The sequence below is a fragment of the Tauraco erythrolophus genome, chromosome 5 (assembly GCF_009769465.1).
Source record: "Tauraco erythrolophus isolate bTauEry1 chromosome 5, bTauEry1.pri, whole genome shotgun sequence".
Lineage (NCBI taxonomy): Eukaryota > Metazoa > Chordata > Aves > Musophagiformes > Musophagidae > Tauraco > Tauraco erythrolophus.
Window position 1 is genome coordinate 30,139,383 of NC_141469.1, and position 267,420 is coordinate 30,406,802.

The 267,420-nt window shown below is 42.1% G+C and overlaps 3 protein-coding genes across 5 annotated transcripts; all 3 read right to left on the bottom strand.

Annotated features, from left to right (window-relative positions):
* Positions 1-26,076: 26,076 nt before the first annotated feature.
* Positions 26,077-129,607, bottom strand: POLN (DNA polymerase nu). Its single transcript, XM_086611734.1, has 24 exons — positions 129,418-129,607; positions 124,611-124,672; positions 121,844-122,332; positions 121,188-121,378; positions 119,180-119,292; positions 115,833-115,990; positions 108,815-108,883; positions 107,300-107,360; positions 107,031-107,095; positions 106,142-106,225; positions 105,631-105,720; positions 104,654-104,710; positions 103,834-103,887; positions 103,517-103,582; positions 91,468-91,525; positions 90,018-90,095; positions 89,450-89,564; positions 63,647-63,729; positions 59,995-60,126; positions 56,982-57,092; positions 49,617-49,695; positions 37,698-37,765; positions 29,044-29,105; positions 26,077-26,145 (listed from the first exon to the last, which is right to left on the bottom strand). The coding sequence occupies exons 1-24, from the start codon at positions 129,590-129,592 to the stop codon at positions 26,077-26,079; spliced, it is 2,589 nt and encodes an 862-aa protein (XP_086467860.1). The 5' UTR covers positions 129,593-129,607.
* Positions 129,608-129,870: 263 nt separating this feature from the next.
* HAUS3 (HAUS augmin like complex subunit 3) lies at positions 129,871-139,439 on the bottom strand. Its single transcript, XM_086611689.1, has 5 exons — positions 139,289-139,439; positions 136,800-138,343; positions 135,248-135,684; positions 133,375-133,603; positions 129,871-132,504 (listed from the first exon to the last, which is right to left on the bottom strand). Exons 2-5 carry the CDS (start codon positions 137,724-137,726, stop codon positions 132,271-132,273), a joined length of 1,827 nt encoding a protein of 608 aa, XP_086467815.1. The 5' UTR covers positions 137,727-138,343; positions 139,289-139,439; the 3' UTR covers positions 129,871-132,270.
* Positions 139,440-147,999: 8,560 nt separating this feature from the next.
* On the bottom strand, positions 148,000-189,642 carry MXD4 (MAX dimerization protein 4). 3 transcript variants are annotated; one of them, XM_086611986.1, is made up of 6 exons: positions 189,530-189,642; positions 188,819-188,915; positions 179,336-179,365; positions 154,958-155,072; positions 151,777-151,936; positions 148,000-150,789 (listed from the first exon to the last, which is right to left on the bottom strand). In XM_086611986.1, exons 1-6 carry the CDS (start codon positions 189,591-189,593, stop codon positions 150,641-150,643), a joined length of 615 nt encoding a protein of 204 aa, XP_086468112.1. In that variant the 5' UTR covers positions 189,594-189,642; the 3' UTR covers positions 148,000-150,640. The 3 variants fall into 3 exon arrangements, with proteins under 3 accessions (XP_086468112.1, XP_086468111.1, XP_086468110.1); XM_086611985.1 differs by having other exon boundaries at positions 188,819-188,918; XM_086611984.1 differs by having other exon boundaries at positions 188,819-188,987.
* Positions 189,643-267,420: the final 77,778 nt, after the last annotated feature.

Consider the following 267,420-nt stretch of genomic DNA (forward strand, 5'->3'; position numbering starts at 1 on the left):
ACAGGCTGGGTTTTGCTTTTCTCGGAAGATGGAGAGGGCTGGCAGGTGATGCACCACTGATCCCAGCTCTGTTTTTTATGGAGAAGCCCACGTGGCTGCCGGAGCTGCCTCCCTGGTAGGAGCAGCAGCAGGATGGGGGTATGGGACCTCAGGCACTGCTGCTGCTTTCCCACCCAGAGCTGCTCCGAATAGGATTAGACAAGGTTGGGCTTAAAAGCATCAAGTGATGCTGTTGTTTCATCTGCATTCATGGGAAGTTTCCCTAAATGTGATAGCTCTGGTGAGGGTCTGGAGCCAGAAAGCCTCTTCCCACTGCTCTGCATGGGCTCTGGGCTCACCTGCTGCCCTCCCCAGGGTCCAGCCTGCCTTGCCCTCACTGGCTGGGCCAGCGTGCTGATAGACCATGGGGCAGTTCATGGGGTGATGTGTTGAGGCTGAACTGCCTTTGGTGAATCCATCTATCTATCCATCCATCTGCTGGGCCTCATTCAGGGTGCACTGGTTTAAACAGCATTGCATGGGAAAGTGAGTTCCCAGAGCCCCTCTTGAGGAGCTTCTTGCTTCTCCTGCACCGGATAGCTGTGGTTAGGACAGCCCTGCATTGGGACCATCACCATCCCCCTTTCTCTGGGCTGGAGCATCACCTCCTGACTGCTCTCATCCCAATTCAGCATCTGAGTGGTGCAGAGTAGCACAGGACGGTTGTGGGTGTGGTCCTGAGCAGAAGATCGTGTGGTCTGGACCTGCTGCTAGAAACCCGTTGAGAGCCTAGTGCCAGTTGTCAAGGCCAATTCCAACAGAGGCTCCATCAGTATGAGATGGCAGAGGGTGCTCCTGATTTATTTTGGTGGTTTCTCCTTCCAAGGACCTTTCTAGCTGGAGTATGAGGAAGAGCAGAGCATCTCTTGGGTCTTAGCCTCAGTCGGTAAAAGTGACGGCTAGGAAGACTGCTTCAGATTTGGGTGGAAGATATGCTGGAGATGTAAAGGAACTTCCCGTGGCTGTGCCAGGTGCCTGCTTTTACTTAGCTGTGCCCGTGGGTTTTCGCACCGTGCCAGCCTTGCGCTGTGTGCCCGGTGGTGGCACCAAGGATGCCATTTCCTTGCCTGGCAGCTCTCCTTAGCGTCGTGGCTTTTTCTGCTAATCCGTCCCTGCGCGGTGGGAACTGCTCGAGTGTCATCTGCTCGGAGGGGACTGGGGCAGAGCCCTGCCTCACTGGGGAAGGCACCTTGCAGCCTCAGGGTGTGATGTGTCTGTAGAGGTCTATTTAAAAAATTAAAGAAAAAATAAAAAAAGAAAACAAACAAAAAAAAAAAAGGGTGAAACTTTACATTGCCATGGCTGAGGTCCACAGCCTCGGGGCTGCCCTGACCCTCTGATACAGCCTGGGCCATTCCCTGTGGAGCCAGTGGGACTGTCCTGCGCATCCTGAGCAAACTGGCATCTCAAGCACATGTCATACTGGGCAGTAAGCTCTGTAGGAAGCTTGGCGCCTGAGCGGTCCCAGGCCAATAACGCTGAGCAGTCAAAAGAAGAAGGAGAGTTGTTTCTGATCTGACTTGAAACCCTGGAACTGGTATTTGTCATAAAATCATGCCACGTTTTCCCTGCATGAAGCAGAGAGCACCTGCGAGGTGCTTCAGAATGGCAGCCATAACTTGTCCCTGCTGGGAGATGCCCTTCACAGCGCTTCGTGCCGCAGAAGAGTTCGATGCTCTGCCATCAGCTGAAGCCCTTTTCCCTACCTCGCTGTTTCTGTGCAGTATGTGGGACAGTATTTCTGAGCACCTTTGCCCCTGCCCAGTGTGCTGTGGGCTGTACCCCTGCCCAGGACTGGGCATCAGGAGATGGGCTCTTGTCTGCGACATCCGCTCCGGTCTCTTCAGGAGATGGGAGCTCGGGGAGCAGTGGGGAGTGTCAGGGCTGCTGTGGGGCACTGCCTGCTCGGGGACGAGATGCACAGCTGTGGGGTACCTTGGCTGGGGGGCTTCTTAGGCGGGCCATTGTGGAAGGAGATGGCTGGCAGGGTAGTCAACCCTGTCAGGGAGAAGCAGGCTTGTTTAAAAAGGCGTTTGTTGGAAGCAAGATGAGTTTAGCGATATTAGAAGGAGACCATAAGGGTGCTCTGTGCCCGTTGGGTCCCAGGTGTGGTTCCGCTGCGGTGATGAGCTGGTTGGTCGTTGCAGACGGTGTGCGATGGGGGTGACGTGGGGTGCAGAAGCAGGACCAGTGTTTGCAGAGGTCCTTGCATGCCCAAAGCCGGTGTCACAGCGCTGGGCACGAGTCCTTCCTCTTCTGCTACGTGCAGGATGTATTCACCTAAATCCTTAAAATCCCAAGGGCCAGCTCTGCATCTGGACTCATTTCAGTTTCAGCATCGCCCTTCAGCGAACGCAGCGGGTAAATGACCCTGGGGATGTCCATCCCTGGGGCTGGGACCTGGACAGTTGTTTTCCCTCTGCATTCGTCACCGTGTGAAATGGGAGTGATGCTTCATGTCACGACATCTGAATTTAGTAGTCCCTTTGTAGGAGACACAGGACTAAGGGTCAGCAGGCAACTGTTGGGGTTCACCTGTGCCTGTTGGGGCCCCAGTGCCACGTACCCACAGCGGGAGCAGAAAGTGCTCAGTGCCTGGGGGGGCTCAGGCCCCTTCCTTGCTGTGGCATACTGCACCTCGGCACTGGGGAGAGTGGGGTGATGCCCCGGAGGGTGAGGACAGAAAGTCCCGCGGTCAGAATTCCCAAGGGAACTGTGGTTTTACAAAACCTCGTGGCGGTCCTTGCTGCTGCCTGTTGCTCGCTGAACTGTGTCTGTCCGTGGTGCAGGTCTGCTGCTGCCTTGTAACTTGCCAGGTTTGCTGGCCGAGGGGCAAGTGGAGAGAGACTGACTGCAGGGATTTCCGAATTGCCAAACACGCGATGCCAGGAACCAGCTCCGGTTACCTCTGAGTTAACAATCTCATTTCGGTGTGCTGGGAGCCTGCGTTTCGTTAGCGCTCGTGTGATGCTGTTGGTACGCGCTCTATTTAAAGCTTAATAAAAGCATGTTAATTCCACGCTAACTGGAGCCTTGCGGTGGAATATACTGAACCCATAAAGAAAACAAAGGGATGCAAACCGTTAAGTGAGCTTTAACATGCAAAAGTATAATTTTCTCTTTTTGTTCTTTCTCAAAATAAATCCACACAGAATATTGAGGAAAAAAACAATGTGCTCTTGCATCCCTCAGTAACAGAGACTATGCACAGAGATTATGCTTGTCTCCCACTGAAAAACTGCTACCCGAGTGGCCATTTGGAGTACCTTTCCTTTAAAATAAAATAAGAAAATAATTTGAACAACAGAGAATTTAGTTAAAACACAGTATCACTTAAAACAACAAGCTCGTAAGTCAGCATTTGGAGTTTGATCACTGTTTAAAATCGCTGTTCAGTGCTGTCTTTGTATTACACGATGGTCAGCTACGGGAGAGAACAGAATATGCTTTTAACATCTGAATAGTGGAAGATGGACTTATTGCGACCAAGAGCATAACAAATACATAATGTAACTGTATACAATTTACTTACGAGTAACACGTTTGAATGCAGAAGCAGCTACTGCTGTGTAAGCGTAATGAACAGATAGCTAACATCGTTTTCAATTTCTTTCCCTCCAAAGCTTAGCCCTTTTTGACTTGTAATATGTATATTTGCTTTTAAAAAAAATATATTTAGGTTTAACAAAGCGTTTGTTGCTTTGTGAGTTGTACTTATGATTGTGCTGGGCTGTTAGCTTTAAGCAGTTTGTGTGCTTGTGTTATTTTATTAAAGCAAAAGTCTTCTCGAGACAAATGCGTTAAAGAAAAAAAAATAATATTTTTTTGTAGTGTTAAGCAGATGTGTGGTATGCATTTGGAAAATGTCCAATGTCAGTTAAAAAAAAAAAACAAAACAAAACTGGGACTAAATTGCTTACCCAGAACTGCTCGTGTCTAAGGCAGCGGCTTTTAGTTCATGGGTTACAGGCTAAACTCATGCCTAAATAGAAACTCGGATTCCCCCGAACAGCCTCTTACTCTGCATCTCTTCACCGTTGTACAAGACCGGTGTGAAATGAGTCTTGTGTTTTCTATGTTCAGCATAGTATGTACTGTACTTTGTAACGGGAAGCGGCTACTAGTCCTTACAGAAAAACGAACATATTTTAAAACAGCAATAATTTCCACTGTAAAGCAAATGAGCATGTGGGGGAGAGCACAGGGAGATGGTTAACGAAGGCGATCCCGTTAGGAACACACTGGTGTCAGTGCTGCTGTGGCACCTGGGGAGCAGGGTTAAGTACTAGGAGAGGCCATTGGTCTCTGGGACTGGGCTTCACCTTGGCAGAGAACTTGTCCATGTAGGATCCCTCCACCTGAATCGTTTTTCAGCGTTGGAAGTCCTTCACGCAGCGCAGATTTTTCACCATAGTTTTAGGGGTGAGTTGTTGCAAATACTGTTCCAGGTGGGAGAGAGAGACGCAAGGAAGAGCTGTCAGAGTCACCCAGAGGAAGGTAGATGCTCGTTGCCGCAATCTCGTACCCCAGTGTACTCTGCTACTGCGCTACTGGGGCTCAGCAATAGCAGAAAATAAACTAATGTAGTTTTCTGATGGAGGGAAGCAGCAGTCAGCTCTGTTGGAAAGCTGTTTGCATTCCGTCAAGGCGTATGGATACAAACCAGTTCCTCTAGCGTGGCAGGACGCGTGAAGGCGTGTGCGAGTGAGCCCTTGCTGTGCTTTAGGCGTTTGAGCTCCAGCCTACGAAGCGTTGTCCCGATGCAATGTGGTCTCTCCGTCTTCCGTCGGCAGAGCCCCGGGAGCCAGGCAGCTCTGGAGGGACAGCGCGGTGTCCCCAGGCAGGGGCAGGTGAGGTGCTCTGGACGAATGGCTTGTAGGTACTTAAGTTCTGTTCCTGATGGCCGCTGTAACTGTGAAAATTAACCAGACCTGCTGTGATAAATTTGGTTATATAAGGTTTATTTGGTTAATTTTTTATAAGTGAAAACTGAAAAGATGAAAGAGAATTGTAATATGAAAGCAAATGCTGTAAATAATGTACGAATGAATAAAATCTAAAACTTATGACAGTTTTTTCCTAAACTGTATTGCTGTCGAGTTACTGACACTGCAGCGCAGATGCCAGCGTCTTTTCCAGCTCCTGCTCCAGCGCGGGCAAACACCACTCGCTCCTGGTTTCATTGACAAATAGGAATGTCTTTATGCATGTGTCATGCATGTCCTTGGATTATATTTCCAGGCTGTTCCAGCTCACACGTTCAGAAGCGAAAATGTTCTTGGCGCTGCATATAGTAACTGGGGAGGCACTCCTGGTCCTTGTGTCGCTGGCGCTGCCCTGTGATGGGACCCTGCCCAGCCCTGGGCACCAGGCATAGATCTGCCCGAGGCCACGTGCCTCTCTTTGCCGGTTGAGCACTTGCACCCAGAGTCCCACCTGAGATTGAAGATAGCCTTGAGAAACGTCCCATTGGAGCAGAGGACAAACCAGAACCATGCAGTGCCTTTTTTTCTACCACCAAGGACATGGAGCAACAGAGTGAGTGGTGTCAGTGAGGACGTTTTTGTGGTGGAGATACATCTGTGGGGGTTCCCCGAGCTACACAAGCCCCTTTCTCTTCCCTATGCTTCTGCATTTCCTTACGTAAAGACCAGCACAAAGGGGCCGTTCCCCAGTGTTTGTGTGTTGGACCTGCACGAGGCTGTTTCTGACCAAGTCTTGGGCATCTCTGTGGGGCAGGGAGCCGCTGGCCACCCATGTGGGGAGGGGAGGGGAGGTGGGGCTCCAGCCTTTGGTCCGATTAGATACAGTTGGAATAAACTGATGGCTGCTGAAGTGGCCTTTGGGGCTATTTATTCCCAAAAAGCAAGTTTTGGTGGCAGTTATAAATGCTGCCAGGAGAGCCCTGCCAGTCAGCAGCCCCAGGACACCCAGGCAAGACCCTTCCCTGGCAAAGTGGCTCTGGAGATCACCCAGGCAGCAGCACCCCCCAGCAAAGGCACCAGGTGCTGTCGCCTTCCCAGTGGTGCGGGTTGAGGCTCTGGGACACGCAGGGTTATCTGGCTGAGCGTAAGGGTAATGCCTTTGACATACGGCTGCAGCCCCTGTCACTTGTCTGCTTTATCCAGATGTGCAGACACCCGATAGCAGTATCTCACTCGGAGAAGGAGTATATAATATCACCTCTGGGACTGGTAGGGATGTCTTGTGGGATTTGGAGGGGTTCTGGGGCAAAACAGCTTTCAGTTCATGCGTGTTGCACAAGCTTTGTTTTATACCAAAGCTATCAAAAAATAACCCCGCCCCAAAACTGCGTTAGTGAAATAACAGGAAAGGGGCAACCAGAGCTGTGTTGGGTTTAGAAGCTGCATTGTGGGTGTGTGGTGTGCCTTGAAGCACCTCAATTAACTGCTAATTGGGCTCTGACACTCCGCTTTCAGGCTTCAAGTTCCTGTCCTGGCCTCCTTTCCTTCCCTTTCATGGTGGTGTGCTTCACATAAAAAATTAAAACTCATGGAGACAAGGATTTTGCCCCCATGCCCTGCGTTCCCAGGCGTGTGCCTCGTGCTCTGGATGCAGGCTCCCCAGCACACCCGCTATCTGTGTACACATTCATGCTTCCTAAAAAGCCAAAACACCCACCCTGAGCCATCTCCTCCCCGTAACCGTGGCCTCCCCTCAGTGACTTGGTGCTCTCCCAAGAAAAGGAAGGAGGCTGAGGCTGGAGCTGGGCAGAGAGGCCTCCAGCTCTGACACAGTTGAGTATGTAAAGCCCACAAACCTGGTTTTAACTTGGCCAAACAGCCACCAAGTTGGTCGGTCGGTCTATCTGTCTACCTATATATCTACCTTCCATCCATCCAAGCTAGTCCACCTTTTGCCAAGAGAGCATGAAGGGAGATCAGCATCGGTAGATGCTGAAGCGTCTACTAGAAGCATCTACAAAGAAGCATCAAAGAAGCATCAGTAGATCCCAGCTACAAGCCCCCTTGGGCAGCTCCTTACCGCTGGCTACGTCTAGATGGTTTTGGTGCTGTGGCAGCTCTGGGGGCCTCTAACTTTCCTGTGTCCCCACAGAAACATGCCGTATCTGGGCTTCACCAGGAGCCATAAACTGGACCTCCTTATGCTTACTTCAGCAGCAAGAGCTGATCAGCAGCAAGGAGGACTGTGTGACCCCCCATGCCTGATGGTTGTGTTTCTTTTAGTACAGGCTGAGGTGTGTTCTGAGCATGTCAAGAGGGGTATATTAGAGATATAATACATGTGTAGTGGTGAACATGGTGGGATGCGTGGTCTGGTCACATGGCAGGACAACCAGCCTCACTGCTCCAGGCTGCATTTTGTACTCCATCAGTAGGTCCCTATCCCACTACCACCTGCCAGTCTCACAGAAAGGTCTCACGTGTCTACTTGGCTTCAGCCAAAGGAGCCACTGCCAAATCTAGCAGTAGCCCGAGTCTGCTTGGAGCGCTTCTGAGGGCGTGTGGGATTCAACCTGCGGTTTCCTTCACCCGTTTGGAGCCTTTCACCGAGCTTCCTCCTCTGTTTCTCTCTCTACTCCCTTAAGCATCACCCTGGTTCACAGCACAGCCCTCACCTCTGTTACACAAATGAAAGTACCACAGTTACCAGCTGTTCCGTTTTAACAAATAGGAAAAAATCCTGTATTCCAGTGAGGGTGAAGGTTTACCATCCCAAAGATTATTTTTTTATTGTGGTTATTTACACCACTACTGGCCAATGAAGCAGCACAAAACCTTTCTACTTCCCCGTCATCTCAAGATATGGTCACACCACTCTGGGAAGCAAGGACCTTGGAGAAGGCTTCCTTTTGAGACGGACTCCTCATCAAGTAGGCTAAGGCACTGTCAGATATTTTCTTGGCTTCCTGAAGTCCTCAGCCCACAGTTTGGCACAGCACTTACGTGTTATTGCCAGGATACATTCAGGCCCTGGCAGTTCTTGCCACCAAAGTTTCCCGGTTATCATCCTACAAGGTGAGATCTGCAGAGCTCTGTCAACAGCAATCATGTATAAAATGTCGGAATATCAACTACTGGTATGGGAGGAAGATGGACCATGTTTATTGTCATGTGTGCTAATACAATTTCTTATAAAATTTGTCGAATTTGTCAAGAACCTAACCTATTAATTTATTTGAGGTACGTTTTTGTTCTTTTCTGTGCTTGACTGCATTTGTGAAGTCGATAAAGTAAGTTCAACACCTGAGGTCGGTTATAACAGAAGAGGAATGAACATTGTAGAGAGATGAATCTTTTCATACAGATGTCAAAGTCAGGGTCAGATGAATCATGCTGTAGAAGTGCTCATTTCTCTCCGTTAATTAGCAGTCCAAGCTGAGTCTAGACCAGCCCAGCAATGGATGTCTCTCCTAGAAACACCTTAGGTGAGATAAATCCTAACACATTGTCTCTCTAAAAAAGCTTAATTATACCTGAGAACTCAGGGAAGCTGAAGGACAAACTATCATTTTTTTTCACCAAATATTCATTGGGGCTTTAAAGGTAACTGATTGTATTCAGTCACCAAAACTTCAAGCCTTAATAGTGAACTATGCTCCTAGAAATAATCCTAAATGGTTGTTAAAGAATCAAAGGTTTGGTGCTGTAGTTAAGACAAATTACTTGCAAAAACTCAATCGGTCTATCGTCTGGTCCAAAGCCTACTGCATTGGTTACCTCCGTTGCAGGTTCATCTACTAGAGAGAAGTATGAAAATCAGTTTCTCACCAGTAATATTTATATTACAATCTAATTACTTGGACTTTTTTTTTTTCCTAAATAAGAAAGAACTGGTAGAATAGGAAAAGAAGAATAAACAGCTGCTTTGTGTTTCCCTGCAGCGAGTTAGGTGGGATGGAATCATAGAATCAGAATAGTTTGGGTTGAAAAGGACCTTTAAACGTCATCTAGTCCAACGACCCCCTGCAGTAAGCAGGGATATCCTCAGCTAGATCAGGTTGCTCAGAGCCCTGTCCAACCTGGCCTTGAATATTTCCAGGGATGGGGCACCTATCACCTCTCTGGGCAACCTGTTCCAGTGCTTCACCACCCTCATCATAAGGAATTTCTTCCTTATGTCCAGTCTAAATCTATCTTGTTTCAGTTTAAAGGCATTGCCCCTTGTCCTATCACTACATGCCCTTGTAAAATGTCCCTCTCCAGCTTTCCTGTAGGCCCCCTTTAAGAACTGGAAGGCTGCAATAATATCACCCCAGAGCCTTCTCTTCTCCAGGCTGAACAACCCCAACTCTGTCAGCCTGTCTTCATAGCAGAGGTGCTCCAGCCCTTGGATCATCTTTGTGGCCCTCCTCTGGACTCGTTCCAGTAGCTCTATGTCCTTCTTGTGCTGGGGACCCCAGCACTGAACACATTACTGCAGGTGGGGTCTCACAAGAGCAGAGCCGAGGATCTCCCTCGACCTGCTGGCCATGCTTCTTTGGATGCAGCCCAGGATATGGTTGGCTTTCTGGGCTACATATTGGTGGCTCATGTTGAGCTTTTAATCCATGGAAGGATTGTGGATCCTCCATCATTCATCATGGATACAGCAAACCAAATTACCTTTGACTCCTCTTTATTTTTTATATGTTTTCACGTGTATTTTATTTTGCAGCAACCCTGAATAATAAACGTTTAAAAATCAGGATCATTCTTTCAATTCAGTTGTTTAGGGACAACTTCGGTTTACATCTGGTGGCCTTATTTGTAAGAACAGAAGCTCTTAGAGTCTTCTAAGCTGAAGAGACCTTTTTTCTCAAGTACAGGAGAGAATGGTCTGTATGACGAGATGGGCTTCTAAGGTTAATCTTTTGTGCTTTCTTCTTTACGTAAAGGTAAAGAAAACCAAGAAAAAGGTAGATACTTAGTTTTACAGGTGTGACTTCTTTAGGAACATTTTAAGGGACAGAAGAAAAAACTAGAAGCCAGTGGACCATTAAAAAACCTTGAAGTAATTGTACACTAGGAAGAATTTTTGGCAGAGCATCGAGGGGAAGAGGAGGAGGATTCAGTACTGAACCAGGACCCAGCAAGTGGGTCCCTGGGGAAGGCTGTTCTCACTAGCAGCACCAAAGAGTGTTTAGGGGAGGGATGAAGAAATGGTTACAAATGTTTGTTCATGGTCTTCGCCTAGTGTGTAAGGTGCAGAACCATCTGTTCTGGAGTCCCATCAGTGACAAGCTTCTCCTTCTGCTCTTAAAGGAGAAGGTCCAACCTTCAAACCCAAGAGGATCACACCAGAAAATGAACATAGGATTGAATGTTCTGCTCAGATATGGATTTTCTTTTTTTCTTATGGATATAGAGGAGCTGAGCAGTCCAAGAGGTGCTTGCAGGGTAGTTAGTCCTGTTTGGACTGTTTTGGTCTGACGAAAGCTCCCTAGCTTGAAAAATGACCTCATGCTGCATCTAAAAACTGCACCAATAGCTAAATTTTTGCTCCAGCTCAGAAGGTGGTTGAGAGGAACCAAAACCAGGAGGCTTTGTGCCAAGCCTCTTAAAGCTGAATGCATGACACATGCTGGGGGAGCAGGGTTATGTCTACCACTGTGGATGCCCTAAGGCAAAAGTTCTCCAGCTAACACTGTAGGCAAATCCCATCATGAATATACATAGAGGCAAATGCAGGATAGAGAAGCAGTTCTTTCTTTCATTTTAGTGCAATATATCCAGCAAAACATCACCTAAAATAACTTTGAGGCTAACCAAAGGGAAAAAATTAAAAGCATTACATTTTATGCAATTCTGCGATTCTGCTTCACATTGCAAAGATGAGATGTCTGTTTAAGATATTCTCTAATGTAAGAATGAGGCCTAAAACAGGCTTTTCATGAGTATTAGACTGTGTATGTATGTCAATTCATCTAACAACCCATAAAAATATGTGTATTTCTGTAACAAAGCTACCATTTTTCCCTATACAAATGTATAGATGTCTGTTATACATCCACCTCTCCCACAGAGACCACTGTAAGAAAGAACCCAGCTGGAGATACTCCTTCTGACTTACTAAGTCTGGTGTATGGGGTTCAAGTGACGGTGACCACTACCTCCATTCCTGTTAAGTTTTGTAGGTGTTTTACATAGAAGAAAGAAGTTAACTTTGTTCATCAGAATCTATTTCATATAATGTTAAGTGGGACGTCAATGTCCTGGGAAGGATGGGGAGCTGAAAAAAAGAATGAGCAAATGAAAAGAATGGCCTTGAAAGAAAAAACAAAAACAAAGGAAAAAAAAAACCACACTGAAAACTAATTTGTACAAATGCAGTAGTGCGAAAACTTTCCAGTAGCTGCTGTGCTACTTTGGTTCCCAGGCAGCAAAAACTTGCATGGCTGGCACTTGGGCACATTAAACTGCAGCAAAAATGTCCTTGATATGCTATTAAATTTTCACAGGGCTGAGGTGTTTCTCACTGATCTGAACTTTTTAATCATTAAAATATTAGACTCCTAAAGGTCAGATCCTACCTATGGTTATCACACGCACTCCTTCAGGCTGGCCACTGGGAAGACGACTCTTTGTCCTTCAGGTCTATGCAGAGTTCAAAACAAGTATTTGAGATTTTGGGCATCCTGGCAAGGTTCCCTCACTGTGACTTGCAGAAATATGCATTTAGTGAAGGCAGATGCTGGTTTTTCACCCTCATTCTAAGGCAGACACAATAGATTTTGATAGGAGTAGTAATGCTCTAGAAATACAAAGGATGATTCAGTTGGCTAAACATAAGAATCTCGCATCATTTGAGACACCCCGTGTTTAGACGACTTGAAGCGAGCCAGACTGTGTGCATGTCTCTGGGAGAGCTAATAAGCTGGAGAGGCAAACAGTATTGTTGTCTTCTCCCTTACTCTCATGCTGAGTCATTTAGGTTTGTTATATGTTATGTTTGCATAGCAAATGTGAACAAGTCACACAGATAGCTTGAGCACTTGCAAGTTATGTAGTCTAAAAAACAAATAGCCTTTCCCCCAAGGGATTGTCTGTCTTCCTAGACTCTTAACGTCTGAGAAGCACAACTCAGTCCCGTGATTATCTACTATTTCTACAGCAGCCTTTTATTTAATATCAGTGTCATGACACCTCTGGTCCTAGGAGTGTGCACTACAAATATATTTCAATAGGGCAAATAATAGTGAATGAGCAGGGTGCATGATAAAACAGTTGTTTTGTCAATCACTTGATTATAATTAATCAAAACAGTTCAATATGCTAATAAACTGCAGAATTATTCATTGAGATGGTTTGTTGCTTTATCATGTCATAGTGTCAAAGGATTTGTCAACAGCTCTTCCACACAGATTTTCAGTATTTATTTCTGTTTATGTCCACTTTACCGCTAATGAGTTTAATAAACGTTGTGTGATTCACATGTTGTAGGGCTGAAGAAGACAAGCTCAAGCCACTTTCACTCTAGTGCATCTGGCTCTGAACAAGATGCTCAAGACCAGAGTGGTTGTAGCTGCAGTGCAGTCTTCAGAGTGCAGTTCTCCAAGGCATGCTGAGGTTCATGCTGCCAATTGCATGCATTTTAGGAGGTAGGCCAGAGTATCTTTGCCCCTCTGCCCTCCTTTCCTTCAGGAACACCCACAGAGTGAGGCTTTGAAGGGATTCCTCTGGGTCTGTGAATGCGATGGAGGTGTTACAGCAGGGAGTAACATGGCCCAGAGCTTCCTGCAGGACGTTCACTGGAGTACTTACCTTCACAAATGGCTTTTGCAGACCACGCTGTGCTCCCTGTTGTTGCCACATCACAGAGCAACTGGAACTGTACTAAGAATGAATCCTTGCTATGAGCAAGGAGGCAACAGCTGAAATTCAGTATAGTAACTTTTTGGTTAGTTTACTGGGACATGAAGTTCGTGGGAGTGGAACATATCTTAGTGTTATTTTTCTGGTAAAATGTTTTAATTGAAGCAAGCCATTTAGTTCCTACTTGATTATTATTTCTGGGAGTGCTACCAGGGTTAGACATTTAACTTGTAAATGCCAAGCATTCTGTCAATCCTGCTCAGTCTAATGAAACCTCTTTATTACTTCTACCCACAAAGCGTCCCGATTATTACTAGTTCAAGGCTTCCAATGGGCCAGTTCAATTTCCAGTCCTCACTTAGTTCTCAAACAGGTGAAGAATCCGTTTGGCTCTGGCACTGGAGTCCTTTCGGGTGGGCCATTAAAGGTCATATGCAGTGTAGGTGACTCCAAAACAGTCTAGAGATGAGGCATGTCAGAGTCTACGGACAACAAGAAATGTGAAACAAATTTCCCATAAAATCTATTTGATACAACCTGCCTTTGTAATAGCGTCATGCCTGTGTCCTGACTGCCATCATTGCCAGAGGCTGCACTGTCACGGTCCGGGGCCATACCCTCATGGAATGAGAGGACCACTTGCTTGTTCCACAAGGAACTGATCTGAAAATCTCAGTTCTTTGTAAGCAAAAAATCAAGAGCTATCCTAATGTACACTGTGAGGAGGAATGCCTCGGCCTTTAAGAATAAGGTCTCTGGAAGAGTAGTGCTACACAGACCTGATGGCTCCGATGAAATTTCAAACCACCTCAGGTAAGAAATAATGATGCACTCTGAGATATGCGCTGGAGGAGCTGCTGTAGGTTGTACATCGTGGTTCTTCTCTAAGCCTCTTCCTGATGTTAAAGCTACAAGGGAGGCCTAAGACTTTAGATCCCTGCATTGATGTCCAAGTTCAAAATTATCAGTACCAAAGGGTTTAAAACCTTCCTGTTGCATAATTGTGCGGAGCACAAAGACACAGGCTTCTGTATAGCATCTTCATGCTTTTTGAGTCGAGTCTTTTTCTTGCAGGTTTTCTCTAGCCTCTGTTTTACCTGCTAGATTCTCACATATCACTAGTCTTTGGGGAAGGGAACCCACATTTTTCAATTGTATATCAAGAAGCATTTTCAAAACTGACTTTTAGTCCAATAGCTTTATGAACCAGGCAACAGGATGGTTTGCTTCCTCACTTCTTTGCGGCAGCAAAAGCAAATATCTGGAGATTAAACACTTAGTCTACAATGTGAGGTTCATGTAGGCAGTAAAAAGATTTCAATTCCACAGTTTCCCCACTGTTACTAATGTGGTTAGCTGCATCACAAACAGGGCAATACTTTAAGCTGGCAGATTTAGAAAAAAAAAAACAAGTATAAAAAGAGACTTTGCTGTTGCTGGGGAAAGAATGTCCTTGGGCTAAGAAATTAAAAAAAAAAGTCATTGGTAGCTGTTAGGTACAGAAGCATCCATGAGCTAAAAAGAGCAGAAGGTGGAGCAGGGAATGGAGTGAATAACACCTACTGCCAAGATAATTCATTGAAACAACTGAAATATAAGGAAACTAGAATGAGTTTTAAGGCCAAGATATCACACAAAAATAGCTGAAATGCTCACTTTTGAGTCAGAGGGTGATGGAGGGGAAGCAGGGACAAGAAAGTGCCCCCTTGTCTCTGAACATCAGTGAGGAGCATGAAGAAAAGGACATGGAGGAGTGGTGTTAAAGGAAGAAAGTCTTTCAGCTCAAGGCCGAAAATATGCATTTCACTGGGTTTATACCCATAGACAATTGCACAACAGAGTTAGTTCTGCTTTGTTCTGATTTAAAATGTGTTTCAAGTGGTGAAGCATTCTCTGGATTGGAGACTAGAACTGGAGTCTAGGCTCTTCAGTGAGACATGGTAACTCTGAGGCTGGACGGTTGTGCTCTCTTCTTTTTTTTTTTTTCTTCTTTTTTTTTTTTCCTTTCCCCCCCCCCCAGGTCCTCTCTCTTTGGCAGAGGAAATATGGATTAGATCATATACAGTGGCCAGCCCCAAGAGGGAGCACAGAAAGCTCCTCGGCAGAACATCCTGTAATCTGGTGGTTCATGCATTCCCATGGATGATGGATGCTGAAAGCCTTTCAGGGAGAAAGGTTTCCTACATTTTGTAGGTAAAAGGACAGGAGCAGCAGCAGCATCCATTGCTCTGGCTGCCTTTTGCATGAAGGAACTGCCTCCTCAGTGGTAGAACGAAAATCCATGAATATCAATCGTAAGGAGGTAAATCCCAGAAGCCGGCACAGGTTTTTTCGCACAGGCTACTTCGGTATTCAGAGGGCTGACAAACACAGGATATGTCTTAAGCATTTTATGGAGTGCTAAGTGTATATCTGATCCTACAACTGCTATGTGACACTGACAGTCTGCCAGCTCCTGCTACTCCTGCCAGGCTGAGTAACGCTGAGTAATCCTGATATTAACAGCTGACAAAAAGAGAGGTCAGTAGTTCATTTGACCCAAGCTGGTCTTCTAGATAAGGAAAGATAAATTGCCCAGCTCAGAAGGTCATTTACAAACTGGAATAGCTGCCTGCGTGGCAAGAAGGGACGCTCCAAATGCATGAGCAGGAGATGGAGCGCTGGGTTTGGGGCGCGATATACAAATGCAGTTTAGCTAATCCATTTCAGATTGTGCCTGTCAGGTCCTGATGGCGTTCAAAGGATCCATCCTCATGCTCACCTTTGAAAAAGTCACAGGTGTGTAGTTTTGCTATTCCCATGCTTCTGAATGAAGTAACAGTAATAGTTCTGAATAGACTCTTCAGACAGAAAAAGTTCAGTGTTTCCGGCTGAAAAGAGAAAAAATCAAAATGTAGATGGCTCGCAGTGATGTTATGAGTTCTACCAGATGCACCATGCATAGTATTTGGTACTGTGAGCCTTCATGACCATTTTGTGATTTAAACTTGCAGGTTGCAGAGGCATGTTTTTCTCAAGCTTCACAAAATCAAAGCAGGGGAAAAATAATAATTATGCACCTCAAACACATTAGGATACATGGAAATAACAAAAATTAGGTATTGCTCAACATTGAAAGAAATCCAGCAATTTCTAATGGAAGACTGATGGCCACAAACTTTACTCCCTGCCTAGTCCGAAGAAGCTGTCTGCAAATCAACCTTGGAATAGTATTTTCTGTCATTATGACTTATTGGCCTTGTAACTTGTTTCTAGGGAAAAGATCCTAATTTATGCTTCGCTGTGTTTAAACAGTCATATAGTTTATGATGTGACATATAAAAGGTGTGACACAGTGAGGGAATGTGTCAAAACCTTGACCAGCTGAACAGCAAGTCACGTACAAAGCTACAGAGAACAGTTTGCAGTGCAGGTGTCTCTGGGAGTTTCACCTTATGCAGCTGAAGATGCCTCCTGGAGACTTGTGGAGGGGACTTCTGTCACCAGCCCTCAGCCATTGATCACCCATCCTGTCCAAGAGTTTTTTGATCAAGATCTGCTCCATTTCCAAGGTCTCAATAAAGCTTGCTCAGCAACATATTGCTGCAGTCACCACTGTAACACATTATCCGTAAGGAACTGGCAATGAACAGTCACTGGCAAGGAGGGAGAAAGAGAAACAACAAAGAAAGGGCCTGGAGAGCTTGAACACTAATATTTTTGGTTTGGTCAAAACCCAAGATCCTTTAAAGATCAATGGTGGGTCAGAAGAAAACTCTTAAACGCTTTTTTTGTCAGTATGAAGAAAAATCCATCTGCATTAGCTGAAACAGACTCCATCAGAAAACTCCAGGATCTCCATCCCAGTAAAACTTCAGTGACTAAAATATATCATTATGGACTCTTTCCCTGATGTAAATTAGAACCTGACACTGTCATCCAGTTAGACTGCAGAGCTGGATCAGGTGGGTTTCTAGCTGGGAACAACTCAGCAGGAAAGCAGGGTGCTTCAGGTCTGCTACTGGTGGCTACTCAGACTCACAGAATAATTGAGGTTAGTAAGGATTTCTGATGGTCATCTACTCCAACCTCCAGCTCAAAGCAAAGCCAGCTTTAAAGACATGTATGGCAGGGAGCTTTGTTTCTTTTTACTCAGTACAGAGCCTGTCCAGAACTGCTCCATTGTTGTCCTGGTTTTAGCTGGGACAGAGTTAGCTCTTCTTTTTAGCAGCTAGAAGAGCTCTGTGTTTTGGTTTTGCTCAGAGCTCGCTCTGAGAAGAATGCTGATAGCAAGCTGATGTTTGTGGTTGGACGTGAGACTCCAAGGACTTTTCAGTGTGCCGGAGTGCAGAAGCACGGCGGGACAAGGGGGCCATGATTCCCCTTGTGATTTGTGGTGGAACTTAAGATTGAGGGCCAAACTGGGCAATTAGTATTCCATATCATGCAGCGTCATGCCCAGTATAAAAGTGAGGGTCAGCCGGACAGAAGGGCTTTTGCGCTTTGGCTCTTTCGCCGCTTTTGCTCTTTTGCGCTTGCTGCGCTTTTGCTCTATTGCCTTTTTTTCCCCTCTCTCTCCCAGTACTCCCACCCTCGGAGTACTATCTCTCTCTCTCTCTCTCTCTGCCCCTCTCTATTTCGGGGCCTCGCGTTCGTCCGGGATTGCAGCTTCGAGACAAGACGGGCTTCGCATACGAGGGGGTGGTGAGCAGCTACCCTGTGTATTAAATCATCTGTATTAAATTGTTCTTATCTCAACCCACGAGTTTCGCGTTTCTCCTTTAATTCTCTCCCTCATCCCTGGGGCTGGGGGAGGGTGAGTCAACGACTGGGGGGTAGGGAGGCGGTTTGGTTGCCGGAGCGGCCTAACCCAGGACAATTGTACAGGAAGCACCATCATTTTGTGTTAGAGATGTACTGAGGGTCTGATTTTCTGGTGTCATTGAAGATCCAATGGCACCTTTTCTGATGATATGTGTACTCTTCTCAAGGCCTTAACCCCAGAAGCCAGAACTAGAGTTGGAAAGGATCCCAATGGGCTCAGCCACTGTTTCTGTCCTGAAGCAGGATCAACTAAGCATAAGTATATTGCGGCACATATTTGTCTATCCTGTTCTAGAAATGTAAAGTGATAAAGATCCAAAAGCTCTATTCAGGTCCATTCAAATGCTTAATTATCAGTAGCATTCTTTAGAAAGGCTTGCTTAGCATCTTCCCTAGTTACACCTTGCTGAAATTTAAGCCCCGTCTTCTCATTCTATCTCCAGGGGACCTATAGAGCAGTTTATTACCACCTTTACGACAGCCCATTTCATACTGGATGACTGGTTTTAAATGTCTCCTCAGTCTTCTCAAGGTTAAATGACTTAAATTCTTTCAGTCTTTCCTCACAGGTGATATTGTCTATAGCTCTGATTATTCTTGTTGCTCTCCTATGGACTCCTGTTGCTCCACATCTTTTCTGAAATGCAGTTCTGAAAATTGGGCAGAGCATTCAACTGAGCCCTTGTTGGGGCTGAAGCAAGCGGAGGGATTGATTATACCACTCTTGATCCCTATGCAAACACCTACAAATTCCCAAGTCTTTTCCTGAAATTGATACCTAACTAGCTGTTGCCTATGTTTTGGGAAATATGTTCCCTACATTTGAGTAGCTAACTGGTTTTGCTTATGCGTGAAACTTTGCACTCATCCTCACTGAATCCTTTTTTTTTTTTAATTCATTTTATACTATTATTCCACTGTGTTAAAATCTTTTTGAATTATAAACCTGTTGGCCAGAAGGATTTAAAGCAAGACTTGAATTCTATAAAAGCAATATAAACAAGACTCAGAAGTTTCCCAGAAAAGAAAGAGATGACTCATTATCAGAAAAATATTTGGTTTATTGTGCAGTTATAAATGTCTGAACAATGAATGGCCCAGACTGGAGGCATAAGTTGAATTAGAGGTGACTACCAACCTGATCACCAGGGAATGGAAGGTGTTAAGAGATATGGAGAATGCCAGAAGAAGGTTAAGATTTAGATCACTTATGAGAAGAATTGAAAAGACTAAAAAAATTCAGCTCCAAAAGAAAAATCAAATGCATCACAAGCCATAGTATCAGAAGCAGCACAACATGGCCAGAGCGTGTGACTAAAGCCCAACATTTACAACACTTTTTTAACCTCATCTGTGACCCACAGAGGCCCCAAGGGAAAATGTTGACTTCTCCCAGCTCAAGTGTTACAAAAGCTCATTATATTTAAAGGAAAACCTCCCTGGGAAGCTTATTTAATTTAACATCACAGTTCAAGTGAATGGATGGGAAGATAAACAGAGATGGGGATTGCTGCCAGGCGAGTAGGGTGGCCCAGCTTTCAAACTGCTGCAGAATTTATTCATTGTGAAGAAACAATGTTCTTATAGATGTCCTTCACATGCAGTTTGGAGTCAATCGTCAGCCTGAGCTGGCTTTGGGACACAGCTTAGATTTTAAAAGAGAAGGAAAAAAATTTCTGGCATAGGTCCTGAGGAAACTTGTCTTCCTCACCTAACCAGATACCAACAAGATATTTAGGATAAATCAGCAATTAACTAATTTCTGGACTCAGATGGATGTGGACTAATGGATCAGTACAAAGAGGCCAAGGTAATCCAGGGAGAGATTTAATTTTGCCTGAGCTAATTCTGTACAGAAATGCAGTGTAACAGGCAGCAAACACTTGTGGGGAGGATAGAAGTCAATTTTCAGCAGCCTGTAAGTATGGTTCTCTGCTTAACACACATATTGGAAAACGGGATTGTAATCTGATGCATAACACTTTTGAATAATTAGAAAAGTGAGGAATTCAGTGTGCATAGCAGATGAATCTGCCAAAAAAAATGAAGGGGGGGGGGGGGGAAGAGAGAATTTCTACAGTCAGTTTTTGATACCATGGAAAAATGGATCACGAAACAACCAACTACAGTAAAAATATAGTTAGCCAGAAAGTAGTCTCCAAAATGCCATAAATGCATAAATGCCATGCCAAGTGATAGAGGGAAGCAAGCTAAAGGCACTAAGGTTTGAGGTCAAAAGATAAGCAACTTCTTCTTTTAACTTGAGAACAATTAATAGAGTTTTACTACCAATACTAAGAGTATCTATAAAGTGTGGGGGAAAGGTTGGGTTAAATGGATTAAATTATCAGCAGAGATAGAAAAAGCTGAGGAAGACAGAATCTAAAAATTATCCAACCAATTAGCCTTGAATGGAGAAGGTGACATGGAAAAATGCACCAAAAATGTGTAAACGTTAGCTGGAAGTTGGACGTCTGGAGTTCAAAACAGAAGCAGAGCGGATAACAAATTCCCTGGACTTACAGTGGATGACAAAGACACACTTGATAACATGAGAGGTCTTACAAAAATGGGTTGTAGAAGAGTACTTCAAAGATATCTCAAGAGAACCAGCTGATTATAGGCTGCTGTTTTCAATAGAGATGAGCCGATCAGGCTGGGGAAGCTTCCCAAGAAGGCAAAGATAGGACATGATTGAAACCTATTTTAAATCCCAGAGACACCCTGCCTACTAGAACTATTGCAGAATGGCAGAAATAACGACCGATTCCTTTCCACTCTCTGAATGTTTCTGACAACCTGCTAATACCAAAAGGAAGCATGCCAGCCAAAAGGGAGCCCGTGAGCCAGGGAATATAGTAAATGCTGGCATAGAATGAGGCAACACAGGTGGGAAGAAGGCATGAAATCCCAAAACATTTCTGGGGCCTCTTCTGGTACGGCACTATATACTTTAATGCAGTACAGCAGAATTTTTGAATGGAATTTCTGATTTGTTTTTCAAGCAGATGATTGCTGCTGTCCAGCTGAAGAATGACATAAGATCACAGGAAAATTCAGGTTGGATGGAACCTCAGGAGATCTCTAGTCCAACCTCCTGCTCAAAGTAGGGTGAGCTATGTGGTCAAGACCATGTTACTCAGGGATTTGTCCAGTGTAGTCTTCTAATGGTAAAGACAGAAGAGCATTTGACACTGTCATAGAATCATAAAATGGTTAGGGTTGGAAGGGACCTCAAAGATCATCTAGTTCCAACTCCCTTGCCATGGGCAAGGACACCCTCCACTACACCAGGTTGCCCAAAGCCTCATCCAACCTGGCTTTGAACACTTCCAGGGATGGGGCATCCACAACTTCTCTGGCAACCTGTTCCAGTGCCTCACCAGAGTGAAGAATTTCTTCCTTACATCTAATCTAAATCTACCCTCTTTCAATTTAAATCCATTGCCCCTTGTCCTATCACTACACTCCCTTGTAAAAAGTCCCTCTCCAGCTTTCCTGTAGGCCCCCTTTAAGTACTGGAAGGCTGCTATAAGATCACCCCGGAGCCTTCTCTTCTCCAGGCTGAACAGCCCCAACTCTGTCAGCCTGTCTTCATAGGAGAGGTGCTCCAGCCCCTCCAATCCATTAAAAGATTCAAGTCCTAAGCAGATACATATTGGTCATGCTATGCCCATGCAAACGCCAGCAAACAGCTGTGCTGCTCCATTTCTCACAGACACTGAGTTAGCATTTTCCAATAGCATTCCTTTCCTGCTATTCCACTTGGCAAACAAAAAGATCTACAGATGATCTAAGGAAAGATTCAGGCCACCAAAGACACAGCTGAAATTAAACCCAAAGACACAGATCAGTTCAAAAGGGATTATGACAGTTCAAAATGGGTATATTGTGTCCAGTTCTGGGCCCCTCAGTTCAAGAAGGACAAGGAACTGCTTGAGAGAGTCCAGCGCAGGGCCACAAAGATGATTAAGGGAGTGGAGCATCCCCCTTATGAGGAAAGGCTGAGGGAGCTGGGTCTCTTTAGCTTGGAGAAGAGGAGACTGAGGGGGGAACTCATTAATGTTTATAAATATGTAAAGGGTGACTGCCATGAGGATGGAGCCAGGCTCTTCTCACTGGCATCCAATGATAGGACAAGGGGAAATGGATATAAGCTGGAACATAGGAGGTTCCACTTAAACATGAGGAAGAACTTCTTCCCAGTAAGGGTAACAGAACACTGGAACAGGCTGCCCAGAGAGGTTGTGGAGTCTCCTTCTCTGAAGATGTTCAAAACCCGCCTGGACGCGTTCTTGTGTGATCTGATCTAGGTGGTCCTGCTCCAGCAGGGATATTGGACTAGATGATCCTTTGAGGTCCCTTCCAATCCCTAACATTCTGTGATTCTGTGACTGTGTTCAGACAAGCAATTAATGACATTCCTGCTCACAAGAGGCAACTGAAGCTAAGCAGAGCCAGCTATTCCTCTCTCCCCACCTATTCTGTGGTCTCATAGAATAATAGAATCATCTGGTTGGAAGAGACCTTCAAGATCATTGAAGTCCAACCAGTCTCCCACGCTTATTGATCAGTACTTTATAGAGTTTTACACTTCAGACAGAAGCTTTGTTTCTTGCTCTCCCAGTACCTCTTCGTATGTTGTTGGAAAAAGGTAATCATTTTAGAGATCAAATTGAAGGTTTTAAGGATTGAAAAGGGCTCTTATGATTGCTCCTGTTCCACCTACCCATGTTTTACAGTCTCTTTCATGCAGAACCGAAATAACTTGAAAAGATGGTCATTTATTATAATAAGGGTCTTGAGTTCTCTGGTGTGAAATTATTGTGCGACCCAAAAGGAATGCCTGGCAGTCATCAAATACAGAATATTTTCACCTGTATTTATTTGGGAGGAAATTTGTGGTCAGGACTGACCTTGCTTCCCTATAATGGCTCTTTAGATTCAGGCATGCTGCAGGGTAGCTTGCCTAGGGTTTGGAAAAACTGCACTGCCCTGATTTTACAGTTATACATAGATCAGCACATAAGTGTGGTAAAACTGATGCCTCGTCCAGAGGACCTTGTTGGAAAACGAATTGCAAACACTACCCTATCTCAAGCAGCTTGTTCAAGGAAATCTCTGCCATGCTAGAGATATATACTTCTGCAGTTCTACAATTTGAAAAATACAACTGTTTCCAAAATCTATATTGCCATACAGGATGGAAGGCAGTGGGAATGGATTGCAAAGTAATAGTCCCAAAGACTCAGCATTCTTCTCAGTATCTAGAATCTTATGAGTTAAAAACTGAGGAATTTTGAAGCCAAAGCACTTCAGTGAGGTCTGGGAAATCTAATGATGCACAAAAACTCTACCTTAACACAGTAGCACAGGGAAGATAGTAAAGACTAGATACTCACCTGGCTATCCAAGGAGAACAGAACCAAAAGATTGGAGAACACATCCTGGTATTTGCAATTCATAGAACAGCAGACACTGGTTGCATGTACATCAAAGAGCTGTGACATCCATCTAGTCATGCCGTAAATCTATACATAGTAATTATAGAATCACAGAATCATAAAATGGTTTGGGTTGGAAGGGACCTCAAAAATCATCTAGTTCTAACCCCCCTGCCATGGGCAGGGACACCTTCCACGGGCAGGGACACCTTCCACTACACCAGGTTGCCCAAAGCCTCATCCAACCAGGCCTTGAACACTTCCAGGGATGGGGCATCCACAACTTCTCTGGGCAACCCGTTCCAGTGCCTCACCACCCTCAGAGTGAAGAATTTCTTCCTTACATCTAATCTAAATCTACCCTCTTTCAGTTTAAAGCCATTTCCCCTTGTCCTATCACTACACGCCTTTGCAAAAAGTCCCTCTCCAGCTTTCCTGTAGGCCCCCTTTAAGTACTGGAAGGCTGCAATGAGATCACCCTGGAGCCTTCTCTTCTCCAGGCTGAACAGCCCCAACTCTCTCAGCTTGTCTTCTTAGGAGAGGGACTCCAGCCCTCAGATCAGTTTCGTTGCCCTACTCTGGACTTGATCCAGCAGCTCCATGTCCCTCTTGTGTTGGGTACTCCAGAGCTGAATGCATATTCCAGGTGGGGTCTCATGAGAGCAGAGCAGAGGGGCAGAATCACCTCCCTCGACCTGCTGGCCACACTTCTTTGGATGCAGCCCAGGATGTGGTTGGCTTTCTGGACTGCCAGTGCACATTGCCGGGCTTGGAACTAGATGATTTTTGAGGTCCCTTCCAAGCCAAACCATTCTATGATTCTATGATATCCTGAGTTAATTGTATGTGTCCTGCAAGCTGTGGGGACACAAACTGCACCACGTCTTGAGATCTTGGTCATCAACAATCCTCCAAAATTATGCCAGTTTGCCTCTTGCCCTCACACCAGTGTGTGCAGAATGAGCCCTTGGGCATGCGTGATAAAGTGGTGCCCTTATTGCTTGGTTCTCTTCCTTTTGTTAGCTGACTCTTTGGAAATTTAAAACCAGGAAGAAAAGTTGTAAAAGCAGAAGGGGCAAACCTGGTGCCCAGAGGAGCTCAAGAATAACAAAATTCCTCTCTAGGACACAAGAATAACAAAATATTAACTTTTCCCACTGTATGATAGCCCATACAAAGTGCATGCGTCTGGGGAACTGTGACTGACAGTCTTTTGTAAAGAGCTGTGTTTGAAAATTTGTCCGTATCGTGACCTCTGCATTTCTGTAGCTTCCTATTTGAACAGATGTCAATTCACAGGACAGGATCAAGGTTCTTTATGTTCTTAAGTGTGCATTTGTTTTTTGTTAGGGAGGTATGCCTAGTATTGTTCAGGACTTGAAAAAATACACTATCTGTCTAGTTTAAAAGTATGCACCCTAAGAAACATATACAAGGTGGAAATCAGCTCGGAAACATGCAAAAAAACATTGACTTCTTTCATATAGTAGTAAGGTTAGCAATGTAGCCTTAGAGAAGGAAGGCTTAATTAGTACAGGCCTCCTGAAAACAGTGGGTCTTAAAAAGGAGCCAAGCAGATGAGAGAGTAGAACATTTCACACTTATTCAGTGCCATTACAAACACAGAAAGCTTGAAAATGGCAAAAAGCAGAAGAAAATTCATGCAACCTCTTCTCTGTTGGAAAAGTAGAATCAGACCCTCTGCCCACATGAGCTGGTGCAGTGTCACAGCCATGAAGGCTGGACTCTCCCCCAGCCAGAGAGCTGACCTGCAATTAATGTGTAGAAGGTTCCGACTTTGCTTACATGACCACTGCCAATTTTGTAACTGCAAGAATCAATTTTTAGAAACGACTGACTCACTTCAGCTGTCAGGTTAAGTATGATTAATATGCAACATAAGAAAATAATGTTTAATAGTTTAATGCCTTTAAGTGCAATGCAGAATTGTTTAATGATACAAATTAAAGCCTCTGTAACTACACACTTTTAAAACTTAAATTATATAACTTGGATCATTTGAGGTCTAATGCTGAAAGACACTGAACACCTCTTAAAAGTTTTGTGCTTGACTTCAACTGCTAAACAATTAGTAGACTTTGAGGACAGTTCCACAAAGCATGGAGGCAGAATTTAGCAACCAGTAATGTTATGAAACAAACTCATTTAAAGAATACACTCTACAGAAAATCAAAATATCATTGACAAATCAAAACATTAAAGTAGAAGCCTGAAACCTAAAAAGTATAAGGCCGAATCCTAAAATTTCTCTAAATAATATTTAGCATTATATAAGTAATAAAAGTAATAGATCAGGTAAAACTATAATACTTCCTCTGAAGTACGCTAAGGCTATAGTGCACAAATTGAGATTGAAATTAACTGAATTGACAACAATCTGTTTTTTTTATGCATGTAGACATCCAGTTTTGTTTACCTGTTTTGCTCCAAAATCCTAAATATAAATACAGGTGGAGACTCTTCATTTTCAAAGAACTCTTTTTCTAAGTCTGTGGAACATGGCATTTAATATGTGATGCAAACCAGGCAGCTGCCTCACAAATCATAAAGCAAGCTGAACACAACAGTTAAGCACTTGCTGATACAGTTCAAACAGTGTCTTTCTAAAGCCAGATTGGAAGTATTTTTAAACAAGCACTTCACAAAATATTTAACATTAAAGTCTAAACATCCATCAAATTCAAATATATTTGCCACGTTCCCAAAGGGTTAATATTGTCTTGCTTCATTTCTTACATGTAGTAATTTAGCTCTGAACAAAAGCAGCTCCCTGCTGGTTACCTTGGCTAAAGGAAACACAATGAACTGGTAAAAACCAGTTTTATCTCACTGCTGTTGCCTAGGGCTACAGACAAAATGAAGTAAAAAAATTCACATGCAGAGTATTAGGTGCTTATGAAAGATCCAGCAGCGCTGTTGCCTAGTGATTCAGCAAGGAATCGGCACAGGCCAATGAGGTGTACGGGTACTGAATAACATCCCCGATGACTGCTTTACATCTCCTGCAATTCTGTCATACACCCCCATGATTTCCCAGTGGTAAGAACCACTTTCAAGGGAACCTGTCAGGAGAAAAAAAAAAAAAATTAAACGAACACACACACATCACATATAGCAAGATTACTATTTTTGCTTTTCCCTTTGGATGTTGATACTGCTCTAGATTACATGCCTATCCAATATGAAATGTTCTTCATATCTATTAATAATTAATTATCATCATTTTCATTAAAATACCTTACCAATTAAGACTAACCTTCAGTTTTGAAATTACAAATACATGTTTTTGAATTGCAAGGAATATGCTAAAGCAAAATTCATCTTATTATGCTTTTCAAAAGAGCTACAAAATCAGAGTGTTTATAATCAGCAACTTTGTCAGTAATGCATAAAGAGACTAGGTTTTTTTTACCATCCACTTTTCCAATTCTGGGGTATTTTTGTTGTTGCTTTGGTTTGATTTCAGTTTGTGTTGCAGTTACACAGTAGATTTTCTGACATGAAAGCTGCCTCATTAGCAAGGACTGTATTTTGGAAAAGAAGCTACTTCAAAGATAAAGCATCCTTGTCCTCAAAGAAGAAAAAGAAATCTCTCCCCATTAAGACTGTATGTGTGCTCTACTTTAGTGACATTTTTCCTCTGTGTTAAAAAATAGTATTCAGATTAACAGAGCACATAATGCATATTTAGTTGAAGCAAGTGTGCTGAAGGAGAGCAGGAGTATTTCACAAAAATCTTTTAATCTTCAACATCTCTAATCCCAAATGACACATTTTTACTGTATAGAAGGGTAAACAACATGAACAAAAATATAGATTTTTTTTTTTTTTAAAAGATCAGTCTCAATATCTTCTCTGAGATCAAGCTGTTTATGTTTTCTACCTGGCCTCTGCCATCGATCCATTCGTGATGCTTCAGAGGAAGATGAAGTATCTTCATGATGTATGTAGTCTAATATGCATTAGAAGTAAAAGTATGTCATGACTTCTACAGCAATTTGCTCAGGAAAAGGAGACCAAGACAAGGGTAATAAAGTATGAATCTCCAAATACTTCTACTGCCTGTTAAAAAGTCCTAATCTTTCACAATCCCAGACAACTACTTCTTGTCCAAGACTGTGTTTCTTTTCACCTATTAAAATGTAGTTGTTGTTTAACAGAGAATTGCTATTCTCACAGGAACAACACAGTGAGTCCGCGTGCTAATGCGTTGAGATGAATTTGTCTGTGTGTGATAGTAAACACCTTAGAGGTGAAAGAAACTGTGTTCTAAGCTGGTGTGTCCTGTTTTGTCCATAGAACATTAAAACCTTCTGCCAGTTAGTAGATAGTCTGAAATATATAACCCTAAAATGATATTCTGCCCATATAACCATGAACACTCTTATTAACCATGTAAACATTTGTCTTTCTTAGAAACCTATTATTGTTCATATTTTATTTCACGGCAATGACTTCCTCAGGCAAAGTATGAATGATGTTGTCTCTGACAAAGCTACCAGAAAGAGTCTCCTGAAACTATCAAGGAAGGACTATAGTGTTGCTACTCACTTTATATACTGTAAATAATACCATATTTGATTATTTTAAAGAACCTTACAGCAACATGAGTGCCAGTTGTCTAATAGTGTCATTAAAAATATTTAGATGTAGTATACCTTGAAAAACAGTCTTGCTTCTTTTTTCAAGGCATTTGTAATCTAAGAAACTAGGCGAGCACAGGTATATAATGTAAGCTACCTACAGAAATGCAGTTTATAAAGCTTGGGAGTATCAGTGCAAGAAATGTATAATCCCAGCACAGCCAAAAGGTCTCACTTCACCAAATCTAGTAGATAGGAGTGCAAGTTCTTACAAGGATTAAGTGAACAGTGAGGGGGGGATTCCAGCATGGGAAGGAGAAAGAGTAATTTAAATGTCAGATACCCCTCATTCTCCTCTCTCAACTTTTGTGGGAAAGATGGGCTCCCTAAGGACCCAGAAATTTGTGACTGCAAGACCTCCAGAGAAAGCCTCACAAAATGGCTGAGATGCTGAAACAGATGTGCAGGAAGAAACATAAGCTAAAAATTATCTAGTAATTTACTTTTTTCAACCATTTCCATTAGTGCAAGTCTGTACGTTGTTACCATTTCTGAAATAAATAGAATAAACTTTTTTCTGTCTCCGAATCTGGTTCAGTAACACTGCTGAATGAGGGATCTGGCAACACCAAGTACTCCATTTCTCACAAAACTGTAAACCCTCCACCCGTTTCTCACTTAATCAGTTTAGGGACTCCCCAGGAGCTGCAGTCCTTTATTAAGCAATAAAAGCTGGACAGTAGGCTTGCAGTAAAAGGTACTATTCTAGTAGAGAGAAAAATATAATTATTTTATAAAATAATTACAATGAGATACAAGATATCTATTAGATAGATAGATCTAATAGCTGTGTAGCTAGCTACTCACTTTTTACAGATGTTGTGCAGGACAATAATGTCTAATACTTCAAACAGTAACCAATTCTTTTGTCACTTTATATGTTAGGCATACACACAGAAATGTTAAAAAGACCAATTTTCTAAGTGAAAATTACTGAAGAAAGATCTTTTGCAATGATTTTTCAGCAGTAATGAATGCCTGGCACATTTAGAAAGTCTATTAAAGGCACATATTTCTCACTCTACCATGCCCAACAGAAATTTCATGGCAATAAACGAAATGGATTTTGAAATTACGATACAGCATTGCTAAGACAAAGAGTAGTCGACAATCAGACTTTCCAAAATGAAGGTTGAGTTTCTTTCAGTTCCTTTAGAATTTTTATAATAATTTAAAACAGCAATTACCCACAAATATGAAAATGAAACTATTCAAGTGACAGGCAAAATAGTTGTCTCTATGAAGTGTATATGATAACGATAACATAGAAAACTAAGTATGCCTGAGATGGCAATGGAAATTCAGAATTGTCCCTACCTTTAGTGGCACTTCCAAGGCTGTGGTGTGCTGCAGGGACTCCATTGTTCTTTTTACCAGTGCTGTAAGTTAAATTTGAAAACCTATAGCTTTATTTTCCATGTTAGAATTGTTATTTAGAAAAAAAAGAAATCGCATGCTTTATTCTCTGCTATGTAATACCTGCATTTCTACATTTAAAAAAATTAATAATTTTTTTTTCAGATTTTTTTTTTTTAAGTTAAATTTTATCTCTTGTGGGGGATTCAATTCCTTATTTTAAATCGACTTTTAGGGTGAAATTTGGGAATTATTTAACTTATATATCCCATAAACACAGAAGTACAGCACTAATATATTTTTTACAGACATACAGCATGTTTGAGTGCTGCATTTCTCAGCTTTCAAGTTCAGTACTCTTAACTATATGTTTGGAGACATTTTTTATATTTTAATTTTCTTGTGCAGCCATAAAACTCAATTAAAAAAAAATACTAGAAGTCTGAACTGCCTAAAATATATTATTTTTCAAAATAAAAAGTTCAGGGCCAAAATTAAAAGAAAAAGTCTTCCCTGCAGAATAGTGGAGCTATCAAGAATCTAAACAATTAAACTTCAGTATGATTTATGTAACTTAACAACTCATCATGTCCTAATACTATGCGCACTATTACTGTGAAAATGCATTTATAGTTATTCCAAATCAATCATTTGGGACCAGATTTGTCATCCCTGGTCATGCCAGTTAGTGTTTTGCCTGACAAAGATTGCTGCTGCAACACAATATGGTTCTAATGAAAACCAAAGAGAGATTCAATGGATAAACGGCTTTTAAAAAATAAGTAATTTTTGACTAGTGAAAGTGAAATAGGGATACCACGCAGCCCTAGAACAAGTTATTGAGTCACCTCCATTGCTTGGACAGGATGGCTGACTAAATAATATATGTCATCATGCTCACAGAAGTGAGAAATATCAGGGAATGCAATACGTGGTGGTAACTGCCAGACAGAAAACCACATGATTACTTAGGAGCTTTCTTTGAAGTTATCCCTCGATGCACATCATGGTTCTTTCGCAGCTGAGGTTAGATGCAAGGGAGCGACAAGAACTCTAAGAAACTGCGTATGATTGTTGCTCTGGCTGGTGCCGAAACCTTTTCTAATGATGCCAGCGATGAAGAGTAGTGTGTAATGTTTTGTGTCACATGTGTGACACTGAGGCTGGCTTGATAATAATGCTGAGGATAACCAGCTTCTGGCTGAAGAGCAGTGGAGTGCTCAGACCGTGCTGGCTCACTCTGACTTGCATGCTAATGAGCTGTCGTAAAATTTTTCATGAAGTCCGAATTATGCAATAACTCAAAAAATCAGCGGCTGAAGTGCCATGGCTGAGGAAAGTGAGACATTTCTTGACCTATCTATATACAGCTACACCCATGTATTTGCTTCATATTAGATTTGAGGTAGTTTACAGTCCAGTGTACGACATACCATTGTTTTTGGAGAGCAGAAACAAGGATTGCGACCACAGACTGTGAAAGGAGAAGTGCTGGCCTAAATAGTTATCCATGTAAAATCCAGCCCAAGTCAACATGGTCATTAATAAATAGAGGAGTGTTGGACTGCCTCCGTCTTGAGAAACCCACTCTGAATTTAAGTAAACTGCCAGTACCAGGAGGTCAGCAATGGAGCAGATGTCGGGACACTCCAACCAGGTGGCATGTCTTCAGAAGGCTAAGCAGATTGCCAGTCAGTTCCTGGGTAAACATTTTTTCCATCAGTAAGCTCTCTACCAGGCTACAACTGCACAAAGCTTTTGTAAGAGCATGCACCTCTCATGCAGAATCACTCAGCTCCGTATGCTCCACCAAACACTTATGAAGAACCTAAGGGCACACTTGTCTCTGTGCAACTTAATATTTTTTGAACTGTTAGACAAATAAAGAGCAATAGAGCATCGGGGCAAGAGAAGGAATAGGTCTTTTTGACAAAAAGAGCTCCAATGGACAACAAAAGATGGAGCGCAAGTCAGGGGCATCAATTCATGGGTTGAAAGATGTGAGCAGTATGATAAAGGGTGCTGTCTGCATGTGCATTTAGACCAGTTTTCTCCTAGTTCTCTAGACCTCTGAATTTGACTAGTTCTCTCTCATATAACTGTTATCCCCAAAAGAAGATTCATGATGGCAACGATGATTGCAACATCTCTCTCTTTTGGTTCATACAGTTTCCACTTTAAGGCATCTGGCATGATCAGAATTCTGCTGCATCTTTACCTGGTCTTAATTTTAACGAGCACAGATTAAAGTGGCCACATCAGCGAACAAACCTAATGGTTCCTCATTCACCTTGACAACCCATTAAAAACCTCTCCATAGGTTTGCTCCATTTTCCTCACTGTTTTTTTCTGTGTCAGTTTGGCTCCCTATTCTCTTTCTCATGTCACACTGACTTCTCCCTCTTGTCCCAGAGTTTAGAGGGTGGCATAGTAAAATCATTCATTTCAAGCAATCTGAAGTTGTTTTGCCTGCATTTCTGCCTTTTGAAATCATACCTTTGCAAGTATCCAAAAGACTTGCCTACATTCACTTTATAACAGATTTTGAATGAAATAATAAATATATAATGATAACAGAAATATCAAGAAAAAGCAGCTAGATTACTATTCCTGTTCAGAAGTTTGCTAAGACAGCAAACAGTGAAGAAGGGTACATTTAAACTAAACTACAGTCCTTGCACAAAAACAAATAGGTAAGCTGCCTGAATACATTGAGGCTGGAAATTTAAAGTTCTAGATTTGGAGAGATGAAATTCCAGAACCGTCTCTCAGTGGGAGTAATTTTTCTTATGGAGATCACCATTTACAAAAGAGACCGTATGGCACGGTGGTATGCAATCGCAGGAGAAGTCCCCTTTAGCCCTATGTATATAACATCTGATTCTCCCACTACACTCTCAAATCTCCTTGAAAACTCTGCTCTTTCTCAAGGCTCAAAATAAACAATCCAGACATACACAATTGTATTTTCTTTATCTCATATATATTACAGAGTGCGGTCACTAACAAAAGTGACCACAATGTTTAAATAGATCTGTCTTTACCACTCAAGTTTTTATTTCTTTTCTAAGATTTAGATTGGAGGCTTTTGGGATAATTATTCAGTCAAGAATCCAGTATATCTAGGGCACATAAATTATTAATTTTGAAATGTGTCTTTGCAGCCAGCCATATATTGCAATGGCATCTGTAAAGTGCTGTTCTCCCAATCTTTGCAACTCGTCTCTCAAAACCCATAGTCAGCAATCATGAGATTTGTTGATTATACTCATCCTGGAATGCTTTGTAAGTGCTAAGTATGTCATGTTAAAATACTATGCATAAAAAATATTGGTGACAGCAAAGTGAAGAGATCATAGAGGAACTGAAATTTTAACATATATTAGATTTTCTTGATATGGGCCAGAATAGATAGCTAATCAAGTGTTGTGAATAGGAGCAAAGAGAAGACACGCATGCCTGCTGTGGAACAAAAGCTTATTTGTCCCTATTGAACTGAAGACATTTTTCAAGCTCACTCACCTATGAAATTATGACTCCAGAAACATGTCAAAGCTGGCCAGACATACAATCTATGGAACTGGGATTTTTGCAAATTGAAACCTATCTGAAGGCATCTTTAGTTTATGCACCAGTGTTTTTCAAGTTAGAAAAAGACAGCTCAAAGGACAGAAAATGTCACTAACTGGTGATGACCAGTTCATTCTTTTGTTCTTCTGTTACTTAAGGCCTCTTTTGAACATCTGCACTTTTTTATGCAGTTGCCTCAGTACTCATTAAGTGGGAAATTGTAGCATGTAGTGGAATTTGTCCGTGAGCCAAAAATTTGTATTGGCAGATTTAAAAAAAATCTAAGATACACTTCTTTAGATAGTAATACTGATCTTAATATCAAAATAAATAGGCTTAGTTTATTCAGATTTTTTTTTTTTTTCTCAGCCTGGTCCTTTTGGTGTTCTTACATTTAATGTAAGTATTTCAGCTGAAACACTTTATATCTGGTAAAATATCAGAAAAAGTGTTTAAAGTTGTATGTTTTACACGTATTGAATATAAGAACGGGTGCAGAATTAACTTCTTCAATTAAGCAAGCATAGCGACAAGGAACAGTCCGCAAAGTTCACCTTTCAAATCCACCAGGTATATATGGAATACATGTCAGAAGTCAGATCTTACAGTTGCAATTATGAGTATCCCTGTACCGTAAAAAAAAAATTATTCTGCATTTCTTCACCCCAAAGTGTATTCCCCCTTTTAGCAGTAATGTATTCAGAACAATCCAAGGGCAAAGAGACATTTCAAACAGAGCACGGAGAGGCAGTCTCAGAAATAGACTCCACAAAATGAAAAATTGGGTTCTTCAATTCCTGAATACTCTTCCAGAGTCCCTAGACATACTCACAGTTTGATTTGGGGACAGTCTGTCCACCTGATTACACAGACTTCAGAACTTGGAGATGCTGAGCCCTCTCAGATCCAAAAGCCCAGTTTTTGGCATTCCCAAAATATCATCTTGCCTTTCTGCTTCCTGGGCTGCTGGAGAGTTCAGGATGTGGGGAAGCCAGACAAGCAAGCTGGCTAGAAATCAGGCAGATTATTGATGGTAAAGCTGACAGTCTTCCACCAAAATCAAGCGAATTTCTGCCAAATGTTTTGATTTGATCTTTCCAGTCACCCTCTAATAGAAAATGAGGATTTTTAAACAGCTGTTTTGCTGTCTTGTTCTTGCCCTAAACAGAGAATTGAGGCAAATAATATGCCATATCTTTGTTGAAAATTACAGAATTCAGAGTAGTACATGCTTTATTGTATTTCCAAGTATGTCAAAGCTTGGACACTCAAAGCATTGTTATAAATAAATTTGCCTTATCCATTCAGTGTGAACTGTACACATGCTACAAAACTGACTGATGGATTCTGTTTGAAGAGGGTATTCTTCCAAAAGACAGATAACATCTAACTTAAGTTACACACAGTGTTTTGTGCAAAAGTAGATATTAGAAAAAAAGAACATCTATTGCTTTCCCCTTGTGTACCAAATTCAAAAGATTCAAAATCATCTGTTCGGCATAGATTATTAGGTGCACTACAAATTGGATTTCTGTGTATTGAAAAGTACTGAAAATTCTTATTGTGGCCTGTGAAGTCCTAAGCAGGAATAGAGAAAGCATCAGCATTATGACTGCCTTGTGGCAATTCTCAACATCCACTCAGCAGAGTCTTAGAAGTAAATATAAACTTTAATGTTGTAAAACAATACAGAAAAAGACATTTCCATAAAGGAAATGCTGCTGAGAAGGCTTATGTTCTGCACTAGGATCTAATTGAAATAACACTATTTACATTTATGTTCCTAATTCATATATCTTAAAAGTATTTTAAGATCTCATATCCATTCTGCAAATAAGAAAACTGAGACATGTATATTTGTTGTTGCTCTCCTGAAAAAAGTAGATCAGAAGCATGACTTGAATGAGAATGCCAACACACTGAATAGTAGGCCAGAGCTTCTTGGATCACACTAAATGCAGGAGACTAACACAGCACTGAACTGCAGCCCATTAAACCCATCAAACACTACTCTTCAGCTTTAAGTCCACGTCTTTCCCTTTACTGAGCTTTGTGACTGTACAACTGAGATTTCTCTCTGGATCATTAAGCTGCAGGCTGAAAACTGCAAGTCAGCAGATTCTGTAATTTAAAGTTTCTGAATGGACAAAAGCTCATTAGATATGTAAAGACAAAGCTGACAGCTAAAGAATATCAGCAAATAAAAGTAAGAAGAGTAAGGATTTTAAAAAAAGGGAGAAAGAACTTTGGGTAAAGAGACGAAAACCATATTTGGACTTTCAAAGCACTAAAGTGAATTAGGAGCACACATCCTATTGAGACTCCTCCTTTGGTTTAAAACTCACACACCTAATTTGTTACCTCAGTTAGCAGCTCCCGAAATAATTGAAAAAGGGTAAGTGAAAGAGTCTTCCTATTTAGTTTCATCTGAAAGGAATCTAGGTCAACAGCTCTCAGACTCTCTGTGATGTGAACCAAAACTGTTCACACCATGGACTGGGGACAATAGGGAGATTTGCTTCATCATCATATTTCTGACTGAAAGTTACATGCTGGTGCAGATGTACCCTTTCTCTGCCTATTCAGATCAAGCAAAATCCTCGTTAATGACACTGAAGGAAGAGCCAGCTTCAGCCACTTTTAAGATAACTTGGATTAGTTCTTTTACCAGTAGCAGAACTATTCGCAACACACAGAATCACAGAATGCTTGAGGTTGGAAGGGACCTCTGGAGGTCACCTGGTCCAACCCCGCTGCTTAACAAAGCCATCTAGAACCAGTTGCTCAGGACCATGTCCAGAGAGCTTCTGAATATCTCCAAGGATGGGGACTCCACAACATCTCTGGGCAACCTGTGAAGTGCAGGATCACACTCACAGTAAAAAAGTGTTTCGATGTTCAGAGGCAACTTCCTGTGTTTCAGTTTGTGCCCATTGTCTCTGGTCCTCTCACTGGGCACCACAGGAGAGAGCCTGTCCTCTATGCCACCTCCTTCCTTCAGGTAGGTATATACATTACTAAGATCTCCCCTGAGCCTTCTCTTCTCCAGGCTGAACAGTCCCAGCTCTCTCAGCCTTTCTTCATAGGAGAAATGTTCCAGTCCCTTCATCATCTTTAAGGCCTGGCCCTTTGTTGGACTTTCTCCATTCTATCCATGTCTCTCTGTACTGGAGAGCCCAGAACTGGATGCAGTGCTCCAGGTGCGGCCTCACCAATGAAGAATAAAGGAGAAGGAAATGACTGAATGAAGAGATGAAGAAGGAAATTAATGTCTTACGTTGGTCTTTAGTGTTAAGGAAAAGACATTTTATCACACTTCTGTTTTGAGATGAGCATTTCTGAAAGTTACTATAATGCAGAATTTTCTTTTTTTCTTTTCCTCTCAGGGCAAAGTAGAGACAAACCTAAAAATTAATCTTCAATCAGCAGGATGAAACAAACTTCCATCTTGAACACTCAAGCTTGGCAGTCTATGTGAATTGCAATGATGATTTCCAGGGTATCTCAGACCTCTAGACTGCCCAGTTCCTAAGGTCACCTTAGAAACTTCGATTACATGGTGATAGCTTGGAAGCAGAACAAGGAACGTTTGTTCTGCACACTGCAGCTAGACGTGGAGATAGGTGAACTAGTTACACTGTGGTGTGTAGAGCAGACACATCTAGAGTATCTGAACTGGACTCTTTTTGTGTTTTCAGAAAAAAGCCTCTAGTCATCACATTTCTGTAGTGGGAGAATTTATTACTATTATTCATACAATGGCTATTTTTTTTTTCCATTATACTGGAAAAGTTACTGATTTTGCTGAATTCACTACAAATTCGTACTCGTAACAGAGATCAGAATTTGACCCGATGAGGGCAAAATCTGTGATTGTCTACATGTATAAGCAACCATGAATAATTTTTATCTTTTGGGTATAATATTAGCTCTATACTTATTGCAAATTGATGTAAAATAAGATACTAAAATTCGTTCTATGCTGTCTTACAGATCTCATTCAACATACTACACTTTCTAACTCTGAAACTACGGCGCTTTTAGACATTGGCCTGTTCTGGGTAGATACTGCAACCTCTGATGAATCGTACAGTGTTTTTTTAACTTAAACCAGATTTGAACTCCTGTATTTAGAGGTCAAATGTTAACATATTAACCTAATTCATTACAATGCCTCTAATATATTGAACTTAAATATTTCCCAGGTTCTTTGCTTTGACTAGATGGAGGTTTAATGTTCTCATTATGAATTAATACTCACAGGAGGGATCAGTGATGAAATGAGACTAGTATGGCAAATTGTACTGTTTCAATGAATGCACACAGGAAGGTGAAATGAATTTTTTCTTAGATGCTTAGGTTTTAATGGATGATATTTCTTGTACTGGTTCATTTAAAATATTTGTGACATTCTGGTAATTTTTTTAGCCGAAGGTATCGTTGAGCTTCAAACTAGACCAAAGTTTGTGAATAAACATTTGGTGTCTACAGGAATAAATCCAACACTTACCAGAGAAGAGACCCAACAATCTCCTATGTGCCCTTGTGTGCTAGCTAAATTTGTGCCCGATGCTGAGACAAACTCTGGCTTAGGAAATAACGTCTGTAAGTAAGCCAGATGACAGGATAAAAATGCAGTCAGGAACTTTTACTAACCCTTAACCTTGAAAGTTCTATCATAAAGTCCTATTAATATAAAAAAAAGCAGTAAACTAACTAACTTTATTTTCTTCTAAAACCCTTTGAAACCTTGAAAAAAGTATTATTATTTAACTTTACAGGATTCACGCATTGGATAAGGGAATCTTGATAAGAAAACTAAATACCAATAAGCATGTTGATGAACTCCAGATGAGGAGTATATCATGTTTTATCTATATAAGAGCCAGTGGTGAAAAACATTCAGAAAAATCTGCTTAGTATACGTTTTCTTAATCATGAGAATCACTGTGCTGCTTCTTGTTACATTAATTCTTTATTCTCTGAGAAATTATAGGTTATAGGGAGAAAAAAGGTGATGGAGGAGAAAGAGAGATTGTATTTACCTGAAAATTCCTGGATTTGAGAATCTTCTACTTCAAACAACAACTCGTCATGTATCTGGGCAATTAACCTGAAAAATTTCAGAGACTTCAGATAACATATGCAAGAAATTTCTAACAGTGCTTTCCATTCATATCATCAACTCATTGTCACATGGATAGTGGGTATGCTAAAGTGAAAATAAACATCCTAAGAAAATGAAAAAAATCATTAATGCAGTTAAAAGGATTGCCACCCCACATATTCTGAAAACATAAAGGCCATGGTCGTAAACCCAAATTGTGCTTGCTAGCTTATAAATGTCATTCAGGAATTTGATGATGTGACAAGGTATTACTTAAAACCAATTTAATTTGCAGAAAATTGCAATAACTTATAGACACAGGCTATGTTTTGTTAATATAGGGTGGGTTTCTTTTCAAGTTGAGCTGGAATAAATGTGGTTAGAAACGGATGGTTTTATTAATGCAAATTAGGTCAATAGTAAGAGTACTTGGCTCATAGATATAGCAATATTAACTCCTAGTTGGCCAGTGACTTGAGCCCTTTCCAGGAAATAATTTTTTCCCTTAAGTCAAAGTAGATGTCTTCAGGCTGACAAATAAGTGGGCTGAAGAATGAAAATGTAGGCATAGATACCCAGCCTCATCTGTTGCCTCTGCTATCAGGAGTTGCCTCCATGACAGAGTGTACAGCTGAAAGTAGTAACATCTTGAAAGCCATGCAACCACATGTACCTGAAGCTCTTCAGTTACAGATGTTTTGTAATTAATTTATATTGCTGCTTTGTTTTTCTCTTTGTCTGTATTAGTTCTATATCTATTGGTCTCTTGCATATGGACTGTGACTTAACTGTTCAGTGCTTACAGGAATAGCACCCTAAATTGTTGGTATGGGTGCAAAAGTACTTTCCAATGGAAATAATAAATATATTTGATTGAATCAAATCCATGACAGAATAGATATAATCTAGCACATATAACCTCTGAGTGTAGTTCTGACTCAGCAAGGCAAAATACTGCATATCTGATTAGATTGTATTCCTACTAGGTTTATTTTATTACTTCTTTAATCATTGTAGCTGGGAGTCTAAGTCATGAAACTGTACCACCTATTTCCAAATTGCTTTGCAATTTGTGTATATCATTTAAATTAAATGCCCATTGTAGACTTTTCTTAATACCTAGCAGTTATTTGAATAAATAATTCTTTACAAATGGCTGAAACATCAATATGGTTACTACTTATAACTTTTCACAGCTTTCAGGAAAATATCCTAAGATAGTTTCACACTGCCTTAAATTACAATGTGACATTGACTAACAGTATGGTGAGCTCTAATAATAGATCTTAAATTATTAGTCACTTACAACACAGTCAGAAACAGAGTGAAACAGATTAACATATTTCTAATAGGAAATTGGGACACAGAACACAAAAAGAAACAGATGAAAAGACCAGGATCATTTGTAGCAAGAGAATAGTTACATGAAAAGTTATAATTTCGAATGCAAATAAATTAATTAAAGCAAGAGATTCCTCATAATCATTGAAACGATATGTAAAAAGATGTGAATCAGTAAGAACTATGAACATTAGATATTGTGAATCAATGGAATAAGTGAAAATAATTGCATTGATTAAACCAGTCCAATTAAAAATGTGATAGATCGGTTATTATTTGTACCAGAGTAGTGTCTCATGCCTTCAGTCAGGATTAGAGCATCATATATTCTGAATTATTTGGTAAGAAGTTACAATACACATAAAAATTTTTATCATAAAATTATCAGGATTGAGGAATGGAGGAAAAAGAATTGGATTTTCAAAGCCACTCAGCATTGGATCAACTGATCACCTCATCTCCACGCTAAAAGTAAAACTGCATTCAGGAGGAGCAGGGTTGGACCAGAGATCAGTGTTACCTTATGAGTCAGAAAACCTGTGGAAGCAATGTGAACTGAACTCAAAATTTCTGTCTGGACAGCACAGTAGACTTGACACAACTCTCCATGCTCCAGTTCATCTACTGGAAGCAGCACAGCTATTTTATCTTGGTTCTCCATCTGGGCTGAAGGTCTCCGTTTCTCAATGCTTCTCACCCCGAATAGCACAGTTATATGGCTCAGTTATATATCAGCTCGGTTATATGGCCAGTTAACTGAGGAACTGCACAGAGTTGCAGAATTACATCTACCTCATCTTAAACATCTAGTGATTAATTTGAAGTTCAGGACAATATTCTGTCTGCTAAACAGAATTAGAAGACAGCATTGCTGGTTCTCTGTCTAGCTGTGCTACTCTCCTGCTAAGCAATGCACATTCAGTTAGAAAATAGGGATAATATTTACCCCAGAGATGTGAGATCTAAGAAATAAGTATTTCTAATACACTTCTATTTTCGAATGAAAGATATTATGTAAGTTTTAATTAACGCTAAACATGATTTCCTAGCTGGATGCCAAGTGGAATAGTATACGCTATTTCCTCCTCAATGTTCATCAAACAAGCTAGATTTTTCTTTATGATCTCTTATCTCTTTTTCTTATCCATCTCACATCAACTTAACAGGTTTTGCTCTTGCAGGTTTACAGTACAAGGCCACCTGTATTTTTTCAGCGTTGTTAAAGTAATAACACTTGCATGCAATACGCTGTTCCACAGAAGGAAGCATTCAATTTGACATCAATATAGATGAAAGAAAAAATCAAAGCAATTTATACATTCAAAATTCATAGCTTTCACCATTCCAGTGCATGCACCCACCCACCCATTGCACACCTTGAGTGAAAGCTTGAAGAAAACCCTATAGTTCTGCTTAATAGCTTAATTGAATCATCTTCACTTTGAAGGAATACTAAAATAGCAACCTCCTCTCATTATCTTTTGCTAAAAGGTAAGGTAAACTAGATTAGAAACTGCAAACCAGGCAGAGACTAGTATTTTTGTTGTTCTACAGATAATAAGAATGCCTTTGATTTACAAGCTAATATTTTATTAACTATTTTCTTGATTGCCTGCAGATTAGGCATCATTTTTGATGAGTACACACATGATTTATTTTACTGAGAAACAGGACCTGCATCTGAGTATAACTGTGGTATGGAATGGAGATACTGCTACAGCCTGCACCTTCACATGCAGATGCAGAAGTGTTTCTGTGATTGCCAGTCTGAACATGGCTTTTCACATCAGTTTAGTAGGCTTAGCACACAATTCCCTTCTTAAACTATTATGCTGCGCTATAGAATTTTAAAAAGAAAATCTTTTTATTCTCTTTGACACTACATTCATCATTCTTCCAGTTTTCTATGAAATAACACAGAAACTAAACTTCTCAGGCCTTCAATGGATCCATCCAGTTATCATTACTATGTTGTAATCATATTATTGACTTATATACACCAAACAAATGAAATTATCAAGAGATTTTTTTTTCATAGTATTCTATTTATGAGACCATATTGCCTCCTTACAGTGCATTTTTCCCAGTACCAGGCCAGTTTGTCTAATACAAGAAAAAATGAGGATTTTGTTTGTTACTGTAAAGCAATATATTCCAGATTTGGACCCCTCTGTTCTAAAGCCCAGAATTGCAAGTTTTTCCATGACTGCTTCAAATGCGTTGCCTAGAAATAAGAACACTACTGAAGAACTATTCAACAAAACAGCTAATATCTTATTGGCAAGAAACCGTATTCTTTTACCAGTGAAAGAAACAACATTTTGTCTAAACTGCAAACAAGAGCGCTGTGGCATGACACACTGCAGACTCTATTGTAGAAACATCTCATAGAAGGGGCCAGTGTAGGACAGGGAAAAAAAAAGACAAGATTGTCGTAGTAGTTCTTTCTCAGAAGCTGTTTTTTAACAGCCCTGTGCAGTGTTTCAGGCCATTACAATGTGCCAAGAGATGCTCAAACTGATTAAATTCATGCTTCTTCTATAGTCAAGGGACTACAGTAGGGTCTAATTAGATGTTCTGAATTGACATCTGGAAAACCCTAACTCTACGCACTGACTTTGCAGGGGTACCACCTCCTACAACAGTTACCTACATCAGATACCTGAAGTTAGACAGAGAATAGCCCTCTGTACGTTTTTGTGATACATTTTTGTATCACCAGGGAAATTTTTACCGCTGTTACCAACACATCCAAAGCCTAACATGGTCTAGTTTTCCAGATTGGTTTACATGAAGATAATACAAAATATAAACCACCAATGAATTCCTATAGACTAACTGTGGGTTAATTTACTCCTTTTGGTAGCAGGCAATCTGAACCCACCACATGCCTGTTCCAGATCCCCCGAAACTCACCTCACCATAGGCCCTGATGCTCCCGTGGGAGGTCTAACTAAGCACAGGTGGCACGAAGGAAGGGAATGAGAGAGGCTAAGCCATACGTGTACGGTGCTAAGTATATTGCTTAAAGAATACCTGAGAGGAGCTCACATAGTACAATGAGCTGGCTGGTTTCACAGAATCACAGAATGTTAGGGATTGGAAGGGACCTCAAAGGATCATCTAGTCCAATCCCCCTGCTAGAGCAGGACCACCTAGATCAGATCACACAAGAATGCGTCCAGGCGGGTTTTGAACATCTCCAGAGAAGGAGACTCCACAGCCTCTCTGGGCAGCCTGTTCCAGTGTTCTGTTACCCTTACTGGGAAAAAGTTCTTCCTCATGTTTAAGCAGAACCTCCTATGGTCCAGCTTATATCCATTTCCCCTTGTCCTATCATTGGATGCCAGTGAGAAGAGCCTGGCTCCATCCTCAGGACAGTCACCCTTTACATATTTATAAACATTAATGAGGTCCCCCCTCAGTCTCCTCCACGCTAAAGAGACCCAGCTCCCTCAGCCTTTCCTCATAAGGGGGATGGTTTAAGAGTTTGAACAGAAAATAAACTAAAATAAGGTTTAAAATTGGGTAACTGGGACAGCTTTAAATAAGAGGGTCCAATTGTCATGCATAATACAGTTGGACTCAAGGATCTTAAGGGTCTTTTCCAACCTGATCGGTTCTATGATTCCATAAGGAATTAAGGGCACCTTATTCTGAATAAGAACAAGGCTGAGAGCCCAGACTAAATTAAGATGCTTCTTGTTGGTTAGCTCTACATCTTCAGAAAAAAAACTGGTGTGGCAGCATCAGGTTGTCTCATTCTGAGCTAGAGTACTCAAGTGCAAAATTTCCATGAAAAATTACATATTTTATTTCTAATTTGAAGACATTCTGAGAATTAAATCATGACTGAACAAGAGATTTCTAAAAGCCATAGGATTCTCTTTGGAGAAGGAGCAAAAAAGATTACTTATTTGAAATCCATCATAGCTTATTTGTTTGAGTAAAAATTCTAGTTAAACTTAAAAAAAAATCCCATAATGCCTTACTTAAGAACATAAGACAATGTTAAGTTTTTATGTAGGTAGAATAAAAAATGTATAAACGTTAAAAAGTTACTAAAAGCATGCTACTTTAAAGGGGTGTTAATGATCACTTGGTGACACAATAAACATTTAGAAATAATTTTAAAAATCAGTAATTTTCCATTCACACATGGTTTTCTTCTTATTTAAAAAAGCACTATGTCCCTGATGATTAAAATGAATACTATTTTCTGATACAACAGTATCAGATTTTATATCTCAAATATAATATCCTTGTCTCTCATCCTATGTTATCTCCTTCTTTGATGAATAAAATAATCACCCAACTAGTAACATCACATTTTTTCATTTTGAATTTGAAACCTCTAAATGTATAATGAGAGACTTCAAAATTGCAGAAAGGAGAGTACATGGTTAAAAGTTTTGTATATAATGACAAATTTAAAAAAATCCCAAAATACCATAAAAGCTGTTAAGTGGTATGAAAAAAAATGATAAAAAGAATAAGATATCAGATACACGGCGGAATATGAAAAAAAAAACACAAAACAAACAAATTGAAAGATGTTTTATATTCTGTAATTGAAAAACAAGAACTTAATGACTTGAAAATTTAAGAAATTCATTTTTAATAAAAAAAGTTTGGTTTAAAACGTATGTAATGAAAGACATTGCCAGAAATAGCCAGAATGGTTGCCCAAGTAACAAACACTTGTATGGATTTCAAGAACATTTAGAAATGATGATACACAATGATTTTGGGAGAAAACTTGTAAATCTTCTGTTTCAGAGCTTAGACTCATCCCCACAATCAGAGCAAGATGAAAATCTGCAGACAGATAGGATATCCTACAACAAATCTTACACCTTCCTCCTGAAGCATCTGCTACTGGCCACACTCAGCGATAACAGACCAAATGGATGGTGGATCCAGTTCTTCCTAGAAATCGCCATGTTCCCTACACTAAAAGGGTATTAATTTTTTTCTGATACTACTAATACTACCTGTTATTTGTGTCACAGTTTCCCCACAAAAGTACACAGATTCCAGTGGAAAAAATGCCTATTAATTTGTCATGTAACAAAGGAACAAGGTTACGATAATTTCGTTAACATTTTGTAGATTTTTCAAGTTTCTTTTGAAGCTGCATCTATAAGGATTTTAATGTGGCAGTATAAAAGCTACTGATTAAGATATATTATGCCTGCATAGATGTTACTGCATTTACTTCAAGCTACCTCTTTCAGTCTTTCGATAATAAAGACCAAAATATTTTGACATTTTAACGTTTATCTATAAAAATTCAGCTTGTGAAATTTGTTTTCCCAGCAGCTACATCATGAAGAGCAGGAAGTTGAACAGATGGTTAATTAAAGAATACAGAATTTTTGCATGTACTCCAAGTGTTTTAAAACATACCAATCTAAAAGGTGACCTACAAATGGTTTTTGTAAATGAAAATTATTTACTTGTGTTGAACGACCCACATAAAGGAACACTGAAAAACTCGCTACATTATGATGTCCTTTTTGGCTGTGATATTTAAGCATATTAAATATATTTACCTCTTTCCATAAAGAATAAATCATTCTGACTTGTTCTGGCTCACTATGCATGAAGCGTTCAGGTAACAGTTCACCATCTTGTGGATACATGCAAAATATTGCTTTGAATGTTTGAGGAAAACAATGTTTTTGCTAAGTCACAGCATGCCTAGAAATACATTATTTGGCCTCTTTGGGACACAAAGAGATACATATTGGACTGGGACAGCAGCTACAGAGAGTTCACAGTCATTTCTGACTTAGCAATATGATCTAAGATGTTTCCTTCTGCTGCTGAAACAAATGCGTATGTCTCTGAAACAAAAATCTTATTCTCCTCTCAAGCAGAATCCAAAGCTTTTACCTTTTCCTTGTTCTATTTCTCCAGAATTAGGCTAAGGATAAAAGTTGACAACATTGCTAGAGTTAATGCTTTAGAGCAGATCTGCAACCATATACTGGGAATTGTGGGCTGAGTACCAGAGCAATAAGCATTTACTTGAAAATCCTGGATAACTGCTACAGAAGAAACATGAGTAAAACCAATTCTTTAATTTCTGAAGAAACAGACAAAGGAACATAAGATTTATGCCCAGAATTAAAGAAAATCACCACACATAGCAGCACTAAGTAGTTTCTGAATGTATTTGGTTGAAGTTATGATGTAATCAAGAAGTTGGTTTTATTAGTATGTCCTTTTGCATGGATCTGAGAAACGATAAGCAGTCAATGAAGTACTAACGCTTGAATCTCTCCACACCTTATAAAAATACCTCTAGGTTCTTGTGTCTAACTAAAACTAAAGCCACTTCCAACAAATGCATCATTTGTGATTTATCACATGATTTGTGTCTGAAAAAAATCCAGGTTGCAGAACACAATGCTTGTTCCTGGGGTGATTAGGGCTGTTTCTAACTAATTTAGCTATCTCTGTAGAAACAAGTTGCATTTACAGTTCACCAACTCAGAAAATCAATAGGTTGGTTAAAGTTTTTGTTCCTTGAGGCAGACATACAAAACCTCCAACATCCACTGCTACTGAAAAGCAGCTGGGACCAAGAAAATAAGATCGTTCATTTGCTGGTGGCTCCTCCTGTTTGGATCATAAGTTTGTATCTGGCCTGTTGCTGAACCTGTCCCTTTAACTAGGCTTCGGACATGCTGAGAAGTAAAGCTGTGTGTTTGTGGCACAGGTCCAGTGCTGAAGGAACAATAAATGGGTGAGAAAGCAGGATTGCTGGATTCACACCAAATTACTCAATAGTTCTGTAGACTTGTTAAATTTAATTTGCATGTTGTTGAGATATTATCATCTTTAATGACTTTCTGAGAAGTCATGTATTCCAGGCAGACTTTGGGTAATAACAGTGCATTTTCAGCTTACAAAGTGATAATTTTTACAAGAATTGCTATAGGCAGCAATTCTTCCACAATTTGCCAGCATCCTTCTTTCTTACCAAGTTTCCATGCATCTGCCACTGCAATGGTGTTTTAAATACATAATGGTGTTTATGTGAAAATAACTACAACTGTCCATCTGAGTTCACCGAGTACCTTTCCACTCTCATCAATTGCATAAATCCTTCTTTCAGCTGCTACTGTATGCCTTGATCTCACTTCAGAAGATTATTTGCTACTGTCTTCCTGCAGGAAACACTGTGTGGAGGTTCTGTGAATTGTATCAGACAGGCAAAAGCTGGCACTTGAATAATTTATGTCAGCAGCACATTTTCAGTAAGCAACTTGGCCATCAGTGGCAGAACAGCATCTTAACAAAGATCTAGGTAATAGAGAAGAAGTCTGAAGAAATAATTTTAATTACTCGTCAGTGCCACACAAAATGCAGAGATGTTAACACTGATGCCAGGAGCTAACCCATACTAATATCAGTTCCTTATCACAGGTACTGCATTTAATGCTACTTTTTCCCATTTCTGTAAAATTATTTCCAAGCAACGGATTGACTTCTTATTGTCAACAGCATAAGTTGCTAGGCTGGCATTTGAATTAAAAGATGGAGAAACACAAAGAGAAAAACGAGACTGCTAGTTGACAGAACAGCCATTGTTCAGTCACAGTGGAATATACTGTTCCATCAAAAGGGCCTCTCTGATGAAGCATCATGAAAATATAACTTGATTATCTTTCCCTGACTTTCAAATGCAATATCATATGTGTAAACAGTAACTGAAAAATCTACTGACTACTAGTCCTACAAAAGTGAAGCTTCATACTGTTGGGTCAGAGCTTGCTCACAGCCAAACAGTTTACAGTGTACAAAAAATGAATGCAGTACTGGCAGTGGAGAAGACTGCAAACATACCTGAAAACTAACACTAAAAACTGTAAAACTTCATCTAGAACTTAATTTTTTTTTTTTTATTTCCAAGGTAAGGAAGACAAAATGTTGAGTGTTAGCCACTCCTTGGCTATGCCTAATAGGATACTGTCTTCCAGTGTAAATGTGAGGTTCATAATAACTTCTAAAGCATAGATAAAGTATATTTCTCTTTGATATGCTCTTCAAAGTGAAAACCCTGTTTCCAAAATTAGAAGTTCTAATAGAAAAAAAAAAATCCTTACAAGGGGGTGAAGATAGAAGAAAAGATAGTAATGTGCTATCTTTGGAATTAATATGATCTGATGTGATCTTAATCAGAGATTTCACCTTTTGGAAGAGCTACTGTGCAATACTGCGCATACTGTTACAACAGCAGCACAAATTATGTATACACTTCCTTTTAACAATATTTTTCGAAGTGTTTTACAAAGGATGTTAGGATCATTATCCTGACTAGACTGATAAGAAATCAAGAAGTACACCACTGAAAAAATAACTAACTGAATGTCACCTGACAAGCAAGTGGAAACACAAACTTTCAATTTTCAGTCCTGTACTCTTTTGGCAAGACCACAATGATGCTTTCAAATGCCACTGGCCGACCAAGTGAGTGTTCACAGAATTTATAAAGGCATTGGTTGTGCTTTTTTGACAAGCCTAGCTTGTAGGATCTACTAAATATAACAGCAAGGAGTCATTAGTGACTACTAAAAGGCTCTCCTTTAGCAAAGTCATTCAGTTGTTCATGGCTGGTAGGAGTTCAAAATTCCAGTTTAAAACAGTCTGTCTCTTTTAGACGCCCTTACAGTCTTAGTCTTTCCCAGCTATGACATTTATGATAAGAATAAGAAGGATAGGCAGTGATAGTTTTCTGATGTCTGGTATAGCCGTTCCCCTACGCTTTCACAACACAAGGAAATTCAACATGTAAAATGTAAATATTTCTTCATGACTGTTACCTCCTTAGCCATTTGGTGACACTACTTCTTTAAAAGAAATAGTTTTGAGAAAAGACAACCCAAGTAAATTTTCTGTTGAGAGAAGAAAACGTCCACAAGCTTTACCAGACATGGCATTCGTTGCAAAAACTTCAGCTTTCTCAGAATTACAACAAACAGCTAGTTACTGAACCTAAAGATCTGTGTGCTAGGTAGGGAGTATGTTCTTTGCCTTTACCACCACTTGCCTCCTCCATTAAATAATGTTGTCTGCTTGTCCCAGAAGGCAGCTGCTCTATTGCTATCTAAGTCAAAAGCTGCTCCTGCTACAGAAATTTTCAAGCAGGCCCACAGCTGTCAGATTCTGGTCTCTTTGTAAAACTCAGGCAGCAGAAAGAATTATAATCAGCACAGAAAATCCACCCAAAATGTAATATGTAATATGTTATAGTACATCATCCAACATTAACATATAAATGTGTAATTGTCTGAAATGCAAGCAGTATTTCCACCAAAGAACCATCTCCCATGTACTAGATACATATTAGTGGGCCACTTACTACTTTTTTTCTTTTTCGTAACAGTTCAACAGTATTTTGCTCAAAAAGTTGCAGGGACACTTAAGAGTGTTACTCAGAAACAAGTTTTATTTTTGACATAGGAATGACTCTACCTTTGAACTCAACACATGCAATTTATATTTGTAATTAGAAACTACATTTCGAAACACTGATCAAATAAGACAACTCTGCTGTGTGTGAATGATACACACGCAAACACACACAGAGCATTTATAGGGTTAGATATTACACATAATCACAAAGTATGTTGGAAGGCCAGACTCTGTTACTTTGTCCCGACCTAAACTTCCACTGAAGTCCTTAATACATGATTGCTACAGCAAAGTTTTTATGATTTCCCCTTTTGGATGACAACAGAAACACTAATGTTCTGCACTACCCGCTATCTCTGCTTGTATCTGAACTTCTACTGCAAAAATTCATGTTTTACTGGATTGTTACTACAGTGTTACAAAAGATGAGAATCCATTTGTGTGGGGTTTTTTCTGTACGTTTGCCTTCAAAACATCTTTCTATTGCAGCAAATAATAATGTTCACTGACTCTCTGCACCATCCCCTCCATCCTTTATTACCGAAAAAACAGACTTAATTATTTCTGCCAGTGGTGTAAAAATCTTGAGGACATTGTGTAATCTCCTACCCAACTATGAGCCGTCACACAGAAGAGAATCGTGATGACCTAGCTTTTCTTTAGCAAAGGAAAGCCATCTATACGAGAATAAAAAAATGTTCATTTCTTTTGCTTGAGCACTGGTTTCCTGATTCCTGTTTTTTTTTTTCTCAGCCCATTGAATGTTCAATTCTCATTGTACAATACACTCAAAATACAGGAAGGATACGATCAGTGGCTTGATTTCAAAGATGCGGAACTACACTGAAGTAGATCTGACTGAGTTTAAATGGCCCCAGGGCACCTGATCGCCTTGGGATGGATTTACAGATCCGGCTATTTAAGCAAACGATATAACTTTGAATGTATAAAACCATCCCACAAGTCCTTGCTTGTTAAAAGATTCAGAGGCATACATGATATTTCTACAGCTGCTTAAAATGTCAGAAGTACATTCATTTCAACTAATTTTGCTTAAAATCAAACAGTTTTGCAGTCATTCATTACTAACCTGGCTGATAAAGTCGGAGAAATGACAATAGAGGTAAAAATCTCCACCATAGCCATTTTACAAAGATCAGCTGCAGATCCTAGGAAAGAAAGTGATCTGCTTTTAATTTAAAGCACGCAAAGGGAAAATGTTCTTCTTGGAACTATGGCATAGGAATGAAAAACATCTGAAGATTCTGAATTATAAGAATTTGCAAAACTAGTAGATTCAATTCATGTAATATGTGAAACAGATCATAAGATTAATAAATAACAAATTAAATAATTATATGTTAATTAAACCCAGAAAACAATAATATGAAATTATGTGTTAATTAAAGGTGAATTCGTTAGTCATGGCCATGAGCTGAAAAACTGCTTTTTATAAAAAACATCTGGAATTATCTAACTCTAAATTGGAATTAAAATTTACCTCTAAATCAATTAAAACTTAATGTCACAAAAGGTTAGAATATTGTTTCAGCACTACATTTCCATTTGGAAACTTAATTTTATGCTTTTTCATATTTCCATGTGTATGTAATGTATATTCATTACACGAGTGTTAAGAGCAGTGGTGCATAAAACAGTGTCATGTTACATAATAGATTATGCATTTCTGGTGGTCAAGAGGCAAAATGATGGTCCAGGCCTTCAGTTTGGTGAAGGGGTCTGTTCTGAACAATGCGACAGGGGTTTAATACATTTTACATAAAGATGTATCAGATAAAATATAGAACCAATCTTTTAAGTAAGGATTGGAAACCATAATTCTCCTTGTCCCATCAGATATCCAAAATGTACTAGATTGTAGACATCTTCCTTTTCGCATCCCCTAACTCAATGAATTTTGAATTCTTTCTTCCAAATGGTTCAACTTTCAGAGTAGGGATAAAGAACAGCGAGGTAGGCAAATGGTAAGGGTACTCTGCTGGGAGGTAATCATAGATTCATAGAATCACAGAACATCTCAAGTTGAAAGGGAGCCGTAAGAATCATCGAGTCCAACGCCCTATTCCTTGCAGCACTACCTAAAACTAAATCATATGACTGGGAGCGTCATCCAAACGCTTCTTGAACTCTGACAGGCTTGGTGCCGTGATCACCTCCCTGGGGAGCCTGTTCCAGTGACCAACAATCCTCTCAGTGAAAAACCTCTTCCTAATGCCCAGTCTGAACTTCCCCAGACAAAGCTTCATTCCATCTCCTTGTGTCCTATCATTGGTCACCAGAGAGAGGAGATCAGCGACTTCCCTTCTGCTGTCCCCCTAGAGGAAGTTGTAGACTGCAATGAGGTCACCTGTCAGCCTTCACTTCTCCAAGCTGAACAAACTAAACAATCTCAGCTGCTCCTCTTAAGTCTTGCCCTTGAGACCTTTCACCATCTTGGTTGCCCTCCTCTGGACACACTCTAATAGTTTGATGTACTTCTTATATTGAGGTGCCCAAAACTGTACGCAGTGCTCGAGGTGGGGCTGCACCAATGTAGTGTTGAGTCGGACAACCATCTCTCTGGACCAGCTAGCTAATCTGTACTTGATGCACCCCAGGGCACAGTTGACCTTTCTGGCTAAAAGAAAACATCCAAGAGATTGAGGAGATAGATTTAACACCTCTACTTTCTTCATGGTTTCCTATGACAAACTGCCTCCTCTGAAACTCATACCAAGACTGTTTTACTCATTAATCATATCAAGTGCAGATCCACAGCTGATTATTGAGATGGCTGTCTAATTGCAAATTTAGCCTCAAATACCTATCCTGTTTTCCTGTTCAAATGGTGTGTCAAACTGATTCAATACAATCCAAAAAGGGACACATTGATACAAAAAGTAAGAAAGATTGTTTCAGCAAAGGTCAGATAAATATCTTTTTAGTGATTTTGAGAATAAAATTATATAATTGAGCATTAAGTCCATCACAATACATATGTTCTGCATGAATTCTTCATGAAACAATGAGAAGTAGTAAAATACAAAAGAACTATCAAAATATTTTTTTTTCCTAAGAGATGATTTTTAGAGATATGCTATTTTAAATATTTTAAAAGAAAATAATTATATCCTTCTGGTTGATTTTGCCATCATTATAAAAAGATAATAAAAAATAAAATAAATGGTTTGCTCTATGCAGTTAAGTAGAGTAGAATTATAACTGTAGCATATTATGCTGTACATTGATAAAGGCTACTGTGACTGGGAAATATTTTAAGAGAAAAAACACTATGAAAGAACTGTGGGAAATCCAGTAGTAGTAAATCAAAGTTGGAACTCTACATTCCTCTCAATGTTGTCATGCATCAGAAGTCTTCCGCTATCAGTTGCTGCTACCATAACCAAAACATAAACTGCTTAAATTAGACTATTAGATGTAATTACAAACCACATGCATTAAATACAGTTTAGTACACTAACTGTGATAAAATATTTTAGCATAATTTAGAAAGTTCTTGTAGTCTTAAAATATTATCTCATAGCTGAAATCTTGAAATAAAAAAAATCGTTGTAGTCTAGAATGAAAATTTTTATAAAATTTGGCAATACTGACTATTTTAGAGTTTTTAATCCTTGCTTCATCACACCTTCTAATATTACATGTTTTGAATAACAGTTACACTACTTTTCCTCGGATTTGTCCTCCAGTATTATTTGAACCAACAACGAAATACGATAATCTTCTTATTGTAGGTACATATAAGCGAGTGTTTTGTGGACAGTCCTGTGACAGCTTTACCTCAGCTCCAAGCTCCTTGGACAGATGGACATAAGCAAGTGCTGCTCAGAAGGCCGTGTAGCTTTATTAATGCTACACTGTACACTCAGCAGGACTCGCTGTATGAGCTCTAGCATCGTGCCTTCAACTGGAGAGGGCCGCTGGCCAGCTGGATGGAAACCCAGGTAAACTGAACACAAGTCTCTGGAGAAGGTTGTACAGGCAAGCCCAGTGCTACAAATGTACAAGCTTTGCTGCAGATTTTATAAGGAGACTTTAAAATTCTACATTTGAGAGCTTAATACAGTAAGGCAGCACCACTTCAGCACAACTACTATTCAGGCAACAAGATATGTATTAGAATTCTAGATCTGTACATATCCTGGCAGAGAAAGTACTTAAATTCAGTTACTAATTATAAGGAGTGTCAAACATGACATAAATACTTGAGTCTTTTTTAAAAAGGAACCTTAAAATGAATAGTATTTGGAGAGGAAAAAAACAATGATCTTTCAACAGGATAATTCAAGTCATTTTAAAAAGCACCCCATCACCATGTCTAGAAAGCACTTTTTACTTTCTTGTAGATTGCATGCTTCCAATATAACTTAATGAAAACCCTGTCAGCATCATCCAGTTAAAGAAATAACTCTTCCAAGGGGCAGCTTGGTAGGAGGGATCTCAGCTTTGGACTGCCAGCTCAGTTTTGATTTTTTTCTATAGTTAGCTAAATTCTGTACAGACTGAGCCCCAAGCGATTAAAACAGAGTAGCTAATGCGTCGGATTAACTAACGTTTGAGCACTTAATGCTGATCTTTACATTTCCAGCCTATATGGCAAATTTGCAATGTATTCCTGTGAAAAAACACCTTTATTCCTGACCTTCAAAGAATTAAGTTTGAATGTTCCTTACAAAGAATGAGTTGGGTTACAAAACTAATAATAATAATAACGCACAGTTCTTGTAATATTGTATATTTCTTAAACTAAAGCTATCTGACAAAATAAAAGTCAGAATTGGTACACAGCAAAAATAACAGAAAACTCTTTTGGGGTAACAAAAAGAAAACAGAAAGGAAAATGTTTTAAGACAATGATACACCTGAAGAACACAATTCTAGATATTTTCTCTATACATACTTTGTATCTATACCTATATTTAACTACAGCTGAGCACTATAGTGTATTAGAACATTGTGTTTTATGATGGTTTACCGGCAATTTCCAAGGTAGATAGAATCATAGAATCATAGAATGGTTAGGGCTGGAAGGGACCTTCAAAGGTCATCTAGTCCAACCCCCCTGCAAGCAACAGGGATATCTCCTACTAGATCAGGTTGCTCAGTGCCTTGTCCAACCTGGCCTTGAACGTCTCCAGGGATGGAGCATCCACCACCTCTCTGGGCAACCTGTTCCAGTGTTCTACCACTCTCATAGTAAAAATTTTTTCCTAATATCCAACCTGAACCTACCTCCCTCTATTTTAAAACCATTACCCTTGTCCTATCATAACTGGCCATCCTGAACAGCCTCTCCCCATCTTTCCTGTAGGCCCCCTTGAGGTACTGGAAGACCGCTATAAGGTCACCCCGGAGCCTCCTCTTCTCCAGGCTGAACAGCCCCAACTCTTTCAGCCTGTCCTCATAGGAAAGGTGCTCCAGCCCTCTTATCATCTTCGTGGCCCTCCTCTGGACCCTCTCCAACTGGTCCATGTCCTTCTTATGTTGGGGACTCCAGAACTGGACGCAGTACTCCAAGGAGGTCTCACGAGGGCAGAGTAGAGGGGGAGAATCACCTCCCTCGACCTGCTGGCCACGCTCCTCTTGATGCAGCCAGGACGCGGTTGGCCTTCTGGGCCGCAAGAGCACATTGCCGGCTCATATTGAGCTTCTCGTCCACCAGTACTCCCAAGTCCTTCTCCTCAGGGCTGCTCTCGATCCAATCACCACCCAGTCTGTATTTATGCCTGGGATTGCCACGACCCAGATGTAGGACCTTGCATTTGGCCTGGTTAAACTTCATGAGGTTGGTACGGGCCCACCTCTCCAGCCTGTCAAGGTCCCTCTGGATGGCATCCCTCCCTTCCAGCGTGTCGACGGCACCACACAGCTTGGTGTCATCGGCGAACTTGCTGAGGGTGCACTCCATGCCACTGTCCACGTCACCGACAAAGATGTTGAAGAGGGCCGGGCCCAACACGGACCCCTGAGGGACGCCACTCGTGACCGGTCTCCACTTGGACATTGAGCCGTTGACCACTACTCTCTGAGTGCGGCCATTGAGCCAATTCCTTATCCACCGAGTGGTCCATCCATCAAACCCATGACTCTCTAATTTAGAGAGAAGAATGTCGTGCGGGACAGTGTCAAAAGCTTTGCACAAGTCCAGGTAGATGACATCCATTGGTCGACCCTTGTCCACCGATGCTGTCACCCCATCGTAAAAGGCCACCAAGTTGGTCAGGCACGATCTGCCTTTGGTGAAGCCATGTTGGCTGTCACCCACCACCTCCTTGCTCTCCAGGTGCCTTAGCATGGTTCCCAGGAGAATCTGCTCCATGACCTTGCCAGGCACAGAGGTGAGGCTGACCGGTCTGTAGTTGCCCGGGTCCTCCTTGTTCCCCTTTTTAAAAATGGGGGTTATGTTCCCTCTCTTCCAGTCATCGGGGACCTCGCCAGACCGCCACGACTTCTCGAATACAATAGCCAGTGCTTGGCAACTTCATCCGCCAGTTCCTTCAGGACCCGCGGATGGATCTCATCAGGTCCCATGGACTTGTGCACCTTCAAGTTCCTCAGATGTTCTCGAACCTGCTCTTCAAGTACAGTGGGCGGTGGTTCATCCTCACAGTCCCTGCTAGTTCTTTCCACAGCTTGGGTGGTAAGACAAGAGGCTTTACCATTGAAGACTGAGGCAAAAATTCATTGAGTACCTCAGCCTTCTCTATGTCCCGGGTAACCAGAGCACCAGTATCCTTCCGGAGGGGGCCTACATTCTCTTTGGACTTCCTTTTGTCCCTACATACCTATAGAAGCATTTCTTGTTGCTTTTTATATCCCTTGCCAAATTCAATTCCTTCAGGGCTTTAGCCTTCCTCACCTGATCCCTGGTCACTCGTACAGCTTCTCTATATTCCTCCCAGGCTATCTGTCTCCGCTTCCACCCTCTGTAGGCTAACCTCTTTATTTTCAGTTGGTCCAGGAGCTCCTTGCTCATCCACGCCGGCCTCCTGGTCTTTTTGCCCGACTTGTTCTTCGTCGGGATGCACCTCTGCTGAGCTTGGAGAAGGTGCTCCTTGAATGTGGACCAACTTTCCTGGGCCCCTTGTCCCTCCAGGGCCACCTCCCACGGCACTTTGCCCATCAGGTGCTTCAAGAGGCCGAAGTCCGCCTTCTTGAAGTCTAGGGTACAGAGCTTGCTGAATGGTTTCCTTGCTGCCCCATGGATCTTGAACTCCACTGTGTCGTGGTCACTGCAGCCAAGGCTGTCCTTAAGTTTCACATCGCCCACCAGTCCCTCCCTGTTGGTGAGCACAAGGTCAAGCATGGCACCCCTCCTTGTCGGCTCCTCTATCACCTGCAGGAGGAAGTTGTCATCCACGCATTCCAGGAACCTCCTGGACTGCCTGTGCCCTGCCGTATTGTCTCTCCGACAGATGTCAGGGTGGTTGAAGTCCCCCATGAGGACCAGGGCTTGTGACCGCGAGGCTGCTCCTATCTGGCTATAAAGCACCTCATCTGCTCTGTCCTCCTGGCCAGGTGGCCTGTAACAGACTCCTACCGTAACATCCCCTATCCGTCCCCGTCCTCTAATCTTAACCCATAAGCTCTCTGTCAGCTCCTCCTCCGACTCCAGGTGAAGCTCCACGCACTCCAGCCGGTTGCTAACGTAGAGAGCAACACCCCCTCCTCGTCTCCCCTTCCTGTCCTTTCTAAAAAGCTTATACCCCTCCATGTTGACACTCCAGTCATAGGAGTCGTCCCACCACGTCTCCGTGATGCCAATAAGGTCGTAGCCCTGCTCATGTACACGCATCTCTAGTTCATCCTGTTTATTTCCCATGCTGCGTGCGTTGGTGTACATACACTTTAGCTGGGCTCCCGACAAAGCCGACTCGCTGGCTGGAGTGACAGGGGTTCTCTTGGGTGGCAGCATAAGTTCATTTGAACATACCTGTGATCCTTCCTCAGCCTCTGGACCCTCGGTGCTGGCACTGGCGCCATGCTGACAGCAGTAGGCTGAACTGTGCTCCCCCTCCCCCAGCAATACTAGTTTAAAGCTCTATGCACAAGTCTGGCAAGCCTTTGTCCAAGCACCTTCTTCCCTTTCTCGGTTAGGTGCACGCCATCTGCCCCTAGGAACCCAGGCTTCTCAAAATTTACCCCATGGTCAAAATACCCAAAGCCCTGGCTGTAGCACCAGTCCCTGAGCCATGAGTTAACCTGCCAGATACGTTTGGCCCTTGCAGGTCCCTGCCCCTCGACTGGAAGCACTGATGAGAACACTATCTGAATACATCATTTAAACTTCTCTTTTATAGTAGGACTCATGCCTCAGTAGTCTACTCTAGTAGACTCCTAGAATATTCATTCTTTTGAGATTATAAGAGTTGTTGTCACTAAAGCCAAGCACAGACAAAGAGATAAGTAGGAAGGTAGGCAGGTGGTTTTTTACCTTGAACAACAAAATTGACAGCCTGCCTCTCTGCTTGAGTGCGTAGTTTGTAATCCTGTGCATTGATATTAGCCAGTGGTCTCTTACGTCCCATCATGGAAACTACATAACCTTGTAGGATTTAAACAGAAATTAGTATTCTTAGAGTGATTAAAATTAAATTTCAAAAATTCTTCTTGAAGATAATATAGATTTTATAATTGTGGGCTGCCTGAGTCATTCTGATATTTTGCCCTCTGAAAACAGTCAGAGCTTCTCTTATTTAAATCTTAAATGCTTATTGTATTTTTGGTCTAAGAATTATTTCATTCAGAGAATTGGTACATGTTATACAAGGAAAACTTGTGTTTACTAAAGCTGTATTTTCCTTAGGAACGTCTACTGCTATACCAGCGAGCTCTCTCTGTGAGTAATGAAACCATAAAACCCTAGCAGAATTAGCTATTTATTAGCAGCCCCTATTAGGGCTTTCCATGCAATGAAGAGTTTACTTGGGAATAGCAAGGAAAAATGAATTTGCAGAGCGATTAAATCATCTATTACTATTTCCCAAAAATATCAAATAGTTTTTTGGGGAAAAACAAAGTTTGAACTTTTTCCATTTTTTTACGTGACATTTTCATGTTCCTTCATGGCCAAACTTCCTCAGCTCTGGTGTGGTGGGGATTTTTAGTTTAAAAGAAACATGAAAGTACAAATAAAGCTTTATGTTAGGCCTAATGATGTATTTTGCCAAAATAACTGTTTTGGAGAGCAAGTGAGAGGAGTTGACAGCGGAAAAGAGATGTGAGGATCCTCTTATCAAAATAACACACACAAAACGTTATATCAGCTTATCTTCAAAATTGAACTTCTTAAGGAAAATGAAAAATCATCCATGTTAAAAACATATCTTCATAAAATCTTTTGTTATACTTCTGATCACCTTGACTATCCATGAACTGTCACTAGATTCCATGGAAGTTCAGACAACCACAGAGTTTCATATCCTCTTTGGCAACCAAGATATGCAAGCACACGTGGCAAGGAAACTTCTCCAAACACAAAGTTATGACCCTACTATGGACAACACATACCCAGATCTATGTGCAGAGGGTGAAGATGCTTGTGCTGAATTAGTATGTCTTTCTGCAAATTAGTGTATTTCCAAGAGTGCTGATACCAAAAGTATCAGTTTTGGAAAAGTTGCTGAATTATCTGGAGGTTAGGCTATTCTTTGGCAAACCAGTCTTTCCAATTTAACTGAGATTTTCCATGAAGATCAGTATCTATAGATGGAACTCTTGAACATTGAATTCTCAGGGAAAAACAGTTTTACTGTAATATCCTTATTCCTTTGTGGTGTGTTTCCACAACGGAATCACCCTTGCAATACCCACAGCTGATTAGCATCCCCAAACAAATACCATCTTTCATATGATAGTGGCAGAGTATGCGACTGTGGTCAAAGATTAATCTGCAAATACATATTTGAATGAGGTCTTAATGTAGTCTTTTTAATATGTTGATAATTTCATCAAATAACAGCAACAAGTTAATAACACATACACTCATATAAATGAAGGTTATTCATCTACTTATTATGTCTACATGGAGTATCAGACATTCGTAACACCTAAATAATAGTGGGCAGGTGCTCTTCACCTTTGAACTGCAGATAAATAAAAAGAAGTTACCTTATAATGAGCTCATTAAGTTGGAATGATTTTGTTGGAAAGTTGGAACTTGAGGTGAATCAACAAGAAAAATGTTAAATAATGTTGACCTGCTACATGTTTTGAGCTTGTGCAACCAAACCAGATTGTTCTTCTACCATTAACAGCTTAAAAAATGGTTGATAGATGGGAGTGAGAGGAGGAGTAAGTCCTAATTAGACAAGTGTGTTTCGATGACAATCAAGGACATTAGTTACGACACTCTTGTCTACCAAACTCATAAACCAGATTTGTTACCACAGAAGTCTGGTTGAAAGTCTGAATATTGAAACTCATTCACCTTTAAGAAAAGAATATTGTGTTATTTTAAATAGGTCAAGAATATATAATAAATGTAAAATGTTTTACTAGATATGTTACATCAGGCTTAATTATAGTTAAAAATGTATTTTCAGTAACTTCACTTTTCTTCGGTAATATTATTGAATGAAGGAATGCAATGGTGTGACACAATAGATACGGTGCTTCCAGTAGATTTTTAAGCCCTACAAAGTACAAAAAAGGAATACTATCCATTTTGGTGACTGGAAGTCAGTTACATGTTTCTATCATGACACTCACCCATACAATGATGGGTAATACTATATTGAAAATTTACAATTTATTTCTACAAAATGTCTCAGTACTGTATACTCTATTAAGAAACAAAAGAAATAAATTTTGACAGTTCTGCTAATTAGCTTTTAAAAGACAATATTTCAAGCAGCTGTATTTCCTCTCCTCAACTTACTGCACTCCTAGGATTCACTAAATATAAATGAATATGTAGACTAACAACAAATTTGATGCAAAGAGAGTTTGCAGCTGCTGGCTCCAAGAAGCACTTTGCACACATCTGTCATCACAGATACCACCTGAACTTCAAGAACATAAATTCTGACTGATGCAAAGGAAAAAGACGTTTAAAGAAATTGGCTCTTTAAATTGGCTCTTTGACTAAATGGCTGAAATTCCACGGTCCAGCAGCCATGTAGCTTATTTATTAAGTAAAGGATTCCTCAGGCTTCTTTGTGTTGGAGTACATTATATGTCAAAATGATGCAGTGTAACTTGACATTAAGTAGGGTTCACTCTGAGAACAGACGTCTCACTATGTTAGCATCTTTCTGAGAAAAGGCAGACAGGTTTAACCAGCTCCTCTTAGGGTTAAAAAAGAAAAAAAAAAAGATTCAACAAGAAATTATATTTCACTTTTTTTCTTGTCCTATCTGAATTTTGGTCAAGTTGAATCTTTGTCTTCACCACTGTCACACAGTACTGATCAGTAAACAAAAATATGCTTATAGATTTTGGGTTACCTTTATTTCGGCATTGTTCAATGGTTTTCTTTGTAAATTCATGTAGTTTATTGTATTTTTTCATAAAACTCTCTATAAATTGACTGGCTTGAAGAGGAGTAATTCCTAGGCAGTCAGCAAGATGTTCTTTACCTGGTGGTAAAGAAATTATCTTTATTATGCAATAAAGCAGAACAGAAATCCACTACATACAATAGCACTTTTACATTCATAGTTAGTGGAATTAATTAACTTTCCTTATCTCTATGACAGAGGATGGATCTGATATTCTATAATCATTTCAACAAAGCAAATGTTTAACTTTGAGCTTGAATGTTTTACTGAAGTTACTGGATTAAGAATATACTTAATAAGGTAATGAAGAAATTCCTAGTTATAATTTATACCTATAATGTGGTTGAAATCTGCTGTTCACAGAATAAGTTTGTTGCTTTATGAATCATTTTACTAGTTCAGTGTTGAAATCTGCAAACTTTAAGGAGCAGATAAAAAACTTCAATTTTAAACAAACACAAAAATGAATTAAGATCTAAAAAAAGATGGAAATGTGAATGGTTGAGTTAGCTAGAAGCTTTAGATTTGGTGTAGAAGACATAGAAAACATAACTGCTGAAGCCATCAAACCAAATATCCCGATTTTAGAAAGGCTGTTAGGAGTCTGAGACTCAATGAATTTCAAACAGTCTTAGGCTCCTCAATGTCTGTAAAAATCTGGGTCCAAGTTGTGAGATAAAAAGATTGGAAAAGGAAAAACAGAAAAAGGATACAGGTGCACAATATATATTATGTTGGATCTAAGGGCATTTATAAGATAAGGTGCAAAAAAGCTGAAGACGGTTTTCCAAAGTGTGAAAATATAAACTAAGAGAGAGAATTTAAAAACATTTATAAACCAACAGTTCCATTAAAATAAAACATACATCCACATTAGTCATGAGGTTTGAAAGACAGATATACTTGTCAGCTGCACAGCAACACAAAACCAGCACTGTGTCTGCAAATAACATAAGCTGAGAGGCGATGTCTCAAGGCACTATAGACAGAGAATAGTTATTGTCAGAGTAATACTGTCAAGAAAAATTATCTAGCATTTTTGAAAGAGAGAAGATTTCCGCCACCTAAATGTCATCACTGTCAGTATGATGTGCATTTCAGAACAATCCTGTAGCATTTTGTTCTCAGTCATGCCAGGATCTGCACTGAGCTGCAGGAACACCAGTCTGGACAAGGTGCTAGAAGAAGAAATTCACAAGACATCTAGGATGACTCTTGCTGAGCTATTATAGGTCCGTACTTCTCTTTGACATCTAATTAATTTGAGTTTTCTTCCTGGGTCAGCAAATGACAAATCTATTTGCTAAAGCACATACTGTTAACAGTCAGGAGATCACTGTGGCTTCCTTAGAGAATTGTAACATCTAAGTTTGTCCATGTTATCTAACTACTGATATAGAGAATTAAATGTTACATAAAATAGTAGGAAAATTAATTCACAGTATCAGTAAGGAAGTCTGAAAGATTCCAGGGAAATGCAGCTCTTGAGAAGCAAAAGAGGGGGACAGTGCAGCCATGTAATTGTGCTGGATCATGTTCCACAAAGCAGGAAAATCAGCCATGCGAAGCAATGCTCAGGAGTGGACTAAAGCTTTCCGGAGCACTCTCCCTGAGTTACCTGTGCCAAGGGAGTTGTTAGCAGCAGCCTGTGAGTTTTAGCATTCTCTGTTCTGTAATATCTTTCAAAACTGAAAACATCATTAGTTTCTCTGCTTTTCATTTGAACTCCTCAACATACCTCTGTGTCAATTCAGGGCTTGAACATACTGCCATTGAATGGAATTAATTCCTTGTTTTACAGATGTTTAAGTTGTCTGTGCTTTAGTTTTACAAAATGACTGAGGCAGAAGCAGGTGAATTGAATTGCTCCAAACCAAGTGAAAGACAGTAATACTGTCATCCCTCTCAATATTTGGTGTATTTATTAAAGTACTAACTCCTATACATAATGAGACTCCTCTTTATTATACTATTTTCTATCCTCCAGGATTATGGAAAAGACCTTGAAAATATGAACCAAGTGTAACCTAAAAGCTAAGCAAACAAAACATAAAAAAGTATAACTATTTACTACATGAAAGGTTTTCATTAACTCCTGTAAGCATAATATAGGCAAGCTCCTCAGGGAATGATTCTGTAGTTTTCAATGCCAAAAGAAGTGAAATAAGCAATTATTATTCACACTCTTCGGTCGTATCAAAACATCTCCTTAACGCAAAGTTAGCCATCTTTTGAAGGGAGACAAACGGTGAGTGGAATTCAGTCCATCAATTTCAGGTATCCAACAATTTTTTTTTTGTCAGTCCAATTTCCATCTAAATAGCTTAATATCGTTCCATGTTATGTCTTAATTAGGATCTGATCACACTGCTAACGAACTAAAGCATCTCATTATCTTTCAGGTGCTTCAGTTGCCCTCATTTGAGAGAGAGGGAGACGAAGCACAAACAAGTAGATGGAGATATTTAAATCAAGCACTGCTGCACAGAAACGTTTAGTGCCTGGTACAGAGCAGGCGAGGGAGTGCCGACACTCTGCTTAATCTAATCATCTGGGTTCTTTATAGCACGAGCAGACAGACACAGGCTCTATAAAGGGAGGCTCTAGCCCCTGTAACTGAGGCATTTCCTTTTCTCCACTGACTATATACAGAACTACAGAGCATTCAACCTGTGGTGATTCAGTCATGAAGGGAACATAAGAAACATGTAGCATCTGCATGGATCGAGGGGTAAGAGGGCTAACGCTTGCATTTTGTCAAGTAATCTAATGATGAAAACATTCAGGCTGGAAATAGAAGCTTTGATTCCAGTCTCAGCATGGGAAGGTCTGAGTTTACATTGCAAGGACCTAGTGCTGGGCTTTTTTAACGCAGATTTTAAACATAGATGTTTAAAACGCAATACAGCTCAAAGGAAGAATGCATGTGTGTACACATATATTCTTACACGTGTGTATATAATCTACACACACCTCTAACATAAAACTGATATTCTGTAGAGCTGAAATTAAAGTTTTTCTCCCCTTCCCACCTGAATGCCCTAAACAACAAATTGAATGCCCTTGGCCAGTTCTGCCTTTGGTTCAAGGACTACTGATGACTCACTGTAAAAGCTAGTTTAGAAAGCATTCTCACCCAGGGACCCAAGATGTAGTTTAAAGTTATTTCAAGTTAAATAAAGCCTGCAACCTAGGGTAATATTGATTCTATAGATATGTTTTGAGGTAATATTGGGGTTCTTTTAATTAATTAAAATTAAGAATTAATTACTTAATTCTTGCAATTACTCTCATCTCTGTCTATATACTGACAGAATGCAAAGCCCACTCAAAATTAAACTCATTTTAGATAAAGACAAATGTTTCAGTTACATCAGCAGCAAATAAATACAAAATCGGAGTAATCTTTGTATATGTCAGTGTGGCTGTATTAATTCAATAATTTTGATACTGGGTAGATCATTTAATAATTGATTAAAAAAATTAAATACTCTGACAAACTTTTATTCACCTTTAGAAATTCAGTCCACTTATATAAATTATGTACATAAATTATGAATCTACTGTAGCTGTAGGTTTTTTTTCTAAAAATGCTTACCTGCTCCATAAACCACTGAGTAAACTACACGCTTTGCTTGTTCTCTATCAGCGTGTTTCACTTGTTCACTTGGAATCCCCTTCCTAAACAAACAAACAAAAATCATACCTTTTCAGTTAAAATTAAAGTTATCCCCACAGAAAATGTATTTAAAGTCAATAACCATTTAATAACTACGGACTTGTAAGAAGCACTTAAGGGCTTTTGTCTTCAGCCAGGAATGAACAACAACTTTACAAATCTTGGTGATGGTAGTCCATAGTAAATGAAACTCTTTATTTTAATCTTCATCTTTTCCTTTCCTTTTCAGTCCAATTCTTGGCTAGGAAAAGTCCTACTACTATATTACTAGTTCTTCGGCTGAGAAGAATTCAATATTGACCCACGAGAAAAACGTAGTCTTTCAAGGAACAGCATTTCTTCAAGACATGACACGTACAGAGACTCAAAGCGTGAGTCTGACCTAAAGCTTATTTTAAAAAGGTTACATCAGTGCTTCACTTATAGGAATATCCAACCTTTTATCAAGAATGATTGACAAAAGCATGCACTGAAACTCTCCATATGTCTTACAGAGCTCCACAATAGGGATGCTTCATAAAACAGCAGCATGGGCTATTTCTTAACTAGAGAGTGTAGCTAGTTTACTCTCAGCAAAGTATTATACTTCCCAGTTCCCATTCACTCACCAACTGGTGTAAACAGTCCTATGCAAGGGCTAATAGATTTAGCAACTTACAAATAAAAAGCTAGGACTCTGCAATCGTCAAGCACGTGCCACCTATGCTTTTCCTTATCCAAATGTAGCTTCAGAAAGAATGCTGGTACTATTGACAATTGAAAATACTGAATATCGATCACTTGGTTTAAATGGAAGTGCATTGAGGGAAATCTTGATCATCTACTCACATTCTGAAAGCAAATACCTACCTAAATTGTATTTGGAATACAGAGATGAGTCGCTATCAGAGATGTTTGACGACATATGCACAATTTGTGAATATGTATTTATGAGTCTGTTCATGATGATGTGGTTGCATTTTTAAAAGCAAAGTTTGCTATGCTTTGTTATGGATTTTTTTTGCCATGAAAGGTGGTTTGTCGTGAAAGTTTTGGCTGAAGAGCTTTGAGAAAATGACACGTTCCTGTGTGTCTCCTTGAAGAAGAGTCTTTCACCATTATTATCATATTCAAATACCTGGAAAAAATCAGTAGAGCCACACATTTTTGCTTGCTTGGCCCATACACTGATTTTAGTCAAGCCTATGCTCAGTGCTGCTATAATTAGATACTCTGAATGATAAACTGATAGACCTTAAGTGCAATCGGATTTAAGCAAGTCTTTAAAGCAGTACAGATTTTTTGAAGAGGAAAAAGAAAATTGAGTATGATTTCAAATCTTCATTGGGCAAATAGCCCTTGGTTTTGTAGAAGCTTACATCGATCCTTTGGATGCTACTAACTGCTCAAAGATAAAATAGAGCTTTCACTGCTTGTTTTAGGCTGAGAAACATGAAGAATTGGATAATCTAATACATAGTGTTTTCTATCTGTAATGAAGACTATTCCCACTTAAGTCAATCATTCTGGTAGTTGGAGACTCTTATAATTTGACTCCTTAGCTATGCCAGGTCAAAAGTTCATGGCTTTCTTGAATAAAGTAGGTTGAGACTCACAAATGTACCTGAATAAGAGGACAAAGTGGCAATTGGAGCTAATACCTGCAGAATTAGGACACTAGACATCATTAAGGACTTCCTGAAGCAATCTCTGGCACAAAGTCCACAGGAATTTCCTGAAGAACATGGCAGAAGGCTACATATACACTTGAGAAAGCATCTATCTAGAATCAGGAGGGAAAAATAGAATCTGAGAAGAGAGTAGATCTTACCTGGGGACCTTTTTGAGATGAAGAACCAAGACTGAAGAATGATGAAACTAGGGAAATAATACAAAATGTAATAATGCTTTCCTAATACTGCCTAATTCAAACTAGAGGCCTAGAGAAGGCAAGAGATAGGAGTACAGCAATAGAGTTCACTTGCAGATTTAGTTAAGTCTGAGGCTAGAGGCACTTGAGAACCAAGGGTCAGCAGGAGGTGAGTATGTTAGCTGCTCACTTCTCTGAAAAAGAAGGGCTATAATAGAAAGAACAAAGTGGGTAAGAAGTCATGGAGATCTGTAGAAGAACATACATACTTGATTATGTGCACAGAGAGACCCACTGCTAGGATTTTGAGGATGATTTTGCGTTATCCCAGCTTCAACTTGAAAGGGCTGACTGGGAAAACAGAAATACTTATTGCTGTAGTCATGATAAGCAGTGTCAGGAGGAGGATCCTGTGTTTCCATTGTAAGCAATCACAATAAAACCTTGCCTAAGACAGTTACCAGTGCAGATGTACACGCATCATGTGATCATAGCACTCACAACAGTCACTTAGCATCTCCTGATCTTTGGTTAGTCATGAAACTCATGAGAAGTAATTAAAATTTCAGAGCTTTATATCAAATATTTATTTTAATATCATGCTAAAATCAAAATGGTCAGTCAACACCTCCTAGTGTGTCAGAGTGGGAAATGTGACCACTTGGCAGAGAGCCATTACATCTAGTGCTCTGCATATTTGTAAATTTATGTACCACATTCAAGAGTCTGGAATAATAAAGTATGAAATTGCCAAATAAATTACAATGCCTGAGCAAACAGAAGTCATGAATCAAAACTATTCCTTTTTTTTTTTTTTCTTGTAATGAAATTTTTGTTTTCTGTTTATATTGACAATGATCAGTTTCTATCTAGGATGCTTGACTCTTTCTGTAATACAGTGGCATTCCTGCAGTCTGAGGTGAAGACTACTTATTCCTTTGAATAACAAAGTACAGTGGGAGGCGTGTATGATTTCTCAGAAACGCAGCAGCCATGTTAGAAATCGCCACTGGGCTTTCTTCTTCAGTCTGCTTCCTCTACAAACAAACTTATATTTGTGACAATTAATTTGTTTTAATGGGTACTGTGAGAACCTATTTAAAGTTAAAACTCTTATTTTGGCTTTGGAATCATCATGGAACACCATGATATTGAAAAGGAGATATTGTTATCTGCTTACTTGTGTAAGAGATTTTTAAGCTACAATCACTAAGCAAACTATCTAATGAATGAAAATACTCAGTGCTGAATTGTGGTATGATGTAAAACAGATCCATAGTGGAGATGCGTTATTTTCAAATAAACTTAAATCTGAAAAAGGAAGGGGGACTTCAGCTCATCCAGTACTGTATGTGCATCTGGAGGAACAGGAAGAACGTTAATGCAATGTGATAGAAATTGATGCAGGAAAAAAAAAAAGCTCAAGAGAAGAAAGAATTTGTTGCAGGCTTTGTTGTGGAAATTGCACAATTTTTGAAGTCCTGCAGGAAATATATATGCAGTTATTAGTTCTGGCATGAAACATTTTTCTGTTTTATGACATCCTTCTCATTACTTTCTCACTCAAATACGCTATCTGTTCAAGATCATAATCAATATCATCATCTTCAAATTCTTCCTGACTTGTCATCTCCAAATGTGCAATATTTCACCTCCTATTTCCTGTCCTTGCCTGCATACTTGTCTCAGTCTATTTGCACATCTCCGATTTGTTTGTCCTTTACCTTTCTTCATTTGGTACTGCTTTGCAAGTACTTTGCTTTATAGTACTTTACTTGATACAGATCTATTATGTAGAAAGAAAAAATGGAATTCCATGCTGGAAGACATGTTCAGGTTAACAGATCTCATTATTCTTAGGAGGAGTTAGCAGAGCTAAACAATCTGGAAAGGTCTGTGAGGACAGCAAAACAACTTACAGCTGAAAACTGCAGAAAATCTGACAAATACAGTGAAAGTAGAGATACACAAACTCTTTAGAAAGGTGGTTATACTAAGAACTAGGCTATATGCCTAAAAGGGAATAGCTGTCTAATTCTTAGAGTGAAAAAAATTGAGAAAAATTTCCTAGCGAAACAGTGAAGAAGGATAGTATCAAATTATTAGTAAGAAACATACAGTGCAGACAAAACTTAAAAACAGGCATACGTAATTTATTACTTTTTCAGATATAAGATCTTGAATATTTTCTATAATTTCTCCAAAAATCACTATATGTTTTCATATATTAATGAAATCTCATGGACATATCAAAGAGTTTCTGCTGAATTAAGTCTTAAAACCAGATAAATACCAATACCAAGAAAAATACGGCAATCATATCTGTAATTAGAAAAGCTTAACTATAAACTAGAATATCACATTTAATAGAGAGTAGAGATCTGGATGGATTTCTTTTTAACCTGTACAGAATAATAAAAAGAAAGAATTAGCGCAAATTTAAATATACAGATATAAAGCATAAAGTATATGAACACCCAAAAAAAAATAATCAAAGAGGCCACAGGGCATAAAGTTTGAGCAATGCCAAAATAAAACTTTGAGAACAGGTAGAAATGGAAGGAAATCAGTCCTAAAAGAATGCGATAAGACATTTCATCATTTCTGGGAAATGTTGTATGGTGACGGAAGTCATCTGTTTATGTACAGGAAAAGGCAGAACAAACTTCTCAAGGACAATATCTGGCAGACATGCATTGCCTTGATCTGCATTACATTCCAGCCAAGCTAAGCTCAGTCATAACAGCCACAAAGCTCTTGGCTGCTCTCCTGCATCTGTCAATTAATCCAAGTCCTAGCTCTGAGCTGTTGATGTGGGAAACGAGATGAAGTGCCATTAAATTAATTTTATACATGGTCATTAATGTCCAATAAATGAGTGAATATATGAATGGCTACACATTCGTTCATCTGACTTCTTTTACAGCTTTTTTAAATTTCATCAGTGAACTATATAAATCTCTCATTTTTGATCACCTGTTGCTATTTAATAGCAGATGAGGGTTGTATATTTTGTAACTTTGTGCCTGGAACTTTGTGTTGGCATATGAAACTGGTACAGACAATTTCTGTAACTACTGACAACTTCAAGCTTTAGAAAAGCTCAGTTTTACAGTAGTGTCACCACTAGATAGATCATGTAGGACGTAAATTCTGAAAGCTTACTTGTTCAATTACATTGGCCTTATTATACCTAAGCCAAGCAGAAGATATACCACAATGTACATGAGCATCCTAGACATATGGAAAAGATTGGCTGCACAGAACCTAGTCTGCTCATGGTTAATGCAATGTGCAGGAATAAGTAATTTTTTTGAAAGCTGCTATTCCATGACTAATGGAAAATGCTGACAAGGCTCAGGCATAAGTTGTCTAAGACATTTTTAAGGTAACATGTGGAAGTGATCTTGGAACAACATTTGCCTGGCTAATCTCTGTTACAAAATACAGAAAAGGAAAGGAATAGGTTGGGAAACAGTTTCCTTGAAGCCACTGTCATATCAAAATAGATCACTACTTTTCTCTCACGTGTCAATCAAGCACCAGGCACAAAGTACGTGCAACTAGCTTATCCAGATATTTTTATCATACACAGTTTTAACGTGTGGTTTAATACAGAATGTCCAGTGAAAACCATGTATATAAATACATATATATATACACACCTTCTATAACTATGAGGCATATACACAACTATGTTCTAAACAAAAAGTAGCTAGACCGTCTCCCTCATAAGAAGAGCGTAGAGACATCAGGATGAAAAATGAAATTTGTCTAGACTGTCCAGATGAATGGAAATAAAGTTAAGACACTTCCCCTAAAAAAGAAAAGAAGTATTTACAAAGACTGAAATGTAGACTAAAATCTTGTCAGAAGGGAATCAGCAGGTGAAATAGCTAACAAAGACAGACCTTTCTGATGTAACCTAAGTATATATGAAGCCATTTTTTCTTTTATTTCTTTGTCTGTGTCACTTCTAAACAGCTCTCGTGTTTAGGGATGAAGGGATGCCATCCAGAGGGACCTTGACAGGCTGGAGAGATGGGCCTGTGAGAACCTCATGAAGTTCAACAAGGCCAAGTGCAAGGTCCTGCACGTGGGTCGGGGCAATCCCATGCACAAGTACAGGCTGGGCGGAGAATGGATTGAGAGCAGCCCTGAGGAAAAGGACTTAGGAGTGCTGGTGGATGAGAAGCTCAATATGAGCCGGCAATGTGCGCTGGCAGCCCAAAAAGACAACAGTATCCTGGGCTGTATCAAAAGGACCGTGGCCAGCAGGTCGAGGGAAGTGATTCTGCCCCTCTACTCTGCTCTCGTGAGACCCCACCTGGAATACTGTGTTCAGCTCTGGAGTCCCCAACACGAGAAGGACATAGAGCTACTGGAACGAGTCCAGAGGAGGGCCACGAAGATGATCAGAGGGCTGGAGCACCTCTGCTATGAAGACAGGCCGAGAGAGTTGGGGCTGTTCAGCCTGGAGAAGAGAAGGCTCCGCGGTGATATTATAGCAGCTTTCCAGTACCTAAAGGGGGCCTACAGGAAAGCTGGAGAGGGACTTTTTGCAAAGGCGTGTAGTGATAGGACAAGGGGCAATGGATTCAAACTGAAAGAGGGTGGATTTAGGTTAGATATAAGAAAGAAATTCTTCACTCTGAGGGTGGTGAGGCACTGGAACAGGTTGCCCAGAGAAGTTGTGGATGCCCCATCCCTGGAAGTGTTCAAGGCCAGGTTGGATGAGGCTTTGGGCAACCTGGTGTAGTGGAGGGTTTCCCTGCCCGTGGCAGGGGGGTTGGAACTAGATGATCTTTAAGGTCCCTTCCAACCCTAACCATTCTATGATTCTATGTCCGATTCAGATGTTATGTCAAATGCTTGTATTCATATTTTTGTCAAAAGTTGGTTTGCATAAGTGATATACAAGGTTACAGAATAACACAAAGAAACTCCTCACCCAAAGACATGCACCAATAAATGAATCAACAAACCAGGGCATTGGGATATCTAGTACACCAGATTCCTCACATCTCCTCCTCCTCATCTAAAGGGTAATACACAGGGTTTCCATTTCATGTGTATTTATTCTCACCCTGCCATCAAGAGAGGCAGAGCTGTCTTCCAGTGGCCACTGCACGTGTTGAAGATCCTCTGGCATGGATCTCCCATGCAAGTACAGGGGTCAGCACTTAAACACAGAGGAGAGACCGTCACAACCTCCCACTCAGGGAGTTTAAATTTGTGTTTTACTTAGTTTAGAGGTTTTTATAAAAGCTTTTAGTTGTGTTCAACTTCTTTGAATGAAAGACTACAGCACTGTCAGCTTGACATCATCTTTCCTATACTACAGCCAGCCCTGCAACATTTTCATCATTGTATCTTTTTACCCTCTTTGGATGCCACTCTACCAAACTGCATTTTAATTTGTTTTTTATCTATTTAGCACCAGGAAAAGCTTTAAAACCCCTATAAAACCTTCTTGCAAGACTCCAGAAGCATTTTAGGATTTTAAAAGTCCTTCCTTCCAGTGTTAATCATAAAATAGTTTATTTTGTCTGAGTAGCCTCTATAGTCCATTACATGAAGATTTATTTCATTAGTCCTCAACCTTCTTTTGAAGAGCATGCTATCTAGCTTTCATGTATTTTACAGAAGATAAAGACATGCCTTTGCAGTTTGCTCTGCAGGCCAGAAGTCTTCTGTTGCTACATTTTTAAAGTAGCAGGGAATCAGGTAAAGAAATTGCAACAAGGTCATGTCATGAATCATACCTATCATCAGTAACAATTTGTTGAAGGATTCATTTGGGAGTAAAGTGATCCATTACCTTTATTAAGATATTTACCTGCATGTTGATGTCCCAGATATTTGATACTGAAGACAGAAATTACATAGCACTTATTTTCAGTGCTCTGGACAAAAAAAAAAGGTCACAAGAGATTTCTCTTTAAAAAGGAACAATTCTGAACATCTGTCAGAACAGAAAGTCTCTGACATCGATGGAGGTGCTTGAAAGAGCACATCCTACCCTGCAACCATCACCTTTTCTCTCCTTCACTCCTGCAGGAACTAAAAAAAGGACTTTCTTCTCACATCTGTAGTCTCTCTTATATAGTGAATTACACAGATAAGTGATATTCCTGAGTCATGTGATCGCTGAAGGTAGGAAGTCAAGAAAGGGCATCAAGAGATCTGCATGGTTAAATGGGGAACTCTTGGGCAAGCTCAAGTGGAAAAAGAAAGTGTACAGATCATGGAAGGAGGGGCAGGCCACTTGGGAGGAATATAGGTCTGTTGTCAGAGGATGTAGGGAGGCAACTAGGAAAGCTAAGACCTCCTTGGAATTAAACCTTGCAAGAAAGGTCAAGGACAACAGAAAGGGCTTCTTCAAATACATTGCAGATAAAACTAACACTAGAGGCAATGTAGGCCCACTGGTGAATAAGGAGGGTGCCCTGGTGACAGAGGATAAGAAGAAGGCAGAGTTACTGTATTCCTTCTCTGCCTCAGTCTACACTGCTATACTGCTGGAGGCTATCCTGATGAGCCCTGAGGCTCCTGAGGAAGTCAGGATAGAGGAGGAGTCTACCCTGGTTGATGAGGACTTGGTTAGGGACCAGTTAAGCAACCTGGACATCCATAAATCCATGGGATGGATGTAAGAGAGACTTTACTCGCAAATGAATCCTGATGGGATGCACCCACGGGTGCTGAGGGAGCTGGTGGATGTCATTGCCAGGCCACTCTCCATCATCTTTGTTAAATCGTGGGGAACAGGAGAAGTGCCTGAGGACTGAAGGAAAGCAAATGTCACTCCGGTCTTCAAAAAGGGCAAGAAGGAAGACCCAGGTAACTATAGACCGGTCAGCCTCACCTCCATTCCGCAAAAGATAATGGAACAACTTATCCTTGGTGCTGTCTCTAGGCATATCAAGGATAAGAGGGTCATTAGGGGCAGTCAACATGGCTTCACTAAGGGGAAGTTGTGCTTGACAAACCTGATAGCCTTTTATGAGGACATCACCCAGTGAGTGCATGATGGTAGAGCAGTGGATGTGGTCTATCTTGACTTCAGTAAAGCATTTGACAGTCTCCCACAGCATCCTCACAGCTAAACTGAGGAAGTGGGGTCTGGATGATTGGGTAGTGAGGCGGATTGTGAACTGGCTGAAAGATAGAAGCCAGAGAGTAGTGGTCAATGGGACAGAGTCCAGTTGGAGGCTTGTATCCAGTGGAGTCCCTCAAGGGTCGGTACTGGGACCAGTACTGTTCAACATATTCATCAATGACTTGGATGAGGGAATAGAGCGCACAGTCAGCAAGTTTGCTGAAGACACTAAACTGGGAGGAGTGGCTGACACACTTGAAGGCTGTGCTGCCATTCAGAGAGACCTGGACAGGGAGAAATTTAATTATATACAACAAGGACAAGTGTAGAGTCTTGCATCTGGGTAAGAACAACCCCATGTACGAGTACAAGTTGGGGACTGAAGTGTTGGGGAGCAGCACAGGTGAAAGGGACCTGGGGGTCCCGCTGGACAGCAGGATGACCATAAGCCAGCAATGTGCCCTTGTGGCCAAGAAGGCCAATGGCATCCTGGGGTGTATTAGAAGGGGTGTGGTTAGTAGGTTGAGAGAGTTTCTCCTCCCCCTCTACTCTGCCCTGGTGAGGCCGCATCTGCAGTATTGTGTCCAGTTCTGGGCCCCTCAGTTCAAGAAGGACAAGGAACTGCTTGAGAGAGTCCAGCGCAGGGCCACAAAGATGATTAAGGGAGTGGAGCATCCCCCTTATGAGGAAAGGCTGAAGGAGCTGGGTCTCTTTAGCTTGGAGAAGAGGAGACTGAGGGGGGACCTCATTAATGTTTATAAACATGTAAAGAGTGACTGTCATGAGGATGGAGCCAGGCTCTTCTCACTGGCATCCAATGATAGGACAAGGGGAAATGGATATAAGCTGGAACATAGGAGGTTCCACTTAAACATGAGGAAGAACTTCTTCCCAGTAAGGGTAACAGAACACTGGAACAGGCTGCCCAGAGAGGTTGTGGAGTCTCCTTCTCTGGAGATGTTCAAAACCCGCCTGGACGTGTTCTTGTGTGATCTGATCTAGGTGGTCCTGCTCCGGCAGGGGGATTGGACTAGATGATCCTTTGAGGTCCCTTCCAATCCCTAACATTCTGTGATTCTGTGAATTGACTAACTAGAGAGCATTCTTACTTTAGGGCGTTTGGATCTATGAGCACAGAATAAAAGGAAGCCGGGGTAACTAACTCACAGCTTTAGATGCCAGTGTGAACATCAACGGTGACAGGCACCATCACTGAAAGAACAAATGCAAATAGATAAAGGGGTCTATACATCGTGAGTTGACATAAAATTTGTCAGAGGCCATTTGTACAAAACAATAATGTCAGAGATCAAATGCAAATTAATGGTCTTAGAGTTCCTTCTTCACTTATCACATCTACCTCTTAAGCTTTTCTGTAAGAGGCTTCAAATACTTCAGAAGGAACAGAAGCCATTTTGGGAGATGATACAGGTAGCTGTAGCAGAGTGACAAATAAATACCCATCTCGGACTTGTTAGAAGTCTTATAACTTTAGATGAAGAAAGGAAAAAGATGGACCTTCAGAGCAGGCTTTAGACAGATACTAGAAAAGTGAAACAGAAGGAAACAGAGTTCTTACTCAAAAGATGACGTAATTGTCATCTCAGATATTATACAGAACAAAACATGGAACTATAATATTGTTTCAATAATGTACAGCTTGCTCAGGAAAAACAAACAGGGAAAGAAAGAAGGAGATGTCACGCTACATCAAACTGCACCTACATAGTTCAGAAATAAATTAGAAGCAGACTTTTAAACATCTTGGTAGGGCAATCAAAAGAGGAAGAAATCAGTCATGCTATATATGAGGGTCGAACAAATGGGTTTTGCAGAGAGGGATGAGATACTTCACATCTCATCTCTTTCAATCTTCACTAAAAAAGCTTCTTGCAGCTTAAATTTCTGTTATGCCTATGATCACACTGAATTAAAGGAAAAAGTAAAAGTGAAGAATGAATTGCCTTTGCATTCTTGATTTCATCAAGATTTAGCTTGACACTAAAGTTAATTGAGTTAAATGAAATAAACGGAAATATTTTATTAAGCTCTGGAGTGTGCTCATAAAATGCAGCATTTTATCAAAGTCAATCCAGAAGGAGACGACTATTTGGAGAGCTTTTCATACACATAAAATTAGGAAAGCCAAATGTTATCAGACACCACGAAACAACTGAGCACTGTCCAGTCTCCTCAGAGCTTGCTTTTTCACTAGTTCGTGTTTTAGTTGTGGTGGTGACAATTCTAAAACTTTATTTTTCATTTATTCTAGAATACTAAGAAAGCATTTAATGTGCAATAAGCTTCCAATGTGACATCAAATTAAGCTGTCTGGTTAAACTTATAGTTAACAACCTAGTTTATTTAAAGCTATTGTTTAGCTCTTCTAAAAACAAAAGCCATTATGCTTCCTGAAGACTTTATTCCCTCTGCCTTATTATCTGCTCGTCTAAACAAATGTCACAGCTGCACTTCTCCAAGGGACTGTAAACTACAAGGCGAAATTTCCATAAGCTGCCATACAGACAGTCTTTCAGAATGCAATGCAAGACAAGTGTTAAATTTCATTAATATCAACTAGTGCAAGTGAGCTTTCAAAATAGATAGAAATTCCTTTGCTGCAAAACTGTTAAAATATTCCACACCAACGCCCATGAGCTGTTGATCTCAGAGCTTAAAATGTTTTAAAAAAATCTGATTCTGAGAAGGCAAATTGAACATCCTCCCATCATTTACAGCAGTTATTATTTTGGGGGAGAGATGAGACAAGGGAGTAGAAGGGAGTAGCTGGAGAAAGCAATATCTAATTAAACCACTGCATGAATGCTCTTTGAAAAAACATACTGCAATAATTAAACATCACAAGCCAAAACCTAGATCTGTCTCCTATATCTCAACAGAAAAGTTCAAACATGTAAACATATACATATTTATACCCTCATTGGTGGAGGCAGAGCTACCTAACAAAGGTATTCCGAAGTCAAAAGAAAAATTATTACAGCTATCATGCACAGCATATTTGTAGATGCCACGATTTTCAAGCGTTTCCTGTCAGAATCTTTTGAGGAGTACCCTTTAGTACAATTTTTTTAATATGCAAAAACGTAATAGTTACTACAATCATTCATTAAGAAACAGACATATTTCACAAGTGATGTTTAGTGAGAGAAGGATGGAAATCTCAACCTAGAATTAGTGGTTTTTGTCTAATGCAAGCAAGCCTGATTTAAATACTGATGCTGCTTCAGAACAATGATTTAATCTGTTAGCTTTACAGAATTTAGGTTAAAGTGATGAACTTTACCATTAATAACATATCAGGATAAATACCTCTAGGCCAAAATCAGAGACAGAACCTGAGGATACAATTACAGCTGATTCCATAATGTTTTCAAGTAGATCATAGAATCATAGAATAGTTAGGGCTGGAAGGGACCTTCAAAGGTCATCTAGTCCCACCCCCCTGCAAGGAACAGGGATATCTCCAACTAGATCAGGTTGCTCAGGGCCTCATCCAACCTGGCCTTGAACGTCTCCAGGGATGGAGCATCCACCACCTCTCTGGGCAACCTGTTCCAGTGTTCTACAACCCTCATGGTAAAAAATTATTTCCTAATATCCAACCTGAATCTACCTCCCTCTATTTTAAAACCATTACCCCTTGTCCTATCACAACAGGCCCTCCTGAACAGCCTCTCCCCATCTTTCTTGTAGGCCCCCTTGAGGTACTGGAAGACCGCTATAAGGTCACCCCGGAGCTTCCTCTTCTCCAGGCTGAACAGCCCCAACTCTTTCAGCCTGTCCTCATAGGAAAGGTGCTCCAGCCCTCTTATCATCTTCGTGGCCCTCCTCTGGACTCTCTCCAACTGGTCCATGTCCTTCTTATGTTGGGGACTCCAGAACTGGACGCAATGCTCCAAGTGAGGTCTCACAAGGGCAGAGTAGAGGGGGAGAATCACCTCCCTCGACCTGCTGGCCACGCTCCTCTTGATGCAGCCCAGGACACGGTTGGCCTTCTGGGCCGCAAGAGCACATTGCCGGCTCATATTGAGCTTCTCGTCCACCAGTACTCCCAAGTCCTTCTCCTCAGGGCTGCTCTCGATCCATTCTCCGCCCAGTCTATATTTGTGCCTGGGATTGCCACGACCCAGATGTAGGACCTTGCACTTGGCCTGGTTAAACTTCATGAGGTTGGCATGGGCCCACCTCTTCAGCCTGTCGATATAAGAGACTGCCCAATCCCAAAGTAAGAATAGTAGATATAAGAGATATAAGAGATATAAGAGACTGCTAAGTAGATATAAGAGACTGCCCAATCCCAAAGTAAGAATAGTAATAGGACAGAAAAGAGAAATAGAAATGCAATATACAGAGATCTTAGAGCTTTTCTTCCAAACTACTTCACAACAAAAAATCTTCTCCACTGCAGCAGAGAAACAAAATTAGATAGCACTCTGACATCATTTCCCCCTCCAGACTGTAGTAATTGTGAACCTATCCCTACACGCTACATGGCTTGAGAAACAAACCCTTTCACAGAGTCTAAAGAATAATAAAGACTATTGCTTATATGCAAAGCTATTTTATTTGCAAGTAAGAAATATTGAAGTACGTATTTTTTAACAAAATAGGGGATAAGGAATCAGAAACGGGAAAAAAATAATATTTGATCATGGAACAACAAGGAAATAGTACGATTTGTCTGTGGAAAGAAAAACGCAGTTTTGGTATGCATCAAGTGATCTATTTCCAATGACAGGACAATATTAGTACTGCTGTACATTATACTGGTGAGATTTTATCTGGGGCACTTAACATAATTTGGTTACTATGTTCAAGAAACATTAATTTGGTGGTAGTAGGCTACCAGAATATTGAATAGAGAAAAAAAAAACGAAAACAACCATGTGAAAGGAGACACTGACCATTTCAACATTAAGAAGTTAAGCCTGCCAATAAGTAATCTGCAGCACTGGGGCTAACTGGAAAACACTACCTATGGTTTAAAACACCCTCCAAACACGGTGTTGCACCCAGCAGTCTGGTAGAAATAATCTCTGTCCCCTGCTAACTCCAGAATGGCATCCAGGAACCGTTTGGTCCAGAGCCACGACCATGATAAGGACCAATTTGCCAAGCCAAATATTGAGTGCCAGCAACCAGGACTGTTCCCTGGCACTAAATTTATTAGAATAAAGGTAGCCTCTCAAGTCATGATTCCTTTGTTCCATTCATCATTCTTCCAGCCCAGTTTGATGGCTGTTCCAAAATTGCATCATGTTTCTAGACCATGATACACGTATACCTGTGTATATAGCTAAAAAAATAGCTTTGGTAACTAAAGCAGCTTAGTGAAACAGTCAGTCAGTGCCGCCCACAGAGGCTCATTTTCCTTGCCAAGAAGAAAGACAGATTAATGTACATGAAAATCCATATAGTCATAACTAGCTGCTCCTAATACTGTTCATTAAGATCTTTTGATGACAAACATCCTAAGAAAGCTTGCCTGTTTCCTTAGAGAATAAGGGTTGAGAACACAGTTGATTGCCTTCCTGAAGTATTTACACAAAGCAAACGCTGGGGGATGAGGTGAGCTAATAAAGCTAATGGGCAACATCGGCAAGAATAATTTGGGTATATAAACTGCAGGAATAAATATAAGGTAGAGAGTAAAAGGAGATTTAGAGCCAGAAGATGAATGGGGAATTTAACAGGTTTCCAATAGCATTATCTAAGCTAAAACAAGTTCTATGTTGAGACTTCACCAATCCATGAAAAGGATTTTATGTCATTGTAACCTTCAACAATTTTATGACCAAAAGGGTCCTTCTAGCCTTACACCTCTGTGTAAGAGCAGGCATACTCTAAACAAGCATAAGGCACTAATCAGCAGAGTGTTAGATTCTGCCTTACTTTTTCCTAGAGCTTCTCTTCTAACACTTCTCTATTTCTTAAGAACAGCTGTCACCTTGTGCGCATCTTTTCATACCACAAGAGACTACATTTATTCTCACAGGAATCCAAGTCTATGCTGTAGTACATCACAGGTTTTAATAGTTTCTCAAGAACAATCCTAAAAACAGTCTGCAAGCTGCAAGTGGTACAGCCTCACTTGTAACTGTTTTACCAAATAAGTTGTTATTAAACACCAGATTCATAATGAGTAGTATCTCCACAATTAAGCCTTCTGCCCCAGCATACCTGCCCCTGAATGCAATTTGATACGGAATAGCACACCTTCCCATTCAAACCAAAATCGTGTCGCGCTCTCAACTGCATATATAAAACAAATTCTTGATTCCTCTCTTTTTATCAGTAATACTCTGAATAAAAATGATACAAAATGAGAGATATTTTGGATATTAATCAGAATTAGAAATGATACATAAACAATGAGACAATAGATAAGTAGTAATAATTGTCAGTTAAAAATACTGCAACAATTGTCTCCTCAGAATCTATTTCAACAAAAGGAAAATAAGCAGAAGTCTTGAAACTAACTAAAAATTACAACAGTATTACAAAACTAGGTAATATAATGCTAATGAAAGAAATGTTATTAATGAAAGAAATGTTATGTTAACCCTTAGTGAGGCTCCTAACAGGTAGCACCAATTTTAGGACCTCCAGATCTACAGCGAATCACCACTAGCTGAGCTACGTAGCGAAACTTCACTGAAAGATCACAGAGTCATGTATTTCTAAACAGATACTCCAGTAGCGATATTCAGTTACATTTATTTAAGGGGACAGCCATATAATACACAAGAGAACTTTATCCTCTGCAAAGGCAGGACTCTAGAAGTTACCTTAAGTACTCTACGGTAAAGAGTAGCTATGATTGTAATTTGTCTTAATACTGCAAAGCAGTTTCATGACCTTATATGTGCTCAATAGCATGCAATGTGTCTTCATTGCAACTTCAAAACCCAAAGACTTCATTATTATGCAGTGTATTAATTGAAATGAATTCTCCCAAGTTTATTTTAGACTGGACACTAAGCTCACAAAAAGTGGAAAAAGGAATCCAAAAGACTACGTGTTCTAATTTCTGATTAGAAATGTATGAAATAGTTTCGATTACCTAAAAAATCTTCAGACAGAGATGGAGTCCTAAGCTGATACATCTCACTATTTAGACAATGAACAAAACAGAGATCTCTAACCAGGGCAAAGGGAGCTGTGGAACCCTGTAACCATATGTCTAATGGAGACAGGAGGAGAGCTAAAGCTCTTCCTGTCTCCTTGGTAGAAGTCCACTTGGATAAGTGTGACTCTTTCATTAGCCCTTAATCACCTAACACCCAGGTGACACCTTGTATCAATAATGAGCTCTTTCAAGAGCTTGCTGATATTTCCATAAGATTAATATAGAAGCGCAAATAATCATATCTGTCCAAAAAGCATTTGTCTATAGATGTGGTTTTCACTTCTCAAAAATCTATTCATCTCATTCCTGATTTGCCAGCCTTTGCTATTGCTATGTAACATTAACCCTGAATTTAAGTCTTAGAGTTAGTACTAATTTTTTCAGTTTCATTTCAACCCAATGTTTGTAAGTAACAGCAATTTAAGGGAGTAGGCAGCTTAACTGAATTCAATGTCTGCTAGACCATACATTTATATGAAGTAGCCTAAAAAAAAGACAATGTTTTGCTGAGGATAAATCTTTAATATATTTATACAAATAATGTATTTGAAATCAGGTTGTGTAAAATGGGTGTGGGCAAGTGTATACGTATTTAGTCAGCCTACCACCAAGCATTCATGCATACTTGACCTTATCTTTTTCAAACAGACACAGTACGCTATCTTTTTGTGTAATTCAGCCTGTGAGGACTTATTTTGATTTATTTCAGGAACATCCAAAATACCTTTGCTTATTTCCTGTGTTCTTCAGAACTCAGCAGGATATCAACAGATAGTGCTATTGTCAGTAAGTATCCTGCATTGCCAAATGGCTGGAAAAACAAGAGTCCCTATTTTGCCATAGTTCCTGCTGGACCAACTGTCAATGTGCAACAGTTTGGCTCACCTTGCCATTATTAGATATAATCAGTTCCTTGAGTCTCCTGCTTGGCAGGTGGTAAAGAAGTAAAATTTCCCCACTTCCTGGAGGAAGACAGTCTGCGAAGAACAAAACAAAAACCTTTCTGCACTGTGGTCTTACTCAAACCTGGTTGAACGTGTTTTGGTTTGGTTTGGTTTTGGTTTGGTTTTTTGGTTGTTTTTTTTTTTTTTTTTTTTTACAAAAAAACCCAACATACAAACTTTTGTCCTTTCAATACAATAATCCCTAGTAGTTCTCTGCTTTGTTTCTCTCTAGGCTTTTTCTCAGGTGATTTCCAAAATGGAGCATGTCTGTCTTTTACTGAAACAGTTCACAATAGACGTTACCATGATCCCATACACACATCAGCTGAGGAAAGATGGACTTTTATGTTCAATACATTTTATAAACAGCCTGCACTTTCCTAGATTACTGGAAATGAGCTGTTCAAGTTCCTCTAACTCTGGCAAGGATAGTGTCAGCTAAAGATTCTTCTGTGTCTTAAAGTGTCAGCCAACCAAGCCCACGTTATAAAAATGCAAAGGAATGTTTCTCAAAATGATTATAAATCCCTTGGGATTCCATGATAGCTACAACACTTCCTTATTTTAAATATTAGCTGCCTTTGTTACAATGAAATAATGAGATAAGTCTTCTTTTTCTACAGCCATGTTTTTGAACTCTCTGAAAACCACATACAACTCAGGTGAACAATTCTTATGTCCAATACTTACTGGAAGGTACATTCAATACCTGGAAGAATGACATGTATTCATGCTGTTCATCATCACACAAAAGAAGGCACTAACAGCATGGATACAAGGAAGCAGATGACAGATGAGAGAGAGAACGGAATATTTTGTGGTTTAGATTTTACAAAACTCAGAACTCAAAGTGAAACATGAGCAACTAGACCACTATCAAATTCTCCAGCCTTCTTTCAAGCGTAGCCCTGAGTGTAAGCTTTGTGCACAACTGTCACAAATCATCCTTTCATTGGTGTAATCAGAGCAAATATCACCGTCAAAGAGTATCCATTAATTACCTTTTTATTTTAATTCCCCATCAGCATTTCACACATACAGGTTAAATTATAGTTTAGAGGTAGAAATTAATAGTTTAAAGAGAATGCCTGTTTTCATACAGGAATGGCAGCAGTTATCAGATTATTCAGGTAATTATTTTTTAATATGCAGTACATCTGCATATTGAGCAGTATTAGAGATATTCCCCCACTACATAGTACTACATAAGTATTCTTAATAGAGATTACTAAAACTTCTCTACTTTCTTGTTCTTTAGCTGCAGAATATAAGGAAAATTGATTGCATATAGGCAAACTTTTTCTGTGTTCTGCAATTCAGATACTATAATTTCCAAACTGAAGAGAGTTACAGAGTATAAAAGGTAAAATACTACGTCACAACTGTCCAACAGTCTTATATAGCAAGGGATTTTTCTGAGGCACAGACCAATATGGATTTCATTACACTGGATCTACACTGAATCAACAGGCAACTTATGACACAAAACATATGACATAAAATGCCTAGGTAAATTAACATTGCACGGAAAATTTTGTGCACAGGGTCAATTATATTTCTGCTCTCACAGAAATGAAAAAAACCACAGTTTATAGTAGTAATAGGTTCATGCTCACAATTAAATCATACTGTAAACAATTTATTAAAGACCCTTCTGAATTTCTCCCCTCCTCAAACAGTAAATGTAGTCTACAGAAAAGTTATATCTACCTTGAAAAGACAACATTTAATATTTCTAGATTAAGTTTGCATTGATTTAATCTTAGAGAAATAAAGTGGTCAAGAGAATGTTCTTTGTTTCATATGCTAGTATTGTTCCTAGAGACTATAAATCACTTTCATATTCCCATATCTAAATTTCTGGATATAGAAGTACTGGACTTTCACTTCAAACCATTTGTAGCTCACCTACTTACAGGATCTTTTCCACTGAACCTCTTGGCTTATGAGGATATATATTCTACATGTTTTAACATCTTAGTTGATAGTCACAATTTAGAAAGGGCAAAATGTTTTCATAAATCTGCTAGGACATTTACGATACAATTATATAAACACATCTAAATAGAAACTAAGAAGATTAGAGGCTGCAAACATATCTGTAACACCTTGTTGGAGCTTGCCAATGTGTGCCTTAGACATTCACTAGACAAAAGTATAACCCAGTAATAATTTTCTACAGACTAAAACATAAATCAGACACCTGAAGCTCAATCCGCCCACTTAGTTTAAGTGACTTCATCACTAGGATGATGCTCACCTCAGTGTAGTAACTCTACATTTATTTTTCGACCAGTTCTCTATTACACAGTCTCAGTGGAAGTCCATCTCTCACAAATCTATACTGACAATTCCATAAGGAACTGTGATATCTAGACAAAATTCTAGAAATGGATGTGGATGCCTATATCTAAAACTGTGAACCAACCCCTTTCACTCTGCTAAGTGATCCCTTAATCCTGGATGCTCTTTTGGATACACCTCAGAGTTCTGTTCCCTTCTGACAGTTCAATAGGCTCCCAAAATTCTACACTGTGCACATGTTCATCATAGACCCCTCTGAGCCCACTGTGATTCCTGTAGGACCTGATCTAGGAAATGTAATCTGATTACATCATTATTCACACTGATAGTTTCTGGCTAGCAGGTTTGGATTTGTTGGCTTTTTCTGACTATAAGGTGGAAGAGGTACCACCCTGCAACAGTTGCCTGGCTACTGAAGGGACAGCAACTTCGTTGTCTCTTCACCTGAAAGGATTCACATCCACAACTCTACCTCCTAGTGACGTGCAATTAAAGCATGCTCTAATTGCAAGGCCACTGGCTAGGTGTGGCATCCTCCACCATCACATAGAAATGGGACCACTGTGCACAAAAAAAACCACCCAAGCCCCCACAAAATAAACCAGAAAAAAGCATAATTCATGAGTTCAGAAGAAAAGTAAACATGAAAATACTCACTATTCTATTTAGAGTACTCAAGTCAGAGTCATAAATCCTTGACTTTTGTCCCTGTAGCTACTACTAACAAATAGAATCAAACAATCATTAAGTGAAAAACAAATAATTCCTCAAATGGGACTGAAATAAAGAAATCCCTTTTCCATCTGAATGGTCTAAGCAATCTGCAATAAAATCACAGTGTCATAAAAATATGTTTGTGAGAGAGACTGAGAAGTCACCTTAGCTATCCTTGGAAATATTTGTCTAATTGTCTCATTCCTTCCATTGATGGAAATTCCACAGCCTTCATAGGTAACCCATCTCCATATTTATCTACCTTTAGTAGTCTAGAGATTTGTTTACGTGAAACATCTCTTACAACAGTGTAAACTCATTCATTATGCTTAGTTCACTCTCTACCCAACTCTCTGTTATAATCTTTTGTATATTTCAAGACTTTTATCATGTTTCTTCCTAAATCATATCTTCACTCAACTAACAAATCCAATTGTCTCAGCTTTACAATATTTGCTTAACAGAATCTCAGCTGCAATATACAAAGTCAAACCTTGCTTTGTATTTTCCTGGGAGGAGAGAGATGTAGAGTTGAATAAGATTTAAAAAGTTGAACTGAGGTCTCCAAGCACCTAGCTCTTATATAAAAGCTAGGCACCACAGCCACTTGAAGAGTGAATCCTGCTCACTTTTTTCAAAGAATACTATATATCTAGCAGGTAACTTCAGGTATAGAATTTGGACCACTGGTTGTCCTTGTCATTCTGTTCCAGCTTTCTAAAAGGAGTTCAAATGCAAATATCTGTGATGAGAATTTCTCATTAACTTCTCTTAGATGGCTCTGTGGTCAGCATATAGCCTTTTCACCCTTTGAGATGCATACTTTGGCATTGTACACAGAGCTTGGCAACCCAGTGTTGGGTTTCGCATTGTATTTCAGGTTCAGGAACCGAAAATATAGGAAATAAATAGAAGTTGCAGATATAGGAGATGTCTGTGTTAAACATTGGAACACAGCGGCAGCATCTTCAAGATTAAAATGACTAAGCTAGTTCCAGAGTCATAAATAAATTAGTTGCATTTGTATGGCTAGGCTGCCCTCAGGACCCTTGATGGAGGGCAGCATCATGCACTGCTGGATGGAGCTGAACTCATCACTACTGGGGATCTCCAGCTCTCTAAGGCAGATTCTAAAGAAGCAGGGCAAAGGACTTATCCAAATACTTTAAGAATAGCTTAAGGCTTAAGTCATAGGAACTCTGAAGCAGAACTATTGTAATTCAAAAAAGCACTCAGGTAGGAAAGTAGGCATCAGTCAGGTAAGATGAAAGCACATATTTATGGTGTGTTTAAATGCTTAGCTAAATTAAGACACTTCCCGGATTTTGACCCAATGTGGTCAATACGAGTATATACTGACAGAAGAACAGCTTACTGAGAAGGGTGGCAACTGAACAATTGGAAAGAGATTGGTCATCACTGCACCTCTAATTAAGAAAGAAATTGCAGACTATCTAAAAGACTGTAAACTTATTTTTCAGCCTCTGTCTTTAAAAGTGATTCTAAGATCTCCCTATGAACAGCATTTTAAATACAACTACTTATTTTTTCATTTATTGTGTAAAAGCTAGATTTAAGAAGTGAGGGCAATTTTCTTCTGAGATTTGTTGTCATTTGGATGTCTCATGACAGTTAGGTCTCTTGGCTGGTCAGACAGCTGCCGAGACAGCTCTGATCATCTTCAGCACTGGGACAAAGATTTGGCTTTCAAAGGACAATAACTGTCATAGGACATCAAGACAATATAACACAAGGTCATCTTGCAGGTAGCTGGAATCTGTTACATCATGAATTTTCAAAAGTTTAGGCAAGCCTTGAAACTTTACTATGTGTTCAGTAGCAAGTAGGTCACTAAAGTAATGCGCTTTAGGTATTCTTGTAATAGCAGGTGTTGACCTGTCATTTAAAGCTTCCTATTCGTAGGCCATAACACAATACTCACTGTAAGACAATGTTGGCATAGCATATGATCATCATTGCAGACAGGATAAAGTAACAGCAGGAATAGTACTACGCATATATAAGTGAACGTTACAATCTATTCATATCATCTTAGTTTTAGCTGGGGTAATTATGTTAGATGACCGGAAAATACATTGGATGTACAAGGCAGAGATAGGCCTGGACTTTTCACTGACAAAAAAAGTCAGTAGAAGCAAATCTAGTACAAAGTGGCTAGACATCATTTTTATTTTATTCCATGAACTCCAATGGAATAAAATTCCATGAACCTTATTCCAGTTTGAAAAAAGCACTATAAAAATAAAACACGAGACCAAGCATGACATGACATCACCCAGAAATTCACATTAAGTGACTAGTTAACATCAGCTTCTGAGAGTTTTATCTGAATAGCAATTTCAAGACAGTTCTGTCAAACAGAACACACAATACTTAAAAAAACCCACCAAAACTATCTACAGCAAGCAGTGTCTACAGTATCTACAGGAAACAGTCGAGCATAGCGCAGGAAAGCCCACACTGGTGGAGGCCGTGCTGCTTCTGAAATGAGCTATCTCTAAGTTAGCCATAGAAGTACAAGATCACAGCCTAGTCTTGCGGAGAGGATTGCCTCTCAGCTAGGTTTACTGGGTTGGGTACGGTGTTGCGCATGACAATTTTAGCATGGAAGTTATTACCTTCATTCAGCCTTGTGCTGTAATATATAGACATAGTTTGGCTTGAGACATACTCATGCATCTCTACGCTGCACTGTTGACCAGTGTAAAGATTCTGTATGAATGATATTTAATAGAAACATGATCCAACCAATTTCCAACAGAGACACATCTCTAAGCTCCAAGATATAGACTGAGTCATGGTAGAGCATGCCTAAACAAATTATGAAAGGAAAGCTTTTATACATAAGAGATCTTAATTCAATCAGAAAGTCATACAGCTAACCTCTTTGCAGAAACTGCCCATAATGTGTACTTGTTGCCAAATGCTATAAAAAGCCTGTAAAGGTTTTTCAAAAGGTTTTATTTCATATAGAAGGCTTTAGCTTGAAGGATAGCTAAGGAATAGCGGTACATTTCAGTGGAGAAGTCATGAAGCTGCAGGGGGGGGGTGAGGGGGGGTGCGTGCCACGGGAGGAGAATAAACTAGTGTAAACCTTGGCTGGATGCTGAGGTGTGGCTCAGATTTTTGTCCAATAATATATTCTTTACTATTTATGATTTAATATTCATTAGTGCAAGGATTTTTAGATGAAGAAAATCTGCTAAAAGATAAAAACTGACACGCATTCAGAAGCTAGAATGCTCTCAGACACTGACTTTAACATAATTTTTTTCTTCTGAGAGAGCGCTTCAGAAACTAATTGATTCTTTATAGATATCTCGGAGAAAAAACTTTTTTTTGTCAAGGTTTTCCATTGTCAAAAATGTATCAGAAAAGATTTACAAATAGCAACAACGTGCAATTCCTTCGAACAGAATAAAACATTTTGTATGCCACTTCCTGTATCACTTGCACAGATTTTTAAAGGATTAAGACCCAGAGAAAATCAGGAGACCAGAAGGAGATAAAAAGTTTGATATTTATTTTGCTCTTCCTTTTCATAACTCATTTTAATACCAACAGGGTGGAATCAACTACAACAAAGTCAATGAACTAATTGTTTGCCCTAAAGATTTTATTTATCAATAGTGGACTATGAGAGATGACTAAATACCTGGAATGGCAAAGTATCTGTGAAGCCTGTGATTTTGTGTCTTTTCTTTGGTGCTAAACAAATTAAGGACAAAATTCCAAAACTCAAGGTGAGGTCATCAGAAACTGATTCAATAGGAGGAACTGAATTTATCAGAAGAAATAGACATCTACATGTGAGCTGGCCACGCCAGACCTACTGTGTTCTCAATAGTGGGAAGTCAATGCTTTTAATGTGTGATTGATCTTATTACACAGGGGACATCAATAATAGGTCAAACGAATGTCTCCTGGTATATAACTGACGTCGAAGGTTAGATGAGACTAAATATACCTTTTGTGTTTCTGTAATTAATAAGTCATAAAACAGGTTCAATAGAAAGTTACTTCCAAGCATTAGCTTTCCTAAAGCTTAAAACAAGACTCAGCAGAATCATTATGTAATAATTTGTAGGCACACCATGACACTTCTGTCTGATAAAAATATTTGCCTGTAATATTTCATTAAATTTAAAGTTACTGTGTAGCAACTATAAGAGGTTGACGGCTGCCAAGAGCTGTGAGGTTGCTGAATAGAATAGTATTTCTGGAGCCTTGCCCAGACTTGAGACAAAATTTGACTCATCTTCATGCATACATTTGCAATATAGCTCCAAACTAAAATAAGGTTTTAAATCCATCACGAGGTTCTAGTGATATCATATTAGAATAAGAATTGATTATAATATCAACAGAAGCTTCTAAGTGACTCTAGAGAGAAAGGTGGTATTTCCATGGCTCTATTCATTGTGATGTTTGTGACCTTGAGTTGTGTTCTCCCAGAATGCACATGCCTCAAGCACTGATTCCATTGTTGTTAGCAGGATAATTATAATTTATTTCTTTTTACTACTTCAGATTATATTAGCAAATATCACAGTACATAGGAAATACTGTGGTTGGGAAGGCTATACATGCAATTATTTAGAAACTGTAGGATAGGAATTGAGCTAGATCAGGACTGATGAATTTATCATATCTATTCTTGCTTTAATTTTCAGTTAACAAACTTCCAACAAAAAACGGAGATAAAAATTAAAAAAGAGAGATGAACAAAGAGTAAATATTAAAATTGCATGACACTTACATGACAACATTCTGTTCAATCTGCTTATATGTTGTAGCATTTTATTCAACCCTTTTCTGACTTATCTGTTCAAACTGCAAGCTTCTTGACATCTTTCTTGTCACTTATTGAATGCTTGTGCACTTTTGAGTACAAGGAGAGTCCCAGTCTCAAATAAGATTTTTAAGCATCACCATGATACAAACAGTAATAAGGAATGCCTCTGAAGAGCTAAGTAGCTAATATTTCATCTTTTTTTAATAGGTAATCTTCTGATCTGCACTCTGAAGAGATCAGCAAATAATAAACTGGGAATGGAGATAAATATTTTTTTTTCTAATTACTGAAGTATCTCTTTTTCCAAGTATCACATCACCCATCAAAAGATGGAAGCACCAAACCCTATGAGTTCAAGGAATCCCATGAACTCTAGTCTCTGTTTCTTGTATATACGTAATTTGATTACAATACTTCAACTGGATAGACAAGCAGGTTCCAAAACCACTTGTACTTTTACTGAGAAAAGTTGTTCTGCAGTTTTTCGGATGGGTAAACTACTTAACTGCTGCTCTGGATTTTTAAAAAGAATTGGTGAACAATAATACAGTAAAAAGTTATCAACATGCACTTTTCACAATATATTAATGCACCAGTTTTAGTCACAAGGCTCATACTGGTCAGTTGAACTGCACCATTTTGACATATGGTAATTATAACAGTGGAGAAGAAAAGGCTCAGAAAGACAGAAAGGAATTACAACTCATGATGTTAAAACAGTATTAACAATAGATACTGTAGCAAAATACTGTCTTTTGTTACCACTATGCAGTAATACAACAGTTCAAGTTATTCTCACTATTTTGTTTAATTACTATTAAAAAATGCAGCATTTACTCTTACCACTGAGAAGCCAGTGTGGAAAAGATATCAGTGGTTTCAGGTTCTTGGAACAGTTTCAAAAGTTCTGGTTCAGATGATAAATCAGCAAGGATCCTTAACTCAATATGGGAAAAATCTAGAAAACAGAGTGCTAAAATAGATCTACTGCTCTAAAATAAAAAAACATATCTGCATTTTAACCAAACTACCACAAATTAAAACGCAAGCCTGGACTGTTCAGTCATTTCCTCGTGCTCAAAAAAAAACAGATGCCTGTAAAAAGCTCATCCTGAAGAAGTTATATTCCAGCTACAGATCACAAGGCGTCCGATTCCTTCATTTTCTTCAGGTGCTCTTTGTTTCTACTGACAAGGCTTACATATCATCCACTTCCAAAACACACTAAGGAGTATACATCATATAATAACATTAACTGATACTAAGAGGTTTGGTAGCCTTGTAAAATATAATGTCATCCAAAGGAGAGGGGAAAAAGAAGACAGAACTGCAAACATTAATACATATGAGAATAATAATACATACTGAGAATAATAATACATACTGAGAATAATAATACATACTATCTTACCTGCTGCTAAAAATGTATATCCTTTTTCTGAAACAAATAATGTTCTTGGGGAAATAGTTGCTATTTCCTCTTCTTTTCCTAGAAAGGAGACAGACATTTAAGTCCCAAACCTCAGTCCAAAAATATGGTGTTGTAAACCATAGGAGACAGTCAACGACATACCAAACACACAACTGAAGCGACACAAATGGCAATGTAAGGAATGTAGCAGAGCACCAACTGCCAGATCATAATTATTTTACACTATCAGTCACGTACAACACCTTTATCTGTCATCCTTGCAATACCACTCACTCCTCTTTCAAAACCAAACCCTTCCTAAAACGCCAGATAACAAATATCTGCAATGACTCACATTATTCACAGATCACTTAATAAAGGAAGCATTCAGATTAGGAAGTGTCTATAGAGAGGAACTAAAAAAAATATATATATATTTTCTTATCTTTGAATATGCTGTAGAAATGTGTTAATAATCAAATTCTGAGTTACAGGTGGTAGAGGAATACAATATTGAGAACATACAGCTGATACAGGCATCCAAATTCTAATGACAGAAACGCCCTATAATATCACAAAGCAATAACGTCTGCTGACAAGGTATTAAAAACTCAGTGCATCCTGGGAATACCATTTGTATTGGTATTTTGTACTGGTATTGTAAAGGGATGGTTGGTTGAAACACAACAGAATTAATCTGGTCAGCATAAAAGTGGAAAAAATAAGTGTGTCTTGATACAGGAATGAAAAACTTAGATGTGTATTTTTGAGAAGCATACATTATACCGTTAACGAAACTGATTGGACTTCTTCCAGAAAGGCCTACATGCCACAGTTATGCACAGTGCCACCGGTTTACACAGTCACAGCTCACGCATTATTTTTAACAACTTTTAGAAAATACTTACAAAAATAAATCAGGTAGATAAAATAAAGCTGCTGTCAAACTTTTATATTGTCTTCAACAGACTCCGGTTTTATTATTTCAGATGCAGGGAGCAAACAGCTGTTAAAAGGTAAGTCTGCCCTTACCTGGGAACCAAGTGCAACAAATGAGCAGAATTTCTCTGCTATGGCTGTAGGTGTTCAAGAAGGAGAGTTCTTGTTGGCCAATCTCTCTTATATCTGAATCTGCTATTGTAGGTTTCTCTCTATCACTTGTGTCATGCTTTTCTAGACTTTACTTGGATTCTCTCTGAATCATCTGCCTTAAATCCATTTCCTTTATCAAAAACAACACTTCTGACTAATTATTGGGGTTTAGTTGTGAGTTTGATTAAAATGACCCAGCTTTAATGTCTCCTCAGGAAAAACCTTATAAGCTGAATAAACACAAATCCATCCCTAGAATATGTAATAGAATTAAGATGCCTAATTTCATCTGGAAACGGGATCAGTGAGATAGTCCAAGGAAATAAAAAACTCTGAAAGCTAATAAAACATAGTTTACCTTTTATATACTGTTTCTTTGTAATTCTAACTGGATGTTTAGAGATACCTTGAATATTCTACAAATAAGAAGAATGAAAATGCTTACTAAGTTAAAGTTTATGAAAACATCTTTATGAACAGTTTATAAGCAGCATAAGAACATTAGTGATACTAATGCCAACAAGTTTTTCCCCATATAATAAGATTAACCACTTTGCCTTTCAAAGGTATCTTCACACGTCATAAACTTTTGAATATTTACTCTTCTTTGACAATTGGGAGCTTGTAAGTACAATTTCTCACTGGCAGTCTTTCCAAATCCTAATCTCTGAATGCACCACAGAACATAATCAGTAACCCAATAAAAATAATTTTCTTCTTATTCTAACCCGTATTTTTTAGTTATGGCAGATGAGTTTCAAGGAAGGAGTACATGTGAACCCTGCCTTAAGCTAAGGGAACAGATTCTTCTTCCACACCTAGAATTTTTTCTAATATCTATTTCCACTTTTTTGAAATGCATGTTCAAATAAAAAAGGAGCTCTTTATTAACCACAACACATCAGTCAAGGTTAAAAGTGAGCACTAAGTTTATCAACAAACACTCAGGACTAGGAATAACAGATTTTTTTCTTTCAAGGTCTGGGTTCATACATCTCCAGTAAAGCATGAAAGATAACACACGACAGCTTCCTTCTTTTATGTCATTATGCCTCTTTATCTAGAAAGGTAACATTCAAGAGATATGTGTATCAAGGCCAATTTTTGTAGTTCCACGCAATTAATTTGGAAGTGGTTCAGGAATTAGATGAACATATTAATATTATGTAATACTTTACATTCAGGAAATGGGAATAGTGCTATATAATTTCCAAATCAGAACAATCATTTTTGATGTAATTTTTAACTCAAAGTTGTTATCTTAAACTTAAGAAGGATGTAATCAAACCGCAAAAGCTATTGAAATTTAAAGCAGAAGTAAAAGAACAAAACACTTAGAACAGGATCATTTCCAGTCTTAGTATCACGCTTAAAGTTCTACAATTAAAACTATTAAAGCTGAACATCTGCCAAAGCACCATACATGGATAGACAGATAGGAAACCACTGCATAATATTTTCACAAAAACTAGGAACATTGTTCTCAATCTATCAATACGAAGTTTGACCCAGAAGAAATGCCATCTTTAATGTTTTATGCTTCAATCTCTAGAAACATTTAAAAATACAGTTGTGACAATGCTTACTGTAATGCTATTAACCATACTTTGAAATATGTGGTTATTTAATCTGTGCACAAAATTAACATTTCTATTTATAATTATTGATTTCTATTGAGTTGAGGAGCTAATGGATCCTTAGAAGTTTAGAAAATTAAGTCCTTTATTATGTACCTGGATATGAAAGTGGGAGCCTAATTTTACACATTTAAAAAACAAAATCACATAATTTTAATTCTGACTTAAATAATTTTAATGGTAGAGATCTTTGTATGGACTTTTCATTGGGATCCATACTAGTATTGACACATATTTAATAAGATAACCTCCAGCATGGGTTAAAGAGCTGTTTATACTCTCAACCATCATTGTTCCTTAACATGTTAGCTTCAAAACTCTGAACAAAGTGAAATAAATAAAAATTTATTAAATCTATCTACAAGGCTAGAAATAAATCACTATATTGTCATCTTGTTTTCACTGACAGCATATGCAGAAAGTCTGCTTTTAATGCAATTTCAGAAGTGTTACTAATAACACTAGTAAGTAATTGCAAGTGCAAAATGTACTTTCACTTGTAAATTAGTTAACTCATAATTTTAATAAATCTTCAGAAAATAAGTAACTCAAGGAGGAAAGTGGTAAAGCTTATCTTTAAGCTATTGGAACAGCTGAATGGATTTCTCTCACCTGATTTTAGGCATCTTTAGGCTAGTTATTGTTCTAAAGTATCTCTCTAGAAACCCTCTGTAGTCAGTAGACAAAGACAGGAATCTCCAGTGAGTAGTTCAATCTATCTGTATATGACACATTTACAGCTGGACCCAAGATTCCCCTGAAGATAATGTTTTCTAAGATTTAGATTATCAAATGTGATGAGATAAACTTACTTCAGATATTTAAAAGGACAGAGAAATAAGGAGACAATCTCAGAAGAGTCTTCCAAATGGAAAGCTTTCCTGTGCTTGAGTTGAAAATTAGGTGACAGATTCATCATATCAAAAGTTGATATTGATTGATGCAGCTTTCCTAAATTACCATTATGACCTTGGACTACATAATACATCCTGTATTTTTGCTTTTTCTGTATTTATTTCAAGTATATTTCTGCAAATCCTTCACAGATCCAATCTGAGATGTGATTTATCTCTTATTGTTAGAAAATGGCATTCACATCTTGTTAGAAGTTACAGAGAAACAAAATTGCTCTCCCTGAACAATTATGCTCCAACAGCCAAGAAGGAATATACTTGAAACAGTGATAGAAAATCTGGTTGTGGAAGTTAACTATTAATACTTCTTCTCATTGTTTCTGAGTGAAGGGTGAAAAAAATATAATCAACCTAGTCTAGTGGATGATTAACAAGAAAACCTCAGCATTATTTAAAAAAATAAAAAGCAGTACCTGCAAGTGGATCTACTAAAGAAACATTAATAATTAAAAAAATATATAGAAAGAGAAAAATCAGATGAGGAGTTTGATTTTACTGCCTTAATTTGGTTTAAGAAAATATTTTTGATATAAGAAAAACACCACCACAATCCAAAATTCGATTCCACAGGTTCCAATGAATAGAAGGATGGATGAAGCCAAGGCCCTAGTTTCAATTATATTTGAAAGGCAGCAATGATCAGAGGAGGTTCCTGAGTGCTAGAAGAAAGCAAGTGTCAGTTCTATCTTCCAGGAATGCAAGAAGGAGGATGCAGAAAACTACAGGCCAATCAGCCTCTCCTCAATTCCTGGGAAGGTGATGGAGCAAAGAATCCTGGAAAACTTCTGCAAACATTAAAGTCAAGATGACGATCTGGTTTAATCAGCATGGACTTACAAAGGGGAAATCACGCCTAACCAACAATAGCCTTCTGCGATGACATGACTAGCTCGGTGGATGAAGGCAGAGCAGATGATGTTGTTTACCTTGACTTTAGCAAGGGCTTCAAAACAATCTCTCATAAAAGCCTCATAGACAAGCCGATGAAGTACAAGCTAAATAAGCGGACAGTGAGGTGGACTGAAAACTGGTTGAACTGATAGGTTCAGAGGGTTTTGATGAGCGACATAAAGACCAGCTGGAGGCCAGGTGCTAGTGGAGTACCCCAGTGGCCAATACTGTTCAACACCTTCATTAACGACCTGGATAATAGGACTGTGTGCAACCTCAGCAAGATGGCAGACAATCCAAAACTGAGAGGAGCGGCTGACACATCGGATGGCTGCTCTGCGATTCAGAGGGACCTCAAGAATCTGGAGAAATGGGCCATCAGGAATCTCATAGAACTCATAGCTGTAATTACTTTTACTTTTTTTTTGTAGTGTCTTTTTCCCTCATTTATTTGTTTCTTCAAAATTTTCTCACTGCTTTTCCTTCTTTTGCAGTTGTCATTTCTTGCTGCACATGGGACCATACCTATTGATAAATTGCACTCACATAGCTCAGTTAATCAATTTGAGAAGAATTCTAAGCACAGGTTCAGTGAGCTACTTCCTTAACTGTCAACACTCTGCTTGCTCCTCTGTTAAAGACCAAACCTGCTGGAGAAACAGCGAGGAAGACTCCACACTGCCCAAAGTAGTATTCTCGTAATGGAGAACAAGACTTTAAGATCTGAGGGCACTCACAACCTCAATTCACTCAATTTTTCTGGCAGCTCCAAAGCTGGTGGCAACTCACTCATGAGAAATTACAGAGCAGAAATAATAAAAAACCCCAAAATTTTCATTATTTATCTTTTGGAAAATTGCCATATTTAATTATTGTCCACAGCAACATTTTTTATTATTGTGAAGGAATAAAATTATTTTTATGACTGCTATTATAAGACACAATTTCCATACAGTCTGAAGATCTAATTTTTAAAATACAGAAACTTCTCTACTTTAAAATAGAGAAACTATGAAAAAGAACAAGGTCACCATAGCAATACCATCCTCGTGTATAAGTGTTCGTACATTCCTAAGCAAATCTTGACTTGTCTGCAATTGCCACCTAGTGGCTAGTTAAAAATTAAAGAAATCTATTTTCCTTGTCAAAAAAAATAGAATCATACAGACTTCTGGTAAAGGATTTCTTAATTTTTGGTACTACTTACTGTTTTTCAGCAGTAATTACTTCAAAAGCAATACACTCCCCTCTTGCCTTAACCAGCACACAGAATTATCTAGGTTTTAGATGTCAGTCAAGTGGGAAACTTAAGTAATTCATCATCTTCTCACAAGCTTAAGCAGCTTTCAAAGTGAATACAAGGGAAGAAGAAAAGGGCAACCAAAAATACTGACTTCTGACTTTAGAGAGTTGGCCATAAGAATAGTGTATTTGATTTCCTATGACTAATCCTCTTTCTTCCATATTCTTTGAAAGTTAGACCTGGCAACGACCTCAGGTAATAATGTTTGAGCAGCACATGAGAAAGGACTCCATGAGTGATTTTTTAAATAATAAACAATATTTTATTTTACTAACTTATTGGATTTGACATGTTCTGTGAGAAATTTTTGTGTTAAATCATGGGTTCAGCCCAGATGCTTGGTTATATATTGACAGATTACTAACCTTTGCACAGCAAGAAAGGGAGTTCGTATATACGCAGCTCTATGAACCTTTCCAAGAGGCAAGACTGCTTTTGTTTCCCCATACATAAACAGAATAAATTTAATTACTTATTTAATTTCATTTTCCTGAAAGAAAATTATCCTCAGAACAAAGTTGTGTTAAACTAATGTCCCTTAATACAGACAGCTATTCAGCTCCGGGATGAACTCCAAGAAGATATGATTTGGTTTTGGTGAAAAAACAGTGCTAAGGCATAGAGATAACTACTCTGAGTGACAGCTGGAGCTAGTAAATATTGTACTGGTTGTATACTAGCTGTATATTAGAGCATTAAAATAAACAGCGTCAAAGCAATACTGACCAAAGGTACAAATACTGGACCTTTAAACACATGAAAAACTACAAGGTTTCCAGACTAGAGGAATTTATTTTCTGAAGAAAAAGTGTAACAGTTGTTTTAAATGAGGGCAAAATTTAGCATCTCAAACAAGACTGTTCCACATGCTGAGGAATTTACTGAGCATATGTTAGCAGGGAATTCCTCTTAAAAGGCTAAAGACTGAACAGGAAGCTGATTAAAAGAGTTAAAGGAAACCTAAATAATTGATGTCTCTCTGCTCACAGTGAGGAAAGGACAATTCTTGATTTGATAGAAGCGGTCCTTAACTATGAGTTCCTAGGAGTCACAGTCAGCAGACGATCAAGTTAGTACAGGAGAACTAAGGACAACAAGACCACACGGCAGTCAGCCAGATGACCTCTGCCTATTTTCAGTGACCTTTTCACAAACCACAGCTTTTTATTATTTTCATTCCAAACCTGAGAGAGTACAGCTATCTTCAAAACTCTGGGTGAAATTTCCTGAGGTTTTATATGAAAGGATGCTGAGAAAGTAAAGAATTGTCAAATTTTCCACTTACAGAAAAAAAGAACTGTCAGCAAAGAAAGCTGAATGTAATAGGAATGTAGAGCTACAGAGATAATTTTCCTGAAATTTTTCAGGAATGACAATGACAAAACTTTCGAAAATCAGTACTGTCTGAAAACTGGACCATCCAAACAAAAAGAATTCTCTTTTGTTATACCTAAATTTTTATTTTCCCCATATAATCCATTCTCTTTTTATTATTCTTCATTTGTCTCCTCCATTTTTTGGTCTTGTCAGTACTCTTTAGACTTTTTTGAAGTAATTTTTGCTGACAGAGATACAGAATGGTAGAATAATATAAAGTAGAACACCACTATTTTGTTATTGGTTTATACTTTTGTTATGTTAAAACATAATGAAACATATGTCGAGATCAGAATTAGACTATATTTTGTCCTTGCAAAAAGGAATTCAGCCATTAAAGGAATATACTAATGCCTCTCACTTTTGAGAGTTTGTAAGACAAGACATAATTTGTGTGCCTGAGATTTGGTTTTGTTTTTTTTTTTTTTTTTAAATTGTCCTCTCAGAACATAAGTCTCCAAGCTTGGAGTATTTCCTAAAAGCATGTATCTAAAAATCCCACTAATGGAATACTTCATATTAAAAATAAAACTATCTTCAAGCAGAATTTCTAAAATCATAATCAACTCACAAGAGTTCTTCTTCCTATAGAATTACAGACAAGATGATGCTCCAAGCTTTACTGAGCCAAACAGAAAACATTATGCTATAAAATGTAGTCCAGGCATTGGATACACCACACTCACCATTAAGTTAATAAATTTATACTAATCAGGACCATTACTACAGAGAATGTTAAAGACATGTATCATACGTGTACTCCAGATGCTAAGAGAACAAAGGTCTATGATGAAGAAACCTTATTTCTGCATTTGGACATTAAATCAACATGATGATATTCTGGAGCATCAGATATCAGTGTGATGATACCATTAACTGACTTTCCATACTGCAGTTGTCACACCAATAACTAAGAACATCCTATTGTAATGTTAATGTAATGTAAGCTTTCATCATGAATGCAATTGAATTGAAGTCTTATCAACATGCTCATTCATTTTTAAGTAAAATTTCCCTATCATAAAACAAAAAAAAAAACCATGAGTGAGGAAGAGAGGAAATAGACAATCTCTGTCTCCAACACTGTAGATATAGTTTCTTTAAACGCTCAAGTCTTCACTAAAATAAAATAAAGCAACAGCAAATTATTGTAAAACTATCAAAACTCTAAAAACTCACAAAAAAGAGATACTATTTCAGTGCTATTAGTGCAGTCATAACTAGCATATGACTCGAGTATTGGAATAAACATACGGAGAAGAAACATGGCACAAAAATATGTTCTGAATGCAAGAGATACTCAGAACACAGACCAACAATAACAAACAGCATGTGCAGTCTGACTTTCTCTAATCAGCTCAACTGAGTGATAGTGGTTTCTACTTACTAGAAAATACGACACTAAATTGCTTTGATGCAAAGGCCCAGAAAAAAGCAGAGACATTCTCCTAAGATAACCTATCATTGTTTTAGTGAAGCCCAGGTCAGAGCATACTTACCTAAAGATGATTTTATTAGCCTAGATAACATTATACAAGACTTTTGGCAAGATGTTTTATATGAATCTATAATATATGTCACTTGTCTCTACCCCCAGTACTTTCCAACAAATATATTTTTTTTAAAAAACAAAAAACATTCAAGTAAGATCAATGCAAACATAAGATGCATACTGTCTGTCCATTTCAAGTCAAAATTCATTTCAGTAGGACAGTGTACAAAAACAAGTTTACTAAAATTATATTCCTAATAGTGCAGTTTCAAAAGCAGCCAAAGCATTGGTTCATTTCTGAAAAAAAGGAAGATGTGATCACATCCCTGCTCCCAGACTTGGTGTCTGGCTCCTTACATTGCATCAGCTTTGCCAAACCCTTCTAAGATCTATGAAGGAAAGGGACAAGGGAAAAAAAGGACACTTCAAATTTGTATAGCAGCTCACCACCATTGAAACACCTTGTAGAACATCCTGTTTGTGCTGGAATCCAATTGTGACCATAGTCTACAAACTTTCAGAAAGAGTACTGGTAGCATCACAGATCAGCCTGTAGCCTTAACACGGCCTGGGACAGAATGCCTGAAATTTGAGAGCTGTCACACTAGTTTTGATAGCATGATTCTGACAGTCCACCTTGCTTGGCGTGCGAGTGTGGGTATGCTAAGGATGCAAAGCCTCCTGGGATAGTGTTATGAAAGGCAGACAGACAGCAGCATCTCATCCACACTGCCCATAAACAATCCCAAAAGTATTCTAAGACAGATTCGGTCCATTCACTCCAGAAGACATCCCAGAAGGGAAGTAATACAGATACAGTGAGAATAATCAGAAAAACTGGTTTGCTAAGTTAATTGACAGAACAGGCTCATTTTTTTATGGTAATTACTCAGAGGGGTCTCTGCTTGAAGAGATTGTCTCTTTAAGTAGAGAATTGCCATTAGAATGACAACCAGATGGGTAATTTGTTATTCATATTCTAAACACTGTTAGCAACATACATTTTCTAATAAACAAGCACGCAATTCTCTATCACACATTCACTATACGCATTACTTATATCTGTAGGAGAGACTGAAGTATATTCAATATTTCAGGTTTTTTATAGTCCTTCCTTGAGCACATGAACATTCAACATACCCTAATTAGTTTCTCTTTCAAATTACAATCCTGCTTTCCAAATCAAAGGCTAATATGCTCTGAATGACAGGTTAAATTACTGTATTTCTTTGCCTTTTTGGACAAGCTGGTAAAAGCATTTTTCCTGGGGAGAAATAGAAATGCTTTTATTATTTTTTTCCCACTCGGTCTGAGAAGGCAAAAAAAAAAAATATTTATCTTCAGCATAGCTTTTTGTTACTGAAAGGAAGGAAATGCTCCCTGAAGCCCACACCACTTTACGCTTTTTAGTTTAATGATACAAACATCTTCTGAAGTATAGAAGTGTAAACTCATTAGTAACATTTCAGTTCTACCTGCTGCAGAAGCCTGAAGGAAAGAAATCTTAATACAGAATATCTGATTCTCGCACCGAAGTTTACATCTTAAACCAATTCATAACATCCAATTATATGCAATCTTTAAATCTTTGAGTCAGTATTTCTCTTTTCATTCTGAAACAGGCTTTATATGCCTTTCCATCTCTGTCATGACTTATTTTTGCTTTAAAAGGTAAGAGACTGGAAAGGGGTATTCTAAGGTAGGTTTGGAGAACATAATTCTTTATGAATGCAACAAATAAATTTAATAGGAAAGCTATGAGCAATATAATAAAGGAGTATAAAATCATAGAATCATAGAATGGTTTGGGTTGGAAGGGACCTCAAAGATCATCTAGTTCCAACCTCCTTGCCATGGGCAGGGAAACCCTCCACTACATCAGTATCCTGAAGTAGACAAAACTAATATACAAAAATTAATTTAAAATAACATATTTGAATAATAAACCTAATAAACTTTCCCTAATAGTAATAAGCAATCCATTATAGAGTGGAAAAAAAATAACTAGCCTATGGATACATTACAAAATTATTTGACTGAAGAATTTTAGGATTTATATTTATTTTTAGTTTTCAGATATTCAGGTACTTATAGAGTAGCAAATAGAAAGTTACAACGCTACAGCAGATTACAGTATCAAACGTGTCCCTGTATATAATTATATAACACTTATTAACACGATGTACTATATAATTATATAACACTTATTTATGAAAAATTCATTAATTATGCAGCACACACATTGATAGAAGAAGAAACTAAATGAGAAGATGTGGACTGCACAGTTAAACTAAAATAGATGTATAAATGGAGAGCCGCTGAATTGAAGTTCTACCAAGAAACCCCCTCTAAGTTGCTGCAACACACAAGTCACAAAAATTCATGTGAATAAGCTTATCTATTGAGATAAACCCACATAATGTCAAAAATATACATCATCTGTACATCAGATGTGGATTTGACTGAAAGATCACACAAGAGTTTATCTGGAAAAAAAAAAATCCTGCTCTGTGCCTAACATCTGGTGATTTCCCCTGAAACCTATGAGCAAATCTCTCCTGGGCTCCATTTAATGCCTTAAAGGAAAGGGGACAGATAGATCTATTAACCTTTACAAAACAAATGAAAGAAAGAAACCTTTGTTTGCAACCCTATCTCCCACAACCATTGCAGCAAATGGGATGTTTTTCTACGTGAATTCTCACTTTATCTCATTTACACTTATCTTTTGCTTTAATCATTCCTTAAAGCATTTTAAAACATAGTTAAAAATAAACTATCTCAGCAAACATTCAGCTAAAATTTGACATAACATCATAGTAACTGCAAAAATATCTACAACATTTCTGATTTCTGGCAAGAATCTTCCCAATCCCTTACCACTTCGTTAAGTGACTGGGCATTGCAGTATATGTTCTATATCAATAAACGATTCAGAAACAGATGGTATAAGTTCCATAAACGTTTCACACAAAAAAAAGCCATGCCAATGTTTTCCTTATTAGGAAACACCAGCCTTAGGCAACCCTGGATGCTACCTTAGCATCGGTATTTTGGAGAAAAACAACCTTTAAGAAAAGTAGATTTTGTGTTATTTTTAAAGTGATGGGCCAAAGGTCATCTTGTGTTGTACGTGGTTGTTCAAGACAGCTGTCTCTTCAGCTCTGACTTGTAAATATCTGTGCATCACATCAGAATATTTAGGAAACTGTGACCTTCATGATCTTTTCCGTTCTCTCCCATCACTTTCCCCCGTCTGGGTGCATGCGAAGCAGAATGAGCAGTAACACTCCTCCATCCCACTGTTAATTCAGAATCCTAGACAGTTTTTTACTCCACAAAAAGCACAAGCGCTTCCTATAAATTGTTTGATGATAAATTGTACGGAAATAGGTACTATGAGGGTAGCAACATTAAAATGAAACCTGAACCGTGAAGTCAGATAGAAGAAGAGTTAAGAAAGTCACCAGTACTGTGAAGATGACCTCCCAGGACAGGGTTCCGCCAAAACAACAAAAGTCACCATACCGGTCAGGACTTGCAAGGAGCCACATGGGCCTACCCATGCAAAGTGAACACAACATAGATGTTACGCCTAACATCTCTACTCTTACGTAGAGCTGTAGAAGACCATGGCCTTTCTCCCAAGACTGCAGAAAGTTTCTAATGATATTTGTACCCATGAAGCTTCAGGCTCCTGCATAAACAGGTAAGAAGTACTCAGACCTGCATGGATAAGAACTGACAATACCTCTGGGCACAAGTTAAAAGGACAACAGCCTCGTGGGTTCCCTCTAGCCTTCATCAGGCAAGTCCCACTTCTGCATCTATTCCCCCTCTCTCACAGGGCTAGAGGTCAGGTCTTTGCTGAGAAAGGCCATGATTTAATCAAATAGAGCATTTCTGCAGGTAGGTAGTGACTACTTTTCTACTGCTATTCTCCTGCCTATGACTTGACTGGAGCCCCTGAAGCAGCCTGCAACCCTGTCTCCTCCCACATCAGGTCCATCCATGTAGCTATGGGCTGTGACAGAAGTGGAACACAAAAAGCCTGACCAATTCCTACAGTCAAAGGGCACTACACTTCCTAAACTCCAAGTAAAATGTTACAATAAAATATATTCAAATATCCCCCTAAAAAGGCCACTTTGGCAAAATAAAAAAATCCAAAGCTTCTAGCCGTCCTAAAAGTCATATAAAAGACATTCCAGCCACAAGCATACATAGAGATCATTATAGCCGAAGATGAGAGGAAGCACAAAGACCCAAGTGTCACAGCCATATAAGCAGCTGGCAAGTCCAAACCAACAGCATAGCCAGCTTAGCCCTTCTCTGCTATAAGGTCTGAAGCCAAATTCCAGAAGAAAGGAACTTCTTTTTTTGCCATAATCCCCAGGGTAGCTTCCAGGGCTCCCCGATCCTTCACAGGAAGTGGTTCACGAACACCAGGAATTCATTCCAAAGAAGTATTCAGTAGAAGCCTAGCAGGTGCATGCATGGCTCACAATTCTGCCTCTCTACTTCAGGTAAACTTCAGGTAACAATAATAAATTCTGATCATAACAGAAAATATTGGAACCTTATATTCTGATCATAACAGAAAATATTCACAAGTGTTCTAGAGTAAAACATCCATTTAATAAGCTTTTTCTGTCCATCATTTACACACAATATGGCAACTGCTAGACTTACATGAAAATAAACATTTCATGTTAAAATATTACACATTTTATATAAATAATAATATTTTTCAATTCTAATTAAAATTTAAGTCTTCTGTTAGTCTCACTTACTGGATGTTTGGCTGAAAGTCTGCCAGTCACAGTTCCTGTCTGATTCCATGTAGAGGAAATAAATCCCTGTAGTCAAGCAAAGTAAACATTCACACAAAGAAAAGAATGAAGACATGTTCATTGTCATATTGAAGACAATGAAACTTTATTTAATGTAAGCATCAGTAATAAAAACTCACTACGACCTACACTACAAAATCATAAAGAAATACTTCTATACATAAAAGTTCTTAAACTGTAAATAATGCAATCATTTCACATACTTTTATTATTTATTTGAAATATCATATATTACAGGCTACTTTTTGTATTTTTACCTTTCTCATGCACGTTTGTAGTCCATCCACGTAAGTTGATTTCATCTTATGAACCTAAATTACATAAAAGTTTAGATAAAAGCTTACACATTAAATAAGATTTTCCAATTAAAGATCTTAATTTCCAAGAACATACTAACTTTTTTGTACACTTATTTACTAAGATAAAACTGTCTTTTAAAAAATGAATGTATACTCACTAATAGCTTGACCTATTAGCATAAATTAGGTAAGTGCTGGGTTATACCCTCAAGCCAGGTCTTTGCAGATACTAGTAAATGAACTGTTGGAATTTTTTCTTTTACATCTTATTTCCCCAGGTCAATAAACTACATTGAAAAGCCACACATAAGAAAAACCCACCCCTCACTTTTTTTTCTTTTTGTTTAAATCTTGGACACTCATCCACTGAGAATCCAAACATTAAGTGTGAGACCACATTAACAAAGTAATTTTGGATTTTCAGGAAGCTCGTTACCTAAAAAAACCCCATCACTAGTTAATTCCTTCACTTTCTGTGGAGTATTTCTTCAGAACTCAGATAATAAATCTTCTGCTCTAAGAGTGTATTTTATAGCACTAAATAAATTTAACAGTGAAGTTTTCCAATTGTTTTTGCAACAGAGTTGTTTGATGGCTACAGTCCAACACAGGGCAAAACAGAAGCATAAACATGAAATTTAAAAACTCTTAAGAATACCTACAACTTCAAAATTTAAATGAATATTTGAAAGAATTACATTAGAGCCAAGTTTTTTATTTATTTAGCTGTGAATATATTATCAGTGCAACTACTGATATACGAAAAATATCAGCTCACCCGTCGGTATTCTAAAATTATCTTAGGCAAAGGATGAAGATCTTGCAACTTCTTTAGCTGTAAAATAAAGAATGTGAATTACTGGTATAGTTTTCTGTTAAGTTATATTATGTAACAATCTTAAACAGATTAAGTTTTGGAGGAAAAAATTCTCTGCCAAGCTGAATGGACAAAATACTGGCTAAAGAATAACGTCCTTTGAGCGATTTCACTCCCGTCCCAAGGAAGCCTTCATTTCCTTACTCCTCCTTTCATTTCCCTTCCTGTCCCAGACAGGGACAAAAAGACATGCAGACATAAAAACTTTTCCACAACAACATTAAAAATAGTGGGGCACAGTGAGGGTTGCTTATGGCCCTTTGTTTATTTTTGTGCTAGACAGCATCTAAGCAAGAGAGAACACAATAAAAGTATATTTACACACATACATATTTATACACACACAAAACACAAAAGGAGGATTTCTCCTGTTCATTCCCATAACGCAAGTTCCAGGAGGCTTTCAAGAAGAACTGAAATGGTCAAATCCAAAACCAATAATATGAAGTATATTTCTGTTTACTTTGATTGTAAATTGCCATAAAAATTTTGTTAAGAGTAAAAATTAAGTTATTCTAATAGAGGTTGGATACTTATAAGTACAACAAAAATATCTGCGACTACAACAGTTCAGAGTGAAAAATAGATGCAGCTGTACCAGAATGGAGATTTAAAAGCCTAAGTTTTTTTCTTACTACCAGGGGGAGACAATATATCAAGATTAATTATCTAGTATTTATCTACTGGAAGGTTTCAGCCTCCCTTTCTTTAAATAATAAAGTCTCAGAAATAGTTGGAAAGAGAGCACTGGACAAATACAATACAAAAATAAATCAAGATTGTTAGGCAAACTTCAGACAAATGACAATTTCATTAGAATATAACTTAGAAGCTTTGCTAAACCATGAAGGTGGTTTTAAAACCCCTCCCCATCTCACCACAACTTCTGAGGTGGACACAAGTTGTTGTACTTCAGTTCTGTGAACCTTCTCACATAGCATATGCAGTTTTAACTTTTCAAATAGTACCTACAGTAAGAAAAACACCTAAGAGAAAATGTTCCAATATTTTGAATGCTGAGACATAAGGGAAAATTATTTGGTGCCTGAACTTAAGTCTCGAAAACAGATTTCAAGGAAAACAGAACATACTGTAGCAAAAAGAACTAACAGAATTGAAAAGATCAGATCTTTATTTTTGAGGGTTGACAAAGTAGTGTATTCATAAAATCAAATGCATAACTTAAGTAAATACATTCAAATACAGATTAGCCAACACTGCCAGATTTATGAAAACCTGATATGTCCTCCATTAAAATAAGAAAATATTTATTATCAAAGAACAAGAATTCTGAAGTTGTAAGGACAGTTTTATATGCTTTACAATTCTTCTGTATCAATAAATTTACAGAGCTGACAACTTACATAACAACAGTAGTATAAATATTACCTCTCTGAGTTGACTACTGCTGGTCAAAAGGAATCGTTCCCCAGCAACTTGATGAGCTTCCTGTTCAAGCTCTTTGAGTCGCAACTATAAAATAGTACATCAGAATTATTCTGTTTATGTTACATTATTATTTTCTTCAATAATCTGCTACTTCCCAGACTAACGAGTATATTCAACTTCTACTTAAAAATAGGGTACTTGATAGTGTGTAATCATTGCTGGCTATCAACACTTGGTTTAGTAGATTGTTTACATACTCTTTATATTTCTTCATTATCTGGGAAGGGGATTTACTGTAGTAAAAAGTATCCAAATTTGGGGAAAAATAATTTACGTTACTGAAGACTATAGAGGTCTGAGAGAAACAGAGCTATGCAAAAAAATAACCTCTCAGATCACTATGACTGTCTAGTCAGATTTTATGCTACAAAACAGAAATCTCGTGTAGCTATTTTTATCAATGTGGAAATGGCAGACCCAGCACTCTCAGAACACATAAGGTGTAAAGAGAGTTTTATTTACGGAGAGAGACAGAGGTACCTATCACTTCTCAGGAAGATGGTTACTGATAACTGCAGGTTCAGGAAGAGTCATTACAGTTTTTATTCTACAACACATAACCCAAAAGGACCTATGCAATCTCAGTTCTGGAATAAAGCTAATGAAGCAAATGTCTCTTTCTTGCTTGCCTAAAGAAACATGGAAGTTTCCTAAAATGTAAACATCATTAGTTATATTTATAATAATAAAAATGTTAGAAACCCCAAACTGTCAGGTAAAACTTGACAAAACAAAAAGATTCCCTCCTCTTTTCAATCAGTCGTCCTCAGTAAAAGCAGAAAGATGATGCTATACAATTCCCAAAAGAAAAAATAAAGACAAAATTTACCCCCAGAATCTCTGATGTTTTTTTCAGTTCTTGTTTGTTCACATGTATTTGGTGTGTTTCCATCACTGTAAATACAATTATATATTAAGCACAGTTACAATTAACAATTTCAATCTTACGTTTTTCTTAGACTGTAAAATCGAAACTCAAACTCACACAGCTGTTATGAGGCTAAGAAAATGTGTAGTATTCTTGGGTATAACATTCTACTTGAGCAAAGTCAGCAGCTGTGTGAAAATGGTTCATTATTTTGAACTGAACTTTTATACCTGCCAGAACTTTGATAAGTGGAAGCTCTAATGTGCAAAATAATTTCCACAAACCTTGAACCTGTAAAGTAAGATACAAATAACTTCTTCAGTATCAGCCAGTTTTAATCTTAAAACATACAGTTGTGTCATTACGTGGATCTATTTTCCAGTAAGCAGTATTTCACTTTCTGTATAATCCTTTTTTATGACAACATTGTTTGTGGAATGAAATATCACTTAGCGTGAATTATAGTATCTAAATGCTGTCGTCCATTATCACTTCACTTTGCAGGGAACAGTAATACATTTTGTAATAGTAACCATTTCGTACAGGAATAGTAATAAAGAAACATATTTACCTAATTTTTCTAAACCGTTTATTTTTAGAGCAAGCTCCATTTTAATAGGACATATCATTATTCCTCTTTATTCACTTGAAAAATTCAGCAATCACTCAGAATTCACAATTTTGTTTTCATTAGGAAGAAAATAAAAGATGATGGGTTTATGTACCCAATTTAGTTACAAAGAACAGGAAGTCTGTTTTCCTCTAACCACTGAAGCAATCAGACAGCAACAGTTGTCTAAAAACTCCTGCAGTCTGGCTCTCAGTGTTTCTGTGCCTTTGATATTTCCCCGTTGCCTTCCTTCACAAATTGTTTCATCATACTGCTGTGCCACTTAGATATCCAGACTAATATGTCTCCATCAACTAAGTCCTACACTTGCTACCATCAATTTCAAGAAAAACTCCTAGGATCTTATGACATACCTTCCATCAGAACCTGAGCATGTCCCTAAATTCTGACACTTTTCTAGGTATATGATTACAGGGAGAAAACAAACACACAGGAAAAACCACTAAAAAGACTTCAAGACGCACTCTGAACTGTAGTAAGGGCTAAAATAGCATAAAGTAGTTCACTTGGAAGAGACCAACAAGGATCATCTGGCACAACTGCCTGACCACTTCAGGGCTGACCAGAAGTTAAAGCATATTAACAGCAGCATTGTCCAAATGCCTCTTAAACACCAACAGGCATGGGGCATTGATCACCTCTCTAGGAAGCCTGTTCCAGAGTTTGACCAGCATTTGGCTAATACAACAGAACAACAGATACACTGAGAGTCCCAAGGAATATATAAAAAAACAGATACTCTCTGTTTTAACTCTGTTAACATTGTTTAGACTGTTTTCACACAGCTTTAAAATACAAAAGAAAAGTCACAATATTCTGAACATTTCCCTTTCTTAGAATCTTCATTTAAGTATTTATTTAACTGTTGCAGAGGAAAAGATTCTTCTAAAGATTAACCTTCAGACTAACCACTTCCTCCTTCTGGAAAAAATGGCAAATTTCATGGACAACTTCATTTTAAATGTTGACCAGCACTGTAAACCAATAAGGATTGAAGCTTTCTATTTAACTCAAGTAGAGATTATGATTTGAATGAGAAGCACATCACTAACTCCCTTTAATTCATGATAATACCTCAAAAGTTATATCTGAGTAATTACTCTTTATATCTTACCTTTAAGTTATGAGCAAGGTCCATCATTACATTATAAAGCTTCTTCAAGTTTACACCTAAGTTTTGATACTGATATAAATAAATTGAAGAGGTTTAATGTTAACAAAAATATTTACAATACTATCTATTTTATAAGGGATTAAACTACATAAATATAACAGGAGACATACAGAAGAAATATTTAACATTTCAGTAATGTTTTTAGACCTCTGACAAACACAATTAATGAACAGTATTAGAGATCCTGAACATTAAGGATTTTACCTGTTCCTTTATTTACATTTTACACAGACTGAGCGTGAAGAAATAGTATCATTATACAGCATTTGATGTTAAAGTTGGAATTCTATTACTACTTAGAAAATTGCAAGGAATTTTTCTTCATTTTACTTCTCCCATCAGCACTGCCCCTTCTCTGTGTCTGAACTATTCATCTCCTTCCCTTCTGTTCCAGAGGTGTTCTGCACAGAGCCATGCTACCTCATTCAGTTGGCTAGAAGACCATTTTGAAATGCATACAGACAGTGCAAATATAATCTTTACTCCAAAAACACGATCATTAAACATAAACCTAGTGTCAACCAATTAAATTTGTTATCAGGGTGATACAACAAAAGGTAAACAATGAAGTGCTGCTTTTTATTATTAAATTCCTGTGAGGAAAGATGGGAATGTAAAAAATGCTGCAGACAGATTTTTCTTTCCTGCAGTCTGTATCTTCAACGATGGCTGAACAATCAAAATTATGGAACAAATTTGCATCTAAGTGCAAAAACCCTAGCACTTGTAAAATTCCTGGGACACAAACCATAGAACTTAAGAGAGCATTCCAGAGGACTAGAGTTATATGCTTGCCTGTCCATGTACTCTTCCCCAAAAAATCACATACTAGTCTGTGTTGGAGGCAGGAAAATAAGTTACATGGAATTATGTATGATATGTTATGATAGTTCTTAGCTTATGTAAAACGGTGACATTAAACTAAGGGTCATTTGTGTAAAAAGAGCCATTTACTCTGTTTTGATAAATACTGCTGAGAATATAGCTGCAGTATTGGAGCAACTTGGCCACAATACTTTAAGACAGACATTAAAAAGTATCAGATAGGCTAAAGAAGAGAACCAAAAATAATATTAAGTTTAGAATACCTGACCTACAAAGAAAGAGGTCAGGTTTATTTAGTTGAGAAGAATAAACTGAAGTTTTTATAAAGAGACCCAGAGAAGCTGTAGATGCCCCATCCCTGGAAGTGTTCAAGGCCAGGTTGGATGAGGCTTTGGGCCACCTGGTGTAGTGGAGGGTTCCCCTGCCCATGGCAGAGGGGTTGGAACTAGATGATCTTTGAGGTCCCTTCCAACCCTAACCATTCTATGATTCTATATATGAATTATTTTCATGTACACTAAGTACAGAACTATTGGCTTAATAGAACCTGCTTAACCTGCAGGTTACTTTTTTTTTGTAAAGTTAGATGAGCATCTTTAAAGGACAATCCAGATTTTAACTGCTTCAAAAATCTGTTTAACGTTTTCTTGTTTATCTCTAGAATGCAGACTTCATCATTAACCACATAAAAAAAAATTAAATTTATCAATTTTTAACTTCATCTCCTCCTAGTTTCATCAACTGACTCTCAGCTATAGTACTACAGGATTTGCTGAATAGTACCACAGCATTCACTTTATCCACTGCCTTCATAATAATTTAGAAAACTGCTAGTACAGTGCCCTTCAGTCTTTCTGTCTCCAACATAAATAACCCAATTTTTTCCATATTGTCCTTGTAAAGCAGCTGTTCCATGCTTTGAAAGGAAATTTCAGTTGCCTTTCTATGTACCTTTTAGAAGCCCACTGTACCTTTCTTGAAATCCAGAGAATAAAACTGCACAGTCTTCAAGACAGGGGTGCACCAAGGTTTTCTGTGGCAAAAACATCACGTCTGTTTTCTTGTTCTCAATACCTTTCCTTATGGTGCCTATATTTTGTTGGCTTTTTGGCTGCCACTACACATAGAACCAACATAAAACCAGCAACAATAATTTCAAGATCTCTTTGTAAATTGAAACTACTCTGGATGCATTACTTTCACCCTACCTACGTGGAAGCTCATCTGCTGCTTTTACGCCCACTCATTTTCATGAAGTCCTCTGAAGTTCCATAACCTGAGCTCAGCATTTGACCATCCAAAAAGGTAGATGCGAGATTCATTTGACATAAGGCATTATTTTAATAAGGGTAATTAAGATTTCTAAGAAAGATTCCGGTATAGTTCTTGGTTTATATAATAAATGGGAAGGAAAAAAGGAAAAAGAAAATCCCTGAAAGGAAAGACCGACGTGAGAGAAGCCAGACAGGGAAAATCTGCATTAAACTCCATGTGACTATGGAATTTTGAGCAAGTACAGAAACTCAGAATGAAAGATAGTTATCCCAGACATGATGTAGTACTGATTGCAGGTTTCTGACCATGATAGTTGGGGGGAGCGGTAATCTATAGCAAGTAGAACTGCAGAATGTCTAATTTTATTTATTTTATTACAATTTTATGTTTGACAGGAGTCAAACGTACATCACATGGAGGACTCAGAAGAAGTCAATTTTGAGGCCAATGGAATCCTAACCACTTTAGAAGATAATCTGGTAACACTCACTGTTTCCTCTTCAATAGCCACACTGCTGGAGACTGACCTAGATTTGCCTAGACTCCTGGTAAACAGGGTATTCCAAGATCATTTCTACTAAATAAATATACATAGGCAGGGTTCAAAATAAATTTAAATTTGCTTCCTAGGTGAATTACATCTTTCTGTCAAGAATAGTAAAAATGTTTTTTAAAAAAAGATAATATATTGACAAGTAAAGCAAACAGCCATGAAGTCCCATTGAAGGCTTCTCAGTTAGAAAAGAATGGAGAGGGTCCCCTGGGCACCTTGTACACGGTCTGTTTTCAGGTTTATCATTCACCCTATGTGTATTTTAAATGAATCCTAATTATTTTATGCTCACTTTATTATTTGCATTCCTATCTTGGAGCTGATGGAACACTAAGAGGGGCTCTCATGCTATGAGTTGCAGAAGTTTCTTTCCTCTACACACCTGCAGTTATTCTACAGCCTTTTTACCTTATTGCTCTCATGAAATACCTACAGTTGGGAGAAATATTCTGCTCCAAAAGAAAAATATTCTGTTTTCTCCACTCAAACTGAACTAGAAAGTGTTCTTCTTACCAGAGTATGCTCTCAGAAATTATGCTACCAAATCTGACTTTGCTGCCCATTTCACAGTTTCATGGGTTTTATTCGATATACTCAGAATCTTTCCTTTGGTCCTTCTGTGATGAGAAGGAAAGAAAAGGATATTTCTACTTATTATCAGATTTACACACTCCTCTAAGATTGCTTAGAAAATGAAGACAATGCTTCAGTTTCAATAAAGCATCCAATATTGTGTGAAGAATAAGATTCTACAATCTGGAAGAGTATATGCAATGTAACTAGATGCGATATCACTCTACTAAACTGGTTATCATTAACCTATGAGTTATGGACTAAACCAGAAAGATTGCCATTGAAATCGTTGTCAAGAGTATTTTCTTAAGAACAGATCCTATGTCAGAACGCTATGGTCCTCCAGGGCTTTTAACCCACCCAGCCAGAACAGTAGTTATTTTGAAGCAAAAGCAGTGAAGAATAATCAAAGCAATTGGGAAATCTTCAAAAATCCATCCTAAAGGAGGGTGTATACAGTCTAAACAGATCTCCAAATTAAGGATTTTTCTAAAAAAAATTAATAAAATAAATTCATATCAAAATTAATGGACAGGACCTCTTCAGGGAGGTAAGGACCCTTCTGAGTTTGTAAGAAGGTATCTCTGGACATCTTTTTCCATCTGAACAGGGTCTTTTGCAGGAATTGCTCCCTGAGCTGGACACCATTATCTCCTTCTTATGTTCAGGTTGACTCTCAGAACCTCTTTGTTGTATATCTAGGGAGTGAGGGCAGACACAGACTGAGACACCAGTACATCAAAACATTTGATCCTGTGCCCTCGCAGCACAAGTCAGCTGTAAATCAACAGGTAAGCATAATCCATCCTCTAAATAGTGTATAAAAATGCGCCTTGTGTACAAAACTCACAATTTTGGCCTACTGTTTGCAAAACAGCCCCCATTATCTGAAGGAAAACAGAAGTCTGGAACCAAAGCATTCCAGCAGATGCAGACTGACAAGAGCAATGTTTCATCTGTTATTGGATCCAAACAGAATACAGAAGAAATCCAAATTACTTGTTGCTGCACAAACACAACAGAACCAGAAATGACTGAAAAACAGTTTCTCTTAGGACAAATTATAACACATTATTGCTACAAAGGCAAGCATTCTGGTACACAGCTGGGGAAGAACCATCACAGGAACTTCATCATATCAGTCTAACTAACCTTTAAGAGAAGAGGAAAAGTGCTGAGCTAGTAGAAGCATAGGAGACACCTATTAGTTATAGGAAGTTATGTTTCATGCTAAAAACAAAACCGCTCCAGTTTTCAGGTAATCTTTGCTGCAGACACATTTCCCTACCACATACTATAAAACAACGGGGGCACTAGTTTTGCAGTCATTCAAAACACACTTAAGCCTGGACCATAGTTGTTTTTATCTTAAAAGACCATATGACTGAAGATACAGCAGATAAAACAAAATTGATTCTGCATAAGATGATGTCTGTTAGCAGGAAGCATGTTCTAGCAAAGCTCCAGCAGCAGAAGAGAGTTACAACAGGGTAGTGGATTCCATGCAGGCTCCCCATCTGCTCAAGGGCTATCAGTCTATACAACTCCAGCACTGTTTGCGTTGGTCATTTGTGAGTAGACAACAGGGACACCTACTGTACAGGCATCCCCTCTGCCTACAGCAGACTTGAACACCGCATGACTGAGAATTGGTAGGCCCTTGAAAGCAGGATGCAGAGGGCTCTCTCCAAAGCTGAAATATCTAGATTCACTGGCAGTCATCCTTGTTTTATAACAGTCTAGTCCTATCAGTGAGGACTTCTTGCTACCCTAGACAGATTAATTTAAGCAGGCCCATACTCCAGTGAAAAGCCATCAACCTGTCTCCAGGACATCTCATCCACACCCACTGGTTCTGGAACAAACAAGTTGTCTGTGAAATACTACAGCTTACTTCCATCCCATTCTGGAGCTGGAAGTAAGTCCAACGACAGGCTTCAGTTGACACCGAGATTCCTCATAAGCAAATGCAGCAATGACAAGAGCAGCATGAAGTTTGGCACCTGCTTCAGCAAAGATTTCAAGGTATATGGAGGATGACCTCTTTTACTGAGCCTTTTGGCACAGCACCAAATATGCTGACAAGCAGCAAGTAGCACATATTCTGTGCTAGAGAGGTGTGTGGGCGAGTAGCAGGCTACAGAATAATATTGCGGTCATCCCAAGTACTCCGCTGGATGGACAAGACTAGCACAATACAGAGGGAGCTTAACTGAAGTAGTGAGGCACAAGACATGATGTATCACCTGGCCTGGATCCTTCTGGGAGTACAGACAACTGTTAGGAACCTACTAGTAAAGTCAGAGCAAGAAGGCTGAAGAGATAAATCTGGCAAAGAGATAGGATTCACAGGAAGAACTGAGAGTCACTGAACAGAGAAGCCAAAAAGAAAGTGGGAGAGTCCAGGGAACAAGCTAATTGCATAAGGAATAGGGGGGATAACCAGAGGATGTTAGGAAGAGGCATTAACTGGGACTTGGGCAAACAAGTGAGCATAAAGCCACTGGAGATGGTTGGGACAAGGAAGCAAACTAGACCTGAAATACGGTAGGAAGGAAATAAGACTTCAATATTTAACTCAGTGCTGGGAATAAAGATGACAAAGTTGAGAAACAATAACTAAGAATAGATGCTGTATACAAAGAACAAAAGACTGAGTCAAGTTAAAGAGACAAGATTGAGGATGCTGACTCACAGGAGGAGACATCACATATAGAAATAACCAACAAGTATATAGCTTCCACCTGTTTGCCTGTCCATTCCCTACACTAGTAGCTTAATTCATGAAGTAGCTTCTGAACAACTGCAGTTTGCAGCTAGTGGTTTAAAGGAAACAGGCTCTCTTTTTCTCAGAAATGTCTATTCCGATGAGTATGTGCTGATACAACTGACCTCTGTTCCATGCTTTAAGCCCACTTGACTTCAGTGGATTTGTATCCTAGAAGCCCTATAATTATGTTACAATACTTGTGTCTGAACAAGCAAAGCCTCTGAAAAGTGAAAGGTCTAAAAAAAACAAAAACACACCACCAGTTAGGTTGGTTGCGGCACATCTATTTTTATCATTTAAACAACCTCTGAAGGCTAATGTGGCCAGAGTAGATCACCATAGCCCAAAATATAAATTCTGAAATTTTATAACATTGAAGTTTCAACAGACATTAAGACGTTTCTATAGTGTTGGGAATAGCTTCTCAAAAAGTTCATTAAGCACTCTCTCTTATTGAGGAAAAAAAAAGTCAGATTTTTCATTCATATGCTTGAAGGTTCACATTTGACCCCCTACTGTCCCTCAGCCTATGATGTGGTATCTTTACCAGCTGTGAAATTCAGCAAAATTGTTAATTATCTAAACACCGGATACAAGTTCACAAGAATTAGGGAACAAGGCATTAGATGTTTTGGAAAGGAAAGCTAGAAGTCAGTTTGGAAGAAGGTAGAAAAAAGGATCAGATTATATATTAATTTTGTTACTGAAGCTTATGGTTTTGAAGCAGTTTTACAGCTGTTCCTGGAGAATATGATCCCATCATGGCAGAAAGCAGTGAACCCTTCCCTTCTTCCCTTTCTTTAAAACTAGACTTCTAACAAGTAGTATTAAATAATAGTTTTCTTCCATCAGAAAAGCATCATCTGGGGTTTTTTTGCAATATTTTGTAAGCAAAAGCAATTCTTTCATCATTTCCCTCCCCTTTTAACCCAACCACAAACAATTTAAAACAAACTACTTACTGATGCATTTCGCACAGCGCCTGTATTTGTATTTGCTGTTCCCATAGAAAAAGGCTTTTCAAAATACTTCTGTATTAAACATTCGAAAGAGGGAACTGTGTCGATGGGGTTTATCAGCCATGCCGCAATCCTTGGATCTAACACAACACTATCAGCAACTACAAAAATAAGTTACTTTTGACAATCAAAATATTTAAATTACCTCCCATACTGAGAAATCCCTCTAAAGTTTTGCCTGTCATTCCTGTAGACACACATACATCATAAATAGACAAGCATTTACACCAGAAAAATGTTAAACATGGAATTTGCAGCTGTAACAAACAGTTAATATCATGAATACATAGGATTAAGCTCAATATTAAATATTTTTGAAGAGGGTTTTTTTTGCGGATTTGTTTTTGTTTAGGGTTTTTTTTTTTTCAAGTTTTAAAATGTAAATAAACCTTTAGTTCTTCAAATTGACAGTTAAAGCCTCTCTTTCACTGAAAAATTTCCAATTGCAGTTTTTCTTGTGAGTGTCGCCCTCTGATACAGTTTTGTTGTTGCTGTTAATTTGATTGATATCCACAAAATTGCTACTGGAGGTCAGGGGAGAGAAGATTTACTTCCTAGCAATCAGACTTCTAAGATCTTTAATGGATGTACAAATTCACATATGGGTGTACAATATGGTGTTCTCAAAAATTTGAACCTTTTGTCCTTTAGCATCATAGGTGCTTTCACTGCACTTTCTCTCCTGTTCATATACATACATAGGATGGAGCAAGCCTAGTTCTGCGTCACTTCCCTTTTAACCACAATCTCAACATATGTACTGCAGTACTACAAAGGAGAGAGAAACTAGTGTCTAGAATGCTTTGAGATATATTCAAAGACAGATCTGAGTATCCTCTTCAGTAACACCCAAGTTCAAACGACAACTCACAGGTACATTTATAGAGAGCTCCATGCTACACCACCTTACAGACTCAGTTACCTGGAAGCAAACTGTGACGTCCATAACACAAGTTACAGCTGCAGGACTATTATAAAGAGAACCAGGCTTGTTTACCTCCACTGATAGAACTGCTGCTGAAAAGAACTTCAGGTGGCTGCTCAGCACATGTTAGGGAAGGAGACATCTTGCCCCTGAATCAGCCCGAGCTCTGCTGGGTGGCCAGATAACTGAATGACAGTTCATTTGCATGGTCTTATACCAGGATTTTATGTATCTCACTATCCTTTTCTCTGAATGCAGCCAGCTATCCACATTGGAAGCTAAAAGATGCGAAGGAACAGCCTTGGAAACTGTCTCAAGGGTACCCTCCTGACAGTACTACTAAGAGAGTCTGTCTGCAATTGGAAGAACAGTCTTAGCCTTGGAATTGTGCAGCTCAAAGTATGTCAAACTGCATCCACTCCAAAATCAAACTCTGGATGTGCCCACAGGATTTTCGCTGCTCTTTCAGCAGGAAGTAATCCCCACAGGTATTAAATGAAGCTTTGACAGCTGCAACAGTCAGGTTTGCCATGAACTCAAATGATGCATTGTGAAGGGTCAGACTAAGCAACACAGCCTCTCTGAGGGGCTGTAACACTCAGCAGCTGATACCTGTTAGAAATACCCAGAGGCTGCAGGAAGGCTCTGTCCAGTGAGATGCTGGACATTCACAAGCTCACGTGAAGACTGCATGAAACGAGCACTGATTTTTCTAATAATAACAACTGTGTCTTACCAAGGATTCATAGAAGAGAATTCTGTCACCAAAGAGTCTCTGAGACACCTCAAAGATCCTTTTCTCATATCTCTATTTACAATGAGCGCAAGACAGTCTCTAGCTAAAAAGGATAAAGAATCAAACCTCCCAACCACCCATCCCTAAATCCCTAAAATATTCACCAAAGGTGAGGGCAGCAGTAACAAGTTATAGCTATCAATTCAGTCCTGGAAAGAATATGACACCTTCAAGGTAATGAGGAGGCACATATTGAACTGAGACAGAACAAAGCTTAAAGGGGTGAAGCAACACCAGGCTCAAGCTGGGATGAGAGTACAGAAGACTCTGCGCTGACAAAAGCATACTTTCCCAAAGATTGTGAAATAGCACCCAATCCTGTCCTCCTCCTACTCCAAAACATTAATGAATCCCACCAGCAAAGCACACCATATTTTACTAGTCAGGGCTAATGTATCTGTATGTATTCTACTGGTTAGTACACTAGTTTGAGAACGAGTGCAACCATTCAAGTGATTGCAGTCAATACGACATACAGAGAAATTTCAGTGTTTGCTTGATTTACAATGATTTTTTACCTTAAAAAAAGGCAGGGGTTTTGTGGTGTTTGTTTTTTACCATGGTAGAAATAATGGGTGAGGGAGCTCAGCTTTCAGTTTAAAAATAAAAAGAGACAAGAATTCTTTCTGATACTAGAAACTTTAGATTCAAATCCTAAGTATCAGATAGGATCTAATCCAGACCTAGTACTTCCTGTGTGTACAGGTTATAAAACTGTCACTAGTGCCAGTACCATCATGATGTTTCTTCCCCCCTTCCCATTCCCAGGGCTAAGTGTATTTTGCGTCGATCTTCACACCAGATCCTAAATCATTATCAGTTTACTGTGATTTACTGATGAAACTTCTCAGATGCTGAACACAAGCTGAAGACTCTCCTTAGAGGAAGTCCTTCCTGAAAGGCCACACTCATTTTTCTAATTCACTCAGTAGTAATCCGATATATACAAACAAGCAAAAAAAAAACCATATGATACAATGTCTTCTGTTTGTAGTTGTTTTTAAATACATACAGAAGAGTCTTACTTATTCCTATGAAAAACCAAGGACCCATTCAAGTGATTCCTAATTCCAACAATTATGAGCACCTCTAGAATTCATTTTAGCCTTTCGTCTTGAGCAGAGGAATTTTTTCTAGGGAACACGAAACATGAAGCAGCTTGACCTTTTCAGCTATAGTCAGGACTGTATTGAGAGCTTTTGTTTCCACTGGAAGCTATCCTTAAATTATTCAACAACTTGATTCCTACTCTGAGAAGAAATACATCATCTTGGCATGCCAGGCCTCTGGTCACAACCTCCCCCAAGAAGGATTTCTTTTCCGTGGTACTAAAACTCTGATTTCCAATATATTACCTAACCATCAATCTAGTTACTTCTACACCTAGTGATTTTAACAGAAACATCAAAAGCATAGAGATGAGGCTTTGGGCAATCTGGTGTAGTGGAGGGTTTCCCTGCCCATGGCAGGGGGGTTGGAACTAGAAGATCTTTGAGATCCCTTCCAACTCTAACCATTCTATGATTCTATGATTATAGGATTAGATCATAGATTAGATTAGATAGTTACCTTGTTTCCAGCTAATTTCATCACCATAAACTTGAAGTAGAGTCCTCAGGAAGTCTTTTGCATTGAAGCAAATAATTGGAACTTTGCAGTCTAGCATTTGAAGCAACACTTGCCTGCATAGAAGTAGTTCATTAGCACACACTGTATTGCTACGAGGTTTAACGAATCTATTCACTTTATATATTTAAGTAGCATCTAACACTAAACAGTTAAAACAAGACATTTCTTTATTCCTGTAAGAACAGAATACTGTATTCGAATATTAAATTCTCAATTCTATAATACCTTAATACCTGAAACTTCATTCTGTAATAAATTAAACATCCTAGCAGATATGCCTTACTGTGCATTCATAAAGAAAACAAATCCTTGACACAAAATTAAAAGCAATCTTAATCCAAAACAGCAACTGGCATCCCTGTAATACTTTAATATATCCAAATAAGATCACAGAGGCTTCTGAGTTAGGGCAGTATTGTAAAACCATGATTGTATGGTAACCTTTAAATCTAAATTGCCATAATTCCCCAGTGTTAATATGCTATTTAAATCTAATATGCTTCATCTTTGTCACATTTTTACATTTCTTTTGAAAACGTCTATAGTTTCCACACCCATGCTATTTTAAAGAGATTTCACCAATTATATATTTTTGTATATAGATTTTACTAATTTTTTGTGTCTTTTTTGTAAGCTCTATTTTGGGCAATATAGAAATGCCGTAATTTTTTTACAGAGCTTTCAAGTTTATTTATCTTTGGTAGTATGAAACCCACAGTACCAAATTTTTGGACATATTAGAAATTGCACAGATCACAAGGTATTACTGTTTACAGTGCAGATCCATTATTAAACAACTGCACCAGATCCATTATTAAACAACTGCACCAGATCCATTATTAAACAACTGCACCAGATCCATTATTAAAACAACCGCACCATTCTTACAAGAAATAATTATCTGTAGGTTTCATCTAAATGCTAATACACGTATTCAACTTGTTTATTATTGAATTTTCACTGTTCATATGTACATGCTTTATTGATATGTTAGTCTCAATTCAATTCAAAACAACCTATATTCAAACTGACAGCAAGTGATTAAATTAGTTATCATACAACTCCAGTATTACAGCTGGAGAAGTACAGGTAAGTGAAGTGATTTATTTCAAGTCACAGTGGAGCAGTGGCAGAGATGACTAACAACCAAGTCCAACATCTTGAAAATGAATGTTTTGTAATTTAATAACCCAAATTCATCAGTTTACGATAAAGCAGTTATTACTGAAAGCCATAAAATATTCTAATGAAGTTTTAACATGTGACTACTACATCTAAGAATCAGATTCAGTTCTCATTTCTCCCTTTAGGGGATACTATTTCAAAGTTAATAGTATGAAATAAAAATGGAAGTTTAAAACATAATCCATTTTTTAAAAAATTTAATCCAACTATTGAACATATACATAAAGCATTTACTTAAAAATTTCTTGTAATTTTGATATAACATTATTACTGAATATTAGGAAAATTTCTTTCACGATCTCAAAAGCCATTAAAAAAGCTCGTTGTGCTCACAAAATTAAAAATATTAGCAGAGCTCAAAAAGGATGTTTACCATAATAATGTCCATCAAAAACATACTAGCTAAGAAATGTAGTTCAGGAAATGGAAGATAAGATACGAGACAGATAAACCTGGAAGAATCGTATTTTTTGCCATATAGCTGTCAACTGTTCATAAAGGATTTCTAGGTGAATGTAAATAGCTCCTTCCGGAATCCCAGTCTAGTTCTGTAGGGCTGCAGTTAGTTATATGCTGAGCCCAAAGGAACAGTCTGTTCTTATTTGGTTTGTATTAGCTCAGGCTTGACATAGAACTTACACAGCTAATACGAATTTCGATGCACTTGACGCGTAAGGAGATTAAGCCTGTGCCATGCCATCAACATCACTGCTGCTAAAAGCATATGCGAAGCAGAACAGTATTTTTTCCTACATACTCTCACCAAGCAAATTTCTTGTGAGCCTGTTGTTCTTGTTCCCAAAGAGATGACCATTCAGTTTTTAAATAAATTAATTTATCGTTTTCATTAGCAGCATTCCAAGTATAGTCAGTTGAAGAGTAACTGGGAGGGCAAGGGTGATCAGTCTTATTCTTCACTAACACAACAACTCCTTTTACTGATGAGGTTAAGACCTGTTAAGCAGAATTACAATAGTGTTTCCTCTGACAGCTTTTATGCAATCCTATAATGAAAGTTTCCCCAAATATTTTACAATATCAAACCTATTATGTACATTAGAGCTACTGCATACACCACTGACAGCAGAGGAGCATGCAAGCGTTTCAGCCTTGAAACAAAAATCCACAGTAACAGACATGGTAAAAGCAGGAAAAAAAAATTCTAATTCAGTCTCACTTTAAGTATAACAAACATCTGTTTAGCCCAAGCGGTTTCATTTTGAAGTTCCACTTGGTAACTAAAACTGAAATGTAGTCAGGAGTATTAAGGTTTACCTCTTTTTACATTTATATTTTGGTAAGCAGTAACACACAAAAGTGGTCCAGGTTCTGGGCTCCCCATGAACACGCTTTTGCATTTATCAGTCACATGTACAATTCTACAAAACTGACTCTCAACAAAACACATCATTCACTAACCTGCTCCGAGTTGAGCTGTGAAGAACCATCCTGAAATACCATAGCAGTTACAAAAGCCACTGCCTGTTCTATAGTTGCAAGCAATTCTCTTTTTTCTTCACAGCCCAAACGCCTGATATCACAAGGATAATTTTCAGGAGACTCTCTTTGTCCAGAAGTACAGTTGTATCTTCTTTCAAGTGAAGAAGTGCAGGTCTTTACAGGTAATCTTCTCATTTTCTCTGAACAACATGTGGGCACATCTTGCTTTCTTTTAAGAGGAGTAGTCATATTCTTTTCACCATCCTTTGGGTTTTTCGCTCCTACTGAAAGCTTCCTTTCACTATATTCCCATGTTGATAAGTCTAAATCCTGGTAATAGCTCACTATTTTACTATCTTGACAGCAAAGCATTTCATCAGTATGTACTGTCCTGACTATCTCACCAGCAGAAATACATTCAGGGCTGGCAGATGTTTTTAATAAGGTAATTGTGGAATCACGAATCTCCTGGAAAAATTGGAAATTTTTTAGTGAGCCAATTATTCAACTTATTAGGAGAAATAAGAATAAACGTATATGAATTAATTTAAATAAACTTTTCAGGAAGTGATATTTTATGAAAAACACGTTGATGCTAACAAATCAAAAAGTCAGTTTAGGGGAATCATATTGCATAAGATTCAAGTATTTATCAGTGAAGATTATTTTGCTGATTTATATTGCTTACATTCAAAACTACCACTGCTTATTTAATCTAATATTAGTCCAACACTAGAAACAGCAAATTAACAACTGTAAGATGCATCTAGTCCAGTAGCCTGTCTTCCACAGTGACTAGGTTATGAGCGACCTTTGTCTGAAGAGAGAAGAGATCATTAATTTCCTTCTTTAGCTTTAATATTCAGAGCTTTTTTCATGACAGCTTAGTATATTAAAGAACTTTCAGCAGAGGACCGTAACGACTGCTTTGGAAATTCAAGTACATGAGTCAACTGGATCTCCACCAATTTCTTCAAACAACTTACAAGATTGTAAGACTTAAAAATATCTATGAAAGTAGCACTGAACAAGTACTATCAGGTGTATGAATAAGTATTATACCCTATTCTGTTTAATCCACTATGCCCAGAACAGCTTTCCTACTCCAGATAGTTCCTGGATCCCTTTACAGCAGCATGCTATTAAATAGCGTTAAGCAAGAAGTTGCATGGTAATGTTGTGATTCTACTCCTTCATCCTTGATTTCCTTCAGAAACTTCCCTGGTATACAACCAGCCCTAATATTTTCTTCCTGTTTATTCTGCTAGTTGCTTCTACAACCTTTCCAACCGTTCTACAAAGCAGTCGTCTGCTTACTTTCAGTCCCAGCATCACACACAATATTCATCCACTCCATTGAAAAGTAACTGAAGCCTCTCATATTTTCTATATTTTCTGCTCTTGTAGCACAGTCTCCTTCAGAACCTCTGATGTCATTAACCATTCCAAAAACTCAAGTCTTCTCACTTCTAAAGAACCACAAGTTACTGCTGTGCAGAGCTCCCATCCATTTCCCAAGACAAAAATTTTCACTGATTAAAGGATATCGCCCATCTCTATTCAATCTGTACTGGCTGAGCAAGCCAGAACAACAAAGCCAGTATTTCTTTTTCTAGTTTTCCAGTATTCCTCTACTCTGTTCCCAAATTCCCAAACCTCAGAACTATGGAGTTAAAAGATGAAAAAGGCCTAGACTGCTGGAGATCCTGCTTCACAGGATCAACTCTACAGCAAAAATAGAATTAACAGGTTCTCACTAAACAGAAAAAGGGAGCTAGTCAAGCTTTTGCTACTACCAAAATGAATAGCAGTTGTTCCAAACAAAGACAAATTAATTGGACTTAGGCAATGCTAATAAAAAGTAGACACTATAAAAAGTTAAGTATCATAGAAGGATCAAACGTTTAAGAGCTGTAGAAAGGCAACTAATTAACTCAAGTGTATTCTCCAGTCAAACTGCAATTGGTTTTGTTGTTTAACACAGAATCTGAATTAGGACACTCAAGTAGTAGTTTCATAATTTATTTGGATGTAGGAAAACTTCATTAGATGCAGTGAGACAAAATTAGCACCTCATCACAAAAAGGGGTTCCACTACCATCCATGTGCACCTACAGCTGCATGTCTATGAGCCAATTTAATTTGCAAGGGACTATCCCAGCCCACAAAAGAAACCAGTTATCTGCATCTTGAGCAATCTGAATGGACTTGCTAAACTGTGCAACACGCACCAGAGTAAGGAAGGCTGTGAAATTAGCAGCTGGGACAGGAGTACACTTGCAATATCTGCAACTCATTGATCAATTCAACAGGTCTTATAATCACAGCCTGAGCTGGGGCTGCTGCAGTTATTCATTCCCACTCTTTTACTGGCACTCACTCACACGCGCATTAAACCAATTTCAGAAAGATGTTTAAACCAAAAATTTAACTTCCTAATACAAAGTTGTTTTTCATACGAATCAGTTCACTTTATGATTATGCCACTGATTGTTCAGTGACAGAGGTTTGAGAACATTTTTGAACCCGGGTAACTACCTAGGAGGTAGGATAGCAGAAGTGGGGCCAAGACTCTCACGGGTAAATAGACGCCAAGCGCAAAATAAAACAGAGGAAAGTTATTTGAACTATGATTGTATGTAATATATTGTGAGAAAGCTTGTTATGAAAGAGCCAGTCTATAACAACTTCAAACCTGCTACAAAAAGACTGCTTTTAGTGGTCTTCAATCTTACAGAATGCTTGCCTTGTCATTTTTCAGATGTGCATCCTTATCACCTAGTTTATTTTCCTTTGTCTTCTCTATACCTTTTAAAAAAATAGAACGGGAAACATTTTACAATACAAATGATCCTGAGAGCAGTGCGTATTACTTAGTTTACATACTGACACTCATCAAACCTAAAATAATTGCAATAAAATTTTCCATGACAACCATTTTCCTCAAATTAGTATCATTTATGCTTAAAAGGGCCCTGGAGGTTCCTAAATATGCATGTGCAGAAGCATGCTCTGTTCACATTAAGTTAATTCAAGTTTGCTACAAAGCAGACAAACATTTTCCATGTTATTCAGAAGAGGCATTACTGTAATACCACAAATATGCATATTTCCTTCTTTCAAGAGAACACATCTCATCTTGGTCAAAATAAAAAGTTAGGAGCATGAGTAAGAAAACAAACAAAAAACTCTGCACACACTTCACACAGTTTAACTGTTTTATTGGAATTAGGCAGTATTATTCCACAGTAATTTTCTTCAATAAAACACTATTTGCATATACATCTCTAGCATATCATGCCCTACAGAGAACTGACCACGCTTTGTCTGCAGAGGATAATGTTTTTCACATTGTTCATCCTCATGATAGAACAGGTATTGTAAGATCAGACAAGAACAGAGGGCAAGGAGAGTTCAGACCTATCAAACTGACAGAAAGGTGATGACGAGCACCACAAGAAGCAGGAGGCCTATCAGTGCTGGGTCTAAGGCAGAGCCCTGTGCCACAGCACAGCTGTAAGCCTGGGCCCGTGTCATGGTTTGATGTGGAGGGGGGGGTGGTTCTGGTGGCAGGAGAGGGATTTTGCTCCCTGCGACCTCCCCGGTTTTGGATCCGGGTTAGGCTTAGTTCTGGCCACCGGATCAGACTGCCATCCCCCTCGGGGTTGAGCCAATAGGGCGCCTCTGCGAATTGCCCTATTTAAGTCAGGACAAGGGAACCGGAAAAGGTGCTTCGCCCAGGATCGACCAGAGAAGGGAGGAGGGCACTGCCCCCACTCCCTGGCTCCCGGCCGGGCGGCTGCCTGCATCGGGCCGGCGCCGCCCACGGAGAATGGCGGTGGCGGAGCCAGCTGGGGAACTCGGGGGCACCCCACTCCCAGGGTGCCCACTGGGCTGAGTTCACCTGGAGAGGACTGAGATCTGAGAGAAACAGCTGCATCGACAGCAGGTCAGTGAGGATGGAGCGGGAGGAGGTGTGCCGGAGCCGAGTTTCCCCTGCGGCTGATGGTGAGATAGCAGGCTGCCCCCCTGCAACCAGGACGGCCTCGGTGGAGCAGCGACCCACTCGCAGCCCGTGGGGAGAAGATGCCTGAGCCCGAGGATGGTCGTGTTGGGGGCACGGCAAGGCAGAAAGGCATCTGGAGTCTTCGTGACGACCCACGCCGGAGCGAGTGGCTACAGCTCCCTAAGTACCCGAGACTGTGGTATAGCCCACACCGGAGCAATCTGTGGGGAAGGATTGTTTCCAGTGGGCTGGACTCACGTTGGAGAAATTTGTGGATTTTTTTTTCCTCGTGGGTAGGGGATCCATTGGAGCAGGGGAAAAGGGTGTAAGGTCTCCTTCTCCTTTAAGAAAGAAGCAGCAGTAACAGCACGGAATGAACTGACCTGCACTCCCCCAGTCCCTGCCCCCTGTGCTGCTGGGGGGAGGAGGTAGAGCCGGGAGGAAAAGGAAGGTGGGGGGGGGAAGGTGTCGGTTTTAAGATCTGGTTTTGTTTCTTTCTGTCCTCTCAAGTAATCGGTTTTTATTTCCCTTTGTCCTTCTAAGTAATCATTAATAAACTGTTTTGCTTTGAGAAAAGCGCTGCCTGTTTTGCCCAGGACCATGGTTGGTGGGTGCTCCCTCTGTTCTTGCCTCAACCCTCAGTCCTTTTGTTTGTTTTTTTTTTTTTCTCTCCTCTCTACTTTATTGGAGAAGGAGAGACTGTGTGAGTTTTAGTTGCTGGATCAGCCTAAAACCACGACAGCCCGCCACTGAACTACCAGTGACATTCAGCCTACAGCTCTGAAAGCAAACAGATACTGTAGTTCAAAGAAGGCTTTGCAGATGCATCTCAGGACTCTGCACCACACTAAATGAAACAGGACACACCTCTCTTTTCTGTCCCCAACACTGCCCAGTAGACCCAAAAGTAGGAGAAGCAAGCAAAGGTTGGAGTATAGAAGAACAAGGGGCAACAGGATAGCAGTAACTACAAACTCAATAGGTAGAGGAAGAGAAACAGGGAAAAAGAGAACTCTACTGAAGTGCATGTCTCTCCACAGTTTGTAATTAGTTAAGATTCCTTTATCTCTAGATTAGGATCACAGAATCATTCAGATTGAAAAAGACCTTTAAGATCATCACGTCCAACCATCCAATTCTTTTACTGCTCAGCCAGAAGACACCTTATGAACAAAATACGTATTTTGTTCCCTTCTAACTCCTGATCCATACTGAGTAGAAGTCCACTGCTGTTTTCAGCTCTGAAATTAGCATTACCAGCAGCAAGACACCTTCTGTATCTACTGTGTGGATGATGCATGTCAAACAAAGCATAAAAAGAATAAGGGGATCTATTTCTATTTACTGAAACTGTTTTTAAAAAATTTTGTCTATGCAAACCAGGACTCCATACTTAAAGTACTAAACAAACAAAAAAATATTTTCAAAGACTAGCTAGCTTAGTCTCCAGAAGAAACTAAGCTTATTGCTTTACAGTATTACATGCAGGTTCAAGTCGGTTTATGTGTATAATCAGTTATTTATCTCCAGCTCAGCCTTCTAGCCTGAGCTGTTAAAATAGCAAATATGGCATAACTGTATTTGTAGCTTCAAACATTTTAGGTTTGGTTTTCTTGACACTTCCTACAATGATAAAATTATAATTTAACAATGACAATAACCAAATTTACATTTGGTGCTTTTAATTGTTTCATGGCTAGATACTTCTTGAAAAATTCACCCTCCAGAGGAGATGATTACATTTCTCTCCTTCAGCACACAGTATTCAGTACGACAGATTAAGTCTAAAGATCTATCCAACCTCGAATTTCTGGTTTATGAAAAAGTACCACCAGATGGCAGTAGAAACCCATTCTTGCCTTCAAATTCCTTCTTAAGGCTAGACGGAATCACAAGCTTTACTGCCAAGATAACCACAGAATCTCACCCACTAGTCCAACATCGTAGATATTTGTCCTGTTTGAATCAAGATTTACCTTCTAAAGATAAACAGTTTTCCCAGTGAGTAGAGTTTAATCTTTGAAGATCTATCAATAAAATATAGTTTGAAACAGATCATGACAGGTTTTGTTGGTTGGTTGTTTTTTTGAGGGAGGCACTTTTCTCCAGATTCACACTGATCAGCTAAAGCTATATATACAGTCAACTTCCTAAAAAGCAATTCAAATAATTTTGTTCTTAAGCCTAGAAACAATTGTGAGTAACTACTACATGGAAAACAAGAGCAGGAAAAGCTAGCCATGTGACCTGCCACCACTAAATGCTTATACTGTTCTTTCACTCCCTAGTGAATGAGGATTTAGCAGCACTACAAAGAAGATTGCAAGCTCCTTTGGCTAAAGATACCAGACACTTTCATGATGCTTTTTAAAAACGAGAATCTGTAATTTTACAGCTTGGCAGAGAGTGAATGGATCAAGAGTAGACAAAATAACATGATATAGGTATCGCACAGTACAAACTTCCCAGTGTCAGACAAAAAACATTACATAGGAAAATTAAAGAAGGGAAAATGACACGGTAGCAAGAGAAGCAGAACAGCAATTAAACTCAGTCTGAAGACAGATCTGATTTTATTTAAAATAAACTGGATTTTGGTCCAAATGTCCTATTTTAAAATGAACCCAGCCCATATTTCTTCAAATACGTATCACCGATTTACACAGTAATGAACTACTACCCTTGTCACTGCTACACCAACAGGCTCCACTGATCCAGTACTTTACTACTGAAAGAGCCTGAACTGTTATTTACATAAAACCAAGGCTGCAACAAACACCACGTATACAGGAAGAAATGCTAGATTTAAATCCCATCGACGAGACTATGCTGCAGGATCTAGTTCTCAGGAGAAAACAGAGAACTGAAATAGAGCGAAACTCTAACTTTCTACCTACTTCTTTCCAGAGCTACAAGACTGGCAAACTATGAAACATACATAATTGAGAATAAAAATTCCATCTTGCAAAACCTCCCTAGTATCCACAACATTCTGAGTAAGATTTGGTCAACAGAGTCAAAGATCTGCTGAGGCACTTTTAACGTTACCTAACTTGCTCTACCACTGGGACTTTTGTTCACTCTTCCCCCTGGCATTTCACAAGGAGTGAGCAGCTAATGAACATGTGTTAAAAGGACAGACACGAGTCTGGAGAGTTCACAGGCCTTCTGGCAAGTTCCCAGTACCTCTAGCGATCTTTAAATATCTAGTCCACAGTCAAGTTAACATATACATTTAATTTACAGTATTAGTTAATTAACAGTTTGAAATTCTCATCTACTTCTATACCACATAGCAGAAACAGGAAGAAAAAAAATGATGAAATTGAGGGTACTGGTAGTATCCTAGTTCCTTGCACTCACTTAGCACTATTTAAACAGAAAAGTCCCAGGAAGTGTCAGTTACAACTTAATTTCTTTCCTAAACCTGGAAACCTAAACTCTCACTTTTTTTCTTTTTAAATAGGGACTAGAGCTTTGATACTGTTTTGTTTGGTTAGGTTTCAGTTTTTCAACTGAAAATACAAAGAGTCCAAGATTTACTCACTCTGGTTATTTTTTCTGCTCATCTGAACTTCTTCTACAGGAATAGACCGCAAAGCTGTCATAATCCTCTGAGCAATATCAGATAAAGGCACTTTATAAGGGTCACATCCTATGTATGATGTGTACCGTTCCATTTTTAAGATTAAACCTAAACACAGAACACACAAATTACACATGATATCAGGGCCACAGAACAATCTGCACTTACATTCTGTTAAGATTAAAAAACAAAATATAGTGAACATGTTCAGGAGAAAACAGAGAACTGAAATAGAGCGAAACTCTAACTTTCTACCTACTTCTTTCCAGAGCTACAAGACTGGCAAACTATGAAAATGACATTTTCTCCCTGACGTGCGTATCAGTTCTAAATACTGTAAATTAAAATTAGCAAATTGTAGTAATTTACAAAAACCATTAAGTGAAATTTCCTTGAAATAGTGTTCTAATACACTAAAAAAAATTAAGTCCTATTAAGATAACTTCTAATAAAGAAATACCGACACATAAACCAAGAATTATGATTTATGTCTGAAATACTTCCCCCTTCAACTCCTTTAAACTAGCCTATATCTAGCATATGCATGCATTTACTGTTATTGGTGCTCAGATTTTATTGAGGAAAAAAACCCTTCAAGTAACCACCAAAATAGAACCAACACACAATGAAAGAAACAAGTACTACTATCACAATATACAAACATTAGTGATGTGTTACTTCAGAAAATATTTATCATAAAAGAATTCTATTCCTTAAGCTTCATATAATTGTTGTATTCAAGTGCTATTAAATACTAATCGCATTAAAATAGTTACAACAGTTCATTTGTCAATTTAAGAAACAGGTCAGCAACAGCTAAAGTCTCGCCAAGCTTTGGCTGCAGCTATTCCTGTTCTGAATTCTAACCTTTTTTGAAAAGCAGTTGCTTCTCCAGTTGACCTGTAGCCATATTCTATAGTACATACAAAATACTTTGTGAGCCCCTAGATAAAACATATTTGGGAGAATAAGAAACAACGGTGTCTATACTGATGACTTTGTTGACTTTAAATAGTTAGACCAGAACAACGCATAAAACTTGCCACAAACACAAGTTAAATACCCAACATTATCAAAAAAATTTAAAGGATTCAAGCTGTACAGGTCAATTGCTCTATCAAAAATTGCTGTTAAGTAAATTATTCCTATATAAGTTAATAACTGCAGTCCTGTTACTGTGGTCTTCTCCCACTAAATCCAGTGCATGAGTAGACTTTCAAGTCAAGTTTAACCATCAAGTAAACATTATTTCCTCTGCTTACATGGAAATATATTTCTTGGCTCAAGACCATAGGCAGATTGCAAGTTTGAATACTTAAAGAGTACAAACATTTGTATCCAGACCCAAAGACCTATCAGGCTGCATGAGTATTGGCAATATCTATCTCAAATTTTATAGCATGCATACAAAAGGGAGAGACAGACAGAATTACTTTCTTTTCCACGACATTCCAAGAGTCAGAAGTATAGTCTTTCCCCATTCACAACTCCTTCAAACTTTTATAATTAAAAGCAACATTTCCTTCCTACACAGGGCAAAATGCTCCCTGACTTCTCAGGGTAAGAAGCAGCAGTCTTACAGCCTCAGGGGCATATCAAAACGAGAATCTACCAGACTAAAGGAAAACAAGACACTAAGCATGAGAACACACCTAAAACCAACACACAGATTCACCATCAATATTGACAACTCTGAATTGAATTTATAGTGTTTGGCATTTAATAATAAACACAATGTATAGAGTTAAGCAGCATGAAATCCAGATACAAAAGATATCCAATCAGTAAGTTAAAAAAAACTTAAACATTTAAAGTTATACTCACATAAAAGTTAAAAGTCTGTCATCAAAACAAGTTTAAGACTACTATTACTAAAATTAAAGCTAATTTACTAACCTTCATCAATACATACAGTGCTTGAAAGCAAGCACAGCTGATCCCATCAAAATATAAGACTGGAAGTTAGCATACTATAAAAGCCTATTTAGTTCCATTCGTGTATTAGGAAACTACATAGAATTTGGTAAACAGTCTAACAACACACATGAAAGCCCAAGTATGAGCATCAGGACTCTAAATTGAAATCACTATTGTTACAGAGCAAACTCAAAAGTTCAAAAGGTAAATTTAAAATCCTTTTTCTTTGAAGAATCCAGTATGAGTATGGACTGGTTTCAATGGAGAAGATAGGCCATTAAGTTAAATTAAGAAATACAGGAATGGTCTTAAAACAGATGGTCTTGGTACTTGAAGCAGATTCTAGTGTATATCCCAACACATTTCTAACAAAACCAAATCTTAGGAGAACTGTAAGGGAAACAATCACAGAATATCCGCCTTGGAGAACTCTCCTCTTCAGAAGGAGCACATTACATTCATGTTTCAAAATCTGGAATGTCTTCTCCACATTTATTTTTCAGTTCACATATCAAAGGTTCTTAGCATGCAAGAAAATTTATCTCAAGGCTACGAAATGTTCCTTTTTGTGGTATTCTGTGTGCAGTGGAAATCAATGTACAGGCTAGCAGAAGAGTAGCTTGAAAGTAATTTGTCCAAATAACCAATGTATCACTTCCTATCAAAGAACTTTGACAAAACTGTGATTTGAACTCAGTGGGCAGAGGCCAAAAGCCATAAAGCAGCATATAAACCAAACTCCGTAACTGTGGCAGTTAAATACACATTGCAGTGACAGATAAATGTGACTCTTGGTAAGTTAATACTTATCATTCCAGACAGTTTACATTAACATGTTTTCCTTTCTTAAGAGTACACTGAAGTTTAAATATTAAGAACGTAATTGGTGGTGAAATTCTAAGCTTCCAGACCACTGGCTTCAGCCTCAGACTGCTGCTCAAGCTTCTCCACCATCTCTTTCAAGTGGTCTTCATCTTTGAAAAAATACACATACAAGTTTCTTTCCATCTGATGCAGCTTATTGGACTCTAAAAAGTTTCTCTTTGACTTCACATCAGCAATCAGATCCATAAGGAGTTGATTTAGTTTATTTAAATCAAATTCCAGTTGATGAAACTGCTCAGTAAGTTCCTAACAAAAATACAAGACAAAAAACTATTACTTTTATATTTCTAATTCAACTAGTGTATTAACAATATAAAAGTTTTTTGCTTCTGGAAGCCACTTGCATTTGTAAGTGAAAAGTCATCACAAAAAAATAGAAACACAGGTGATAAAAGATTCAATTTATGTAACTTTTGAGCTCCATGTAATAAAAACTGTAAGTTGCAAATTCACTTGACAGATGGAAATGTTAAATATATTTTTATGTATTTAACCAAGGAAGTATTATGTAACAGAAGACTTCCCTCAATCCACTTTTGAGATATCTACAATTATTTTAAAAAACCATAACAAGTTGCACTTGATAACCCCTGTTCCCTTTTAAAAGGGGTTCTAAATCCAGCACCTGGGAGCTCTAAGGCAGGATTGCCCTACTACAACTATCCTTCAAAATTCTGATATTCTTATTTTGTCCAAATGAGCCACCCATGACCAGACTTTAAGGGGTCAGACCGTACTATTCAGGTGTTACAGGTAACAGAGAAAAAAAGTCCATCTGGAATAAAGAGAAATTTAAATTCATTAACACCATATCCAGACAGCGTAATTCCCACACCATAAGCTTCCTAGTCATATAAGACTGTATGTCTCTGAAAGGGATTAAAAGTTAGATGCAACGATTTGCTCAGAAACGAAAAATTACTACCTGTCAACATTCACAAAATCCAACATTTGCTAAGAACAATGTAAATATTAGGCCCATCATCATTATGCAAATACGTTTGTGGCTGAATGTGGGAGCCAATTTGCGTGTCTACAGTCTTCACATTGCATTTTTCTTGGGAAAAGATAATGACACATTAATGAAATAATTTTAATAACTAGGTAAAGGCTTACCGGACTACTGAGTTGTATCTCTTTTCCCCCACAATACAGAGCATCATGAAGGGTATTTACATCACTTTCTAGCTTGGACAAAAGGAGAGCTTGTTCTTGAGAAGATGCTGCTAGCTGATCTTGTGCTGTCGCACAGTCCTGCTTTAACTTCTGAGCCATCTGCTCCAGGCTTGTGTACGTTTTAAACAATTGTTCTTTTTTATTTTCTCCTTCCAGAAGCTGAAATAGCCTGTAACAAACAAAGTTAGACACAGAAGCATTTTTAAGTTCCCTAAGCACTCCTGTTATTATTAGTCAAGAGAAAATGTTCATGTTGAGAAGTTAGAGGACTCTTAAAGGACAGCACTGCTCAGGGTACTCTTACTACACGGCTGCATCTCCCACAGATTTCATGATTCTATCTATATATAGCTAGTACATGATTAGTAAGACTCCAAAATATTTCAATATTAAATTAACAGCAATGAAATACCAAAGTAACAGTTAGTAAGTACACAATAAATACAAATAGAAGTTGACAATGTGCTTTTGCCAACTATTTCCTGACACTTCAAGGACTGCAAAGACAGACACGATTTTTTAAGTGTTGAAAACCAGCAGACTTCAATGGTCAATGAGAAATAAGAGAAATCGTTATAACGCTTTCAAGCTTGCTGGAGTATTTCTCATTATCTATTTATGAAGAGACTGCTAAGAAATTCTCCACTTAGTTATGAGTCTTGCAAAAGACAGCAATACTTGCTATACCAAACTGTACCCTTACACTGCATCAGGAATAGTCTAATACGATTACAGATAACTCTGCTCAGTTGCTACCATTATCTCTGTGTATGAAAATCTTCAGGAGTTGAACCCCAGTATATAATCAGACTGGCTTTAGTAGAAACAGAATCTATATTTCAAAAGCAACCAGTTTCTTTCAAGTGTCTTCTGCTTACAAGCCCTTTAAGGTTTGTAACACTTTCAACTTCACTTCCTGTTTTTAGAAAAAAAAAAAAAAAAAGTAGCCAGACAACATTCAGTGATTTGGAGACTTAATAATAAACCTGAACAAAAATATTACAAATTGTCAATGCAAACACACAATGGGAGCAAAATTAATGCTGCCTAATTCTTGCAGTTATTCACTGTGCAAGACCATACTCTGCTATCACTTAATTATTAAAAAACCACTTAAAGCATCATCTTAAAGGAGGAAAAGTCTGACATTAACACACCTACAATTACACAACACACCTCATCGAAACATTTAGAGTATTGAAGTGACAGCAACACAGCACACATTCCTACAGTATCAGCTGAGCTACAAGGAGACTTAATTACTTAAACAGTGAAAACAGAGATCCCTACATGGGTGACAGCACGCTGCAGCCAGATGGCAAATTGAGCAGTAAAAACGAGCTGAACATTTCATGTACCGAAAGACTCGTTCCTCTCCTCTACCAGGAGGGGGTTTTTGCAGGCTGAGCTGATAAGGCCACGCATACAATGTAGGAAATCACTGTTATTAGCAGCTCTCTACATCTGTGCTTCTAGAATAACTTTCAAGAGGTCCTAGATCAGGGCACTGTATAAGACAGGTTTGACTTTCAACATTGATTATATTCTGCATATTGCTTGGGAATGCTTCGGCAATATTAAAAAGACTGATAATTGAACAGCTTTTCCTCAGGCAAACCTGAGAACTGCAAAGGACAAGCAAGAGGCAAGTCTCTTATCTCGAAGGCTTCAGTTCTAGAGAATTCAAAATACTAATCGGCTATAGCAAGTAAATAAGAACTTAGCAACAGAAAAGGCTTAGCTTGCCGAAGCCTTTATCTCCCCAATATTATTTCAAAGTCAGTGAAAGTTCAACAGCGACTGTAACACTTACCGACAAGAGAAATCATCCTTTGAACTAATAGTGTTTCTCGGCTTTGCGTGTTGAGTTCGCTCAGTTATCACTTGTAGCCTCTGTTGCAACTCGTTACTGCTCTGTTTCAGAGACTCTACCAAATTCTCAAGTTGACAGCAGGTCTCCTTATGTTTCTTCAACTCCATTTCAAAGGCTAGCTCGATAAGTTCAAACGATGCCTTCTGTCTTATCAAATGCCTGAATACTTCATCTTGTCTTGAAGCATAATAGTCCTGCTGAGCAATCTGACCATCCAAGTATCCTTTCACTGCTGGCGCACTGAAAAGTCGTGCCTTCTCTTTCAGAAGGGGAAGCAGCTCTTCATTGTTTATCTGAATTATTTCTTGTTTAAGTGTTGAAATTTCATCATTTAAACTAGATATTTTGGCATCGAGGTTTTCTTGTTTTCCAATGTCCTGCGTAAAGCAAAATATTTGTCAATTTCTTCCTAGTTCCCTCCAAGCCACTTCCCTTACACATTTCTTCAGTTCACACAAGATTCACTATGTTAATATCACTAAAATCTCTGCATCTTTTCTATCAACAAAATTAAATGAAAACTCTACAAGCAGTTTTATAGAGCTTTACAATATAAAGCAAATACGGATTTAAAAAGTAGATCTCAAATAAATGTATTTCAATAAATAGTAATTTCATTCCACTGAAGGGCCAGGAAACAGTTTACTATAAAAAAATAGAAGAGCTGTAATTCTAATTAGCGCCAAGATTTCAAGCATGTCTAATTAAAATTCTACACACAAACATAATTTTTTATATTCAGTCAGATGACTATCAACACTGCCATCAGAATCAATCTGTTTCAAATTACTCTAATCAATCAGGTCCTGTATGCTAGTCATCCATAAATGAAAATATACAAACTGACATGAAGCCTCAAGTTAGTCCATGACTGGCATAAGCTAATATTTTTACTTCTGTTACGGTTTGTTCACATTCTTAAATTCCAGTAGTCATATCTGCCAGTCACTGACTTCTTGAGAGATTTCTGATGCTCCAGCTATTCAATCCATTTATTTGGTATTTAAAACATATCACCATAATGTCTCCATATTACAAATACTTGAGTTTCAGAAGAGCCAGTGACCTAAAAATGTTCAAATTTATGCTATGGAATATAAACAGAAATACATTTAGCACATTAACTCCTCAGTATCACAAAGTTTCAACCAAAGTTAAGCTCTTTGTTTTACAAACAACTGAAAGCCAGTTATAATTTGAGATCTCAGAGTCAAACTAAACTGAAAAGGTACTACTAAATTATAGGGTTTTTAAGGTAGTAATTCTGGAAAGTAGAAATAAGGTACTCTGCCATACCAAATTTCTAACTATAGAAACTAGAGCTATTTCACAAGAGGATTTTTGTGAGCAAGACTAAAACTTCATAAAAGTGCTATTTACTATATAAAAATACTTGAAATAACAATAACTCAGCGATTCCTTTTACTAGATCCAGTTGAACATGCCTGCCTGTTGAAGACCCTACTTACCTCTATCACCTTTTGCAGCTTACCTTGTTGTTTAAGGACTGCAGCATTCTCTCTGCACATTTTATAGCTGAATTCATGCTCTCCTCCTTAGCTTGCATCTGAATTAGCTGATATTGAGCACTAATATATGCTGTCTGGATCCTGGCCAGCTCTTGACTTTCTTCACAAACTTCATTAGTCTCATCATAAGTGACCGGTTTGCTTACATCTGCAAGCTGAAAGCTGTCTTCATGTGAATTTTCAACCCATTCAGACATATCTTGATAAAAATGGGTTTTTAAGTATGAGGTAAGTGCTGCAGTGCTTTGCTCTTCCTGAGACAAATACTTGTCCAAAGAAAGTTGGGAAAAAAACACTGGATGCGGACCTGAACCTTGTTCTGAAACTGAAGCAGTGAAGAAAGAGGCCAGTTTCTTAGCTGCATCCGTAAGAGACAGCAGTTCATTATTAAGCTGATTATTTGCTGCAGTAAACACTGCCAGTCCTTCTTTCAAATCTTTATGTGCTTCCTCCTCCTTGCTTTTTAATGTTTGTAACATATGGCTGTTGGCAGAAACCATCATTTGAAGTTTATTACGCCGATGAATCTGGAGTTTTTTTAACTTCTGAAGAGTCTGAATCTCATCCTCTAATTTCTTCAGTTCCTCCTCTTCTTCCTCCTCCTCCTCTTGGCTACTAGTCTTTGAATAAACGGGCTTCAAGGTTTTAAGGGCTTCATCCAGTGCATTCCCTTCCAAAATGGGCTTACCAGATTCAAGAAGCCTATCAAAATCTTGCAATTCTTTTTCAGATACCACATACTGCTCATTTACGTTTCCACAAAACCACTCCAGAAATGATTTGTCTTCTGAAGACTCAAACAGCCAGTCAAAATCTTCTCCATTAAGCTCATCAGCTTTTGGATATCCAATTTTCTTAAGAGTTTTCACAAAATCATTTCCACAGCTCATGATTAAAATATTTTTTGTAAGCAGAAAAGATCCGAATACACGAAAAAAAATCTGGTGTGTTATTCCAGCTGTATTTTTTTTGTCATTTTAAATGAACATTCAGTATTTTGACACAAAGAGTCTGCACAGGAGAAAGGAAGTGTCAGATCGCACCAGAAAACTGAATGTTATTCTGGATTAGAATGGCTATTCGAAGACTAGAAACCAATTTTTATTTCAGGGACGTCTTAATATATTTTGTTCATCAAATCAGGACGCATATTTTTACATCAATTAAATCCCTGATATTTGTAAACACTTACGTTTTTCCTTAATTCATATAAATTTATTACTAAAAATAGAATACTACCATTAATTTAAAAGCACCAGGTGTAAATATTGAGTAATTCATTGGTCTGCAAAAGTGATACACATATATTTCTCCTCACATTAAATAAAACCCCCTAACCACAATCATTTTAACTGTCTCAAAATGAGAGCTTCCAGCTTGTTTTAAAAACAAAACTACAGGGATGTTACACTGCACTCCAAGATCTTGCTTCTAAAGTTTTGGGGTTTTTTTTCACTTCAGCAGCAAGCAGAATCTTGTCTTCTAAATCTCCGTTTTAAAGTTTCCTCTGAAAATGGAACAAGAAATCCTTTAACATAAAAACATCTTAACATAATAATGCAGGGTTTTTATCAATTATAAAAAAATATAAAATTAAGATCAGTGTTAATACTCTTGTAAAAAGAGCCACAACTTAAAATTACATGAAAAAGGACTTCGCTGTTTCCCAGCAAACAAATCACCAGCTTTGGGATCCTCAAGCAAGTGCAACAGGCAGCGAGGAACACAATAAATTATCAGGAAAGTCAGAAGGCCTTGTCCGCAATAGTCTGGTAATATCCAAGTGATTTGGGTTTTTTTAGCTTGGTGTTACTTAACATTTTGTTTCCAGAACATACATTCCACCAGAAAACCCCACTTCGTCAGCCGGCCAGGAGGGCACGAGCACTCAACAAGTAAATGCTTCCTTCTGAAAGTCTGTGTGTATTTAATTTATCTTAGAGTTACAGATTATGAAAGAAATAGAAACTGTTACGCTGGTTTCATGTCACGGGGCAGTTTTCCAACTGCCCTCTGCCTTCCGTGCTAAGAAAGGCCTGTCGTCAAAATAAATAAATAAAAAGGAGCCCACGCAGCTTCATGTCTGTGCACGCGGACATCGTGAAGGCACACTGACACCGCCGCTCAAGCCACCACCAAACACCAAAAATAACATCTTGGGGCCCCTGAGGAAGCTTCCCACGACCCGCGTCCGCAACCCGCGGACGCCCGATCGCCACGGCCCGCACGAGCGGGGCTCTCGGGGGCGTTCTCCCCGCGCCGGCGAGCCCAAACGCCCGCCGGCCACGTTCCAACTCGGGCTGCTGCTGCCTGCGGCCCCAGGCGGATCCTGACTACGAGCCAGCCCCGAGCAGCACAGGGCAGAACGAGGAGGCAGAGGGGACGCTGCGGCGGCGGTCCCCCCGCGGTGCGAGTGAGCCCGAGTCCCAACGCCACACCGCTCGACACTCACCACAGCGCCCTGCCTCAGCGACCGCGCGGAGGGCAGCGGAGGGGAGAGACAGCAAACGGCGGGAATCCTGAGGGAATCAATCCTGAGGGAATCCTGAGGAAGCGCGTCGGCAGCACCCTCGCCTCACGCAGAGGAACCCGCGCGCGAGCTCTGCGCGGAGGGGGCGGGGCCGGCGGGGCGCCAACGGCTCGAAACGCCCGCCGCGCGCCAGTCTCGCGCGGCCTCCACAGCGTAGAGCGCCGCGCGCCACGGCTCAAGGGCCGCCTGCGCACGCGCCTCTCCCCACCCGCCGTCCTTCCGCCTCGCTCCCCTTGTGTCCACAAGGGGGACGGGATGGGCGTGCGCGGGAATTGGCGAGCGCGGGGATGGGCCTGCGCGGGGATTGGCCTGCGCGGGGATTGGCCTGCGCAGGGATTGGTCGCCGCCGGCCCGTTGGCCAGTGGCGGGCGGGCGATCCGCGGCGGGGCGGGGCTCTTCCTAGGGGGCGGGGCGGAGGCGGAGTCGGGGCGGCGGGGCCGTCCCTCCCCTCAGGGGCCCTGCCGGGCTGGCGCGGCGCCGCGCAGCCTGCGCTGCCCTGCGCGGAAGGCGGTTGTCCTTGTGGGGCGCCTTGTGCTCAGCGCGTGGGAGGGAGAGGATGGCAGAGATCTGACTGCAGTTTGACGTTGTTCAGCTTTGCCCAAAACCGGGCCTCAGACCCCTGCGTCCACCAGCATCCCCGGACCAGAGAGACGTGGCTAATGGTGGCCATCAGCCCGCTCTCCACAGTTCCTGTGTTAGGGGTTCATTCCTGCCTAGTCCTTTCAGTATTTGTTTAATCCCACTTTGAACCTGCTGATACCGCCCAAAACTTCACGAGGCACCCAATTCCAGAATGTCAATACCTGCTGCTTGGAAGAGCACCTTCTTAATTCTTTTTTAACCCTTTCCTAATCCCGTCAAATGATTCTTGGCTCTAGCATTGCAGGATTTGGTGAATACCACCTCTGCATTTGCCTTATCCGCGGGCTTTATAGTAATAAAGAAATCACAAAGTAATTTCCCTTCAGCCCCCTCTCCGGTTTGAAGAGTTTGAAAATTTGGCCTCTGTAAGAGCTCCGTTCCCAGATGATTTACGTTGTCCTCCTCTGTACCTTTTACAACGTTGCTGCACCTCGCTTGAGGTGCAGAGATCTGACTGCACACAGTCCTCACGGTGTGAGTGCACCACGGTTTTCTACAATATCCTTGGTTTTAACACCCTTCCTTGCAATGCTCCCTGGTTTTTTTTGGCTTTTTGCCTGCTGCTGCTCACAGAGCCACCAGGAAGCTCTTGGCAATGATTGCGGGACATCTTCTGCGTTGCAAGGGCTGGTTCTGAGTCAAGCATCATGTAAACTTTTCACTAACGGTTTGAGCCTCCTTTATCAGCCGCTCCTTGAGTTCAGCCATCTTCGTTTCCTGTTTACATTTCACGTGCCATGGTTTTCTGGGCTTTCCTCCTTGCCTCGCAATAGCCTCCTTAACTTTCTCATTGAGTCATGCAGCAGGGAGGTCTGGGCCACGGTTTTCTATTTTTGTCAGGCATTTTACCTGGGCTTCTAGTACAGTGTCCTTTAAGCCTTCTGGGTGTTTGTAGACTTCTTTCTTTTGAACCGCTCATTTAGGGTTTTCTGGCATTTTTGCACGTTTTTGCGTAGATTGTTTTCTTAAAATTGAGTATCACTTTGCTTTATTTGTCTTGCTCTCTCTTCTGACAGTGTTAAGCTTAATTATATTGTGGTTGCTACCATGGAGCAGCTCACCCACTAATAGCTCTTGAATTGGATCCTCTGCGCTGCTGAAGACTAAATTCAGAACAGTATTTTTTTTCTTGTGGTTTCTAAGACCAGTTATTCTAGAAAGAAATAATTTATTGCATCCAGAAAGGTTATCTCTACATTTCACCTCCATGAGGCATTGACCCAGGCTGTATGTGGGTGGCTGAGCCCTCCCACTACGTGTCCTAAATGTGCAGCTTCTGTAATCTCACTTAATGCAATTGTTGAAATGAATCGACACAGGGAAATGTGCAACCTCGCAGCTCGGCATAGCTAAGACTAACTTGCATGAGGTTTTCTAGATCAAAATCAGCACCTGCGTTGCCTGCAAAGTGCAGTATGTTGATTTCTGGTATAACGTGGTCTGTGCAAGACACTTTTAAATGAAACCCTGGCCTGGCAGTGAGTTCTCACGGGTAAAAAAAGCCATAGTGTTAAATTCCTCCCCATCAGATTACGGCCCGATATGCAGCTGCAGTTTAGGCTGGCTGAAGTTTTCAAACCGTCTTGCAGATAGAGTGCAATGTGTCCTTCTGATGGGGAAGGAACAAATGTGTTCATTAGCTTATTTCATAAGATGATGCAGTTCCAGTTCAGTCAGTTACACACATTGAAATCAACTTGTCCTACAGCAGTATTTTGGAGGCTTGTGCTTCACAGTGTTGTTCGTTTGTTGTTTTTTTTTTAAATTTCACAAATATCAATGTTACTCATGTAAAAAGTGCCTGAGTAAAAGCAAATTTTAAACACCTAGAAAACTTACTTCCTAAAATTCTGCCGTCCTGACAGCAGTTCAGCTCTGCAACGAGTCTATCTTTTGTCTATCAAATTGTCTATCCGTATTGCTGCAACTAACGCCTGCAGTTCTCTGTGTGACCGGTTCCTTTCACTCTTTCCGGACTCACAAGCATACGATGTCCCATCTCCCTCGTGGCCTTTCACAAAACCTACGTCCCCATCTGTTTAGCTGGGCAAGCAGGACTGTATGCTCATGCTGTACCTGGTTGGGAGCTACGTACGTGCTGGCCAGTAGCCACCTCTCAGAACAGTGTGGGCCAACCTTCGGCATGGTCAGTGCAGAGAATAATTTATTTCTCTTTCCACCCAGACATGAATTTTTCCTGGAAGTCTTCACCACAGATTATCCTCGCAGCCTCCATCCTATCTCTGCTTTGTCAAATTCGGAGAAAATTAGCCTGAAGGTTCAAAAGTTATCAAGGAAAGGAGGAGGGGAACAGATGGACAAAAGAGGAGTTGACAGGCAGCATGATCTCATAATCCCTGCTGGCATAGGAATTCAGGCTAGAATTTAAATGTTTTAGGTCAGAACGTTGTGCACTTAAACTTCCCATTTTGAAAGAACAAGCCTCTAATGTGAAACAAATTTTCACATTAGAGCATTGATCGGCTTTTAGGGCAGAGATTAAACAACAACCTTCCCCTACAAACGTGTCACAAACATATCCTCAAAATTTCTTACAGCCCCTTTGCCCACCCAGCCACAGCCCCATGTGCATCAGCGTTTGCTTTTGCAGCTCCTTATAGGTCAAGATTGTTTTTCTCTGATTCATTTTTTTCTTGGTTGTGTTCAGTCAAAACATAATTAAAGGTTACCTTACCCTTTTTTTCCATTCTAGGAGCAGTTGTTTTGCATCTGTGTCCGAGAACCGGAGAGATATGCTTAGATAGCATACTGCCTTTACAAGCCATTTTCTGGTGGATTCCAGCAAATTAAGATGTAGACATTCTGGGAGGATGTCTGCAAGCTCTGCACTATTCCATCGATGCCATGTTGCATTTGTTTCACTGCAAAACATGACATCATTTTGCCTGATACCTCAGAGAGAAGCTATCGGTTACTCATTGGCCAAGGCTGTAAAAAACAGGCAAGGGGTGCGGTTGCCATCATATAGGCATTGCAGCTGGACAGTGTAAACCCTCCCACTGGGATATATCTGTCATATGAAAAACTCTCATAAAAGTGTTTTGCCTATTACTGCTTTCAGGTTTTTAGTTTCATTTGTGAAAAAAAAACAACAAAAACAAAACCAAGAGAGAAGACATGGAAATAAGTGTTTAGCAGATGAACTGTAACAGCATAGAAGCTTTTTCATTTTGCATCATACTGTACATCTGCTCATAGCAGCAGCAGGATGTTAGAGGTCCCTGCTGCGGATTGCTGGAGTACCAACCACTCTTTGGAAACACCCTGTCCTAAAAGGTAATTCATTGCTTTAAGCAAATTTGTATTCTGAATTAAGCACAGCTTTTGAAGTGCCATGTGAACTTTTATTATAACAAAGTCAGAAGACAGAAGTTTGGCACCAGCTTGCTTTCTCTGACAAGTGCATGTATCTTGTCTCTGGAGGAACAGTAGATTTCATTCTGAGACCTTGTATTCCCAGAAAAGCAGGTCGAAGTGATTAGCTTTCTTCAGCTTTGTTGGATTCAAAGCCATAAATAAAAAAGAAGAGCCTGCACGTTTGGGCTAACACTCCCAGTGTATGTAGAGATATGATGCACAAGGTGATTTTTTTTTTTTCTAGGAAATTGTTTACTCTTTTGACCTCGTTTTGGATTAAAACCCCGAACGGGACTGATCAGCTGCGCTGTCTGCAAATGAGTTTAGTTTGTAAGAAACCGAACCTTTGTGTGGGAACAGACAGCAGGCCTCAGCAGGGGCCTCAGCAGGGACTGTGAGGGACCAGCGGGATCCCTCTCACTTTCTTCCTCTGCTCCCTTTCTCCCATCAGACTCCATCCAGCTCCTCCCTTGTGGGGCAGAGGTTCCTTTGCGCACCACTGACACAGGAGAGTAGAGTTCTGGGGGGCTTTTACAGAGCTGCATCCTCAGCCTGGGGAGCATAAAATCATAGCAGGTGGAAGAAAATCCGCCTCCTACCAGCAGCGATCTCCACTATTCCAAACCCAGCTCTTCTGGCAGCAGTACTGCCAGCCCTCCACTCCTCCTCTGTCTGCCACACCATAATCATACCTTTCTTGCCATGCCTCAGTCCTTAAAACCAGTAGGTAATTCACAGTTTCTGTAATAATAATAATAATAACTGAGAACTTTGCCATTGAAACCACTTTAAAATACGTCTTTTAGAGGAAGCTGATGGTCGTATCGTCATGAATTTAATCATGGCATTTAAATAGGCTTCGACAAAACATTTTTGTCCTAATAGGCAAGGCAAGCTTCTGGACTCTTAATATTAAATTTGAAACACCCATCATTAGCAAAATGAGGAGAATTACTTTTCTTATAAACAAATCATAAGACATTACAAATGTCTGGAAAGAAGCTGTACAGGTCATAAAACTGTGAAAGATTTACAAAGATAGTGCCATGACATTTGTCCTAACTCTGTTACCCCATGCAATTCTTTTTTTGTGCTGAGAAAAGTGATGCTGTCCCAAAATATAGCACTGCTAAATGCTTATTATAGCTTTTTTCCTGTTGGAGATTAATTTATAATAAGGTAGTGATGTGCTAGATTGTATTTTATGCTTATTCTGGGATAGTGGTAATTTCAAAGAAAGCTTTGGTAGAAAAGATAGTTTCCTATGCTTTGTGCATGAATATTTTTACTGATTCAGTGGCTCAGTTTATTTGAATCAAACATAAACATATCGACAAGCCAGTTGCCATGATTTCAGCTTAAACTCACTATTTCTGTATTTTTAAGACATCGCTGTATGTAAGTGCAACATGCGTGACAAACTGAAACAAAAACCAGTGGTTGTCACACTCTACACACAGTTGAGAGTATAATGATGCAATTTGCAAAAGCTTTTCAGTTTTGTGCCTCCTCTCATCTCTCCCAGTAATGAAATAAAATGCTCATTTTTGTCTGGCTATGCATCACTTGTGATGTGACTTTCATATTTGACAAAATACACATGCACAACTTGTAGGCTGCCTTTTAACGCTGTTTTTTTTTTCTATCTTGTACAGAGCTGGAATGATTTCAAGTATAATTACTTAGAACAGACACTAATGCATTTCAATTTGCACTTTGTTTTACAGGTTCGTTTGTCTTCAGAAATGCAATAATGGAAATTTATACAGCAGCCATGGTTAGAGACAAATAATGTTAACGACTATTGGGGTTGCATTGGGCCAACATATGTAAAAGAACTTTAAGTAGCGCTCCAGTCTTCATGTCGTACTATTAATTTGAGGTGCTAAAACTCAGTGAGCTCCTTATGAAATATTCATTAAGCCTATATGAAAAGATTTGCAAAGAGAAGAAACACTATACACACACACAAAAAGATGAAAAATTGAAAAAAAACCTGAAAACCACAACAAAAAGGTATAAAAAATTGTATTTATATTACTATGAGATAATGATACAACACAATACCCTGTGTACTACAGAACGTAGGAAGCACCATGTACTGCGAACAAATGAATCTGTACAGGATAACACATCTGACAGACTATGAACCGTTCCTTTGGCTCTGGCACAGAACCCACTCACCAACACCTTTCGGTGACAATTTGACCGGTAAACAGCAGAAGGCTCTCTGTCAGTGCTTCACATGCACCAAAATTTGTAATCACTTAAAAATCCGTATTGCACAGACCCTTTCAATGACATAAATCGTGTGTAACCACATTCTACGTGCAAAATGGAAGGAAGAAATTCTGAACTTGGAGCACCTTCACTCCACTTTGCCAACAGGCACGTCCCTGGCTGGACACGCCTCCCTGGGAATCCTTTGCCGGGGTTAATTTACGGTACTTCAGGTAGAAAGAACAGCCAAGGTGACCAAATGTTTTCTGGTCTTTTCTGTTTCATATACCGCTACGTTTTAATTCTAGGTAGTTAATGCAACACGCTCGTACATTTCTTTCGCAGCTACCAATTAACAACAGTGCATTTAGTCAGTCACTTAAGCAAATTGGCTCATTTAGTTGCTGCTGAAATTAATTTCTGAGTGTGTTTGCCCCATTAGTATTTGTAGGGAGAACAGCTCTTCCTTAAGAGCATCTAAAGGGTTTCAATTCACCTTCCACCAGTTTTGGAAGGTGCGAGTTAGTAGATTTAATATCAACACTGTTACTGGCTCTTACCACACACAAAACCAATGGCCTCTAGTACTAAAAAAAAATAAACAACAGATTTCTGAAAGAGTAATCTGTTTTGCAGACATTCCTTTATCAACATCATCATAAAATAGAAGTGTATAAAACTAATATTGCTTGACTAAAAGCTTAGATGGTGTGGGTGTTTTTAAAAATATGTTTCTTTTCCGCAGGGCTGATCTGTGAGCATGAAGAATGTCACCAGTGAAGACAATTGTCTGCCATAAAGTTGGTAAAGTGGTGAAATAATGACTTGCCACAGTAGCAGAGGCTGCTGTAAATGCCTCCAAGAAAAGCAGAAGTACATCCTGCGGCTAAACACGCCGTGGGGCTGGGAACGGGAGCAGGCTGCAGGCGGAGCTCACCCACACGCAACTGCCCCTCTTTCCCTTTCCCTGTTCTCTTCTTCTGGCCTTTAAGTTTGTCCACTGAAACGGCTTATGTGGATTGTGCAGTAGGCTGCTCAGGATACTGACATCACAGTAATTTATTTGTAGATCAATAGAAGTAACTTTTTTTTTTTTTTGCAAAATGCTGTTAGGCCACGTGTGGTATACCTGGAACTCATTACTCATCCATGTCAAAAAACACATAATGCTGTTTAAGGTCAGGAAAAGTCTGAATTCTTTAAGTTAGATGCAAAGTTGTATTAGATTTTAATTCTTTTTTTTTTTTCCACCCCAAATCTCACACTAAAGGATTAGTATTTAGGATAGAAACTCATCTATAAACACCAAAGGAAAAACTGTCCTCACGGATTTTTGGGGGCCTTTTTGTTTCTGCTTTGATCTGATAGAACTCACTCTGAACCGAGTTTGTTCTTTGCACAAGACAATACAGGATCCAGGCTCTGGGTAGCAATGTATTGTGGAGTTTCTACTGGCCAAACCCTGCTCTTTTCAGAAGATAAATAACCCAACCTCAGTGGGTCTGGGGGAGTACGTGTTAAGCAGAGAGAGGACGGGCGTGAAGGAGGATTCATCTTCCTAATTGCAGTGGAGAATCTGCGGGAAAAGTTAACAAATTTAGGCTGGGTTTTTTTTTTTGCCTCTCTTGTGATGGCAGAGAGTGCGCTCATGGAGCTAGAGGAAAAGCTAATCCAGGAGTAATGAAGAGGCGTGTATCCTTCCGACAACTGCGTGCTGTAAGGGAAAGCCCTTCCTTTCTTCTCCCACCAGGAAACAGGCCAAACCTCTACATCTCCATAAAAAGAACTTCTTGATGACTTCATCTCTCCAGCGCCTCTTCCACAGAGGAAAAGACCTAGCAGGCCTGTAATCTTGTCCCTACTCCTTTTCCTATGTGGTAACTGCAGAGAAAATAGATTACTGAGCAGTGCTATCTCCTCACCTGCTAAAACCACGGTCATGACACAACATGGCAGAGCTGCCAAGGCAGTGGTAGCATGCATGTATGCACACACACGGAGCACACACACAGATATCCAGCTTAAAAAAAAATAATAAATATAGGTCACTATCTGGGTCCCAAGGCGCTGTTGCCACAGGCAGCGCTGCGCGGGCTGCCCGGTAGCAGGTGAATCACGTCCCTAAAGGGATGTCAGAACCCCGACTGGCACCGCAGTGGACTGCAGCACTGCCCCGGGGCAGGCGGCCGCCCAAACCAGCCACCAAACCTGACCCTTGAAGCAGCTGCGCAGTGGCCTTCCGCTGGGCTGCTTCGGTCCCAGATGCGAAAAGGGGCTGTGCCTGAAAACACCGCCTGAAACGGGGCTGCGCTTGAGGGAGAATGACACAGGCAGTATGGCCCCCGGCTGTAATGACTGAAAAGTAAAAACAAATAAACCCTTTTTATTTCCACTCAAGATTATTCGAGTAATTTTTATTGAAAATATAAGATCTACAAAGCCATGGATACCCAGCGTGGAAGAACTCATTAAGTTAGCACATTCATCTTTAAAAGGAAAATTTCAGGTCGACCTAAGGTACAATAATGTTCAATTTAAAATCTTGGTTTTCCTTCTGTTAAGTTTCAAATCTCTTTTCATTAGGAGGTTCTGTGCAAGAGCTGCTTGTCATGAAAGGAAACACTTTACAATTCATGAGTGTGTTCATTATATAATAAATGAACAGCAACAATATACTAGCCTTTTTTTTTCTCGTTAACAGTCGTGTGTTAAAGTAAACTCTTTTTTTTTTTTTCCATGATTTGGAAATTAGTTACATATGCACCAAAGGAGCTAGTAATTTCTGCTGCTTGTCAGCTACACACAATGAGTATATTGCTGTGTGCTTTCCCCAACAATGAGGATTTTAGTAATATGCAAGGTGTATAGAACATAATACCAAAACCTGCATCACAGAAAAGGTTAATTGTTTTCTTATTCAGCTGCCAGAGTTTATAACCTTAGGCCCCTCCCCAGAGCCAAAGTAGGGGTGGCCATCCATTAGGTTATGTAAATTAAACATACACGTTTTCCTTGTTGGCAAGTTCCAAGCAGTAAGCGAGAGTGCAAACAAGGATCTGTAAGCTGCCACAAAATGTATTCATGTTTCTACTCCGTGTTGTAAGAGCCAAAGGGAGGACACGTATGTCAGATGTTGAAAGAACAACTGAATCTTTGTTTTTGATCATTATGGTCAGTCTGTCATGAGGTCTTGTATCTGAATGCTAAAAATGGCACCACACTTGGACATCCCATAGCCTTACACAGTACGTTTGTGTTTCCCTAGCCACCGAGCACTGGTCTCACAGAGACCCTGACTTTATAAGCTAACAAAATACAGATTTGGGTGCTGAAGAATCCAAGGGAGGGCTTACGCAAAGACGATTAACCCTCGCACCAAAACCTAATTTTATGAATTCACTTAAAGCCACACTGAATCAGTTGTGAGAGGGTGAAGATATAAATACACCTCTCTGCTTCATCCGTAAGAAGGTGGACAACTGACCATTCGAACAGAGGGTCTCGAAACAAAGCTTAGTTGTCCTTTAAACAATGAGAAGGAGAGGCATACATAAATGGTCACCAAGGCACAATATGACAAAGGTGAAGAGTCCCTGAGACTCTGGTCTGGGTCTGTACCATTCCCCTCCCTATACAAGTAAATGAGAACATTTAGGAAAATATAATACAAAATCTCTTACAGGAAATATAGACTACACTTGCTAAAATCACTTCCCTAAAAGTGTTTATAGCTTTTTTCTTTTTTTTTCCTTTTTTTTTTCTTTTTTTTTCTTCTTTTTTTTTTTTAAAAGACCTTCTTTAAACAGATAATGCAAAGACTGGTCCATTTTTTTCTTACCCGGCAAGCCAAGCTCTAATGACTTCACTAAGCAGAAGTTGTATTAAAATACATCTTCATAGTATTGCTACAATTTGGGTAAATATGTTCTGAACAGCTTGATGAGTACTAAATAAACTTTGCTGTTTTACAGCATACATTTTATTTTTTTTGCACTTTTTTAAGAATAGAAAATGCAATTATAGTGTGCAAAAGAAAAAAAAAGATTAATTATCTTCTAGCTGAATACTGTAATTTTAAGCCATGCCTTCCATAAAAATGTTTTGACATGTGTAAATAGAAGAAAAGAAAAAAAATACAAGCAAACAGAGATTTCATTTCCTTGCAAGGAAAGATTAACTATCACAAACTGGATCACTTGAGTTCTGTATTCTTCAGACAAAGAAATGAAAAAAAAAACAACCCAAAAAAACCACTGAAATGCTTCAAATGTCATCCATTCCACGATAACAGGTTAAAATTGCAGTGTTGCTTTCTGCTGCTCCCATTAACATGGATAGAATGATTTGCTGCTGGTTGGATATTGAATACAAAAAAGCAAAAGAAAGTTGAGATCATCCCACATGAAGTCATCATTAGAGCTGGCTTTTCCCCCGTTTTGAAGTACAGTAGTGACTTGTAAATATGACCTTTTCTAAAGATCATCTGAGATTTGAAGAGTTATCTGCCTGCTTCACCCAAACAACAACTGCTGAAAGAATTTACTCTATAGAACCTGCTATACAGCGTTAAAAATGTTTTGGGGTTTTTTCTCATGAAAAAATACCACAAAAAGTAGTTTTAGGTTTTCGTATCTCCGAATCCCTAACACATCGTAGATTCCATTTATTCTTCCATGTTTGAAATGGTTTCTGCAAAATCAAAATAACTGTCAAACTCCCTTACACCATGCTTCCAACAGTTTGAATTTAATACTTCTTGAATGGAATGACAAAATTTATTTTCTTTAATTTGCAGTATGGCTACATCAAGCTAGCTTTAAGTCACAACTGTACCTAACCACAGTTCTCTGCAGCAAACCCATGATTTACAATATCTAATATTGTGGTTACAGTGCAGGGAACCGTGGGTAAGAAACCTCCATGTCAGAGTACTGTGGTTGGGGTTTCCCGGAAGAGTGGCAGTTGACACCTCTGGAATATTCATATATAAGTGCTTCAGTCAGATGGTCCTGAGTTGAACGGGTAACTCAGGCACTATGAGAGCCTGGCATTCAGTCTGCGGGAATGTGTGTAACCTCCGTCACTCGAACCGCTTTGCAAACTGTAGTGGTCTTCAGCATCACTGGCACTTCCAATACTGTCCATTTCACCTGGAGTAAACTCCATTCCTTCAATGTCTACTTCTAAAGAAAACATAAGAAGGCACATTTTCAGAAAGGCAGCAGTTGTGGCAAGTAATCACGGGCCAGTATTGTCTGAGCCAATCAGTGTTCAGGTGAAATCTGAATCATACTTCATTTTCTGTCATTGAAAAAAAAAAATGGAACAGTAGCTCCTGAGGAAAGGATCATCTTGTCCACCTGAGAACTGAAATCCCTTCTGTCCTCATCCACATAAACATACTGCATGACATCAATACCAAATGCTGTCACAGAACTGTTCCAACCTGCGCACAGACACTGATCTTAAAAAAAAAAACAATCCTCAGAGGCCACAGTACTGCAGCACTGTTCATGGTAATTCCAACCTATGCAGGTGTCAGCTAGTAGCGACCGTGGTGTAGCCATCTGTCCACCGGTAACCGCACCGTGACCGACAACTCATCTCCTAGAGGCCCTGAAAAAGTCAGTGCCAGTGTTCAGGCACAGAAAAACTTCAAATGAGCAAACAAGAAATGGCGACAGGGAGCTTGAAGAGCTCTGCCTTAAATGAGAACCAAATGTAGGGAGCACTTGGGTGATCGTTACACAGAAAATATTTTAAGATTTCCCAGTTAATGATGTGGAATTCATTTATTCACACAAATGAATTAAGACCAATAAGATCTTTTCTCCCAAGAAGAAAATATTATGCCAGCCTTACCAATAATTACACTAACAATTCTGAACATTAAATGGTAATTGTTAAAAAAACTGGCAAAAACACATGCAGTATAAATAGCTTTTAAAAATTCATGCGGTATTAACAGTTTCAAAATTGATTAGAAAAGTTTTTCAACTAATGGAAAAAAGATGCAGTAGTTTTTTATTCTGCGAATCGCAAAATGGAACAATTTTGTCTGGGTTTTGTTGAAAGCTTGATTTTGGTTCTAAATAATGTTTTCTCACTTCCCAACTTCCCTTTTCCTTCCTGCTCCAGCAACTCCCTTTGGGAAGCCCCCGTTCAATTACCTTGTTCAGAGTCAGTGGATATTGTTGATCCCATACTGTCAGTGCGGATACGCTCCATGCCCTGCACGGATAGCTGCTCCAATCTGCGTTTGAGGTAGCGGTGTTCCCGCTGTAATTGTTCTTTAATATTTAGAGCTTTTCGGTCCTGTTCTTCCAATTTCTTAAAGGGAGAGAAAGACAGTAAGTCAACAGTTTCTACTCATGTTAAAATATAAGTAACTTAAGATCTTATCATAAACAGTAATTTTAAAGCAATTTAAATATTTTAATTAAATTCAAATTAAATTTTTTAATTTTTTCTTACCGTTCTGCAGAGGTCAGTACAATTTAAGCAGGCTAGGCCAGAGCTGAATTTGTTTCACAGAAAGATACACAGATACCCGGGGCGGGGGGGGGAAATCCCTCAGAAACTCTTTTGCCACTAGCAGACATTCCTCAGCTAAGACTGAATTGTTGTTGCCTTGGTTGTGGGGAATATTTAAATCGTTTTATCAGGCAAAACTAGCATCATCTTTGATAACTGGAGCACAGCTCAAGTTTCAGTCAGAACGTAACGCCTCTTTAGGTGAAATAAGAAACCTATCACTACAAAAGAACCACTGCGAGCCTCCTGAATGCTCTCCCTCCTACCGCAAGCCATGGAAATTTTTTGCCACTTAAAAAGCTTCATTAACAATAAGCAATATTAATTATATATAGTAGGAGGAATTTACTAACAAGTCTCTTTATTCTTGTATTTTTTTTCCTTCAACTGCAGAGCAAATGTGGTAATTCTGTGACAACCTCCTACAAAACCTACAAAACTTCTCAGCAAACAGCCTGTGAAAGGATCCTTCTGCACATGTACCTAAAATCTCTCCTCTCCTTCAATAAAAGAAGGTATTAGTTTTGCAAATAAGAAGTGTACTTCGCACCTGGTAAAATGTGCTACACTGTTGGTTCAAATGTAATAATAGTACCTTTTAAGATTCCAACTGAACCCTCTTCCAAATCACTGATGAAAGCCATTTTAAAAAGATGACTACATACTTAGGGAAGAAAGTGTAAGGAGTGTGATGGGATCAAAAGCAGGAAGGAAATCAAAACACCGTATATTACTTAAAAAAAAATCTAACTGATGAAGTGAATTACAGGTTGTAGCAGTAAAAGCACTTGGAAGAAAGACCTAATTTCTGTGTGAGCTGTGTTTACACGACCACTGAGACTTAGGAGATGTGCAGGGAGTGAATACAGCTGCTGACGATTCCTCCCTACCGTCTGAATGAACCTATGTGTGGTTTTCTGAGGAGAGCGGAGTGGGACAGTGCACAGCAAACTGCAAGCAAAGACTTCAGAGATTTTGCTGTTCCAATGCAAGCCTGAAAGCTAAAGTATTTATCTTTGAAAAAAATAACTGACACTATTGAACTGGGCAGTTTCCTGGCTGAATGAAATCTAACTGCTGCAGCCTTGTTTAAAGCCCCCTCCCAGGCAACACACTACGCAGAAATGCATCATACGTGGATACACAATGTTATAATAAGAAAAGGGGTTGGTACACCCGTGTACACAACAAACCAAATGTGCCCAACTGATCAGATTTCCTTTTCCTGTATTTTCCTGGCTGCAGTCCCAAACTCTTAACAACTATTTTAGGAATGAACTCAGTGATTCATATCCAGGAGACTCAAAATGGTCCAATCTTTCAGGGCAAGTTTCAATACATGGAGGGAGTGTGTGTGAAAAGCTCACAACTAACGACTGCGTTAGAAACGGCAGACAGGCACTGGCGTGCGTCTGGCAGTGCAGCGGGGAGGCAGCTGACCTGACGAAGAGGAGCAATTAAGTGGCAACCCAGTTAGGGTAGGTTCAGTTAAAATCTTAAAAAGAAAGCTAAACTTCAGTTTCAGTTTTCAGAAAATGAGTACTTGGTACCATGCACGATGGAATTGGAAAGAATCCGTTCCTAGCTTTTTTTTATCAGCAGCTGAAACGGTAACTACATGGCTAATCTCTCACACTTGCCACTTGTTAAAACAGTTTTTCAATTTGTATGCATAAGCCCATGATAGGGGGGCAGCCCAAGACAAAAACCACATGCAGTGCCTTTCACGCATGTTAGCCTGAATTATAAACAAGAGGCCAAATTCTCAAATGGTAAAAACAGGGGTTGCCCAGCTGGAGTAAATGTGCTTACAAGAGCTGAAGAAGTAGTTCAGTAAACTTGTTCACAAGAGTGGTTTTGCTTAAATTAATCTTTAATTCTTCATATGAACTACACATTTCTGCAACTGCCGTGAATCTCAATGCTGTACAATAGCAGGCTGTTCTCCAAAATATCCAAGATTACTGGCAGTGTTCAGCCTCTCCTGACACTTTTCTTGACCTGTTTCCCTGCAACACTGGAAATATTACAGTCCTGGACACAGTGGCAGAAACCTGTTCTTTAACTTTTACATTTGAATACCCATTCGTCTTATTTCTGCATATAACCCCATTCTCCTGAAAATGACAACAGTGAAAATAGGAGTGAAGATGTCTTTGGAGAGAGGAGGCCTGAGGCATAATTCCCTTTGAATTACCTGTGCAAATGTATAACCTGCACTGCTGCTGGATCACAGGTGAGATTTTGGGTTCGTTTTTGTTTTAAACTTGTTACTCTGTGAAACATGCAAGGGGAGCAGCAACTAACAGGAGACTGCAGTTCATTTTTGGTTACTTTTAAATGATTGTCAAATGCTCCAGGGTCTGGTCATCAAGACGTGGGATGAGGATAAGACTTACTAGTAGCTATAAACCCTTTGACTTCATTAGTTTTTTTCAATCATGAATGGATCTGGCTTTTTACATTGAAATCAATGCAGAACAATGCTACTTTGCTCAGTCTTTAAAAAAAAAATACATTAATAAAAAGAACAGCTTTGATACATATATATTATTTTATTAAAGTACAATGTAAACCACTAGTAACTAAGCAGAAATCACAAAATCACCGTTTTATATATCTGAGACTGCAGGGTAAATTGCGAAACACAAAACCTTGATACTGTGACTGAAATCCTTTCAACTAATGAAGGCAAATATAGCCAGAGATCGGACATACGGATATGGATTTTGTGTGAAAATTAGTTTCCTCTCCATGGATACACATTCTGGAAGCTTCTCCTTTAAAAGAAATAAAAATATGGATGAATGCTTTTACCTTGATATGCATCTTGGCTCTTTTCAACAGACTTAGAGTGGTGTGTCTGGTGCTGTCCGGCCCGAGAGGCACAAGCTGTTTTAGCTGTTCCAAATATAGCCGGAGTTTAGCCCGCCTGAAATTATTAAAAATGAAGAGCATTGTAGTAAAGTTGCACCCGAACAGCATATCCTATATGCAAACACCATCTGTTTGCAGGATCTCTGTGCAGAACTCAATACAACGGTGGCTTCCTTTCCCCTCCCTTTGGCAAAGTTTCAGACTGAAAGGTCACTTGAAATGCAGTTGTGCTGCTTGGCACATTCAGATAGTCACTTCATACCTACATTTCAAAGCAGTTTGCTCAGTCTGGTTAGTCCCTTAACGAAGGAGGAGTATGCTCAGAGATCTGAAAATCCAGGCAAGGCTGCCCACTGAATTCATGGCTGGGTAAAGAAGGAAAACTTGGACTTCATTCCAACCTGGTGACTTTTGCAGGCAGAGATGGAGCTGTGAGAGGGAGCAGGGAGGCTGCGGGCCCCAATTCCCATCTCCCCCATTAGCCCTGCCTGATGCGATGACATGCTCCTGCTACATAAGGCAAGGGCATCCGTGCAGCTCTGCACAGCACTGAGCTGCTTCCAGCCATGGTTTATCAAGAGGAAGGTCCTGATCCCCCTTCTCCTCCCATCTACTGACCCACAGTCCTCTTGAGAAGGAGACATTCCTCCTCTCACCATCCAGCCAGGACAACCTTTATTACAAACACACAAGAGAAAATACTTCCAGCCACATTGGGTCTTGCTTTCTCCCTTACTCCTTTGCAAGTATCACTACTGCTGCTCTCAACAATCTCTCTGTACCAATGACATTAAATCCATCAGTAAAAAGAGGATAAACAAAGTGGTATTTCTACAGATCCTTTGCTTCCAAACTTCAGCTGTCTTTGAGAAAGAAGCTGGCAATACAGTAGTCCATGAAAACAGTTGCTTCAACTATCCAGAATAAGGCAGTGGCAAACAACAGAACAGTATGGGAGCATGTTTCTACAGTTAAATCCAAAAGAAAATCTCTCCTGGTTTTAATGCACAATTCTTGAACAGGAATCCATACAAAATCACCTTTCAGTTTTGCGATGAGACAGAAATAGATGTGGAAGCGCTTACAAGACCAACATCACTAATATTTCCCTTTGCGCCAGTTTGTTACAGATTGAACAAAGTCATGATCCAGAGCATGCTGACATCCCCCACAAAGCAGTAGTAGTAAGTGAAGTGGATCACAAATGTGAGATGAATAATCATCTTTTACACATCTGCACGATGCTGCATGACGGAAACAAACTTTGCAGGAAATTTAGCACTTCTGGCCAAGAATGAACTTTCTTTTGAACAATCAGTTCAGAACCAGAATTCAGCATCAGTGTTTGAAATGCAGCGGAAGAGGATTTAATATTCACCAAATGACAAATTACACATGTGCAATTGGAATGATTAGTGTAATGTGAAAACAACCTGAGAATCAATGGGGAAAAAACCCAAAGCAAAATAAAATCTAATTGAAGTACAGTACTGTAATGACTACACACTCACATGTTTAGTTCTGGCTGCCTATAAATCAGCGATGTATTAGGTAGGAATTCAAAGAGCATTTCTATAAAGTTGTAAATTCTTTCTTCAAGCCACTTAGGGGAAAAAAAGAATATTGGTGAAAATGTGATTCTCAAGAGAAAACTGATGACAGATTCTTTGTTTAGGCCTGTTTTTTTTTTAAATACAAGGCTCTAAACCTAACCATCTATATTCTTTTATTCAAATAACAGCAACAAAGATTAGGGTAAACAGTCACAAAAATAGCCCCATCAGATCGCAGAGCAACTCTGCGAATTTAAACTAGAATCTAATTTAAATAGACCTCAAAGGTGAAGTACCAGAATTAGGGACTACTGGTACTCATACAGAAAATCCTAATCAGGTAAATTTTTACTTCTGTGTTTGTAATCTTGATCAACTATCTGGCTGGTCTTTTGTTTGAAATAAAAAAATCTTGCTTCAGGGACTAAATTCAATTAATCTTTTTGTTTTTTAAATGGCTTCTAAACACACATGCAATCATCTGCGTCACTCAAAAGCACAACTTGGATGCAACAGTATTTAGACAGCTGTCAAGAAAGAGAGGCCTGAAGATAAAGGAGTGTCATGGTTTGATGTGGAGGGGGTGGGGGTTCTGGTGGCAGGAGAGGGGCTTTGCTTCCTGTGACCTCCCTGGTTTTGGAACCGGGTCAGACCTGGTTCTGGCCACCAGATCGGACTGCCATCCCCCTCAGGCTTGAGCCAATCAGCGCCTCTGCGAATTGCCCTATTTAAGTCAGGACAAAGGAACCGGAAAAGGTGCTTTGCCCAGGAGCAAGGAGAGAAGGGAGGAGGGCACTGCCCCCGCTCCCTGGCTCCCGGCCGGGCAGCTGCCTGCGTCGGGCCGGCGCCGCCCACGGAGAATGGCGGCAGCGGAGCCGGCTGGGGAACTCGGGGGCACCCCACTCCCAGGGTGCCCACTGGGCTGAGTTCACCTGGAGAGGACTGAGATTTGAGAGAAACAGCTGCATCGACAGCAGGTCAGTGAGGATGGAGCGGGAGGAGGTGTGCCGGAGCCGAGTTTCCCCTGCAGCTGGTGGTGAGATAGCAGGTGGCCCCCCTGCAACCAGGACGGCCTCGGTGGAGTAGAGACCCACTCGCAGCCCGTGGAGAGAAGATGCCTGAGCCTGAGGATGGTCGTGTTGGGATGCACGACAAGGCAGAGAGGCATCTGGAGTCTGCGTGATGACCCACACTGGAGCGAGTGGCTACAACTCCCTAAGTATCTGAGACTGTGGTAAAGCCCACACCGGAGCAATCTGTGGGGAAGGATTGCTTCCTGTGGGCTGGACTCACGCTGGAGAAGTTTGTGGATTTTTCCTCGTGGGTAGGGGATCCACTGGAGCAGGGGAAAAGGGTGTAAGGACTCCTCCTCTTTTAAGAGAGAAGCAGCAGTAACAGCACAGAATGAACTGACCTGCACTCCCCCAGTCCCTGCCCCCTGCGCTGCTGGGGGGGGGGGGGGGGGGGGGGGGGAAGGAAGGTGTCTATTTTTAAGATCTGGCTTTGTTTCTTTTTATCCTCTCACGTAACCGGTTTTGTTTCCCTTTGTCCTTTTAAGTAACCATCAATAAATTGTTTTGCTTTTAAGAAAGCCAAGTCTGTTTTGCCCAGGACGATGGTTGGTGGGTGCTCCCTCTGTTCTTGTCTCATCCCTCAGTCCCTTTATTATATTCTTCTCCTCTCCACTTTACTGGAGAAGGAGAGACTGTGTGAGTTTTAGTTGCTGGATCAGCCTAAAACCACGACAAGGAGGATGTGGCAAGGAAAAGGACAAGAATAGTATCCAAGTAGTAAACAGAGAGTTAAATACATTGAAATAGAATGATCAATATACTTGCAGTAACTAAAAGCCTAATAAGGAACATACAAAACTGTTGATCTGAGATCTACTTAATATTAATCCTGGAAAACGTTAATGAAACCAGACTACATACTCAACTTATCTGCCTCTATTACTATTTGAAGAAAGTCTGCATACCACAGGGAGAAAATAAGGATTTAGTGCACTTCCTTACCATCCACTGGGGAATTAATGGAAACATCACCAAGATCCAGTGGCCACGGCTGTGTGTCTTTATTAAAGTGCTAATTCTTTTATGTTACCTGCCAACCAGGTAAAGCAGGACTTTACAGAAGTGCCACAAAGAACACATGACTGAAGCTAAGAATATTTTAACTGACCTACAAGAAGAAGAATTAAAAATATCTAAATATTAAAAAAATTGCTTTATGGCATTCTCAGCACCAGCAATTGATAGCACTATATGTAATAAACACACTTCCTAAAAGACCTGCTCTAAATTCACCTTTTCTTTCATTTATTTACACAGCACCTATGAAACCATTAAAGATCTTAAAAGTGTAAGCACATAGATCTTTACTTAAATAAAGGCGTGTTTATGTGGCTAACTCAAATATTATAACACAACAGCATAATCAATGGCATAGATTGTGAACATAAAAAAAAAGAAAACCAGCCCACCACAATTCCAGTGGTACTGGAGTAAAATATCCCCATGTTTTTCATCTTACGCATCTTAGAAAAAACTGTAAGAATGTAAGAAAACATTTCAGGCATTTTATGTTAACAGATCACACCAGCAGGAACAGGGGACTCAAACTTCACAGCAGGTAAGTTGTCGCGTACAGACTCTGCCAACACTAATTTCTCTGTTTTTCTGCAGGGACCTGACAGCTTTTGCTTCTCCTCGGCTGACTGTGGCTGCTGGAGGAGGGAAAGGCACTCACAGAGGTAATCGCAGCCAGAGCTGCTCCATGTTTTGCAGCTCATGCCTTAAATTCCACCTAGAAACTAAGCAAAAAAAAAAGCAGCTTGGTCTCAGAGCAACGGGGTAACGATCTCTGTGCATGAAACGTGGTTGAAGTTTGGTAACTATGCTCTGCTCCAGCTTTGAAACCCGACTGTTACACCTTCACCCACACAAAGCATGGTGTCAGGCCAGGACACCAGTGCCCACAGAAGCGAGCACTTTTCTCACCTCACGTGGATGCACAGAAATATCCCCCTCATCACTGCTACTGAATTTATCAGGAAAGGTAAGGATCTAAAAAAAAAAGCCATCCAAAATCTGCATCCTTAAACCTGCAGCTCTCCATTTTGAGTGCAGCCCCATGCATGGAGAGAGGCGCATGGGTGACCTGTCTCTGTTTTACCACATCTTCTTTCTGCCAGAAGATAAAGGGCTTTCAGATGTTCAAGACTTCAGTGTTTCCCCAAAAGTGAGCTCACAACATGGTCCTATAAATCTGCATTATAGGTCTTTTAATGCTTAATAAAAATGAATTACTAACCATGCAGGTTTGGCCAGCATTCCACAGTGGCCACATCCAGGAGCAGCTGGGTGGTTCACCGCGTTCACATAAAGGTGAATGTAACTGTTGACAACTAATATAACAGGTACCAGCTGGAATTCCCTGGAACTTGTTTTGAATCCATGAAAGCTGTGATGGGCAATGCTGGCAGGTATTTCAGAACTGGTAACAAAATGAACCCTGGAGCCCCACGGCTTGGAGGGACGAAGCAGCAACAGAGTGCTGTTAGGAATATCCCCGGTATGAGGACATCCACCAGAAGTTCATTTGAAGACCACTCACTGACTCAAGTCCTCAGAGACTCCAGCTTGTTCCAGTGTTTGGCAATGAAAAGACAAGAGCAATGCTGGCCAGAAAAGCTACAGTTCACCACTTCTCAAAAAAAGGCTGCCATGCAGAAGTAAGTTAGGATCTTTGACCCTAACCAATTTCAAGATTGTGTTAAATGAGTGTGCTGGTTTTGTTTATTTTCTTCATAGTAGCTACTATGGGGCTGTGTTTTGGATTTGTGCTGAAAACAGTGTTGGTAACACAGGGATGTTTTCGTTACTGCTGAGCAGTGCTCACACAGAGCCAAGGCCTTTTCTGCTTCTCACCCCACCCCACCAGTGAGCAGGCTGGGGAGGCACGAGAAGCTGGGAGCGGACACAGCCGGGACAGTTGACCCCAATTAACCAAAGGGATATTCCATACCATATGACATCATGCTCAGCATACAAAACTGAGGGAAGAAGAAGGAAGGGCAGGATGTTCAGAGTGACGGCGTTCGTCTTTTCAGATATGTGTTATGCGTGATGGAGCCCTGCTGTCCTGGAGATGCCTGAACACCTGCCTGCCCATGGGAAGTAGTGAATGAATTCCTTGTTTTGCTTTGCTTGTATGCACGACTTTTGTTTTACCTATTAAACTGTCTTTATCTCAACCCACGAGTTTTCTCACTTTCACTCTTCTGACTCTCTGCCCCATCCCACTGGGGGGAAAATGAGTGAGCGGTTGGGTGGGGCTGAGTTGCCAGCCGGGGTTAACCAATGACAATAAGTCTATTAGATAATGGTCAGTAAGCTTCCCTATATGTATGAAATCCCAGATGCAAGTCCATTTTAACACACCAAGAAATCTTATACTAAGATGCAGAGGAATAAAAAAAAAAAGAAACAAAAAAGCCTATTGTTCACACTGGATAATCTTCATTCCAAGGAAACTGCAACAATTCCAAGAAATTCCTACAACTACTTGATGGGTGGTTGCAATGGGAACAAAGTATTTCTCAGTAGGGCCAAATAATACAAGAGGCAATGTGAATTGGGAGGTTCAGGATGGACATTAGGAAACTAATTTTTAACCAGGGCAGTGGTGCACAATCAGAATCGGTTGGCAAAAGGCTGTAGAAGTGCCATCCTTGGAGGTTTTTCAAGATGTACCCAGACAAAGCCATCACCATTCAGAGGTCCCTCCAATCAACATTTCTAGAAGTATTCAAATCAGAGATTGCTTGTAAGCTGTAACGTTTGTCTCACGAGATTGCTCCCATTCACCTAACGGCAAAAAAAAACCACCCCAGTTTTGCAATAAAACTTGTGCCAGTCTGATCGATGCAGCGCTGGTAGGTTTGTGGAGGGACCCAACTCACTTGCAGTCTTTCCACAGAGGCTCTCCAGGGCTTTTTTAGGCCCAGCACAGCAGACAGAAATGGCCTGCAGCTGGTCAGACAGCAGACAGTTGTTCAGCCAGTAGTTGCATAGTTTTTTGATAGCAGCGAAGGTGTGTTTCCTAAACCATACAAGTGTAAATCTACAGACCGTATCTGTGGGAGGGAACAGCATCCATTGTTTAAGCCACTGATCTGCACAAAGCCTGCTGGAAAGGGAAAGCCCTCCTTTGGCAAGTGCACGTCCAAAACAAGCTGCTTTGTCCTCAGCGTGGCACACCTCAGCCAGCCCTCAGCAACAGACATTAAATGGCCACAGACACTCATGGTACAGGGTGACAGTGAAAAACCCCGTCGTGTGAAACACGCGCTTGCCGATCCTGCCAGCCTGGCTGGGCAGCCCACGCAGACAAAGCTGCCCACAACCTTCCATGCGTTTATGGGAAGTAGCATGGTGTAGGCATACCCTCGAAGCTGCACCTGAAGACATAAACAGCAGTTCCTGCTGTTGACTTTGTGCTGCTGACTCAGAAAGGCCATCTTCATCTGTTTCTCAACAATCGTGGACAAGAGCATAAAACTCACAAGAGAGAAGCCAAATTCATGACAGAGTTCACCTTGCACATCCTCAAAGTCTCAGTCCACAGCCTCCCCATATTACAAGAATGACTCTCTCACGTGTACACATTCTCTTGTCAACCCAAGGCTGGCTGTAAAAGGGAAGGAGCAACTGTCAGCAGAGTTTATCATCCCGTGGGAAGCCTCAGAACAGCTCTGTCTGGTCCACACCCACTCACTCCTACTAGCAGATTGCCCAGTCAAGACATGGAGCTGTCTTGGCCATACTGGGAGGCATCTTAGAGCTGCAGCATTTCCAGCTGATGGGCAGCAACACTGGGAAATGGACAAAAAGCCACTAAATGTCCATATTCCCATACTGCATGCTCTGAATTTCCTGTCATGCTGGCTCCAGCAGAAGTTGACTGGGTTAGACAGTGTTGTTGCTTCAACACCCACAGCCCAATGTACCTCGCACACCATAATTTATCACTGAAGCACCTATGGGCATGAAACAATGCTTGCTTCACAAGAAGGCCCTAACTGCTTTCTGCAAGGTGCTTTCCATGCTAAAAATGCTTGCATGGCCAAACATGTGTCTGTATTTCAGATGTCCCAAATTTAGTCTACTAAACTAGCTGCATGTACAGGAGGTTGACATACTCTCGAATCAACTGCTAAATATACTTGCTTAGTGATGTTTTGAAAAGAAAAGGACACTATAGATCAAACACTCAAATGACACTGGAAATGCAATCATTACAAGCCGCACTAGTAAGAACAACAGATATATTCAAAATAGATGCAAAACCTAAAAATTCATTATTTCTGTACATTAACCATTTTAGTCCAAAAAACAGACAGCCTCAGACCCTATCACAAAGCAAATTCAGTCCTACTTCATAGAGTTTTTAATACAAACAATCCCCCCACTTCCAAGAATGTAAACTTATTTCAAATGAATCTAGAGGAAGACAAAGATTTGTTACAAACTGGAGAGAGTTAATGAAGCATTTCAGATTCCTTCCCTCATGTTTCACATTTTTTTCTACATTCAAACCTATCCTGGTCCTGGTGCTGTGCAATGAAGTTAATACACAAAGGTTTAAATATAGAGCAGTTACTAAATTTTTCATTGTTGCATAATGACTATGTATTCTGGCTTAGTAACGTACATAGGATAAAGTCAGAGAAGAATCGGAGAAGCACCAAAAATTCACTTCTGGAGTCAAATGTTCTCCAGGTACATTGTGAACCAAATGGTTTTGGCTGAGCCCACATCTCTGGGTCAGAGACCCCTGCGGTGAACTAACGGTTGTGTTTTCTCCCAAAAGAAAGGTGATTTTATCTCCCTGCCAGACATGAAATTCAGCATAAAATACAGAAGTGAGCTAACTGCAATTGTAAGATGCTTGTGTTTTTACAGGAAGACTCTTCACAGTTTTATTTATGAAATGCAAATAGCTGCGTACAGGGAGCACTCAAGTTTTAGAGAGAATCAGCGAACATAGCAGCTCAGGATCCTATGTGACTTGCACTGGTCAGGATGAACACAGACAGCATCATTATCCAAAAACTTATCATTATTTCAAAGTTCTTAAGAAATGCACACTAGCAGTAAAAACTTCCCCATTGCAACTTCAGGATTCACCTGCCACCAAGGCAAAATCAGAGTGAGGAATTCTGCCTGCCTTCTGACTCCAATATCAACCCTTTCTTACTAGAGCTTGACACAGCAAGTCAAGAACTCTCAAGGGCTTCAGCTCTTTATTTTGTGCACAGTCGCACTCTCGAGCGATGACTGAGTCTTCCTGCAAATGTCTTTAATGGTACGGAAAACTGAATGTGTTCGTATTATTTGGTACATTTCTAGATATCATGGCCATACATATAATGTAGGTACACACGTAATTATGTACCCCACTCTGCTTAGCAGAAGTTGGTACTCAAGCATACTGGCCTCACTCCTCCCTAAGTTAACACTTTTCTTAAAGTAAGTGTCAGGAATGATATATTTACAGCTCTAGAATACTTTTTATAAGCTAGCAAAGATGATCCTGTACTAATTAGAACACATCTATTTACAAAGGCATTTAAAGAGATTATAGAGAAACTTCCATCTTAAGAAATCACAGAAATTCAATCATATAAAAATTCTAAAGAAACCTATTTATTAATGGTCCAGACAGAATTTAGTGTATCTTCAGCAAAATATTACATATGACGGAAGATAACAACCCTCCACTGAAGTATAAAATCCTGTCTCTTCCATATTTCAGTCAGAAATGCTTTCAATACTTTCTGCTCTACAAAGGAGACCTCAAATACATCTTTTTTTTCCAAAAGAGGCTCTAGCTCATACTCAAGCTGCATGATCTATTTCAACAACACAAGAAATTTGCTTTAGTGAAAAGGAAAGAAAACCTCTTAGTATAAAAGCACTGTACCATAGCAAGGCACCCAGTGTGCCGATTGCTACGAGATGTGTGAAATGCCTGCTCACAGTTGAGTGCCTCAGAGTCAAAACCAGAAAATTCAGTAGTGCCCTTACAGCAAAACTCTTGGCTTTTTGTTATCCAAGAAAAGATAAGCCAAACACTAGCATTCTGCAAAAGATGTCATTTCTTTTCCATACTAAGAACAAAATCCTGAAGTTTGTGCTGCAGGTGAAGATTCAGCCATGGTTTGTTCCACATGGCATTTTTGCCCGTGTCCAACACCTCATAGAGGCCTCTGCAACTAAATTCAGCAGCAAAGCCCGGGAAGGCGCTGTGGCAGCTAACAGGCAGAAAAAGCTGCGGCCGCCTAATTGCAGCGATTGTTAGTGAATTAAACACAACAGCCCTACAATCAGTGCAGCCGCCTGCTTTACTTACTTCAGTATTAATCCTCTACGTGCATTTTCAGCGTGCTGAATATTATTGTGCATCTGTTTTGCTAAATCGAAACCAGGCGGATAGGTAGCCAGGTAGCTGGTGGTCTCGGGGTACCTCTGAAGTATCCAAACACAAGACAGCAGCTGCCTACAAAGGCAATGGCTGCGAGTGCATCTTATCATCACTAGCTTTCAAAGAGTCAGTGCTGCTATGAACTCAGTCTTCTGCAAGTTTTCACGTGAATACTGCTCAGCAATGCCTGGTGCTGTTCCTCTTGCTAAGGAAGGCAGAAGAAAACCTCTGCTGCCTCTTGCTCAGCTTACCATTTCAATGTTCTGTGCATTTTATCACTCTGAAAAATATTTATGTTCTCTATTTCACTTTATATACACTGCAGCATTCACAGTGCAGTTTATTTACTTTCTCTTAGGGCCACTTCAGCCCACTTGCAAAACCAAGACTCCACACTGTAAAACTTTGCCTTTCTACCTTCCAAAAGCTGCGGCTTGTTCATGCTTTAGAACATATGCATGAAACCAGAACTTATTCTTACCTCTTTCAGCAAACACAAGTTAAAGGAAGTGTCTGCAGTGCCACAGATGTGTGTGTTTTTAGTCAGCTAAAGGCTCTTGGCAGCAGCGTGCAGCAAGCTAGCCGGGATGCAAGCGGAGACAGGGGAATACTGGCTGGTCTGCGAGAGGGAAGATGCTAACTCCCAAGAGAGGGGAGATGCTAACTCCCAAGAGAGGGGATGCCTGGCAGACTTTACTGCCCATGTTGCTCTCTGCCCCTCTCCCTCCTTTCCCCATCCCTCCAGTAGCTCCCTGCTGAGTGCAATGACAGCTGCCTGTCCTGAATTACAAGCACTGGGCTACATCAGCATTTCTTTCTCTCTCAAAATGCCTACAAGCCAACTGTGATGCTCCTTGCACTCTGGTTCCCACTGGAGGGTGAGCTGTGGTGGCCCATGTACTGCCATAAGCCAGAGGCAGTAGCTCAGATGGGCAAATCACAGCAACTCCTGAGGCTCGCTTTGGGCTGGAACAACCCCATAAAGCAACCTGAACACCACCAGCGCGAGACAACTGATGGGAGCCTCAGCAGCTGGTGGCTGGCCAGACTGCCCACGTGCTGTCCCTTCAGGAGCATACCTGACAGCAGAAGCAGACAGACAGACTGACGAGGGTCCCAGAGCCACTTTTGACTTTGGCCAGCAGAATAAATAAAAGCCCTGTTGCACAGCTAGTGCCTGTTGCCATATTGTTCCTTGACCTTCTCCCACTGAAGTTCTCCTGCCGCAGACAGTGAGCATGAGCTGTCAGAGAGGCGTGTGAGGCGTGACACAGGCATCACCTCCACTGGTGCCACCCCACCGCACGCTCATCCACGCGCCTAAACTGCCTGCAGACCAAACCAGCAAGATGACAAAACCAACATACAGTAGCTGGTTTCCAACCAGTCCTTTTTCTTCATGGGTTCATGGCAGGCACTCAGAGGAGCACCTGCACAAGGCAATGCACAGGCAGGACCATGTCAGCAAGGCCTCTGGGGCAGGTGGGACGCCAGCAGCTCTGGCTGGTATCGGTTTTAACTGCTGGGGAACCGTAGGCTCAGGCTTTGTGGTATTAACAGCTGCAGGACTGACATCTAACCACCCTCATCTCCTCATTTTTTTCCAGGCTCCTCTCTGCAGCCAGGCTTGTCCTCATAGCTTCCTTCAGGCTTCAGCCATCCCACTGTCTTAAGCTGCTCTTAACTGGAAAAGCAGCCATGAAAGGTTTAACAGCCCTTCATTGTCTCAGGTCTTGAAGATAAGTAACAGCAACATGCAGAAATTCGAGATGTGCTTCATGGGAAATGCCTACAGGAATTTACAAGCTATATAGGGATTCCCAAAAGCATCACAAGCAAACATAACGGCAGCTGGATGCCATTTGTCTTTCCTGGATGGTGACGATGTCAAATTTACATGTATAGGGTACTCCATCCTTTGACCACAGGCAATAAAATCTCTGACCTTGCGAGAAAGTGAGCCAACAGAAACCAAACATTACAGAAACAATTGAAATCCCCTGCAGTAAGCTTTTGCCCCTGTATGGACGTCTTTTCCTCTGAAGAAAAAAAAAAAAAAAAAAGAAGATTCCAACCTATATTTTGGCATTGCAGCAGGCTGTGCTCATCTATAAAGAACAGTTTTCTGTATTTTAAACCTTCAAAGTCAATGTCAGACAAATATGAACAATTATTACACCTATAGAAAAGGAATTTCTGTTTCAAGTGTCTTCTATTTTTGGCCCTGTTATCTACTGATTATCTTTTAACATCTATCTCTCAAATGCTTTTAAGCAGTAGCAAGAGAGGTATCATCTAGTACCATGAGCTCAGAATCACACAGTAGCTACCTAATACAGGCAGATGAACAACAGTGCCTTGTGCGGAAATACACCAGTGATGGAAATACCTCTGTACACAGTTGAAAACAGAGTCCAATGAAAAAATAATCAGCCGTGCTTTTAATAAACTAATTTAATACTTCATTCATCCAGCCTTCCACCCATTTGTTTCACACATTAAAATGCACACATTGCAACTTAGTAGTCCTCCTAAATTAGACCTCTCAAACCCATCTGTCTTACTGGCACTCAAGTTTCTTAGATCACACTGCAGGGAGACTTAAGATTTTAAGTTTGTCTGTTACCTCAGAATAGTGACAGACCCAATTAGATAAGGAAAGTGCCGTTGCAAGATCATGCCATTCTGGTGTCAAGCAGTTTTAATTCCCACTTGAAGTTACACAGAGGTACACGTGTACTTACACACGCTTCCCAATGAAACCTCAAGAGTGGATTAGGACTCACCACCATTTACACAAGTGTGGTAACGCTTTGGTCCTCACCAGCAGGGGAACACCACAAAGCAAATTTGCATAGCAAATCCAAACGCACATCAGTCTGCAGTTCTGCAATAGGCGTGTTTTCAGTTGCCACCTTTCACGGTACTCTTGTAAGTAATTTCCTGAGGACTGCTGAGCACAGGTTGACAACTACTGCATTTATTTAAACAAGGAAAAGCTGTGTAACCCCAACAGGTTTGCACTGTGCTTACATGCAGAGGGGAACTGGATGATAAGTATAATTTTCCACAAATTAACCATTCACCAAAAGGTGGCTGAAGAGGATGCAGTCAGTCTACCCTACAGGTGTCTCCAGGGACCATATATGCCCCTCTCACGTGGTGCTTAAGGCACAAGGTGCAGCGTGGCTCTGCACACACAAGCTACACGTTTGTCGACTGACAACACCCCAGAGCAAGTCACTGCCTACAAATCAGCTCATGGCTTGAAACCGGCTTTAATTATCAGACTGTTTCCCCACATCAAAATGCTAAGCAAGAACATCGTGTCTCAGGACAGTTGCCAACAGGAAGGATCTTGAAAAAAAAAAAAAGGGGGGGGGGATGGGGGTGACTACAATGCTTAGAGGAGCCTAGAGAAGTTGAGCTGTAGCACAGCACTAAGTGAAGAGAGCCCGGTACGAAGCCTAGTGAGCTTTTTCTGCCTAATTTTAAACCTCCCTATAGACCTAGTTATTTTATACTTATGTCAAATGAGGGGAGAAATGCATTCAAGATTGTATTTTTTTGACACCACTGTATGATGCCAAATTAAAGAAGAGGCAAGGCAAGTCAAGCTGAATTATTTTAGCTAAATTGAAAACATGCATTGCCATCACACACTGAGCGCGAGGCCTTGGGATGGCAGACAGCCGGAATTAAGCAGCCTTTTCCTGCATCAAGTTAAATGAAGAGTGTGAGGCACTAGTATCTGCAACACTGGGTACCTGTGACTGTGGTTTTATTGTCTATTGTACCTCTATATCCAAATGCCAAGTAAGTACCAAGCGTCCAACTTAACTGGCCTGACAAATGCTGCAGTGACTCCACATTCCCACGTGCACGAGGCACCAAAAGAAACAACAGCAATTCATACCGCAGTTTTAAAACCTAATCAGAGTTAAGGCAACTATACCTCCAGTTTAGCACCTAAACAACCATTTTCTCATTCTCAGAGGTAGGAAGTTTTAAGCTCTGACTGGGAAATAACATATCAGAAAGGGATGTTCAGTCTTACTTCCGTTCTTGCTTTCGCTAATACTTCCTCAGCACCTGTACCTACCAAAGCTTCGTGGCCATCTTAGAGGGAGTAGCTAATGGTGGCAGCTTGAGCACGCACGAGAAAAGTTAATTGGCTTTCAGGGGAAAGGAGGTGGTGGGTGTTGCTGTCTTTTACTGCTGTAGATATTTGAGATGTCCTCTAACAAGACTGTTGGGGTGACCTGGGATGACAGCAAGGTGCCTGTTCCAGCCAACAAAAGGCTGGTTCAGACCCCAAGTGAGAACACCAAAGGAAAACAAGAAAAGAAATCACTCTGAAGTAATTAAGAATACACGTTCCCAAATGTCTTGCTGTACATCTCCAACTCCGTCATCGAAACCTTGTAATTAGAGGTGGATAGAAAAGAGTGAGGTGTATATATAAACAAATTTAGGGGAAGGATTAAATGCTATGACTGTAATTAAAGATGGTCTCTTCCAAGGCTACAATAGGTACTCTTACTTTCACATGAATTAAAAGCTGAGCAACACTTAGGTAGTATTTCCAACCGAAACAGTGACAAAATCTGGCATCATGGGACTGTGGAGAGTTGCAGATATCTGGCAGTCCCACCTCAAAGTTTAGATTTAGCTTGCCACAGCACAGATAGTGCCTTGTTTATAATTTAATTTCCATCCTATTTCCCTTTCCATTGAACAGTACAAAGCTGGTTGTCTCTGCGCCAGACAGGGAGCAGTTGAGCAGAATCTGAAAATGATCCATTTTGGGACGATGCGGTATGGAATAGCTTTTCAAAACTCTCCACCCTTTCCTCCTTCTTCTTCTTTCTTCCCTGCAAAGCTCAGCCCAGATTTATTAAGTGCAGTAACCTGAAGTTATCTGGCAATGGAAGGAAGAGCCAGAAGTTTGGACCCACTTGCCATGTGAGTATGCAAAGTCAGGCAGTGGGAACCAAGACATCTGACAGTCTATTTCAAATACCTGTTGGCACCTAAACCCAATAACTGCTTCTAGCCAAACACACACAACAAGCTCCCAAATTTCCCTACCAGAAATTATTTGCTCCACCCATGCTGTTCATTTCAGCAGTCAACACAACAGCACTTACCAATCGGGATTAAGTCAGCTTTCTTGGGGGAATTACAGGGTTTGCTACCTTTATGTTTTGTAAATACCAACTAATGTGGTATGTAAGACACACAGCGTCCATGTAGCTGGGATTTGCAAACAGTGACGGTACTCCCAACTTCAATAGGAGCTGCTGAGTTCTGGCAGCAATTACATGCCAGGCAGGCCCCTTATTTAGCACCTTGTATCTTCATTTAGTTACCTAAATTGAAACATCAATTGAAAGAAAAGCAGATAAATTTGTTAGGCATTAATCCCAAGGTGGCAGTTAGGAGGAAGAGCACTCGCAAGTAGTTCTCCATCCTTTTAGAGACCTTTTACCACATTCAGATGTAGTCTTTGACTGTTCCCCGAATCTTCTGCTTTCTTGCTGTGAGGTAGAACCTAATATAGGCTTTCTTAATGTAGGGCATGTAGCCTGTAACTACACTTATTAGTTTTCTAGTTAGAAGCATTGCAACAGATGACTTCATGTACATACATCCAAGCCCACGCCTCTTCTATATCAGCTACATCAATCTCGATGCGCTACACAATTAGTTACGCTAATTCGTATAGAAAAAAATTGCATAACATAAACCAGAATTAAACAATAATATTAGCCACTTGATATCCTTTGACAAGTCCTGTCCCTCTGCTCTCTTCTAGCAGGATGAGGACATAGCTCAGTATACATGTTTCAGTTTCCAACTCAAAACACAGGACTCTGAAAGTTGCAAAACAACCTTCTGCTTCCAAAAATAAGGGGAGGTGGTGGGGGGTGGTGGTGTAGGCAAGAAAGGTGCATCTTATCCATTCTGGTAAATTGCATGGTTCTTTAGGGCAAGAAAAGTCAGTTTTAACTGGATCACATGCATGGGGGTTTTCTTTGTTTTTTTCTAAAAAGGCCCAAATTAAACTGCTGTGAAGGAACAGCATTATGCTTTTTCACACTTACGATCTGCTGGCTAAATGTTCATGCTCAGTACAGATTCTGGAACCTTAACTGCATCCCCTGTAGCTGCTTGGATGTGATGCGGAGTTCAGCTTGCAAACACGCACAGCTCCTACTGAAATCCCCTGAGTGGGGAACAGGATCGGGCCCACAGCCTGCCACATGCTAAACCACCATGTGTATCGAGGGAGGAAAAAAAGATTAAAAATTAATTGACCTGCTAAGGAATTCTGTGTAGTAAATCTCAGCACAAGTGTTCACTGATAGAGACCACGAGGAGAAGGCAGCATGAGCTGTAACAGGAAAGTACACACTGTCCCATCCAGAAAGAGACATTTTCAGTTTGGGACCAGGCTACGGTATATCCAATACTCCAACGGGGTAAGAAGCTCACGGAGAGGAGCACTGAAAAGAGCTAGAGATGCCAACACAGCATGGAGGTAGAGACAGGAGGGGATAGGACAAGCAACCCACAGAATATAGCCACCTCCTGCACCCTAGGTTGATCCCTTAGTGTCTACTCCAAGCAGGGACAGTGGGTCATTGAAGTTTTGTGCTCATTACATACTTGGGAGAAAACAATCCTGCCTCCTGTAGATTCGCTATGAATCCTGAGTGCAGAACCAACCTTGCTTTAAACCGCTGGAGCCACACTGCTGGCTTTCAGGTGCATTTGCCGCCTCTTCAAACCATGGTAGGTACCACTTCTGTATACCCAGTTTCTGTCTGTAGGCTTCCACAGAAACGACTGGCTGGGATTCAGCAAGGATTCCCATCGCATTACATAAGACTCATTTCAGAGGCCAGCTTCTTAAAGCCCATTTGCTGGCTAAATACCTTTAAAAAGAAAAAAAAAAAATCAAGCTCCAGCTCACTTGCCCAGATGTAGCTAAGCAAGCTTAAAAGGAAAAAATCCTCCAATCAAGAAAGCAGACACCACCAGGCATCTATTCTCCTATTTGCAGGGAATCAGCGCCTCGCTGTTGTCTGTACAGTCCTGAAAGTATCTGAAAGTACCTGGAAGTCTGGCCCAACTATCTCCATCCTATACAAGACTTGCCTGCTCTTTCTACCATGGAAGATAAGCACTGGTCAGGTCAATTAGCAGATGCTGAGAACATAAACCACCTTTCACATAGTCCATTAGAGGCCAACACACAATGGACTTATGTTTGAAGAGAGGGATGAACAAATTCAAGTGGAAAAAATGCATGCGTTTTGTTTCTCACCCATCTGCTTTCTGCTGGCTGCGTGGCTGGCCAGGAAGCACACGGCTTTCTGGAGCACAGACCCAAGACTGTACTTAGGCCCTGCAGTTCAAAGCCGACTTCAGCAGGAAAAAGGACATCGTAATTTAGTCAAGACTGTATTTTAGTCCATTTTTCATTGCCGAATAAAAGCTCTGTCCAAAGCACGAGGATGTGTACATCTTCGACACCTGGAATATAACTTCCTGAGCAGATTAACTTCCAAGCTTCGTCTGCTTAATATACCCCTAATTTCCAAACCAGCAGTCTAGGCGGGAAGATAGTTTTGTTGGGAGTGCATAATCAGGTGAGCTGCTGCGTACACTGAAAATACAGCAGTTCAGTGCAGGGGCATTTATAGTAGCTATTGCAGCGTGTAGCACAGGACAAGCCACAGGTCCGGACACTTGCTGACTGCCTAGAGGTGGCAAAAAGGTGACGAGAGGATAGCATTTCAGCACAAAGCTTCAAACCTTCTAATTTCTTTAATTCCATGGATTCATCAGGCTCAGAAACATGAGACACTTCAACAGAAGCATAGAATTAAATTTTCAGTTCTGTGGGCCCAGTTCTTTATAGACTTTGCTAAACAAGCTCCACAAAAAACTTATTACAGCAATTTAAGACACAAATGCCACCATATACTTTGCCCCTCTGTTGAAAACCTGAGGTTAAATGAGAGGTCAAAGGGGGGTTGAGCTGAGACTCAGCCTTGCACTGGCTGAAGCAACCCCATGCACTTGACCACTACAGCTGGCATCCTCAGAGAGGCAGTCATAGGTGGGGGGACGGAGCTGATGCCTAAACCACAGCAGCTGTCTTCTCATAAAGGCAAGTCAGACTCTTAAGACGCTACCTTGCTTAAGCAGTGCAAAGGTGTGTTTATTTTAATTCACTTGAATCGCAAAAAAACACTTCACACCAACCAGATGGTGTAAAAAGTTCTTCACTCGATAAGAAAAGCAGAAGAAACAGATACAATATAGAGGTTAAGTTCTGCTAGTAGGATGAGGTGGTTCTCACCGCTAATGGAGCAGCCATATTATCTGGATGGTTTATGTATAATCTGGACACATTCTAGAAACAGCAGCAGTTTTTATAGACGTATTGTAACAACGACACCTGTACCAGGTCAGAAAGACCCATCCAGCACAGCACTCTTCAGGCAACAGCGGCCAAAACCGGATGCTTAGGTGAAATATTAAAGCGACAAAGAAGTGAACTGTACTGCTTTGCACTGTAAATTAATACTGCTACTCAAAGAAGTGATTCCATCCTCTCCCCGTGCTGGCATTAAAGTGTGCCTGTGACAGTGAGCTGGGTCAGGACAATGAATTGGCTGAAGAAGCGAGCTTCTCCCCTCTCTCCTGTGCCGGCAGGAAGCAGGACGCAGCAGTGCGCAACTGGGCTGGGCTAAGCTCGTGATGGAAGCACAGCAGGAGACTCATACCAGGTGATCCTTCCCTGGAAGTCCTCTACCTCCAGCAGCCAGTTAGGGATCTCCTCAGCTAGTGGCTGCACTGTAGCCATTCAACGGGATGGATCAATGCAGTTACATCTTTATGCTGCATAACAGTACTAATTGCAATGGTAATTTGCCATTTTGAAAAGGCAGCCCATAACAAAAATAAACATTAAGCATTGTTTTGGTATGCTATTATTTCAATGACCTTTCAGGTCTGTTTCAAAACTTCCAAGTTTATCAGCAACTGGCAACTACATGCTTTTCATTAACCCTGCAATTTAGTAACACAAAGAACCACAGAGAGAATTTCAGACAATTCACTCTCTCAACTTATATAAACTTGAGTAACTCTGGTGGCTGAAATTAACGTACCAATGAATGTAACTGTGCTTCTGGCATCTGTACTTTTTTCATGAGAAAGCTGACTATGGGTTACAACTTAACTTCAGAGGCACTAACTCTATCTACTTTATCAGCTAATGTTGTATGTCATAATGTTCCAATCAAAATATTTATTATTCATCACAATCTACATTATGTACAGGTATCTACTTCATACACATGATGATCATAGAATCATAGAATGGTTTGGGTTGGAAAGGACCTTAAAATATCATAGTTCCAAGCCCCCTGCCATGGGCAGGGACACCTTCCCCTAGATCAGGTTGCTCAAAACCTCATGCAACCTGGCCTTGAACACTTCCAGGGACGGGGCAGCCACAACTTCTCTGAGTAATCTCTTCCAGTGCCTCACCACCCTCAGAGTGAAAATTTCTTCCTTATATCTAATATAAATCTACCCTCTTTCAGTGTAAAGCCATTGCCCTTGTCTTATCACTACATGCCCTTGTAAAATGCAATATAACCACCTTTTTCCGGCAAGATTTTAGGTTTAAGGACTAAACAAAGCACTACCCAAATGTCAGGACAGCATTACCTTCTGCGCACACAGGCACACTTTCAGTTTCCTGCCGATCAGCACTGTAAACAATGCATATGTAAGGCTCATTTGGGAAGAAGGAAAGGTTTATTTTCTTCTACTAAAAGGTTTTGCAAGTCACTATGTCTCATGTATTCTCCGTCCTGGTCTTTCACTTCTAAAAATTCAGAGCCATTCCGCTCAACTGATCCAGGCCATCTCCTTGGCAGTCTTAGCTCGCTGCAATACAAACTAGTGAGCCCTGAACAAGAGAGAACTGCTCCCTATCCCAATACCCAGTGATTGAGCTAAACACTTGTAGCCTTCTCCTTGGAGCAACTTCCACAGGAAAGCAGGGCAATACCCCTAGAGCACATCTATCCCAACAGCAATGCCTGTTTTTTGCCTCCACCCAGCTCAGCTCGCCAGCGTCTGTCAAACCTACACCTGGGGACCTGGGACGGGATCTCTCAATTCCTCCAAGCAGAACACTTTCAAGTCAGATGCTGCAATGCTGAGCACTGCCATGCTCAAGATTGCCATTCCATCCTGCCCAGAGACATTAATCAGCTCCCTCTTCTAATTATACTCCCACGGCTTGCCAGGAGTTTACTATTCCATGGAATGTAGGCAGGACAACTTTTACTGCTGCTGATCCGCCCCTTCCCCCTTCTTTGTTAAAAAAAAAAAAAAAATCCCACAGAGAATAACACAAGCAGTTTGACAGAGGCAGGAGATAACTGACCATCTAGATCAAGCCGCGCCATGGTCACCCAGCCAAGGCACTTGTTCAGCTCACATGGTGTCAGTCTGGGGACAGCAAGATGCGGCTGGTCAATTTCAAGGCACATTTTTCTCTAATTCTTAAAAGCTGTCTTTAAAGTCATTCAATTTCACAAGCTATTTTCTAAGACTTGCCATAGAAAGGACAAGATCTTCAACTCCTGCAGCAGAGCTCCTCACGGCCAGGCAGGAGTGAAATGACTTTCTCACCAAAAGAGCACTGACAGGTTGGTCCCAGAATCCCTTGTCAGGACTCCATCTGCTTCCGACAAGAAAGGATGGACCATGGCAGGGAGGTGTCGCATCCTCCCACAGTCTGCACAAGCCGGGGGGACAAGTCCACGCTTGAATAGCAGAGGGCAGATGATTCACTGCCTTCCCAGAGCGGTGTCGAGATCTCGGGACAATCTTCAGGGGTATATACCTTGGCTTTTAGATTGTAATGGAGAACTAGTATAAATTGATGCAATAAATGAGATTATGCTGTATCTTTTTAAGAAGCTTGAGCCTCCCATGTATTCTTGGAGTTTTTACACTATTAAAGTTGAATTCAGCTGTCAGGTTAGGTGGATTTAAAAACTGCCTTGCAAAAAGTCATGATTACCAATGTATTTGCTAATCACTTTGCTCTGTGAAAGCCTCCTAATAGAATACTCTGGCTGGAAACAATAACAAAAAATATACACAGGAATATACATGTATATATTTGTCATTAGGAACTAGTACATCCTGTAATTATTGTAATCATTACAATATCTTCTAGAACCTCATCTGTCCTTAGGATAGAAGATTTCCTGCCTTCCTACTTTTTATTTAGGGGGTTTCCTGTTTCATGGCTCTGAGATGCAAACTTTAATCACGCAGGACCAAAACAGGACAGCCATTAGAGGGATGAGTCCTTACAGAGTTTAACTATAATGTACACATGCTCTCTAGGGAGACATGAAGCAGAGAAAAAGGAATTTTATGTATGAATTGCTGACAAACACTTTACTATAATTGTAGTCTGAATTCTATCATGTAACGAGAGTTTTCATTGGAATTCTGTCTCTGCTTCCATTTGTCTTCCTCTGAGCATCCCCTCCAGAGCATACAGAAAAGAGAGCTGGCAGTAGAAAATGACAATTAAAGTAGTGGTGCCAAACGGCCGAGTCCGCACGCACAGAGAGATCAGCCACTGCCGTTCCCACTGACGTCAAAACCAGAGATAAAACCTCTGATGTGCAACACCAATGCAGAACGTGAACAGCACCGTGCACCAGCAGTACATAGCTACTGTGGCTTTCTGGTTAGTGGCAGCTCTGGCCATTCTTATCCAGGATATAAAGGCCCTGTAAATGAGGAAGCCATTTCCCTGCCCTCCAGTGCTCAGTCCAGCCCACAGACACCACGTGAGGGCCTGGGCACAGACGAGGATATGAGCAGCCATCTCCTCTCTTCCTCCTTGACAGGCTCCTGTGAGATAACTGAGTGCGTCTCAGCCAGAAGCATCATGGCAGCGGTGAGTCAAAGGCGCTGGTCCTCGAGAGGGTACACCTCCAAAATCAACATCCAGTGCTTCAAGATCAGCAGGGCAAGGCTGTGACGGGGGAAGAGGACAGGCTCTGCGGCAAGGACCAAGTGCTACAGGGACTCTCTATGGCTGTGAATCTTCCATTAAACTTTACAAGATGCTTGATGGATTTTGATTTTAGTAAAACAGACTGAAAAACAGTACGATCGGTATTATCAGCTCACACCCACAGTGCTGGAGGAGAAGATTGTTAAAAAAAATTAAAATTACAAGAGTCCTTCACACGATATATTAGGTAACTACAATTGTGCACATCTGATCTGCTTTTGTGAATACCTGTTTGCACACACAAGGATCTTGCACTAATTTACAGGTTTTCACCAGGAATAATAAAATCTGGCTTCAAGTATAGTGTAACCATAGCAGGTACCGCAAGCAGCAGCGGTTACAAAAATTAGTTGTATAATCACATGACATACCTTGCAGTTTACCTATTTTGACCTTGAGATGGCAAAGAAAGAAAAGCTAGCAAGGCAAATGCTGTATGGCCGAGCTACTACAAAGATACAACACAGAACTGAAAGTGAGAACAGTGGCTGAACAATTAATAGATCCTTCTTCTGCCCCTGCATCTGCTGCAAGTGCTGCTGTGCCTCAGTTACTGCGCTGCTTAAACATGTTAAAGCAGAGCAGGGAGAAGAAGGGGCAACTCCACGCTCAGGTTATAACAATGACTGGAAGGAAAAAAAAGGAATATGTAGTTTAGATTATGACAAGTCAGTAACGGTGGAGCAGGGAAAAAGGAACAAATGGAACGGAGTATCTTAAAAGAGGATGGAAAAATATGAGAGAGAAAGAAGCACAGTGGGGGCCAAAGATTTATTTTTCTTTTTTTTTTTTAAAGAAGTGTGACCAAAGGACACAATTTTGCATGAAGTTATTTTCCGGAAGACTCTTGTCAGCAGAACTTCTGCCAGCTGATTTCAGTGCCTTAGCCAATGCACTGCATTCTGCAGCCCAGGCCTGTGTTTGTGAGCTTGCGCCTTCCCCAGTTCCTCTCATCTCTGGGATGACCACGTGGCTATTAGGCAGGGCTATCATTTACTCATATTACAATTAAACTACAGGAAAGCATGTAGGCATGCAAGGGAAGTGATGGTCTAGCTGCTACACAACTGCAGCCACAGAACAACACACAAAAACTCCTCCTGTGAGTTCAGTCTTGTTGTGTCATCAACCATGTTTCACGTATTTAGAAGCATGCAAATAGGTTTAAGACATATTCACACATACACCCTTGCTTGCTTTGGATGCATGAAACCTGAAAGACCACAAGCTACATGAAAAAGAACAAAAAACTACCCGAAAGAGAGTTTGTCCTGCTGCCTGAATGGTAAGTGAAAGGCAGCAATCCTGCAGTGAGGGTGCCACGGCGCTGCTCAGCCAGGGAACCGAAAGCCAGTGCGAAGACGGGCACCTTTTTCACTTGGCAGCTTTCTCTGTGCACCTTCACAGCAGCGTACCCCAGGAGACTTCCTACAGCCAAAAAGCCCATCTGCAAACAAACTCTGACAAGATACAATAGATGGCAAACACTGCCTCCAAAACTGTGCAAACACGAGTTCTTTAAAAATCGGGTCTTCAGGGTCTAATGAATGTCCTTGGTAGGTAAGTACAGCTTTTCACAGCGCTGGATACACAGAACCAGGGCCACAGCTCAGAGTTGCTGATTTCTAGCCCACACACAGCTCTTTGGAAAGGACACGTACCAGCAAGGAAGCAGACGGAGGGGAAAAAACTTATCTGTAGGTACTTACATGCAAGATGAAAATTAACTGCACTTTAGGCATACTTTAAAAAAAACATAGAATAACCCTGTGTGACATATTGTTCCCCAAAAATCATCCACCTTAATCACAAAATACTTTGATTGTGCTTATAGCATTTAACACCTCTAACAAACAGTTGCTGCAATCGTATTCTTTATTAGTAACAGCACGTTTAACTGGTTACAGCATTAATGAGTCCAAAGCTTATTTTCAGGGATGTTTCAAAAATAGCTTACCAAACAACAGAAAAAAAGCCAAATAATATTATACTTATTAGATTTTAGTTGATAAAAAAACCCCAACTTAATAAACTGTTCAGTGCAGAATCCAAACAATTTCAATAAAATATTCTTCAATAAGCATGGTAATTCTAATGTCAGCCATACATCTTTTAATTTGCTTTTTTCTCAAGACTTACCTATGTTTTTCTAGTTCGTTGTGTGACGACCTATTAAAAAGAGAAAAAAAAATTAGAGAAAAGGATAAATACCAACCAAGATTTAGAATATTTAAAAGCCAACACCTGCATAAGTTGCAAAAGAGCTCTCTAAAACATGTATTTATACAGATGATGAAACAGCTTCGCTGTTAAATTGGTTCACTTTTACATCTCTTAGATACTTCAAGGTATCAACTTAATTTCCATGAGTAAACCATGGGTTTAGGGGGGAATTATAATAAATTTGCATTTATTAGTGTTCAATAGATTCAAAGATAGAATTGGACATAAAAAACTGAGCAGGTTAGTAATAAAAACAGCCCACAAGAATTTTATCTACAAAAAAAAATTATGAGGGGGCAGAAAGTGTTAGAAGATCTACATGATAACAGGTAAGAGTAAAAAGCAGCCAAAAAGCCAGCTTTCAAGCCCACAGAGAAGCAGAAAGAAAAATCAGCAGCTAACCACTGCTGTTCCTGTTGACATCTTAATGGGAAAAAAGAGGACTTCTGAGTCTAAAAACGGGAAAAAAAAAAACCAACTCACAGTCCCTGAACTGACCATATCAGTGTGCTATTCTCTTCCAATTTACTAGGACTCAAGATTTATTTTTTTTTTTCTCCCCAAATGATGCCTCAGGTTTTTTGCCATTAAAAAGCAGCCGTAACTTCTTGGAGGACTTTTTTTTTTTAACTGATTCAGTTGGAAATATTAACTTTATTTATTTATACTGCTCAAATAAAAACACTCGGAAAATAAAATTATTGTCGCCACTTAAAAACAAGTAACTTCCCAGACCTTTAGTTTTGTCCAACTGAAAACATTTCCAGTACTTAAGGATCAAAAGACAGAAAAGGCGGTGGCAGCTTTTATGACTGGCAGGTTACGTGGAAGCAGTTCTCCTACAACATGCTGTGATCCCTGCCTGCACCTGGGCATGACATGCTGACAGAGATGGCTTTGGGGAGATGTAAGTGCACAGTCGATGTAGTGAGCAGAGACATCCCAGGGGGAGAAATTCTTCCTGCACAAATGCACGACCTGCCCAGTGGCAAGCAGTCCTGCCTCTCCCCGCACGCGCGCATGCAGCTGGATGCTGCGGCATACCCAGGTGTTACTGATGACGAAAGCATCTCTCCGGCCACAGAGAGGGGAAAAAAGAAAGCAAAGCTCATGCAAAGAAACAACCGATGAACAAACCCACAAGCAAATTATTTCAGCCCAGCGCAGCTCTCGATCCTGCAAGGAATTAAGCAAACTGCCCCTCTGCAGGTAGAAGAAAACTCAAAGGAATACAAGGCTCAGCACTGATGTTAATCCTTTTTCACTGGAAAGCATCCCCATATTGTTACCAAGACACCAGCTGTATTAGCCACTACCTGGTATCTGTTTCTGAAAAGCCTATAAATTTAATTTTTTTCAACTTGTTGCATGAAGTGAGCCACAATCAGGTAATATATGTGCTCCTACTGTGCTATGTAACTGCTCCTGACGGATGCAGCAACACTGAAAGTGTTTTGCACATATTCTGCGCTACATTAATAATTGGTCAAGATGGGCTGGGTTTGCTGTGACTTACTGCCTTTGCCATTTGACCATAATAAGGGAATACGGTTTTTATTTTCTACTCCTACATACACAGATAGCTCAAATCTTTTCTCCACGAAAAGTGACAAACACTATGCCAAATCCACCAACGTTTACGAAAACACACAGAAAATACAAGTTCAGAAGGAACCATTCTCCTCAAACATCCCCAACAGGTCTGTCAAAGGCACAAAGACACTGTTCATGGGGACCTCTGGGAGAGAGGAAATACAGGCTGCCCTAGATTAAGCCTTATGGCATGACCTCCCCGACGTTTTTGGCAATTATACACAAGATGTACACAATCACTGTAATGAGCCAATTCCTACCTGCCTGCTGTAGTGGAGCTCACACCCAGCTCCAGTGAGCAGGCGTGGTGACTGCTGCGCCAGCAGGAGAGCCACTGGCCAAGAAATTCAGCCTGCACAGAGTATTTTGCTGGGGTAAGAGAGGATGCAATGAGTAGCTGGAAGTCCTTGGATGTGCAGCACACCTACAGGGTCTGGTTCATGAAGGATGATCCTGGTGTTTCACTGGGAGATGGCCTGCCAGACCAACCCTGGAGGGGCACAGCTTCCCACCCTGGTTATGACAGCTACCAAACGGAGTGGCAGCGAACGTGTGCCTCTTTGCAGAGCTCTTTGGGACACAAAAGCCTAATCGACACCTGCAGTGTGCAAACATGGGCACCAGCCACACATTTCAGGAGATGCAGGGAGTCTGGCTAATGCCTCAACTATCAGACCCTATCCAGGAACCAAAACCGAGAGTTCTGACATTTACCTGACAGTTGCTCCATCTACAGAGCAAGTTAAATACCCTATCACAAGGACGACGGGGTTTTTTTTGTTGGGTTTGTTTTCAGAAGAGGTGGATCTCCCTCTAAATGTTGTTTATTCTATCCTTCGCTGTCTACCACACACATGGAACCTGAAGTGAGGAAAATAAACCATTAAGAACTGGTCTGCACACCTATCAGTACCCCAAGCACTACCTCTGTTTCAAAATGGAGTCTTTTATTACTTCAGTAAAAGATGAGATGTAGGCCAAGACTAAGAAGATATATGGAGATATATATGTATGTATATAAACCAGACAGATCTACAACTGTGATTTTCAGACAAATGGTCTGCAGAGCCCTTCAAAAGTGGCTGCAAAAGAAGGCAGACTTCTGGTGTTCAGCTTAAGTTCACTATATTGGGTTCTGCCTCTCCAGGCAAAACCTGTGGGAGCTAGGGGTAGCAGTGATGAAAAAAAGGCATCAACAAAAAGGTTCAGATAAAAATAAAGGGAAAAAGTCAACAATAAAAAAAGCATCAGCAAAATCATAGATTCAGAAGGAGGAGATCAGAAATGCTGCTGCTTAGACTATATTGTTGACCTGAGACAGCTCTAATATCCCTTCAGCAAATGCAAAATGAGCAACTCACCAGCTACGAAGTAAAAGTTAAATTTTCTTTGTGAATAAATTGTCAAAAGAAGTTTTGAAAGAAGGAAGAGCAGCCAAGTAAACGCAGATGTTGGTTTGCAAGATGCTGTGCCACTTCCAACAGCATGTTCCCAGAGCTGTCCCCTTCTACCACCCTCCCTCCCCTAAACAAGAATTCTAAGTATCGGATTTGAGCATGGGGTTGATGCAACACCCAGCAGACACACCTAAGCAATTAAGACAGATGCTAACTGAGATGCTAAGACTAATGCAGAAAAGGCAAGTACCCCCTCAAAATCCACTTTCTACCAGTTTACGGGTAAGCCAGTAGGCACTGCCCACATGCATACTGGGTTGAGATTTCACTGTACGCATGGTGTGCTGCCTGCTTCATTGTTAAGACACCTTCCCCTACTCCTCCATCCATTTGCCCCACCAGACGGTGCATCCTGTCAGCAGGAAACCAGCACAGCTCCTGACAAAAGTGGGGACGTATCTGCAACGCTGCTGAAACTTCTTCCCAATGCTAATGGAAGCCAAGTCTAGACCATGAGTCACCAATACGTTACCAGTTGCCAATGCATTTTAAAGCACTATAGAGAGCAAAGCAGGCTAGTTAACAAAGTGCATAAAACAGGGGCAAGCACCTTGCCTGTGCCAGGGCTTTCTGATGCACACAAGGCTGGCAGGGTGTTGTACAACTCACGTGCAGAGGACACAACTCCACCTAAAGTTGCACAGCACTTTGAGGGTCATATGCGAACCACATTGCCTGCACTTCACCTTTTGTCCAAGCCGAGAGAGTAAGAACAAACAGAACAAGAAGTTTTACAAGGTGCTACACGTTAAGTGTCTGCATCCAGTTCCCACTCCCAAGCGTGTCGGTGCGTAAGAGCACGCAGCTCATGCACCCGCAGTCTTGTCTGCATGCGACTGCTACACAGCTTTTCGTTGGTTGGATCTCGATTCGCTTCCGGGGATTTCCCTGTCTGCATATATAACCTGCTGTGGCACACCTCTGAAAATACTACAGTCCACCATCCGAATCACCTGAGATGAGGAGTGGTGCAATGCCAAACCTGAGCACAAGCACACGTCGTGCCCAGTATTCACTGCTCCCAGGTTGTTGGGTTTTTTCTATTTGCTTTAAGCTGGATACGTCGCTTACAGCCTGTATGGAATTAATCCACTAGAAATTACTTCTGCATTCTCCTCATAGCAAAATCTAACTGGCCCTGCAGATTCAGATGGGATCTGGGAACCAGGCATATTGGCACAGCCTTGATGCAGAGCTCTGGCTCCGGTACCTCATTCAAGTTTGTGCTGCCACATGTTTGCGGTGGCGAGGTCCAAACACGCTTCTAATACGGTGGCAATTCGTCTTCCTCGATTGCACAAGCACTGCAACTCCCAGGCATCGCAGACCTACTGCAGTTCCTCAGGGGTGACAGACCAGGTGGTGAGGTCTATTATATTGGGACTAAAATGCATCAGTTTTGAAAACAGGCGTGGTGATATCAAATACTGTCCCTCTGCCATCAGCTTTAGGAAAGCAAACTCAGAGGGATCTATCAAATTCAGAGAGCCAGGCAAAAAAGCAGAGGAGCCACGTCTGCACAGTTTGTTTTGCAGTGTTTTATTCTTGGCCTCCCACAAAAAAAAAAAAAAAGGAAAAATAAAATAAAAATCAAGCTCTGATCCCTAAGCTGCTTTGTGTAGGCACAGAATAACATCTGCAGAGAGCAAGGGGCTCGCTCTGCGGGCCACAGGTTGACCCTCACTGTGAGCCAACAGTAACAGAGGAATTCGGACATTAAGCTCTGTTTTTATTTGAAACACCAAATGCAGCTTTCATCTTTTTCTAGATATAACCCTTTGCCAGAACACAGCACAAAGTACAAGTCTATTTATATAACACATGAGCAAAAATATTAATTAATAGATACAGAAGATATATTTATGAACCTGCATTTATTTTGCTCCCTCTCCTTCAATAAAACAGCTCCTAAATTAACAGGCCAAACACACTGCACCACCACATCCAATTCCTTTCTCTGCAAGTAAATTTAACCGTGACCTCGGTTAGACTGGCATCTAACACTAGGATTTTAGTTTTCATTTTACCTTATTTCTGACCATTTTGTGGCAAAGAGGCTGCCCGAGCTGCCCCGTGCACGGGCAGACATGCTCCTCACCCACACACAACTCAAACCACCCCACACCTGCTGGGTCAGAAGAAGCCAGGGGAGAAGAAAGCACAGTTATCTGCAGGCTAGCGTGGTTTTCTGTCAAAGTGCCTCCCTCGTGAGCAAACGTCACCAAATTTCAGATTTGTGTTGCATTCCTCCTCCGCACATCGTACATGTCACCTATACGTTTCCTTGGATCAAACGGCAAGCTTGAGGGGACTTTTGAATATTTGTTATTAACACTTCTAAGGCACAACTGCACCAAATCCAGCTGTTTGTTTTATGCCTTTTCTTTAACTCCAACTACACATTAAATAGAATTATTAGACTGCATGGCACTGCTTTAGGAACTACAGCCACTGCTCTGTGAAGAGGAGACACTTATTATACTGTGGTCAAGTACCTGATAAATATTAGTGTAACAAGATGATGTGACCTAGGTTTACCTCCCCCCAAAAGACAATCTTGCGCCTTTCTCCAATCTCCTATCCTCTTTGCAAAACAAGAATCCAGTTTCATTTGCCAGAGGATTTTGGTCCAAACTACCAGAGGGGAAAAAGCCTGAATCTCAGCTGAGGACACGGTACAAACAGCAAACTGGAAAGAGAGAGAAAACAAAGCAGTTTGGTTTGTGTGACATGGGAAAGGGCACATCATAGATAGGAAACCGAGTGAGAAGAAAACACATAAAATCAAGTAATTTTAATGTGGAAGTGAAAAAGAAATGGTTAAAAATTTTGTCTGGTTGCTTCCAATAACCCTGAGATTATTGTTTAGCAACAAACTGCTAATGACCACTTCTAATTTTGATCCAAAGCTATCAGTGGACAAAGCAAAAATGTTAAACTCCTGCGGTGGTCAGAAGGCTTATAGATTTCAGTTAATTAAATGCAATTCTGCTGGTATTTTTCACTGCATGAATCCCAGCCTGTCAAAATTACTTCTCACTTAATCGCAATCAAGAGGCCAGAAAGCTTTTACCCCAGACCTGAGCATCCCATCCAAAGGGCAGGCAGCCTTTCTCCCCCTTCTTCTCCTGCAGGTCTGGGCCTCACCAGCCTTCGACGAGAGGACGGAGATCTCAAGATATGATTTCTTACATGAACATCACCACCACCTCAGCAGAGGACGAAGGCAATCATCAGCACCCTCGCTGAACAACAGGGCAGCTGTTAATCCATCCCTGCCTGGTCCCTCAGCCCACAGTGGCCGGTCAGCACATCTGTACTATTTGGGGTACACTCTTCCCCCCACCACAGGCAGGCAACACAAGGGAGAAAATACAGAACAAAGAAGAAGGGTACAGCGCACCAGGCTTCCTCGCATCGGACAGTTTTTCTCCTCCTCCCTTCTTTTCTTATTTTCCAAGAATGAGGAGGAAGAAGTTTTTCATGCTTTTATACATGTATAGCTCATAAAGCATGAAGAAAAAAAACCCATATATATATATATATCACTTTTTAATCTGATCAGATGCTGCAAGCAGCAGGATACAAAAACAGATAATGAAAACAACAACAAAGCCCCTGCAGTTTTGAAATGTGTAGTTATCTGCTCCTTTTCTGCTCCTCCAACCTTAAGTATGTATTTTTATATGTAAGAAAAACAACGCGATAACAAGGCGTAAATTTCAGACACGTATGCAATCATGCCTGCCTGCATCTGATGCTCCAAACCCACCGCATCTGGAAAATGGTTCAAGTGGAACGATATGGACAAACACTTTGCCCGGTGGTTCACATCACCCATGACCACTCCAGATCCTCTGAACTTTGGCCAGTCGTCTCCCTCTGTTAATCTTTGAGTTGCTTAGGAAGATTTAACTGTATTATCAAAAATTCAGACTCTAGTCTGAGGCTCGGGCCTTATAGCCTATAAGCTCCAAATATAAATAAATGGGTGTCTCTAGTGTACTTCATGCATTTTTAACTGGATGTTCAAATGTAAGGATAATTTCTCCCCCTTCGAATCTAAGCTCACAGGCAGACCTGAGCAATTGCGAGACGTGGGTACCAAGCCGGAAGGTACAACGCAGAGGTGCCCACACGGCCCTGCTGCTGCACCTCCGTCCCCAAAATAGCAGGGTGCTGCATTAAAGCAACGCACCTCTGCTTCTCACACCGGCAAGCAAGCCCAGTGCTCATGCTAAACCGGGCAAACCACCATCCTCGTGGCGGCCACCCTTGAAACTCTTTCTCGACAAGCATTATCCTGTCCCATAACACAAACGTCTCATCCCTGACCTAATCACTGCAGTTAGAAGAAAAGAAAGCGTAAGTAAATGCACACATCGCATACTGCAGGATGGTATTTTTGAAGGTTGCCACTGCTACAGAGTGAGAATCACAGCAAAAGACTGAACAGGTATATATAAATCTACAGGCAGAAGAAAAGCAGGAAGGTTAACTGCAAGCAGACATGTTTGCCTCAGCTTTAATAACACTAGCAAATCTGTTACCAGAAATCTTTTAATTCTGCTGTATTTGATAGATTACAAATCCTCTCCTAAAAACTCCTGAAAGCAGCTTACAGTTCAGAAAAATAACTATTTTGCAGCGGATGACAAGAAACCTAGGAACCAAAACGATGGAATAATAGCTCTGTAAGTAACACAGATTTCTTGAATGCAAGAGACAGAAAAGAAGAAATCCGTACAAATCAATGAGCAGCTTACAGCTGGAAATCCTATGAGACTTGATTAGGTTGACTGTGAGTTCTTTTTAAAGGCAGCAAGCACACTTTGTAAGAAAACAATTAAAAATCTTCAGGAGCAAAGTGTCTCAGAAAACAAGACACGCCTCCCCCTCCTGATGACTTTCTTTTTCAAAATGAGCTGATGTCTTCTCTATGCTCCAGGACGAGACAAAGAATTCAACTAAAATCAAAAAATGTAGGAGTACTGCAATTAATACTCCCTGAAATGGTTGCCTTGCTTGGAGTTGAGGCACAGGGGAACAATTTGCTCCCCCTCCATTACCTTCAAGACGCATCGCTTAGCCACAGTAGGCACTGCTTAGGCATGAGCAGAGCGCTCACCGGCTCATGTTTTTCTCAAGGAGGGAGCTCGTCAGCTTTTGATTTCAGTTTGCACCTCCGGTGCCCCACGAGCAGCCGCTGGCCGTCTGCCCCGCTCCTCCCCAGCACCAGCAGACCCAGCTGCCCGCTGCCGTGCAGGATGCCCACTGGAGAAGCGACAGCAGAGCGGGCCTGCCGAGACTCACTGCTCCTTTGGAAAACAAGTCACGTGCAAGCCGAGTTCATTTTAGGCTATTCTACAGGAGCCACCATCCAGCACGATCATGCAGAGCGAAGCCTGCGCTGGGTAGAGCATCACTGCCCCGTGGCAAAGCAGGCCCAGCTGGGCACAGTCCTAGGTCCTCTCCGGAGCTGCCCTGGAAGAGCAAAGCAGAGCAGGCACAGCACAGGACTGGAGGAACTCCCAGGCAGGGGCCGGCACTGTCCCTGTAAGACAGCCTCCTGCACGTACACAGCCGCTGCCCAAGCAGCAAACAAAGCTGCGGAGAGCCTGCGCACAGCAGCCTCCGCTCATGCCATCGCAGCACAGGTAGCGGCTGCGGGGAAAACAACAAAACCACCACTACCACAACAAAAAGGCGGACGACAATCGTGATAAATAACAACCGAGTCATGCACTTTGAAGGATCTGCATGCGGCGGGCGGGTGGGCTGGTGACCCGGCGGTGCAGCAGAAGCCCCAGAGAGGTCAAGTTCACTCCAGCACCTTCTCGCTTAATACCTACGGAAGTTCAAGTGCACGGGTGGGTCTCCCCCCACCGCCCCACACGCTCTTCCCTCTCCAAGAGCCCAGCAGCGCGCTGCAACCGGAGGCTGCAACTGCTCTGGGTGCGATGGGGGAGGCGGCCGGTTCGCTGCCTGTGGTTTATAAATAAATGCCGGGGGGGAAATTAGTGCCATGCAAAGAGAAGTCTGGGTGGCGATTACGGTGTTAAGATCTGCAGTAAAAGCCGCCGTCGGTGAGCGCGGAGCAGAAGGAGCAATGAGGGCGGATGGTTTAGAAGTGCAGTGAGTACTAAGGAGATGGTGTACGCGTGGCAGTGTTTATATGAGAGATCAAAACAGAGCCAAGCCCATCCAGGGAAAAAATGGCGACTACCGGGATGGGGGAAAACTAAGACACTGGATTAGTTATTATTTTTCATAAACATATGCACTGCACATAAGCTAGACACATTGGAAAAGCTGCCGATTCATTCTGAAAAAGCGGTGCGTCTATTACCTGTTATTCTGGGATTTTCTGGCCATGGTGCCTGCCTTTGTTTTCTTTCTGGAATAGTCACTATCGAAGGGTAACACTGATGCATAGCCATGTTCTGCTTCTAGGGACAAAGTCAGCATTAGTGGCAATATATTTTTTCCATGCATTTTTTTCCTCCTTTGCAGGAACGCTAGGGTAAAGAACAGAATTTTTTCCGGTTGATTTGTTTGGATTTTATTCTGGCATCTCTTAAAGAAGCGAGACAAAAAATATAACAACTCGGTAAATCAACAAAAAAAAAGCGAAAAAGTGCCGAAATTAGGAGGATTATTTGAGTGCACATTAAAAACGAGGCGGATCATGCAAACCCTTGTCACGCTGCGCTGGGGGGGGGGGGGGGGGGGGGGGGAGCACTGCCATACAATTAACGTTTGCCACACACAGAGAAGTGTGAGGTATATCCTGAGCGCTGCAACACACGCACCATCCCCATCCAGAGCTTGACAAAAAAAATAACCGTTTTAGAAAAAAAAAAAGCAAAGAGAAGAGCACTGTTCCTCCCCCAGCGCGGTGCCTCTGGCGAAGCCCGGGTCTCGCCCGCGGCCCCCTGGCAGGTGAGGGCGCGGGGTCGGTCCCCCGGCCCGGGCCGCCCGCCGCCGCCACACAACAAAGGCCGAGAGCGGCTGGGAGCGCCTGCGGGTGACTGACTGACTGCCCGCCTGCGCCCAGTACCTCGGTCTCTTCTCTCCAAGTACTCGGCCGCTTCCAGGAGCATTAACAGAGAGTTCAATTCCATGGCTGCCTGTGCCGAGCCGAGCCGAGCCGAGCCCCTCGACCCCCGTCGCCCGGCGCCGCACACCGCACCGAGTTCACGCGCGGGGGACTTCCAAGCCCCCGGTTATAAGGCACCTCTTCTCAACCTACATTTGACACACAGGCGACGGGCAGCCCGCTCCACCAATAGAAAACGGCGGTTTGGCGCGGGGGCGGGACGCAGGGCGGCAACCGGGCCAACCGGCAGCCAGAGCACCCCCCTCTTTCCCTCTGGCTGGGGCAGGGAATGTTGACAGATCCCCATCTTCCCCTCCGATTGGCTGGCCACTATAGTAACAATTTAGAAGCCGAAGCTTAGCAACAGCACGTGGTGGCCCGGCCCCCGCGCTCGCTGAGTGGTCGGCTTCTTGCATGTTAAGCAGGTAGCGGCTGCCGATTGGTCCGTGGGGCGACATGCAAATGAGGGCGGAGAGGCGGCCAATGGGTTAGAAGCTGCGTGCCGTGCGGCAGGGGGCGCGGAGTCAGGAAGGGGGAAGCCAATGGGCGGGCGGAGGCGCGGCGTTGCTGTGAGGAAGAGGCAGGCGGAGGGGCGGGGCGGGCCGAGACTCCGCCCCCGCCCCCCACGCGCCGCCGTGCGCCACACGCGCGTCGGTCGGTGCCGTAGCAAATACGTTAACGGCAAACCGACCGCCAGGAACCTGGGCGTGCTGCGCTAGGGGAGAAAAACTGGGAAAAAAAAAAGGGAAAAGGGGGAGGCAGGGGCTGGAGGAGCCTGGGCGCTGCCGCACGCCGACTCCCCGGGCGGCAGGGCCGGAGCCCGGCCTGCATAGCTCCGCCTTCAGTAAACGAAACCCGCTGCGGCCGTAACCGCGCCTGCTCGGCATGGCTGCAGGCGCCCGCCCAGGCCTCTGTGGGGCCCCTGCCCGGCCTGGCGTGCCCCTGGACGCCGCAGCCACCCCCGTTACCGGCCCGGGTCAGACCTTCCCCCCTCCCCGCCACGGCTTCTCCCCGCTGGGCACGGGCGCTCGCCGCCGCTCCCTCCCGGGGCTGCCCGCCCCCGCGGCGGCCCTCCGGCAAAGCTCCGCCGCCAGGCGAGCGGCGCTGAGGACAAGCGGAGCTCCGCCTCTCGGGAGGGCTGCGCATGCGCGCGGCCGCGGGGGTGGCTGGGCCGGCCCGGGGTGGGCGGGGGCGCGCGGACCCGCCTCACCGGAAAGAAGCCGGCGGCGGCGAAGGGGCTTTGGCGCTGAGCGGCTTTTTGGTGCAGCCGCCGCGCCGGCCTCTCGGTGATGAGGGCTGCGATGGAGCGGGCCTTGGTGCTTGCGAGTCACTGGGCCTGCGCCTTAGCGACCGGTGTCCCCTCAGCGTTGGGCTGTTTTCACAGAAAAGTCATTATTTTTTCCTTGGAAATACGAGCGCGCAGCTCAGTACAGGCCACGGGGGCGGGCGGGGAAGCGGGGCCGGGGGTCCCTGGTAGCCCCAGACTCCCTTGCAGGGAAGGTGAGGGAAGTGGAGCAGCAGGCCCTGAGGAGACAGACGCCGCCTCATGACAGCGCCCGGGAAGCTTCACCAAAACCCCAACCTCCTCCTCAGCCATTAGGAAACGGCCCCTGAGCATCACCAGGCTATTGAGTTGGCTGCTTGTCCATCTTAGAGCAAGAAAGCGGCTCTTGGTGCGCCCGCTGTGGGATTTTTCACCACCACCAGCACATGAGGGTTTTCCTAAAGCTAGCTGACGTTTCAACCGCGTTTTAATTCTGTTTCTCCTTACCATCCGGGCTGTAATTCAGAAGAGGATTGGCATATGACTACAATTGCAGGAAAAGCCTCCTGCTCTCACAGTGGACAGTATGGCAAGAAATGAATTGGAATGAAAAAGATGATAGAAATGGGATGTCTGGCGTGTTCATATGTGACCCCTTAGAGTATGCAGGCAAGAGAGGAGAACAGCGGCACTGCAAAAATATGCACAGAGATTTAAAAGAATTAATAAACTCTACACTATAGTCTAACCTGCTGAAAAAAGAAGCAGTGGAAAGCTCTCAGAAATGCAGTCAGTTACTGCCAGCTTTCCAACTCTTGCCAGCATATTCAGCTGCCTTTCGTCATCTGGATACACAGAAGCCATCTACCAGAATAGCCCGGCTCCTGGCATAAAGGCTGAACAGGAAGGAGCTCAGTACCTTTCCTGTCCACACCATCCTATTTGCGCTGCTAACTTTGCATCCTTATCTCAGAAAGCTGCTGCACAGCTGTTGCCTAAAACTGGTTGGTTTTAACACGAGCAAGTAGTTTTAAAAGAGGCACATTTAAACTGTGCTGCGATCACACGTTGGTTCATCTTCAGGCCAAAAGTGCTGAAGCCTGTAATCAGTCCTGCAGAACAGCACTTACACACACAAGTGGTCCCATTGATTTTAATTGAACTATTTGAGTAAGAGCTATTCAGCATATAGGAGGGTTGCAGAATATTGTCATCTGTGTTGATTCCTTGGCAAAAGATGTCAGCTACAGTTTCCTTTTAAGAGAATAATAGCAATTCAGATTAAAATAAGGATTATCTTTTACCCTTTTTACAGGATTGTGGTAAAACTACATATACATTACACCTGGTAATTTATTTAGTCTGTATCTTGTTACCTCAGATATGCGAGTGCAATATGGCTCTTGAACATCGCCGAAACACAGAACGCATTTTGCTGCCGTTTTGTCCCGGTGTCAGGGATAAGACAAAATACAAGGCTGTGAAGAAAGCAGCACCGTGATTGTAATTTAAGAGAATTTTATATCTGCTTGGAAAAAGTCTGACTCTGTGAATTAAAAGGCAGAAGAGAATTTGGTGCATAATTGGAATGGTAAAAAAGTTACTGTAATGTTTTCTGCTTGCTGCTTGAACTGTTGAAATTCTGCTGCATGTGGGTGAGACGACTGCTTTACTGTAAACCCATTGAAATCTATGGCAGTTTTGCTGTTGACTGAACTGGAAGTAGGTTTAGACACTGTTTGACATTGCTTTCTGTTATGAAATAGCATGAAACTGTATATGCATAGGGCTGTGTTGTCCACGCAGAAAAGAAAGTTCCCTTTGCCTGACCACACGTGTAGGGCACGTACTAAAGAAAATGCAAAGACATACAGATAAGGCAACGTTGTTTTCTACTGGAGCCACAGCAATCTATCGGTACCTCAGATTTTCAGAGCACCTGTATTTCTTCGGCTTTGGGCAACCTGGTGTAGTGGAGGATTTCCCTGCCCATAGCAGAGGGCTTGGAACTAGATGGTCTTTGAGGTCCCTTCCAATCATTCTATGATTCTATGATTCTATGATTCTTTGTGTATGTGTCTAAATGTATCTCAGACTGTTTTGTATGTGCACTGTGGCATCCGTTTTAAGTCCAGAAAGGAAGATGAACATGCTGGGTATATAAATGCATGTGGGTGAAAGTGGGATACGCCTGTGTGAAAGGCCAGGAGTCAGATATGGCTTTACTGAGTGAGGCTGTGAAGGCCTGAAGCTTCTGCTGTTTCTCCCCACCACACTATTAACACACACTGTTTGCTTCTAGAAACTCAGGAGTCCAAACAAGCGTAGCACTGCACAGGTGCAGTGCTTTGGGAGGGTGTATATCCCGTGCTGCGCACCTCAGCCAGCACTGCCTTCGCCAGACACTCCTCAGCGCTCAGTCCGATCCCACTGCTGGGCTGCAGCCACCCTTACCCTCCCTGGGACCCAAACCCAGCACCTCTGATCCCTCCTGGAGTAAAAACCATCAGACTCAATGAGACTGCTCTTTCTGCTTTTAAATGTGGACAGAAGGATTTTGAAGGTGATTGTTTTAAGGTGATCGAGCACAACTTCACATTGATACTGGCACTTTCCAGGGCCCTGTGCTTCCACCTTGCCTGGCACAGAAGGGGTGCTGTGGGGAGAGAAGGGCCACTGAAGCCAGCTGGACTATGTGTGACTGCAAAATAGGGACCAGGGCAGTCACAAAAACCAGCTGGTTTCTCTTCATGGTGGCTCTTGGCCTCAGAAGTCATAACCTGTATTAGTCTGCTTGAACTATAAGCAGGTGTGTAACCACCTTCCCTTCGCCCCCACCACCACCACAGAGGCCCTGCTGATGAAATCCCGAATAAACCCACGTGCATTTAGGAAGGACAGTGTATGGGTTGGTTCATACCAAACAAGTGCAGACACACATTTACCTGTAGTTGCATCGAAGGAGCTTTCTGTACAGTGTGCAACAATGTCTTAGAGACCACTGAGTAGTTTTACCAAGATTATTTCTCCTAGAGTGAATTCAACTCAGTCCTTCTCAGAAGGCACCATAAAAACTTCTAAAATACCTAGAATGAGTTGTTCTGGATCTGTTTTTTTGTGTGCCAGTGAACCAGGACTAGCTTTGGTGGTGTCAGCGTGGGAGCAGAGGTGTAAAATGGATGTGAAAGAAGATCAACCGAATTACTTTAAGAACTGAAGGACGGGCTCTGAGACATATGAGTGCTCAAAGGCTTTGCAGATTTTGTCTTTAAATAGTTTTTTTCCATTTCTACGAACAAGCAGCAGGAACAGCTGAGTGCTAAAGAAACAGCTGGCCTTCAGTGATAAGGGGCAGCCGTCACTTCATGGTGAAGTTTGAAAAACTTCATATTTAGAAGCAGAAGAGAGAGCCATCAGCAGCCACACCCCAAAACCTGAACTGTTGGCAGTTTCTTCACTGCCTGCACTTCGTGACTGAAGTGGTTGTATTTACATGTTTAAATTTTATGCCTTTCTTTTCCAAAATCCGTCCTGTGGTGCGACATGGTGTATGAGATCAGTGACATCAGAACTGCTGACTGCCCTGAGCTGTGATGAGGGCAGAGCTCTGAAGTTGAGAATCCATAATTTAGGCAACTTCATTCACCGTTCCCCACATACAGTCTTAAAGAAATAATTAGGCCTTCCACACTTCCCAGATTTGGCTCATTGCAGCTACCGCATGTGTCTTTCTTCCGTCTTTTTAAATTTCTTACTGCATCTTACCCCCGTGTCCGGAAATAACCTCCTTCACCGTGCCTTGGAGTCCATCCCCCTGTTTCCTTGGGTGTTGCAAGGCTTAGGTAGTTAGCAAAGAGTTAGTTGCCTTCCCACACAGGAGAGGATCTGCGCTCAGAGCTGACACTGAAAAGTTTTAGCTCCCTGTCTCAGCATCTCAAATCCCATTTAATTTCTCATCTCACCTGTGATTCAGATTACTAACTCTATCCTAGATGCAGAAACCAAAACATCTGAAAGTGGAATAGAAAGAAGTTTCAGAAGTAACAATTTTGTTAGTGCCCAAGCCCTATTTGAGACTCTTTGACCACCTCTACCCTGCCAAATAAAGTAGGGCCAAACACCGTTCTCCATCCCTGATCTCAGATGGCAGATGTCACTGCAGCTGCTTGGCTCTGCATCTCCTCTGGGCTGCTAGTGGTGCACATCTGTGTGGCTTTTAGTCATCACTTTATTTTATGCGTGGTTTGCTTTTAGCTTGGGGTGGATTTTTTTAAGTTCAAAGTGCCTGAAGATGTGTGGCAGCCCATCAGAGAGCTGCTTTCAGAGCTTAAAACTGAGGTTATGTGAGATAACCCTGCCATGGGCAGGGAAACCCTCCACTACACCAGGTTGCCCAAAGACTCATCCAACCTGGCCTTGAGCACTTCCAGGGATGGGGCATCTACAACTTCTCTGGGCAACCTGTTCCAGTGCCTCACCACCCTCAGAGTGAAAAATTTCTTCCTTATATCTAATCTGAATCTCCCCTCTTTCAGTTTAAAGCCATTTCCCCTTGTCCTATCACTACATGCCCTTGGAAAAAGTCCCTCTCCAGCTTTCCTGTAGGCCCCCTTTAAGTACTGGAAGGCTGCAAGTGTGGAGGAGTCACGTCTGAGCATTCTCATCCAAAGTATCTTCTGGATTGGTCCTCAGCCTGTCATACCCCTTGAACTGTACCCAGGTGTTGGCCTGGAGAGCACCTTGGTCCAAGGACCACAACAACAAATAGTATAGATACTGTGGGGTCCTATGGACCTGAGTGACTTCCACGCATTTGGGTTGGTGGGCTCTCTACGTGATACTCGCTAGTCCAGCTTGCTGCCTGCTCTTGACCAGTTGTTTGCTGCACTGTTTGAATCACTAGCTTTCCCGAAACAATTGAATTTCCCCTGGTTTTGTTTGAGATTTAGTGAGGCTTTATGGAATGCTATGGAACAGACACCCTCGAAAGTCAAATCTGAAAAAACCAGTGCTTCAAACTCAATGCCAGTCTCTTATAACATTGATTTCTTGTTAATTGCTGTGTTATGAAAGACAACATTTATATCTTAGCGTCCTTGAGAGTTTGGCTGCAGGGACCTCGTATGCCCCTCTGCACCAGCACTCCCTGAGCAGCGAGACGTGCAGTACCCTGCCGCCAGGCCCTGCGGCCGTTTCTGTGATCAGGCATGAAATTATTCTTAACTGATTGAAGTGAAGCATAGATTGAAAAGCTTGAGAGGCACTGATTTACTCCATCATCCTACTCCGTCTCAACTCTATTTTACCTAAACCATGCCTGGCAGCTTTTGGATAATGTCATCCTAAAAATCTTCACTGATGCTGCAGTGCTCTAAGCAGTTTATGAAAGGCAGTGGTATCACTGCTTTCATTTTAAAAGACAAAAAAGAAATGAGACGTAGGTGAAACAACTGGCCACTGTCACTCAGCAAAGGCAGGGGAAGAGCTGGGAGGATGACTAGGTGTCCCAGTCCCCAGTCTGGCGTGGTCGGCATTATGATACACTGCAGAGAAAGGATTTGTTATATGACTTTGGATCTGAATCTCAGACATGTTATGGCCTTACTACATTCCTTTGGCGTAGGAAAGGGGCCTTGTGTACATTTGTCTTGCATTAAGCTTCCACAGAATACATAGACTAGTGCAGTGCAAAGAAGCTTTGAAGAAACCATGACTCAGACCCACTTTGTCTTAGAGTGCTTGTTGGGGGCATGGGCATCTGCTTGAGGCCACTGCTTGAATGATCTGATAAATTAAACATTTCTCCTCTATCCGATACAATTTGCAGTCAGACCTTCCTGTTAGGTAACTTTGATATGAGCACATCATACAGCAGTAAAAGGATGTTCTACCTCACTGCGGTCATCTTCTAAACTGCCTCGATGCTTAGCACTACTGCTGCAGTCCAGGACAGAGCGAGAAACAGAGCAGGGTTGTGCACGTGTGCTAGCAAATGGAGCTGAAATCGGTCTGCCTTTGGCAAACAGAATAGCCACTTTAAGAGGACAGGGAGGCAATTGTGGGCTGTATGAATAAGATCAGTCAGTGGTAACACAGTCTTAATGGCATCTATCCTCTGAACATAAAAAAAAAAAAACATTTTCTTACCCAAGGTGCCTGCTTCCTGTGTATTTGTGAATCATGTTGCTGAATTTATAGGAAGAAACTCCAACAAATTTGTATTGCTCTTTGGTCTGAAAATCCATCTAGATATGGAAGAATGAGTTCATGCATCCTATGGGGACAACAAAGTAATGAGCTGCCATTAGTTTATAGAATATTTATTACAAGTGAGGAATCAAGGGAGAAAAAGTTATATTTACAAATTTAAGCATGGAGATTGCTCAACTGGGTGCTTGGACATCCAAAATCAAGTGAGTTGTAAACTGGGTAAATCAGATTCTGAGATGAGAAGGAAGTTAGAGGTGGACTCCTGATGTCTCTTCACACAGCCACTCTCCAGGAGCCACGCTATGTGCATACATATGTGGGAGAGCAGATTTTTGTTTATCAAAGAATGGATATCTATAACATATTTATAGGCCTGCAGTAAGTATGTAAGCAAATTGTTGAGTTCTGTTTATAGTAGGGAAAAGTTAATGCCTAATGAGACTGGTGCAAATCTACTACCAGCCACAGGATTCCGTCACTTACTTGTATTAGCTGTGATGGATCCAAGTGAATCTCTGACGAGAAGATTGTAGGTGCATCCCATATTGTACAGTAATGATAATACTCTGCAATTCTGTAGCGTGTCCAACTCACCCATTTTAGACTGCTTAGTCAAGATTTGCCAGTTCAGGCCCTTAATATATATTAGTAATTCGGTAAATAAAATGCTCTTCAGCTGAATGAGGGAGGAATGAGTATTGATCCTGAACCTCATACTGCTAGTATAACTATACGAGCTGGTATTACTGTGGTGGAGATAAGAGAGCTCGTACATCAATAAAAACGTTTGAGAGAAGATCAGAACAGCCCAGGTGGTAAATAACCTGGACAATTGCCTGCAGGACCTAAAATTAGAGATCAGCACAAAGACTTGGCAGGTGAATAGTCAGCAGATGCTGTCTTATCTCTCTATTTGCCTTGGAAGATTGGGTCTGACCCAAAACATGTTGAAATCAATTTGTATCTTCTTTATTTCGATAGGCTATGCACCAGGTTCTAATCAGTTGTGCGCCTAATTAAATGATTTTCTTCATTGCAAGCTAATTACTCCTATGGAGAAATAAAACTGAATGTTAAATGAACACTTTATAGGAACTGTATCTGTAACGTATGGTTTAGAATAAAAAATTATGAGCTTGATTTCACACTGTCTTACATAGTCTCTTATTCCACAGAAAGCAAGTACAAATTCCCACTCTCTTTTATTGGGGTAAGTACGGAAACCAAGTGAAGAGTCAGGCAGAATGACTGTAACAAGCTCCCTTCCTTATGCAAAAAAAAAAGCTAGTGCAAGCAGGAAATCATTGGCTTTCACAGCATCTAAGAGAGGAAGAAGCAATGCATTTAAATTGCAGCAAGGAGGTCGGATATCAGCAAAATGTTCTGACAGTGAGGACAACGAGGCTCTGGGCTTCGTTACTTGGGGAGCCTTTAGCACCTCCAGCATGAGAAGCCCCTGTGAGATTTGGCTTCAGCCTCGGGCAGGGGTTGGAGTGTCTGAAGACCTCCTGGACTGCTCTTGCCATTGCCTGGTTGGAATTTTGCACCAATTTGGGGAAAAATGCAAAGTACAAAACAAAGACAAATTCAGCGCCATCACCTTGTGATGATGGGCCATTTGCTATTCTTGAACAAATGGCAAAGCAGGTAATGTGAAAATGTTAAATCTGCAGTAATTAATTAGATAATGGGAAATCAATCATGCTAATGAGCATGTAAGTGTTGGCAGACTCTAACTATCACTGTGTGGATGAATTGATTTAGTGAATACCTTTTTCAGGGATTTTGGGTGGGAGTCTGCGTGGTTCTGGCCAACAATGATCGTACGTGGTGCTTCCCTCTAATACTTCCCAGCTAAACCTTCAAGCCGAGTGTTGGTTTTGGTGCTTTGCTTGAGGCACTGAATTCCAGCAAAGGGAAGATCTTTGCTCAACAACCCCAAAATGCTTCTGTGACAGAGTGGAGGGGGAAAGGAATGGGCTCCAAAAGGCACAACTTGCTGAAAGCAACCTTGCGGTCAAAAAAAAATATGGCTTAGGCTGCTCTGTCTGTTTAGGGACCAGAATCTAAGATGCTGTAGCACATAGTGGTTAGGACCCAGCCTTATGGGACTCACCCAGCACTGTGTTTGCTAAATATGGTGTCTGCAAAATGCAAAATTTACAAAGGGCAATCTTCATCCTCAGGCAGATTTTTACCATGCAAGTGTCACATGGGGTGCCACGTCCTTTGTGTCGATGCACCGATTTTAGCATTGGTAGAAAATTTCAGTAACAAGGTGGAAGCGAGGTGGAAGAAACTGAGGGCAGGATGGAGAATTTAACTAACCTGGTTTATTTGTTTTCCTTCCAGCTTTCCAAAGGTCTATTTTTTTGCCTTATACTTGGCTCTGTGTCTCTGATCCCGTCTGTCCTGTTTTTGTTCGCCTTCCTTTGTTGCCGATGGTTTCACGCTGGTTCCATTCCTCTCCTTTCATGTGACACAGATTCTCCGCCTGAGCCACGTCCAAGGTGTTGGACTCCCTGCAGCTACAGCACAGAGGCTCGATGCTGAGGACACGACTTCCTGCTTCGCTGACAGTGTCTGCATTGTGTGAGTGAGTGTATGTTTTACAAGCCCACAGAAAAGAAGTTTCAGGGCATTACTTAATGGGTTCTCCTCTTTCTAACTCATCAGGACACTGGCAGCTCTTCACATCTTCTTCATTGTTTCTGGTCTCTTGGTATCTACAGGAGACTAAGGTCCCACTACTCTAGATGATTTGCACACAGTAACAGAGCATTTTTTAATGTGAAGACCTTACAGTCAACATGGAGAAAACAGGCAAAGGTAGGAGAAAGTTGTTATGAATAAATCTTCCCTATGGAGAGGGAAGTAGAAATACAGAGAAATTCCCAGACCTTGTTACTAGAGGTAATGAGATACCTGTAGTAACTTGGATACCTCGAGTCTAGTTCAGGGATTTCGCCACAAAATAGTCCTCCTTCTCTTCACTGGGACCAGTGTAACACAGGGATGGATTTTCACTTTTGCCTCCCATTTGGATGTGCTAAGGATGGTGGAAAGTGGACCCATATCAGACGACTGCCACGACAGCACTAGGGCAGGGCATATCATCACTCACTCACTCACTAGCTCACATGGGAAAGTTTAAGTCATGCCAAATCACTCTGTCACCTTCCTCTTTTTGAATGAAATGATGAGAGTTGTTTAAAAGTGTTATGTATATTGGCAGTTATCCCAGGGGGTGAGAAAATTACTAGAAGTATATTCCCATATATAAAAAGATAGCTGTAATAGTCAGAGGTGCACTGATGACACTTAAAGCTTTAACTTACATTAAACATCTGTCTGGAGTTTGGAGGCACCCCTGACTTACAGCTGTAAGGAATTGTAATTAAAGTCCAAACTCCTGTGCACTCAGGAAGTCCCTGAAGGCAGGTAAACTCCGATTGCTGACCAGTAGTACTGCTCACTTCTGAAATGCTATCATAAACTGCGTTATAAATACGAATGAACGAAAGTGGACACAACCCATACAAAAGGTAGCTTTTGTCGAGACTCAGGTAGCTGGGACCTGTGCCAAAGGAGGCTGGGGCAGGACCTTGTCATGGCCTTGTGTGAAACAGTGCAGTTCTTGCACGCAAGGGGAAAGAGTCGGTCCTGGGGTATTTTGGCCCAACTGTGTGGGTCCACGGTGGAGGAATAGGTTGCGTCTGGTGGGGGACAAAACCCCTGGGAGATGGCAGGTTCTTGGTCCACCGCAACTTACTCCACTGTGACTGGCCGAGGATCACACTATAAGTCTGTCTTGACATCAGGGAGAAAACCCCTATCTTATGACTCATTCCTCTATTTACAGGCTTGCCTTTGCTTCCCAAATTGAGATATATGCTTTACACTGGACAGGCAATATGACGGCTTAATGAAGAAGAGGTCAGAAGTAATACCTCAGCATGACTTCTGCTTTCATTGTCTCTACCTTTGATATCTAATCAAACACATTAAACTACCCAAAATGCACACATCTGGCTTTTTGTAGAGTATGTTTGTTTTATTTTTTTTAAAGCTTTGCTTACCTGTGGAGTCTGCTGTTTATTGTATGATGCTTTTTGCTACTTAGGCACTATGCTTAATCAGATTTGTAAACTAATTCTCTCCTGGGGTTTCTCTTTGTGTGTTCAGAAAGCATAAAAAGTGTTCAGGACACGCTTCAAAACACACACTGGTTACATTAGTCATCCTCTCAGCATAATAGTTTTATAGAGAACACTTTAGGTTAAAAAAACCCACGTTTCCTTTAATCCAGTTTCTTTCCCCCACTTTTGATCCCTAGAGTTATGTTACATGTTAGTAAACAGCTACATGACACGCAAAGGCTGTAATTGTGATTTTTTTTTTTTGCCGGAGGAAATAAGCTACTGTTTACATCTTCAAATATCTATTATTACTTTTTATGATATATTCAACTGAAAACATTTTCATACAGGAACTTCACCGCCTTCTGGCAGCTGGAAAGCTGGTTGCAAAACTGAGCACTCGTCAATCACGGCATGCCCTGTGCCTGCTTGCCATTTCCCCAGCTCGGCAGTCCCAGGCAAGTGACAGGGCTGAGGTTGGACAGGAAGGGACAGCTTGGGTCGGGAGCACCAACCTCTCCATCAGTGCTGCCTGCATAGAATCATAGAATCAAATTATAGAATAGTTTGGTTTGGAAGGGATCTTCAAGATCATCTGTTTCCAATGCCCCTGGAACACCGTCCACTACACCAGGTTGCGCAAAGCCTCATCCAACCTGATGCTGAACATCTCCAGGGACAGGGCATCCACAACTCCTCTGGACAACCTGTTCCAATGTTTCACCACCCTCATTGTAAAAAATTTCTTCCTTAGATTTAATCAAAATCTACCCTCTTTCAGTTTAAAGCCATTGCCCCTTGCCCTGTCCTTGTAAAAAGTCCCTCTCCAGCTTTCTTGTAGGCCCCCTTCAGGTACTTATCTTCATGGATGGACCATCCCTTACACCCACTGTGCCCTTTCCTTGTCACAGCTGTTTGAAATGCCTCCCAGTCAACAAAATACTTCTATGGCAAGCATTGCAATGTAGGAAAGGATTTGAATGGCAGAAAGCGTTGCAGACGTTGGTGAGGAAGAGAGGGTGCTCGGCAAGCACTGCGGTGTCCATTGGCCAGAGAGGAGGACTGCCATGGCCATTGAACCACAGCCTGACAGCTACAGTGACAGCAAGCTGCAGCACATCATCTTGGGTGTGAGGGGTGCTTCCCAGAAGCCACAGGCAAATGTGGCTGCCGTCTTCTCTTTATACCAATGGGACCCAGGGAAAATCTCTCCTCACGATGTTGCAAACTCACCCTTGTACTCTCTAGGCAGCCTTATCTAACACCCCACCTTGCACCACCTCCCCAATCTGTCAGGCCCTTTGTGTTTCACAGGAAACAAGTAGATAAACCACAGCTCTCAATTTCCTAATTATGCAAAAAGTAGAAAGTCCTAAACCTTCAGAAGGTCAACAGTACTGAAGCTGCTGAAAAAAAAAGGCTAAGAAGACCTGAAACCGAGTGGGGATTTCACACCATGAATGTTGGGATCTCATAGACATTACAAAGATGCTTGGTGCTCTCACAGCACACTTACGTGTGTTTGCTAGAAGAGGACAGCAGTGCATGGTAGAGATAGCCCCATCTTTGAGAAAGGACACAGTAGCAGGAAACGTTTGTCTGATGGAGCAATCCTGAAAAGAGAAAACATTGTGTTGAGTTGCTGCAGAGATGAACTTGCTCAGCTCAGCAGGGAGGAACCTAGCTCTACCTCTGCTCTCCAGCAGGAGCCTGGGGATTTCTAGACATGTTTTTGCCCAGGTCACTACTTCTCTCGCAGCCTCCCTCTTTCCCTGGATCTGTGCCTGCCTCAGAGCTGTGGGGTAACCAGACCCCCAAGGACTTCATCCAGTCTGCACCAGTGCAGGTGCATGGAAGTGCAATAACTGCATGTTATTGCGATGGAGCCCCAGCAGGAAGCTGAAGGGCAGCTGTGCCCGTGCCATTTCCCCCCCACCTTCTGAGCGCAGCGGTTGCTGCCCGTCCTGCTGCCTTCGCTGTGGCTGGCAGGGCACGTTTGTGTTCCTGGGACACATGGAGGGGCTGAGCACATCCCATCAGAGCAGCTGCCTGTTCCCCTTCTCTCTGGTTTCACGCGTTCACTCTCAAATCTTCTTCTTGCTGGTTCACAGCGTATGATTTAACCCCTTCCAAATTTTCCTGTGTTCAGTAACAATTTTGGGAAAAGGAAAAGGCATCCAAAGAAATGTGCCTGCAGAGTGGGCTGGGGTGGGCTGGTGGCAAGGAGACCCTGTCAGAGGGTCCCTCTCCCCACAGCCGCTAGCAGGGAATGCTGCAGCTCATGGTACTGGTACCGATGGAGCCCATTTTCTTCCCGCTTCCCATATCACCACAACAGCCTGTACGTGACTCTAGCTTCTCTTTTGCTCTCTTCCTGCTCAGACGTCTGTATTTTTTCGTTTCCCTTGAGGGACAACAAAGTGACGTGGAGGAAGGAGGATTCCCCGATTCTGGTGAGTTCTGGGAACGTGTGCCACAATTTTCAGCCAGATGCCAAGAAACCCATGTCATTCACAGGCACCACTCGCATTCGTTTCCTTTGTTCACCAGGAACATTGTCAAGGTCACAGGGAAAGGGGAGGTTCGTCAGGCACTGTTGGTCAGGCTTGCAGGCAGCTTTGAATCTTAGGACCTGTCGTGTAACTGGGGCCAGCAACTAAGCCCCACCCAGCAGATCACTCACACACACCCCTTCCCGCCCCCCCCCCCCCCCCCCCCAAATTGAGATGGGGGAGAGAACTGGAAGGAAGAATTCCTTCACTCCTTCCCATGGGCAGGCAGGTGTTCAGCCATCTCCAGGACAGCAGGGCTCCATCACGCTTAACAGTGACTTGGGAAGACAAACACCATCACTCCGAACGTCCCCCCTTCCTTCTTCTTTCCCCAGCTTTATACGCTAAGCGTGACGTCATATGATATCGAATATCCCTTTGTCCCAGCTGTGTCCCCTCCCATCTCCTTGTGCACCCCCCAGCCTCGCTGGTGGGGTGGAGTGAGAAGCAGAAAAGGCCTTGGCTCTGTGTAACGAAACATCCCTGTGTTATCAAAACTGTTTTCAGCACAAATCCAAACCATAGTCCCATAGTAGCTGCTGTGAAAAGAACTAACTCTATCCCAGCCAAAACCAACAGAGGACCAAATCATGACCCGTGGAGGATTGACTCTGGCAGCAGAGCATGGTCAGGACTTTCTCTTTGCAGCCTGTGCTGCTGCCTTCACATCAAACTGCTGACGTCCTGTAGGTTAATATTGTTTCTATTTCATACCTGGGAAAACTGAGCTAAAATACCAGTTTGAAAGGCAGGACTGTCGTGAGGACCTGAGCACCTTCCTCCTGAGATGCCTCCTTGACCTGTGAAAGCCCAGCAGGCTGGAGCAGCTGCAGAGCTGTGCTCTCTGTGGGGCAGCTGCACCAGTTTCTCCTGGACAAGGACCTGCTGTCCGTCCTGTCCCAGCTCTGCCCCAGCCTCCCTCTCTGTTCCCACGCTGGGAGCAGAGCGTGCGGGTGGTGGCTCTGTGGCTTTCCATTCTCTGCTTTATCCAAGAGGATGTTTGTTTCCTGCAAAGGAAAACACAGTCAGATGTCACACTAGAGAAAAATAGAACAGATCTACACGGGGCCAAATGGGTATCTCTGACAAGTCTATGTAGAGATTTCATCAGAGATTAACTTGGTTCATCAAACCAAACTCTAGTTTCGTCCATCGCTAGTGGACAAGCTCAGGGGACTAACGCAGGGACAAGAAGATGCTGTTTGTTCACGATGTTGTGTGTCATATGGGGCAATCCTGGTCAGCGTGAACGTTGGTTACCCTGTATTGAAAATGGAGTGCTGACACTGACCACGCAGAGCTCTGGGGGCAGAAAAACATGATGTTAATGCTACGGATACTACACACTCCTAGTGATCTGCTACTGAACCGTGACACATGGCTTCACTACATGACGCTTGTCCTGCATATTTGTTGCTCCAATGAAACTTCATTCCTCCAAGACACCACATAGGCTGAAGTGGTACAGGTTGTCCTGTACAACTGTGAGAATTAGAAATTCATGGTAGCATTAGCTGGATCAGGAAGATGGGCTTTTTAGGTGGGGAGGGACCTTACAATCCCCTCTTAATGGCGGCCTTGGGAGTGATTTGGAGAATCACACACCAAAGCATCTTGACTCCACTGGGCTCCTGAATCTTCCTGTTGTCACTTGCAATTGCTTTATCTGTATCTATTGCGGAGTGGCTAATAGTGCCCATTTCAGCCTGAGATGGTCCTGTTTCCTTTTGTTTCCCCTTACGATATTACACATAGCAAACGTTTTTGGCCACATACATTTCTTTTTTAAAAAATTGAGGTATTTCTCATAACAAAAAGCCTTCTAAGCCTGGTTAGTGTTTTCCCTTATTGGGAATATTCATTCAGCAATTACTTTTGCCAAAGATGATGTAGTGCAAGCAGGTGTTACAGCCTTACTTTCAGGCGTATGGAAAATACATTTCATTTCTGACAGCGATCCTGCTGTTTCAGTAGAAGGCTGCCCCATGCAGAGAGATCAAACTGTACTAATTGCAGAGTGATTTGGAAATCTGTTCCACTTGCAAACAGAATGAATCCAACACTTTGTAACATTGAATTAACAAAGGTCACATCTCATAAATATTACAGAGCAATTTTCATAGATAATGCAGCAGGCTAGTTAATGATTAGAGCAGTAAACTCCTGACGTAAAGCCATGATGCATAAGGGACATATTTTTACAGCTTCCGTTATTATTGCCTCAGGAATCTTAACCAAAGGCAGCAGAATTTATTAGGGTCCAGCATGTCTTTAAAATCTAGCCCATCAAACTATATCTGATCTTCCCAATGGCTTTTGGATTAGAAACTAGAAAATTTAAGAGATTTTAGAATATCAGTCAGATTCTTGATGAGAAAATAAGTGTGTTGGTTTCAGTCCAGTTCTACTGGATTCTGCAGTGAAAAAACCAGCCTTGATAACTAACTGGTGGGAATTGGCAGAGCTCAGACTAAACAGGGATGCAATTCTGCCTCTTGCTTCAGCTGCTGGAGCTGCTGGATCAGGGCAGAAAATTTTAGTAAAGATCTAGTTTTGCTTCTAACACTGACCCCAGAGACTGGCACCTCTCCTAAGATTGAGTCCAGCACCATCTGAAATGGAAAGGTACTGGAGCTACCTGAGCAGTAACCTTGCTGAAGTCTATGGGATTAGCTGTGTAGAGAGGCAGTATTGTACATATTATATGTGAGAGAAGGCAGTGGAACGAATCTTGGGATTGCTCAGAGGCGTAAAACCAGAAATCTTGGGCCCATGTACAAATTCTCTGGACTTAAAACCAGAGAATGTAATTTTCCAGGATTTAATTAGGCATGTTTTATATCCAAGAGCTGCACACACGTAGACAATCCACATTTCTCAGTAGGGTTTTATCTACTGTGAGCCATTCATGTCTGAATTTGATGGGCTAGAAAATCTTGCTATAAAACTGTGGGACAACTGTCATCCAACAGTACTTAAGGGTGGAGGGCTTGGGAATCAGCAAAATTCTAGCAGGCATTTTATATTTCCTTCATCCAGAGGAAACCCTCAGGGGATGGAAAGTGGCTAGTGTCACTCTGTAATGTATTATTGAGAGAAATGAAATGTAAAGCCCATTGTGGAACGTGCAGCGATGTCCAGGCACTTGGATGAAGAGGTGGAACCAGTTACGTCTCTGTGTGGGAAAGCTGTTTGATGAGATGAAACATGAATTGTCCACGCAGTGACGATCGCTGTTTGGACATTTTAGGTTTTAATTTTCAATTTTTAGATGCTCATGCTTTGAGGCCAATCAGAACCTAAACTTAAAAATATAATTCCTTGAAAATGTAGTGCAATTCAAGTGAAAAAAAACCCAACAAAACCCCAACATTCATGCAAGTAGCAGCTCAGCTAAACATAAACCAACCCAAATTGTGAAGAACAGCCCAAAGTAGCATCAATGCCAGAGTCAGAAGAAACCTAGAAGGCTTTCCCAGAGCTGGGCACAGGGGGACCCCGACGGGTAGAGGTTCGCAGGGTCGCTGCTCCCTGGAAGGCTCACCCTGCCCGCAGCCAACACTTTCTCCAGCCCTGCCTCCATCCCAGGAATGGGCTGAAAAATAACTAGAAGTTTCTTGTCGGAGCAGGCTCACGGCACAGTCAGTTCTTCCATTGAGAAACGAGCAAAAGAAAACAAAATATCACACTGTCATTTAAAAATAGCTTCAGTAAAAGTACCACAGGGAGTGCTTTTGCCGAGATTGATGACTGATTAGGGAGGGTTATCAGTGTTACCTGGTGCTGGGTAAAACCTGATCCCGCTGCAAGGCATTCTCACTCACTCAGACAGGTTGTGGGTTTGCGATGAACGCCTGAGAAACTCTAGAAGCTTTCTGATAATGCGAGAGTTTGAAACAAGGGTTTTCTGCTCCTTGCCTGCAACGCAACTTTAGAAAAGCTCCATATGGTCTGATGCTGCCAAGTGGCATTCTTGGGGTTTGGTGAGACAGGGCAGATAGGAGGCAGCAGAGCAGAGTGCAGATGTTATTCCTCTCTGACATCCATTCCTTGTTCATACCAAACACGAGCTGGTTTATTCCACTGCCAAAGCAGGGTGAGCTATACCTTGGGTGAGGCAGATCCTGTCTTGGAAATTAGAAGTGAAAGCATTTGTGAAGGCTAGGAACCGTTGTCAGGTTCAGCCTAGGTTTGGAGACTTCCAAAGTGATGTCTGTGCCTTGTAGCCACACTCTGAAGGAATACATTTTGACCACAGACTTTACCCTGTGATTTTGAGAAGTTGATCCGTTGAGCATTCTTGCAGGGTCACTAGTGTCATTTTTAAAGCACGGCATATATGTGCAACAGTTTTCCAATGGCAGAGCTCAAATTGCATGACGCGAGATTTAGGGTTGTTGCAACTTTTAACGTTCCTTCTGGTCTTCAGCCTCTTGATTCTGCTTATACAACGAATTCAAGTGTTGAAATGAATGTATTTTTCTTGCTCTGTTTATTGTAAACTACTTAGAGCATCATTGAATTTGCAACTGGATCCATTTGCATTATTCCAATTATTTCACCCAATAGAGGAATGAATATTCACCAGCTGAAGAAAATCAAGCAATGCACCAAAAAAACAATGATTTGTTTAAAGGACTCTCGGTCATATTTTAAGATGAAAGAAGAAATGGATGCAAAGAGAGCAAGAGCAAGCCCTGAGCTCTTCTGAGCTGGTGTCCTCTCAAGACCTACCTTGACCCATCACTTGTCTAAAACTTCATAGCTAGAGATGCCGCTGAAATCCAGAGGCTTGAAGCACTGCCAGTACTGAAGAAAAAACAAGTACATTAGAAGTAAAGCAACTGGACAAGTAGCTTTGCTAGGTCAAGCGTCATTCTCATGACTCTAAGATTAAAGATCTTTCCTGTTTTTATGTAGTATATCCTGACTGCTTTTTACACGTGACTGCATTGGCAAAGCACACCATGGTGAAAATATGTTCAAAACCCCATAAAAAAACATAAAAAGAGACAAATCAGGTAATACAGAGACATTCCCCAAAGCAGGGAAACCCCAAGCTGGGACTGCCCTCGCAGCCAGCACCTACCCACAACTGAATGTGTCATCTGACAGTGGGATCACCTGCCGTGCAGCATGCTCAAGAGGGCAGAGTCCCTGCATCTGCGCTTGGGATTTGGGACGCGGGGTCTGCTGGCTTGCCAAAGCTTCACAAAGTGGCCACTTCACTGGGCAACACCCCAACAGCACGTCAGTGCCCCGGGTCAGTGCGGTGCTCCCTGCTCCTGGGGTACAGCTGCATTCAGTCATGTCATGCAGCAAGGAGCCCTGTTTTGGGTCTCCTTTTCAGGGGTGCACATCTGCGTGGGAGCATCTTGCACCTCTCCTTTCCCCTCCCTTTGCCCCATCCCCAGGTTCTCACCATGCAGATTTCCCACTGCTCCTGCTCTTCTAGGCGTTCTTCAAAACACTTCCTGGGATGGTTCTCAAATCTCCTGAGGGAGCTGCATGTCAGAGATTTCCCTTCCTGCACAATGTCCATTCCCTGGTGGGATCCACACAGGTCATTCTTGAGGGCAGTGACAGATCCATCACATCACTGGGTTTCCTGCTGTCCCACCTTGAGGCCAATTCAATAATAAGATGTTGTTTGGGACTAGTTCTTTACCAAAGCAACGAGTTACTGTTCTTCAAATTGAGGGGACAGCAAGTGACACCTAAGACCTTTCACTCCCAGATCTGTTGCTGCTTCCAGGCACCACCTGGAAGGGAAACCAGCTGCCCCCAGCTCACTCAGTAAACCATGAACAGCAAAGGTGGGAAACTAAAACTGCCACGGCACAGCCTGTTCCCACATCTACTCAGCTGGACCAGTGACTCCAACCATTTCACTGCTGAGATCCCCTGCAGGAAGGATAATACTTTATGCGTGTTGTGAAATGCATATTGCCTTTTAGCAATAGCAGGATACTCTCTGCTCCGAGCGGAGGAGGACACATACCAAGCCTTATGCTGTTCCAGGCTTCACAGAACAGCAGACAGCAAAATACATGTGGCTGCACTGGGACATGTTGCTTTCAAATCCCTGCATGATAGTACCAAGTGGCATAAATCAGAATTACCTGTCACAAAGCATATCCTCCCCAGCCATTTCTTCATCCAGGCCGAGTGGCAGCTCAGACTCTCTGAGCCAGTGGTTGCACTAGAAAGAAGGCAAAGAAATAGCAATGTGTGAGATGGAATGGGGAGATAGTAAGAAGGCATTGATGCTGGAAAAAAATGTTGAAATGCATCCCATTAGAAAGTTGTGCCGAGGTTGTGTTAGGGCAGGAACACGAGGGGCTTTCCTGCTTCCTGAGAGCCTAGAACTGGCTCCAAGAGCTGCTGTCTTTAGCATCACTTTCAGAGTCAACATTTTGGCTTTTCTGTATGAAGAAGTGGAGGACTCTGCCCTGATGTGCACCTTCTGCAGAGCCAGAGTTTCCAGTCTTCCTCTAAAATAGTCTGCAAAACTTACAGCAGCTTTCAGTCAAAGCTCAGCCCATCCCCAGGGAACCCGTGGAGCGAGGCCAGCAGCACATCCTCCTGAAGCCGGCAACATCCGTGCTGCTAAATACTTCAGATTCCTCTCGGACACCATTGCAGACTCTAAGATGTTCTAGAGACCTGACACGGAGGTTACTTAGCCTAAGACATTTTCCACTGGGAGCAATTCTGACTAGCAACAAGTCGAGTCAAAATGTCAGTCCAGAACTCACCTCTGAATCCAAGCTGTACCCTCACCAGCCTCAACAGCCTAAATGTGGGGAGTCATGACCTGGGGGCTTTGCCTGCTTTGGAGACTTGCCTTTGGCTTGAGATCCCATACGTTGAGCTATTGCCACATGTGGTGTCTATAGGTCTTTTTACTAATTTATGTCCATAGCTCAGGCGTCTGTCATGATGCTGTCCTTCTCTCTTAAAGTCTCTGCCTGCCCTTTGCAAGACACGTCTCATCAGGGTTGTCTTAAAACATAGGTGGGTGTTGGTTTCTTTTCACCCTCCAGTTTGGGTGAAGTCAACGTGCCCGTTCTCTTTTGGTACATAAGCAGGTTGGCAGTGAAAAGCAGCATGGCTTGGACTTTTCACTGCTGAATGGCTTCTAGGCCTGTGCTATGACAACCAAACGATGCTGCCCACATCCTAGGAGTTTAATAAGTATTTCCCATATATGAGGTCAAGGTACTAAGAGCAGATTTTGAAGAGTTCAGCACCAACGTCTACTACTGAGAACAAGAGGGGATGCTGAAAAATCAAGCCAAAAGTCATTTGTCCATGAACACGAGGTTCAGCGCTGGCTGGGATCAGAGTGCCAGAGCTCGTGGCTGCTACCCTGTCTCACTGCTTTAGCATGTGAGGGTCAGAGGCTGAGATCAGCCTTATTTTTGGAAGGAAGAAGTCCTGTTCGTAGCTGGACTTGAGCATACAGCAATCAGGACAACAACTTCATCAGTTTATTTTGTTCTCCCTGCCTCATTCCTCATTAATTTGTTCCCACACTTTTTGGCAGCGCCTAGCACCATTTTTGTCTTCCTTCTCAGGCTGAGGCACTGCTTCTGTACAGAGACAAGCTCGTGTAAGAGGGCCTTAGGCAAAAAGAAAACCAAACATCTGAGGTCTGTATTTTAAGAATTATTTTAAGAATTATTGAAACAGACTCTGATGTCACTTATTGTTTAGGACAAGAAAGAATTTGTATATGTCAAAACCAAAAGAAAACCCTGAAGTTCTGAGCTTCCCCTTTCTGTGATCATAGTTACTAAAAAGAAGGTGCCATTTGCCATCTGCTTCTGATGACATCCTCACCCAGACGGTCTTGCCACGTGCTCCAGAGTTTGTCCTGGGATGCTGCTGGGCTTTGCTCATGACTGCTAATGTTGTCATTCTGCAGGGTTTTGGGAAGATGCAGCAACACACAGTTTTTCAAATCCAGGTTTCAGAAAGAAACGAGAGACACGTATCGCTCCAGTCTGTTGGGAGAAAGAATGAAAAATAAATTGTTCTGGTGACATGCAGCTGCTGGCTATTAATTCCTTGGAGGATTTTGTATTGCTTCCAAGGCAAATATAAGATTAGCTGTTGGAGTAATAGAGTAGTATGGGATACAAATCTAGGGGTTCTTGTAACACAGATGTTATTTATTTAGCCAATGCAGAGCAAATCTACTTACAGATGTAATTTTGTGTTTGGATGTTCACCGAGATGTCCAGTTGCCCAGTAACTCTCACTATAGTCTGAGAAGGTGCAGATCCTGCCTTCATTGCCAAATCCCCAGCTCCCGGGCAGAGATGGGTACCCTGTATTCCCACTCCTGCTCGAGCAGGTGCCCCGTCAGGGGGTCAGCCCTTTTGGTGCAGCCACTTGTCAACACGCAGAGCTGAGCAGGGCAAAAAGAAACCCGGCTGCACGAAGGTGAGTGGAAAGCAGGTCTCGGTCACCTGAAACCTTCCTGGTGATTCCCCCAGCTGCAGGGGCTGCTCATCCCAGCTGCACCAGGCAGTGGTGGTGCTTGGAAGAAATGCTGCTGCTATAAGAATGCCGCTATTTTGTGAAAGCATTTTCAGGACCTTCCAGTGCCAGATATCAAGACGTGCTAATGCAAAATGCATTAGCCCAAGCAGCAGGAGCTCCAGGGCTGCTGGCGCCGTTGAGTTCCACTCATTTCATCTTTATTATAAATACTGCATTGTCGTCTCATTCTTTTCTCTCATCCTCTCTTTAGAAAAGAATTATAAGGCTCTAGTTGACTGGTCCCTTTGACTTAGTACAGTTGTTAAACCACAGGCAGTAAATACCTCTTTCTATTGTTTAAGGCGGATGTATTTATTTCATTGGAACTACTGAATGAACTCTGTAAGAGCTAAAGAATCGCCCCTTTCACAGCAGCTCCACTTTTCTACCTCTGAGCTGAATGCGAAAGAAACTCCTCCTAAACCTGCCGTGTGAAATCAGCCCACCTTCAGGCTCGCTCCGGCTCGTGTGAAATCAGCCCACCTTCAGGCTCGCTCTGGCTCTCAGCTGAGTTTTTAGTGGTTCAAGAAATATTCCAGCCTCAAAAGACTCACAACTTCCTTGTAAATAGTGATCTTTCACCAGGCAGATCTCAGCTGACAAATGTTAATTGTTATGCAAACTATCCAGAAGATGAGCTCTTCCCCCAGGACTGAAGGGCAACCATCCCCCAGATGACATAAGGCAGCTGTTTAAACAGCCCAGGGCTGCTTGAGCCCTGCAAGCGGAGCTGGAGCTGTGCCATGCCACCATGGTTAACACCCCCACTTTTGTGGAGAAAATCTCCACAACACAACTCAAGAACTTTAACCGACCCCATGCGATCAGGAAAATGATGCTATATTTCCATGGAAACCAGATATAAAAATTGTTTCTTGGGATTCGTGCAGTGGGATGCTACCCCCTTTCCAACTGGGGAAAACGAGTTCCAGTTGTTGGGGCAGGATAGGCGTGAGAGAGCAATGCTCTGCCAGCCCAGAGGGTTTGACAGGGACCCAGGGGTGCTTAAAATGCCATGCAAGCCTTGTTCTTACCCAAGGCAGGCAGGTTGGTGCCCAGGGCAGGCGGTGCTGCTGGGCGGTGGCTCCTGCTGGAGTCCCCTGGGGAGCCGGCAACCATCTCTCCTTGCTTGGGAAAGGCAGTGTTCCTGCTCGATGGATGCTGCTTGCGACTCCAACGTAGGCAACAGCTGAAGGGAAACTTGAACATGCAATCAGTTCATTTGTCTTTCCCATTTAGTCCCTGCTCCTTCCCTCCTCAGCTGCTCTTGAGGCAGGGCTGCTCTGCCCGGTGCAGGGTCTTTGGGATCGCTATGAAGCATGAGAGTCACCCCAGAAAGAGAGAGGTACTCACCACAGCTGCTCTCAAAAACCATCCTGGCAGGGCCGGTGGGAATTCGTATGAGTAGCAAGTCTTGCTCTTTGCCTGCACTCATCCAGCCCTCAGAGAGCACAGCCTCAGCGAGGAGGGGGTGGCTCAGTGGTTCAGAACAGCTCCAGGGGAGCGAGCTCCCACTCTGCTCTTACACTGGGTCCATCAGACCAGGTTGACTGCAAAGAAAATTTACGTTTCAAGCCCTATATGAGATGTGCACAGAGCCCACTAGTGGGTATTACTGAATTCTATCTGTATGAGCCACATCATTGCCCTTCTGGGGCAAAGACCACCTTTCTGGCTGTCAGATAACACGGAAAAATGTATCTTTCCTGGAGGATGCTTAGGCTAATTCAAAGGGATTTCTGTGCTTCCTGACGAACACATGGACAACTGTCTACTTCTATATGTGGCTGTGCTGAATTGCTGAGCACTGTATTTAACCAGGGCTGCATGCCACCCTGTAATCCTTGTAACTGGTATTGCAGGGGTTTTTGGTGGATTTGGTGGGTTTTTTTCTGTTTGATTGTTTGTTTGTGTTTTTTTCTTTCTTTTTTATTTTTAAGATAGCTTTGTGTTACTACAGCAAGGAACTCCAGGGTGGGGTTTTTTTTAAATAAAATGCTTTATCCCATATGTGCCTGCACAGTCTTTGGCTGTATAGGACTTCATGAGTTTGACCCAGCACACTTTGAGATGAGAATACATAGAAAGGCAGAATGGAGGAAGGACTACGATTTCAAGATTCAGGTGATGAGAGAAAGTTTTCACTGATTATAAAGCCCAATATTGCTTACTTTCTTTAAATTTAATAGCAACATTTTCATTGATTTCAGTGGCAACAGGGCTGCAGTCTACTTAAAAGGGAAAAAAATGGTGTTTGACCCAACAAATCTGTTCCAGTCTCACATCTTCCCTGCTTTTGCATCAGTTCCCAGTACCTGGCTGAGCAGAACAGCCATGTGCTATCTCCATGCTCCACCTTCCTCTTCAACAGCCCTGTCTGGCAAGTTATTTCACACAATATGGTAAAACTCCTTCCCCAAGGGCCATAAAGGCATGGATTCAGTTGCCAGGGAAGGCCACCAGTTCCTCTCAGAAAGGGCACTTGGCTGGGCTCACAGTGTCCGTGGTTGTTTTCATCTGAGACTGAGCTGATAAGGGGATTTCCTTTCGAGTGGAAAAGCATAAACTATATTTATATGCAGATAATTTCCTATTTGTTGGGTTTAGCGTAACAGGCTGAATTTCTGGCCTGTCTCTCCAGCACTCTCCGACCACATGAAACATATTCACAATTGTCCGGGTGGGAGATATTTTGCCAGAATCTGGAGAGATGCCACAGTACAGCTGGCTATGGAAGAAGGCAGGGGTGGAAGGACACAACCAGGCTTCTTTGCTTTTTCTAGAAGGAGGTCATATGGCCCACAGCACTTGCTTAGCATTTGTGTCCATTACAGATGCTAACACCATTGATCCATCATTTTATCTGGGCTACCGATATGTATTTGGATCAAAAATTCAAAAAAAAAAAGCCAACTCTTAAAGCTTAGCTAATGTCCTCTGAGCCACCTTCAAGAGTTAGTGATTTTGCAGGGTACAGGCAAATAGGACCATGCTCAGCTGAGGAGCAGGAGAGACTGAACTACAGATGAAGCAGAAGAAGGATTTACTGAAAAAGCTGGTAGAAAATTCTCAAACTATTCATTCCCAGGAGAAGAGGAATATCGAACAAAGAGTACTTCGTGTTCATCTGTGAAACCTACCCCATTCCTCTCTGCAGGGGTTTCCAGAAGATGAGACCCCAGTTCACAGCAAACGGATAATTATTAGTCTTTTCTGTATCATTTTACATTGCGAAGCACGTCAGGATTCCACCCTGCAGGAATTTTTCATGTTTATTATATTATCTGGGCATTTTATCTTGCATTCACTTTAGTGACTGCCATGGGAGCATGGTTTTGAGGTTTAAAGATTAAGCTTTTATTTAAATGTATATTCCCCTAATGTCATACATCTGGTTTTGTTTAAAAGTAATGTTACTTGGTTTAGAAATACGTTGTTTACTAGGTCCTTTATTACAGGTCCATCTGACTCTCAGGCTGCAGATGTTACCAGCAGCTCCACCAGAGCCAATGTGCTTTCAAACATCTGGACTCTTCCAGTTTCACCCTCCTGGGAACTCGTGTGTGGCAGATTAATGTACATTAAGGTTTTGCAGAGGAACTTCTAAAAGTCACCTTTGCTTTATACTCAGAAAGTCCAGCAGATAATAAAAACATCTCTGAAAAACAGTAACACCTGAATGCCTTTCTCTTTCTGGGAGTACTTATTGCTTCTTGAGTCCTTTGAGGTTTGACCAGTGTCTTTCAAGAAATGGCACATAGCTCTGACCCATCTGTCTCTGCTGAGTCTTCTGGTTCTAGACAGTCTTTTCTTTTTTAGGGGGCTGTCTGTCTCTTCTGCAGTAGGATCTGATGTCTTTATATCTCTCAGTTTTGGAGATTTTCCATTCTTTTTTTCAAGTAGAAGAGATGCATGAAAAGCCAAGTGCTCCAAGCTGATGGTCCTTGATGCCTTGAGTTGGAGCTGAGATAGTTATTCTGCTGTGAAATGGGCATTAATCAACACCGAAAGTTAATAGAAGCAGAATTTAGAATTCAAATGGAATTTATGCAGACATAAGCAGGTCCCCCAGGCCACGTGTCTGTGTATGTGTATATAAACACATACATATGTACTTATGTATGTCTGCATTTATACACACTTAAACATGAATGAAAATATATATATGCGCTGCCTTCCAGCAAGAAAGGTAAGCATCAATATAGAAAGTTATATCATAAAAAATTCAGTCACCATCACAGAAGATACTGTTTTCTGCTCACTAGAACCACATTACCCTCACTGTGCAATGCTCACGTCACCTTAGAATTTAAATAGTGCAAAAGAGCAACGTTATTTTCAGCTTTTGGGTTTCAGCTTTCTGCTCTGGTTTCTCAGCTTGAGAAAACGCTAAACTGCACAGTGGATTCCTGTACCTTGTGCAACCATGCAAATCACAGTCTAGTTTTCCAATGCCCAGCTCGAAATAACAGCTTCCGTCCTTCTCCTACTTAACCATATCCTGGCGTGAGACCATACAATATTGAGAAACACTTCAAACTACAATAGCAGTAACACAAATGTTTTGCTTTATCATTAAGTGGAATGAATCCCTGAGGACTCAAGAGAACTCCGCAGAAGCCTGTGTATGCAAAAAGAGAGGCTGGTTATGGTACACAAAGTTAGAGGTATGTGTATAGTCAACATGCAGTGAGTAGACGAACACCCAGTATGATGGGGATTTGAGTAAGGGACCCTTCCCTCTTGCCTGTACCAGAATCAACGGCATAATATCTCATATATTTATGAGATATCAGGACAGAGGGATGTAAAAATATCAATGCTCCATCCATTTGAGGCTGCATATGGACCCTGACTGAGCTACAGCAGAGACTGAAGTTCTTTCACCTTTAACATGTAAGATTGCCAGCTGAAAGTCAAGCGTGTTGTGCCAGGTAGATGTTTCTTATCCCTCTCTGCTACTAGTGAAAAATTTTTTACAGAGAGGAGCAGGCATGTCCTAACGGTGGGAGCTGCCTGGCCTGAATGCCTGAGGAGCTGGAGATAAGCCTGGACCAGAGCTCCGCACAGGGACAGCAGCAAAGGGAAGTGGCATCCCACAGAGCTCTTTGAAATAAACAATGGAAATCCCAGTAATAGGACCAACATGGCCACATTCAGGCAATCGGATCAAGCACAGGAGCAGAAAGAGGTCCAGCCACAGCCTTTAACCCCTTCCTTTTTGAGAACAGCATGTTTGACTCTTCTGCATTGACATTTGCAGTAAATTGTCTCTTTCCAAATGTCTCCAGTCCGAGAAACCAGCCTACAGGATGTCAGTACTCATCTTCCATAAGAGGTAGATCAGTCAGGTTGTCAATTAAAAGCACTGGCTGAAAGTGAGCTGTGGATAAATTAATCTAATTGGAAAGCTCCATAGGTCAACAGCTTCCTGCCAGGGATGGGAGACTGTCACAGCACATTGCTTGTTGGTATTGCACATGACGGTAATACTGCCTGTCAGCACCTGGAGGCAATGTCCCTGGCTATGCTAATGACACCTTTGCCTGCAGCCTGCTGTGGCTTATCATGTTTGAGCTGAAGGTTTGTTTCTGTAATGATCAAAGAACTTGTGCAACTGAAATGCCCACACGAGCGTTTCGTTCTAGCACCCTGGATGGCTGTCTCTACGCTGGGAAGTATCTCCTCATATACCAGAAGAGCAATTGTTACGCAGCCAAGAGGAAATAAGGATGGGTCCTTCTGTAGACAGTAATATATGGGACCAAGATTACGAGTGGAGAAGGTGCAGTCTGACATGGGACGTTACCAAGATACAAACCACTGGAGATTCTCACAGAGGTCAGCAGGATTTCGCAGTAGCTGTTGGCTAAGCCTCCAGGGACGAGTGGGTCCTGCATGCTCTGCAGTCTGCTCCAGGTCCAAAAACACCAGCCATGGAATTGGAGTTGCTCCAAGGACCACACAGACTGAAGAGGTGGACTCTGACCATTCACAGTGAAGTCCTGCCCTCTGAAGCAGAGGTGGGCCAAGATGACTGAAGATCAGTTCATTAGCCAGACATCCAAATAAGGAGGAATAAACATTTCCTGTCATCTCTGATAAGCTGCAAAGGTAGAAAAATCTCTGGTAAGAAGTGACAGGATGTAGGCACACTTGAAGGTAGAACCCATTCTGCTGGCTATGACCAAGATAAGAAGATGATGCACATCAAACAGCTGAATTTGGAGGAATTATACTCAGCCTGTGCCCACTGAGTTCACAGGACAGGATTTGAAATTACAGGAAACACAAAAAGACATGATTGCACACATGGTGTGGAAGAAGCAAATCTTCTCACAACATACCTCAGGACTTCAGGAGAAGGGATGGAAAAATCCTGATGCTCAGCAATACTATCTGATGGCCGCTTCCCTCAGATGATACTCTGTTGCCTAATATAATGTTTAAAACACTGTATTATTGGCTGATGTTACTCAGCCAATCAGTTCACATCTGGGTTTTTTTTTCAAAAATTCTTCATATTTATCCTCCCAGAGACTTGTAAGTGGAAGTAGATGTTTTCAGAGATGCAAAAGGAAGTCTGGATTAGTTTGGGGTTTTTTCAAGATGAAGAGGAATTCAAGGGCAAAAGCAGTTTATATTTACTCACCAAGCCCTTTATTTTGTAATACCAGACATGAATATGGAATAATACGTGGGTTTCTCTTGTGAACAGAAAGGTAGCTTTTATCCATAAAACGTCTCCAAAATATTACAATCCAAGTAATGATAAAAAAGTCCTCTAATGGGAAACAATTGGTTTGTCATGATTCAGACAAATACCTGTTATGCGAAAGCAATTCTTATTTTAAAAAAGCAGTGCAGGACATTTGGGAACGTTCTCAAGAGCTTTATTCCCATCTGTGCAGAAATATAAAATGACCCGACGCGACCGGTTGCATTGCAGCAACGGGTCAACCGCTCCGAAGGCACAACGTCTGGATAGAGGAGCTGCTTCTGCCAGACATCGTAGACGTTTTACGTCATGCACATTCTGGTTCTCAGTTTCCCGTTACTGTTTTCTTTCAGTTTAGGGATAATCCGAGATGTATGTTTCTTGCCATTTAAAACCAAGAGAAAAACCACAACAGTATTTTCCATGTAAGCCAAAATCTTTGACATGTGCCAACTGTCAAAGCAGACAAAAGAGCTTTGATCATAGTCAGACACCATAACTAGCTACTTGTTTTAATTACAGAAAGTTTTAGCTATTATTACATGAGAGGCTGGCACATTCAGCACATGACATAATTTTATGAAAGCTTTTCATTTCTCTCAGCACAGATCCAGCCCTAGGCTATTTCGCTCGCAGCAGACGCGTCAGTTTGAACGAAGCCAGGGAGATATCTCAGGCCGAGACCTACAACAACCCAATCACCCACTGACCCCCTTCCCAGCCTGGGTGGGGGACTGTAACCCTCATCACCCCAGCCAGGGCAGAGCTGTGAACTGCCCACACATCATGTGTTTTCTTCACTCTTTTAATTTTTCAAGATGAAACAATTCTAAATCCCTGGGTTTTTTGGACATATTGCATATCACTTTCACTTGATGTTTTCTTTCTATCTGTATTACACTAGCTGTTTTGAGTGACTGATGAGCTAACCCCCAAAATATTGGGTTTCTCCTGCCTGGATCACTGTCAGATTAACAGAAAAAAAAAAAAACCCACCACCAAAAAACCAAACATCTGTGGCACAGGTCAGTCCAAACATTTTTACAGGTATTCCTGGGCTACTATGTGTTTTCACCTCTCTTAGCAAGACTTTTGTTTTGGCAAAGCTTTATGTGAACAAACTGAAGAAAAGCAAATCAAAGGGAGTATGACAGTCATCAGAAAGGCGCTGTGATTTCTGTTTGAACAAATGCTTATGAGGACTCATTTTCTCATAGCTGCGGAGCTCTAATCCTCATCTATTCAGCACATCAGAGAAAAATACCAAATTACATCCCCTATCACTGCATGTAATTTCAAATGAAATCAAATAAGCATAGTAAAGAGAATAAACACAAACAATTAGTGACAGTGATAACATAGGAATTGGGCTGAAAGAATATCTTTCCTGTGGAAAACACTGGAAAGCAGTGTCAGAGTTGTTGATTAATTTAACAGTCATTAAAACATCTTATTAGCTCAAGTGCTAATTGAGTGCTTGGCAGCAATAACAGAGCAGTGCCAACCATACACACACATCAAAATTGCTAAAATTTAAAAAAATTCCACGGCTTAATATTTTATTACTTTTATAAAATGCTTTTATGACATGTTTGGCTGCCTTAGGTGGCCTTACCTACCTCCTTTGTGTCTGTTTCGAAGATGCCATGCTCTGATGGCACGCAGCCTCAGCTGTCCTTATAAAAAGTTAAATCCATTTGCAGTCCTTTTGGCTGAGGTCTTCCAGATGTGGCTGAAACATGGGCCTCGCAGCCATGCCTGAGTTTGCAGGCTGAAAGGCGCAAACTGCTGAGATTTGGGAAGTCTCAGTGCTGTGACTGCTGATGTGATGGGCACCGAGGGAGGCAAAGTGAGCACTGAGGGAACAGCTACTCCAGCTGTTCCAGTAAGGGACCCATAACCATACTGACCACCACCTTGCTAGGACTGGTGTTTGGTTTCCAGAGTACCAGATAATTTTTCTTTCTTCTACATGGACAACTACAGTATGTTGGGAGAAGTTAGACTAACATTACTCCTTCCTCTACATTTGAACCCCAACTGTGATGGTTTGTGGTTGCCACATATTGCTTCCCAGGTCCTATCTTCCTTTGTGCCCGTTACTTGTGAAGGCATCCTACCATGGCTTCTAGATGGGGGGAGGACAGCCACATAGCACTATACTTTATTTTGGCAGAACCATAGAGGAGACCACCTCTACTCCCTTCCCTGCCACCGCTCCCAGGGGGAGGAAAGCAACTAGTTTTTCCTGTCCAAGCAAAGCCAAGACATCATATTGCCTGATTATTTCTTGGGGTCTAAAGAGAAATCTATCCCACTGCTGAAAGTGTTGTAGAGACAGTCAGCTCCAGGTCTCTCCCCTTGACTACAAACAGAGGTGGGTGGTATGGAGCTCACTTCTATAGGGCAAGCCCAAACTTCAAGTCATATAGTCTAAATTTGTTGGGCACAGACAGGAGATATTTTCTGCTCAGCACATCCTAAACACACTACAGATACTTAGTGACCACGTGACAGCCAGCGAAATGCATGGGAAGTTACGGGTCATGAAGTTTGTCATGCATAAAACCACCTCAAGTTTGTTTTCCAGCTCTCAGCGGAGACACACCCCAAGTGATTTGTCTTTTAATACACAGAAAGCAATGGATGAAGCCAGGAATTACAGCCAGGCTATAGCAGACCTTACTGATCCAAGGCTCCTGGCTTGTGCATGGCTTCAACACATGCTCCCATACGCTGGGAGCCCTTGCTGTTCATGCAGGACCTGCAGTGAGCGTGGCTGCCTCCAGCTCAGCAGCTGCAGTGTTAGCAGTTTGAGACAGAGCTGCCTTGAGCCCATACTTAGGAACCCCTGAAAGATTATTTAGTTGCAGCTCAAAAGCTACTAAACTGCTTGTGAAGGTTTCTTTGCAGCTCCAATGAAGCATGAGCCAGCAAGCATGAGGGACCAGGGCAGGGTGGGAAGCTGTACCTGGGACAAGGTTTAGGCTGCCAGGCTTGCACAGGTACTCAGTAAAGGTTATAAAGTGCTTCGAGTGGTCAAATCCACTGGGAACCTTGTTCAGAGGAAGGACAGAGGTTATGCTGCCTATATCATCTTCCCCAGCCACCTAGAAATGACCAGCCACCGAACAACTAGTGCTTATTAATAAACTTGCTAAAGGAAATTGGCTGGAGTCTTACTTTTCATTGTGCTGAATGAATGGAGCTAAATATAATCCAGAGCTCATTTTGCTGGATAATAATGCGAGAGAAACTTCCTGTTCTAGCAGAAATCCCTGAGTTTGGAAGTAGAAGTTTCTCTAGGCTGGGTGAAATTCTTCAAATCTCAAGAAACATTAAGGTCACTCTCTAAATTCCTCTCTCTTCCCAAATAAAGATATTATTTTAATACTCTGTGTGAAGGGTAATGTAATGTCTTTATTAGAACCCAGCTGAAAGCACAAGATGTTTTAATCAATGAGCACTCGGAAACAAAGGTACTTCTTGGCTTAAGACCCAAATTCAATAATTATTTTTTCAGCTGAACTGGAATAAAGACATTATTTAAACACGTATCTGTCGTCTCACATTGCCTGTGGCTTGCTGTTGGATATCTATTTCTCAGGAGCACTCTGGCAGCTCCTTGTGTAAAGGGGAAAAAAAATATAATCATTTCCTCACATGACTGCATTTGGGATTATGTCTCCTTACATCTCCTTCCATGGAGCATCATGTCAGGAGAGGGTCTCAGGTGCCTACAAAGCTGTGGTGGGTGTGCAAGTGCACACCGGTCTTTGCAAAGAGGCCTGTTTGTGTTGCAGGTTTGCAAAACAAAGGGGCTCAGTGTTTGATTTTTTTTTTTTCTTGGTGGTAAACGAACTGGCTGGGCTGCAGGAGAGAGGGGATCACTGGAGAACCAGGAGCTCAGCAGTGGCACCGCTGGAAGTCAGGAGGCTCAGCAGTGTAAAAATGCTTTAATCCTGCCAGGCTCCTCTCCTTCATTTTGCCATTGGTTACACCACCAGCTCATCAACCCTTCTGATGAGTTCTCCAGGAAGAGCTTCAATCCCCCAGTGCTGCCAGCACCAGCAATCTCCTTGCAAAGACCTTTGCCCTAGGATAAAAACAAGGAGCTAATCTGTCAGTCCTTTTTACCTCTCCAGATGCAGAATCTGGTCTTTCCCCTTTGTGACAGTGCCATATATAATGGACCTGAACCCAGTATTGCCAATAAATACTGACCTTCAGCTCAGGAGGCTGCTGTGTGCGTAGCTGCAAGACAGTGTTGGGTTCCATCCAAGCCTTGCTGGGTTGTGGTGATTCTCTTTAGAAGAGGTATTCAAGGAAGTCAAGGGAATCACAGGTGTTGTGGGTGGGGTGAGCACTTCACGCCTAATGGGTGGTGGAAGTTTTAGGAGACTGCTAAAGCCAAAGTAAGAAGTTTTGGTAGAGTGTGGTGAGACCCCTGGGCAGAGCTGGCTTGGTCCTGTTGGGCTCCACACATCTGGGGCCAAGGTGCTGGGTCAAGGGTGCAAGCAAGGAGGAGGCAGAAGCTGGTGGGGTGTAAATAGAGATCTATGTTAGAAGTGAAGAGGAGAGAGGGCAGGAGGCCATGACCTTGGGGTAGGAGTGAGAGGAGGTGAAAACCAAGAGACACACTGGGTACCTGATGGGTATCTGCGAGTAGTCTTTTGGGTGTCTGCTGTGCAGGAGCATTCCTGGGAGGCCACGAGCTTGCTGTGCTCCTGTGCCCCGTCTGTAGGGCTTGTGTAGACAGATACTCAGAAGATTTTACCATGAGTACAACTGTTTGCTAATCCTTTGCTTCTGGAGGGCTGCAGGTGACAGACAGATCACCTTACCCTCCACTAGCGAGATCTGGGGCGTTGCTTGTCTTTTCAAGGCTGGGCGATAGCTGCACTGCGATGGAGCACACTGCTTAGGGGAGAAAACATCTTGGTGGCCTTCAGCCCAAGGCAGCAGCACTCGGGTTCAACTACTGCCTTGCATGTAGTTCCACATGAGCTGAACCTGCAAGAGAAACTCAACGTTACCAGTTGCCCCTGCAACTCCAGCGAGCTGGATAGTTAGGAGCAGCTTTGAAAAACTGCATCTTTGCTCTCTACATCACCTGTCCACCAAGTGGTGTTTGGCCTCTCAACCTGGAGCATCCCCATGTGGCGCTTTCCCTCACCGTTCCATGGCTGTGGTTCTCTGCAGGAGACCCTCCATGTGATGTGATCCTGAGGAGCTCCTGGATAGGGTATGGGGTGTTTTTCAAGGGGGAGAGCCATGCTGTGGGGCTACCTCTGCCAGCCGGACGATGAACATGTGGGCTGGAGCTTGGGTTGTCCCCTTGGACAGAGGCTGAGATGTTCCAGCACAGCCACGAGTGTGGAGACAGGGCTTGAGAAAGAAAGGGCATGCTTCTGTCCACGAGTAACTGAGACAACTTTTTGTACCTCAGACAGGCCCTGCAGAAACCACCAAGCTGCGAGAGGATGCAGGAGCAGATTTCATGCTCTCACCCTGTGCTTTGATGCTCTCGGCTAATGAGTTAATCAGCTGCTTGTTGTCGCGCCTGATGGGAAAATAACAACAAACACAACCAGAGGATGAACTGAAGAGAGAAAAAAACATTTTCTGGCATGTGCTCCTTTGACTGCAACATCAAAGATCACATTAAGATTTTTGTAGATTATTTCTCTGGGTTTGTTTAGCTCCGAAATTATCAGGAGTGTCAAACTCCATTTGCAGGAAGACCTTCTGAGGAGGAGGACACTGCTGAAAGGGCAGAGATGTTTAATATTTCACAAAGGGCATGCACAGACTAATGCACAGTTCTCAAAACATTCTCATTAAAATGCTTTAATTAACATTTCTTCAAGTACTAGCAGACATGGAGCTTCACGGGTCTCAGATACACTGAGGGTGCTGGGCACCACTCAGGTCCCCATGGGACCATCCTTTCCCTCTCCCAGGGGAAGGATGCATCTTGAACCCCCTCACAACCTCCTTTTCACACCAGATGAGTTTCTTCATCTTGAAAAGCCAAGAAACTTTCTTTTCCCGACCACATGCCAGCCCAGTAACCATTCATGCAAATCAAACAAAGTCAACAGTGTGAAGGGAGCAACAGAGACGATCTTTTCCCTTTCAAGTGTGGTAGTTTCAGTTCCCCAAAGCCATAATCTCATTAACCATCTACCCAGCATCCAGACCAGGCACCCTCCCGCTCCGGCGTGGGGAGCACTCCTCTGTCCTCAGCCACCTTGTCTGTATTTTTGGGGAAGGAACAAGAAGAGTTTTTCAGACCAAGCCAGACGACAGAAAAGCAGGGGCACAACCTTGTTCCCACAAGATCATTTTTTAAATGGAAAAAAAATGCTTCTTTTCACACCTAGAGGAGACAGAGTGCCTTACGTTTTCTGAAGAACTGGGCTGATGCACTAAAAAAGTGATATAAGGAAAGGAGGGTGGAAAAATATCCCCCGTGTTTATTATTCCTTTGGGCCAGGAAAGGTTTTGGGGCTCTCTAAGGCAACGTCCTGCTCCGGGGGTGTGCGGTTAAGCAAGGGCTGAACATCTGCAGCAGCTGTGGGATAGCTGGTGCTGCCTGCCCTGGCCCCATCCAGGCACTCGCTCCTGCCCAGGAGCTCCAGCCTGCCCCGATTTCTGCATCTGCGCATCTGCACAAGCAGCAGGAAAGGTCAAGGACTAAACGTGCTGCCAAGACGGACTGAATTTGCCGATGGTGAGGAAGCGCCCTTTGCCACCGGCCACTTCATCTGCGTGGAGGTAAGAGAAAGGGTCTGCTCCCAGGGCAGTGAGCTGTGGCCCTTCCCAGCCACCACTGCCAGCCTGCAGCAGAGCCATGGAGGAGCCAGGTGGCAGCTCATTTTGCACAGCCTTTGGCAATGATCCTTAACCTGGATTGGAGTTCAGCTGCCTTCAGTCAGCACTGGTGTGGCAGCAAATACAGAGAGTCAGGTCTGCTGGGGTGTGCACACTGAGTGAGCGGCTGGAGGACGGCATCCCAGCACACGAATCGGCTGGAGGACGGCATCCCAGCACATGGATCGGCTGGAGGACGGCATCCCAGCACACGGATCCGCTGGAGGACGGCATCCCAGCACATGGATCGGCTGGAGGACGGCATCCCAGCACACGGATCCGCTGGAGGACAGCGTCCCAGCACACAGATCTGCTGGAGGACGGCATCCCAGCACACGGATCGGCTGGAGGACAGCATCCCAGCACACAGATCGGCTGGAGAACAGCATCCCAGCACATGGATCGGCTGGAGGACGGCATACAAGCTTGCAGTTCAACCTGCAACAGATACGAATCTCCATTTGAGAGAAAATGCATTTTAATTATGCAAACTCCATGCGCATTTTTAAAATATAAAGGAGGAAAAACAGGACCGTGTCTTATCTTTTTATGAAATCATTATTCAGGTTGAAGTATATGGATAATTAACAACATTATCATGCAAATTTAAGTGAATTGAGCTGGGTGAATTAAAGTGGCTTCACCTATCTAGACATGAAAATTGCAACATGGAGCTGTCGCAATGAAGCTCTGAGCACTATTTTTAGTGCAGCGCTGGAAGAGAGGGCCTGTGGGAGGGCATCTTCCAAAGGAATGCAGACGGTATCTTCTAGGAGGAATTAATCCTTAGGAAACCATTACTAGCTCTCACGAATGACTGAAGGATATTTTTCTGACTGGGTTGGAGTTTATACGCAGAGAGCCACATGCACTGAAAGAAAATCACGAGTCATGGAATTTAAGGAGCAATTTACTGCAGCCAAATTTTCAAGTGCTCCTCCCTCTGCTCCTCTCCCTCAGCTCACTGTCCGTGGGGCACACCAGCCCTTTATCAGTGGTAAAGACAGAGTAAAAAATTCTTATTTATTTCCTCTCCAGAATGGGAGCAGTCAAGCTTTTTTTCAGGATTGCAGCTCTGCAAAGCTCTCATGTCATACTTCCAGATGCATTAAAAAAAACACTTACCCAGATAAACTCATTTCCACTTTCTGTGATTTTACAGTCTTGCATCTTTGACCAGCAGATTTCAGACATTGGCACTTGAAGAAAACATGCACGAACGTCTCCCCTTGTCAAAAAAGATGAGCTTAATGCTTCTTAGGAAACAATAATCCAAAACAGACCCTGAATGCTCCTGTGGTTTTTCCATAGGTATTTTGTTTGGGCTTTTTTTGCCTGCTCATGCATTAAGTTGGATGTCTGTAAGAGAATTACAGGTAATACTTAGGAAATATCTCAGCTCTTGTTCAGTTGCAGCTCGGCATGGGGTAACCCCTCCTGTCATCCTTCCTGGACACTGGCGGAAAGTTCTGGCACACCGGCATTGCAGAATGGCACTGATGGCGGCGACACAACATCCTGGCTAATTGCAGACACGGTGTTAATGAACGTTGTCCTTAGAGATTCACAAACAGCTAAAACTGGCTATTGTTTTCCGCCTGAATACCTATAAACACAAAAATTGAGTGGAGGCCTATCTAGGCTGAAATGTTTTGTTAGTACATCTGAAGCGTCAAAATCACTGGCACATAAACTCATATTTTACTGGTATATAAAGTACTCAGCAGCATTACCTTTGGAAAAAAGTCATAAATGCCATATAAACGGACAATTTTAGATAAAGTTTTGGGGTTTTTTAGACACATCACCTCCATTTTCCTCCCCCCATGCATATCCTAACTCAGAAATGTTTGACCCCAGATGCAGTATTCAAGAATCTTTACATGAAGGAGGAAACAATGTGCTGCTTCTTACAGCAGCAAGGGGATCCAGGAGTTCCCATCTCCCTAGAAGTCACCGGGACTTTGGTTGCCCAAGTGACTTCAGAAAACAGGACTTCAAAGCCTTTCGAAATTGTACAGCTGAGAGGAATAAATAAATAAAGACTATAAGTACCCTAAAATTTTAGAATATTTAATGACTTTTTATGGAGCACATTTCCATTTATCAACCTTATTCGGCACTTTGAAGGAGGAGCAGCGGTGGTCAGTTTGACCGCTCATCCCCCGACCAACCCTTCCTTCTAATTTTGCCTCCCGCTTGTTGAATCTTGCCTTCGATTGCACAGCCAAAGGGAAACACGTTTTCCTACACGTCTGCAAAACACCTGCCACAATGCCTGAGCCTTCTAGATGCTACTATAGTAATAATAATAATAACAATAATAATAATAATAATAACAACAATAATAATAATAATAAGCACAATTCCCAGTGCACGCAGCGTGCAGTGAGGTGGCCAAGAGCCCTACCATGAGCAGCTTTGCTGTCTGCCATCTAATTACCAGTAAAGAAGAGGGTGGAGGAAGACCAGCTATAGCAGGGGAAGAGGGAAAAGCTCTTGGGAGAAAACATGTTTTACGAGGTAGACTTGCTCTCCTCTCCTGTGCTTAATGAAGATGCTGCAACTGAGTACCTTTAAGGTATTGCCCCAGAGAAACCCCTTTTTTTCTGTTGGGAAAGTTTATCTGGGTGAACTTTGAGGTTCTTTTCTGCTGCTGGGGGATTTCCACAGGCTGGTGTAGTCCTCGAAACACTCCAAAGCACCAGCAGAAATCGTGGGGCAGCAAACATACAAGGACTGCCGTGCTGGTGGGAAAGGCCAGGAGATGGAAATGGGCTGCCCAGGGCATAAGGGCAGGTGCAGGAAATCTGCCAGGTCCTGATACCCTCTGATTTATCGCCCCAGTGCAAAGCATCTGCCTAGCACATGGCCAGTCAACTCAACACGGCTAAGAAATCCCGCGTAGGAAGCCAGCAGCCTGAGACAGAGTGAGAGGGACAATCCTGATTGTAAATACAGCTCTGTGTTTTTGCAGGGAACTGGGCTACGTATTTCATTCAGAAGGGAGAGCTGGGAGGGAGCCAGGGGTGGGGTTTTTTTTTTGGTTTTATGGGAAAAATCTGCAATTTTGGAATTTTTTTTCCGCTCTAAAGCTGGTAATAAAATTGTCATGGGTTACAATTCCAAAACTGTTTCACTTCGGGTAGATCAAAGTGTTTGGTTTCTATGAAATCTGACACAGGCCTATAAAGTCATACATTTATCTTTTTCTATAAGACAGCAGGACACTGAACCAAAACATTCCAAAATGGAAACTAAATTTCTCTTTCTCTATAAGATTTTCTATAAATTTCCAGTTTTTCTATTTAAATGAAATTTTGTCCAATTGAAAGTGTTTCTACGAGAGAATTCATTTCTCAACACATTAGCACTTCCAAGCAGAAAAACACCGGTCTCAAAGTTTCCCATCCCTGGTGCTGTTATCACACTCCTGCTAGAGAAGCTCCAAAGCATCTGAAGCCGAAGCAGGCGCTGGCAGCAGCTTTTGGGAATGGTCCCTGTACACTGGTGCAGGCTCTGGCTGGGACACGCTGGAATCGCCTGGGATACCCAGCACGGACACCTAAGCACTCACCGGGAGTCCGTCAGCGAGGCACACGCAGGCCGGCTGGTTTCCGTCACCGCAGGCAGAGCCGAAGGCACCACACACGCAGCTGCCTCTGCACTCAACAACATCCTGCCGGGCATTTTCTCCTCTGAACAAACTACCCTGAACTGCCCCTAAAACATTCAGTTTGCTGGAAGGAATTGGAAAAATGTGAAGGCGGAGGATGCTTTTTGTTGAGCTGACCCAAAAACTGCTTCTGCGAAAAGTCACCGCGTGAGCCGGGACAGCGGCAAAGGTGAGAGGGAGACGAAGGTGCGATGGAGCAAACGTGTCGCAGCGACACGTTGTCCCGGAGTGTGAATTAGGAGCTGGAAGGGCTCAACGACAGCCCAGCACGCACCGGCAGCAGGGTCTGTGTGCGCACCGGGAGCTGGTGGCGACAGCCCAGCCTGCGGGAGAGCTGCCCAGGCGACGCTGAAAGGGAGCCTAAAAATAAAGCCCTTATCAGGGCGAGAGGGCTAAGTGTTTCATCACTCTGCCTCGATCGCTGACTAGCAAAGCACAGTCTAGGAGGATCTCTGCTTTGTTAGGAGCTGTATTCTGATTCAGTTTGCTTGGCTTGGGCAAACGTCTTCTGTTGACTTAAGCCTTGCGGGAACGTTGGTGCGACTGCTCGGCTGCACCGTCCCCCACCCGCCGGCGTCTCCGCTCCTTATAGTGCAGGACAGCAAAACACAGCAGCTTATAGAGAAAGCATGTCAAAACCACCGAATTATGGCTGGCCCAACACCTGTGAGAAGCAACAAGTTTGTTGCTCAGCTGCCCCTTGCCCATCCACCTGGAGCAAAACTTCCCCTGCAAGGGAAAAAAAAAAGCTTCACCTCATCTGAGCAGCTTGACTGACTCTGTCCCAGGCAGGAACGTTATTTAAGGGACATTTCATGGAGCACAGGGGTAGGTTTGATTCTTAAGGCCTTGCATCCCTGGGAGACAGGCAGGGAAAGGGCAGGAAGAGTCGCCTGGCAGGGGCAGGACAGCAGCAGGGTGGTGCTGGAGGCAGCACTGGTGGCAATGCTGGTGGCGGCGCTAGTGGCAGCACCCACGGCTTAATCTGCTGCCCCCACAGCCCCTCTCCGCAGGCAGGGCTGGCTGTGGGCAGGCTCCCAGCCGCACGGAGTGGCTTCACACCCATGTCTGCACCAGGCTGGACAACCTATAGACACCTTGTATACATCAAGCGACAGCAACTCCTGCAGCTCAGATCCTCCGGCTGGTTTTATGAACACCAAGCTGAAGAAGAGCTCTCCAGCCCAGCTGTGCCGGGGCACGCATGGATCCTGAGGGACGATGACGGCACGGTGACATTCTCACCACTCACCGCTGCCACGCGAGGCACGTTGCCGCTGCGTCAGGAGTCCTTGCCGTGGGAAAGCCTTTGATCTAACCAGATCTCCCAGGGCCGCCTGCCGGACTCCGCTTCCACTTCGGTACCTGATCTTGTAAACATCAGTGCCGGCGCGGCCGCCGCGCACACAGAAGCCACATCCTGTCAGCCCCTGTTGCAATCTGCGGGGCCATCTCCTTGGCCACAGTGCAGAGAGGTTGCGACACCCGGGGAGTGACACGTCTGCGTGGGGCAATGCAGGGCTGGTTCCTGTCGGGGTTCGGCGCTGGCGCTTTGCACCCGCACACGCCCAGGGTTTTATTTTTCGAGTGACTGAGGCAGGCTACGTGCATCAGGAGATGGTTTCTGCAAGTAATTCTCCTCTCCGCAGGAACATATATCTGCCTTTATAATTCATGCATGCCTGGGAAGTTCAATCCAGTCCCACTGGAGTAGCAAGCTCAGTGGGAGTTTATTTATTTAAAAGAGTGCATGCAGTAGCATGGAAAAAAGTCAAATCTATCAGGAATCGTAAGTCTTAATCCTAAACCAGCTTTGCTTTTCTTAAAATATGGTCTAGGGAAACTGCTTTTAAAATGTGGCTTCCACAGAGCCTTGGCTTTAGCGTTGCAATCCCTACAGAACTGTATTATAGCATAATAATTAAAACATTTACAAAATGAAGATTATCTATGGCTGATCCAAGTTTCTGTGGAAATTTGGAGGCTATGGTGTATGCAGCTGTTCCCGTCTAACGCAAACGTTGGCTGCAGCTCTACTTCTGAGCCCATTTGTAACTTAGGGGACAATTCATCTGTTCCGTTTACACAGTTCTCATCTTGCACCACCCTAGAGTGTAACTTTCTACGGTTTCCAAGCAAAAGGGTGTCCTAACCTCCCTGCTCAGCCTAAGCAATTAGTGTTCTCGACGTTAATGAAACGCCTCTGCTGAAAGGCGTGGGTGCTTGTGCCGCTGTCACAGGCGTTGCGCTGCACGAGATGTATCAGAACATCAGATGCACCAACAGAGAAATGGAAACACTTGCTCATGCTGGCCTGCAGTACCCACAGATACAGTCCCACAAAGACTCACTGTGATCGCTCTGCTTTATATCTGCAAGGCATTTACCTCCATTTTGTTGCCCTTTAATCTCCTGCATCCCTCACCCAATGCTGCTGGCAGCGCCGGCCCTGTAAGGCCCAGTCAGCAGCAGGGGAAGGACTTGGGACCTGGCACAGCTGGCACCAGAGGTTCTACCAGATGTTCGGCTGATGGTTCCTGCTGACAGTTTTGGTGAGCCCATGCAGGTTAAATATAGACCAGAGGAAGTGGAAAAGGTGGCAATTCCCCCATAGTATGAGGCTAGTAGCTTAAGGGCATTTAAATATTTTTATCTAAAGCTGGGGGCATCTTTATATATAGAGTCGCCATATTAGAACTTTTACAGACACACATGGATCAGGGGAAGGTGTTGGGTGACAAAGGAAAACAGTAGAAACATCTGAGGAAGGATCTTAAACACTATGATGAAGGACTTTTGGGGGCTGATACCACTACCTGGTACTTTATAAACGAAGCTGATAAAAAGCTGGACAACCTTCAACTGCCTGTGGAGAAAGCAGATGTTTGCTGCAGCTCATCCTCATGACATGATGATGTTTTACACTCACAAGTTTATCTCTAGTGAGTCTGTGGCTGATGTAAGCAGTTTTCATTTTGCAATGTTAAATTGCTAATGAAGAAATTATTAATAACCTCTAAGCAAAGAAAGTTCACCAGTAGAGCAGAGCTCCAGCACTGCCCCAGGGCTGCAAACCTTTCCAGTCTCATTGAAACAACCGCATGAAAACCTACTTTTCGCAAAGGGAGAGGAAAACTCTGTCAGTCAGGCGTGCACAGAAGAAAATCTTTCCGCTGAAGCAGTGCTGGAGGTTCCCATCCTGAACAAATATTTAGCAGCATTCACTGAATTATTCCCTTAGCATGAGTTTTGAACTCAAAGACAGAAAGCTGTAAAGTCTCAGTGCTTCACAGTGAGAAGTAAAAAAAAGCCCCAAACCATCAAAAATAACCCAAAACACACAAAAAACCCCAAACCCAGTATTTTAATTCCTGGTTGTATTTAACTGCTGCAGCACAACTGAGTTAGTTACAATCGGGATGGAGGTGGTGATGGCTCAAAAGTATCGCTGATTTTAGAGAGCAGCTATATCCAGAGGCCCTCCGTCATTTCTCAGTGAAAATAATTTGCAAATAAAGATACACATCCCAGGACGTTAAAAAGCCAGTCAAAACACAAGGGAACTCAGAAGCTGAGATAAGTCTCACTTGATATGGCAGGCCTTCATCTAAGTAAGAATCATTTTGCTCAGTTGTTGAAGGAGCCATGTGTCTCAGGTGACTACAGCTCAAGCAGCTCCTGCAGCCACACTGGCCGCCAATGGCCAGAAAAGGAAGAGCATGTGGGGAACTTAAAATCACAGAAGCAAGATCTCAAATCACCTCTTCCAGAAAAAGAAAAAAAAAAAAAGAGGCATAAATGCCTGCAGTTGCACGCCCCAGCCCTCAGCCAAGCCACAGATGAAGGAGATGGGGAAAAACTGTTTCTTGTGCTCAGGGCTCGGTGGGGTCAGCTACACCACTGATAGACGTGGAGGAAAAAGTCTTTCCTACCATCCCAAGAATATTAATTTGGCTCATGTGTGATATCGCGAAGGATTGTGCCAATGGAGGGAAACTCTGATGATAAATTTGTGTGCAGGGTTTGCAGTGGGAGCGCCTACCTGTATCACTGCGAGGGAATGGTTGTGGCATTATTCATGGTAATTATGGGGTAGTTGTTTACTTTATGCTGTCCTTCAGTGCTTATAAAAGCCATCCCGAGAAGAGAAGAGGTGTTGTATGATTTTTTTGCAGGCTTCTGAGTATAGAAGACTTGAATACAGATATTTGATAATGCAAAAAGATGTGAGCCAGGCTGAGACCGACCCGAACTCCTCCGCTTCCCTGAAGCGCAGGACCATGGCTTGGCTTAGCCCCAACAGACACTGACACCAGGAGATGCTCAGATGGAGGGCAGTGCCCCGTTCACCCTCTGGCAGCCACTGACTTGTGGTACTGGGAGTAAGGAAGGGTTTTTGACATGAGACGAGAGTTATTTCCTAGAAGAAGACAAGATATGCTGAGCTGTCTGTGCTGAGGGGTTGTTTGCGGGAGTGCAGGTCTCTCTGTGTCCATGCCAGGGTTTGCAGCAATAAATCACTGGCTCGCTCGGATGCATTCCTTATTCCCCGTGGGAGCCCTGTTGCTAAGTCACACTATCATGTCACCATGGAGCATCGATGATTTTTTTGTAGTTTGTTGGGTTTTTTTGCTCCCCAGCAGACCTGGGCATGTGGGTTTCCATAAGCCAAAATCTTAAATTTCCAGTTGGATGTTAGCTGGATTTTGGTCACCATGTTACCTGCAGCTTAGGCCATGAAAACATGCCTGCACAGGGCTCTGCTGCTGGCTTACAACATCAGTCACCTCTGTTGGAGTTGCTCTCTCTCCTTTTTGGGACAGGAGGAAGCTTCCCGCGATGCTGCCATCCCTCCTGCAGCTCCCAGCTCTTCACAGGTCCGAGGGCAGGAGGACAAAGCCTTGTCCATAAGGGACAGTTGTGGAGAGGTTTGCCCAGAGCTCCGGGCGGCATAAGGAGGCTAAAAAGGGGTAAGAGACTTTGTTGTCCTTCCCGCATACTTGGTGCTCAGCTCGTGCCGAAATACTGTGCTGAATCAGAGATTTACCCTGGTGCCAGTTCCCACAAGAAGAGAATCAAGTCCTGATCGCATCTCAGGTGTTAACGTGCCGAGACCATACTACTAATGCAGATCAAAGATAAAATGTTACAGGTTTTAGTAGCACTTTACCTATTTCCAGATATCCTGCATCAGTTCCTGATTATCATAGTAATAAACTGTAACAACACAAAAATTAAACTGAGATGTAGTTCAGATTAACCAACAAGTCTCCTTCAACACCTTAAGAACTCTATTAGAAAGCAATTTGCAGAGTCTGCTTGCTTTCTGGTTGGCAGGCCATCACCTCTCTCAGCCTTATGTCAAATTCTGTTGTCTCTGTGATTACAGTTTTAAACTCAGAGCCTAAATAGCTCCGTACATGTTTAAGTCTCTCCCTATAGGTATGAAGGCTTCAGATTACTTTTTAAAAAAATTATTTAAATTATAATAGAGTATTTTCTTTGTAACTGCTACACGCATTAAAGCAGCTCTGAAGCTACACAGCAATTAGAGCAAATGTTAAGATCATCAGCCGCTCGGGTCTATTAAAGCAGAAAGCGTATTTTTGAGGCAATCCAAGAAACACAGCCCGCCTGGCCAAGGACAACACACCTTCCTCGTAAAGGCGCAGGTTTTTGTGCGGTTAACGAGCAGCCGCATCTGACCGCGGGGCTCAGAAGAGCCCAAGCACCAACTCGTAACGCAGCTGCAATGTAGACGTATTCTGGGAGCAAACCCTGCTTCAATTTGCTTTCCCAAAAAGAGGGAGTGTGAGCAGCATGTCCAACCGTACTGCAAGCGTGTACACTCGTCCAGAGAGACGCAAGGGAAATCTGCTTCCAGAGAGCAAACTGGAGCCAGACCTGAAATCTTAACAAGATGGGCGCGAGCCGGGATGCGGGAGGACATGGACTTCTCTTGCACAACTGGTTGTCCTTGCCCCACGGAGCTTTGGCTGGGATTTCCACTGGAAAGGACATGTGGAAAACAAAGCACGTCCTTCCCCATGCTGCAGCGCTTGCAGTGCAGAAAGCATTCCCTGTTAGAAATAAGCACGGAATTCCAATTAGCTAACAGCTAATAATGAGTTTAAAGAGATCTTTAAGATGTCTTTATTTCTTTTTCCTTCCTTTGGTCCCTTGGAAATTTAATAAAAGCAAAACTCAGCTTAAACTTCTAGGGTGTTTTACCGCACTTTAATTCTCAAATATATCCCAGACTTCTAGGAACAAGGGCAGTCGCCTAATGCTCATCCTAGCTGAAAAGGCATCTTTCAGGCCATGCTGCAAACTGCAAAGACTCGTTAAGGAGAAGTCTACAGGAGCAGCCCTTCTCTCGCGCAGCCACCCTCACCCTGTGCTCCTGAGCACCTTCCCAAGACCCGGCCTCAGCGGCCCAGAGCAAAGAGGTAGGAGGGCAGGAGCTACCTGGTGGGAGTTCCGTGAGAGCTCCATCAGCACAGCGGGAGCCTATGGCCACAGTGAAAGAAAAGAGGGTTTCTGGTCCAAAATCTGACCTTTATGAATACTGCTGGTGTTGTAAATATGTCTGCAGACCCTCATAAGACACCTGTTGGGAAAGAGGAAGGAGCAGGACATGTGCATGTGTCCAGGGCATGCCAGGAGGGACGGGGGCAGAGGCTAACGTAAACACAACTCTCCTAAACGTATACATTTAACCATATCTCTGCATTTCCTGAGCTTTTAAGCACCTTCCTTCAAATAATTCAAACATGTTCTTTCAACTCTACCTCTTTTTTAACATTTTTAAAATCAAGGAAAACAAATGCAATACAGTGCAATATTTTAACTTATTTATTTCTTTACCTGGGCCCCTGGGTTTGCCTCCTCCTGCCTCGGGTAGGCTCCCACCGTGCTGCCTGGCACCTGTGCACCAGCTCCTTGAGTTTTAGTCCTGCAGTCTGCATCCATCTTCCCCTCTCCTGTTTCATCAACAATTTTTTAGAATACTGATTCCGCAGTGATTTTGCCATTTTTCTCTGAAATTATACTGTCACAAGGAAAGGAGAACTTATCGGTTGTACCAATAGGTGAGATGAAAAGGATGAAGGGTGCAGAATGGCAAAACGATAAAAAACAAAGACACCAAAAACATTCTTAAAACAGAAGAGAGCGGTAGGCGTAGGGAAGAGACAAATACCTTGTTCTGTATACTCCTCAAGTACCTTTCCCTTCTGAGAATAAAAAAGAAGAGATCTGGATCTTAACACTTTCACAAGGATATTAGAAGATGATCAGACTTGTAGACTTGCTGTCTCCCCTAGTCCATTAACATCCCATCCTTACACCTCACGCAAGATTTCCCTGGAGATGTCACCTTCTTTCATCACATCTGATATCTAATAAAGACATAAGAGAATTTAATAACAGACTGCACAGGGAAGACTTCTGTGCCAACAGCCGAGTTTGCTGCTCGTGTGTTGTTACTAGAGATGCTAAAGAAGGATAAGAGCAACCAGGAAAACACAGGGTGTTTAGTTTTGGAGGTCTTGCCAGTGAATCCTCTGATATGACCCCAGCTAGCCCAGACTTTGTATGAAACAAGGCACAGGAAGCTTTTCCAGCCTTTCCAGCTTTGTCTGATTGAGTCCAGTTCCCCGTCACTTGGCTTTACGCATTTACACAACTTTTTGTAGGGGAGGATACCTGTTCCGAAGGATCCTGAGGCAGCAGAGCAACTAAAGGAGATCAGAGTGGTCAAAATGAACTTGCACCCATTTCAATCACACTTGCTGAATTTAACAGAGTATTCCTGTATTGCTTAAAAAATCCCCTGCCTTGCTTGAGAAACCAGCCCCAGAAGATACTCGGTCTTCTACTGGAACAAGCACTTGCATGACAAGCGCAGTGCTTTTATGCTCCCCTTCTCCTTGCCCTGATACAGTTTTCACAGCCAAATTTTTCAAGAATGACCATTGGTTTTGGGTGTTCAAATTGAAACATCTTGAGAACTGTGCTGGTTTTGGCTGGGATAGAGTTAATTTTTTCACAGCAGCTTCTATAGGACTATGGTTTGGATTTGTGCTGAAAACAGTGTTGATAATGCAGGGATGTTTTCGTTACTGCTGAGCAGTGCTCACACAGAGCCAAGGCCTTTTCTGCTTTTCACCCCACCCCACCAGTGAGCAGGCTGGGGGGGCATGAGGAGTTGGGAGGGGACACAGCTGGGACAGCTGACCCCAACTGGCCAGAGGGATATTCCAGACCATATGATGTCATGCTCAGTGTATAAAGCTTGGGGGAGAAGAAGGAATGGGAGGACGTTTGGAGTGATGGCATTTGTCTTCCCAAGCCACCATTATGCTTGATGGAGCCCTGCTGTCCTGGAGATGGCTGAGCACCTGCCTGCCCATGGGAAGGGGTGAATGAATTCCCTGATTTGCTTTGCTTGTGCGCGTGGTTTTTGTTTTACCTATTAAAGTGTCTTTATCTCAACCCACGAGTTTTCTCACTTTTACCCTTCCGATTCTCTCCCCATCCCATCAAGGGAGAATGAGTGACGGAGTGGCTGGGTGGGGCTTAATTGTTGGCCAGGGCTAAACCACAACAGAAGCTAATTCTTTTTTCATCTGGAGGTCAGCAAGCATTTCGATAGTAGTGCTGTCATATAAAATCATCTCAAATAAGAAACTGAAAAATGAAGCTTGCAAAAATACTGTGTCACTTCTAAAAATTGTGGCAAGCTAAAATAAAACACACTGACCTGATGGCTGGGCCTTGAGGTTCTTGTGTGGCTTGTTCATGCAGTGCCTGCCAGGTCCTTTGTCATTCAGTTCTAGTTCATCTGTTACACATCCATGTTCATATATTCATTTTGCAGAGATGTACTGGAACATTTTCTATAAATGCTTTTATTGGTGGTGACGGAGGATTGGCTTCACTGCAAATTGTTCATGATTCTTCTCAGGTGCATGTTTAAATAGAGAAGGGAATAAGCCAAGTATGGACAGATGCTTGGTTACAAATACAATATATATACACTATGAGGAAAATATGGATGAGAAATGGAAAATGTCTATTTGCTGAGAGCTGAGCCAGGTACCCGAGGGCGATGCCAACTGTGCCCTTCAGAGTTCAGTTCCCAATTTTGGCACTAGTTTGCCAAGGAGGGCATATATTCAAGATATCACTGGTAGCTGAACCAAGGTTATTGATAAGTAAATAACACAGGACCCTCCTACTCACCTTTTCTTGCTAAATCTGTGAAATCAGGTTTTACTACACTAAAAACATCTTAACTTTTTCATTTCAACTATTTAACGTAAATTGCCAGATTTCTTACATGCTTCCAGAGATTCCCTCAAAAATGGAGCAGGGTTGGGATTAATTTCCAAGCTGTTTTCTTCCAGCAACATCACCATATTGTTCTTGTACAGGCTCGTTGCTTCCCTCATTCTGGGCTCCCTGTGCTTGGTGCCCTCATTCTGCCTCTGGAGACTCATCCTCACAGACCTGCTGCATCACCCGCTTCTGCATCACCCACTTCTACAGCTCCAGAGAGTCCCCATCGCTTTGCTGCCGGAGCACAGACCCACAGGGAAGAAGAGGTTTGCAAAGCCCAGAAATAATCGTAGGGAGAAGAAAGGAAACACTGAGTGTTGGCTGCTTGGCAAAGGCTGCATGTTCGCTGCTGCTGTGGAAAATGCCTGGGAGGCAGCACTAAAACTCATTGCTATGGGCTGGCTTGTGTCCACATCGCTAAGGACCAGCTCTCTCTGAAGAGCACTGGCCACCTTCATGCCATGCAACACTTGGCCCGGGTCTCCTCTGAGTACTCTGCAAAGCCCCATAGATCCTGGGTCAATAATTATTTTAATTTTGAAACTCCCCAAACAGTGAAAGGCCTGGGTGGCAGCCTGCCAGCATGACGGTTTTGCAGCAGGACATGAAGGCGTTTTGGGTTCTGCAGCACGACATGGAGGTTGGTGGGTGTGAGGTCTCCTGGGATAGTTGGATGACCGTCCAGGGCACAATCTGGTCCAGCTCATGACAGATTCTTCTGTCTGGGCAACCCTGGAAAAAAAGCACTGTCAGTCATGTTGAGGTTTCTCCTTGGGAGAAACCAGTTGGTTTGCTCCAGAGCAGAGACAGGAGGGTGCTCATATGCATGCTGCGGAGACAGCCGGTGAGCAGGGCCTCGGGGGGGGAGCAGAGGCAGCCAAGTTGGCTGTGCAGACGAAAGGTGTTTTCATACCCTCACCGTGGTGTCACTGAGCGAGATGCTAGATGTGGGATGAGCAACGCAATTTTTCCTCGCTGTCACCCGCAGGACGGGCAGAGCTGGTCCCTGCTTGCCCGCCGCTGTCACAGCCATTGGTCTGGAAGTGTCTCCGGCACGTGGCTTTTCAGCCACTGCCAACTCCTAGAGCTTTGCCAGATGAGGATGGTCTTTGTGCCTTGGCTCTGCAATTTTTAAAAGTTAAGGTGACTAAACAGCAATTCTTCTTTATCTCTTTCAATTGCCTTAGCCTTTGATTTTGGACCTGTATAAGGGTTTAGGCTCAGTTTTAACCTTAAAATATAAGATACATAGAATGCTCCCATAAAACCAAATTAAATAGCTCACAACTGATTGATTTCAATAGCTCCTCCATCCCATTTACAGTCCATGTTTTCAATAACGCAGCTCTGGCTGAAAAGCAGTATGAGACAGCATTATTCTCTGTCACACATAGTCTATTTACAGCAACACATGAAAATGTTTACTTTAAAATATAAATGTAATTAGAAAAGTATAATTACAGATAAGACTGTGCCTCTCTGAGCCACCTCAAATTACAGCTTCAAATTATAACAATAAAACAGGATCAAATGAATGACCTTAATTAATTTCATTACGGAGGGGAGCGAACGCCACTCGGCACGGGATAAGCTTATTCTGCGTGACCTCATTTCATCCATGCTCTTCCCCTGCAACAGAGGAGCTCCGGATAGCGCATCAGGTGAGCCTTTCCTCCCAAAGACGTTGCTAAGCAATCAGCTGCAGGGTTATAAATGTTGAGTGCTTCATATACAGTACAGGGGAATGGAGATTAACATTTTTTTTTTTTTCTTTCCAGGTATTAAGGGAACCAGGATGGCTCAACTGAACTGCACTGAAAGAGTTTGGAATCAGAAATTAACCCAGATTTAAAGCAGGCATCGGTATTTGTGTACACACTGAACTGATTTATCGTGCCTGCTGTGTGCTGAGTTGCAAAACCTTGCTATGTTAGTGATTTAACAGGGGGAACGATTTGATTTGTCATTACTAATAGGGACGTAACTAAATTAGTCTCCCACATACTTTATGCTGATGAGGTCATGCTTAGATTTCCCTTTGTAGATTTACATTCTCACTAGCTTTAATCACAGCTGAGAAACATATCGTATGAGTAACACTATTATGAAATGCTGAGGTACTTTCAGAGGGGTTTAGAATCCCAAGAAAATAATGGAAGTCAAAATCAAAGACAAGCTTTAATATTCAGCCCTATGTTGTACATTTGATTAAATATTAATTCACAGCAATGTGTTGGGTACTTATAGCCGAGCTCTCTTGACCCATTTGAAATGCACGGTCACGTATATAGACCCAGCATTTGAAAAAGGACAGGTCAACCTCGTAGATCCCACTTTAGTCTTTCCTACAGTTCTCGCTTAATTAGTAGCCTAATTCTACCCTTGTAAGTTGCTGACTTGATCGCAGTTATAGAGTTAGGAAAATATTACTGTAAGATAGATATGTGGGCTTTGAAAAATGCAGTGTTTCTCTGCAATACCTTTTTTTAATTATTGTTTTTAGCAAAGTGTCAAGGGACGAAAGGCTGGCAACCAAATTCTGGTTTATTCAACGAATTTGACTTTTACTACCAATGGCAGAATGGCCACCTGGATGGGAACACTGGGAATTGAGCTGCTTTCTAGCTTAAAAGAGGTGAAAAAAACCCCAACAAACAGTGGATAGAGCAGCTTCCTGAACTACTTAGTGGGACATGATGTCGGAAAAGAAGCAGATAGCTCGTAGTGCAAGGTGGGATGCTGAAACATCCAAACTACAGCAACACACCTCGGTGTTTGTACTCATCAGGGAACTTGGGAGAAGATGGCACAAGTTAGCAGTGTGCTGCCTCTGCTTCTGCCTTGCAGCTTCTCAGAGGGTACACCACATCCTTGACCATGGCCAATACATCCACAACTATCAGTGAATGGTCTGCTACAGTCAGCTCCCGCTTTGACCATCAAATAAAGTCAGCACTGGGATGGAGCCACCTTTTCCCCAACCGCAGCTATTGCTCAGTTCCAAAATCTTGCACTGAAATTTCTTACAGATTTTTGCTTGTGAGAAATTGTTAATAACATTTCGTTTGGTATCAGTGCTTTGATCTCCCCACTTAAATACCACATTAATTCAGCGCTCCCCTGGGTGGATGAGTTCACAGTATTAGTTAACCTCTTCTGCTGGAAGTCTCAAATATGATTTAGAAATAATTCTGTGCATTGTGACAGAAACAAAAACTCATCCTTAATTAAAAGTGTAAATAAAAGGGATTTCCATCCGTAGACTAATCAAAATTCAGACACCAGCTCTTTGCAGGGCTTTTTCACTGCATTAAAGCAAAATTTCAAATTGTGCATGATCAGTCGACAAGTCTCCTTTCTGATCAGAAAACAGAGCATTTTCCTAGCTGGATCCTTAAAACATTTAGATTTTGAGTCTTCTTTTGGGAATAGAAACTAAGCTGCAAATCTTGGGAACACACAAATTTCATTACTGCTGTCGACTTGTAGATGGTTTATTGCTATTTTAAACTCTTTCAAAAAGTCCTTCAAAGTGTTATTGATTGGATCCGAAAAGGCATCAGGCTCAAGTTTTGCAAAGAGCCTCTCAGCTGCTACCCACAGATTTCTGACTTCTTACCAAGAACATGCTTGTGGGTGCCTGACTACCTGAATTCTGGGTGTGCAGAGCTGGCTGGAGCCAGAGCTTTTCAGCTCTCTTTCCAATAGCTGTTAGGCATTCCCTAAGCAGAGAAGGAGGAACATGGTGACTTTACCACCCAGTGATAGAATAAGGCTTTTTGCTGGTGGTGGTGGTCACTTTTATATAGGACTCAGGCCTATACTTACTGGATTATTTTTTTTAAATCTAATTACATATTTTGGTTATATTTCCAGGTGTGCTGGTTTTGGCTGGGATAGAGTTACTTTTCTTCACAGCAGCTTCTATGGGGCTATGGTTTGGATCGTGCTGAAAACAGTGTTGATAACGCAGGGATGTTTTCGTTACTGCTGAGCAGTGCTCACACAGAGCCAGGGCCTTTTCTGCTTCTCACCCCACCCCACCAGTAAGCAGGCTGGGGGGGGCACGAGGAGTTGGGAGGGGACACAGCTGGGACAGCTGACCCCAACTGGCCAAAGGGATATTCCAGACCATATGATGTCATGCTCAGCGTATAAAGCTGGGGGGAGAAGAAGGAATGGGAGGACATTTGGAGTGATGGGATTTGTCTTCCCAAGTCACCATTACACTTGACGGAGCCCTGCTGTCCTGGAGATGGCTGAGCACCTGCCTGCCCATGGGAAGAAGTGAATGAATTCCCTGATTTGCTTTGCTTGTGCGCATGGTTTTTGCTTTACCTATTAAAGTGTCTTTATCTCAACCCACGAGTTTTCTCACTTTTACCCTTTCGATTCTCTCCTCCATTCCACTGAGGAGGGGTGACCGAGCAGCTGGGTGGGGCTTAGTTGCTGGCCAGGGCTAAACCACAACACCAGGTTCCTATCTGTAACCAGACAATTGACTGCTGCAACCACTAAACCCTGTTCTTGGTTTCATGCTCATCCTTCTGCCCCTATGATTCTTGCCAAGCTGGTCCTGGGCAGGACCAAGCCTGACAGGGAGGCTGTGGGGTCAGTCCTATGACCCTCTGACCCAGTCCATGGGCTGGCACAGCCTAGAGCCCACATCTTCTAGTTTGGGATGAGTCCTGCACGTACTGGACTGCTACATGAAAGCAGAGAGCATCACCATCACCACATATGGCATCATCCTTCCACCGTGCCGCTAAGGTGGACTGAATCCCAAGTTAATTCCACTACGGGTGTCTCCTCATCATCTCAAGGGAAAACCAAACCCCTCTGTTGAGTGGTCAGGGCTGCCACCTGGAGGCACCCCAGTTTTCCTACATAGTCAATGAAGAGAAGGAAGTGCCTGTGCGAGATAGACTGCGGGCTCCATAGATAGCTGACCAGTCACGCAGGACATTTATGTGCCATGTTATGCAGTCAGAAGATGGCAATTTTGACACCTCAGTTAAGCAGAGGCTCTGTTCTAGAGGCTTCTCTGGAGTTAAGGATTCCATCAGGGAGCAGGGTGGTTATGTGGTCCCAAACTGAGCCAAAGTTCTCTCAGGGGTTTTCTCTCCCAGGCCGAGGTTCATGCAGGACCCCAACCACCACCTCCCCACTGACGGGGCACTGCTAAATAAACAAGGACCCAAAGCACTTCCGTCTTCCCCGGCAACCACAGGCACCTTGCAAACCCCCTCACCCTTAACTGATTTTTCTCTGGTGGGTACCAGACTCCAGTTTCTTTTTCACAACGAGTCTTGCAGAAGTCTCGGTGTTACCCAACAGTGCCAGGTTCCCACGAGGACCGGCAATGAGCACAGCGGGGTTGCGACAGGGCTTGTGGCACGGCGGTGCTGCGTCACAGCCTGCGCTGGCCAACGTCAGGCGGTTTGGGCAAGAGGAAGCAGCCTCAAAAACATGAATTTCTGCAGATTTCTTGAGAAGTCAGTAGCGAGGCAGAAAAAAAAGATGCAACAGAGGACCCAGAAATCCCCCCCGTCAGCATGTAGGTACCTTCAGCCCACCACTCACCTCCTGCCTGGGCTGGGGGATGATTAGTTTTGCTATGCAGTGCAGCTCTTCTTTTTTTCTGCGTTTCTCATCTTCATTTTTCAATAAAAATTATGAAGGACATGAACTTCTAGGCAAACATCAAGCAAATTCACTAAACTGGTTATGAGACTCCATTCTGACAGTTTTATTTGCCCTATCTAGAGCAAATCTTACCTTTCATCTCCCCTGTCCCTTGCCTTGCTCCTAGTTTTCTGTTGGCTCCAGTTTCACAAATGATAAGAAATCTTCCCTCTCTCCCTGGGTGAATTTCCTCAGTTTTCCAAAGCTCCTACTTCTTGTGCTCTGTGTTTTTGTGCTAAAAGATGAACGTGGAGAAATGGAGCTAAACTCAAACTAAATGACCTTGTGGGGTGGTCAAGGACTCCAAACCCAAATCTTTGTTTGAATGTTCACCTGCATCTCTTCCCACAGAAGCAAAGACCTTATCAGCCAAATTGCTTCTTGACATCTTCACTTTGCACCTCATCTATGGAGGGTCAGAGCAGCAGTCAGTCTCACCCCCACATTAAATGGAGAAACTTCAGCTGAAGTAGAGGACCTCAAAACCAGATGACGGACTACCCCTATCTCAGTCTCTCATTTCTCCATCCCCTGGAAATGAAAGGCAGAACCTTATTGCACCACAGAGCGTTACAGAGGTCATGTTGCCCACCAAAACATCTTTTCCAGCAGGTCCTTCACTACCCTCTTAACATACGTTCCTACATGCACAGTTCTGCTGAGCAATAATCTTATATACAGCCTTTACGGCACGGCTCTTACTGTCTGTCCCAGGGTTTATGCAGCATTTCACTGCCTGTGCTGATGGTACAGCTCTCGTTTAGACACACACCTCTTCTTTGCGTGCCTCAACGCCATCACAGTCCTGCTCACACCAAGCAGCTGCGTCTCTACATCTGACAGCGGAGTAAACCATTGCCGGCAGGATTTTACCACCTTATGTTCACTGACTGTTAATGTGCAAAAACCAATTTTCTCCAGTTTGTTTGAAGACATTCAGTGCCTTTTTTTTTTTTTTCCTCCCCGTGTGATTTGTGGCTCACTCCTCACAACTTAGCTCCAGCATCTCACTGGGGCTGCTTCCTCTCCCTTCACTGGCGAGTGCTGTCTTTGCAGCCAAAGTCTTGGTGCTGATGCTGAAGAAGAGCCAATTCTAAATTCCCTTTCTTTCTGTCCCGAAAACAGGAGAATATGGATGTACAGAAATTTAGAGGTGGTGTAATACAGTCAGCATGCGGGGATTTCAAATGCAGCCATCGAAAGAAACCTTATTCTGAAATATATTTACTGAGTACTTCTAAAAGGAGTGAAGATTTCCCATCCCATGAGAGCTTTTGTTCAGCACAGACTGGCAACAGTCCTCCGAGGGGAAATCAGAAGATAAATGACAAAATAAATCATATTTCTCCATTCAAAATAGGTCAAAGATAAGAAAGTTATCCTTTATCACATCCAGGCGGTACAGGCGGGTGCCCAGGCAGTACAGACCTGTACGTTCAAGGGACCATTGTGCCATTTAACGTGGCTGATCTGGAGGTTTAGTCATTTCTTGGCAAATGCAGTCCCTTCCATAAAATAAAACAAAAGAGTAAAAGCAAAGGTGTAATTGTATTTCTGCCTCAGGCTGAGGGATGGGCGACGTAATGTTAAAACAGCCCCTTGGGTTTTGTCGAGAGACAATTTCTTCATCCTTTCAGTGCACTACGGGGGGGTCCCTGGGGCAACATGGCCACATTAGAACAGTGCTGAGAGATGAAAACCCTACTGCTATGCAAACGCACTCTCTGGAGCTGGGGTTTTACTGGGCAGTTTTCCATCACCTTTAGCTTAGCCATATCCACAGGTGTCAGGAAAACCAGCGTGAAACTGTCCCCCATAGGATGCTGCCTACTTAAGCCATATTTGTTGCTCTGGCTGTGAAGATGTCCCTCTTGTGCTGTCCTGGCAGAGGGTGGGCTCACTGATTCATGTTGCAAGGGGCGAGAGGAAGAGGAGAGGCTCTCCCAGAGAGGAGTTGGAGATTTGCCTGAGGAAGGGCAGCTGCATTGGCCTTCAAAGACTTCTTGTTTTTTAAATAACACATCAAGATTATTTTTTTCTTCAACTCTGTCCCCATTTTAAAGACAAGTCCCAGTGTGATTTCCATGCTAATCAGATGAGAGCTTGGAAAATACATTTCCTTCAAGTTGACTTGAGTATTAAGTTAACCCCTCTGACCCTGTCAGTGATATACACCGTTTAAATCTATGCAAATGAAAACCTTGCCCACACCACAGGCACATTCTGTGCTTGTCCCGTGCTGCTCGCACGGAGCTGGAAATGTTTGATGAGTGAAGGCGTAGTGATGCATTTCAGCAATAATTCATATGTTATACATAATTTAGGACTTCGCTGCAGTCCCCCCATAACACACGTCGTACAGCGTGTACACACAGGGCCAGACGGCAGCTTTAAGGAGGCTCCAGGCGTAATCCACAGTAAGAAGTTTGATCCATCTCCAATTTGCACCTGCCAGATCATGCAGGGAGCTAATTGGATTAAAATATTGTAATTATCATTTCATTTACATGCAGTAAAACCTTAGGGAAACATTTTAAATGGCAGAAAATTTGAGGATACCGTCTCTGCAGTCTGCTTCTTAGAAGCCTAATGGTGTCTCCCTCCTTCATTGCCTGAGACCGGAGTTTTATTCCTGGGAAGAGGTGAGCTGGATGAACGACGTGTGTGCAGCCAGTGTAGCACACAGACCACAAAACACTGCTTCGCTTCTCATGGTCATATTTATCACAGCTACCTGGACACCTTCCATATCATCAGCCCCCAGTGACAGTACCCTGCCTGGGCAAAATTAGCCTTAGCACACCCATAAAGGACATGACCCTGGCGCCCAAAGGATGGCCAGCTGCAGGGATGACTGTCAGTCTGGAGGAGGAGCGGAAGTCCCCTTTCTTGGGCTATATAGTAGCAACACCTGTTTCTTCTCCACAGGGAGACATTCCTGTGTTGTGAGGCCAAGAAGCTGCCCCTGGATGCCTCAAGAAGGGTTAAACCAGGAGCAGCACCTGGCCCCACAGACCTACCTCACAAGTGGGACATGTCCCCACATGGGGCTGGAAAACCAGTTGCCTCCCAGCGTATCTCCCAGAAGGGCGTCCACCAGGTCCAGTGCAGCCTGGCATTGCCATGACCTCTGAAACAAAGGGGAACAGGGACCACATGCTGCAGCTGCGCCGATGTCCGTCACCCAAGGGAAAATTGCACATGCGTGGTGCTCTGCAATCAATTTCAGAGACTAATGAAGCAGAATGCAAGAAAGGCCAAAAATAACCCAAACCCATGTCTCCACACACCTAGTGAGTGCTCTTAAGGGGAGATAACTTTGTGTGGTGCAGCAGATTTGCTTTGCAGATTTACTAGCCAGATCTTCCCCACTCCCACGTCAGTTGAAGACCTCGGCCTGAATCATGTATGAAGCCAACTCCTGTCAACTGCGTGCTCAATGGTGAGTTCTGTGGCAGAAGACATCTAATTCTGTATTTCTTCTGTGACACTGAGTCAGGAACAAACAGTCACAGCCATGATGGGAAGTAACAGATAGTCATAGAATGGTTAGGGTTGGAAGGGATCTCAAAGATCATCTAGTTCCAACCCCCCTGCCATGGACAGGGACCACCCTCAGCTACACCAGGTTGCCCAAAGCCTCATCCAACCTGGCCCTGAACACCTCCAGGGATGGGGCATCTACAGTTTCTCTGGGCAACCTGTTCCAGTGCCTCACCACCCTCAGAGTGAAAAGTTTCTTCCTTACATCCAGTGTAAATCTACCCTCTTTCAGTTTAAAGCCATTGCCCCTTGTCCTTTCACTACACACCCTTATAAAAAGTCCCTCTCCAGCTTTCCTGTAGGCCCCCTTTAGGTACTGGAAAGCTGCAATAAGATCACCGCGGAGCCTTCTCTTCTCCAGGCTGAACAGCCCCAACTCTCTCAGCCTGTCTTCATAGCAGAGGTGCTCCAGTCCTCGGATCATCTTTGTGGCCTTCCTCTGGATTCGCTCCAGTAGCTCCATGTCTTTCTTGTGTTGGGGACTCCAAAGCTGAATGCAGTATTCCAGATGGAGTCTCACGAGAGCAGACCAGAGGGGCAGAATCACCTCCCTTGACCTGCTGCCCACTCTTCTTTTGGTGCAGCCGAGGATATGGTTGGCTTTCTGGGCTGCAAGTGCGCATTGCTGGCTCATGTTGAGCTTCTCATCCACCAGCACTCCCAAGCCCTTCTCCTGAGGGCTGCTCTCAATCCGTTCTCTGCCCAGCCTGTACTTGTGCTTGGGATTGCCCCGACTCACGTGCAGGACCTTGCACTTGGCTTTGTTGAACTTCATGAGGTTCTCACAGGCCCACCTCTCCAGCCTGTCAAGGTCCCTCTGGATGGCATCCCTTCCCTCCAGTGTGTCAACCACACCACACAGCTTGATGTCATCTGCAAACTTGCTGAGAGTGCACTCAATCCCACTGTCCGTGTCACCAGCAAAGATGTTAAACAGCACTGGCCCCAGTACTGACCCCTGAGGAACACCACTCATCACTGGTCTCCACTTGGACATCGAGCCGTTGACTGCAACTCTTTGAGAGTGACCATCCAGCCAATTCCTTATCCACCGAGTGGTCCATCCATCAAAACCATGTCTTTCCAGTTTAGAGACAAGGATGTCGTGTGGGACAGTATCAAATGCTTTGGACAAGTCCAGGTAGACAATGTCAGTTGCTCTTCCCTTATCCATCAATGCTGTAACCTCATCATAGAAGGCCACCAAATTAGTCAGGCAGGATTTGCCCTTAGTGAAGCCATGTTGGCTGTCACCAATCACCTCCTTGTTTTCTATGTGCCTTAGCATAGTCGCCAGGAGGATCTGCTCCATGATCTTGCTGGGCACAGAGGTGAGACTGATTGGCCTGTAGTTCCCTGGGTCTTCTTTTTTCTCCTTTTTTAAAGATGGGGGCTATGTTTCCCCTTTTCCAGTCATTGAGATCTTCACCAGATTGCCACGACTTCTGAAATATGATGGATAGTGGCTTAGCAACTTCATCTGCCAGTTCCCTCAGGACCCGCGGATGCACCTCATCAGGTCCCATGGACTTGTTCACCTTCAGGTTCTTTAGATGGTCTCAAACCTGATCTTCTCCTACAGTGGGCGGTTTTTCATTCTCCTAGTCCCTGCCTTTGCCTTCTGTGACTTGGGTTGTGCAGCTGGAGCTCTTGCCAGGGAAGACTGAGGCAAAGAAGTCATTGAGAACCTCAGCCTTCCCCATATCCCAGGTAGCCAGGTCCCCTGTTTCCTTCTGGAGAGGGCCTACATTTTCCCTAGATCTCTTTTTATCACTGACATATTTATAGAAGCTTTTCTTGTTGCCCTTGATGTCCCTGGCCAGATTTAAGTCTATCAGGCCTTTAGCTTTCCTAACCTGATCTCTAGTTGCTCGGACAATATCTTTGTATTCTTCCTAGGCTACCTGTTCCTGCTTCCACCCTCTGCAGGCCTCCTTTTTGTGTCCGAGTTGGTCCAGGAGCTCCTTGTTCATCCATAATGTTGCAATGCTCTTATTTTCACAATAGCCTTCGGGTCTGTGCTGGTCTCCTGTGGAGCTGACACGGAGCTACCAAGAACAACTTCAAGCCTCACTGACTGGCCAGGCCTAAGCACGTAGAAATTTTATGTGTTCACCAAGAACAGAGAAGTGGCAACATGAGAATGAGTATTATCTTCACAGGAAAAAAATGGAGGGGAAGTCAATTTTAGGGAGTGTATTAACCTTTTACATGAGGCTTTGAAAAGTCCAGTTTGTAATTCAGGCCCTGCTCGTGTCAACGATGACACACAGGAGCATATGAAGGCAGCTTTAGTAGCTGCCTCAGCACTTTGCATGACTGTTGGCAGCCTGGAGCCTACTGCTGACACACTTACCTGATCTCAAGGTTACGGTTTCTTTTTTGGGGCAGCCAACTCAATACACAATACATGGATCTGATTTTCAAAGGGCAAGCACCCCACCCAGTCTGGAAACTGGAGACTTTGTAAGACGTGTCCCATTAGACAGGCAGAAATCAATGCCTGCTCGGTCATTAGTCATTCTGGAAACCTCCACCTTGGTGAGTCAGGCGAGGCACCTGGCATACCTGGCAAACTGGAAGGGAATCCGGTTTTGGGATTTTTTTTTTTCTGACACCCCAAAGTTTCCAACTTGAGCGGCACAGGCAGCAGTCAGCCTTCCTGGGAAACCACCCGGCAGGGAACATGGCATGATACCCATTTCTGATCTCATCACGTCATATCTAACATATTTAAAGAATATTTGGCCGACGAGTTCCCTCTCTCCAGAAAAATAGCAAACAAGCAATTTGTACCAAAGTGAGTTATTTGATGATCTTCTGTTAAATGCATAAGCCCAAAGGAACAAGTCCAAAAAGTAGGATTTTCCATCTACCCATTTTTCGATGGGATATCTCCAAGAAAGGCAGCACCAAGGACAGTTGTGCGGAAATACGCAAAACACAGGTAGTATTGTTTCAGTTGGATCAGAAACAGCATTACCATTCACATAGTTCCGCCAAGCTTTAAGTCAGCCATGACAGGTCTATCCTGGATTTCTATTATCTATCTGGTCGTCGCAGAAAATTGTCAGGTCTGCCCATTTCCAGCAGGCACAACCTCCTACGGACTGCAATAGAAATCTAAGCAGCGTTGATCTCATTACTGGAACAAATACGACTGCCATGGATGCATGCAACACGTAAAGGTGTCTTACAACTGTGACTGCTTAGTGTTGGGACACCATGCAAGAACTTCAGCTTTTCTGGGTTTAAGCCACCAACACAGCTCTGTATGCAGTCAGTGAATCCTTGCCAGGTCTGGAGCATCCACACATCAGCAACCATTGTACACCCCCAATCAACAGGCTTTTGCCCATTCTATGTCCCACTTGTGCTATAAATGTACATTTGGTCTTTCAGGCCTCCACGCTTGATCAGTGTTGATGCAAAGCTGACTGACACAAGAGACAAAGCAGGTCAATGGAAATAAAAATTTCACCCCTCACCTGTCGAACGCATGCTAATCATGATTTGTAACTGTCGCGCTTCTGTGACCCAAGGGACATGGCCTAGGCACTTTGGAGAGGAGAGCACCCCATCAGCCCAACTGTTGCTTTAGTTTCCTTGAGACACAACAGCAAGTATCCCATTTCCACAGTACAAGAGCTTCTGGTTGTCTAGCAGAGCTGCTTAGGTGAGCACCAAAGCATATGAGCCACCTGAGAAACTCCTGAGAGGCGAGGGAGCTCAACATGTCAGTGCTCTCCCAGCTCGGCTCAGCATCATATATTGGATCGTTCAGCAGCAGAACTGGCTGGGAACCATGATACAGCTGCCTCTCCCTCATTGTGGATGGCTGTGAAGCCAAAGGCTGTAAAACTTCCATGCTATGTTATTCTAGAGGCGCCAGCACCAGTGGTGGTGGTCTCCTGGGCATCACACTCTGGAGGATACAATTGCTATAAGGCAGCATCTGAGTTTTATGCCATGATAAGGTTTCCACCACCACTGGCTATAGAGAGCTCCAAGGCCCTACCACAGCCTCTACCAGCACCAAGGGACCATTTATTCTGTGCACACGAAGATGTTGTGCAGGTCAGAGCTTCTTAGCATATGTTGCTTTGCTGCACCAACGACACAGGCTTGCCTGCTGTGCTGGCAGGGAGGGACACTCGAACAGCTCTTTAAACATCATTAAGTCTTTAGCACTGCTCGGAAGCAGCCCAGCTCTTTTCTTTATGCTGTACTATAGCTCAATTCGCTTTTATTTTATTTTTTATGATCCATAGCATTTACTTGGCAATGAGATTTTCCCATCTCCTCTCCTTGGAGGGTATCGGGGAGATCCCCAGGAGATTTCTCCCCTAGAGAGGTGCACCTGTGAAGTGTGCCTTCCTCTCGTGACGGGACGGGGAAAGGAGGCAGCATGCAACTGGGACATGAAAAAGATATTCTTTAACATAGGAAGGAAAACACGACAGCTAGAACAGGCCTTATCTCAGCCTCCTCCTAGGGGTATGCCCAGCTCCAAGCTGCATCAGACTCCTGCTGTTTCACTGAGAGAGATCAGCAGGATGAAAAAGTCTGGTTGAAAGGACATAAATGGCCAACCCCGGTCCTCTGTGCTTAGGAGAGGACTCGACGTGATGAGAGAGCCGCTGTCTGCCACCCTGCAGAAGAATTTTGCTTGTGGTGTGAACTGTCTGCCTTGGTGCTGCAGAACGGATTGCTCAAGGTTAAATTGGATTAAACTGTTACAGCTCCACTTTCCCACGTGTGGTTTAAATTTAAACGCTATAAATTTCATGGTGAGTTATTAAAACCTTCTTGGCAAGGAGAACTCATCTCTGAAAGAATAAAAATTTCCTCCAAGTTTGCAAACCCACAGGGAGGCCTTAAGTCAAGTTAACAGTGAGATTTCCAAGCGGGGGGGGAAGGAAGAGCTGTGGTATTTAATCAGCAGCGTTTGGGAGCCGGAGCCCTGCGGAGCAGCCTGGCCCCGCTCTGCCATGTCAGCAGCTCACCGGGTTTTCATGGTCAGCGTCTTGGTCTCACGTGTTGTGCCCAGCAGCACAGATGCTTCTGGAGCAGAAGCTGAGCACCACGCTGTATGGCACATTCAGAGAGAGCAGGATGTTCTGGGCTGGATGCGTGGAAGTTTTTGTAAATGCTTGTCAGCATAAATTAACAAATAAGTGGTAAGGGAAGCCTTGAAATGTCATCTTGTCAAGAAGTCCCATCCTTCCAATTTCTCCTGGTATCACCCAGCCATGTGGTGATCTTTGCATGGGTTGAGTGAAAAATGCCACACTGAATTTCGGTAGAAGCCGTGCAAAGATGACAGCAAGTATCCCACACAGGGACGGCTGGTTCTGCGTGGTTCCTGCTCCTCTGCCAAGCCAGGGAAGCCCTCCGAGAGGAACGTCTTTCCCTATTGCTCCCTGAATCTACTAACCAAAAGCTGTAAGGCAGACCACTGGCAAATGCAGTAAGAGCAACAAGTGGAGAACTGTAAGGAAAAAAGGCCTAGACCAAGTGTTTGTGGCAGGACAGCAGAAAAGCAGACCTTTCTCCTTCCCCGCATCCCAGGGAAGGACATTAAACACCAGCCCTGGCAAGGACGGCACAGCAGATACTCACTCGTTACATTCACTCATTCTGTGCTCTCCATGCTCTACATCAAGCCTCAGAGGACTAAACTGCAACACGTTCAGAGCTGGTTTCTGTTCTCAGCTGTCACAACTCAGCAGGAGTGGCACTGGCCCATGCTGACCTGCTCCACACACTTCATACCAGCCTCGTACACGCTGCTGTTGGAGCAGATGTCCACAAGCAGCTTGGGTCTTTTCGGTGGCTGAGCGGTTTTCCAGCCCAAAGTCTGCAGCAGGCCCCCGTATTAGCCCAGGCAGGCACAGTCATCGGCTTTGAGAGAGCGAAGGACAAATCCTCTGCCCTCATCTTTATGGAGACAAGGCCACCCCACGTGCCACTGGCTCCGTGCGCAGCCAGGCCATGGAAACCGAAGAGCCATCACTTTGGGCACTGAGCCTTGGCTAAACAACCTCAACCACTGATTTCCATTTCAAGACGTTTTGAGACTGGGAAAACACTAAAACGCTTTTCATCTCCAGCTGTAATTCCAAGAGGATCTGGAGGCCTGGCTGCTTATGCGGCACTTGTTGCCATTTCCCCTGTTAAATGCCGCAGCCAGCACAGGGGACAGTGGGTCAAACGGCGCTGGAACCTCGGCACGTGGAGAGGCACCCACTCGTGGCTGTACGGGTTTGGAGACTATTGGAAGGACCCAGCTGAGGGCCGAGCTCCCAGATCCGGCACTAGCATCCCTGTGCTAAGGGAGCTGTGATTATTTAGGGACACCAATCCAGCCCTGCAGTCTGAATCCACCTAATAGAAAAAGAGATTTGGGCTGGGTTTTGTTGCCTTTTTTTTTTTTTTTTTTTTTTTAAATAAGCCTGAAGGTTAATTGGGCTGAAAGTTGCAATATTTCGGAAACGTGACCCCGGGCTGCGCCCCGGGGACAGAAGCACGGCCGCCGCGCTGCTCCCCCCGCCCGGGCGCTGCGCCGCTCGGCCGCACGGTGTCACACCGAGCCCGCGGCTCCCGCCGCCGCTCGGGTCACCGGCAGCTGCTGTTCACCGGGACAAACCAGCCATCGCCATCCCCGGGGCGGAGGGACCCCCGGGGCGGGGCGGTGCAGGCAGGGACCGGGCGATGCGGAGGTGACGGCGGGGGCTGGGGAGAGCGGACAAGAGGGCCGTCACGTTAAAAATCAGAACTGCAGCTTTTATCCCACCCCGGGAAGCTGCTCCCTCCGCAAAGGGCTCGGCGGCTCTGCGCTGCGGCCCGCCGGCTGCGACGGGCTCACGGAGCCCTGTGAATCTCCCCGAGTTGAGCGGGCAGGCGGAGCGCGGCGGGGCCCTGCACAGCCCTCGCCCCCGACGCCACCGGCTCCCACCCAGCCCAAGCCCTTGACCTGAAACGTGATGGACTCTGCGCGGCCGCACGCTGGTCTGCGGCGGCGGGTAAGGCAGGTCCTTTGTGAAAGCGCTGCCTCCGCCCTGCCCCGAGCTGCTGGGCCGCTGAAGGAGACGAAATATGGGGAGACGACTTGGAAAGAATAGCTCTGCTGCATTTTAAATATGGAATGTTTTTTTTTCTTAGAAGATGACTTTGGGATGCCGGGCCAGGCCTTACAAATACTCAAAGGTCCCAGTGCAGAAACTACAGAAGAAAAAGAAATAAACCTGGCAGCTGTCGGATGCGATGCAAGAGCAGCAGGTCACGGCCCAGCAGAACAGGGGGCTGGGGGCCATCGGTGGAGGTGGGAAGGAGGGAAGACATTTTAGCATGCGGCAGACTTGGAAGAGCTCCTCCAGATCCGTCAGGGCATTGCAGAGCCTCTGCACGTCCGAGGACAGCGAGGAGCCGTGGTGGGAATCACACAACACAGCAATAATATGCTGACTTAACACCACAACCACCCCCTTCTGCAGGTGCAGGACCACCCAAGCACGGTGCTGTGCCAGCTTCCCAGAGAGGGGCCCGTGCGCGCTGGCTCGGGCACCTCTCGCACTTCGAGTCAGTGCAGACAACATTTATTATGGAGGACTGGTGAGACAAGGAGATGGAACATGTTTGGAAAGAACAAAAGCCAACAAAGGAGCTGGGAAAACTAAGTGTACTGGAAGGTGGGAGACTGCTCAGATGTGCCTACACAGCCTGGGATGCCCAGGCAAGCCTCTAGGGCCTTCCCCTTGCGCAGCCAGGCAGAGCCAGTCATTACCAAGTGAAATTAAGTGCTTTGTTACCGTCAAAGCAAACCAAACCAAACCAATCAGTCTCTGCTGTGTTCAGCCGGAGAAGAGATTAAATGTAAGATACAAACATCGTCCTCCAGACTGTGGCTGTTACAGAGCAGTGCGACTCACACCCTCCACCTCGGCACCGCGGCTCTGCTCCCCAGATATTAGATGTCCTCGGCTGTTTCAGGCGTGCTGACGCCATGCCAACGAGGCAGCCCTCAGCACCCTCGTGTGCCAAACCACCCCGTGATGTCAGTAAATACCTGCTGAGACAGAGCTGTAGACCCAGACAGAAGCGACGGAGATGAAAGCGGAATTGCCTTCAAAGGTCCACCTTGACCACCAGCACCTGTGCTTGACGTGTCCAGCAGGCCTGGGAAGTTTTAACAAGCCAAATGAAGACCAGAGACCTCTTTTAGGATGAGAGCAACCTGCCAAAGGGAAAGGGAACCTATGGCACATGGATGGCTTTTGGAGGACAGGGAGAAGCTGTGATTTTTCAATTTGGAGCCCAGAGCCACCACAGGCCTCGGTTTACATGGCCCAACACTCTTCTTTTACAGCAGCTTAGACGTTTCCCACAAGTTCCCTTCTTCCCACCAGACACGTCTCTAGATAAGTGTCCAGGTGACAGGCAGAGAAGGGTCCAGGTCTCCTGGCATACAGAAGGAACAGAGAGGACTGACAGCGAGACTCAGGGTTAAGCTTCAAAGGGCCACTACAACATTAGAGTCTGGAGACATAAGCATCTCTAAGGCCTTCAGTCTACTGAGAAGATTAAGGTCCGAGTACAGTAAAGAAAACGGCACTTACCTCCATGATGAGGTACAAGCAATTTATGAAATGGATTATTCATGGTTGTTTGAGATGGTGGGATGGGACGATCTCATCTTGTGTTCCCAAGTCTTTTAATAAATTCTTCTGTAGTATGGAGATAACATACCTACATTGGTAAGATAGGTAGGACCTGCATGATGGCATGTTATAGCATGGTGGTACCGTGGTGAGCAGGGAAAGATAAGGGGCAGTGTGCAAGGTTGAGGAAAGAATTATTATATGATATCCTACAGACTCCAGTGTGGCACATCATTGCATTGCCTTGGCTGTGGGGACACCCAAACACATGCTTACAACATCCCCTTCATCCTGAACATCTCTGAAGGGAAGAGATGTGCCTGTGGGCTGGGACAGGGGCTCGGCAGAGGTGGTGGGGGGCCAGCAGCCTGCTCCCCATGCCCAGACAGGGGGAAAGCACAGCTCCCCGCTCCAGTCCTTCAGGGCTGATGTGCTCTGCTGGGTGAAAATCTGAATAAATCTCTTCAGTGTATGGTGTTTACTTACGTTTTCTGTTGTGTCTCGCTGTAGCTTCTGTGCAGGGTCAGCCACCATGGTCCAAGCCCGGTTCTTCAGGCAAACAAACATCCTGCCTGCTCTGTGGCAGGGGAGCTGAGGCACAGGGAAGAGTTTGGAGTCTGATGCAGTGCCCCAGGACGTGGATGCAAAGGCTCTGCCTGAATCCCAAAGCGACTTACCTAAAGTTCACAAAAGGATCATGGACACAACTCCCAGCTCTCCAAATCCCAGCTCGCTGCCTTCGTCACCCAGGGCCCAGTTACAAGGGCTGGCTCAGCTGAATAGCAGGGTCATGTCCAGCAGTTGTGAAGAAAAACAAAGTAGAAGAGTCATTTCTTCTTTAAGTGCAGGCTGGGTTTGGGAAAGCAGTGATTTTACACACCCAGGCTCGCTTAGTTCCCGCATGTGGCATGCTGATGATACCCACAGCCCAGCTCTGTCGCTTGCAGGAGTGATGCTTTCAGCCCGATGCCGGTACTGACGAGTGAACGCTGTGGGAAATCACAGTCAGCTCTGAAGGACAGGAGATCTGCTGTTGGGACAGCAGGGAGCTGTTCATTTAGCTGATTGTGAATTGCAGATAAGGAGATTTTTGTGGGCAGAGATTTTCCTTCCCCTCCTTTAGGCACTGGGCTCCCAGATAGCGTATCTTCCCAGCTTCCTTCTTCCTTGTGTTTGATCCATCACCTTTCTTTCCCTGATCCTTAAAATGGTGTGATGATGGTATGACTCCAACCCCAGCACAGGATGAACTCCTGTGAAACGGGGAGATGGGGAGCACTGAGTGGCTTTGCCTGTGCCACTGCATCCCTTCGGCATGTCAGCTCACAGAGGATTCCCTCTTGCTGGTAATTCCTGGATTGATACATAAACTTGAGACCACCATGACCAGCATCTCCCCTGATGTCCTGGGCAGGGCAGCCCCACTGAAGTTTCATTTCTGCCTTAGTCCCAACACAGGTGGCCGCATCGCTGCGCTTACAGAAAGCCCCTGATGTCATGTTAAAAATTCTAGGGATCATAAGTAAAGAGTTCATGCAACTATTAGTTCACACCTTCCACAGCTCATTATCCACATGAGAATTAGCCTCTTCTTTCTCATGTGGATCTCGAAGAAGTTGGCTCAACTTTCAGCCGTTGGTTCCCAGTAGATGCTTCCAGGTAGGTGGAGGAGCCCCGCTTATCACATCTGTACGCCCAGCATGGGCAGTTACAGGGTAGTTGATTGTGTGTGCAATGGATCTTCTCTTCGATACATTCATTAAATTGCAGCCCTGAAGATTTCGGTGTAAGGTGCGCTTTCCAATCCCTTAGTCGTTCCCACAGCTTTTCCCTCGCAGCGAAACACACCAGAAATGCTGGTTTTAGCAGTACGCTAGCTCAACACCTTCCCTCGCTCAGCTGCATCCTCCTTTTTGCCAGGTGCTTAAGCCATTTTATAAATATCACAACTAACAGCAACCCTGCAGAGGCTCGCAGCGCCATCGGTGCAGCACACAGAGCAGCAACGAAGATGGGATTTGGCAAGAGCCGATTTCCTCTGGCAGCGGACACTGTGACAACAGCTGAACCTTGGGAGGGCTCTGGAAAGCCTCCAGGAGCAGCACGCTGGGCATGGAGGGTTGTATCACGCTGCACTGGTATTCTCCATGGCTTCTCAGGTGTTTGTACCCAGAGAAAGCGCTTTTGTAATTGCTCAATTTGGAGTTCATAATTTTTTGTTTAAAACTAAACTAACATTATTTAATGATTGGTATTTACTTGCACTATGAAATTATATCACATTATGAGAATTATTTGTTACAGGAATGGGAATTTGAGATTTTTAAAAAGTGAACACTTTTTTCTTTCTTTTCATTTCTTACTGAAGCAAGCAGGCAGAAAAAAAAATATAATCAACAAGCAAAAACACAGTAGCCTCTCTCTGTCCCCCTCCACCTGCCAAGGACTAGTAATATGCCCAGAGAAGTTGTGGATGCCCGATCCCTGGAAGTGTTGAAGACCAGGTTGGATGAGGCTTTGAGCAACCTGATCTAGGGGAAGGTGTCCCTGCCCATGGCAGGGGGACTGGAACTATATGATCTTGAAGGTCCCTTCCAACCCAAAACATTCTATGAATCTGTAATTTCTCTTAACACTGGGTGGGAATATAGCAGTAGCACACCCAAAGTGCTTGAGCAGATTTTTCTCCAAGCTGCTTGAAAATACTCTTAATGCAGTAAGACAACCCAGAGATCCTTCTGGGATTTGATTTTAGCAAAACAATGGGAAAACGAATCACCCTCAACCTCTGCCCCTCGGCCTGGCTGCTCCTTGGCTTCTCCTTTCAGCCTGGCCAGGTCCCCCATCCCCGACTCAGGGCCACATCAGTCTCTTCCTAAGAAGCCCTTAAGCCTTTGCACTTTACACCAGCCTGAGTTTTGGTTGCTTTACTGCAGCAGCTACTTTGCTTTTGTTCCACTGTAAGACAAAAGCTGCACGGAGGCAGCATCTAAGTTCACATCGAAAACCTCGACTTCTCACAACATAAGCTTTTGAGACCGACACTAGTCACAGAAAATCAGCCATGTTTCAAATGCTGCCTACAGCAAAGAAATACGGAATTGTTTTCCCTGAGCCTCCAACATTATCCCTTTAAAGAGAAAAAATAAAGAGAAAAGGCAGTAAGTAGAATGTGATGAGCAAACATGATGGAGAAAACCTCCTTTCAGGAGTACAGCTGGGCAACGTTTTCCTACTTTATTCTCCGAGCAAGGCAAACGTCCTGTCCTGAAACAAACTCCCAAAACTGTGGCAATTAGAGGTTATAAAACTGGTTGCTGAATGAATTTGTGGTAGCTTTATACTCTGTTCCAACACATTTGGACCAAATTAGTTCACATGGGGAGTATAGCAATTTCCTTCATTATTTTTTAAAATTAGGAAAGAGTTATTTCTAGACGAAGATGAGTTACAATCACTGGCTCAAACATTTCATTTTTGTTCCCTGCTGTAGAGCTCATTTCCCCCAGAGATCATCCATCCCCATTACCCATTCCAGTAGCTACAAAAAGTCCTCCTAGACAAAAAGCAGACAGTTCAGAGACTGAAACCCAGGACTTTTGAACTACTTGGGGTTCACTTTTTTCTGCACCATCTCCCTGTGTTTGAGAGTCAAGAGATCAAAGGGTAGCTCCCTTTTAAATACATTCATGAACTTGCAGAAGTGATTATTTTTCTGTTCATATTTTCAATTATTAATTTCCAGCTTTCTGCAGATAAGCCGAAGAAAGTGAAATTGATTAAAAAAACCAACTCAACCCAACCTCAAACCAGTAGGCTTTACTGCTGCATAATAAACAGGAAAGCTGCTAATGAAGCGACAATCGCAAGCAGTCTTGGCCAGAAAAAATAATTGTCTATCAAGTGCCTCAAAATTTGATCTCAGAGGCTCCCCAAAGGCAAGGGAAGATGGCATGGTACAAATCCTTCTCTAATAAAGCCGAGACAGTCTCACCGCTCTTAACATTGCTGACACGAAGCTTCTCACAACTGAGGATCTCTGTCTGGGACAGCCCAGGTTGGAACTACCATCCCAGCTCATGAAGGATGAGGGACTACCTTCTCCATACTGTCCAAAAAGGCTAAAGCACTTCAGAGTCATTTCCAGACACATCTTTTCAGAAAAAGGGACATCTTCAGCACCTTTAATGGGCCATCACAAACAAGGTAACAGCACAAATTCTACTCAGGACCATTTCTTCTCAGAATCTTCCCCCATACTGACAAGCCCATCGGTACCGCAGCCTAATTCCAGCTAAAAACCTGAAAGCTGGCCACTGCAGTCACCTCAAACACTCTTCCTGCTGCTGTTTTCTTTCTTTCTTATTACTAACTCAGCAAATAAAAATTCATGGTGGTGAAAATGACATTTTATTATCCTGTGAAGAATTATGTAAAACTATAAAAATACATAAATAAGACTTTCTGGAGCGAGACATGGGTTTAGTGCTTAAGTGGTTTGAGTGCCTGGCATGGGGTTGTTTGCAGAAAATAAAATGTCTGTGATATAGAATCATAGAATGGTTCGGGTTGGAAGGGACCTCAAAAATCATCTAGTTCCAACCCTCCTGCCATGGGCAGGGAAATCCTCCACTACACCAGGTTGCCCAAAGCCTCATCCAGCCTGGCCTTGAACACTTCCAGGGATGGGGCATCTACAACTTCTCTGGGCAACCTCTTCCAGTACCTCACCACCCTCAATGTAAAGAATTTCTTTTTTATATCTAACCTAAATCTGCCCTCTTTCGGTTTAAATCCATTGCCCCTTGTCCTATCATCACTACACAACCTTGGAAAAAGTCCCTCTCCAGCTTTCCTGTAGGCCCCCTTTAGGTACTGGAAAGCTGCAATAAGATCACCCCGGTGCCTTCTCTTCTCCAGGCTGAACAGCCCCAACTCTCTCAGCCTGTCTTCATAGCAGAGGTGCTCCAGCCCTCGGATCATCTTTGTGGCCCTCTTCTGGACTCGCTCCAACACCTCCATATCCTTCTTGTGTTGGGGACTCCAGAGCTGAACGCAGGATTCCAGGTGGGGTCTCACAACAGCAGAGTAGAGGGGCAGAATCACCTCCCTCGACCTGCTGACCACACTTCTTTTGGTGCAGCCCAGGATGCAGTTGGCTTTCTGGGCTGCCAGCGCACATTGCTGGCTCATGTTGAGCTTCTCATCCACCAGCACTCCCAAGTCCTTTTCCTCAGGGCTGCTCTCAATCCATTCTCTGCCCAGCCTGTACTTGTGCTTGGGATTGCCCTGACCCACGTGCAGGACCTTGCACTTGGCCTTGTTGAACTTCATGAGGTTCTCACAGGCCCACCTCTCCAGCCTGTCAAGGTCCCTCTGGATGGCATCCCTTCCCTCCAGCATGTCCACAACACCACACAGCTTGGTGTCATCTGCAAACTTGCTGAGGGTGCACTCAATCCCACTGTCCATGTCTCCAACAAAGATGTTAAATAGCACCAGTCCCAGTACCGACCCCTGAGGAACACCACTCATCACAGGTCTCCACGTGGACATTGAACCGTTGACCACAACTCTTTGAGAGCGACCATCCAGCCAATTCCTTATCCACCGAGTGGTCCATCCATCAAAACCATGTCTTTCCAGTTTAGAGACAAGGATGTGGTGTGGGACATTATCAAATGCTTTGGATAAGTCCAGGTAGACAATGTCAGTTGCTCTTCCCTTATCCATCAATGCTGTAACCTCATCATAGAAGGCCACCAAATTAGTCAGGCAGGATTTGCCCTTAGTGAAGCCATGTTGGCTGTCACCAATCACCTCCTTATTTTCTATGTGCCTTAGCATAGTCGCCAGGAGGATCTGCTCCATGATCTTGCCAGGCACAGAGGTGAGACTGACTGGCCTGTAGTTCCCTGGGTCTTCTTTTTTTCCCTTTTTAAAGATTTTAGCCTTAGGGAGGGCAACAACTAGTCCATCCATCAAAACCACGTCTTTCCAGTTTAGAGATAAGGATGTCGTGTGGGACAGTATCAAATGCTTTAGATAAGTCCAGGTAGACAATGTCAGTTGCTCTTCCCCTATCCATCAATGCCGTAACCTCATCATAGAAGGTTCCCTGGGTCTTCTTTTTTCCCCTTTTTAAAGATGGGGGTTATGTTTCCCCTTTTCCAGTCATTGGGAACTTCATCAGATTGCCACGACTTCTGAAATATGATGGATAGTGGCTTAGCAACTTCATCTGCCAGTTCCCTCAGGACCTGCGGATGCACCTCATCAGGTCCCATGGACTTGTCCACCTTCAGGTTCTTTAGATGGTCTCGAACCTGATCTTCTCCTACAGTGAGCGGTTCTTCATTCTCCCAGTCCCTGCCTTTGCCTTCCGTGACTTGGGCCATGCTGCTAGAGCTCCTGCCAGTGAAGACTGAGGCAAAGAAGTCGTTGAGAACCTCAGCCTTCTCCATATCCTGCGTGGCCAGGTCCCCTGTTTCCTTCCGGAGAGAGCTTACGTTTTCCCTAGATCTCTTTTTATCACTGACATATCTATAGAAGCGTTTCTTGTTGCCCTTGATGTCTCTGGCCAGATTTAACTCTATCAGGGCTTTGGCTTTCCTAACCTGATCTCTGGTTACTCGGACAATTTCTCTGTATTCTTCCCAGGCTACCTTGTCCTTGCTTCCACCCCCTGTAGACTCTTTTTGTGCCCGAGTTGGTCCAGGAGCTTCTTATTCATCCATGCGGGCCTCCTGGTGTTCCTACCTGACTTTCTCTTTGTTGGGATGCACCGCTCCTGAGCTTGGAGGAGATGATCCTTGAATATTAACCAGCTTTCTTGGGCCACTCTTCCCTCCAGGGCCTCATCCCATTGTACTCTAGCGAGGAGATCCTTGAAGAGGCTAAAGTCTGCTTTCCTGAAATCCAGGGCAGTGAGCCTGCTATGCACCCTCCTTGCTTCCCTAAGTATCTTGAATTCTACCATTTCATGATCGCTGCAGCCAAGGCTGTCCTTGAGCGTCACGTTCCCCACCAGCCCTTCATTGTTGGTGAGAACAAGGTCCAGCATAGCACCTCTCCTCGTTGGTTCCTCTACCACTTGGAGAAGGAAGTTATCATCCATGCATTCCAGGAACCTCCTGGATTGCCTGTGCCTTGCTGTGTTGTCCTTCCAACAGATATCAGGGTGGTTGAAGTCCCCCATGAGGACCAGGGCTCGTGAACTTGAGGCAGCTCCTATCTGTCTGTAGAGGGCCTCATCCACCCAGTCCTCCTGGTCAGGTGGTTTGTAGCAGACCCCTACTACTACGTCCCCTGTCCCTGCTCTGCCTTTAATCCTAACGCATAAGCTGTCAGTCGGGACCTCATTTGTCCCCAGGTGCAGCTCCATGCACTCTAGCTGGTCCTTAACATAGAAAGCAACTCCTCCTCCTCTTCTTCCCTGCCTATCCTTCCTAAAGAGCCTGTACCCTTCTATTCTGACACTCCAGTCATAGGAGTCATCCCACCACGTCTCCGTGATGCCAATAAGATCATATCCCAACAGGTGTGCACACACACTTCTAACTCCTCTTGCTTATTCCCCATGCTGCGCGCATTGGCATAAAGGCATTTAAGTTGGGCCCCAGATGAATCTGACTTCCTGGCTGGAGTGGCTGGAATTCCCTCCTTCTGTTCTACAGGTACTTCCAGCATATCTTTATCATTCTTGATATTCCCCCCCTCCCCCTTCAAATCTAGTTTAAAGCCCTGTCAATGAGCCCTGCTAGCTTTTGAGCTAAGACCCTGGTTCCCCTCTGAGAAAGGCAAGTCCCATCCGGTGCCATCAGACCTAGTTCAGCAAAAGCCTCCACATGATCAAAGAAACCAAATTTCCGTCGATGGCACCAGCCTCTGAGCCATCTGTTAATCAAGTCTGTTTTTTTGTTCCTTTCTATATTCTTCCCTGCCACTAAAGGGACTGAAGAAAACACTACCTGGGCTCCTGACCCTTTGACCAATCGCCCCAATGCCCTAAAGTCCCTTTTGATGGCCTTTGGACTTCTCTCTGTTACCTCATCAGTACCGACCTGCATTACCAGTAATGGATAACAATCAGAGGGCTGTACCAGACCAGGGAGTTTCCTAGTGACGTCCCTGACCCGGGCCCCAGGGAGGCAACAGACTTCCCTGTGGGTTGGGTCCAGTCGACATACTGGCCCCTCTGTTCCCTTCAGAAGGGAATCACCTATGACAATTACTCTCCTTTTTCTTTTAACAGAAAAGGTAGTTACAGCTCAACGCTGGCTGGCCCTGCCGTGGGCAGGCACAGCGGTCCCTTGTATCCTGGGCTGTGTTGGACATCTCATGCTCACAAGAGCGAGCAGATGGCAGCATCGCTCAGCAACTGGATGTGAGCAGCAGCCCCCTGCACAGTCATGCTGCTCAGGAGTGTCCGGAGCAGTGGGCAGGAGACTCCGAGGCCTCGCTGTTGGTGTCTCTTGGGATGCAGAAGAATTTTCTCTCTTTCAGACAAGCTCAGTCAGAGCCCTAAGAGGGGGGTGGTTGTTTGCAAAGAAAAAATGAACAGAAGACAAATCAACTACATACCTTTGAGTGAAACATGAGGGCAAAATCCTACTTTACACTTCAGAGCCTTCATGTTTATTGAAAACAAGAAATGAAATGAGTTCATGAAAGACTAATTGCCCGGTTTGTTTTATGCATGAGCCCCAGCATTCCTAGCACATGCAGATACAGCTTGTTCTCCAAGAGACCAATTATTTCATTAAAACATCATCTTCACACTTCCAGATTTGCTATAACAAGTCTTCTCCTCTTCATCCTTCCGGCCTCATATTTTGCCATTTTTTGGTTTAAGATCAAAGAAAAGAGAGCCAAATGAAAAAACAAAACAAAAAATCCCACAAAAAACAACAACAGAGCCTTTGCAGTACCTAGAATTTTCTAACAGCTATTAAAACCTGGGATTTAGGATCCATCCTTTCTCCTCCACAAAATGAAGGAATACCGCAGGACTTAAAATACCTTAGTGCAAAACCTGTGGTGTGGCAGGACACTCCTGCAGATAGAAGGACACAAAATGAGGTTTTGAAATGAATCTGTGCCTGGGAACTTGAAGGGCAAGATCAGGAAGCAATAGGGATGAAAGCTCCTTGAGTTGTCTAATATTGCCTCTAGAATTTCACTAATCTGGAAGATACCCACAGAGGCTACAATAGACATATAGTTTATACACAGCTGAAAGCTGGGTGATGGGGAAACAGAGGAAGGGGAAATAGCTGAAGAACCCTCAAAAGTAGTCAAAAGGATGCCCACAGAGGAGATTTCTTCCAGACAAGCGACATAAATAAAGCATAATTCAGTAAAATGTTACACCAGAAAATAGAGTTCACAGGAAGCATCCGACTCCGCAGCATAAATCTTCGTTGCAAATAAAGACGTTGAAGCGATCACAATCCCTCTGACGAAGCAGAAAGCAGAAGGCTCTGTGCCTGCTGGTGCAGGGAGTGCTGCAGTCTTGGCACTTGGTGGAGAGATGCTATCAGGGGTTGCCACGGAAACCAGAGGATGCAGACCCAGCAGCTTTGACTTTGCATAAACTGACAGTGAGTTCAGCTGGGGACGAGACACTGAGAACGCTGGTGGTGTTTCCGCCAGCTCCCAGGCAGGATTGTGATGGGGCCATATTTGAAGCTTTCCCACAGTCAAGTCTCTTACCTGTCTGGCTCACCTTCTGTGTCCCCTGCCCTGGGTACAGGCATGGCCACACACACCCACACCCACTCCATTTTCCTTCTCCTTCCTCCCACGTTGGGCAACACACACAAAGGTCATTTTCCTCACTCATCACTTCCATCCACTTTCCTCCTCACTGAGCTGCCCTGTGACAGCTTTGAAGTATTTTTGAGTTTTCTGGACAGAAAAGTATTCTCTGGAAGCAGAGGGTGCTTTTTTTTTAATTGAAGCTCCTTTCATTGCAGAGGGAGACACGATATCCCACCTCCCTTTACAAACCTGGAGAGGACAGGAAGCGCCGCAGGATTTGTACAGACCTAGAAAGGATCGCTTTGGAGTTTACTGCTTTTTTTTTTTCTGGAAACAGCCTTAATTCAGATGGAACCCATTGTGCAAGAGAGTCCAACAGCAGGTGAATTACCACCATCTTTGGCAATGTTGCTCTTACCTTATTATCCTATATCACTCTCGGTATAATGCCCACAGCAGTTTTCCTGTTGGGGAACACGTTGTTGTGGTTTGGAGAACGCAGATCCCCTTTTTCCCCTCAAAACCCTGAAGGCAATATAAACTTCATTAAAAAAGTGCCTTTAGGATAAGTTTCTACTGTTCATTTATTTATACACACCTTAAGGCTGCATTATTTGCCTGTAAATATTATGTATGTTAATTTAAATGCAATGTTAAACTCGCGTGCAGGCTTCCCATAAAATTTTCCTGTTGTCGCACCACCAAAGCAGAGCGTCAGAGCTGTAACACGGTTTTTCTTTGGTGAAATGGCATCTCAAAGCCAGGCATTAAATCCTCTGGAAAATAAAATTACTTCTCATACAACCTGTAACAGTTGTATCTCACACAAGGGGCAGAACAAATCAGCACCGGGCATTTATGCCGCCCAAGAATAA

Coding starts and splice junctions, on each gene's coding strand:
- HAUS3 (XM_086611689.1), bottom strand. CDS start 137,726: ATGAGCTGTGGAAATGATTTTGTGAAAACTCTTAAGAAAATTGGATAT. Junction 135,685..136,799: donor TGCAGTCCTTAAACAACAAG/GTAAGCTGCAAA, acceptor TGCTTTACGCAG/GACATTGGAAAACAAGAAAA. Junction 132,505..133,374: donor AGATACAACTCAGTAGTCCG/GTAAGCCTTTAC, acceptor TATTTTTGTTAG/GAACTTACTGAGCAGTTTCA.
- MXD4 (XM_086611984.1), bottom strand. CDS start 189,593: ATGGAATTGAACTCTCTGTTAATGCTCCTGGAAGCGGCCGAGTACTTG. Junction 179,366..188,818: donor AGAAAATCCCAGAATAACAG/GTAATAGACGCA, acceptor TCTTTTTAATAG/GTCGTCACACAACGAACTAG. Junction 155,073..179,335: donor AACGAACTAGAAAAACATAG/GTAAGTCTTGAG, acceptor TAATAATTTCAG/GCGGGCTAAACTCCGGCTAT.
- POLN (XM_086611734.1), bottom strand. CDS start 129,592: ATGTGTAATTTGTGTGTTCTGTGTTTAGGTTTAATCTTAAAAATGGAA. Junction 103,888..104,653: donor TAATTTTAGAATACCGACGG/GTGAGCTGATAT, acceptor TATGTAATTTAG/GTTCATAAGATGAAATCAAC. Junction 49,696..56,981: donor TGTCAATTTTGTTGTTCAAG/GTAAAAAACCAC, acceptor TTTCTTTCCTAG/GATCTGCAGCTGATCTTTGT.